Source organism: Narcine bancroftii, chromosome 3, assembly GCF_036971445.1.
Source record: "Narcine bancroftii isolate sNarBan1 chromosome 3, sNarBan1.hap1, whole genome shotgun sequence".
NCBI lineage: Eukaryota > Metazoa > Chordata > Chondrichthyes > Torpediniformes > Narcinidae > Narcine > Narcine bancroftii.
Genome location: NC_091471.1, coordinates 224476425 through 224764782, shown reverse-complemented (window position 1 = coordinate 224764782; position 288358 = coordinate 224476425). Strand labels below are relative to the sequence as shown.

General features: G+C 41.7%; 1 protein-coding gene across 1 annotated transcript; it reads right to left on the bottom strand.

The window, feature by feature from the left end:
* Nucleotides 1-72186: 72186 nt before the first annotated feature.
* antxr2a (ANTXR cell adhesion molecule 2a) lies at nt 72187-256575 on the bottom strand. Its single transcript, XM_069926743.1, has 17 exons — nt 256062-256575; nt 254817-254888; nt 254561-254632; nt 243567-243648; nt 213898-214005; nt 210752-210820; nt 187807-187887; nt 178331-178391; nt 173800-173898; nt 169505-169574; nt 125574-125652; nt 123720-123815; nt 112400-112441; nt 111743-111838; nt 107287-107451; nt 106806-106886; nt 72187-72489 (listed from the first exon to the last, which is right to left on the bottom strand). Exons 1-17 carry the CDS (start codon nt 256205-256207, stop codon nt 72304-72306), a joined length of 1605 nt encoding a protein of 534 aa, XP_069782844.1. The 5' UTR covers nt 256208-256575; the 3' UTR covers nt 72187-72303.
* Between the last annotated feature and the right edge of the window lie 31783 nt (nt 256576-288358).

Here is a 288358-nt window from a genome sequence, read left to right as displayed (position 1 = left end):
GGCAAAATCACTCGATATAGTAGCCATACCTTCATAGTAATGACGTGTGGATGAAGGCCAATTAACGTGAACATTTAATTATTGCCTTCACTTGCTGGGTTCCAGATGCCCCATGCTCAATGTCTGCTTTTAATAGGCTTGAAGTATCAGTGAAAGGCAAGAACTGCAGATGCTGGAATCATGCGTGAACAAGAAACTGCAAGGACTCGGCTGGTCAAGCAACATCCACGGGAAGAGATGTTTTGAGGTCGGAACCCATCTCGATAAACGAATCAATTTTTTTTCTCTATTTAATTAATAAAAATTAGACCTACAGCACTATAACAGGCCCTGACAGCCCCATGCTGCCCAATTACACCCAATTGATCTATTCTCCCAGTACGTTTTGAAGGGTGGGAGGAAACTGGATCCCCTGGGAAAACCCACGCAGACACGGGCAGAACGTACCAACTCATTACAGACAGCGTAGGATTCAAACCCTGGTCACTGCCGCGGTAACGTCACCACCCCAAGGTGATTTTATGATCACGTGTTAAGTAAAATGTAGATACTCCAAAATTCTCACTTGCTACAGTCAAATGGGTACATGATATTCTAAATACAGTCATAAAAATTTAAATTTCCACAGAAAAAGAGATAAAAAATATAAAAGAGATAAATGAATATTCACAATTGGACTTAATGCAAGAAAAAAAGTGTTGTTTCAGATTTATTGTCAGAGTGCATACAACCAAGATTCTTTTTTTACTGCGGGTGAGGCAGAATTACCACTAATTGGGAGTGCAAACAAAAACTGCACACGCGTATACATGCAAACAAATAAAGAACTGTAAACAGATAGCGCATGTAAACAAACTAACTGTTCAATACAGAGAGAACAAAAGAAAATCAATAAAGTGCACAAGTAAGTGTCCTTAAATGAGTCCATGATTGGGTCTGTAGTTGAGGAGTCTGATGGTGGAGGGGTAGCAGCTGTTCCTGAACCTGGTGGTGCGAGTCTTGTGGCACCTACACCTCTTTCTTGATGGCAGCACGAGAACAGAGCGTGTGCTGGGTGTTGTGGGACTTTGATGATTGCTGCTGCCCTCCAATGGTTGCACTAAATAGTGGTAAGGGTTTTGCCTATGATGTCTTGGGCTGTGTCCGCTACCTTTTTGAGAGCTTTACACTCTGGGGTATTGGTGTTCCCATACCAGACTGCGTTGCAGCTGGTCAGCACAGTTTCCACCACACCTCTGTAGAAATTTTCCAGGGTTTCTGGTGCCATACCAAACCTCCACAATCTCCTGAGGAAGTAGAGGTGCTGACCTGCTTTCTTCACGATGCCATTGGTGTTTTGGGTCCAGGAAAGATCCTGCGAGATAGTGCCTCCCAAGAACCTAAATTTGCTCACCCTCTCCACCTCTGATCCCCCACTGATCACTGAATTATATACCTCTGGCTTTACTTTCCTGAAGTCAACAATCAGCTCATTAGTCTTGGTGACAATGAGTGCAAGGTTGTTGTTGGGGCACCATTCAGCCACGTTTTCAATCTCCATCCTGTACGCTGACACATCCCCTTCCTATATACAACCCACCACCATTGTATTATTGGCAAATTTGTAGATGGTGTTATTGTCGTACCGAGCCACACAGTCGTAGGTGTAAAGTGAGTAGAGCAGGGGACTAAGAACACAGTAATGCAGACAGATCTTTTGGTGGGCCCTGGGGTAGTTTATGGTTAGGGTTAGAGTAGTACAGGGAAGCTAAGGAGCATAATAGATGTTGAATGAAAACCTGACACTTAACATTGACTTGCCATTTCTCTACACAGATGCGGCCCGACCGGCTGAATCCCTGCAGCTTCTAACTGTTTACTTAAAGCATCAGTTGTTTTGCTATGTTGTTTAACAGTGCATTTTTTTTCCCATAAATCAATAGAAGTGTTTCCTTAACAAAAGTATTTTACGTGACCGCCCACAGTAAAACTGGTTGTCTGTGTCTGACTACTGCGGGGATATTACGTGTAGAAAGACTGGTGCACATTTGAATTTAAAAATATTTATGGGAGCTCACTGGTAGGCCTCGTGTCCTTAAGTCAGATGTTCATAACCTGAGAAGGGACGAAACTTTGAAGACTGGATTTTCACCATTCAGGGAACCTTCCCTGCACCATTTCCATTTGTCTTTTACCTGCTCCTGTACTCGATTTCCTCCAGGCCCACATCCCACGTGATCTCCTCCCCTAATTGTCTCTCTCCTTCTCCAATCTGCATTTCTGTGTGAAGCAATGGCTAGATTTTTTGTGGACATTTTAACTTCTTGCTACAACAATCAGAAGTCCTTACCTGATTCAAAAGGACATCTATCACAGGTCGGTGATACTTATGTGGACTCTGCTGAAGTGTTTTGATTGGTTGGTTAAGGAGAGAATCAACTCCTATCTCAGGAAGGACCTGGACCCACTTTAATTCACCTATCATCAAGGCTGGTCAAAGGCAGGTGCCATCTCGCTGGTCCCCCACGCTGCGTTACATCACCTACACCACAGGAATATCTACAGCAAGCTGTTGTTCATTTACTACAGCTCAACACCATCATATCATCAAAGTGCATGAACAAGCTGAAAGACCTGGAATTCTGTCTGTTCCTCTGCAACTGGAGCCTCAGCCTCGTTATCAGCAGATTCCAATCAGTGTGGATCGGCAACATCATCTCTTCCTCATCGACCGTCAACCCAGGAGCGAAATTTGTTCCAATAAAGGGTCCTGACCCAATATGTTGACTGTCCACCTCTCTCCTTTGACGTGTCCCGACCTGTTGAGTCCCTCCATCCTGGAAACCACTTTTATCCTTTTGAGTTCCAATTCCATAAACTTTGTCACAATCTGAGATGTGAAATGTTTGGGCAATGTTGCAAAGCAACAACCAATACATTTTTATTAATGCTTTAGCTTGTTATGTTTAATTGCTGATCCCATTGCATTAGCTGGCTGTTGGACCCACTGGCATTTACAGATTTACTCTCCATGTGGAATTTGTGAACATTCAAGTGGGGTCACAACAAGGTCTCTGCACAAAATTAACCAGCAGGTGAGGCAAGTGAAGATAGTGTGCATCTCTCAATCATGCCTGGCTCACTGACCAGCGTAGTCCAACTCTAGCATCATCCTTGTAACATGGGAGTGGCCGATCTGCACCCACACTACTCTTCAAGAGCATTGTAAACTGATTATCTGAATCACTCTTTTCTGCAAACTCCAATTATAAACTATTACTGGATGCAGCCAATGTGAACAGACAGTAAACACATCTCAATAACTGATATTGTGATCAGGCACTGATTTAATATAATGTAATAGAAAGGTTTCATCTACAGTTAACACTGACTTTGTCAGCTGCCTGGTCACTCTGGATGCTGAGTAACCTCAGATTTAAGTAATGCTGTGGCCATTGCTTCACAGTCTTGTATGGGACCTGTAAAACCCATGGTGAGGCGTGGGCTAGTGAAATTTTAAAGATTTAGGAAGTGGGCGTTGCTTGAGTTAAATTTCTTTCATGGCTATTTCTATCAGTGATGGGAGGTGCAGCAAGATGGTTCAGGAGACTGGCTAGCTCATTAATCTAGCTTCCAAAACTTTGACAATCTGTGTAGGATATGACTAGCTGGAAGTAACTGTTGCCTGAAAGTGAGTTTGTTTAATTTAATTTAGTTTAGATATACAGTACAGAAACAGGCTGTTCTGGCCCACGAGTCCGCGCCGCCCAAATACACCCACGTGATCGATTCACCTTCTAACCCCGCACGCCTCTGGAATGAGTGAGGAAACTGGAACACCCAGAAGAAACCCATGCAGGAGAATGAACAAACTCCATATAGGCAGTGCCGGCTTCGAATATTGGTCACTGGCATTGTCACAGCATTGCGCAAACTGTTCTGCCACAAATTTACACACCTCAGACTGGCAGTGGTGGTTGATCATGTGAATGCTAGGGATTGCACATCCCGCACCAGTGCCTGGGAGGAATAATGCAGAAATAATTCAATGTCTTTAATGTACACCTGTCTCAGGCCTGGTATATATATGGGCAGCAGATTGACCTGCTGCTAATATCACAACTAAAGTCTTGAAGGACTCGCAAAGTCAAAGCAAGTTATTTAAAGCTGAGAGGCTTCAGCTGGAGAATGCAACTAGAACACCTTGTCTTTACTCAGTACAACGATGACATTTCAGTCCACAATAATTTTTTGCTTGAATATGAGATGCTCAGAGCCCAATAGACAAGAATAAATTGTTGGTTCTCTCTTCCATCTCATTCAGTTTTTCTGAAAAATATAAATCGAGAATGAACTGACATCACTTATAGCTAGGAAAATTGAATACAAATGCTGATGGGTTATGCTTCAGTTATATTGGTCCCAAATGAGGCCACAACTGGATAATCATGTTCAGTAATGATCTCCTCGTTTAGGATGTAAATGTCTTGGAAGCAGATCAGAAAAAGTTCACAAGATTGATTCCCAAAATGGATAAGGAAAGGCTGGGAATACTAGGTTCATACCTGTTGGAGTTTAGATGAGAAGTGGCTGCACTGCCAGATTCAGTTCAAACAGAATCATCGGTTTGCAGATACAACAGTAGTTGGCCTCATTGACTACAGGGATGAGTTAGCTGACAGAGAGGAGGTTAGGAGGCTCCTAAAAGAATGCAAGAACAACAATGAGGACAAGACAAAGAGATGATTGTGGACTTCAGGAGGACGAAGGTCGACCGTTCTCCATAACACTCCATCGTGGAGCAAGAGGAGTGCACAAAGTTCCTTGGTGTGCATATAAAGGACTAACTATCTGTCTCGGTGGCCAGTGGAGCGCTCGCCATATAACACGATCTTGGGAAGGCGATGGTCCTCCATTCTGGAGACGTGACCTACTCAGCGCAGTTGGATCTTCAGCAGCGTGGATTCGATGCTGTCGGCCTCTGCCATCTCGAGTACTTCGATGTTGGTGATGAAGTCGCTCCAATGAATGTTGAGGATGGAGTGGAGACAATGCTGGTGGAAGCGTTCTAGGAGCCGTAGGTGATGCCGGTAGAGGACCCATGATTCGGAGCCGAACAGAAGTGTGGGTATGACAACGGCTCTGTATACGCTAATCTTTATGAGGTTTTTCAGTTTGTTGTTTTTCCAGACTCTTTTGTGTAGTCTTCCAAAGACGCTATTTGCCTTGGCGAGTCTGCTGTCTATCTCGTTGTCGATCCTTGCATCCGATTAAATGGTGCAGCCGAGATAGGTAAACTGGTTGACCGTTTTGAGTTTTGTGTGCCCGATGGAGATGTGGGGGGGCTGGTAGTCATGGTGGGGAGCTGGCGGATGGAGGACCTCAGTTTTCTTCAGGCTGACTTCCAGGCCAAACATTTTGGCAGTTTCCGCAAAACAAGACGTCAAGCGCTGAAGAGCTGGCTCTGAATATGAACAAGATATATGTATCGTGTGTCTATGTGTGTGCACCGTGGTCTGGAGAAATGCTGTTTCATCTGGTTGTATACATACAGTCAGAAGATAATAAACTTGAACTAAAATTAAATAATATACTGAGGGGTCTTTACAATGTGAAGGTGAATTAGATAAATCTACTTGTGGAAAAATTTATGTTTTCCCAAAGAAGATAGAGACGACGATTTTTAGGGGCCTGTTTGTGTGCTGTAGTGTTCTGTGGTTCCGAACCTTTGGAACACTTGGTCAAAGGACATGGAAGCACGGTCTTTGAATGCAGTTAGGGAACTATAGTTTAATGGGAATGATCAGGTGCCGATCAAATCTTGTTGAAAGATGATGAAGGCTGAAAGGTCCGAGTATCTTGTTTACAACTTGCATATTTGATTGTACTTTTAAATGGATAATGTCTTAATAACATACATGGTGGGGAAGTAAATCATCTTTGATTATCATAATCATCAAAAGGAAAATATTACCCACATTATCCACTTAGAAATAAAATCTTCTTTACCCTGAACAAGCTGAATTCAACTGTGTCATATAATTATTTGAATATGATTAGATTTTAAATTAATCATATTTACTACTGTACTCCAAGGTAACTTAAAATATGACAGCAGATCAATACTAAGTGCATGATGAATATATTCCATTGCATTGATTTACTATTTCACTGCATCCACTATGTTCATAAAGAGGAGGCCTCACTCTACCATCCACCTGTTCCTCAGAGAATGTGTTGCATTCGCACACAAACAGAAATATTAGACTTTATAGATATTATGCATTTATAAGTAATGTAAAACATCAAGATTTAAGTAAATAATTTGTACTAACTGAAATTTTAAACAGAGTCAGGATATTTAATTTGGCAATGATCAAGTCTACTCTCAGAGTCCATTTTATTTGGTGACTTTCGTGACAGTGGACAGTTCTCAGGCAAATTCAAGATGGTTCTAATGAGGGAAATGCATTTAAAAGAACAAAGCCTTGAGTTGGATGGCTAATTGCGACAGAATTTCCATCATATTGCTGAAAGACAGAATGTGTCTTTTAATTGAATCGGACTAACCTTCCCTTGTCTGCTTTTAAGTTTGGCAATAAACCTCTTTAAAGATTCCAGACACAATCCTATCTTTGTACTCTGAGTATTTTAGTCTTACAAGGAACCCCATTATGATTTCACAGCAAGAACTAAAAAGAAAATGATCGCCTTGTTTGGAATGAAGATACAAAGCACTTTTCTGATTGCAGATACGAGGAAAATGTGAGCTGCAGATGTTCCCTGCTTAATGGACTGCTGTGAATCTTAACTTCTCCTCCTTGATTTCATTGAGTCAAAGAGATGTCTCTGCTATGTAACAGCTCTGGGCACAGGCCCTTGCTGTTTCAAGCCTATTTTCAGATAGCTGCCAGAAGATTGGCCACAACCACATCACAGAAGGTACAGCAGGCACAGATGGCATCAATGCATGAATGTGGTCGAGGCAGGTTTTCAGCCCTGACAGCTCATATGTCCAACCGTTCCAAATGACTGCAGTGACCCCCCCCACTTTTCCTGGGGAATGCCAAGGTTAAAACAAAACTAATAAACCCCATGTCCTGTCCAGGGTAGGAATAACAACCAGTGCTTTGTTGAGACTCATTCACAGTGCTAAACAAAGCATTCAGATCAGGAACATACCTGGACACATCCACGTATCAAGTTGACTTTATCAGACAATACAGTCCAGGTGTAACTTTATGGTGTCACAAAATATATTTTGTTTAAACACAGCAGGTGTTTACAGTATTCAAACTGCACGTCTCAGAAGAGTAATACCAGATTAATGTCACCAAATGAAACAAAGATAACAGACTGTGAGCTGGATCTTACAAAGGGGTACAAACTAAGAACAAAGAAAACCATGAAGCCCGATGAAGGGAAGAATAGGGTCTGTGGATCTAAGAGAGACAAATCACGTGACAAAATGAATGACATGGCCATGTGTTCAAATCAAAGCGGAAGAAAGACAAAATGAATGTTGGCAGAACAGAAACATAGCAGTTAGCGCAACGTTGTTACATCGCCAGTGAATGGAGTTCGATCTGGTGCCGTCTGTAAGGAGTTTGCTATGTTCTTCCCATGTCTGCGTGGGATTCCTCCAAGTGCTTCGGTTTCCCCCCACCCTTCACAACGTACAGGGTTGTAGGTCAGTTGGCTGTAATTGGGCAGCATGGGCCTGGTTACTGTGTTGTATGTCTAAAATGTAGAAGAAAAATCAGAAAGGGGCACCTTCTAAAAAAGGTATTGAGTCAAATTGAAAATTTTTGAGATTGAGACCAACATATATTTGTCAAGAATGTGGTGAAATACGTAATTAGTCACAAGGTACATATCAGTCATGATCAAATCCAATGGAGTTCAAAGCTCAAGTGGTTACATTGCCTTTTCACTCTGCCTTGAGGTCGAGTGGAGTGGCAGTGGCCAACTGAACGGTGAGGAACTATGCTCCTCGAGCATGTCGGGCTTCGTTCATGTGTGATCACTCATCTGACATGGCACCTGCAAACCCCTACCCTTCCCTACCAAACCTATGGAACATCCTAGCCTATTGTTTTCTTAGATTTTGGAAACAAAACATCAAATAAGTCTGATTTTACTTCAGCAGTTTGCTAATCAGACACAATCAAAACAATGTGCATAGTTAAGTTTTAAGTTTGCAAACAATAATTTTGATTGGATTTTTCTTTCTTAAAATATTGTGGCAAGTAAAATGATCACACAAAGGAGACAACTGGACGACAATGAATTTAAATTTAGCAATAATGAGATTGCTTAGCTTGATGAGAATGATTTTGTAAGTAAGCTATGTCAATATTAATTGGCAGACAAGAGGTTTTGACTCATTCAAAGAGTACTTGGCACTGAAATAAATCTTGGACGTTGATAATCTTTTCTATTCTACATTGGATTACTGACCAATAATGGATGTGAGAAATGATTTTGATAGCGTCTTTCATTGCAATTTGCAGAAGCAACCCCCAGGATAAATAAAATAGTGGATAATCTCGTGAGGCAGACAAATCAGAACTAAATTTCACATCGTGAGAGTTCATGGTAATGTTTGAGACATGGCACATTTTATAGGAGAAGATCGGTAAGTCAACATTTAGCATGCAATTGTTAGACTGATTGTTGAGGATCAAAACTTGAATGTACCTGCTCCTGCTGCTGGCACTGGTTTCTGCCGGTTTAATAGACTTGTATGTTGATTAGATGTAATGTTCCGTGCAGTACCAGCGCAGCCTGCGCTTACCAAAATCAAAAATTGCGGTGCAACAACTGGATATGGAAAGCGCCCTCCAACAGTTAGAGAAAAGCTAGATTGGTTCTTTGATGCGAGATATGGAAAGCGCCCTCCAACAGTTAGAGAAAAGCTAGATTGGTTCTTTGATGCGAAGGTTTGAGATCCTACTTTTGGAGGAAGAGAGTGAGTGGAATGCTCTGGGCAAGGAGGATGCACAAGCTGCTAATACCACAAGTGGGATTGAATCTCCAGGGATGTCACTAAAGAAAGAGCCCAAGTGATATTATCGGCTTCTTGTGCTACATTTGTCACGAACGGTCAACATAAAGATCCCAGCTCATAAATGGATTGCTCAAAACTCTATTGCTATGAGTGGTATCACACTCCTGCACCTGTCATGCACTTTATGGCCATAAACTCATTGAAACCACCATCCCTCAACCCACACTTCATCCCGTTCACACAATTGTGTCCTTCATAGAATATAGAACACTACAACGCAGTAGAGGCCCTTTAGTCCTCGATGTTGTGCCGACCTGTATATTCCTTTTAAAAATGTACTGAACCCTCCCTACCCTGTAACCCGCTATTTTTCTTCCCACGTGCCTGTCTTAGCATCTCAAATGGTCCCTAATGTTTCAGCCTCCACTACCGTCCCTGGCAAAGCATTGCAGGCACCCATAACTCTCTGTGTAAATAAACATACCCCGTGACATCTCCCCTAAGCTTCCCTCCTTTCACTTTGTACATATGTCCTCTGCTCTTTGCTATTCCTGCCCTGGGAAAAAGGCACTAGCTGTCCATCCTATCTATACCTCTCAGAATCTTGTAGTCTCCTCTCATCCTTCTTCACACCAAAAAGTCCCAGCTCTGCTAACCTTGCCTCACAAGACTTATTTTCCAATCCAGGCAACATCTTGATAAATTTCTTCTGTACCCTTTCCATAGCTTCCACATCTTCCCCATGATGAGGTGAATAGGTCAGCCCTCAAATGTATTCTTCAAATATGTGAGTACCTTTTATTTCAGTCATTTAAGGGCTGCAAGCATTACTTACACTCCCAGGACTTGCTGCCCTGTGGTGATACGACCACTAGCCAATTAGAGGGGGCGATCTCTGTACCTGCAGGAAGACCACCTAAGGGCTGACTCTGCCTGGCCGGCTGTCAATCAGCCAACCTGAATATAGACCTGAGCCGGCCCCTCCTGAGCCAGTCACACACAGGGAGCCACTGAAGCATGAACTGATGTTCAGCCTGTTGTACAGTCTTTTGAATTTTGTGCTTGCTCGCTGCTACCTCAGTGCACCACATGCCCTTTCCAAATTTCCCCTGCAGAAGATGATAGTGAGCTGTCTTCTTAATCTGCTGGCGATTGTATTCCCACAGATTTTTGGGTAGGAAGCTGTAGGAATAAGGCCCAACAACAATTGAGTAACAGCACATGATGAGGGTTTTCAGATTAGCATGAAGGAGAGCTTAACAATGGAGGTGCTGCCTTTGTGCTTCGTCTTGGTGGAAGTGGGGTGTTTGTAAGCTGCTGTAGAAGTTGCCTTGGCAAGTCACTGGGCAGCATTGTACTCAAGATTGTAAGATTGTACACAATGCAGCTGTGGTGGAAGGCTTGAATGTTTTGGACAACAGTCAGCTATAGGTTGCTTGATGTTTGATGTTCTGTTTCTTGAGGACTGTTGGAGAGGGGCTCATCCAGGCAAGAGTATCGGTCATCCTCCTGTCCTACGACTTGTCGAGAGTGGTAGGTGTCTCAAGTGTCAGGAGAGTGATTGATGCCTCCAGTCACTGATGCTTGCGTGGAATGGCAAACTATTGCATTTGAAACTCAGTCAGTTCCCTAGAGGCTCTGGCTCCTCGATTGAAAAGGACACACCAAATGTCCCCATCTCAACAAGAAAATCCACTATCAGTTTACTGGGTGAGCTGAGTCGGAGCCCTCATAATATTGTGGAAACATGAAAAGGAAACATTTTGTCCACTGTCCTGTGCAGGAATCCTGCCCCCCACTCTTTAGACAAGCACTGGAGATGCAGTTGCCTGCCAGTGTGCTTATACAGAGGAGTGAACTCAAGGCAGAGCAGCATGTGATGCAGTTTCTCACGGGGGTTGCAAGAATACAATGAACTGCCCTTTTTACATTCTCAACTTACAGTTTACTGCTGCCTCGGGGCTAAATTATACATGAGCATTTACAGTGACCTTCATGGAGAGAAGGTTCAATGGATCAAATGCTGAGATGGGCTATTTGAAGAAATTATTTTTATGGAACGCACTCAGAGTTTGCAGAACAGCTCTAAAGCTCCTGTCAATTGGATGATGATCATCCCTTCTGGGTGTGGCCGTCTAAACTTGTGTGATTCCAATGCCCCCAAGTTCCTATTCTACCTCCTCCACATGTAGCTCCTGAACCGGTTGAGAGGACTGATTAATCTTTCATGATATCCAGGCAATGAAGTTAATGACAAATCACTATAAACGTGGACACTTCCAGGATGAATTCTGCATGGCTCCTTCTAACTGGAAAGGCGTTGAAAAATCTCTTTGAGTATCCCAATGGTTGCACAGTTCTCATTGTTTGAGGGTCCCCTGATATCTGAGGATCTTCATGGGAGTTATGGGTCATGGCATCAGAAAGTTACCTTCCATCTAGCACATTGTGTCAGGTCAGTGATAGAACAGATGAACATCCTGTCAACTTCTTCTTGAGTTGTTGTACTTGACATGTAGACCAAAGGTAAACATTTATCAAGATGTTCAAGACAATCAGATGCTCATGTAAAACCAAATGCTCCTTCAATGAGTAAAACAATGCAGAGCAGAACTCGCAAAGTATTGATGGAGTATTGCTGAAGCCTTAACAAAGTATCACAGAAGAGAATCAAAAATGCAATGTGTGGGGGGCGTGGCAAGTTGGCGTAGAGTCTAGACGTGTAATCTTTTTTTTAACTCTTTGTTTTCAAGTTTAAACTTTTTAAATTTTAGTTTAAAGTATCAAGGAATTATTATGGCCACTAATGGTAAAAAGATTAAACCTCAAGAGCAGAAGAAGTTACATTTTCGAAGTGCTGAAGATTTGGGGCCTAGACGACTTGATACAGCTTCAGACTTAATCTTTTCGGTGTTTAAACCTCAAAGACTGCCTATGGGAGCTGAAAAAAAATGTCTATTACTCCCCAAGTGAAGGATGGCGCTGGAATTACCCGTTCTCTGGAAGAAGGTCTGTGTTCCCAAGAAGTGGACCCCGATTTGGAAAGCCTTTTGATTTCAATGGAGGGAGCACGCAGGAAGACAACTCCATTGTTAGAAATGCATCAGGAAGCACTTCAATCTGAAGAAATCGCTTTTCTTCGTGATTTCATGAAAAACAACGAGATGCAGGGGGAGACCAGCGGCGACCCCCTGAGGAAGTCGGAGTGCCGTTACTGGGAGTCCAGACCCGCAGTAAAACTTTTAAAATGCCTTCTGTTGAGCTGCAGCAGGAGCTGCAGTTACCTTGTTCTGCCACTACGTCAGAGAGAGCAGGGCTGAGCTTTTCTGACCTACAGTTATGCAACTAAATGATATTGTTCAAGCTGTTATAAAACCTTTGACATCTCAAATGAATGAATGAAATGGCTCAAATGAATGTTGGTGTGTTCAGAATTAAATATGGTTAAGACACATGTGAGTGCATCTTATGAAGAATTTTAAAAAATTCAGACTGCTTTTTTGGACTGTAAACAATAAGTGGCTTCTAACACATAAAAAGTGCTGAAGGTTGAAAAATCAGTCATAGAATTGGGAGAACGCGAGAAGGAGCTAGAGAGGAAAATAGACTACTTGGAGAATCAAAGTAGAAGGAATAATGTGAAAATTGTTGGTTTGCCAGAAGCTATAGAAGGACAAGATCTTCTTCATTTCTTTAAAGACTAGATCCTGCAAGTATTATGGCAAGATTTTTTTTCTGGGGGATTGGTACTGGAAAGAGTCCATAGAGCTCTAAAAAGAACACTCTCACGACTGAGACCGGTAATAATTTGATGTTTGAATTACTTGGACAGAGAAGCAATACTTCGACTAGCAGTGCAGAATGCGAGACAACGACAAACTCTGTCATTGATTCAGAATAGCAGAGTTTTCTTTTACCCTGATTTGAGTCAAGAGGTCATTCAACGTCGACGTTGATTTAATCTAGTTAAAGAAGTTTTGTGGCGTAAAGGTTATAAGTCTACTTTTCGCTACCCTGCAGTGTTGAAGGTGTTTTATGGAGACGATTAATTTCGGTTTTATGAAAATGATCGTGAAGCAATGATTTTTGCTGATTCATTGCCAGATATAAGAGGACAAAGACATAGTCCACCATTATCTCCTAAAGAAAAAATCTGGTTGTTCTGGAAACAGAAGAAATGGCAGAAATGGGAAAAACGGGAATGGAAAGAGTCCAACTTCTTCTGAAATGGGATCTTCGAGATTGGAATCTCTTGGATGAAAAGAAGAACTTTCTTTTTTTAACTTTTTTTTGTTATTATGATATTTTGATGTTATTGATTGTTTGGCTGGTGAGGGAGAGATTTGCTCTAAGTTCTTTACTAGTCATCAGCCACTGGTGGGTGACCCACACCCAATTTTTGCTTAGGGGATTACTACCTTTTGGTAGTTTTTTTTTGGGGGGGGGAATTTTCTTTTTTTTCTTTATTATTTTTTTAATTTTCATTTTAGTTAATTTTTAATTTGTGATTTTTTTTTCCTATTGGAGTGCCTTTAAATGTTGATTTGAGTTTTGATATAAAGATATTATTGGTATTTAGTAATAATAGTAGATATGTCAAAGTTGAGGTTTGCTACTTTTAATGTTCGAGTTTTAAACAGTCTGATTAAGCGTGAGTCTTGGCGTATATTAAGAAAATGAAAATTGATGTTGCTTTTTTACAAGAAACACATTTGAATGTGAAGGAAAGTATGAAATTAAAGAAGGACTGGTTTGGGCATGTATATTCTTCTTCATTTAATTCCAGGGCTAAAGGTGTAGCAATTTTGATACGTAAGAATTTATCTTTTGAATTACAATCAATGGAGGAAAAGGCAGGATGTATTTTTAAATGGAATTGTAAGATTTTTAGTGAATTTTGGACTTTACTTAATATTAATGCCCCAAATGCAGATGATGAAATATTTATTTCAGATGCATTTTTATGTTTGGGTCAGGCTAATGATAATATTTTAGTTGGTGGTGATTTTAATTGTGTTTTGGAATCTTTATTAGAAAAATCTCCGAAGAAATCCAAGATGGCAGTTCATGTTCAAGCGTTGATGAAAGATCTTAATTTAGTAGATATTTGGAGACGTCTTAATCCGACAGAGAAAGATTTCTCCTTTTATTCATGTAGTCATGAATTGTTTTCAAGCATTGACTTCTTTTTAGTATCGGCACATTTACAAGGGAAAAATGCAACGTGTCAAAATTGCTCTCAATCACCAAGTAAGGGCTGAATGCTGAGCCAGGCTGTTTGTATTCAAAATAAAACATTCATTTGTAGCGGCACTACGGTGGCACTACAACTCCCAGAAGGCATCGAACTGGTCATGTGACCCCAGTACACGATGACATCAGCGTATGTCGAATGCATGATTCTGGCTTTTAAAAGTTTGCACAAGTGATGAAGAGTAAATCCATTTGATTCACTCCAGAAATGCGTCGTATGGTTATTTTGCCATGTCCACTGTGATTCCAGTAGCCACAACTTGGTCCCCGGAAGATTGATGAATTTTTATCCACTGTTCAAATATCCAAACTTAACCAAGAAGATCAAGCAAATTTGGACCTTCCCTTTTCTTCAAAACAAATTGAAAAAGCACTGGGCTTAGTCAAATAAATCAACATTGGAGGATGGTTTCCTGCCAGAATTTTTGAAGGAATTTATGGATCTACTTATACCACTCATCATAGATGTAATTAACTTAGCATCTAAAACCAAAACTCTCCCTGAATCATTTCTACTGCCATAATTACTGTGATTCATAAAAGGAACTGGGATCCATTGATATGCTCCTCATTTTGACGCATTTTATTACTAAACTCAGATTACAAATTGATTTCTAAGGCCCTGGCTAACAGGTTTGGCCAATACTTGCCAAAATTAATAAATCCAGGCAAGAGCGGCTTGATTTTGATACGTCGGTCCGCCAACAACCTATGTAAGCTCTTCAATATTATCTACGATGCAAAAGTCTAACCTGAACCGAGTGTTGTTGTGGCCCTGATGCTGAGAAAGCCTTTGATAGGTTCGAATGGCTGTATTGGGCAATTGTTTATTAATTACATTAAAACTCTTTATTATAGACCCAAAGCTAGGGTTGCCACTCATGGACAAATCTCAGCAGCATTTCCTTTGAGCAGATTGAGCCAACAGGATTGCCCCTTGTCTCCAGGACGTTTTGTCTTGGTGATTGAGCCCTTGGCAGAGACAATCAGATAAGACCCAGAGATAAAGGGATTTATGGTGGGTCAAACAAACCACAAAATTAATCTTATGGCAGATGATGTAATCCTATATTTAACAGATCCGATCAATTCTGTTTGAAAACCACTGGTCTAGGGTGAGATGGGAGTCAGATCTAGACAGAACAATTGATGAACAACTCTGGTCGGATCTTTGTCAGGGAAATTTGATGGCTATTATCAATGCCAGGTATAGATTGGTCCATTATAATGATCTCCATCAACTGCACCTCACCCCACAGAAATTATACCAATATGAACCTGAATTATCAGAGATATGCTTTAGGTGTGGTGCAGAAGTTGGTTCTTTTTTTTAAATTCTACCTGGCTTTGCATGACGGTGAGGCCACTCTGGGTTGACCTCTGTCACACCCTAAGCAAGACCACAGGAATTACCTTCCCATTAGATCTAGAGTTTTGTCTTTTGGGGAACTTTACCTCAGTTGGTAGATCAAATTAAATCCACAGAAGTTGCCTTATGTGTGGCCAGGAAATGCATAGCAGTAACATGGAAATCTGACTCCCATCTACTTTGGAGATGAATAGCTGCATCCCACTTGAAAAGGTTGCATACAATCTCAGGAAGGGGTATAACACCTTAGAGCAAATAGGTACCTCATTGGTGCCAACGTAGGGTTACGATCACTACTGGCTAGCCAGTAGACCTCTGTAAAGATTTTAACACTGTGTTATCATCGTGTCTCCATATGCTTTATTGTATGCTCTGCCAATGGGATGATTTATTTTATTTTTCTCTATTTATTAGGACATATAGAGGGGAGGGGGTGGAGCCCTCTTGATGTATTAAATTCTGTATGATTGTTGATTGTTAAATATTTAAAAATGATAAATAAAATATTACAAAAGATGGCATCTGGTGATAAACCCACACTAAACATTTTTTTTTGCTTCATCCTCGACTTTTATCCTTGACTTCCAGATCGACAGACCACATTCAATTAGGATTGGTGACAACACATCCTCCACAATGATCCTCAACAAGGTGGTATACTCACTATACTCTCACGACTGCTCTCATTCCATCTACAAGTTTTCAGTTGACAATGCCGTTATTAGATGGATGTCAACAATGACAAGTCGGTGTACAGGAGAGAGAGGCTACTTGCTGATGCAACCTCTCCCTCAACAACAACAAAACAAAGTAGCTTGTCATTGACTTCCAGAAATGGGGTGGACCACTCACCCTGGTTTATATCAGTAGTGTAGGAGATGGAAGTGAGTGTTCAGATGTTAGAATCACCAACAATCTGTCCTGGACCAACCACTGTGGTCAAGAAGGTACCCTAGTGCTTCTATTTCCTTCAAAGCACCCCCTAAAAAAATCTTTCCCCCATTGCCTCCTATCAATTTTTCCAGGTGAACCATCAAAAGTACTCTCTCACAGCTTGGTACAGGACTGCTCTTCCCAACATTGCAAAAAGTTGCTGAGTTATGAACACAGCTCAGGGGCAAAACGTAAACTAACCTCCCCTCTAATAACTTCCCACTACCTCAGCAAAATAGCCAACTCATTCCATCCAAGCCACATTCTTTTCTTTAACTTCCACAACCATCCCTTCCCTCCCTTAGATCCTCCCTATGCTCCACCTCCTGGTCCCTGCCATCCTTCTCACCACCCCCCCCCCAACTCTCTACCCCATTGACACCCATTCCAATCTCTGCCTGGTCTTTACTATTCCCCTCAGCCTCCCCCCATTCCCACCTTCCGCCCTCAGACAGAATGCTCTGTCCTTCAGTAGAGGCCACATCTTCGTCCCTCTTCGACCACACCTCAATGAGTTCCGCACACACCATGATGCTGAGCTCTTCTTCTGTCAACTCCGTCTCCGTGCCCACTTCCACAACCGGGATTCTCCACCTGTCACAACAGACTCCTTCTCTCGCTTTAAACTTTCTTTCTCCTGGACACCTCATTTCGGCCTTTTGCCTGCTCTGGTCCTTTATATTCCCTGCTGCTACCAAGATCCACTCTCTCGTCTTCACTACTACTCCCGGCACCCATTCCAATCTCACTCTTTTGGAACGCCCTGCACTCAACTCTCCCCGCACTAATCCCAACCTCACCATCAAACCCACAGACGAGGGTGGCACTGACTTTGATCTGGCTTAAGCCAAATGACAACTCAGAGGCATCTCCTTTTACTTATCCTTCCAACAAGACGCCACCAAAACTCATCAGACTAGTATATCACGCACTCGCTCTACGTGTTTCACACCCTCGTCTTCCCCCTCCTGGTGGGCAAATGATTACATGAGTTTAAAAAAAGGGACATGGGAGTTAAACAAGAAAATATACAGAAGTTGAAGCCGAGTGCAACACTCAAGTGTGCTGAAGAATCTTGGCAGATCATGCAGTGTTCTTTGGAAGTAAGGGTTAACTGATGTTTTGGGCCTGAGCCCTTTGAAAAGAAAAGTGCACCCCCAGATTCAAGTCCAGTTTCCTCCCTGCAGTAATCAGACTATTGAATAGACGTCTCAGTGTTAAAATCGTTCTGGTTTAACTGAGCTATTTCTCTAGAACACTGTTCTCTGCAATTCTGTTTTATTTTGCCCTACCTGCTGTACTTATGGAGCGGTTGACTTGATTAGAGAGAATGCAAAACAGAAGTTTCTCATTTTATCTTGGTACAATTGACAATAAAGAACAAACATAAAGAATTGCACTTAACCCTTTGGACTCGGGCCATTTTTAACCTTTCATAATATATACTCCAGACTGGGTCCATGGGTAAACTACAATATGAACACTAGTACGAAACAGCTGTTTGTTGAGTAAAAAACCAGCCCCTGAAAACGGGGACACGCAAGGAATCTGAAGGATTTTAAAAAAATAGAAAGTTCTGTCTGCCTGGAGAAAGTTGCAGAGATAAATTCCAGAGGTTTGGGCATCACAGTTAGCATATCAATTAGAGCAACTCTATTAACAGTGCCAATGACTTGGGTTGGAATCTGGCACTATCAGTAAGGAGTTTGCACGTTCTCTCCCTGTCGACATAGGTTTCCTCCGGGTGCTTCAGTTTCCTCCCACCATTCAATGCAAGGGTTGTACATTAATTGGGTGGCAGGGGCTCATGGGCAACAAGGGACTGTAACCGTGCTGTATGTCTAAATTAAAAATGAATAAAATGGGATATACTCCTTAAGTAACTTAAACAGGAAGATACCTTTACAAATCAATGGTGTTAGGGAATTAATTAGCATTATGGGACAGTGAGGAATGATGAGTTGGACATAGTGCTGGACAAGAGGCAGGAAATGGACTGTTGGATAAGTTGGAGGGATGAGAATGAAAATCAAACAAATCTGGAAGGATAAAACTTAGTGACAGCATAAATCAAGCTAAAGATTATGGTAATGACGACAACAATTGGAGCCTATCACCGCCAAAATATTTGAATATTTTAGTGAGATTCCCATGATTTCAAATGGGAGTCCACCAATATTATTGAAAAGGCATTAAATGACCAGGCGTTTCCAACTTTTTCCCAATCACACTTGAGTCTGATATTTGAAATTAGAGATATTACATCTCACAGAGCAAAGCATCCAACTACTTACATAGCAACTTTCCAACAGTGACTGTAAGTTGTTGGGCAAAGTAATGATTCCTGTCGAATGAAAAGACTGACAATTCTTAAATCATTGATCGGGTAATGTGACAGTAAGCACTTTCTGTCATTTTAGAAAATACATTTCTTGCTTCATGTTTCTCCTCGCCCTTGAGTGTTGATGAATTATTTGTGTCATTTTTCATATTTTTAAAGCAGCAATAAATCAATTTTTCAATACATCATTACATTTTCCCTCCATTAAGGACATCTTTAAGAGGCGGTGTCTCAAGAGAGTAGCCTCTATCATCGAGGCCATGTTTTCTTCTCACTACTACCATCAGGAAGGAGGTACAGGAGCATGAGGACACTCTCACTGCTCCAAAACCAGCTTCTTTCCCTCTCCCATCAGATTTAAGAGCAGGCAACAAACCTATGGACACTACCTCACTTTTTATCTTTCTTTGCATGACATTTATATTTATAACTCTTGTATTTACATAATTGTAATTTTATAGTAATTCTGCGCATTTTTCTACGCTAAACTGCTGCCCCAGATCAACAAATTTCACAACACATGTTCATAACAATGAACTGGATTCTGATTCAGGAAGTGGCAATAGAACTGTACTGTGGATTGTGGAGGGTCATGAGATGTCTCCTTCTGGAACCTGGTGGGAATGTAAATTGTGGAAGGTCATGTGACCTCTCTGCCTGGAACCTAGTCGGAAGTTGCATCACCTGCCAGTCAAGGTTGGACCCTACACACCCATTAGTGCACATTCGACCACTGGCCCCTTTAAGTACCTAGTGATTACTTGGGCCAGACCCTCCAACTTACTGTACGATAAAGTCCATCAAGTTCAGTCTCTTTCTCTTTTTCTCTTTGGTCCTGATATGAACCCTGTTCCACTGCAGGTCATAAACTGTGGACAATGCTAGTAAGGTGTGCTCTACACAGGGATCGGGGCTGTTGTGCATTAGTGTTGTAGGTAGCATTGGAGCTATGCCCATGTTAGACAAGGAACGGCGGGTACCATATTGTAATCCTTGGTTGTTATAAGTCTGCACACAGTTGATAGTATTGCTAGTATTAAGTTTGGTGTGACTGATTATATTGTGTTGTGTGATTAAGAGTACGAGTGTGTTATCAATGTTGCGATCCCCTTATGTGTGTTTCAATAAAGATCCTGCTGTGTTCAGCCTGAGCTTCTTTGAACCCACCAAACTTTTTCCTTCCCACACAACAAAACCAAATCCAGTAAAATCAGTGGAAACATCTGTTTCAACCATTATTTGTTTTCTTTTGAGAGACAAACAGAAAAAAAGTTAAAAACAATCAAAATAACAAAATGATACACTCATGATGTACATTTTTCAGGCTTTTATTCAGTTACTTTGAAAGTGTTAGAATTTGAACCTGTGCAGTCGAAGTGGTGAAACAACTACATTTTGCTCCAATCATTAAAACAGCCGAGAAGATCTCACTGGGGTCTCCCTTTCTCTACTGGCAACATTTGCTGGGAGCATGGCTTAAGTAATTCTCACAGAAGTTTTGAGGAGCCCTACCATCCATCAGACAAGTTCTTTGACCTTCAGGAAGGAGGAACAGGAGCAGCAAAATCAGGACTGGGAGGCTGGGAAATAGCTTCTTCCCGCAGGCTGTGAGATTGATGAACGGTAGTCTGATATTTTGGGTTTCTCATGAATGTGTGTGTGTGTTTGGGGGTAGGGTGGAAATGTGTGTGTGTGTGTGTGTGTGTGTGTGTGTGTGTGTGTGTGTGTGTGTGTGTGTGTGGGTGCGTGGGTGTGTGTGGGCGAGGGGGTGGTTGTGGGGGGTGTGTGTGGGTGTGTGCGTGTGGGTGAGTGTGTGTGTGGATGGGTGGGGGTATGTGGGTATGTGTGTGTGTGTGTGTGTGTGTGTGTGTGTGTGTGTGTGTGTGTGTGTGCACTATTGTCTGGAGAAACACTGTTTTGCCTGGTTATATATGTACAATTAGAAGATAATAAACTTGAACATTAACTAATTCTTAAAATGCTGCAGTCTTAGAACATGGGTCTGTGGAATTTCCTTCAGCCTACAAAATGAGGTTTGGAATGTCTGTTGTTGTTTAACCATGAATGATCCACAATCTTTACGCATGGGGCAATGCACAGTTAAGTGCCAATATCCAAATCTGTAAAAAGTGGTTTGTCATTAGTTTTGCAAATCTGCTTCTTGCTCAGTGTGTAGCTGTTGAACATCATGATGTTGCAGGAAGTCCTTGGTGGTTTAAACCAATGCCACTTTAGGCATAGCAATTAGACCTGGAAATAGCCATGTAAGAATGTGATTTGTAAATTGCTGCCAATAAGGTTTCCACACACTAAACATTAATAATTCAAAGGACCATTTCATTCTCTCAGTGTTCAATTTTACAGAAACTTAAATGGACAATTTTATTTTTAAAAGGATTCCCACCACCAAGTTCAGGAACAGCTGTTACCCCTCCACCATCAAACTCCTCAATGACAAACTCATTTAAGGATTTATATTTTTACACCTTATTGAATTTTTTTACTCTCTGTATTGCACAATCAGTTTGTTTACATTTATTTATTTGTTTGCATGTGTATATTGAGTCCGTTTTTTTTTGCACTACGAAGAAGTGGTAATTCTGCCTGGCCCACAGGAAAATGGATCTCAGGGCTGTATGTGATGTCATGTATGTACTCTGACAATAAATTTGAAATCGGAATCTGAAATCTTTAATTTAACTAGATCTTTTCTGTTTTAGCCCTCTTCCAATCTAATCTAATCTGTTCTTTCATCTCTTTACTTCTTTATAGAGTCTATATAGATGGAAATAAATAGATATGGCTTTGAAGCATGTTTGATTAGGGCCAATGTTCCTGAATTCTCATCCCAACTCACCACAAACCTGGTGAAGATTGAAGACTCCTGGGCCTCAGCAGGGCAGCAGGGTCTCAGCAGAAACTCTACCTCAACTCAAGTATCACTGAAGTTTAATGCTTGAAACACCATGGCTCCCCTTGTTAGGGGTCAAGGATGGGAGCTGGGCCTCATCAACTCATGTCAGAATAATCTGAGAGCCATTGTGCCAGACTGGTAATATCTATGTTATAAATACACACTTTAAACTAGTCATTCTAATTCTTTAATCCCGTTCATCTATGCCAAACCTGGCGAGAAAAATATTGCCAGGATGCATTCCCACAAGATATCCTGGAGAATGCCACGATGATTGGGTTCCTCTGCTGAGTTCCACCCGGGATTCAGCATGGAGTGCAGAGTGACAAATGTTCTGGTATCTGTAACTTAGTTCGACTCATATTATAGAACAGAGTTCCAAGTGTTTGAAATGCACTTAGCTACGAGCAGCTGAATGGCGCTGACTCCCTTTGGAAATGTTAACGCCGTTACCTTGATAAAGGTAGTTCACAGATAACCCAATGTAACAGCAATATGGAAATAAATAAGAAACACTGGACAATAATGATAGAGGATTTCAAATACCCCAAGATTAAATAGCCTGAATGAATAGGAAAAGGGATAAGGAAAAGGAGTTTATGGATGTGTATGGAGCTCTTTTCTCACCCAGTAGGAGTCTGAGAAGGAAGGATTTTCAACTAGATCACAAACAGTCTAAGTAATGACAAGACCTATGAGTGAATAAAGTCAAAGGAAAAATTGAGGGCCATTAAAAAAGTACAGTGACAGCACAGGCTATGGATATATAAATATAAATAAAAGATTGGAAGGAAAGTTTGTAGAAGTTGAAGAGAGTGTACGAGATTAAGCAACATAAAACACAAGAGCAAAATTCCCTTTTGACACAAGCAAATAGAGCAGTGGTTTCTCAACCTTTTTCTTTCCACTCACATACCACTTCAAGTGATCCCTATGCCTTACGTGCTCTGTGATTAGTAAGGGATTGTGGGAGGAAAGAAAAAAATTTGAAAACCACTGTTTTAAAAGTTATGTGCACGGTTTCATAACTTCAAAGGAAATGGGCCAATGACAATTTTTCTCAAGCAAATTATTTCAGTAACAATTCGGTCTAAAGCAGTGATTCTCAACCTTCCCTTCCCACTCACATCCCACCTTAAGCAATCCCTTACTAATCGCAGAGCATCGATGGCATAGGGATTACTTAAAGTGGGATGTGAGTGGAAAGAAAAAGGTTGAGAACCCCTGAAATCGAGCCAAAGAAAGATAGACAGGGTCAATTTAGAGGTAATGATCAACAATACAATAGCAAACTGTGTTTCGGTATGTATCAGGGAACCAGATCAGATGTCTATTGTATTGGAAGGCAAAAAAAAAATCAAAATTATCTACTACATTTCAAATGAAAAGAGAAAATTGAACATTAGTCACAAAACACCAGGAATGGATGGAAGATGTCCACACATTTAAAAAGTATAGTTAAGAGATTGCAGAAACACTTTATTTATATTTAATAATTCATTTGTAAAAAGGTGCAGAAAAAAAATTGTGGCAGAGATCTGGTGTAATGCGAACATAATGCCTGAGCTTTTGACCAAAAATAGCTTTATATTGGCAGCAGGGGAAATATGGATTCACTACTAAAGGGTAAAATAGCAAATTTCTGATAAAACATCAATGAAATATTTGAACTAGAAACAGGAAATACTGGAACCACTCTGCAGATCAGGCAGCATGTGTGGAAAAGAGAGACAGAGTTAACATTGAAGGTCAAAGGTCCATTACAGCCAGAAGGAAAAGGAATAGGATCATTCATTTAAACTGTTTTCACTCTTTCTTTGTCCTGACAAAGTGTCTTCAACCTTAAATGTTAAGTTTAGGCACTTTTACACAGCAAATGAACAGCAGAAAATTTCTGCTCCAGTGGCAATGTAAAAATGTTGGGACAGATTTTTTTTTAATGCAAATTCCATCCCATAATTTTTCTACTCCTACCCCTACTCATTTTTATCGAGCAGCTGCAGAGTAAATTGACTGTAGCAAATCCGTAAGAAATAGGCCTAGTGAATATGCCGTTCCCCCTTTGACAAACTCCGCAATACAGGGAAGCTGTGTAAAAATTCCCCTGGGTAAATGACCACATCGGGACACACTGGAGGTAAGTATGCTTTTTTTTTTAAGAATAATTCTGAAGTTTCTGTGTAAAAATGACAATTGTTACCCTTTCCACAGATCCTTGACAAAGGGGTCTGGCCCAAAACAATGGTCATATATCTTTGCCTCATAAGGTTGGTGCGAGACCTGCTGAGTTTCTCCAGCCATTTTGTGTATTCAGTAAGACTGCAAAAGTGATTTGAACATTAAGGTTTATTTGTAGAGGGATAGAACTGAAAAAAAAAAGATGTTTCAGTTCTTAGAGAGAGCAGATTTGCAATTCTTTGTCCATTTCTGGTCTTCCTAATAATGAAAATCAAATGGAAACAGTGGAGAGAAAATTACAAGCATGGTTTCAGAAGCTCTTAAAATGTATTGTTTGACCCCTAAATAGGTGAACGATCCCCTCACTATTTTAAATGGAATATTATCATAGATAGGAACAGAACCATTCATGGGAAAATGTTCACTTTTGTGCAAATTAACTTTGAAACCTGAAAAAATACATAGCATGTATTTTGGATGTGAGATATCAACATAAAATAATTATCAGCATAAAATAAAACTTCATGATTTTTGTCCCCCCCCTTTGGATGCCTGAAATATTTACTGTTTTTTACAATGGTTTTAATACCAGGTCAGATAATAAAAGGCGAAGTGGGCAACCTTGCCTCGAGCCTCAAAACAATGTAAAAGGTTCAGATCTTTGATTATTAGCAGACACTGAAGCCTGAGGAGAGTGGTTGATCAATTTGATCCACAATATGAATTCTGGACCAAATTTAAATCTTTCAAAAATTTCAAATAAATATTGCCACTCAACCCTGTCAAACGCTTTTTCTCCATCTAATATAATAATAAATTCAGAAACTTTAGACAGTGGAAAGTCAGTTATATTCATTAAACTTTGAATATTACAATGAGAGTATTAATTTTTAATAGATACTGTTTGGTTGTTCAAGATAATTAAAGGTAAAATATTCTCTAATCTGTTTGCCAGAACTTTTGTAAGGATTTTAGCATCTACATCTAATAAAGAAATTGGTCTGTAAGGAGCACAGTCTGTCAGATTTTTCTTTTTCTTAGATATCAACAAAATAGAGGCTTCATAAAAAGTATCATGAAGCATACCCTTGGACAAAGCATCTGCTAAAAGTGTTAATAACTGAGGAGCAATTAACTGAACAAATGATTTATAAAATTCAACTGAGAAGCCATCAGGGCCAGGAGCTTTTCCTGATTTTAATTCTCCAATTGCTTTAGAAATTTCCGCTAACAATATAGGTCGATCTAGCTATGTTGTCAGTCAGCAGAGAGCTCTTCAAGTAACAAATCCTTCAGAAAATTGCCAATATGCATATATCAGGAGAGGACTACGACATTACTAAAGTTACTGAGATATTTAAAGATCTTTTCAAACTAAACTTCAGTCCTCTGTTTAGACAGGTGAAAGAAACATTATCTTAATGGTTCCCCCTTTCTATGTCACTTGTTGGTAGAAGTAACGGCATCAAAATGAATGTTTTGCCTAAATTTTTATATTTATTCCAGGCAATTTTGATTTTTATACCAAAGAAATTTTTTGACTCGGTTGAATCTATTATCTCTTCGCATGTTTGGAAACAAGTATCCAAGGTTGAATAAATCTAATTCACAAAAATCAAAAATAGATGGAGGCTTTGCTTTGCTTAACCCGAGACATTATTATTGGGCTATTAATATTAAATATATTACTATCTGGATTCATTACACAGATAAATCAGGCTGCCCAGAATGGACATCCATGGAGCTGAAAGATTTTAACTAATTTGCTCTGGCTACACTACTTGGTGCTTCCATTTTCTTTGGTAAAGGAGGATAAATTAATGGGAAGTTCGATCGTCAAAATTCGTTACGAATTTGATTTTAATTCAGGCGCTCTTTTGAAAGGAAAAATTTTTCTATATCCCCTCCAATTATGCATTAATTATTTTCCCTCCATCTTGCCTTGATCGTGTTTTTCATAAATGGAGAGAAGAGGGTATCACTTCATTTTTTGATTTATTTGTAGACGGTTGCTTTATGACTTTTGAGCATTTGTCACATAAATTTAATCTCCCTAATTTCCATTTTTTTTTAGATATTTACAGGTTAGAGATTTTCTGAGAAACTAAATTACTACTTTTCTGTTCTCCCGTGACAGTAATTGTATTGACTTATTTTTTTGGTTAAATCCTTGTCAAAAGGGTTTAATTGGATTCATTTATGCATTAATTTCTAAAATACATTGCGCTTCTCTGAATAAAATTAAGAGTGGTTGGAAGAGCGACGTACAAACTATCCTTTCTAAAGATATATTGACCAAGTGTTTAAAATTGGTCCATTCCCCTTCCATTTGTGCACGTCATTCATTTACTCAATTCATGATAGTACATCGAGCACATTTATCCAAAGATAAATTAGCTAAGATTTTTCCCTGCCGGTGACAGATGTCATCATGGGGTTGCTTCCTTATTTCGTATGTTTTAGTCCCGTTCAGCATTAGATCACTATTGGAAGGAAATCTTTAATGCATGTTCCTATATTTTCTCAGTTACTATTCAACCTCATCCCATTCTAGCTTTAATTGATGTGGTGATGGAGAACAGTCGATTATCGGGGTCGGGTTGCCACGTGATAGCTTTTGCTACTTTAATGGCTAGAAGATGTATTTTGCTTAGATGGAAGGACTTGATCCCTCCCAGTTATGCTCAGTGGATGAGACAAACCTTATCATGCTTGAACCACAATAAGATTAGATGTTTTGAAAACTGAGGTTAGGTTTAATGAAATGTGGCACACTTTTATGGAACATTTTAATGTTTAATGAATACTACAGTGGTTTACTGTTTTGTATGTAACTTACAGAGTGTTTGTAGTCTCTTCCTGAACTTACTTATTTACAGATAAAGCCCTTCACCAACGTACCGTAACTGTTATCGATTTTTTTAAGGCATCCCAGTGGCTTTTTCTTTCTTTAGTTTAGGGGCTACAGATTTAGGATAAGTTAGTTAGTCTTAATCTTTTGGTTTTTTTTTCCCTGCAGGTACGAGTAATATATATTAAATTCTGTCTGGTTGTGATGTTAATTTTATTCTAGGATATATTGTAATTACTCTGTACCTGTACAATATATTTTTCTTGTTCTTACACTTTCTGTTATAAATAAAAAATTCAATAGAAACTGTTAAAATAAAGATATATATATATATATATATATAGGTTGAGCAGTAAATTTCTTAATGATTAAACAGTTATAAATAATATTGGCTAAGAGAGAACTTTTCCATCGAAGCAGGAACTGAGAAGGCACTTCACTGATTGCTGTGGTGAATATGAAAGATCCATTTGTGAGAAAAGCAGAAAAGCAGAAGAGTTCACTTACAGAAATAGATCAGGATGAGGCTTGAGCAGAGTATGTCGGCTCAGACAGATTGAACAGAACAGGTTGCCTTTTCTGTTGCACATTCTATGTAATTTTAAAAGCAGCCACAGAGACGAAAGTGCAAATTGGACAGTAACCATGTGGGCCATGAATTGTGGGAATTAGGAAGCTACTTTGAGAATTGGCATGTCCTTTCAGAAACTGAGTTGTATCAAAACCCTTCCACAAGGTGCAGCATTGACAGATTGGGAGTGCTGTTTGGTACTTATTTTAAAATAGATATACTATAAAAGCCCTAGTATCTAGCACCTATGGGGATTAGTAGATGCCAGATAAGTGTAATATTTGGTTACCCTAACTAATACACCTGATATTAAGAGTAAATAGTTTAAGAGACAAAAATACTCTACTGTGCTTACCCTGAACAAACTTGGCTTGCATAAATATGTACATAAATATGTAATGCTCAAGGTATTTTATTTTATTTTCAGTCACATTCTTTGAAACCATTGCTGCATCTGCAGGTGCCTCCCCCTCCATAGCGCCACCCGAAGGATGAACAATAATATTATAGATAATGAACCCACCCCAACTTTTCAGATAAACCCTCTGACCAGGGTGACTCTTACTAAGCAGAGATTAGGAGACACTTTAAGAGACGAGACCATTACTGTTTCACACAATATTCAAACAGCTGCACAAGCAAAGCATGACCAAGGCACACTGTTTATTTGCTGAATACCTACTCCCATCTTCACCAAAAGTTTATGCGCTACTTCAGAGAACATTTATTTTTACAATTTTAAACTTACATAATTTTTACTGATTATTTTTTTCTTATTTATTTAAATTTAAAAAAATATATTTTTCTAAATTTTTTTTGCTGGTTGCTTGAATTCCAGATACCAGGTGTTTTACTGTATGTTAAAGGCGCTGTAAATAATGGAGCTCGTCAATCAAGCTAACAATTTATGCCAAACTCCCTTCCTAACCCAGAGAAGTAGCTTTTACAAGTTGTCCTGCCCCTTCTCTAAACTTGTGGTTGAAGATCGTAAGAGACCTCCTTTTAAATCCATTTTAGCTCTTGGTTTTAATTTATTTGTCTTTTGTTCTCATTATTTTTCTGCCTGTACCAGATGCTACATTGAATTCGATATTCTAATTTACACTTTTTACTTTAGAATCCCTTGGGTAGAAAGTCAATGGAACTGATAGCAGAAGCTAAGTTTAACATTTTTATACTGTTCCCTCATGTGCTTAGGAGATAAGACTACAATTTTCTTTGACAACATTTTGGGAAAATGCAAATGCATCTAAAATTTACATTATAAATCTAGAGTTAGAAAGTGCTGATTAATTATAGTATATTGGTTTTGGGGGAAAAATCACTTCCATACATTTTTGTAAAGATGAGGAAACATATCTGCAAATAAATAATAAATATCAATAATTTGCAGCAGACCTGAGAAGAAAGATGGCAATATGCGGAACAAGGGTCAAAGAAAAATCCAAGATGAAACTAGATTGAACTCCAATCTACGGGCTGCCTAACGATGTCAGTCTCATTTCCTTTCAGAGTTATAGCTAATTAAGGGCTGTCACTGGCAACACAATGGCACAACTTCCATACCATCATTGTAATTTGTGAAAAATGTTAAAATCATTATACTTGTTCAATATGTCTATTGTAAACAAATGCATTCGCTTGCGCTGTAATAAATACAGGATGTGTGTGGATGAAAATAACCCATCTATTTCTTGAGAAAAGCATGAAAAATGAACAATCTATGTTTATACGTAAAAGGAAAATTACTCATGTATGCAGCTGGTTGGGAGAGGGAGGTGCTGGTGGTGAGAGGCGGTTTGAGTTGGTTTAGAAAGTAATCATGTATATTCATTCAAAGGACAACATCAGGCTATCTGCCAAATAGCAGCTATCCAGTGATTGGCTGTTGTGCAACTGGCCTGGAGCAAGCACTTTATTTTAAAGCAGCTAAGTTTTGTTAATACATGACAGGGCAGCAAAACCTACACAATCCAGGTCCAAAAAGCAAAATGCTTTTAATGTCTGCAAGAAGGCTACTGTCTGCCTACCTTAGCAATATAATTTCTCTGTCTTTTCTGCTAAGAGACGGAAGTTCACATGTGCTGTCAAGCAGAGGTTCATTATATACATTCTCTGAACCTGATGGCTGTTGTTCAATAATCGGGGAGCCCTAATCAATGTCCTCAACATTACTACAAATTTTTTTAAGAAGCAAAGAGCAGCCATAATGTAACATAGAGTTCATACTGTACATTCTTCCACAGTACTCAATTTAAAAAAATACTTCTTTCTTTCTTCTTTGGCTTGGCTTCGCGGACGAAGATTTATGGAGGGGGTAAAAAGTCCACGTCAGCTGCAGACTCGTTTGTGGCTGACAAGTCCGATGCGGGACAGGCAGACACGATTGCAGCGATTGCAAGGGAAAATTGGTTGGTTGGGGTTGGGTGTTGGGTTTTTCCTCCTTTGCCTTTTGTCAGTGAGGTGGGCTCTGCGGTCTTCTTCAAAGGAGGTTGCTGCCCGCCAAACTGTGAGGCGCCAAGATGCACGGTTTGAGGCGTTATCAGCCCACTGGCGGTGGTCAATGTGGCAGGCACCAAGAGATTTCTTTAGGCAGTCCTTGTACCTTTTCTTTGGTGCACCTCTGTCACGGTGGCCAGTGGAGAGCTCGCCATATAACACGATCTTGGGAAGGCGATGGTCCTCCATTCTGGAGACGTGACCCATCCAGCGCAGCTGGATCTTCAGCAGCGTGGACTCGATGCTGTCGACCTCTGCCATCTCGAGTACTTCGACGTTAGGGGTGTAAGCGCTCCAATGGATGTTGAGGATGGAGCGGAGACAACGCTGGTGGAAGCGTTCTAGGAGCCGTAGGTGGTGCCGGTAGAGGACCCATGATTCGGAGCCGAACAGGAGTGTGGGTATGACAACGGCTCTGTATACGCTTATCTTTGTGAGGTTTTTCAGTTGGTTGTTTTTCCAGACTCTTTTGTGTAGTCTTCCAAAGGCGCTATTTGCCTTGGCGAGTCTGTTGTCTATCTCAATGTCGATCCTTGCATCTGATGAAATGGTGCAGCCGAGATAGGTAAACTGGTTGACCGTTTTGAGTTTTGTGTGCCCGATTTAAAAAAATACTATTCAATCAATAGCCTGCCATGGAAAAATATATTCTCAAAAATATCAGAGAAATATGAAATATTTCAGTAATACGGCAAGTTCAACCTGAAAATGGAACATCCCATTTGTCGATAATTCTTCAGATTGATGAATTTAACCGAAATAAAAAGCTGGTCCTACCTAGCTAGCTACAATTCCAAAATCATTTAAAATGTACACAGCAATAAAACAAACTGGTTTGGCTAAAGTGAAGCTGATCATATTATAAATGAAAAGATAATGGAAGAAAACATAATCTCCTTTTGATCATACCTTCAATTACATTAAGTCTTTTGTTGTGATACAATAACCTTTGAGGAAAATGCTCAGGTTTCCTCCCACCCTTCAAAACCCAGGTCAATTGGGTATAATTGGCCGGCACGGGCTTATGGGCCGAAAAGCCTGTTACCGTGCTGTATGTCTGAATAAAATCTCATCAACATCTCCACTTATTCACATGAAGCAAATCCCAGAATCAGCTGGCAGCCACTGTGGAACAGCAAAGAGGTGAGTGGAAACAGATGAAAGGCAATGAGCTGCGATGCCAAGAGAGAGAAATCTGCAAAAAGTTAGCAAAATCTGCTGTGCTTTCAGGATATTCTTTCTTCTTCTTTGGCTTGGCTTCGCGGACGAAGATTTATGGAGGGGTAAAATGTCCACGTCAGCTGCAGGCTCGTTTGTGGCTGACAAGTCCGATGCAGGACAGTCAGACAAGGTTGCAGCGGTTGCAGGGGAAAATTGGTGGGTTGGGGTTGGGTGTTGGGTTTTTCCTCCTTTGTCTTTTGTCAGTGAGGTGGGCTCTGCGGTCTTCTTCAAAGGAGGTTGCTGCCCGCCGAACTGTGAGGCGCCAAGATGCACGGTTTGAGGCGATATCAGCCCACTGGCAGTGGTCAATGTAATGCATTAATAAATCACACAAGCATGGGAGACTCTTTGCCTACTCACTATTTTTGCTGTTATTGGAAAAATGTTTCTTGGATGCATTCCATAGAATGATTCTTATTGTGAAGGCTTCACCTACATACGGCATACTCAAAAGTTTTGCACAATAATAAACTGCCCCACCTCTCTAAACCTAACTATAGGTTCGGCATCAGTTTATCTTCACCAATTCTCACGATTCAGCGTTCTGTTCATGCTTCATTTTCCAACATTTAGAATTACAGTTTGAATTTTGAATTTCATACTGAGTTTGACATTATTCAGCAACTTCAATTCTTATTCTGAAGATGTTTACAGTCAAATACAAGATTACAATGAAGAAATTTATTTCTCTGTTGAGCTTTTACATATATGTACAATAGTGCATGAATGTTACTGGATGTATTGTGCATTGATAACACTGAATATAATGAATATCGTGAGTTGGCAAGCTTGCGTTACCATCTGAATCTTAGCACATCAGTACATATTATGTACTATTATTATAACTGGTTAAAATATTTTGAATAAACTATACTGCCTGTGGGATTTTAACTCAGTAACAAAACTGCATATTTATGGTTTAGTTGTTTTTCTCCATTACTTCCTTGTTACAGAATGGGTTAATAAAATTATGATAAAATATATCTTAAATGGTATAGATTGTAGGGGTTTAGTTTAGTTATTAGCTTGGGTCCACTTTACAAACAGACATCTCAGTAACATTTCACAAAAGACATCTCAATTGAAATGCAAATACTTTGCCTAGGCAGAGACTCCATGTCTACAGTGTCTTTGAAGAATGCCTGTGAAGACTTCACAAGAAATTGTTAATTGGACTGATGTTGTGGAATCGAAATGGACTATTGTCTTTAAAGGAACAGATGTCCAGGCTCAGAAACTGATTAATCTTTTGCCAGTGCCAGCGATCCAAGTCTGGTTGAACTTTGCTGTTCTAAAAGGGGTCATGTGGCTTTGCAAACATGCTATTTTCTTTGGAGAGAGAGAAGGCGGGCGGGCGGGTGGGGGGGAGGTTGTTGGAGAGATGGACAGTTTACAGCACAAATTACTGTTGGAAACAACAAGTTTTGCAGACATGCTATAAGACCCCATTTGAAGATGGGTTTTGAATTCTGAGTTCAGCCTATTCTAAACCCTTGTAGTCAATTACAATAGGATGTGGCTGGTTATTGTGTTTCTCCTGAAATAGAGGAAAAGAAGAACTCTCTGTGGTAACGTGGAAGAAGAGGTTACCTTTTGGAAAACCCATGAGGGGGCAAGTTTCTTTGGCAAGATTCTTTGGCAAGACACTGAAGTGGCTGATTAAATGAGATCAGTTTGTGTGTGTGTCCAACGAGCAACAAATATCTCTCTCTGAAACCAACAAAGACCTTCCTTTGTGGTAACCATTTAAGGTAAAGCACCAGACCTGGTGAAGATCATAAATGTTAAATTCTGTGCACAGTATGGAAAATTGCCTGATTCAAGTGAACTTGGAAAAGTGAATGATTGGACAGTGAAACAAAGAACTTTCCAAAACACATACACATTAAATACACGTGTGCTTCGAATTACAAGGGGGTAAAGGTAGGTTAAGTTAACTCAATGGCAATGAATGTTCAGAGGGATCTGTGGGTCCAGGTGCCTAGCTGCTTGAAAGGAGATAGGGTAGCTTTAAAAAAAAGGCATATGCTCTGAGGATTGAGGAGAAGAATAAAAGAGTCATGTTTCAACTATATAAACTTTAGTTAGGCTGCACTTAAGAGCATTGTGCGAGCTTCTGGTTTGCATTTTGTGGAAAGGGTATAGAAGATTTACCAGGATGCTGTCTGGATTAAGAGGGTATGAGTTATGGGGAGAGATTGGACAGATATGTTATTTTCTCTGGAGCATTGGAGGCTGGGGGAGAACCTGACAGCTTATAAAATTGTGAGAGGGTACACAGTCAGAATCTTTTTCTTCAAGGGTAGAAATGTCACATACAAGAGGTCATGCATTTAAAATTGGGGTGGGGGGGAGGTTTAAATATGAGCTAGGTGAGTGGTAGATGCCTGTAACAGTTTGCCGGGGGTAGTAATAGAAGCAGATGTGATAGGGTTTAAGAGCCTTCTAGACAGACACATGAATATTCAGGGCATAGACGAATACTCATCATATGCAAGCTGCAGAATTTCAGTTTAACTTAGGCATCATGTTTGGCACAAATATCGTGGGCTGAAGGGGTTGTGACTTTGCTGCACTGTTACTATGTTCTATTGAGGCCTGGATTTAAAGCACTCTTGATAGCTTGCACTAAGCTCACGCAGATTCTTGGACAATGAGAGACTTACACAGGAAGGTGGTGCATTACTGCCTCACTGAGTGGCTGAGATGGTGCAAAGGTTTGAATGGCCTACTTCTTACTTAATAATTTACTGTTATAAAGTTGAATTACACTGCCTTCAGAATTTATTCAAGTGACTTGAAACCTGGTATAATACTTAGAGATCTGCAGTGTCAAGTGGAAACTTGTTTTTCTTCTGCTTCTGCAATGAATTCCATGTAAATCTTAAATGTGGATAGGCTTTTAGAGTTCTATTCATTAAAATGTAGTCCTTTGTCTCAATGCACTAACTCTCAGTATAAATTACATGGCAAGGAATGAATTACCCAAAGCATAAATCGGCAAAATGCGACGTGATAAATTAGAATTCAAAATGGCCTTTACATACAGTCAATGAATATAAACAATAAAGCTTCCCACAAAATCAAACAGTATTTCTAATGTGCACTCCCATTATCCTACAGAAACTACAACCAGGCACTAGTTTTTGGGAATCCAGTCTCCTGGTTCGAGAAGCAAACCAATGACAAGATGGCAGCGCAAAGAGCAAACCAGGGGAATTGAAGATTTTTTTTTAACTATAGTTTTAACCATGCTACACAGCTCAAAATTTAAAAAAAAATATTCAGGATTTGGGCAGATTGAAAGCAGAAGCTGAAATGTCATAAATAAATACTGGGACAGTTATTCCATTGGTCTGAAGTGGCTGTCAGACTGCCCTGGGAGACTTCAGGAGGACGTTTGCCCACTCTCCATTACACATCAATGGTTCCATCAAGGGAGAGTGGAAAGCACAAAGATACTTGGTGTGGATATAAAATGTGACCTATCCGGGACCCACAATGTGTTCCAGGCGAGAAGATCTCTGACAGCATCACGCTGCTCAGGTATACCATCGGCTATGTGCAGGACAAGGGGATGCACACCTGTCTGATCAGCTTAGATCAGAAGGCTTTTGAGTGGATATCACACACAATCATGATGGATGTGCTCTCCAAAATGGGCTTTGGGGAAGAAATCTAGAATTAAACTGCTCTGCATAAACATCTGTAGTGCAGTCCAAATCAATGGTTGGGAAACAGATAGCTTCCCCATCAAGTCTTGAGTTCGACAAGGCTGCTCGCTGTCTCCAGTTTTATTTGTGTATTGTATAGAGACTTTGCTGAATCCATCAGGAAGGATGAGGGCATAAGAGGAGTGACGTTGTCAGGCAATGGAGGCACTCAGGTCAAGGCTTCCCTGTACATGGACGATGTTGCCGTCTTCTGTTCGGATACACAATCAGTCTGGAGAATGACCAGTATATGCAGGCGTTTTGAGTCACATCAGGAACCATGGTAAACCAGAAGAAAAGTGAGGCAATGCTCTTCAGAAACTGGCCCAACCTGTTAACCATCCCTTTCACAGACAGAGCTAACTACCTGAAGGTTCTAGGGTTCTGGTTTGAATGGGCTGAGGCAGGCAACAAAAATTGGTCAGACTGGATCGCAAAGGTTCACCAAAAATTTGGTCTGTGGGCACATGCTCCCTATAAATAATGGGGAAGAACCTGGTCATCAGGTGTGAGGTTCTCTCAGTGCTGCTGTAGGTGGTGCAGGTGTGGTCCATCTCCCGCACCTCCATCCTGGCAGAGCAGTTTTCCGATTTTTATGGGGGTCCAAAATGGATAGAGTCTGAAGGGTCGCCATGTTCAACTCGCCAGACAATAGGGGCAGAGTCAACCCAACGTGGCCCTCATCCTGATGACCGGCTTCCTGTATGGCTGCATCAGGTTGTGTGTGAAACCAAAGTACGAGGGCACCAAGTGTCACTATATACTGAGATTCCACCTGTCTCAGGTGTTGCGAAGGATGGGCCTGGCCCCATTGCCACAAAAAGTCCCAGTCAGCTGGACTTTGGCACCCCACCAATCTTTCGAGAAAAAGTTTTTTTCCAGGGCAACACCTTAGACCACAAGGCCATCAGGCAGTGGCCAGCACAGAACATCCTGCAGAAACTGAGAGATGAGGACTCGATGGACCCGGTGGGATGGTTCCCTGAACATGTATATAAAGTATATCTATATATATAGTTTAAAAAAATTATGTACAAATGTGATTATTATGTACTGTGTATTGTGTGTGAATACATACACACACAATACACAATATGTATGAGGATCTGTCCTGGAGCCTCCATGTTGATGCAATCACGAAGAAGGCTTGCCAGTGGCTATAGTTCGTGAGGTGTTTGAGGAGATTCAGTATGTCACCAAACACTCTTGAAAATTTCTCCAGGTGTACCATGGAGAGAATTCTGTCTGTTTGCATCACTGTCTGTTATAGAGGTACCTGAAGGTTCTAGGACACGACAGGACAGAAGAGAAAAAAATTCCAGAGAGTTTTTATTTCAGCCTGCACTATCATGAGTGTGAAAAATGGCTGAAGATGATTAAACTAGTACCGCTCTGCGAAGGGTGATGGAATGCAAAATATGCAGATTAGAGCTTGAAAATAGACAGCACTGACTAGTGGGCCCCTTTCTTCTCAGAAACCTCAAGGATGAAGGAATCTGGTTCGGACTGGCACAGTGACCTAGGGTACCCCATAGTCACCATTGCGCTTGCTTAATAAAGACATGAATATTAACTTAGACGTCCCTAAGGATGGGACTGCCTAATTAACATAACATGCGATGTATAATGAGGGAGGGACTTTGTGGTATCTGCAGGGATGGAAGGGAAAAGGGGAAGGTTGTAAGGTATTGAAATTCTGATTGGAAGAGACTAAATGAAGGTGCGATGATTATGGACTTTAGGAGGAAGTCAGGAGAACAGGAACCTGTCCTCATCTAGGGCTCAGTAGTGGAGATGATCAAGAACTTCAAATTCCTGGGTGTCAACATCTCCGAGGATCTGCGCTGGAGCCTCCATATTGATGCAATCATGAGAAGGCTCGCCAGTGGCTATATTTTGTGTGGTGTCTGAGGAGATCTGGTATGTCACCGAAGACTCTTGAAAACTTCTACAGGTGGACCGTGGACAGCATCATTGTCTGGTACAAAGGTGCCAATGGTCAAGACAAGAAAAAAAATCCAGAGGGTTGTTAATTCGACCTCCACCAGGCGTCATATCCTCAAGGACATCACAAGAGATGGTATCTTAAGAAAGCAGCCTTTAACCTTAAAGACTCTCACCTCCCAGGCCATGCCCTCTTCACTCTGCTATCACAGGGAAAAAGGTACAGGAGTTTGAAGACAAGCATTCAGTGGCACAAGGACAACTTCTTCCCCGCTGTCATCAGATTCCTGAATGATCAATGAATCAAAGTCACTGCCTTCATTTTGTCTTTTCGTGCACTATTTTTATTTATTTTGGTAAGATGGTTTAGATGGATGTTTGCACTGTGTCCTGCTGCTGCAAAACAATGAATTTTGTGACAATAAATTCTGATTCTGGTTCTGACACTGCTACCATCAGGAAAGGGGTACAGGAGCTTGAAGACGAGCACACTGCAGAACAAGCTCAGCTTCTTCCCCTCTGCCATCAGATTTCAGAATGGGACTTTGAAATGTAATTTATAGCAACATTTGTATTGTAATGCTGCCGCAAAACCACAAGTTTTCTGACTATAAATTTGGCTTCTGACCGGAAAAATGCTGTTCTGTTGGGTTATATATGAACAGTCAAATGAGGATAAACTTGAACGTGAAATATAAAAATCAGAATATTTCATGAAATCAAATATGAAACCATCTTTAAATAAATGATAAATAGAAACATCCACTTATCGTTTCGCCAACAACCAATTTTTCTGATTTTCTTTTGATGGGATTACATAGAGCACAGAACCAAGGAGCACAGGAATGGGCTCTCTCTGCCGTGGTGTGAGTTGATCTTAGTATAGATTCAGCCTGAGATTTAGGTCCTCTGAATAACTTACACCATTGCTGAGATTATGATTTGGAAAATTTAAATATCTTAATTTGCCAATATTCGTAAAATACTTCATTGGACATGAGTGATTTGATAACTATCTTTCAACCGGCAATGATACGTACCGTATATTGAGACACAATGGTTAAAATTTAAAAGGTATGACAAAACACAGACCAAACAACAATCGCTTCTCAAATTAATCAAATATAGGATGTTTTCATGTTTTTCTAATCATTGATATTTTCAGGATTATGCATCTGAAATAGTAGAGAATTTAAAAACTTAAAATATTGTAATCATTGCTTCACTCTTCATTTCAATTAAACACAAATGATATTACTTCTGAACATCATAGTCATGTAAATGCTCCATAAAAACATTAGTAATATTTATGGAGCATAATTAAGATAAACGATCACACCTTGCAATTGGAAAACTGACAGCATTTTCACAATGGCCATCCATCAATACAAGACTAGCTTTCGTGTCATCCTAAGTGCATTGGACAAGAATTTTACAGGGATCATTACACATTTCCACATTTATCACAAAAATAAATGCATGCTTATTATTATTTTGAGCTCTCTAAACTTGACATCATTCTTTGTAGTCAGTAGACATGCATCTGAAGCTCTTGCGTGTGGTTGAACATTTAACTCTTGCGATCATATTTTGTTTACACTTTAAGTTAGACTGAAGTTTGGTCTACTCCCGCATTTTCTGTTGTTAAGTTATCAGCAAAATCTGAGATTTTATGTCTTTCCATTTTTTTCTCATCTTGCCCCTGTTTGTCCACGAATTCACTCTTTGAAGGAATGAATAAACTCTTGGGGATGCCATGAAAAGAATTTACATGTTAGTCGACTACTTCAATTTTCAATTCAAGGCAGGGTGAGTTGAGGTGAAAATGGCATTTTCATCAGATATACGTCGGATACATCAAAAATAAGACATTAGCAATGCACAGCACTTTCATTCAATTCACATCTTTTTGCTTCCTCACGGCCTTGTTTCTACCAGTGCTCCCTCTCTTATGCCAACAGCCAGTCCTTCCAGCTGCACCATTTTATTTGATGGTGCAGAACCACCACTGTTCTGACGATGCTAGTTCTACTTGTTGAAGGGGACTGCCAGATTTGTTGAGGTATCTTCAGCTGTCCAATGGCTGGCTCATTAATGTAGCTGTTTCTTTCTGACCTCATCAGGCAGATTCACAATGGATGTGAGGAGTTATCGTTAAATCCCTCGCAACTGGACAATAAGTGTTCTTTATGATGTAAAAAGGCCTGTGACAGGATAAAGGCATCAAAAGAAGGAAGAAAGCCCACAAACACTCCAATTGCACAAAATCTGTCTGTCGATGGAATGGAAGCTCTTGTGACTGATGAACCTCTGGGGTGAGGTGGGATTCCACGAATGACACAAATGTGATGTTATCAACGAGTGTCTTTGTGGGAAATCAATCGGGGACTCAAACCCAAATACCATCTCCTTCTGACTGGCTCCGTCACAAGAAGATTTAATCAATACTTGCTGTACGGAATAGTGAAGACGGTTAATGAGACTGGTTAATGCTGTGCACATGAATTTTCTAAAGGCAGTTGACACATTAGACTTGTATGCAAAATTGAAGCCCTTATTAAAAATGGGCCGCGTGGAGGAGAGTAACTATTTTCAGGAGGAGATATATAAGCCCATTTTCCACTGGCATCTCAGTTAATTGGCCGGTGCAGGGTCCCAGGATAGGAAGCCCTTTGAGCCAATTCCACTGGGCCGCCCTTAACTGGGACACTGACTGCTTTTCCACTGAAGATAACTCATCCCTGGGGATCGGAGTGTTCTTCCTTCAACTGGAAACGGGTGACTTTCTGCTGTCCCTTTTCCACTCATTTTATACGCACGCTGGCGTCAGCAAATGCTGGGGATATGAGGAAGGGCAGAGGCAGTTAATCCCAGGCATGGAATGAAGTCATTTGACGCCAGTATTCGGACAGTGTTCCTTTTCTGCTGGACCCTGCCCCAGTAAATTCCCAGTTAATTCCTGGGACAGAGTGCCAGTGGAAAAGGGGCTAAAGACTAATGAAACAGGTGAAACAGGACAACACATTAAACACAAGAAATTTAAGAGAAAATGTGAACTAAAAGGGAAAATTTTAGAGGGGTAGGGATGCAGAAGATTATATGTATGTTTGTCAAGAAATTTTTAAAATTGGAAGGATAATCGAGAATCCTCATAAAAAATCCCCAGCTTGCCACATTTAGAATGATGAACATTTCACTTCGCAAAGGATGGTATGCTCATCAATAGTTGAACTTTACAAGAAATCTATCAAGAGCAAGAAGTCTTCAGTTGCATGGGGTGACGGGAGAATCTGAAGTTGTTTTTAAGAGCAAAGTCAGGTAAGGTGGGATTTGATTGACGTTTAAAATGATGAATGGCTTTATTAAAGCATATAAGACTATCTATTTTAATTAATCACAGAAACTGCAGTTGTTGGAATCTTGGGCAAACAATGAGCTGCTGAAGGAACTGAGTGGGTCAGGCAGCATCTATGGGCAGAAATGGTCAGGTTGCAGCGGAGTCGCTACTGTTGCAGCCAGGTTATAGCTCACAATTACAGCTCCTGGGCTGTAGCTTGAAACTTGCCCATAGAGTGTACTTGACACAGAGCTTATTTGAGTCAGCTCTGCCTTTTATAGTGAGCTCGGCCGCGTCACCACCAGGGCATGGCTTCAGCGGGCCGGCCACCGATTGGTCAGTTCCAGCATCCAGGTCCCGACTGCGCCCCCCACCCCACAACCACGATCCGCCGACGGTGTTTGGCCAATTTCACCATTCCACCGGCGGCCAGTCGAAACGGGAGTCTCAGCCATGTAAGGTCTTGCCGGCTGCCGGGTCCAACTACCATTGGAGTTGGCCCGACCCGCTGGCCAGGAGGAGGCAAGGTTTCGGTGTGTGACACTTTATCGAGACTCGAAGATGATTGGGAAAAGAATCAGAGGTGGAAAAAGAACATATACTTTTAAACAGCATCTTTGCAATTCAGAATTCATTATTTGAAAGAGTGGTAGAAGCAGACTCAATGGGAATATTTAAAGAGAATTGGAGTAACACTTGAAAGGGATACATGAATAGAATGATCGGTAAAGAATTGGGGATGGGGAAAAAGTGGATAACTACAAAAGAATTAGTACAGGGTACAATTGTCAGAATGCCTTCCTTCAGTGATATCATGGCATGAAAATCTACAGATTCTTCTCAATATACAAATATTTCATCATTATTTTCATATCACATTTTGCATGATCTCAGAACATTTTAAAGAAACATACAGTCACTGAAGCAGCTGAAGATTAAGAATTGGGTGCAGGAGATGATGAGGGAGGATGAGAGGGGATGAATGCAGGGCTTCAACCCAAAACATTGACAATTCCTTTCTGATGCCACTTGACAGCTGAATTCCTCTGAATTCTGGTAGATTCAGATGAAACATTCATTGCTATTTTGTGTAATTTGCATATAGTATAATATTAAATATGCTGGTTATTATTTTGGTATAGAATAAACAATAAAATCTCCAGTATGTTAATAAAAAGCCTAGCATGTGATTGTACAAACTACATTGCATAATTACATTTTTGTCACACATAAAAGTTGGCATTCAGGATTAATGGTTGGAAAATGTGTTGGTTTATTTTGTGAAAGATCTCAAGTCCATTTTTGTGAGGTGGTACATCATCAAGATTAAACGAAATGTAGAGAGGAATGAAATATAACCCTCCAGTTTAAGTAGAGTCATTAAGTAGAGTGTGCTTATTCCCATTTATCTGACTCACTGCAATTTTTCTGTACAGATACCCTCAGAGTGGAAACATTCCTGCTGGCTCAACGGCGAAGGCATGCAGAACTTAACTCTGTCACCTTCCATGGGCAGTCAGATAAGATTGCATGTTTTTCCACTTCGCTCTTTGGAATCTGTCATCGCGGCAGCCACTTCCCCAACGAGGCTTGCACATTGAGCAGCTCTCAGTTATTGGGACTGTTGATGAAAAGTTGCTGGGGATTTTTGGGGGGCGGAAGCGTCTTTCACTGCAATTGAAGTCCCAAATTGCACAGATGTAACTTATACACTAGATTTTATACTCAAATTTTGGACTGCCATATATCGACATGAAATAGTGCAAAAATATTATAATTATTTTCTAATATAGAATAACTTCTCTTTTTATCAGTAACTGAATATGGCATGAATAATGCTTGCTTTTTTTTTAGCTTCTAAAATGGAACAAAAATACAGAAATCTGCCAGTGTCTTGTCATTTAGCTAAACAATTTCAATTTTTTTGAACTTCTAGATCTTCATACATCCAATTACTAAACAGAATTTTGTAAAGTTAATGTAACATCTACCTACTCCATCTGTCGCTCTGCATTAAAGCATGAAAATTATATTTTGATCCTATTCAAACATTTAAGTCTGAGGGGCAACATTCCTTTTTTTCCCTCCCTTTCTAAAACCATTACCCTCCATTGGGTAATTTAACTTTGTTATACAGAGTATGATGTCACAGTCAGTAACCTCAAGACTGGAGATTTGTGTTTCGTTTGCCACAGCCAATAAATCTTTAGTGTCTTCACTGATTCGCATCATTCCACTTCATCTTAAGAAGCAGTACTCTCAATCTCTCCGTCTAACATCCTCTTTTTCTTTACAAGGTCACTCTCTGGTGGCTATATATTCTGTAGAATTTCTTTAAATGGAATAATTAATACGAAATGCAGACATTTTATAATGCAGTAATTAGAGTTTCCAATATGAAGTGCAGTGGCATTTTCTGAATGAACAATTCAATCCACAAAGGGACACTTCCAAGTTATTTGGAGGTTCTATTAAATAGACATGACCGGGAAGTTATTGGTAGACCACACATTTAAGCCACTCAGATTAATTTGACTCGATCCTCACTGCAAAAAATAGAAGGTTAAAACAGTTTTGGCATATTCACAGTTGACCCATTTTAATTACATATTTCTAAGGTTGAGCGAACAGCCTCAAATTAGTGTTTCAATTAGATTTGATCTAAACTGAACCAAACCCTGTTGAATTCAAAACCAAATGAAAATTATTGCTCCTGGTCCAGCGTGATCGGAGCTTGTTTTAAGTCACAAGATGGGAAAGGTTCTTAAGCTGAAGCAACAAACCCTTGCTTTGGGCAACAATGAGTCTAGCTAAATTCTGCTAGATTCAGATGAAACATTCATTGCTATTTTGTGTAATTTGCATATAGTATAATATTAAATATGCTGGTTATTATTTTGGTTATAGAATAAACAATAAAATCTCCAGTATGTTAATAAAAAGCCTAGGATGTGATTGTACAAACTACATTGCATAATTACATTTTTGTCACACATAAAAGTTGGCATTCAGGATTAATGGTTGAAAATGTGTTGGTTTATTTTGTGAAAGATCCCAAATCCCTTTTTGTGAGTTGGTACATCATCAAGATTAAATGAAATGTAGAGAGGAACAAAATATAACCCCCCAGTTTAAGTAGTCATATATTTCAATATTACTTAACATATAATTTTGCATGGGCTTTGATATAAACACCCATATTATGAAGTAGGTTCTAGTGTATTTCACATTTTCAGCTGGTTTTCAGACACATATTAAAATAAATGCATTATTTTCTGCATTAGATCTAGTTGTTAAAGAAAACCATATTTTAATCCTTGTGTTTATTTCAAAATAGCATAGTGATATATATACATGCATGGTCCTCATGTTCTATTTGACAAAGTATACTGAAACCTGTAATTACATAAAATACTGTAAAATGAAATGACTGCAGGTTAATACTTCTGGTCTTACCTAACAACTCTGGTAATAATAGCACAATATTTTTACCTACTTTTTAAATAATATGTAAATGGGTAATTTTCTGGCTTTGTGCTTCCTTACCTGTCAGTGGCATATATCATCCATGTACCTTACACGTGAATTCAAATCATTCATTTAATGCAAAACCCACACGCAAATTTATGATACATGCTTTCAATGGTTGATGTTCAGTACTAGAAGCACAGAGCCAGAAAATTGCCCCTATAGCAAAGTTGACCACGCACCATTCGCCTGTCGGGATAAGGACGTGTGTTGACTCTGTCAAAGATAAGAAACGGGTGCACAATGTGTAACAAGATCTTTCAATGGTCTTGTCACACATATGAATGTCATGGCTTTTGTCATTGTTTGTTATTGATAACAGAGTTATCACCATAGATGAAGGATAATTTTTATTATTAAAATATAGCCAAAAACAAAATCAATATTTTTGAAGCAACAACTGACTTTATACCTAAACCTATTACAGTAAATGGGGCAGTTACTGATATGCTATCACTCACGGAAAACTATCAGTTCAGAATCAAGAGAGGAATCACAATCACTGCTCTTTTTAACCTGCAATGTAGATTATTTTTACAGTTCAAAATGATACAAGTCTCTGCATTCTTTTTCCAGTCATTTCCTTAAAAATGTGGGGTTCTTCCAGATTTGGTTTGTGTTTACCAACAGCTTGCATTTTGAGTCCTCACATGTAATTGTGAAACTGGCCAAGAAATGCTGTTGGAAGAGTTTACGTCCAGAAGCCTGTGCCACAAAGGTATCTCTTGATAGTTGCACAATCAGCTTCTTAAGCATTTGTTGTGTGCTTATCTTCAACCGAGCTTGGTTCATGAGTTGCCTGTGACTCTGGTTAATGATACGTCCCAACCGAAAGAACACTAGACTTTACAGGTCCCATCCTCATGGCAACACATTTAGGGATTGCCAAGGATGAGAGAGTGGCTTCAGGGACGAGAGAAAATGTCCACAGATTTAGTCAGGGAGACTTGAATATTCTCATTAGTGAGATACATGCCAGATCTTGTGTGACGGGAATCCAGGAGACCCACTAGGGCCAACATTAGGAAGATCCTGGCAGGACGTGACTGCAGTTGCCTCCCCAAGGTGTGAGAATAAAAACCCAATTGAACAGTACAGAAATAAATTACATATCCTTACCAAAAAAAAATACCATGGTGGCTTGCAAACAACTGAACCCAGTTATGGCAAGTCTTTTATACAATCGGATCTACTGATGTCTTTTGACTGCTGCAGGTAAACCACAAAAATAGAATGTAGATGGACTATTTGGTGATTATCAGTAGTCCCCTGTCCAGAATGGTATGCTATTGGAGCTTGGTGGTTTATTTTGTTTGCTTATTGGACAAATTGCAATTTTCTAAAAGTGTTTCTGTATCCAGTAGTCAAAAAAACCGCACATCATAGGTCCAGAAATAGGCCTTTCAGTCTATTGAGTCTGGCCCGCCATTCAATCATGAGCCGATCCATTTTCCCACTCAGCCCCAATGGCCAGCTTTCTGCCTATAACCCGTCTAATCAAGAATTTATTAATCTCTGCCTTAAATACATCAATGACTCGACATCCACAAACACCCGTAGCAACGAATTCCACAGATTTACCACCCTCTGGTTGATGATATTCCGACACATTTCTGTTCTAAGCGGATGCCCTTCAATCCTGAAGTTGTGCCCTCTTGTCCTAGACTCACCCACTATAGCCTTCAATATATCCCAATGTACCAAAGAAGAGGTACAAGGACTGCCTAAAGAAATCCCTTGGTGCCTGCCACATTGACCACCGCCAGTGGGCTGATATCGCCTCAAACCGTGCATCTTGGCGCCTCACAGTTCGGCGGGCAGCAACCTCCTTTGAAGAAGACCGCAGAGCCCACCTCACTGACAAAAGACAAAGGAGGAAAAACCCAACACCCAACCCCAACCCACCAATTTTCCCTTGCAACCGCTGCAATCGTTTCTGCCTGTCCCGCATCGGACTTGTCAGCCACAAATGAGCCTGCAGCTGACGTGGACATTACCCCTCCATAAATCTTCGTCCGCGAAGCCAAGCCAAAAAAGAAGAATATCCCTTGAGGACAATGTGGCTTCCTTTGATGTGAGGCTCTGGACAGTGACCTCTCCGATGCAATGGTCTTCCAACAGCTTTCTACATATCACAGTGGTGACAGCCCAGATATCCTGAACCTGTGGATATGTGGTCATTGCAGAGCTATGGGTAACATGTCATGCCTTAGGAAGGCTGGGAATGGACATCATGTAATGGTAATGTCATTACAAATGCACCAGATGCCAGGAAAATGTCAGCCGCACCAGTGTGAATCGCACAGGAGAGCCTACTACAAAGAAAGCAATTTTACTCAGAAATAATTGTGTGCAACTTAGTCCAGGTAAAACTTTTTTTAAAAAATATGTGATTACCACTAAATTGCTCCAGTTTTACACTAGAAAAAGATAACAGGAACAGGAGTAGGTGAACTGTCCCTGTGAGCCTGATCATGACTAATCAGGTTAACAACTACAAATGATCAATAGTAAAGCTAAATAGATGTGATTCCATGAAAGTGACACTTTGTTGGTGTGAACTATTGGAACTGCAAAGTTGAATTGAGGCTGTGAAAAATCTGTTAAATGAAGGCTGACAGGTGGTAATTATTTTAATGAAATACATCCTAGACTAAACAAGGGCAGCAAAACTGAAGTGCCAGATACCGGCCATGAAAGATCATAAAAAGTGGTTTCAGCTGTGACAGCTGCCTTGCTCCCAGGTGGGGCTGGAACCTCTCTTGATTTGTCTCAAAGGTCTGAATATGCAAAGACTAAATGTTTGGCTGTTGGTGGAAGATACAGGTTCCATACTACCTTTTGAACAAAAATTAGACGTACACCATCAGGTGTACCATCAGGTAACAGGTTCTTGCAGCCCACGGACCCGTGCCGCCCAAATACTCCAATTCGCTTTCAGCCTCCGCACGTTTTGAAGGGGATAATGAACAAATTCCTCACAGACAGAGCCAGCTTCGAACCTGGGTTGCTGGCGCTATAACAGCTTTGTGCGAACCTCTATGCTAACCATGAGAGAAGAAGAAAAGAGGAACATTCCACAGAGAGCTGGTTCAAGTTCCATGTACAGGCGGTAGTCCGTTATTTCAGTTGAGCTTGCAACAAGGCTGCATTAAGCAGCATGTTTTACTCTTGTGAAAATGTTCATAAGCTATTTTTTTAAATCTAAAATACAATTGGCCCTAATTCATAGTCCTAAAGATTTATCTTAAAGCATATTTTAAACTCCACATTGTACCTTCATACCACTACCAGTATTTTATTGCTCAAAGTAACCTCGATGCCAATAAAATAGTACTTTTTTTATTTTAAAGTATTTGACTGAAAACTCACATTTTGATATTTTACGAAAAAGGGGTGCATTGGATTCAGTTCAATTTACAATATTTTGCATTAAAGAATTAGAGAAAAGATATCACGTGAGGAATATGACTGCAAGCTTGTGCAGAAACTGAAATGCAGTTTTTATGCACATTTAATGTGTTTAATCAAAAAGAAACCTCAATTCATACAAAATCCTTGTTCAAAAGTTTCAGGGACAAAGGGACAAAACTGAGAAGTTTCAAAAGAAAAGCAAGACAAACATTTTTCACGAAAACGCTCCTTTGTATTACACAGCCTGACATGTTAATTATGGACAAATATGGTAAAGCAATATATTTCCTGAATATACAATTGATATGATTACTGGTAACCAAAACAGTGTAGGTTCAAAAAAAAGAGAGGATGTAGTAAATACTGGAAACACAGCAGGTTATGGAGCATCTGTGGAAACAGAAAAGGAGGCAATGATGGATTTCATAACCTACATCACCTGATGGATTTCAAACGGAAAATTATCTTTCACTTTCCACGGATGCTGCCTGACCTACTGAGTATTTCTAGCATATGAATATTTTATTATGATATTTTAAAATGTTGCCCCTTGTTCCACAGGCCTTCAGAGAGCTGCTGTGTCCTTTCCATTAAACTCTTGCTGTTCTTCCACTACCTCTCAAATGCAGAATTAACACAAGTGCCCATGACATGGGCTGCCTTAATCATGTTTAATCAGCCAACAGATTAATTTGTTGTACTCATTAAGACCTTAACTCAAAATAGATCATTCACTGCATTAATATGGCAGCTGAAAACAGGCGTAAATTAACTTCTAAATCACGCTAACTTCAAGTTCAAAAGCTAGTGCTGGTGAAATACAATGTCCCTTAAAAATCATTAAAACTTAAAACACATCATTCATATAGATCAAATTTCACATTTTTTTTATGTGACAATATGAGTGAATAACACTCAGAATAATTTCAATTTTCCTATAGGATAAACCATTCCACTGACCATGCCTTGACCTTTTGCTCCGTCCTGACCCACCTTGAGAACGATGCATCATACACCATACATCGATGTCCTCATCGATTTCAGCTCAGTGTTTAATATGATCATTCCACTGAGGCTGGAGGAGAAGCTGTCCTCACTGGCACTGAACATCCCCTACTGTCACTGGATTCTGGACTTCCTAATGGGAGTCTGTCTGGCAGAACATCGAGCACTGTTACACTGAGCACTAGCGCCCCTCAGGGTTGTGTGCGCAGCCCGTTCCTGTTCACACTACTGACCCACAACTGCAATGCCAGATCCAGCTCCAACAGCGTCCTCATACTTGCAGATGACACAACAGTCGTTGGCCTCTTCAGCAACAACGATGAGTCGCACTACAGAAAAGAGGTGGAAAGTCTTGTGAAATGATGCCAGAGTAACAACCTGAGTCTCAATGTGGACAAGACGAGGAGATGACTGTCAAACTCAGGAGGACCACTACACATCAACAACTCTGTGATGGAGAGAGTAGAGAGCACCAAGTTCCTTGGAGTCCACTTAACTAGTGTCCTATTGTGGACACACAACATCTCACTTGTCAGAATGGCGAAATAGTGACTGCACTTCCTGAGAAGACTGAAGTGGGCAAGGCTAAGTTGTACAGGAGCTCTATCGAGGACATCCTGGCCAACTGCATCACAGCATGGTATGGATGCTACAGAGAAATGGAAAACAGGTCAATCCACAGGACCATAAGAGTAACAGAGAGGATGACTGGAGTCTCCTTCCACCTGATCGACGTGATCTACCGGGATCATTGTCTGAAGAGGGGGTGCAAAATCGTGCATTCCTTCCACCCCATAAACAGCATCTTTCAACTGCTCCCATCGGGAAAGAGATACAGGAGTATCAGAGCCACCTCCATCAGGGTGAGGAGCAGCTTCTTCCCACGGGCAGTGAGAATGCTGAATGACCAAAGGAACTGCTCACACCAACTGTCCAAGACCCTCATAAAATAAAAAAGCAATATTTATTTATTTGTATTTATGAATACTTGACATGCATATATCTGTATGTATGTATTGTCTGGTTGTTTATTTACATGTTTTGCACCGAGGACCGGAGAATGCTCTTTTGTCGGCTTTTACTTGTGCAATCAGATGACAATAAACTTGATCTGATGCATTTCTACTTTTTAGCATAGTGGCATGGCATTATTTGCATTTTCAACTTAATGCAGTGGACACTCATTGGCTGTGACAAAAGTGCAGCAGGTTGCATTCATGGTGAATGTCCTTTTCAAAATAAATTATTTTCATGAATACAAATTAGCCTGAAGTTTTTTTTTCAGTTTAAATGATCATTTAAAGGTTAAATTTTAACATTTGTGGTCAAAATCTTCATATGTTTATATGTCATTCCTTGGGTATTTTTGAAATATGCTCTGGCTATTCTTATTTATCAAACACTTGTGCCAAAATTGCACTCAAAGGCATAACAGATACCAGTGTTAACCAATTCCTGACAAATATTGTTGATAGATATCTCTGTGCAGTGGTAATAACTCTGTCTTCTAAAACTGTTATTTTGCACTTTATGAAAACCTTTTATTTTCCAACAAATATTATTTGACAATTTCCAATAAAATTAAATAAGATTCAATTTCATTCTTTGATACATAACAGCAATCAGTAAGGTTCTGTAAAGAATTTATATTTAAGCAAAGATCATTCATTTACAGTTTGTTTCTTTAAACTCACATTGGTGAGACTATGATTAGGAATAAGCACATCGATATTTACAGTGAAACAGAATTCCTTTGCCAAGTTAGACATTTTAAAAGTTTTTATATCTTAAAATTCTCAGGATAATTGATACTTTTTAAAATGCACAAAAATAACATTATTTAGACAAATGAAATTATGGATTTTTAAATTAATTTTTCACTATTTATTTAGCAAAATGTAAGTGTAACATGAAATGGTTTCAGTTTATGTTTTTTTGTTAAGATTAGTGTTGCCCCATCAACATCAGAAGTTTATAAACCCAAATGTTACCAGTTTTAAATGGTAAGATGTCCAGCTCGTCATCCACAAATATGAGGAACAACATCTCATCTTCCGTCTGGGCACCCTCCAACCAGATGATATTAACATCAACCTCTCTGGTTTCCATTAAACTGCGCACCCATCTTTGTCCCCCATCTCCTTTACTCTAGCCTTCTCTCCCTTTCTCTCTCTACTCTTTTTCCTATGTCTTCTTTCAGAGCCAAAATCAATTCTCACCTTTCCTCTCATCAAATCCAATTAACATCTTTTGTTGTTGGTCTGGACTCCTTTGCCTCTCATTCTTCCCATTGAATATTTTAATTTCAAACGCTCATGCACGCAATATAATTTACAGAGTCAAATATTTTATCCCTCCCCCCACCCCACCTACTTCCCTAGACTTGTATAAACACACAATTAATGAAGAAAAGCAGCCTATCATCAAAATTACCTCAGGTGTTAAATAAACAGTGAAGGCTAAAGGATAAACAAGCAAAATAAAACTAAAAATTAAAACACACATCATCCGTACCACAACACCAATTCACTCTCTCCTTTATTTATCTGGTGGGAAGGTTTGTTTCTTACCTCATTACTCAAGGGGAAAGGGGTGCATAGGGATCATATCTGTGTACCTATGTGCCTCAGATAAGGCTGCCACACTTCAATGAACATGTCATACTTCTTCCTCAAGTTATAAATAATCTTCTCCAGGTGAATGCAACTCTGCATTTCCATATTCAATTGTGTAATACTAAGTTGAAAGTTGGACTTCCATGCAACTGCTATATACTTCCTGGCTACTGACAAAGTGAACTTCACAAATTGAATTTGGTGTTTGGACAGTCTAAACTGTGCTTCATCAATATCTCCCAGAAGGAATAGTCTTAGCATCACCTTCATTCTTATACAATTCACTCTGCCCCGTAATGTTATGGGCAGTGCTCTCCATCTAACCAAGTCCTCCTCAATCTACCAGAGCAAAGGGAGATAATTTAACATATACATTTCATAAGTCTTTATCCACTCTTGTTTCCAGGTGTTTAATGCCTTCCTGTGGCCACTTTAATTGGCTTCCTTCTTGGTAGAGTCCATAATTCCCTTTAGTCAAAGGCATAATCTCACTTTTGTCTAAATTCACTTTATATCCCAAGACCTACACATAATCCTCCAGTGTGGTCCTCAGTTTGGACTGTCAAATACATTAATACATTGTCAGCAAATAGATTGATTTTGTGTCCACCTGGCCCATCTTGAACCCCTTTTTGTATGGATCCTGCTGAATAGTTTCTGCCAGTGGCTCAATGGCCCATGTAAACAGAGCTGGTGACAAAGGGCAGCCATGTCTATTAGATCTACTTAACAGGAACACTAGAGACATCTGCCTGTTTGTGATCATTTTAGCCTGGGCAATGTTTTCACCCAATTTATAAATCTTTGTCCCAGTCCAAATTTCTCTAGTACCTTAAACAGGAAATCCCATTCCAATCTGTCAAAGGCCTTCTCCACATCCAAGACACAGCCACCCCCAGGTCCACTACTGACTGTGCCAGAGGCATTATATTAAGCAATCTAGCTATATTATCTGCAGTTTTCCTTTTTCCAGCGAATCCAGCCTGATCCGAATTCATCAATTTCGGTAAATGTTTCCCCAACCTACTGGCCAATGCTTTTGCTATGATTTTATAATCTGCATTCAATAGTGATATAAGACCTGTCAGATATGGGCTTTTCTCGGGATCACTCTGATAATTGCTGTCAAAAAAGACTCGGGGGGGGGGGGGATGTGTTTTTGCTGCCTGATCCACCATCTTCATAAGGGGCATTAAAAGGTCCTTAAATTCTCTATAAAATTCTTCTGGGGATTTACCCGCCTCTAGAATACTCAGTGTGTTTAATCTCTTCTTTAGAGAAGGAGGCATCCACCCCCCCCCTTTTCCAGTTCCAAATTTGGCAATTCCAATGCAAGCAAGAAATCATCTATTTTAGCAGGGTCCCTCCCCCAATCTGCTCCGCCCAATTTTTGTTGCATGCCTTAGCCCGTCCAAACCAGATACCAAAAATCTAGCCACTTCATATTGCTCATAGGGGAATTCTATTTCAGGTTTCTACTTGGCTGCGATTAGCAGTAGGGTCATACATAACAGCGAGCAATTTGTGGTGATTTACATCATGTGGACAAGTTTGCCTTTGCTTCGCATTTCTGAAATGTTAAAATTTACTAATAATGGCAGAAGCTATAAACTCATTGCAATTTTCCCAGAACATTCCAGACCATAATTTAAAAAAAAAATTAACAATTAAAAAAAGTTTACACAAACAGCAGATTAACGGGCATTAGTTGCGCCAACTTTAGACCCCATTAACATACACCCCTCAGTGCGTTTCGACTGGTGGGAGGAAGCCGGAGCCCCCCGGGGAAAATCCATGCAGACACGGGGAGAACGTACAAACGTACAATCCATGCAGACACGGGGAGAACGTACAAACTCCTTACAGACGGCATGGGATTCAAACCCCGGTCTGTCCCGATCGCTGGCGCTGTAGAGGCGCTTCGCCAACTGCTACGCCAACCGTGTCACCAACAGCCTAATCTTAGGCTGTTGTCAACACATTTAAATTTAGAAAAATCTTAAAATATGTATTTTTGGACTGCACTTCAACAAATCCTGTTGTCGATGTTATTTCACAAACATTGTTTGACTGTGAGCTTTAATAAATAAGTGTAAATTAAAAGAAAAATCTCCAACCACATGAAAACACCAAATATATTAAAAAGGATGAAGGAATGCAAGGAGTATAAAGGTTCTCACTTACTGAATATTGTTTAATGGTTCCTACAATGTACTGTGACTTGGAATATTTTCTTTTACATTCTAAGTGGAGGCACTGGAACATGCTAGTTACAAACAGAATAGGTTTGAGTACTGTCTACAATACTATACGCTTGGAATTATTTCCCTGCACAAACGAAAGAAAGGTGGAATGTTTAGACTACTTTATTCAGTCACTGAGCAGCAAACGAGATTTTCACTCTCCACTCTGCCCAGGAAGAGTTAAAAGGCCCTTTGATTGGTTTCTTGACCTGGAATTCCATGCATGCCTTTGACTTCATGACATACATTATGAATCTCACGCTGCATTTATGCTTGGTGTTCAAAGTTTTTACTCCTGTGCATTAGCATCAACTGAAATTTGGACCCTGTTTGTAAAACACAGCTCCTGCTGTGGCAGTGGATCAGTGAAACCTGGCTGTCATTATCCCTCCCTGAGCTACATACATTCATTACATGCAGTTTGCATCATTCCGAATGAAAACGTCAAATAACATCAATGACTTCATTCTTTAACACTTCCTCCCCAACTCGACAGTCCTGTAACCTCAAAACCCATTGCCTCAAACCATGCAACATAATTAAAACTGCATTACACAATAAGTTTCAATCATTCTTCTTTGATTGATAGAGTGATAATTATCATTGTTTATATTAAGATGAGATTTCATGAATTATCTGCATATTCTTCAGATAATGTGCGAAAACAAAATGAATCGGGTTGATAGAGCTAAATGAATTAGATTGCATCACATTAGTGTTTTTTTAGACAGCAACGTTGGAAAAATCTGTGAAAATTTAACATAAATGAACATAATGACTTCCCCTATGGTCATTTACACTGCACCCCTTTTAAGTTCCTGTGCACGTTAGTCCCAGTGCTTTTAGGTGGAGCAGGGTGGCCGGACGTCGAATCCATGAGGTGAGTTTTTGCGGGGTGATTTAGACCACAGGCTTCCCCCGAAAAGTAGTCGGGGCCCTGCAGGATAGACTGCTTTCCTTTTTAGACTGCCCACATAGTGGCAACTTTCATTGATTGTGCCGTTAGGTGCCTGCAGTCTAAAAACCTGAAATGACAGTTTTCCTCCAAAATGTTACATAAGCAAGATCACAGTAAAAAGAAGCATGCTATTACCCAGCACGCCAGAATTGCTACTGGATCTGGAGTCAGGGAAATCTGGCTGAATGCAAATAGAGGAGAATCCGTCGCAACGATTTGATGCGACAGAAAAAAGTGGCCCAACCAGAATACTGATATCTTTGTTAAAACTTATTTTTAAGATGCATTTGGGAATATGTAAAGAGCTGAGAAAATTCAGACAAATTATATCCATTTTGATCTTAATTTGATCAAAAATTTTAAAGTCATATATATGTCTTTTACCTAGTTTTTTCATTTCATGTTTGTGAAGGGGTGATTCACACATGGAAATAGGATCATATTAATGCAATCAATCTCCCATGGGAGGTGAGATTGGTCCTCAAATTTACTGTCAATAAAGAAACTGTATTTCTCTAAGCTACGTCTGTAAATTTGTCACTTAGATTACCTCTATATTACCAATTTTTAACGGGGGACACAGTACACTGAAATAGAAGACTTGTTTTCTTTTCACCTCTTGTACCATAGATTCTTTTAATGGTTTTTATGTAGTCGGTAGAAGTACAGATCGGTAGAAGTACAGAAGAAACCAAAACTTGACTGCTTCACAGGGAAGGGGCCCATAAACTTAGAGCAGAGTCCTAAGAGGGGGATAGCCAAAATCATAGTTGAGAATGGCTGCTCTTTGTCATTGGATCTAAATACATTTTCTAATGTACTTGCATTTTATATCTTGCGTGGAGAGAGTAACTGCACCAAGAATATGCAACCATATCACTAGTTAATTGCTCTGTAATGCTAAGGTATTCATTAGCAAGGCACAAAGATTGAACAGTTGGTAAGAGACAGTGTGGATATTTAAAACTATGAAAATTTTTTTTTCAAATGATGAGATAAAAATTCAAGTTCTTTGTTGTAAACATATTCTTTAACCATATGTGATATCAAAGGTATAAAGTAAATATAGAGTAGAATCCCCATTATGTGGAATTCAATCAACCGGAAACTCAAACAACCGGCAAAAACAAATAGAGGAAACAAATAAATAAATGTTCAGATGAGTAAGACTGGGCAGTTGGACCAAGTGGGGAGTACTGAGACTTTGTTGGACACGCGCAGCTTTTCCCCGCAGCCCTCAATGTGTGCGCACTCTTTTCACTGTCGACATTTGCATGGAGGTGAGTCATTTGTCAGTGCGAGGAAGGTGTGCCAAGAGCCTGACTGGGATAATTGTGTGGTGATGACTCAGGTTGTCAGGACAAAGAAGGTGCGCCGAGAGCCTGATCAGGAACTTGCCTGGAAGTGAGCAGGGTTATCAGCACGAGGAAGATGGTAGAGTTCACCGAGGGCCTGAATGGGACACTTGAGTTGGGGCCAGTGGGATGGGGATAGGATATCGAGGGGGAGGGGAAAATGGCAGCGGTGTTGAGGCTTCGCTGTCAAGGGTCGGATTTTAGACCAGGTGTATAAGACAACCCAATTTTTAAATTATGATCACAGCTCAGCTGGTGTAATGGTTAGCGCAACACTGTTACAGTACCAGTGACTGGGGTTTGAATTTAAATGTTGTAATTTAGGGGAATTACCTGATTAAAGTGAACTTTACATAATGAAAGTCTACAATACTGATTGTTTATAAATTACTTTACATTTTGCACTGTCTTTTGTCTTTTAAATGGTGTATTCTTAATGCAGGTGTATTATTTAATGCTTTGTAGTGCCTTAGGCTGACATAGGAAATGGCCGTCAAACGCGGTGACAGGCAAGGCATCGTGCGGGCTGAAATGCCCGTTTCCATAGACCAGCAGAGTGGTGAAACTGGCCAATCACTGCTGGCGGATCGCAGGGGGCCTAATTGGGGCCCAGAAATCTGAGGTAACAAATCAGCAGCTGGCCCGCTCAAGCCACGCCCAGGTGGTGACGAGGCCGAGCTGATGATAAAAGGTAGACCTGCCACAGAATAAACTCAGTGTCAAATACACTCTACTAGTGTGTGTGTGTCTTTCTTCTCCTGCGGATTCGAGCTACAGCCTTAGGGCTATATCCGAGAGCTGTAATCTAGCTGTAGCCGTACCAACCTCGCTACAGCTTCAACATTGCTTCATTATTTATATACAAAGCTCTTCAATAGTTCCAACATGTGGTTTGACTTGAAACTAAACCCCTCTCCCTCCCACCATTTTGTTTAGACACCTGCCAACATTTTGTCCACCTTGATGAAGGCCTCAAGACAGAAACATTGGTTATGAATCTTTATCTTTGCCACATAAAGCACACTGTTTGACCTGCTCAGTTTCTCCAGCTTTGTATTTTTACTAATATAACCTCAAGTTTGCAACTGCAAATTAAATGTGGAATATGGGGTTTAATACCATTTGCAAAATAATTTGTTCCACTGTAATTTCAGCACAATTAATATTGGGATTTCTCCACATTGCAAGCTGACTGTAACTGGAATTAAATTGACTCCTTTCAAGATTGCTGTAAGTGTAGATCATACAATCTCAGAAATCATCTAGCAGTGGTTTTGAAACTGCACCCATAAACTCACATCCCACTTTAAGTAATCTTGGTGCTCTGTGATTAGTAAGGGATTGCTTAAGGGGGAATGTGAGTGGAAAGAAAAAAGTTTGAAAACCACTGTTTTAATCATACCTAATTGACTCTTTATGTGCACGGTTTCATAACTCCAAAGGAAAAGGTGCCAATGACAATTTTTCTCAAGCAAAATATTTCAGTAACAATTGAGTCTAGAGCAGTGATTCTCAACCTTCCCTTCCAACTCACATACTATCTTAAGTAATCCCTTACTAATCACAGAGCACTTATGGCATAGGGATTACTTAAAGTGGAATATGAGTCTGGGGGACAGTTTGAAAACCACTCAACTAGAGCAATTACATTTGTTATGGGTTATATTATATTTTATACTATATATATAAATGTCTTTAAAAGAGATAGATTGTGGGGCGGTTAGTGTAGATCACTTCACAAACAGATATTTATACTTCACATCTCATTTAAAATGCAAGAGCTTTGCTGAAGCCAGACATTTAGGCCCCATGACTTTGCAAAAGACAATGGAACTGCTTTGGAAAGAACTTCAAAAGCAGGTGCAAATGGAAAAGTCCGGGCTCAAGTGCTGATAAAGATCTTTCAAGGATTGGATTTTGAGCCTTGGGAGGGTTTCTGGTTTTTACAAGCAGAGAGAGATGAAAGAAAACAGGATTCTTCTCTCAGTTCTGCAGCAGCTTTTGGAGGCTGCAACATGGCAAGCTGGCGGCTCGTCGAAAACCCCATTTTGAAGATGGTTATGAGTTCTGAGTTCAGCCTGTTCAAAACCCTTATAGTCCTTACAAGAAGAAATGGCTGGCTAGAAACCTATGTTTCTTCTGAAATAAGAGAAACAAGAGGAACTCTGTGGTGACCTGGAAGAAGAGAAGATCATTTGGAAAACCCATGATGGGGCAAGTTTCTTCAGCAAGACACTGAAGTGACTGATCACAGGAAATCAGTTTGTGTGTGTCCAATGAGCAACAAATATCTCTCTGAAACCAACGAGAACCTTCCTGAGCGGTAACCATTTAACTTTAAGCACCAAAGTCTGGTGAAAATTCATAAATGTTGAATCCTATCCACACTATAAGAATTGCCTGATCCTGATGAACTTGCAGAAGTGAGAAGTGGACTATTCAAGCAAAGAACTTTCCTAAACATATACACATGTGCTTAGAAGGGGGTTAAGTTAGGTTAATAGTAATAAGTTAATGTTTGATCCTGTTTTTATTTTAAAAGAAAATTAAAAGCAACTTTTGTTTAAGTAACCATTTGTCTCAGTGAATTTCTAATGCTGCTGGGTTTTGGGGTCCTCTGGGCCTGTCACACATTATTTTCTAAATTTTTAATTACAATCTATGCACCTTACTGTATAACACTGTTAACAGCAAAATAAATACTGGTATTCAAGATCTTGCTTACAGTTTCTAATGATAGATAATCATTAGGAATGAGCATTTTTAAATATGCTTTACAACATTTAAATCTTTTAGCTACATCTCTGGTTGAATATTTATATTTTGTAAAACTAAATACAGTAAAACCTTTGGTATGGAGATTGGTAGATGCTGGATAAATGAATTTGTTGGTTGCTTGAGACTGTGTATTGCATGATTAGTGAACTAACCATGAGGCACACCAATTTTAAATGTTAGTATTTTTTACCTATTTACTTTGCGTAATTTTTTTTGCCGCCAGATTGAGGCTGCTGGTTGCTGGAATTTCAGATGACAGGGGTTTTACTCTAAAATAAATAAAATAAAGCTGACGATGAAATGATGAGAACTGATTGTCACATGCACATTCAATGCACTAAAATTCTTGCTGCAACCACCCAGGTGCACAAGATACAACAATGACAAAGGGATAAATGAAATTACTGCAATATGCCGAGACAGGAAAAGAGATAATAAATATTAAAGAGATAAATAAATGCATATTCACAGTTGTAGTCAATTCAAGAAAAAGAGGTTTCATTTGTGCAAACGTATGTTTGGTGGTCCTGGATTAGGTTATGATTAGGATTAGTGTAGTACAGGGAAGTTTAAGAGCCTGGGAATAAACCATTCCTGTACCTAGAGATCCTGAACTTCTGTACCTTCTGCCTGAGGTTGGATCAAGACAAGATTGCTTCGAGGGTGATGGGATCCTTAGCGCGGTAACAGGCCATTTTGAACCATGAGTCCGTGCCGCCCAATTTGCGTCCCATTAACCTACACCCCTGGTGCGTTTTGAACGGTGGGAGGAAAGCAGAGCCCCTGGAGAAAACCCACGCGGACATGGGGAGACACGTACAAACTCCTTACAGACAGCGCAGGACTCGAACCCCCTCCCAATCACTGGCGCTGTAATGACTTTGCGCTAACCGCTATGCCAACCGAGCCGCCGGTTGGACACATATTTGGACACGTATTTAAATTACTCTTAAATAAACATATTTTAGATACCATGGGGTTAAATGTAATTTGTGCAATAATGAAATAGAGGTATAATATATAGCCCACCTGATTTTGTAAAGGCCCAACCACAAACAAATTCATTAGTTTTTGAAGTGCAAAGTATCCTGTATTACCAAATAGAAATAGTTCATCAGTACAAGATACACAGAGGATATCGGGTGCCTACTTCTCAGGTCAGTGCAGGTCTGTTTCAAGGGAAAGATCACTGGATGAGGAGGGAAGGGATCATTTGAGGGATCAGGCTAGGAAGCAGAGCAATTAGGGCATGGATTGGCTTCCTATGTGGGACAGACGCAGTTGTTGTTTTTGGGGAGTGGAGGGAGTGGTATCAGGGTGTGGAATCTGTCAACTGGAGCAAATGGTGGTTAAGGACATATAGATATTAATTGATGTGGGGGGGGTGGGCATTGGGAGGAGTCAAGGAAGCACTGCAAGTTAGTTGTGGGTTTGAGCACCTTCGAAGGGAAGAGGTAATTAAGATCTCCTGAGTACTACCTAACATTTAGTTATTGAGGAAGATTTGAGTCACACGTAGCAGGTTTCTCAGGAGTGCTGGAGAGACACTTCTGCATGAATGGCCTGCAGACCACGCCGTTCCTCACTTGCCCCTGTACTCTGTGAAAGTGGTCTCCTGGCATCTGTTGCATAGGGTCGAATGCCACTTTCCAGCTCTAGGGTCTTCCATGTGCTGCATGTCAGCCATGGAGGACTGTGAAACAGAACTTGGATACTTTTACTCTCTTCATCAGCAAACCACCAAAAAATGTAAAATTTTCTCAACCCTGAGTATTTCTTAAAATAACCACTACATGGTCCACAGGAACCTCATTTTAATCCCCTCCACCCCCCACCCCACTCCCCAATGGAAACTGATTTTTTTTCCTGAATTATTTTTGAGTCAATAAATACTTGGGTCCACCTGATCCACAGAGATCAAGCTAAAAATTTCCGCACAGAATTTCTGCAGGAGGCAGCCGTGATTTAAAGCAGTTGGACAAATATAACCAAGAACAAGAACCAAAGTCACTTATGGTTTTTTTAGACTGTAATGTCGGGAAAATTGTGGAAAAAATGAACATAGTTACTGCCTGTGTGGTTGTTCACACTGTGTGCCTTTTTAGACTGCAAGTACCCGAGTGCAACAGTCCCGGGGGTTGGACATGAAGTCGAGTGGAATACTGTCAATGAATTTTTCCGGTACTGCAGGCTTCCTCTAAAAAGTTGTAGGGGTCCTGCAGGATAAATCACAGGGCAGGAATTGACTCATAATTCCTGCACATTCCATTTTAGACTGCCCGTGTGCAGCAAAATTCCTTGATTGTTGCGTGTCTGTAGTCTAAAAAGCATAAGTATCGCACAAGTTGCTTTCAATGACCGAGGATTTATTTTTTAAAATGCTTCAGGTGGAATGGAAATAATTTTCCCTATTAATCTACTTTTTGCTCAAGTTTGAAGATGAAACATTGTGGTCAAAGCCCTGGCCTTTTCAAGCTTCAACACTTTAGACAGGGGGAAAACTGCAAATGTGGATACTCCAACGTGTAACATTGATTGAGGAACAGCAAAAGGGGGAAAAAAAATCTAAAAGATTGTGAACTCATTGGCTGGGATAAATGTACAATGGCTCACAAAGCAGTCATTGAAGCATTGAATTGAACGTTGCAAGATTTTAGACACAATAATAAATTAATGGGAGGTATTACTTTAGTGCTGGCTGGAGATTTTCATCAAATGCCATGAGGTACTGAAGCAGATGAACTCAGAGCCTTATATTAAAGAATCATATCTTTGGGAAAATGTTAAACAATTCTACTTGAAGGTAAGAACTCCAGTTTCTGGGCACGTAACTTTCTGAAATTGTACATCAGAAAATTCATGTTACACGCAACAAATAAACATCAAAACCATTATCAAAAACTTCTGCAGGTGCTCAAACTAAAGCTGCCTTTATATTCTTGTGTATTACTTCATGACCCACGTAAATGTTCGAATATGGGAACAATGGATAAATGTTAATCACAGAAATGGAAATGTGTGATTGTAAATCATGTCTGCATCCATCTTCAGGAAAGAACAGAAAAAAAAAATCCAGTTGATTAACTACACAGACAAGTGATTAACAGGGACCTTCTACAATATCCCACACTGTACCTGTGGCTGAAGTGTGATTCCCTGCATAATAACATGGATTCTGCAAATCTGACGACACAGGAGGCATGATATTCATAGCAACTCCGAGACAAGCCTGGGAGGCAGCAACTAACCAATATAAATAGTCTTCTTTCAACCCTCACAATAGCCTTTGGGTTCATCAGTCGAAAGAAGTATCCTCGTCAACTTTGGCTGTACGTCTCCATCTTATACTTGCTTCATCATGGCAGCCGAGCTGTAATCCTAACCACAACGGACCTCATCTCATTGCAGCTCATCACAAACGGGCTTCTGCCTTCCAGTTGATGGAACAACTACCCATCCTCTCACCCCACTGTCCCCACCACTCCAAAGAATGTGCAGGCAGTATAAAAGCAATAAAACAATGAAAGCAGTTAAAGAGCAGAAAATGTTGGGAAGTTAACAGCTCTGTTTGGTGACACTTCATTAGTAAATGTGATGCTTGATCTGAAACGCTGACTCTGCAGCTCACTTCAAAGGGGTTATTGAACCTTCAATGCATTTCTCCTGCTTTGTGTTTCAGATTTTTAACGTCTGATCATAAGACAGTAATTGTATAATTACATCACATAATTATAAATTGGCATCATGGACCTGTGTTTGGGTTCCCTTTCAAGTTGTTTGCTTAGATGTACGTGATAAAATGATCAGAATTTACTTTCACACAACATCCATGTGGTATTATTATCGCAAAATGGCCTATGAAATACTCAGTTCGTCCCAAGTAACAGAAAAGGTTCAAAATTAGAGAGAATGGCTTAGTGAAAGCAGAAGTCAAGATCTCAGGTTGAGATACTGCAACCAAAACTACGGGACAGGATATGCCAGCTGCTCAGGAATTATTGTCATATATTTCAGATCTATTATTGCTCTGAATCAGACTGCTCAAACTACAGGGGAATCACGCTGCTCTCCATTGCAGGCAAAATCTTCGCTAGGATTCTCCTAAATAGAATAATACCTAGTGTCGCCGAGAATGTTCTCCCAGAATCACAGTGCGGCTTTTGTGCAAACAGAGGAACTACTGACATGGTCTTTGCCCTCAGACAGCTCCAAGAAAAGTTCAGAGAACAAAACAAAGGACTCTACATCACCTTTGTTGACCTCACCAAAGCCTTCGACACCGTGAGCAGGAAAGGGCTTTGGCAAATACTAGAGCGCCTCGGATGCCCCCCAAAGTTCCTCAACATGGTTATCCAGCTGCACGAAAACCAACAAGGTCGGGTCAGATACAGCAATGAGCTCTCTGAACCCTTTCCATTAACAATGGCGTGAAGCAAGGCTGTGTTCTCGCACCAACCCTCTTTTCAATTTTCTTCAGCATGATGCTGAAACAAGCCATGAAAGACCTCAACAATGAAGACGCTGTTTACATCCGGTACCGCACGGATGGCAGTCTCTTCAATCTGAGGCGCCTGCAAGCTCACATCAAGACACAAGAGCAACTTGTCCGTGAACTACTCTTTGCAGACGATGCCGCTTTAGTTGCCCATTCAGAGCCAGCTCTTCAGCGCTTGACGTCCTGTTTTGCGGAAACTGCCAAAATGTTTGGCCTGGAAGTCAGCTTGAAGAAAAGTAAGATCCTCCATCAGCCAGCTCCCCACCATGACTACCAGCCCCCCCACATCTCCATTGGGCACACAAAACTCAAAACGGTCAACCAGTTTACCTATCTCGGCTTCACCATTTCATTGGATGCAAGGATCAACAACGAGATAGACAACAGACTCGCCAAGGCAAATAGCGCCTTTGGAAGACTACACAAAAGAGTCTGGAAAAACAACCAACTGAAAAACCTCACAAAGATTAGCATATACAGAGCCGTTGTCATATCCACATTCCTGTTCGGCTCAGAATCATGGGTCCTCTACCAGCATCACCTACGGCTCCTAGAACGCTTCCACCAGCGTTGTCTCTGCTCCATCCTCAACATTCATTGGAGCAACTTCATCCCTAACATCGAAGTACTCGAGATGGCAGAGGCCGACAGCATCGAATCCACGCTGCTGAAGATCCAACTGCGCTTGGTAGGTCACGTCTCCAGAATGGAGGACCATCGCCTTCCCAAGATCATGTTCAATGGCGAGCTCTCCACTGGCCACCGTGACAGAGGTGCACCAAAGAAGAGGTACAAGGACTGCCTAAAGAAATCTCTTGGTGCCTGCCACATTGACCACCGCCAGTGGGCTGATATCGCCTCAAACTGTGCATCTTGGCGCCTCTTAGTTCGGCGGGCAGCAACCTCCTTTGAAGAAGACCGCAGAGCCCACCTCACCGACAAAAGACAAAGGAGGAAAAACCCAACACCCAACCCCAACCCACCAATTTTCCCTTGCAACCGCTGCAACCGTGTCTGCCTGTCCCGCATCGGACTTGTCAGCCACAAACAAGTCTGCAGCTGACGTGGACATTACCCCTCCCTAAATCTTCGTCTGCGAAGCCAAGCCAAAGAAAGAAAGAAGAAATTATTGCTTCCTTTAAACTTTTTCAAAATGTGCTAACAGTCTTTGTTGGTTAAAAATGAAAAAAAAAAACCAGTTTCCTCTCACATCCCGATGGAACATTTGTTTTCATTAGGCATTATGGGGCTTCAGCATAAAACCTTTTTTATCTATTCAGTTCGCTTGGGGGTTTATGTTGATTCAACATGTGAGTGTTTTACCTGCAGAGACAATGATTTGGGGAAGAGGTAATATGTACTCTTCTGTCACTTTTTTTAACTTAAAACTTAGCTTAAAAAGGCTGGTTGCCATAGTGACAGGCCAAAGGGCTTGGTGTACTGGGGACAACCAAAATCTTTAGAATTCAATATTCCTTGTGTGATCAGAATCATTCCTATATTCCTTCCTCACAATAGCTCACAAACTTTGTGAATGTTTTGTGGGTCTCTGAAACAAACCCCCTTGTTTCAGGGGGCCCTAAACCTCCATCCCAACTCACAATTGAGCAGACCATGTACGGGCACGGTAATCAGATGCAGGCAATAAAGATTCTTGGCCACCCACTCTACAGTTCACATCTTTCACGGTTTCTTTATTAATAAGTGATCCCAATACCAATAGAAAATTAAAACAGGGCGAAAATTTCAAATGAAGAAGAATTAAAAATGATAACTGCCAAAAAATTAATTGTGCAGTACTACCTCATAAATGTTGTGCATACCACCTTCTTATTTTCCACATCTATTTTAATGATGGTGAATAGCAATCTGAATCTTATCAGAAAGCATGCTTCCATTTACTCTGTGGTGAAATAAAGTGTACGGTTCAAAAGGAATAGAAAGTTAATGCAGGGTGACACAGAATTAAACATCTCTCCACAGGATAGACAGCCATGGTGAAACTGAAACAAGCTTTAATTTGGTGTCATTCTCAATTAAGTCTTGTTGTCTAAATGGAACTACATAGACCGAAGTAAAATTATATATTTTCACTCTTTACCAGTCACATGCACCATTAACTTCAAATGACATCAAGATTTTTCGGCTACAGTTTTTAGGCTATGAAATATTCAAAGTTCCTTTCATTGTCCACATAATAACACATAAAAATATAATATGCATGATATGCACAGCACCCAATAGTCTGAATAAGTCTGGGGTTGTCTGACTTCAGAAGCTAAGCAGGCTCAGGCCTGGTCAGTACTTGAAGGGGAGACTATCTGGGAACATCAGGTGCTGTAGGTTTCTGTGAGGGGCGCTGGACAAAGTGGTGACTCTCTGCCTGCCTTATGGTGGGAACTCATGTATGTCACAATCTAAATGTGGTATTATGTTACTTCAACATTTGTCTTCCATAAATTGAACAAAGGGTCGCCATGAGAATTGACCCACTCCCCTAACAATGGGAGAAAGAGAAGCAAAAAGAGTCTCTTCAGAGTCACTGAGTGTCCCTGGATTTGCATCCAGCACGATGGCAGCACAGCTTCCTCTTCAAACCACTGGCAGCCCGCGCTCTAGATCCAAACTTCCGATGCGATCAGGGAGCCTTCAGCGTCCAAGGCACTTTGGGAGCCCTTCTTACCCTCGGCACCCTCTTAAATCTCAGCACTGATACCTGGTTCCCATGAGCCAGTCTCCAGTCACCCACAGTCAGTGTGGGTCCTTCAGCTGCTGAGCCCCTCACTAGTCTGCTGCCGTGGTCACCTCCCTGTAGGGTCTTCTGCCATACTTCTCTTCAAAGTGGGGGGCGGAGGTTCTCTCCATTTCTGGTGTCCTATGCCAGTCTGCTGCACCCCCAGAGTCTGCAACCTCCCGTGGTATGCTGCCTAGCACAGGTGCCACTTATCCTGGGCACAGACCCAGCGGTTTCAGGGTTTAAGAGAAACACTGTCGGCTCCTTCAACAGGAAATTTAAACCAATAGCATCAGGACCAGGCAGGAAGGTGCTGCTTTTGAGTAAGAAAAGAAGGGCTTTGAGAATGGGGGGAAGAAAGTGTGTAGAAAACAGATGTCCATGGCATAAATGAGGCATTCGAGTGCAGGAAGTGGTGGAGGGCATGTATCGTGGTTGCAGGACGGACGGCTTAGCACAACTGATTTTCAAATGGTGATATTATTTTGCCAAATGTGCAGCTATTATCGTATACCAACAATGATTAAATAAATGTCTGTACAACAAATTTGCCATCGTCTCAGTGATAAATTAACTACTTATTCTGTGGTTCATTTTTGAAGTATGAGACTTCCTGCACTTTATCATTACAGCTCGGTAAAAGACCCTTCCGGCTTGTGAGCCAGCGCTGCCCAAATACAGTATACCCATGTGACCAATTAACCTTCTAATCCCGTATGTCTTTTGAACATGGGAGGAAACCAGAGCACCTGCAGGAAGCCCATGGAGACAAGTGAGAATGCATAAACTCCTTACAGATGGCGATGAATTGGAACCCAGGTCACTGGTGCTGCAATAGCGTTGAACAACTGTTGTGAAACCGCATTAGAATACAAATGATCAAACAATTAGGATGACACAACCATAATTTAAAAGCTCACAAAAGTTGAATATTTTAACATTTGATGCCCTGTGGATTTTCAGATATACTGTACATCCTATAGCATTTAAATTCATTCGGATGAAAATTATCAGTCAGGTCTTAGTTCTGAAAAGGATGACCCAGTGGTCTTTCTTGATGGTATACTTTACCCCCCCCCACCACCCCAAATATTTAATTTGGTAACTCAGTTTCCATGCCACTCAAGGCACTGCAGTACTAAACATATTTTGCTCAACAACTTTAGGGTTAACAATCCTTTACTGAGACCTGCAGGGAGGTACAAAGCTGTGTGATACTATTAATAAAATATTGGCTATCAGCCAGAATATTTTATCTGCGCCCATGAAACTCAGTTAGATTACAGAAGTAGGGCCAGGAATTCCAGTAAGCTTTGCATTTAAAGGCATTGAATTGTTTCTCAATAGTTAACATTAGTTAAACTTGACAATAATGTTATCAGTCAAGTCACCTCATGTTTCAGGCTGATATTCTCTGTAGCCAATGGATTTTCAGCTGCTGAAACCAGATTGAATTCCGGATGTCCACACACTCCTTGCAAAATCAAGAAGTCAAAGATCTCTTTAAGCAGAACTCTTTAAGCAATAAAAAGTTCATGTCTAATATTTACAGAAAAAAAAGTTCTGCAAACACACAAATGGGCAAGAGCAACTGACGATTACATCATAGCATCTGTCTCTGTTAAGAAGAGCGTAGGAGGTAGGAGCAGGAGTCAGCCATCCAGCCCATCAAGCCTAGTCCATCATTCAATATGATCATGGCTGTTCTGGTGACAAGCTCATCTCCACCTACCTGCCTTTTCCCCATATCCTTTAATTCCCATACTGTGTAGAAATCTATCTAACCTTGACTTAAATATATTTACTGAGGTCGCCTCCACTGCTTCAATAAAATTCTACGGATTCACCACCCTGCGGGAAAAGCAGTTTCTCCTCAATCTACTACCCTGAATCTTGAGGCTATGTCCCCTAGTACTGGTTTCCACCACCAATGCAAACAACCTACCTACCCCTACCTTATCTCTGCCTTTCATAATTTTACATTTCTATAAGATTCCCTCTCATTCATCTAAATTCCAGCAAGTACAGTCTCACATGACTCAATCTGTCCTCAAAAGCTAAACCCCTCATTTCTAGAATCAACCTGGTGAACCTCCAAAACCAGTACATCCTTCCTCAAGTATGGAGACCAGAACTGTACGCTTTGCTCCAGATGCGGCCTCACCAGTACCTTGTACAGTTGCAGCATGACCTCCCTGCTCTTGAATTCAATTCCTCTCGCCATGAAGGCCAACATTCCATTTGCCTTCTTGATAGCCAGCTGCACCTATAAGCCAACCTTTTGCGATTCATGCACAAGCACCCCCATGTCCTTCTGCACGACACTTGCCATTTAAATCTTCCATTTTTTTCCTTCCAAAGTGGATCATCTCATATTTGCTCCATCTGCCAGACCCTTGCCCACTCACTTAACCTATCTACATCTCAGATTCAGATTTTAGATTTCAGATTTACTGACAGAGTGCATACACGACATCACATATAACCCTGAGATTCTTTTTCTGCAGGTGAGGTAAAATTGCCACTTATTGGTAGTGCAAAAACAAACTGTGTAGCATGTATGTAAACAAATAAAGAACTGTAAACTGATAATGAATGTATACAAACTATGCAATACAGAGGGAATTTTTAAAAAAATCAATAAAGTGCACAAGAAAGAGTCCTTAAATAAGTCCCTGACTGAGTTTGTTATTGAGAAGTCTAATGGTGGAGGGGTAGCAGCTGTGCCTGAACCTGGTGGTGTGAGTCTCGTGTCACTTATACCCCTTTCCTGAGGGCAGCAGCAAGAACAGAGAGTGTGTTGCGTGGTGCAGACTCTCTGTATCTCTGCACAATTTGCTTTTCCACTCAAACTTGGATACCCTACACTCTGTCACCTCTTCCAGATCGTTAATGTATATCGTGAACAGTTACAGGCCCAGCACCAACCCCTGCGGCACTCCACTTACCACCAATTGCCAACTAGAAAAACACCCAACTCTCTGCTTTCTATTTGTTAACCGATCCACTATCCTTGCAAATATATCACCCCAATTCTATGCTTCCTTATCTTTTGTAAGTCTTTTATGCGGCACCTTATCAAACACCTTCTGGAAATCCAAGTAAACAATGACCATCTACTTCCCAATTATGTAATCCAGCTACTCCAATCCACAGTTGGTAATGGAAGAGTAAATTTAACGATTACACCCTTTCTCTAAGGAAAGATAATACATTTTTATTCAAAGGAACTTACAAGAAGTTTGACATTTTGTTTTATTCATTTCTTTTAATCTTGCCACAGGAATGGATCAATCATTTTTTTAAACTGAGATTGCTTTGATGGTGTCAGCTTTGAGGGCGAGCCCAATGTACCACGGAAATGTTCCACTGTATTTAACTAGCATTAAATTCCAAATTCAACCATTGCATTGTTTGCAAGGTAAGCTTCCTTTCCGTCCACGTCTACCCATTTGCATTGGAGTAATCCAATGGGCTGTCTTCCCATGGATTCCATTACCTTCAGGTCCCATTTATTTTTGACTTAAAGAAAAATGGAAGATGGAGATTTCTTGCCATTGAAATGCTAGCATTCAAAGTTGCATGCTTTGTCAAAATACCTTTACATTGTCACATCATCAATTAATAATATTAAATGAACATAATTTTAGTTTTTAAAAATAATCAATTGATAGTTAATGCAATATTTATAAATAGAAAGACCATAACCAAGCATTCATTAAATTTAAATTTAGATCTACAGCACAGTAACAAGCCCTTTCTGGCCCATGGGCCTGCGCTGTCCAAATACCCCAATTAACCAACAAACCCCCCCCCTCCCCGTACGTTGTGAAGGATGGGAGGAAAATGGAGAACCCAGAGGAGACCCACACAGTCAAGGAGAGAACATACGAACTCCTCAGAGACAGCGCTGGGATCGAACCCGGGTCGCTGGCACTGTAACAGAGATGCACTAACCGCTATGCTAATCTGTACCGCGTTTAATGGTTGATAAAAACACCAGCAACATCAAAGTGACCTCTTTTCTCCAAATGATGGTTTGTGAGTTTAATTTAATTGTCCCAGAAGCTGAGAGTAATACATAATCTCTATAAACCTCTTGCCTAAATTAGTTTGTCATCTCTTCTCCTGAATTGTTTACTCCATTGTTCTTGTTAATCGAAAAGAAGGAGACAGCATTGATATGAATAGGAGGTGATAGGTGGAGAAGGGACAGCAGTGATCAGGGGAGGAAGGATGGCTGGGTGGGTGGAGGAGGAGGGAAGGAGGGAGAACTGGAAAAACTGGAAAGGGGAGGGGAAAAAAGGCAAGCAGCTTAGCAGAAATCAGAGAAGTTGATGTCAATGCAATCTGGCTGGAGAGTGCTGTTCCTTCAATCTGCGGGTGGTCTGGGTGGGATAGCGCACGGGGGCATGGACAGAAGTGAGTGTGGGAGCGTGACTCAGAATTGAAATGGTTGGCTCTCAGCAAAGCAATCTCCCAATTCACAACTGGTCTCTCCATTGAAGAGAAGGCCACAAAGAGTACAGTAAATCAATCCTGTGAATAGATCTGGCATGAAAGTTAGGAAAGAATGGAGTAGAGAGAAATCAAATGCTCAGGACATTAAAAAAATTAGTTTCACGGGGAAAGAGAGAGGGGAGGGGCACTCTCTGAAGCAGAATCAGAATTTATTGTCATGAACGTGCCATGAAATTTGTTGTTTTAGGACAGAATTATGGTGCAAATATTGCTATAAAATTACATTTTAAAATAAAATGTCGACTGCCATCGGCTCTGCACGGGCTTTAGTTGAAATCCCGCAACCACAGGTCTGCGCCCAAGATGGCGGCGCCTATTAATTGGCAGCTGCTACGAAGGGCTGCAAACTTTGGGGAAGTGGAGAACTGGAGCAGTGATCATGGCAGTGGACCAATGAGGGGGCTCTGTGGCTGAGGGACCAGTACATGCGACAGGTTGCTGGTGACCCGAGGCGAGGAGCCCGTGGAAGCTGAGGGCTAGTGGAGATGGCTGTCAAAAGACTCGCGTCGGACTCGCTAGAGACCAGCTCGAACTGGCTGGAGGGGTGGCAGGTATCGGAACCGTGAGCCGAGGGGGTGCCAAGGACGCTGACTGTGTCGGAGGTTTGGATCTGGAGCTCAGATTGTCAATAGTATGGATTAGACCCTTTGTGGCTGCGGGGGCAGCAGAAGTGCTGGAGGTGAATCTACGGATACGCGGTGACTCTGAGGGGGCGGGGGGGGGGGAACTCTCCTTTGCTTCTCTCCCTCTGACAGCAGGTCTGACTGTAAGAGGCATTTAAGCTATTTCTGCCGGTGGTGAATCTGTCTGCCTTGCAGCAGGCAAAAAGAAATTTCATATAATATGACACTGTTTTATTATTATGACAATAAATTGAATCTTAACATAATAACATAACAATTTACAGCACGGAAACAGGCCATTAGGCCCTTCTAGTCCGCACCAAACCAAACACCCCTCTCTAGTCCCACCTCCCTGCACAATGCCCATAACCCTCCATCTTCTTCTCATCCATATACCTGTCCAACCTTTTCTTAAATAATACAATTGACTCCGCCGCCACTATTTCTCCCGGAAGCTCATTCCACACGTCTACCATTCTCTGAGTAAAGAAGTTCCCCCTCATGTTACCTCTAAACCTCTGCCCCTTAATCTTGAATCCTAGAAGTAGCAGAGATGCATGAATTGAGAGGAAGGAATGGAATCGTAACAGAGAATATGGTTTGAAGAGGAGTGGGTCGAGATAGTTTAGGAATTGGTGGATTTGTAGAAGATGCATGTCAAGAGTTTGCCTCACAAGATGGCGACAAAGAGAGAGAGAGAGAGAGAGAGAGAGAGAGACTGCCTTACTTTGATTTTTTCCATTTCTTCCACTATTTTTATTTATTTTGTAAGGTGGCTTACATTATGTTGGCACCGTGATGCTCCCACAAAACAATGAATTTCGTGACACATTCATGACAATAAATTTGAATCTGCTGTGAAAAAGAAGTGAGTTTGAGATCTAGGTGGAAGTTGGCAGCCAAGTGGATAAAGTTGATGAGCTCGTCATGGGTGCACGAGGCAGCACCAAAGTAGACTGTCGATGCAGAGGAGGAAGAGTTGAGGAGCCTCGCCTATGTAGGGCCGTAGCGTGGATTGCTCCGCACACTGAAATAAAAGGCAGGCATGGATGGGGCCCATGCAGGTACCCATAGCCACCCCTATAACTTGGAGAAAGTGAGATGAGTCAAAGGAAGGGTTATTGAGGGTGAGGACATTTAACCTCCATTTACATTCAGGTTAGGCTGCAGATGGTAGTCATGTGGACCTTCACATGCACAGTTAATTGTGGACGAAGCAATTGATTCTGATACATCATTCGGAAGCTAACCATAATGAGTCAATAAAAAAAGTGGTTAATATTCTGACTCAAAGAGAGCCTTTTAGTGTCAGAAGTAAATTGAAGCATTCGTCAGTGAATCCATAAAAAAACTATTTTGGCATTCTCGAATGCAATTTTTCCAACATCAACTTTTGAATTTAAAAGACAATTTAAGGTTAAATCATCTGGAAATAATTTATTTTACTTTGCAGCATCAACTGTTTTGATTTTTTTCAAAATGATTTCTAACATTGGAGAGGAAATGAGGCCACACATCTTCATCAGCAACAAGAAGGTGATAACCAACATGTTAATTGAAGTTTATGATTGAATTTACACTTCTTTTAAAACACAACCATAATTACAAAGTAAAATGGGAAATACTGTCATAGAATTTGCATAACTGTTATAGTTTATCAAATTTTCTAGTTAATCCATGCAAAACCGACAAATTATTTTTGTATCTTCTCATATACATATATTTTAACTCATTCAAAAGCAACTCAGCTATAGAAAATATCTGTGATTAACTTAAAAAAATAAATACACATATTTCAAACTATATTGCATTGAGTACCTTTAAAAGGGCATTGACACAACTATCTCAGTAAAACAATTTCCACAATATTTTAATTTATCAAAATAGCCTGAATACTGAATCAAAATGGGAGAGCAGCATATCACACTGTCAAGTGTAAAACATCCCTATCTAAACTAGAACACAAGGAAACTCTTCTTCTTCTTCTTTCTTCTTTGGCTTGGCTTCGTGGACGAAGATTTATGGAGGGGGTAAAAGTCCACGTCAGCTGCAGGCTCGTTTGTGGCTGACAAGTCCGATGCGGGACAGGCAGACATGGTTGCAGCGGCTGCAGGGGAAAAATGGTTGGTTGGGGTTGGGTGTTGGGTTTTTCCTCCTTTGCCTTTTGTCAGTGAGAGGTTCTACCCTGTTTTCTACAAAATGAAGTGAAATTCTACAACCATCATGAGAACCCTACTTCTTAGCAACTTCAGAGGCCCTCGTGTGTAGAACTGTGATAGCAGCCTCTTAGTTGATAACAGAGATTGGAAACCTTTTGACAATCAATTAACCATCAGTGGCAAAAGCCAGTCGGCCTAACACCACTCCCCCCACAACCCGCATTCCACCCTGTGACTGATGAAGTTGCTAAATTTAATCCTGTTATCCTTTTGCCTGATAAAAGCCCACATATTAACATGGCAGACACTATCAAATTTACAACCACCCCGACAGACATCTGCCCACTTTTATCAGGGAGTTAATGCAAAAAGGACTAATCTGTTAAAGAGCAATAGGGGCTTTTCATAAATGTGAGCTAAGATTGTCATTTCTCTTTCAGAGAACAGCAGCTGAATACAAGTGTAAACCGTCCACTCACCACTCAGCCCAGCATTTGCTGCGGGTGGGCAATCTCCTGATCTCCCAGCTTTCTGCTTTAATGAATGGCAATGAGGATAATGAAAGAGGAGGGGGGAAGAGTTCAACACTGAAAATGGTACAATCAGCCTTTCTTTTAAATCTACATCACACAAATACTTTGCATGCATTTTTACTGTTCAGTCTGTCTCGCTCAGATCTGCTTTATTGACCAAAAATGAGTATGTTATTGATTGAGGATCTTGGCCTAATTCACATCAAGCAGCATCAAGAAACGCATGCAGGGAGCACAACTCTGTTATAGTGCCAGTGATTTGGGTTCAAATCCAGCGCTGTCTGTAAGAAGTCTCTGTGACCTGAGTGGGTTTCCTTCAGGGGCTCTGGTTTCCTTCCACCCTCCAAAATATATGAGGTTGGAAGGTTAATTGGACGTAATTAAGAGGCTGTTTTTCAATGGCTGGATCGGTTTCAATAATGTTATATATAAATAATTAAATAGATAGATAGATAGATAGATAAATAGACAGACATGAAAATTACATGTATCTCAACAAAACAAATGTAATACTGGCTAATTACAATTACAAATGTTTTTGCAAGATTATATTAATTTTCATGCTCAAATATGTTACAGTCTAAATCTTACATTAATAATTTGGTCCAAGGATCTGTCCTGGAGCCTCCATATCGATGTAATCTCAAAGAAGGCTCTACAAATATACCGTGGAGAGGTATAGAGACGCCAACTCTCAGGACAAGAATAAACTCCAGACGGTTGTTAACGCAGCCTCCAACATCACAGGCACCAGACTCCTCTCCATCGAGAACACCTACATGAGGCGGTGTCTTAAAAAAGCAGCCTTTATCCTCAAAGACCCCCACTACCCAGGCCATGCCCTCTTCACTCTGTTATCATTGGGGGAAAAAGGTACTGGAGCCTAAAGACGAGCTCTCAGCAGACAGCTTCTTCCCCACTCCCATCAGATTCCTGAATGATCAATGAACCAGAGACACTGCATTACTTTTTGTGCAGCACTATATTTTTTAATAGGAATGCTGCAAGATGCCTATAATATGAATGTTTGCACTGACAGATTATGCTTTATATTATGTATAGATATATTTTTTGGAAGATAGATTGTGGAGTTTCAGTTAGGTCACAAACAGATACAGGCACTTCAAAACAGATCTCATTTCAAAATGCAAGAGTTATGCATAAGGTGGTGCCTTCAAGTCTGCAAAGATAATAGACTCCTGCACTGAAAAGATTTTCATAATGAGGTGCAAATGGAAGGGCCCATCTCAGGAAACTGATGAGATCTCTCATGAATTGATTTTGGGAGTCAGCACGCTGTTTTGGTGGAGTGTGCTGTTTTAGGAGGGTCATGTGGTTTCGCAAGCAGAGAGAGTCAAACATGTGTTTCTCTAAGTGTGACAGAGAGAGAAAGAGAGAGAGAGAGAGAGAGAGAGAGAGAGAGAGAGAGTGCTGATTTTCTGCCGTGGCTTTTGGAAGCTTGTTTGAAACCCCATTTTGAAGATGGGTTGTGAGTTCTGACTTCAGCCTGTTCAAAGCCCTTGTGGTCCATACAAGAGGTTATGGCTGGCTGCATAATGTTTCGCCTGAGATAAGGGAAACAGAAAATGAACTCTGTGGTGACCTGAAAGAAAGTGGTTATTGGTGAGAGGGGAGAGGGGAAGAGATTGAAGAGGGCTCCAAGGGGAAGTCCATATCTGGAATGAGCTGCCAGCAGAAGCTGTAGAATCAAGTAAAGTTATGTTGTTCAAAAGGCATTTGGACAGATATATGCAGGCAAATGGGACTAGTTCTGAGTGCCAAAAAATATCAGCTCAAATGAGTTGGCCTGCTCTGTGATTTAAAAACATCTAAATTCTTCCAATAATCTCAAAGAGGAGTCAACCTTGCAGATACGTTAACAAAGGATTTGACAAAGATTTGTAAGGTGACTTTGGAAATAGATTGTGCTTGTACAGATAGTCTGTCTTAGCTAAATGGGTTATGGTTGTGTTGGCAACTAAACTTTCTTGCATATTGCACAATTCTGGCCAGCTTATTTTATTAAGTGTATGAATGCATTAAAAATTATGCATAACTATTTAAGAGTCTGATACGAGAACTGTCATGTGTAGGTATAAGGCTATGGGGTAACTTATTAATTAACTTGAAGATTATTATATATTTCAAATGTCTAGAAAATGGACTGTTTGTATTTCGATGTGTGTAGTGTATTGTACCAGCACCAAATCAATAATCACAAAGCAAACTGCAAAGCTGAGGCATAGTTGCCTTTAGAAATTGTTATCATGCACTACTTGTTTTTTAGGAATGTTAAAACCCAATTTATGCCAGTAGCGGGATTCACTGCAGAAAACTCAGGTGGATGGAAGAGTGATTGTAGATGAGGTATAATGGTGTACGTATCTCCCAGGGGAAAGCCCCCTGACAGATAAAGTAGCCCAATCAAACTCCATGGCAGTGGGTACTTTTAAGCTCCTGCATTGAACAGCAGCAACAGGTCCACTGATGGATGAGGGTCTCAATCTTTACAGGTTACCAGTGTTTCCAGCCCAAAGGACCCCAAAACCCAACAGCAACAGAAATTCACGAAGACAAATGGTTACTTACACAAAAGTTGCATTTAATTTTATTTAAACATGAAAACAGGATCAAATTACTATGAACTTACTTAACCTAATTCCCCCCCTCTAATTCTAAGCGCACATGTATGTAATGTGTAAGTTTAGAAAAGTTATTTAATTCACAGTCCAATCTCACTTCTCATTCCTCCAAGTTCACTGGTTGCAGGCATTCTTATATTCACATTCTTATATTCACAGAATTTATCTTTTATGAATTTCACCAGGCTTTGGTGCTTGAAAGATAAATGGTTACCCCTCAAGAAGGCTCTTGTTGGTTTTCAGAGAGAGATTTGTTGTTGCTGGTCACCCACAACTGATCCCTTTCAATCAGCCACTTTAGTGTCTTGCTGATGAAACTTGCTGCCTCATGGTTCTCCAGATGATAACCTCTTTCTTTCAGGTCACCACAAAGTTCCTTTTAGTTTCTTTTAATTCCCTTTAGTTTCTCTTATTTCAAGTGAAACATTAGGTAGCCAGTACTCTCCTCTTGTATGGACCACAAGGCTGAACTAAGAGCTCACAGCCCATCTTCGAAATGGGGTTTTTCCACAAGTTTGCCAGCTTGTCCTGTTCCAGACCCAGCTGATGCTGCTGAACTGAATTTGCTCTCTCTCTCTCACTCTCTCTCACGCACACACACACACAGAGTAACAGCCTGTTTTTCTCTCTCTGCTTGCAAAACCACATGACCTTCTTGGAACAGCAAACTGCACTCAGACAACATGTCACTCCAAACCTAATTCTCTGAGTTCTTTCATGTGCTGCTTTCCAAAACAAAAATCCATTAGTGAAGTCTCTACAGACACTCCTCAAAGCTTTTGCAAAGGCACTTGGAGCCAGACCTGTCTGGCTTGAGCACAGCTCCAGCATTTTAAATGAGATCTGTTTTGAAGTGTTTGTATGTGACCTACACTAAAAATCCTGCCACAATTTATCTCCTTTAAAACATATCTATATATAATATAAAATCTTTCTTTGGCTTGGCTTCGCGGACGAAGATTTATGGAGGGGGTAAAAAGTCAACGTCAGCTGCAGGCTCGTTTGTGGCTGACAAGTCCGATGCGGGACAGGCAGACACGATTGCAGCGGTTGCAAGGGAAAATTGGTTGGTTGGGGTTGGGTGTTGGGTTTTTCCTCCTTTGCCTTTTGTCAGTGAGGTGGGCTCTGCGGTCTTCTTCAAAGGAGGTTGCTGCCCGCCAAACTGTGAGGCGCCAAGATGCACGGTTTGAGGCGATATCAGCCCACTGGCGGTGGTCAATGTGGCAGGCACCAAGAGATTTCTTTAGGCAGTCCTTGTACCTTTTCTTTGGTGCACCTCTGTCACGGTGGCCAGTGGAGAGCTCGCCATATAACACGATCTTGGGAAGGCGATGGTCCTCCATTCTGGAGACGTGACCCATCCAGCGCAGCTGGATCTTCAGCAGCGTGGACTCGATGCTGTCGACCTCTGCCATCTCGAGTACTTCGACGTTAGGGGTGTAAGCGCTCCAATGGATGCTGAGGATGGAGCGGAGACAACGCTGGTGGAAGCGTTCTAGGAGCCGTAGGTGGTGCCGGTAGAGGACCCATGATTCGGAGCCGAACAGGAGTGTGGGTATGACAACGGCTCTGTATACGCTTATCTTTGTGAGGTTTTTCAGTTGGTTGTTTTTCCAGACTCTTTTGTGTAGTCTTCCAAAGGCGCTATTTGCCTTGGCGAGTCTGTTGTCTATCTCATTGTCGATCCTTGCATCTGATGAAATGGTGCAGCCGAGATAGGTAAACTGGTTGACCGTTTTGAGTTTTGTGTGCCCGATGGAGATGTGGGGGGGCTGGTAGTCATGGTGGGGAGCTGGCTGATGGAGGACCTCAGTTTTCTTCAGGCTGACTTCCAGGCCAAACATTTTGGCAGTTTCCGCAAAGCAGGACGTCAAGCGCTGAAGAGCTGGCTCTGAATGGGCAACTAAAGCGGCATCATCTGCAAAGAGTAGTTCACAGACAAGTTTCTCTTGTGTCTTGGTGTGAGCTTGCAGGCGCCTCAGATTGAAGAGACTGCCATCCGTGCGGTACCGGATGTAAACAGCGTCTTCATTGTTGGGGTCTTTCATGGCTTGGTTCAGCATCATGCTGAAGAAGATTGAAAAGAGGGTTGGTGCGAGAACACAGCCTTGCTTCACGCCATTGTTAATGGAGGAGGGTTCGAGAAATCAGACTGCTCAAACTACAGGGGAATCACGTTGCTCTCCATTGCAGGCAAAATCTTCGCTAGGATTCTACTAAATAGAATAATACCTAGTGTCGCCGAGAATATTCTCCCAGAATCACAGTGCGGCTTTCGCGCAAACAGAGGAACCACTGACATGGTCTTTGCCCTCAGACAGCTCCAAGAAAAGTGCAGAGAACAAAACAAAGGACTCTACATCACCTTTGTTGACCTCACCAAAGCCTTCGACACCGTGAGCAGGAAAGGGCTTTGGCAAATACTAGAGCGCATCGGATGTCCCCCAAAGTTCCTCAACATGATTATCCAACTGCACGACAACCAACAAGGTCGGGTCAGATACAGCAATGATAATATAAAATACAACATAATCTATTACACCAGCAATTATTTATAAGGGGGATGATTTCTTAACTATGAAGTTTCAATATTAACACATTAATTTACATGTAGTTCTCTACTTTCAGTACAATGTGCACGTCATTTCTTATTGTAACTTGTTCACAAAGACTAAATGTTACAGCCTTTTAATTCATTCTGCATTAGTAAGTCATTCAAAACAGACATAAATAACATAACATATAACATAACATAACATAACAATTACAGCACGGAAACAGGCCATTAGGCCCTTCTAGTCCGCACCGAACCAAACACCCCTTTCTAATCCCACCTCCCTGCACAATGCCCATAACCCTCCATCTTCCTCTCATCCATATACCTGTCCAACCTTTTCTTAAATAATACAATTGACTCCGCCGCCACTATTTCTCCCGGAAGATCATTCCACACAGCTACCACTCTCTGAGAAAGAAGTTCCCCCTCATGTTACCTCTAAACCTCTGCCCCTTAATTCTTAACTCATGTCCTCTTGTTTTAATCTTTCCTCCTCTTAACGGAAATAGTCTATCCACATCCACTCTGTCTATCCCTTTCATAATCTTAAATACTTCTATCAAATCCCCTCTCAACCTTCTACGCTCCAAAGAATAAAGACCCAATCTGTCCAATCTCTCCCCATACTCCAGATGCTTAAACCCAGGCAACATTCTGGTAAACCTTCTCTGCACTCTCTCCACTCTGTTTATATCCTTCCTATAATTAGGCGACCAGAACTGCACACAGAACTCCAAATTAGGCCGCACCAACGTCTTATACAATCTCAACATCACCTCCCAACTCCTATATTCCATGCAATGATTGATAAAGGCCAGCATACTAAAAGCCTTCTTCACCACCCTATTCACGTGAGTTTCTACCTTCAGGGAACGATGTACCGTCACTCCTAAATCTTTCTGCTCTTCTGTACTCCTCAATGCTCTCCCATTTACCACATATGTCCTATTCTGATTCTTCTTACCAAAATGAAGCACCTCACACTTATCAGCATTAAATTCCATCTGCCATTTTTCAGCCCACTTTTCTAAGCAGCCCAAATCCCTCTGCAATCCTAGAAAACCTTCTTCATTATCCACTATTCCACCTATCTTAGTATCGTCTGCATATTTACTAATCCAATTCACCACCCCATCATCTAGATCATTAATGTATATAACGAACAACCATGGGCCCAATACAGATCCTTGAGGCACACCACTGGTCACCGGCCTCCAACCTGACAGACAATTATCCACTACCACTCTCTGGCCTCTCCCTTTCAGCCAATGTTCAATCCATTTGACTATCTCAAAATTTATACCTAAAGACTGCACCTTCCTAACTAACCTTCCATGTGGTACCTTATCGAAGGCCTTACTGAAGTCCATATAGACAACATCCACTGCGCTACCCTCATCCACATTCCTAGTCACCTCTTCAAAAAATTCAATCAGATTGGTCAAACATGACCTTCCTCCCACAAATCCATGTTGAGTGCTCCTGATCAAACCCTGTCTATCCAGATGTTTATAAGTACTATCTCTAAGAATTTTCTCCATTAATTTACCTACCACAGATGTCAAACTTACAGGCCGATAGTTGCCAGGCTTCCTCCTTGAACCCTTTTTAAATAACGGAACCACATGCGCAATGCGCCAATCCTCCGGCACTATCCCCATATCTAATGACATTCGAAAAATTACCGCCAGAGCCTCTGCTATTTCCTCCTTCACTTCTCTCAATGTCCTGGGGAAGATCCCGTCTGGTCCCGGAGACTTATCCACCTTTATATTCTTCAAAAGCCTTAAAACTACACCTTTTGTAATCTCTATATTCCCCATATTTACCCAATTTGCTTTTTTTATCCCACATCTCCCAATATCCTTCTCCTTAGTGAATACCGAAGAAAAGAAACTGTTCAATATCTCCCCCATTTCTCTAGGTTCCACACACAGTTTTCCACTCTGATTCTCCAAGGGACCAATTTTGTCTTTAGCTTTCCTCTTACCATTAACATATTTGTAGAACTCTTTTGGATTAGTTTTCACCCTGCTTGCCATAGTTTTCTCGTACCTTCTTTTAGCTTTCCTAATTCCTCTCTTAAGATTCCTCTTACATTCAATGTATCTTTCAAACATCTCCTTAACTACATGCTTCTTATATCTAATGTACGCCTCCCTTTTTCTTCGAACCAAGTTTCCAATATTCCTTGAAAACCACGGCTCTCTCAAACCTTTTGCCCCTCCTTTTAACCTAACAGGAACATAAAGCTTTTGCACTCTCAAAATCTGATCTTTAAAAGACTTCCATCTCTCTACTACATCCTGCCCATAAAACAAATTGTCCCAATGTACACCCTGCAAGTCCTTTCGCATCTCCTCAAATCTAGCTTTTCCCCAATCAAAAACCTCAATCCTTGGCCCTGATTTCTCTCTTTCCATAATGACATTGAAGCTGATGGCATTATGATCACTGGACCCGAAGTGCTCGCCAACACTAACCTCCGTCACTTGACCCATCCCATTTGCCAACAGTAGATCTAACACTGCTCCTTCTCTGGTCGGCACCTCTACATATTGTTGTAAAAAACTATCTTGCACACATTTCACAAACTCTAACCCATCCATTCCTTTCACAGAATGTGTTTCCCAATCTATATGTGGAAAATTAAAATCTCCCATAATTACAACCCTGTGCTTATCACAAATATCTACTATCTCCCTACAGATTTGCTCCTCTAGGTCTCGGTCCCCTCCGGGTGGTCTATAATACACCCCTACAAGTGTAACCTCTCCTTTCCTACTCCTCAGTTCCACCCAAATAGCCTCCGTGGATGTGCCCTCTAATCTATCCTTCCTAGGCACCGCTGTAATATTTTCCCTGACAAGCAATGCAACCCCACCTCCTCTTGCCCCTCCGACTCTATCACACCTAAAACAACGAAACCCAGGGATATTCAGTTGCCAATCACATCCCTCCTGCAACCATGTCTCACTAATCGCTACCACATCATACTTCCAAGTATCAATCCACACCTTCAGCTCATCCACCTTTTTTACAATACTCCTGGCATTAAAATATATGAATTTCAGGGATTTCCCATTTTTTAATCGCTGTTTTCCCTCATCTTTAAGAACAACATTATTTACTTTTCCTGACAATTGCCCTTCATCTTCTTCCAGAGCATTTCCCTTCTCTATCACCTGCCCATCCATATTCAAATACTTACTACAAACTTTCATTGTTTTCATTCTAACCTTCTCCTTACTGCTCTGTACTATTTTGTTCCCTCCCCCCAACCATTCTAGTTTAAAGGATCCTGAGTAGCCCTAGCAAATCTCTGCCAGGATTCTGGTCCCCCCTATTCTTGTTGGTGATGCATCGTTAAAAAAATTGGTGTTTCTAGGACGAGGAGCATTCCATTTGTGGAGAAGAGCAAAGCCAGCAAAAGTGGTTGCCACAATCTTCAGAACATCATTACCCAGAACGTGGTCAGTGTGAAGACAAATTATTCTTTATGGAATCAGATGTGCAAGGAATGAGAGGAGACTTGATGTACAATAAATCTCTACATGAGGAGAATGATGACTTTCTATGCAAGTTATTTTACAACATCCTAAGTTTACCTCTGAGTCAGTTAAGAATTATCATGCCCTAGACTCGCAAGTTCGACATGGCCGAGCCATACTGGCAGAGTGCTATGCAGTAGCTAGCCCCCGACAGACCTTAGTCCTCTATACCTTCCCACTCACTCTGCTATTCCAGAAAATGTGGGATTTTCCTGTATCATGGGTGAAATACTTACTTCCAACCTGCACTATTTTATTATGAAGTCGTAAAAACTGCTGTGTAAACAAAGGTCTTTTATTTTTTTTAGTGGGATGGCCAAAATATCTCAATTCTGCTGTAATTGCAAGTTCTAGGGATGAGGACAAATAACATTAATAACGTCCATGTAAAAATGACAATTTATTGCTTAGAAGTTCGCCTCCTCCAATAGGAATGAATCTCAAAGGCAAAGTACAAAGTGCTACTGATCAGGCATGAATTTCCAGGCAGAAATATATAACAGATATATCAGAGCAGAGTGCATATTTCATGCTCAAAGTCACTTGGAGAACTGGGATTTGTTTCAATTGTATCTCTTGACCCCATAAAGGCAAACCTAAGGGGCACAAACTATTATTCAAGCCACAGAGTAATTTTCATCATAACTCGTCGATGCTTGCCATTCTAAATCAAAAGATACAAAGGGCCAAATGTTAAAAATGTATTACATTATAATGTATGTACATTCAGTTGGAATGCATTATATAAACTGAAATACAAGAGTCAGATCGTATCTCCCAGCAGCATTTACATTTTCAAACAAAAAGATTCTTTGGCTTCCTATGTGAATCAAATATGTTATGGCTTGAGTGAAAAATAATTTCAAAATGTAATTCTCTCAAAACAAACCTTTTTGATTATAATGAAATGATGAAAAATCAAAAGTGCAGTTATCCCACATGGTTTGGGAAAGTTTTTACAATTTTCAGCAAGGATAACAAATCAATATAATTACAGATTATCTGTTCTGGTCGCAAAGTCTACTGAGGTTAAAAGTCTTATTCAATGGCATGGACGCTTTTACTCAGTACCCATTCCTTAGAACTCCTTGCATAGGTCTGATTCCAGTGCCAGCGATTGGGACTGGGTTTGAATCTCGCGCTGTCCGTAAGGAGTTTGTACATGTCTCCCAGTGTTTGTGTGGGATTTTCCCGGGGGCTCCGGATTCCTCCCACCATTCAGAACATCCCCGGGGGTTGTAGGCTAATTGGGTGTAAATTAGGTTGCATGGACTCATGGGCCGAAATGGCCTGTTACCGTGCTGTATGTCTACATTTTAAATAAAACTAACATCTGCTGTTTGTATCTCAAACGCATATTTGACACTAACTCCTACCTTTAACCCCATGTCTGACCCCATCATGTCCTAAAAGTCTGAGCCCAACCCCAAAATCCAATGTCTAACCTTAACCCATACCTCTGAACCCCATGTCTGACCCCTCCTGCCCCTAAAGGCCAAGGCTGACCCCAACCATTGCCCCTAAATCTCATGTCTGCTGCAACCTCAACCCTTAAATAAAACCCATCTGACTGCAAACTCCTGCCTCTAAGCCCCACACCTCATCTCGACTCCTGCCTGTAAGCCCTATGTCTAACCCCAACCCTGAACCCCATGCCTGACTGTAACCCCTGCCCCCTAAACCCCATGTCTGACTCTGACTCCCTCCCCTAAAATCTATGGCTAACCCCCAGTCTATGTCTAAACCCCATGTCTGACCCCAACCCACGCTTCCAAAGCCATTTCTGACTTGGCTCCTGTCACTGAATCCATAAGCAACCCTGATCTTGATTCTAGCAGCCCAATTCCACATATGACCCCAATTCCTGTTCTGAAACTCACAATGAATCTTGATCCCTACCTCAAAACCTCTGTTTCAGGACTTGATTTCTTTTAAGGCTCAAATCACATTCAGTTCCAGCTTTATTAAATGTTATGCACATTGTTTCACTGACAAAGGTACATATTCGAATAGTTTTCTCTTTGTTTACATTTACATTCCATTATTTCACTTTCTGTGAGATTTGTATTATCCTTCTCTACAGTTAACACCTTTTGACCTCTTCAATCGCAGGGTAGAAGGCAATATTTAACTGATCAGTGTTCGGCTGCATTACTATTTGGTGTTGGTAAGCAAGTGATAATGGTTGACATCCCAAGAGTGCTGCGCTGAGGCAGTGCAGACCAATCTCAACTAGCTGCGCTGAGATGGATCCATTGTGGAATCATTGGTTAATCTTGCAACTCATAGCAAGAGCAGCAAATGTAAGAAGGGTACTTTGTAGTCCCCTCTGAATGCTGGAGTTAAAAGGCTTTTGTGAACTTCATAAAACGTCATTTTTGGTGATTGATGCTGTGTCCTATATTTCTGTTGGAAATGAACATAATGTTATTGTGTTATGAGACTGATAGAAGTGAAACTGCAACTTAGGTAGCGAATCTACAGCACATAAAATATCATAGAAGGGCAACAATTAGTGTTTTACTGTGTTAAAAGTAAAACCTTCAGATTTTGGGGTAGTTAACTATATAACCATATAACTGTTTACAGCATGGAAACAGGCCATGTCAGCCCTTCAAGTCCGTACCGGTTCACTTGATCAACTCCACTAGCTCCTCCGCAAACTCCTGAGGAAGTAGAGGCTTCCTTCAGGATGCCATTGGTGTGCTGGTTCCAGGAAAGATCTTCCGAGATAATGACTCCCAAGAACCTACATTTCCTCATCCTCTCCACCTCTCTGTTCAGAAATCTGGTGGTGGAAGCCTGCAGACACCATGGTTAAAACAAAAACAATGCTGGAGAAACTCAGCAGGCCAAACTGCGCATTTGACCAAGTGATGATGGTTGATGTGTCAATCACTCTATACCACACATATCAAACTCTGGCCCGCCGGCCAAATTTGGCCCGCGATATAATTATATTTGGCCTCCAAGATCATATTAAATATATATTAGAGTTGGCCCGTTGGCCGCCGCGCCAGTATAGCGCATGCACACTGAAGGTGAAAATGAAGACGCCGGAGGGGTGGAGGGATCTCAGAGTCCCGAATCCCGTGGATAGGAGCGCCGCACTCAGCCCGCCCGGCTCCTGGACACACAGACGCGGCTGGAGTTGGGGACCATCCTCGCTGGGTCTGCGCTTCAGCGGCAACGCCGGACCGAACATCTCGTTGGCGATGCCTTCCCCCTCGCTCCGTGCGCGGTGGACCCTGCCTATCGCTCCTTTTGTTGGAGACGAGCCCGGCGCCGTGAGATCGCAGTTTAATCCCTCTCCATCCATGGGAGGAGGGTGGGAGCAACGTGCTCTTCTCAGCCAATTCCTCCACCGCCCCGGACGCCGGCGTTTCTACGGGGGGTTTGGGTGCCTTCGTCAGGCGACCGACCTATTGGTCGAAGACAAGGGGAGAGCGTACAAACTCCACACAGACAGCATCTGAACTCGGGTGAACGTGGAGCTGCGACCCCACATTCCACATCAGGACTGTGTGTAAGATTGGGAGCAGTGAGACGGAAGCTTATTTTGTTCCTGTGATTTAAGCCTTTCTTGGGGTGGGGGGGGGGGGTCCTTCTCTGACCACTTGCCTAACAATTAACCTAATCAGATGTGGAGTTACCACAATACAACAGTTCTCAACCTTTTTCTTTCCACTCGCGTCCCTGTGCCATAGGTGCTCTGTGATTAGTAAGGGATTGCTTAAGGTGGTCTGTGGGTGGAAAGAAAAAGTTTGAAGACCACTGCTTTAATCATCCTTCATTGACTCGTCATGTGCACGGTTTCAGAACGCTAAAGGAAATGGGCCAATGACAATGAAAGAGTTTATCCAAAACTATTATTAAACATTTATTTTAATAAGAAAAAAATTAACATTACATATGTTGAAAGAAGAGAAAACATGCAGATGTTGTTGAAAATTTTCAATAAATATTTAGTTCGGCCCTCGACTTAGTCCAAGTTTTTAATTTTGGCCCTCCGTGAATTTGAGTTTGACACCCCTGCTCTATACCATGATTAGATTTTCTGTTTCTTGGATGACAGGGTCTCTTCAGGCTCCTTGGTGTGGATTGCAGAGGGTCATGTGACCTCTCTACCTGGTACACCTGGCTGGTATGTGGATTGTGGAGGGTCATGTGACCACTCCAGTGAGCCTGATTTCGGAAGTGAATTCACCTGCCAATCTTGGGTTAGGACTGCCAACCTGTGAGGTTGATGTGTGATTGTCCCTTGCAGCTGATGTGTGATTGGTCCTCTGGGTGTAAATAAATTGAAAGACCTGCCCACAGGTGAAACTGATGTGTGATTGGCCTGAGTAGGTCACATGAATGGGCCATGAATTGAAAAGCCACATGCAGAGCCTATCTATCCTCTTTTCTGCTGCCTCAATACCATCACTGTTGTACAGGCTAACTGCAATGGGCCTGCCCTAGATCCTGAGCTCTGGTCAATGCTGGAAACAAGGTTCATTTCCCATTCTTGTTATTTCTACTGTTCATTAGTGTGCTGTGCCTGTGGGTGGATGGATATTGTGTGTTTAACACTTGCATTTCCAATTGGGTGTTGAGAATATAGTGATTCAGATTTATTGTGGGTGAGGCAGAATTACCACTTAATGGTAATGCAAAAAAAAACTTATACATGATGTACACATCTAAACAAATAGAGAACTGTAAACATAATGCATGTAAACCAATTTTTGTGTGATACAGAAAGAATAAAAGAAAATCAATAAAGTGGATAAGAGTCCTTAAATGAGTCCCTGATTGAGTTTGTTATTGAGGAGTCTGATGGTGGAGGGGTAGCAGCTTTTCCTCAACCTGGTGGTGTAAGTCTTGTACCTATACCTCTTTCCTGTACACTGTGTTACAGAGTTCTGTGTTGCGATTTGGCCTATGTGTTGTGTGGTTTTGTGTTGGAAGGTGACAGTTTGCCTTTGAGAGCCAAGGTGAAGGTGGACTGCTGAAAGAGTGGGAGACGGACTGGGCATATGCAGAAGATAATCTAGAAATTTCTGGACTTGGAAGACAAATCACCACTGGGTGTGGCTGTGAAGTGAAAGGAGGCCCAAGTAGAGTCATTGTCTGGGAGGCAGTTTGGAATGTTGGGCATTTTAAAAAGGTGGAATATCCTGAAGGCAGCTGGAAGGATCTGGACCAAGCCATTGTTCCTCTCTCTGCAAGCAATACATGAAGACCTCTCTCTCTCTCTCTCTAAAAGATCTTTTGGCTTCAGTTTACCAAACAAATTGAATTTTGTTTATGATCTTTACTTCGATTGTAATCAAAGTTTTGTGAGTCTTGTGTGTTTTGTGTCTAAGTTTTTTTCTGTGGGCTGGTTGGGAATATAACTTAGACTTTGATTACATATGTTATATTTAGGCTGGGGAATTTATTAGTTTTACACTGTTATAAAAATTTGTATATTAACCAGTGGGCATTGTTAGAAAAGGGGGATTTTGAATTAAAGTTTGAAGGTGATTTTTTGTTAATAAAGTAATTGTTCATCTTTACCTCTGTGTGATATGCCACCTTCATGGTTGCTGGTTTGATCTTGTAACATAATTTGGGGAATTCATCCAGGATCAAACCAATTTGGAAGCATTAGGGGTGATTGACTTGTGCTTAGTTATCAATCGTCTGAGTTTGACTCAACCTCCAGCTTGAAATTAAAAATAAACGGTGAGTGTATAAATCACCAGCAGAAAAACCAGCAACTATGAACATTGACCAGTTCATAGAGAACCCTTCAGTGGTTAATTTAAAAATGGCGAAAAAGTCAGAACTGATGGTTATAGTTGGCAAGTTAAAACTTCTTACAGTAAGAACTGGGATGAAAAAGAAGGAAATTGCCCGAAAGATTGTTAAGTACTATGTCGGAAAGGGGGTATTTGAAGAAGCTGCATTAGAACAGTTTCCCAAGGAGAAAACTTCAGAGGAAGTAAAGTTGGCTTTGAGAAAACTAGAGTTAGAGGAAAAAATAGAGGCAAAAAGGAAAGCTGAACAGGAAGCCGCAAGGGAGGGGAGAGAGAAACAACGGAAACATGAGCTAGAACTAGCTAAATTGAGGCAGACCCTAACCCAAGGAGAAGAAGCCCAAAATCCATGTGCTGGTCAGGAGGAGAGGTTTCTGGTCAGTAGAGAAGTGAGGTTAGTTCCTCCATTTGAGGAAGCTGAAATAGACCAGTATTTTCAGCATTTTGAGAAAATAGCTGTAAATTTAAAATGGCCACCAGACACTGGTCCCTCCTGCTGCAAAGTGTTCTTAAAGGGAAAGCCCAAGAGGTGTATTCGTGTCTCACTGCACAACAAGCAGCTGATTACAAATTTGTAAAGCAAGCTATACTCTGATCTTATGAACAAGTCCCAGAGGCTTATAGACAAAAGTTCAGGAGTTTGAAAAAAGCAGCAACCCAATCTTACCTATTTTGCTTCTAGGAAGATTGTGTGTTTTGATCGGTGGTGTGCCGCAATGAAAGAAGAAAATAACTTTGATTTTTTTGAGTGTAATCATTCTGATTGAGGAGATTAAAAATTGTGTTCCTGACTATATTCAAGAGAAAAATATAAAAACTTGGCAAGAATTGGCTAAATTTGCAGAGGAATATGCTTTAACCCACAAGCCTAAGTGGACTCCAGGGAAAACTTTTCAAAGGAATACTGCTGATAATCCAAGTAGAGTAGAAAGAAAATCTAGAAGTGAGGTTAAAGGGAGAGAGGAAGAGAAATGGGTGAAGGAAAAAAATTTTGAGTGTTATTTGCCACTATTGTAAGAAGCCAAATTGTCCTGTACTGAAAAGGAAGAAAGAGAAAGGAGTGGTACCAATCGCCTATGTTCAGAGTGAGAAAGTTAGGGGTATTTTTAAACCATTCATGACTGAAGATTTCATTTTGGTTAAAGAAGGATCCAATCAAGTGCCAGTTAAAATCTTGCGGGATACTGGAGCAGCCCAATCGCTTGTATTAAGCAATGTTTTGGATTTTGGTGAGGAGACCGATACTGGAGATGTGAATTTAATTAAAGGCATTGGTGGTGAAGCAAAGCCTATACCTTTGGATAGAACAGTGATGACATCAGACTTGGGAATGGCCCGGTTATGATAGGGATAAGATCAAGTCTGCTGTGGATGGAGTTTCTCTTTTGTTAGGAAATGATTTAGCAGAGGGTAAAGTCATACTTGCAGTGAAACTCAAGTAAGCCATTGGTTTGAGTCCAAAAAGGATTTGGAAATCTACCCTGTGTGCCATTACTAGAGCCATGTCTAGAAAAAAGGTAGAGGTAGAGAACGTCTGTGATGATCCTGTAGTGGAGGAAAGCATTGAGGATAAACCTAAGGATCCAGCTTTGCTGTTGTCAAGAGAAGAATTAATAGCTAGACAAAAGCATGATCCTGATCTTGCTGGGATAAGAGATAAGATTCTGTCTAACCAGGAAATTGAAACTGTGCCAGTAGGTTACTTTGTTCAAGATGGAATATTGATGAGAAAGTGGAGACCACAAGTTATACCTGCCAGTGAAAACTGAGCAGTAATAAGGCAAGTTGTAATTCCCAAAACTTGCAGGAATGAAATATTAAAGTTGGCTCATAGTACACTTTTAGGAGGTCATCTTGGAGTGAAGAAGATGGTAGAAAAGATAAGAAAACAGTTTTATTTGCTGAAATTAAGAAAGGATGTTGTGAACTTTTGTAGAACCTGTCACACTTGTCAACTGGTGGGCAAGCCTAATCAAGGAGCACCAGTGGCACCTTTAGAACCCATCCCTGCTTTCGGGGGGGCCCTTCTCGAAAGTGATAGTGGATTATGTTGATTACCTTGTGCCACTCCTCAAGATAACAAACAGCTCCAGCAAATAATCGGGAGACAAATGGCATGTTGGCTTTTGCTACAGGTGATTTTTAGATCAGGAATAAAAGCTTTGAACTGAAATTATAAAGGACCCTGGTGTGACTTCACCTGGAACACTGGGCATAGATATAGTTTTCCCAGCCTTGTAACATAGGATTAAAATAAAGATTCACCATCTCAATTCCTCCACTGGGGAAAATATTTTACAACAAATTAAACAGAATAGGCTTAGACTCTGTAGTGCGAATAAAAGCTCTCACGACTGGAGGGAGAACAAATGCTTTTATTAGCATATAACTGAGTGTAGGGTCTCACAATAGTCTTCAGAAGGGTTCTGGGTTGACGCGGGAAACCAGGGTTACATGTGAGTGGAAGGGGGTGGAGTTGGGAGGTGGGGCCAGCCACCAGCACAACACACTACCAGTGAATCCCAGTTCATTGAACTCTCCTGCATAAAATCAGTGTTGAAAAATGAGATTTAATCTCATTGAAGCATGCTAAATTCTTGTGGTGAATGATGAGATAAATGTAGAGAAGATATTTTCCTTCAGAATAAAGGGTCATGAGCTCAAAATAAGGGGTCAGCTATTAAGGATTAAGATGAGAGAAAGAAAAAATCCTTAACACAAGGGTCAATATTCTTTGTAATTCAAAATGCAAGAGAATGGGGAACCTCAATTGCAGAATCTATTCAAGACAGAGACTGAGATTGTTGGCCATTAAGTTACAATGGGATTTGTTCAAGAAAGTGGAGCTAGGGTAAAAAATCAGCCATAAAGTTACAGATTGAAGAAGAGGGCATTAAAGGCTGACGTGCCTTGTCTTGTTCCTATTTTTTAATGTCTTTATGTTCAAAGTCATCCTGAATCTATGTGGAGTTTTTAAAAAAACAAACTGCTGGAGGTACTTGGGACTCATCAATGGTTGTGTCCCAAAACTTCGGCGGCCCCTTTTCCTCCACAGATGCTGCCTGGCCTTCAGTGTTCCTCCAGCAGTTTTTTTTTTGTTCCCAGGTTTCCGTGTTAGTGTGGGGAAAATGATGTCCCAGAAAAGACTGTGTTGAGCTGTGAGGCAGTAGATTTGAAAAGCCTCAGGGCACAACCCAACATATTTTCCCATTGAAGGCTGGGAACCTTTGTGAAATGTTTTAATTATATATGTTAAAAGCACCCATCTTGAAACAGCAATTCCATATTCACATCCTGGGACAGAATAACAGGGGAAAGGTCTACAAATTGGATCAATAATGAAATCTGGAAGCACTTAATATTACACAAAACTTTTGTGTTTGTTTTGGCACTTGCATCCACTGCATGGAAACTATCAGAGAAACTGGATGGAATCCAATACCAACAGATGGTGCAGAAGTCCATCTGTGGTAATTGTTAAATGTCTTGTATAAAATGAGCTCAAGAGGACCTAATATAGATTCAACATACATTAAGGGAATGCCCTCGCTGCTGGTAATATCGAGCATGAGGAAAGTTCAGTTGAAAAGAGATATAAAAGCAACATAGCATGGTTTCCAGTTTTAATCATTAAATTTTTATGTTCATCTTATTTTCTCCACGTGATACGAGATGAATACTGGGTTTATAACCAGGATTCAGGACAGCAATCAAGGCTTGAGACCATGCTATGCTGTTACATGAATGCTGTGCTGAGAAGATAGACACAAAATGAAACCAGCGTGGTTGGAAATTCCATCTTTGGATGACATTTTTTAAACAAGCCACTCTCAACATGGGTTAACCATTCTGGGTGAAGGCATCTTAGGAATTTTACATTTGTTGGTTGTGACTTTTATACTTGATTATCTCATGCTTCTCTGTAATTTGATGTTTTCAGTCGAATTCTAATCTGGAAGCCATCCAGAGAAGTCCAAGTAAGGAGAACCAAGAAAGAGTAGAAACCCAAACTGGGAGATGGATTCACAGCTGTGCTCAACAGAGATGGCAAGTACTTTTATAAATTTTATATGCTCCATCAGTTAATTTCTATCACGTACTCATAATGGCATTGGTTACAATGGAATTCCTACAATAATGCATTAACTTCCTGTGCTATATGGACTTGGCATGAATAATATTAGAAATTGAGGTGAGCATTAAAAATAGTACATCTACATGCTAAGCAATTCCTCCCAGAAAAGTGATCTTATTGCTAATTGGTTTTACCAGCTTCACCAACCTCATGCCATGTACCGAAGAACTCAATTGGCAGGTTAAGTGAGCAAAACCGTGAAAGAGTAATTCATCTCGCAAACTCTAACAAAAAATTGTACTACATGATGCCAGGCTTCCCAGTCAATATCATGGTAAAAAGTTCCCATCCCTCTTTCCGTCTCTGACTTTGATTCAGGTTTCATGTAAGGGAGAAAACTCTGAATCCCAGTGAAAACCAATTAATGTTTGGAATTCAGATATGAAGCACAAAGGGCAGAAATTGACCTGAACTTGAGTGAGGCTTGCAGAATGGTAACTGCCTTGCAGCTTTGGGTTCTCCTCATTGAGTGCATTGATCTGTGGGTTTAGGCTCAATAAACCAGTTTATGTAGAATGGTTGATATTATTGCAGTGCTGGTACATTTCCCCTATGACCCCCAGTTTACACAGATTACTTTGCGCTCCTCTGCTTTAAATACTTGTCCAATTCCTTTTGAACTTGTGTTCTGGTTCTTGTCTTGATAGCCACATGTTGTGAAGAAACCTATCGTCTATTAGCTTTGTCTTCCATTGCCATTGCATGTTAGTATTCCATGACATTCTGCTCCTTGCCAATCGTTAGTACCACAAGTGAAGATTCATTTACCATTCATTCACTATTGTTCCCACAAACTGCAAGTCTTAAAAATGTAAGAGTGCTGGATGGCAGAAAGTTGTATATATTTTTGAATTAAATTATTTCTTGAAGATAGAAGAAAAATGAAATACAATTAGTTTTTCCTTTTTGTTAGTCATATTAAAAAAAAATAATATTTAGAGCTACAGCAAGGCAACATGCCCTTCTGACCCATGAGTCCATCGCAGCCAAACAGTCCATCGCAGCCAAATATACCAATCGACCTACAAACCCTGCACACTTTTGGAGGGTGGAGGAAACTGAAGCACCCAGAGAAATCCCATGCGGTCATGGGGAGAATGTACAAACTCCTTACATTCAACACTGGATTCAAACCCGGGTAGCATTGTGCTTAACCCTACACTAACTGCGCTGCCCGTAAGTCACAATGTATTATCACAGCATTGTCACAAAAAACATCTCCCACTGAGGGAGTTTTTATCATCAATTGCCTGGATTTTGCAATGACTAAAATGTCAACTGTGAAACTTCAGGAGTACACTTGTGTGCAAATAACTATGAAATCCAGAACCAAGGTTCACCAGAGAAAATACAATTTTTTCTACCTTCTCCGGCAAAATCAGATGAATTAGTGAACTGACAATATCTACTAATTACTTTTGCTGCAAATAAAACTCCAAAGACCATACACTTGGTTGCATTAATTTCTCTAGAGGTTTAATGGTGTAAAGCCAAAATTCCCACTTAGAATTCTTTCCCTGAAACAAAAGAACAGACACAGTTCATGAACAATTGTGTGTTTAACTCATGTTCTGGGTGAGAATTGTCCAGGAGGATTAATTTCTTAATCAGGCTGATATCACTGTTGCAGCAGTGTAGAAGTGGTGCAACTGAACGGATGATGAACACTTTCTTCATTGGGAATGTGATGCTGTATCTAGACTATTGACAGAGATGGATCTGAATGAACCAAGGTTGTGGCCAGTTTTGGGAGACTGGTGTAGCATGTGGCAGAGGAAATTAAACGGCTGAAAAGTAAGGGACCCAGATCTTTGGAATCCCAGTCCAGAAGCAGATGGCTTAATGATGGTTGCTCCTGGGGAAATGTATGGACTCCTTCAATGTTCTGAAAAGAATGTTAAACTGAGAATGACCATCCTATTTGGCCTTAGTGCAGGTTCTACAAAGTGACGTGAACCCAGAGCATCAGGTTACATTTTAGGATTGATATTAAATTATCAAAGTGTGGTTGCTATAATTTTTCATCACTGATTACAATGTCTATGGAAGAAGAAAATGCCATGCAGAAAATTTATGAGAGCTGTGTAGATGATTTCTTCAAGGTCATCAATATTGAGTACCATTTTGCTGTTGACCTAAAGACTGGATTGATAGTTATCAGTACTGGTCTCTGAGATGAACGTCTTTAGTGGGAGAAACAAGACAATGGGCCATTCAGGTGAATGGTTACATAATTACTGGGTGTAATTCATGAAATTCTCTACCTCCAGTACAATGGGAGAACCTCCACCAAATGGACGGTAGTGATGGCAAAAGGAAATTATTTCCCTGCCTATGTCAAGCCAGCAATGAAGATTTTCTTTGCAGAAACTTTTGGATTCCTGGTCCATAGGAGGCTTGGTGCATTCAAGGATAAACATGTGTAAACATTAGGAAGGTAAGACATGAGGGTCCAATGGAGATTTTATTATATTATGCCTTGGTGTAAAGGAAGTAAGAAAATATATGACAAAAATATATGGGGTTTGTTGGTTAATTTGGTGCAATTGGGTGGCATGTGTTTTCAGGCCCTAAGGGCCTATTAACATGCTGTATTTCTCAAATTTAAATGAAAGAAAAATAAATTTAATTTAATCTTCAGAGCTCCAGGTCTTCCCAAGTGTATTATTAACAGCCCCAGTTTATTGTTTAATTCTAATGGCCAGGAGTCAGAACTTGCAGTTTAGGATACTTTCATTACTTGCCTTGTTTTAAGCAGGAAAATAGTTTGCTTGTTAGGTTTATTTACAGTAATTTATAAATGTACCAGAAAATATTGAGTGCATCTCTCCATGGTGGACAGGGAGCAGAAATCTTATCTAGAAAATCTTTAAATGTTTCCATGTATGGGGGTAGGTTCTTGTTGGATTTGTTTATGGTATTTCCCACTGTGGAAATTTGGGGAAGGTTGACACTCAACAGCAGCATCATTTTTTTACTGCAGGATAGAGATAATGTTGATGAATTTATTATTATACATTATTGTATAATGTATATCTGCACCAAAGATCTACTTGCCGCAGCTGAACACACACCCACCCACACCCATAACTTATGACCAAGTCCTCCCTTGGAATGGCCACCTAAATTATCACGGACCTGCATACAGCAATAGAAGAGGGAATCGGGAGAACACAAACCAGTCCTCATTCGAGGGATCAGCAATGGAAAGGGATAAGAGCTTAAAATTTCTGGGTGTTAACTTCTCTGAAGATCAATCCAGTTAGCTTCCATGATGATGCAATTATGAAGAAGGCTCGCCAGTGGCTATACTCCATGAAGAGATGGAGGAAATTTGGTATGTCACCAAAGACTCTTGCAAATTTCTCCAAGTGTGCTTTTCTATAAAAGCATTCTGACTGGTTGCATCATCGCCTGGTATGGAGATGGTAATGCGAAGGAAAGGAAATTACTACAGAGGGTTGTGAACTTGGCTAGTACCATCATGAGCATCAGTCTTCACTCCATTATGGACATTTTACAAGAGCCAGTGTTTCAAGAAAGCAGCCTCTACCGTCAAGGGCCCTTGCCACCCAGGCCATTCCCTCTTCTCATTGCTATCACCAGGAAGGAGGTGCAGGAGCCTGAAGATGAACACCCAACAATACAAAAACAGCTTCTTCCCCTCTGCCATCAGATTTCTGAATGAAATTTGAACAACAGGCATTATATCAATTTCTCTGCTTTTGCACTGATTTATTTTTAAAATTATAATTTATTCCAATTTTGCACCTGTAATGCTGCCACAAAACAAACAAATTTCATGACATGTCAAAGACTATAAAATTAGATTCAAACTATACATGCACATGGATAAAAATAATTATTGATCGTATGTTCTCAATGTCTTCTCCTGTAATAGTTTGCAATGGGATGACCTGAGTTTGGAAAATTGCGTAAAATTTCCAAAATGGACACTTGATTGCATTTGCATAATTTAAATTTATTGTAAATTTAGACGTACAGCACGGAAATAGGCCCTTTCAGCCAAGAACCATGCCACCCAATTAACCTACCACCCCAGCACGTTTTGAAGGGTTGGAGGACAGCGGAGCTCCTGGAGAAAACCACGCAGACATGGGAAGAATGTACAAATTCCTGACAGACCGCGCGCAGATTCAAACTCTGGTCGGTGGTGCTGTACCAACTTTGCACTGCCCGCTACACTAACCATGCTACCCCATCTTATTGTCACTCAGAAAGTAAGATACAGTGGAGTACAGGATTTGTGGTTCCTCAGGCACATGTTGAAAAGGCAGTTGAGGACATGCAACAATCTGAGGGAAAAGGGAAGAGTAATAACTCAGGATTGGAGCAAACCTGTCAATGTAGTTTTGAAAGAAAAGAATTTGGTCCTCACTTAATTCTTTGGCTTGGCTTCGCGGACGAAGATTTATGGAAGGTTATGTCCACGACTGCTGCAGGCTCGTTGGTGACTGACAAGTCTGATGCGGGACAGGCAGGCACGGTTGCAGCGGTTGCAGGGGAAAATTGGTGGGTTGGGGTTAGGTGTTGGGTTTTTCCTCCTTTGTCTTTTGTCAGAGAGGTGGGCTCTGCGGTCTTCTTCAAAGGAGGTTGCTGCCCTCCGAACTGTGAGGTGCCAAGATGCACGGTTGGAGGCAATATCAGCCCACTGGCAGTGGTCAATGTGGCAGGCACCAAGAGATTTCTTTAGGCAGTCCTTGTACCTCTTCTTTGGTGCACCTCTGTCTTGGTGGCCAGTGGAGAGCTCGCCATAGAACACGATCTTGGGAAGACGATGGTCCTCCATTCTGGAGACGTGACCCACCCAGAGCAGTTGGATCTTCAACAGCATGGATTTGATGCTTGCGGACTCTGCCAGCTCGAGTCCTTCGATGGTGGTGATGAAGTCATTCCAATGAATGTTGAGGATGGAGCGGAGACAGCGCTGATGGAAGTGTTCTAGGAGCCGTAGGTGATGCCGGTAGAGGACCCATGATTCGGAGCCGAACAGGAGCGTGGGTATGACAATGGCTCTGTATACGCTAATCTTTGTGTGTTTCTTCAGGTGGTTGTTTTTCCAGACTCTGTGTAGTCTTCCAAAGGCGCTATTTGCCTTGGCGAGTCTGTCTATCTCGTTGTCGATCCTTGCATCAGATGAAATGGTGCAGCCGAGGTAGGTAAACTGGTTGACCGTTTTGAGTTCAGTGTGCCCGATGGAGATGTGGGGGGGCTGGTGGTCATGGTGGGGAGCTGGCTGATGGAGGACCTTAGTTTTCTTCAGGCTGACTTCTTCAGCATGATGCTGAAACAAGCCATTAAAGACCTCAACAATGAAGACGATGTTTACATCCGGTACCGCACGGATGGCAGTCTCTTCGATCTGAGGCTCACACCAAGACACAAGAGCAACTTGTCCGTGAACTACTCTTTGCAGACGATGCCGCTTTAGTTGCCCATTCAGAGCCAGCTCTCCAGCGCGTGACATCCTGTTTTGCGGAAACTGCCAAAATGTTTGGCCTGGAAGTCAGCCTCACTTAATAACAGCATCTTATAAAGATTGATATCAAACTGCTGTCAGGTATAAATAAAAAAAGTATGGGATATAATAGAAGGTTCAGTGATTTAACTCTATTTCTCCCATAGAGCAATGATTCTCCCATTCACCCAACAATTTAAACTTGGTTCCTCTTCTCCAAAGTTGAAACATCTATGTCTCAGGTGTTAATAAACTGTAACCAGCTTAAAGAAAAGGTCTCGTGGAAGAAAATTCCATCACATCACACTACAACAATGAGTTAATATTTGAGAGCTGAGGCCCTTGTGAGGGAGCAACTAGTTAACCAAAATGATGTGATCTGCACCAATATGTTTTGACAGCTCCTTTATGATATTCATGAGGAGTCAAAACTGTTTTAAATGTTTCCACCAGCTTGTCTCTTCCAAATTATGGAATACATCTGGAATTTTCAAAGAGCTTGCCAATTAGGCTGAATAGCTTATAAGGAATTCTTGTTCAAGAGAATTAGTTCCAGCATTGTTCAATGTACAAGTTGAAAACTATTAAGTGCAGGCAGTGAGATCATCTTTTCAAGATCTATGCCTATTCCTATTCATTTATTTCATCTTGTTTATAAATAGAAGATATGACATTTAAAATGTCATTTTTTAAGTAAAACTTCGATGAAACATAGTACGAGTGGTTTAAATCATATTTTCATGCAATCCTGAAGAAAATCATTCAGCCCATTAAGTTTATACTAGTTCTCCAAAGTATTTAGCAATTCTGCTGCCCACCTACTTCCTGTCATCTACTTTTGTCTCATGATCCTTGATGCAACCATAACCCTGTGCACCCAAGTCTATCTCAGAATTTATTAAAAATTTAATTTTTAAATTTGACATATAGCAACAGGCCATTTCGGTCCGTGCTGCCTAAGAAACCAGAGCCCTCGGGAGAAAGCTCACACAGACACAGGGAGAACGTACATATTCCTTACAGACGGAATGGGATTCGAACTTCTCCCACTCGTCGGCCGTCCATCCATCGGTCACTTGCCTGTCTGCTCCCTCTCCCCAAGCCGTCCATCCATCGGCCGCTCCCTCTCGTCGGTCGCTCTCTCGTCCACCCACTCCCTCCCTCCCCCCTACCAGCTGTCTGTCAGTCGGTTGCCCACCCCCCCCCCACTGCCACCCCCCACCATGCCTCGGGCCACTTCGGCACAATCCAGGATGAATGGCCGACTTCATTTCCCATAATCCCTCTGGCAGCTAGAACCACTCAGGGAACTAGAGCTGTGTGAGGGATTATGGTTAATGAGGATGGCCATTCATCCCGCATTGTGCTGCCGTTGTGACGTGCTGAAGTGGCCTGCTGTTGTCTATCAGTAAGTATCTTTTAACTTTAATCACTTATGTGATGCAGTATGCAAGCGCTGACATCACGAGGCTTCCCTGCTTCGCATTTGGCTTTTCACATTGCAGGGAGAGGGTGCTCCAGGGAAATGTCCCTGGTTTAAAATTCCCGGGCCGACCTTCACACTGGTTCACAGGAGGGTTCCCGGGGAATCTCCATTTTACACTGCTGTGTGAAAAGGCCTATGGACAGCGCAGGATTCGATGGCTGGTGCTGTAACGGCTTTGTGTTAATTGCTATGCCAACCATGCTGCCCCCTAATTTTAAATGTAGATGAACAGCACGCTAACAGACCTGACCGGCCCACAAGCCCAAATACCCCAATTAACCTATCACCCCATTTTGAAGGGTGGGAGGAAACCACACAACCATGGGGAGAACTTACCACAGGCACTGACCAAATTGAACTCGAGTCGCCAGCACTGTAACAGTGTTGTGCAAACCGCAATGCTAACCGTGGCATCCTTTTGAAAAGACCAAAGGCTAAAAGAGATTAACACGTTTCTTCTGGAAATTTAGCTTTTTGCCACTGAAGAGGTTTTCCTTGTAAACATCCAAATTTTCTCATAACACAAAACCATTACAGCTCTTTCATTTTCAGCAAAATGTCCATTTACTTCACTGTCAGTACAGAATGGGTGCCTCTCAATAATTCAACTTGCTTTGGACATATTTGAAAGTCCAATATGCAACAATGATAGTAAACCAGAGACTTTTTGTCAGGTCTAATGTTGTTTACCAGGTTGTTCCTTAAAATGTTTTTGAAACAAAAAATATATAAATTACATCATTGTAGCAGGGAGAAAAAGAATCAAAGATTAAAAAAAATTAAGTAAAATAAAGCTTGACAAAGTTCTGAAGGGCAACTCTAGAAAGTAATGTTCCATATTTTGAAGATTAAAAGCACAAATGCAGAATGTTCCTAAAGTCGGAAAATATTGCCTCAAAAACAATGCAGGTCTTGCTGTGTACAATAACAAGACAGATCTTTAGACGAATATATGACTGAACAATGTTGATTTTTTTTTTCCAGGACTTCCTCAGCTACCTGCTATCCCCAGCTGCTCCCCTTGAAACTTCATGGCAGATGTTGCTGTGTTAACTTAGCTCTGAAGTGGCTCATCTTCCCCTGGCTCCCCTCACAACAGAGTCAAAATACATTAGATCTCTTTATTTGTGCCTGAGGCCAGTTCAGGAGCACAGCTGTGTCCTTCCCTGCTCTACCTTTGGTGTTTAAGCCCCTCAGGCAGCAAATGTGAGACCAAAACTGTTCTGCTGCTCGAAGCTGCATTTGCTGAGACTCCAGCAGACTTGCTGCAGGCTGGTGAGGACCACTGCCTCCCATCCCAGCAGATCTCTGCAACAACCTGCCTGCTTACACCTGTACTGGCACATAACCTCACAGTTTGTTTGTTGAAAAATTCATCACTCATGCCCCTCTCTCAGGATTTACATCTTGAATCAAAGACTCTGTATTCACATGATGCACGCTCAAAGTGGTTCCACCATACATTAGTGGTTGGCACTTAAGAGCCTTTCTAGCTTTTGATACATCCTGCTTAAACTTCAATTACAACATCAAGGTACCTGAAACCTATGGTGAATACTTGCTAAATGATAAACATTGGCCCATTGGGTCCTTAAAAAAAATATCTGAAACCAGCTGAAAATGTTGAAATTACTTTATTGTTTACTTTTAATCATTAAATAGTTATACTATTAAAACTTTAATTCCCACATAACTCCAAAGTTTAAATATTAGAATTTAAACATTCAATTTATTGCTTTTGAAAATAAAAGAATGTTGCTCTCTTTATTTATATTGCCTTTCATCTGCTCAATACATCAGCCAACTTGGCATTGTTAGTGTATATGAAAGAAAGACATTTTCAATGTTTATCTGAGGTAAAACACAGGATTCTGTTGATACCGTGGTTAAGTGAAAAACAAACAAATGCTGGAGAAACTCAGGTCAAACAGTGCCTTTATGTAGCAAAGGTGAAGATCCATCACCAATGTTTCGGGCTAGAGCCCTTCCTTAAGGTGTGGGGGAACTGGAGAGATGTCCGAACAAAAGGGGGAAGGGTGGTGAGGGTGGGAGATGATAGGGGAGGGGGGGGGGAAAAACACCACAAGAAGGGGAGAGGAGTCTAGGGTAGGTGGAGAGACAAGTATTTCATCAATACCAATAAATAGTCTTCTACATATGAGAGTCTCGGAGGGTTAGTGTGAGCAGTTCCTTTGGTCGTTCAGCATTCTCAATGCCCGTGGGGAAGAAGCTGTTCCTCAGCCTGGTGGTGCTCTATCTTTTCCCCGATGGGAACAGCTGAAAGATGCTGTGTGCAGGGTGGAAAGGGTCCTTAATTTTCCGCACCCTCTTCACACAACAATCCTGGTAGATCACGTCAATGAAGGAGGCGGAGACTCCTGTAATCCTCTCTGCCGCACTTATGGTCCTGTGGATTGACCTCCATCCGTTTATCTGCTGTAACTGTACCACACAGTGATGCAGCTGGCCTGAATACTCGATAGAGATCCTAAAGAAGGTTGACATAATGGTGGTCAGTAGCCTTGCCCACTTCAGTCTTCTCAGGAAGTGCAGTCCTTCCTGACAAATGAGGAGATGTGTCTCCATAATAGGTCACTAATTAAGTGAACTCCAAGGAACTTAGTGTTCTTCACTCACTCCGCTACGTTCTCTGTTGATGTGTGACTATCAACATCATCTCCTTTGTTTTGTTCATGTTGAGACTCAGGTTGTTACTCTGGCATCATTTCACAAGATTTCCCCCCTCTTCTCTGTAGTCCAACTAATCATTGTTACGAATGAGGCCAACTACTGTTGTATCATCTGCACACTTGATGACACTTTTTTTTCAGATGGTGATCCAGGCATCTCTCTAATGAATGTCAGTGAGTGTTGGAGATGCTTCCTCCCATTGCAGGGTTGGCCTTTCTGTATGTATGTCTACTGCCTCAGCCTCCAGTGTAATAGCACTTTCCAGTGCTCTTAACTGGGTGATGCGCTGTTTCCATATCATATCTCCCACTAAAATATGATAAGAATATGGGCTGAGCTTTTTTCAGGACTACTCCCAGTACCCACGGGGATCTGTTAAAATGGTAGTCTCTTACCAAAACTGGTTCGCCCATCTCTACTGATCTAGGGCCTTTGTTAGTGGAAGATGTTTATTACAATCTGACGTTAGTGTTTGTGCGTATTGCCGATAGTCTGGTCCTCAAATTTCTCCAGAACATCAGTTCTGCCGGGGTCCTTTTAGTGGCTGAGAGTTGTGTATTTCGGTATCCCAACAAGAAATCAGCAATTCTGTGGGTCTCATCTTCATGGCTTTCTTGAAAGTTTGTATGATACGTTCTGCTTCTCCATTTTGTGCTTGGATAATATGGCGCAGACAGTACGTATGTTGTTATTGCGCATGAAATCTTTAAATTCTGCTGATACAAAATGTGGGCCATTGTCGGAAACTAGTTCTGTGGGTAATCCATGCAAATGCAAAGACTTCTCTTAGCTTTTCAATGGTACAGCCTGCAGTCGTTCTTTTCATGTGGATTTCAGTTGGCCATTTGGAGTGTGCATCGACTACTATCAAGAAATTCTCTCCCCTAGATGGTCCTGCAAAGTCTAGGTGGACCCGATGCCACGGTTGTGACGGCCATTTCCGCTTCTGCTTGAGGTGCTTCCTAGCACATACTGCATCTCCTAACCTGTGTGCTCAATGCCTTCCCCTATGGAAGGCCTCCTCCAACCAGAAAGAGATTTTCTAACCCCCACCCTATCATTTTTCAGCATTTCTCTCATACCCTCCCACACTTGCTATTGCTGTGACCTCTTGGTTCTGGCCCTGTCCACCCTCTGCCTCTCCCACAAATGCCCGCCTGCTTTTAGCTCACACCCTGAGAAAGGGCTCAGGCCTAAAATGGTGGTTTGGAATTTTTGCCTTTGCTCCATAAAGAATACTGCATGACTTGCTGAGTTTCTCCACCAATTTTGTGTAAACTTAAGATATTAGGACTTCATTTGCAAAGGCTGTGTACATAGAATTTACTCTCACAACTAATGGTGACTAGGACAAAGATCAGTTGAATGACTGGCAAATATTTGGGTGCAAGGGTATATTAGAGAAGGGAGGTAAGATTTGAGATGTTGTACAGCTGGCAAGGATAAAGGGATTATTTCAGATTTATTGTCAAGAGTACGTACATGACATCACATACAACCCTGAGATTCATTTTCCTGCTGGCCAGGCAGAATTAGCACTTATTGGTGATGCAAAAAAAAAACTTATACACAAATTTCAGATGTAAACAAATAGAAATGTACACAAACTGAGTAATAGAGAAAGAAAAATCACAATAAGGTGCACAAGTAAAGTCCTTAAATGAGTCTCTGTGATTGAGTTTGTTGTTGAGGAGTCTGATGCTGGAGGGGTAGTAGCTGTTCCCGAACCTGGGGGTGCAAGTCCTGTGGCACCTATAACCTTTTTCCAGATGGCAGCAGCGAGAACAGAGTGTGTGCTGGGTGATGTGGATCCTTGATGGTCGCTGCAGCTCTCTGACGTTCCCTGTAGATGTTCTCGATGGTGGGGAGGGATTTGCCTGTCATGTCCTGGGCTGTGTCCACTACCTTTTGCAGGGCTTTACGCTCAGGGGTATTGGTGTCCCCATCCCAGACTGTGATGCAGCCGGTCAGCACATTTTCCACTGTACATTTATACAATTTTGCCAGGGTTTCCAATGTCAAACCAAATCTCCACAAACTCCTGAGGTGCTGACGTGATTTTGTTCAGCCTGCCATTCATGTGTTGGGTCCAGGAAAGATCCTCTGAGATTGGGACTCCTAGGAACTTAAATTTGCTCACCCTCTCTACCTCTAATCCCTCCCAATGATCACTGGATCAAACACACCTGTTTTTTCCTTCCTGAGATCAACAATCAGCTCCTTAGTTTTGGTGGCATTGAGCGCAGGGTTGTTGGCACACCATTTGACCAAGTTTTCAGTCTTACTCCTGCATGCTGACTCATCATCTCTTTTTATACAACCCATGATCATAGTATCGTCAGTGAATTTGAAGATGGTGTTGTTGCTGTGATAAGCCACACAGTCATAGTTGAATAGCAAGTAGTACAGGGTCTACGAACACAGCCCTGTCTTTATCCAGACATCTAAAATCCGGAAAGCTCTAAAATCCAGTAAGTGGGGAGAGAGGCGGGTGGCGCTTGGGGGACGTGGCTGAGGGACTGGCGCTTGGGGGAGGTGGCCAAGGGATCGGCACTTGGGGGAGGTGGCCGGGCAGCCAGCGCTTGGGGGAGGCGGCCGGCATTTGGGGGAGATGGCCGGGCGAATGGAACGGGGTGGGGGTGGATACAGCAGCACAATTCGGGTGGGCTTTCCGAAATCCAGAAAAATTCAAATTTCGGAACACACTGTCCCCCAAGGGTTCCGGATAAAGGATTATGTACCTGTACTGATAGAGATTGTGGAGATGATGTTCTTGTCAATCCTCATGGATTGTGGTCTGTCAGTGAGGAAATCCATGATCCAATTACACAGTGGGGTGTTGAGTCCAAGGTCTTGAAGTTTACTGATCAGTTTTGAGTTGATGGTGGTATTGAATACCGAACTGTAGTCAATAAAGAGCATCCTAATGTATCCATCTTTGCTGTCCAGGTGTTCCAGGGCTTTGTGTAGAGCTAGTGAGATGGCATCTGCCATAGACCTGCCTGCTGCTACAATAGGTGAATTGGAACGCATCCTCGTCACTGCTCAGACAGGAGATGACATACTTCAACACCTACTGATGTAAGTGCCACTTCTCAATGGTCATTCTGGCAGGTTACCACACTCTTGAGCACTGATACAACTGACACCTGTTTGAAGCAGGTGGATACCACACCCTACCAGAGTGAGATGTTGAAGATATCTGTGAATACATTGGCAAGTTGGTCAGCACAGGTTTTTAATACTTGGCCGGGTACTCAGTCCAGACTGGATGCTTTCCTTGGTTTCACTCTCCTGAAGGCAGCCCGCACGTCATCTTCAGCTATGGATAGGATAGGTTCATTAGGGGACACTGGGGTGCGCAGTGGTGGTTCTTCCTTGCTCCTGCAGTCAAATTGGGGGTAGAAGCCCATTGAGTTCACCTGGGAGTGAAACTTTGCCATCTCCTACTGCATCAAATTTAGTAGCAAGTTATAATCATTCAGGCCCTGCCACAGTTTTCAGGTATTCTAAACTCCACTTCACCCGGGAGATGGCTTTCCAAAAGTCATACCTGCTCCTTCTGTAGTGATCTGGATCCTCAATGCCTGTTATCTATCTCTCAGCGGGTTTCAGATTTCATTGTGTAACCAGGGCTTCTGGTTAGGGAAAACCCTGAATTATTACAGGAATGATATTTTTAGTTGCTGACTATAATTACATCACTGGTAAGATCAGAGAATCCTCTCTGAGGGGAGTTAGAAGTTGATGAGATAAACACGTTTTATTACGCTGGTGACAAGCAAAAGGTCAGAAGTGGTAAAGTATTACAGAGGTAAATATTGATTTCAGATTTTCAAGTCAAGTTTATTATCATTTGATTGTACAACCTGAAGAAACAGCATTCTCTAGTCCTTGGTGCAAAACATACAGACACACATCCAGACATAACACACATACAAACAAACAGTACGTCTGCAGGACAAGCATTTTATTGCTTCTTGAATATGAGAGTATCAGTTGGTTAGTGTGAGCAATTCCTTTGGTCATTCAGCATTCTCACGGTCCGTGACAATCGCCCATCAAGTCTACGGCAGCTTTCAGGGCACATCATACTCTCCTCTGTAGAATATTCTCTCTCACAGACCTCCTGGTTCTCTTGCCATCCACCTACATGATGGGTCACTTAAAGTGGCCAATTCACTGTCCACCGGCATGCCTTTGGAATAGAGTAGCAATTTGGAAGACCCATGGGAAACTCAGGTGATCACAGGGAAACCACAGAATCTCCACTCAAGAAGGTCCAGAGGTGAGGATCAAACCCAGCCTGAACCAGATCCACTGCATGCTGTGTCACCCATGGAGGAGGTAACTGTCATATTGATTGGGATTGGGACAAAATTGAAATTATGACCATCAAGCTTCTCAGTTTCATCTACTTCAAATAATTTCTAAAGAACAGTTTCTTATTCTTAATTTGTTTGCATCAAGTTATGAGAAAACATATGAGTGACAGCTCCTTTTGCTGGAGTTCGGCTGTTCGGAAAAATAATAAAAAATTGTGGACTTTTCAGTGATTTATAGATCCCAACCTTGATGTTCTTCCTAATATTTTTATACACCCAAAGTGTGGAAATTCATGACTATTAATGAATAAATTCACCACGATACAGTAAGTTCCCTGACCAAGGAAAAGTATAAAGACAACATATGGTGTCAATATGTTTGCTATTTCATGTCAGGACGGATGTTTCTCAGACCAAACATATGTTCGCTGAAGAGAATGGCACTCAGTGAAGGATCAGAAAATTTCCACTGCAGTGTTGCTGCTCTGTCCAGAACAAGAGTCCATTTTACCAGATCTTCAAATTGTGAGCACAGAAATGATTGCATATACCCTCTCTTTGAAAATTGGTTCACCCTTTGCTTCCCAATTTGGCCAAAACTCTGACCCTGGTTTGCACCTAAGATGGTGTAAGTTCAAGATTACAAGTAATACATTTTATTTGCACTAAACTCAGCAGGATTCTTAGTGAATAGAACTCAACTTCCATTGGAATTCCAAGCATGGTAGTAAAATCATCTGCTATTGCTTGAGTTCATAAAAATTTGGTATGGCTTCATGTGATCGTATTTTCAAAACCTCATCATAATAGTTGGTTATTGACTTTTAAAACATTTTTCATGCGATCAATAAATACCTGTACATTCAAAATATGATTTCAGGAGGTATGGATATTTTAAAAATATTAAAAATTATAATAGTTTACCAGAAATAAATCAATTGGCTATAGTTAACATAGAAATGGAAAAGAAAATCACCAAATAAAATGGAATTATTTTCATTTTACTTTCCCTTCAATATAGAATTTACTTTACTTCAAATGAACATTTCTATCTCCCCAGGAAAGAAAGTGATCAATACCTCATCACCACTTTGTGGTCGCATCAAAGAAACTCGATCATACTGTCGCCTCAATAATGCCCACAAGGCATCAAGTCTGCCCTATAATTTGAAAAGATATCATTAAGCTGAAGAAAATGATGCTCAGTTAATTTATTCTGAATGCCATTTTTTTTAAAATGATACACGAAGACCTACATAAATTCACATTTGTACATTTTCGTTACAAGTGCATGTAATAAAGCAAAATCTACTCTTCCTTTGACACAATAGATATCAATTAAAATCTAGGTCCGATTTTTTTAGTTGCTCCTCCTCATCATCTTGTCTTGTGTTTAGGCTCAAGTTTCTTTGGACAATGCTAAAAGTCTAAAAGAATATTGACCAACGATAAGTTACATGTCTCAAAACATTTGATTTTTGAGTTCCTATTAAGAGTTTTTATACATGGTGAAGGGCAATATATTTTTTAAGGAATGGAATATGCATGGTAAGAAATTACCTTAATTGGATCATACCACTTTGGTGGAGACTGAACTGAAGGGGCAGGTTTAGGCCGCTTTGGAAGAATAGGTTCCTCTTCATATTCTGGGATGGTAACAACAGCATTTTTGGCCATTTCCAACCTCGCTCCTTCTTCGGTGGATCCCTTATCTCCCCACTTGACCTGGCAGGAACAAAGTAAGTAACAAAACAAAGAGCAACATCAAAAACGTTGGAAGAGGCACCAAAAGAAAATGGTAGATGCACAATTTGTGACTAGAGCATCAAAGCACACTTCCCAGAGACCCATTTCAATTTGCCTGTAGAAGAAACTGTTCCACAGACAATGCTGTAGCCTTGTCATTTCACTCTGTTCTGGTTCACCTGGACATTGACACCTCATATGCCTTCAGCTTGTTGTTCAATGGGATCATTCCCCAGAGGCTGGTGCAGAAGCTATCCATACTGGGACTCAAAGCCCATTTCTTCAACTGGATCCTGGACTTCCTAATGGAGGGACCACAGTCCGTCTGGGTGGGTAGCAGAATATCGAGCATCGTCACACTGAGCACTGACGCACCTCAGGGCTGTGTGCTCAACCCACTCCTGTTCATGGTACTGACCCACAACTTCATCACCAGATCCAGCTCCAACAGTGTCATCAGGTTTACAGAATGACACAACCCTAGTTGGCCCCATCAGCAAAAATGATGAGTCGCAATACAGAGAAGAGGTGGAAAATCTTGTGAAATGGTCTAAGAGTGCAAACAACCGGAGTCTCAACGTGAACAAGACAAAGGAGATGATTGTGGACTTCAGGAGGACCAGAAATGACCACACTCCACTACACACCGACAACTCTGTAGTAGAGAGAGTGGAAAGTACCAAGTTCCTTGGAGTTCACTTTGCTAGTCACCTATCATGGACACTCAAAATCTCTTCACTTGTTAGGAAGGCATAACAGCGGCTCCATTTCCAGAGAAGATTGAAGCTGGAAAGGCTACCAGTCACCATTATGTCAACCTTCTATAGGAGTTCTACTGAGAGCATCCTGGCCAACTGCATCACAGTATGGAAGGATTGCTGCAGTAAAATGGATCGGAGGTCGATCCACAGGACCATAAAAGTGGCAGATAGGATCACTAGAGTCTACCTCTCCCCCATTGACGTGATCTACTGGGATCGTTGTCTGAAGAGGGTGCACAAAATCATTGAGGACCTCTTCCATCAGGGAAGAGATACAGGAGTATCAGAGCCAGCACCACCAGGCTGAGGAACAGCTTCATCCCATGGGCAGTGAGAATGCTGAACGACCAAAGGAACTGCTCACACAAACCCTCCGTGACTCTCGTTTGTACAAAACAATATTTATTTGTTTAATTGTATAGATAAAATACACGTCCTGCGCATGGATTGTTTGTTTGTCTGTATGTGTGTTATGTCCGGTTGTGTGTCTGTGTGTTTGGCACCGATGACAAGGGAACGCTATTTTGTCGGGTGAATTAGGTGACAATAAACTTGACTTGACTAGAATAAATTGCTGAGAGGTGGTGAAGTTAATCAGAAAGTAGACACTGTTAATGAAAAGTACTTCCAACTAGTGATCTTTACAAAAGTGTGTTACGTCGTGATCAACAGCATTGATGTACCAAGGAATCTTGGGTTCCTAATCTATTTCTCTCTGAAAGTAGCCACACAGGTACATAGGCAGATAAATTATATGCTAGAAATAAGATGAGTGGGACACAGAGATAAGAAATGTGTATGCGACTTCAGACCAATATGGTCAGCGACTGAAATGACAGGTGCAGGCTGTGGCATCCTGCGGTTGAAGACCTCATGGGAATCAGGTATCAAAACTTGGATTCGAGAGGGTGCCGGGGGCGTTGGGCTCCCGATAGGCCTTGGGCACTGAAGGCTTCCTGATCGAATCGGAGGTTTGGATCTGGAGCTCGGGTTGCCAATGGATAGAAAAGGAGTCTGAGTAGCTGCAGAGCGCTGGAGGTAAATTCACGGAAGCTAAGTGACTTTGAAAGGGGTCTCCTTTGCTTCTCTTTCTCTTTCTGTAAGGGGTAATATTAATGATGATGCTTTGCTTTACGGCAGGCTAAATGATGTTTTGTGTAATATTACATGTTCTGTACTATTACATGACAATAAAAGACCCTTGTATCTTACAGGTACCACACATTACTCATCTCAGCCTGGTGGCACACTCATTACCATATAATAGAGGAGTGAAAAAATAGATACAAACATATGACTTCACACATTCCTAGACAGGAACCTATCACTGGAGCTGATTAATCAGCTCATCGGACTAATTTCACACTGACAAAGCTTTGTCCACAAGGAGCAGAGCAAGTGAATGAATGGAAAACACACTCACTATTCCCACCTCCAGGCCACCTATCAAACTACTCTTACACAGAATTTATCCATGAGGAAAGTAAAATCATGATTTTGGCGGAACATATTTACGTCTTGCCTCCTCTTTCACGGTAAGGATGTAAAAATATATTAACCCATGACCGGATCATCACATTTCAGGTAACAATCAGGCCCATCAACTTTGCTCTTAATGTGAAAAACGGTACCAGAATTTCCTCTAATACTGACACAAGTCCAAAGCAACATGTAAAATGTATCAATTAGTGTTTTCTTTCCTCTCACCCCCCAAGCCCCCTCCATCATCAAATTGTATCTTTTCTTCTCTTGTTTTTGACCTAATTTTCTCATGCCAGTTTGGTACACTCACAAATATAATCTCCAAATAGATGTGTTTCCTTATTAATTCTTCCCGTTGTTTGACTTCCTCCTTTCTCTGCCAGTCATTTGCACTCTCTATTCTGTTCTTTTCACCTTTTACTTTACTCCAGTCGATAGTCATTTGAAGTACAGTGATGTATGTTACCACTATGGATATGCCTTGTGCTCAACATTCTTGAGGGACAAATCCTTCCAAATGCCTCTGACTGAGATACAGAATTAATATTAATTGAACATTTATGATTTTTGAAATCTTATGGATGAGATAACGGTAATGAAATCATTTGTGGGGGGGGGGGGGAGATAGGAATCAGCAGCTCTTGGCCTATACTTAGAATTTAGGAGGGGTTATCTCATCACTTTGAACGTTGGAAGGCAATGGATAGAATAGATGTTGAAAAGTTGTTGACCACGGTGTGAGAATCCAGGACAAAAGGGCACAACTTCAGAATTGAAGGACGTCCACTTAGAACAGAGATGCAGAGGATTTACTTTGGCCAGATAATAAATTTGTGGAATTTATTGCCACAGATCATTGTGGAGGCCAAGTCATTAGGTGTATTTAAGGCAGAGACTGATAGGTTCTTGATTAGCCAGGGCATCAAAAGTTATGGGGTGAAGGCTGGACAGTGGGGCTGGAATGGAAAATGGATCAGCTCATGATTAAATGGCCGGGCACGTTCGATGAGCTGAATAGACTATTTCTGTGGCTGTGTCTTAGGTCCTATGGTCTTATCATGGCTGACTGCTCATTTTTAGTGAAGGAGAGCTGAAGCAGGGTGTGATAGTACAGATCTATCACCAATGTACATAGTGTATATAGTTACTGTATCTAGACTGTGCTTACAGCGATTGGCTGAGAGCTAAGCCACGCCTATTGTCTGGGCATTAAAGGGTTGTGTCCCTAGCCAGGTCGGATCATTCCGGACTGGTCGGCCACCTGTGAAGAGCTCCTGTCTTTTGCTAATAAAAGCCTTGGTTTGGATCAACAAGTCTTTGGTTCTTTCGACGAGCTCTACACAGGGTGGGTAGAGGTCTCCCCAATAGATGGAACAGACTTCATGGCCTTAGGTGGCCACAAACCCTGCAGTCAGCAACAACTCTGAAGAGCTCAGTGAGCTACAGTTAACTATTTATAATCTGCTCAATCTTTAGTGTTCTCCACATTGATTTATTTTCAAATAAAAGATGCAGGTATGGAAAGTCACTCACTTGGAACATACTTCGCTAACTTCCATAACTCAATAAATTAAAACAAACCATTGACAGGTACCGGAAGTAGTCAAGGGAATGAACTTACACAAGAATGAACCATGACAGGATGTGAGTAAAACACGAAAGTCACGTGAAATGGGTGTTGAGTCAACTTGAAAGTGAGCCTCACTTCAAAATAAATATAAGATGCACTATTTATGCAGAAGAATCAAACCTCAGGGCCTTTCCAAAATATTCATGTTGACCTAATCCTAAACTCGTTAAAGAGGATATTGAAACTGAAGTGACGCTCCACTGCATTTCACCTCACACTCGATCGAGAAACTTTGAGCCACTCTACTGATGTTGACCTAATCCTAAACTCGTTAAAGAGGATATTGAAACTGAAGTGACGCTCCACTGCATTTGACCTCACGCTCGATCGAGAAACTTTGAGCCACTCTACTGATGTAAAATTTCTTTAAAGTAGAGTAATATTTTAAATAAATTACCTCCATTCTTTTGATTCCACCAGCACCTCTGCCACCGTAGTAAGAAGCATCAACAGTTGGCCATTTCTTTTTTTGTTCTGGGTCTGGTTCCATCTCCTGCATAAAATAGGTCGACATAACAAGCTGTGAATTGGCTTTCAGGAAATAACTGGGCACCTGCACCAATTATCCTTTGTATTTGCAATTATGTAAAAAAACCTCATTCTAAAAGGAGTCATTTCTGAATATGGACAAAGTGTGGAATGCTGCAAACTGATTCCATACCTGCACCTTATTTTTAATTCCACTGAAGTAAAATTAAGGAGGATACAATAATTGGCAGATTTTTCACCCTTGTCCAAGATGCAAAGTATAGCTCATAAACCTGAATTGGCTGAATGTGTTGGTCCAGGTCAAAATGGCATTTATTGATTTATTTTTAACCATTGGTATGAACAAAATGCATAAAAAATATCTACTTGTGAATCAAAATAAGTTTAATCTTCAAAAAATTCCGATACTTCAGTCTATTTGCCCAATTTTTGTACTCAGCGGTTTAACTGATGAGTTTTATATGAAGTGTTTTGATAATTAAAACTATAGGAAATATTTTTTGTCTTTCAATATCGCCAGTGCTTTTCGTTAAGACAAATTTCAAGCAATAGAATTTCTGCATACCTGTTTTGGAGGAGGTATTGGAGGAGGTGGATCGTTTATGACCTAGAACCAAATCAGAAACAAAATTATATAATTTGCATAGCCACAATAAGATGGCAGGTCTTCAGATAATATTCCATTTCTAGACCTTCATGTCTTTTCACTGAATATCATCTGGGCCTTGATTTTCAGTGACAATTAATTCCTGAGACTTGGGTAAAGATAGCACTCAATTTCTCATGGACAGATGCAGTTTGTGTATCTATTCATCTCACTATTTACTATTGCCCACAAAAACCTCAGGCATTCATTCTTAAAAGTCAGACAATCACAGTTGCTCAATGAGGCATCTAAAGAAAAGCAAATACTTGTAATAATCATAATATTTTCCCTATCTTTTTGGCAATGAATATCCTCTGTAAACAAAAATAAAAGCGGCTTGCAGCATGAACTGTCATGTTATGCTGCACATGCAAACTTCAACCATGTATTTCGTTAACAAAGCAGAACTGGACATTTTTATTCAATATCTGAAAGACAAGTGGCTTTTCTACAGGTTCTTTTGGTCAAATACTGACACGTTTCATCAAGTGTAGCATTTTCATTTCACGTCCATTCTCAAAAGTGTATTGTCAAAACTAATCAGCACATTGTGATGGAATTTTTAACATTAACAAACGTCATGAGGGGTACAAGTTAAAATACACAGCTGGGGAAACACAGCAGGTCAAACAGCATACTCTGTATAGTAAAGATAAAGACATAACCAATGTTGTGGTTTGAGATCTTCGTCAAGGTAAGAGCAAAACAAGGGCAGGGGCCAAAACAAAATGGTGTGGGGCAGGGGAGTGGGGGGAGGAACACGGTCCCACAGGTGTAAAGTAATAGGTGGATAAGAGAATGCACACTAGCAAACAAGGGGTGGGTCCGTGAATGAAGAGGGTGGAGAGCTGGAGGAAAGAAGACAGAGGGATAGGAGAGAGAGAGAGAATGGGGTAAGTATAAGCAGAAAATGGAGAAGGCAATGTTAATGCCACCCAGTTGGACAGTGCCCAGATGGAAAATTAGGTGTTGGTCCTCTAGTTTATGGGTGGCCTTGGCTTGGCAGTGCATGAGGCCATGGATAGACATGTCAGCAGTGGAGTGGATGGCCAATGGGTTATCCCTGTCATTAATGCAGTCAGAGCCAAGGTGCTTAGCAAAGTGATATCCCAGTCTCTCCAGTGTAGGCGAGGCCACAATGGAAGAACCAGATACAGCAGATGACTCCTTCATATTTTCAAGTCAAGTGTTGCTTCACTTGGAAGGACTGTTTGCGGCCCTGAATGGTGATGAGGGAAGAGGTGTGGGCGCAAGTGTGGCACTGCCTGTGGCCGTAGGGAATGATGTCGAGGGATTAGTGGACCCAGGGAGTCACGGAAGGACTAGTCCCTATGGGCGGAAGAGAGAGGAGGAGGGGAAGGTCATGTTGTCAGTGACAGAAATTGTGGAGGATAATGTGCTGGATGTAGAGGCTGCTTGGGTGGTAGGTGAGGACAAGGGGAATCCTGTTTTGGTTGCATCTAGGGGCAGAGGGGGCCAGGCCAGATGAGCAGGAAATGGAGGAGTTGCGGGTAATGGCTGAGTTGATGGTGGTGGAGAGGAAGTCACATTTTTGAAAGAAGGATGATATCTCAGATGATCTGGACGAAAGACTCATCTTGGGAGCAGATATGATGGAGACAGAAACCTTCTCTCACTTCCTTTCATGCTTTACTCCTCTCTTCACAAGACTACTCTGTTTGAGACTGAGCCAAAAACCATGGCATAGAAGAACAGAACACATAACCTCATAGAACACTAATATGTGCAGAACTATTATTCTGCTTAGTCCCATTGGCCTGCACCAGAACCCCTCCATGCCTCCATACCCCTCCCACGCATATCCCTATTCAAATTTTTCATAAATGTCAAAATTGAGTCAGCATTCACCACTTCAACTGGCAGCCCGTCTCACCACTCTCTACGTGTAGAGGTTCCCCCGAAAGTTCCCTTTAAACATTTCACCTTTATCCATGCCCTCCTGTTCTTGTCCTTCCCAATGTCAGTAGAAAAAAGCCTGCTTGCAGTTTTTGTTCCCCCCAGATTCGCAGAAACATTTAGCATTGGGAGTCCCATTCATTAGCGAAATTAAACAGACAAATTGCTCCTCCAACTACGAAAGGCCATGCAATCGAGAAAGAGCTAACAATCTGTCATATCCTTTGTGCGTGTGGGATGCGTGATGTTTCCTATGGTGTGGTATCCTGTTGGATGAGCAAATCCTTGATCAAAGAAGCAGACTTTGAGGAGTTTCTTTGAGAAGAAAAGAAAATTGCAGGTCAATTTAAATGGGAGGAAGGTGAAGATAATTTGAAGTCTTTTAGAGCTGAAGAATATTACAGAGGTAAAGAGGGTCCAGGTCATGTAAGGAATTTCAGATTTTTTTTTCAGATTTATTGTCAAAATACATACATGACATCAAAGCAGAATTACCACTCATTGGTAGTGCAAAAAAAAACTGTACCCAGCGTATACATGTAATCAAATAAAGAACTGTAAATAGATAACGAATGTACAAACTGACTGGAGGGAATAAAGAAAATCAATAAAGTGCACATGTTCCTGATTGAGTTCATTGTTGAGGAGTCAGAAGGTGGGGGGGGGGGGGGGGGATTTGAAATCATGGGTGCAAGCTTTAAAACTTAAGACGTTGTTTAACCAGGAACCAGTAAAGTTCGGAAAGTGCAGGGCTGGTGAGTTAATTTATATGGTGCATTTCACTTTGTAGGCATCAGAGCTCAGAACAATCTCAGGTTTATAAAGGCTGCAACAACTGAGATCAGTTAGGAGTGTACTGGAATTGTCAAGTTGAGAGTTCACAAAGGAACTGATGCACTACAGCAGGGGCAGAAACGGTGTTGTAGTGGTAAAATGCTGGAACAATATATGGTCAGAGAAACACAAAAGCTGCAGATTGTGGAATCTTGAGTAGACAAGGAGTTGCAAAAGGAAGTCAGCCGGTCAGGCAGCACCCATGGGTAGGAATAGTCCATCAATGTTTCAAGATGAAATCCTTAATCAATATTTTGTCAGAGTTCAGTTCAGAGTCAATAAATAATAAATGAGGTAAGTGCTGATATGCCCAGCAACCGAATGATGGGAACACATTGAATGCAGATGATATGATCAAGTATGCAAGAGGTTGGAGAAATACAAGATGGATTTGTTTATTTTCTCTTCATGGATCATGACCATACAGTCTCTTCTGACCATGCCTGATTATCGAAAACATCTGACTGATCCTCACTCAGTAGATGTTTGCTCATAGGAGAAACTGAGACCAAAACAAATAACATTCATTTTAACTGGCAGTAGTACTTTATCCTTCCTGGTCTCTCTGCAGTTTTGGTTGTCGTTGATCAGAAGTAATTCACTGGTGAATCTTCACAAGCGCCATACTCCAGCCCAGCCTATTCTAGCTTGATCCATCTGTTATAGATCTATTTTTTTCTGAGGTTCCCTTTTTATATGACAATACCCGATCTATGGTGTTTCCTTTAACTGTTCATTGCCAAATACTTGTTTAAAATAATACCCATGGCTAGCATAAATCTCCACATGTAAACTGTTAGGAAGGCCAAAGGCATCGTCTCCAGCTCCCTCCACAAATTATTAACTTTCCAACACTATTCCCCTCCTCAGGTACTTCCTCAGGCAGAACTGCACCATCAACAACATGTTGCCTTCATCGATGTCAAGTCTTGTTTCTGACCTTGAATTTTTTTTATCTCAAGCACCAACCACCTCACCTCAATAAAACACCCCTGGCATGGTTCACCAGCTGCTGAATCCTGCGTCTTTGCTGTTCATCTCATGATTTAGCAATTCCGATCGTGTTAGGATTGGCTAAGCATAATCCATTCTGCATTAATGGATGGCATAGCGATTAGCACAATGCCTTTACAGCGGCAGGGATCAGGACCGGGGTTCAAATCCCACAATGTCCGTAAGGAGTTTGTACGTTCTCTCCATGTCTGAATAGGTTTTCCCCGGGAGCTTGGGTTTCATCCCATCATTCAAAACATACCAGGGATGTAGGTTAATTGGGTGGCATAGACTCATGGGCCAAAATGGCCTGTTACCCTGCTGGATGTCTAAATTCAATTAACTAAAGCTGATAGATGCACTTTCCCACCATTTCGACCATTATCTATTCTAGCTCTGAATACCAATACTTAGTATCAGTGATTTAAAATTCTCATCTCTACATTTAAATCTTGACATGGTAAAAACTCTTCATTGCTTTGATATATCCTCTTGTGTGTTCCCTTAATCCTCTAATTGTGCACTGCACAGATTACAATTTGCCAAAGTTAAATTTTTCAAGACTTGTAAACAGATATGCCCATTCTGTTCAATCAAAAACTTTTTCTGCATCCGATGAAAGAATACACTCAGGAGTTTTCCCAGAGGGAAAATACATAATATTCATTAAGCGATGTATATTAAAATAGGAGTATCATTTTTTTTAATAAACTCCATCTAATCTTCAGAAATAACTGATGGTAGAATGTTTTCCATCCTACTCACTAAAATTTAAGCAAAACTTTTAGCATCAACATTTAGAAAAAAAATGGGTCTATAGCAGGACATTTGGTTGTGTCTTTACTTTTCTTTCCAATTAAAGACATGCAAGCCTCACTAAATAAATCTGAAAGTTTACCCTAAACAAATCTGTAAACACCAATTTTCCAAGAAGTATTTAAAAGAGCCTGCAGAATTCTGGATCAAGGTCTTGTGGACAAATGAGTTATCTATGTGATGGCAAGAGCAAAGTCTGGAGGCGTAAAGGAACTGCCCAAGATCCAAAGGATACCATCTTTTCCATGATTTGCATCTTGCAATGTAGTTTCTATATTTCTGTTCCTGAAGTCTTCTGTGGACAGTAGGCATTGACACATTCACATCTGCCTCCTGAAGAGTGTTTCTGATCTGTCGGACATACGATTGGGGATTTTTCTTCACTATGTTGGGAATTCTTCTGTCATCAGCAGTGGAGATCTTCCTTAGAATTTTGCCATTACTGAGCTCACCAGCACACTATTTCTTCTTGATGACGTTCCAAACTGTTAACTTTGTTACTCCTCAGGTTTGGACGATGTTTCTTACTGTTTTATTCTTGTTTTTCAGCATCATAACGGCTTCTTTGACTTACAATGGTACAACTCTGGTCCTCATGGTGAAAAATGGCAACTACAGACTCTGAAGGTGATCAAAAGCTTAGAAGCAAGCCTAGCTCTCTTATACCTGCACCAATGAAGCAATTAAATATACCTGAGTAGTCACAAACATCTGTGAAGCCAAATGCCTCATTAAGGTGCCCTGAAATGAGGGGACAAGGTATAAAAAGTGCTGTAATTTCTACATAGTCAAACCAAAATGCAAACAAATAGCCTTTAATAAAATCTGGAATGTGCACTTTAATTAATGGACATGTGAACTGCTTGATTACAACTGTGGAGCACAGGGGCAAATAAAGGGGAAAAAAAAGTGTCTTTGTCCCAAACATGATGGAGGGCACTGTATTCCTTTAATCTCTCCTACATCTTAACATGAGAGGCCACGACGTAATGAATCTACAAACTGCACACACTCATTAGTTACAGGATATACTTGCACCTTCATAAAGAAATGCAGAACTAGAGCTATTCAGAACTCAAGGCAAACTTTTGAAAACAAAAAGTCGTTGACATATTCTTTTCCAGAATATTTATGCTTTGATTGAGGTAGAGTTGTGAATTCTAGGTAAAGTAATAGAAGTTGAGTAACTCTGAAACAATTATTACAGGAGGCTGTTTACCTCTATCTAGCTTCCAAATACTGTCAGATCAGTGTGATTCAAAATGCTCAGTTGTAATAATCAAAAAGTTATTTTGTGATTAACTTTAGTTGATTTAATTTCTGTCTTTAATCTTGCCAATCAGGTAAAAACAGAGAGAAAAAGTTTTGTTCCCTCCCCCCCTCCCCCCCCCAAGCTTTCCAACTCTATAAAATACAGTGAAACCCCTAGAATTCTGCATCAATGGAGGAATGATAGATGCCAGATAATAGTATTTTCCGGTTGCTTAAGACTTACTCTTACAATGCCTAACTAAAACTTATCTGCTGCCCGTGATCCACTGATTTCTGCTCACCAGACAAGTCTAATAAACAGATACCATGACAAATCTTAAATCTGTAAGCCAGCCATTTGAAAAAGAACACTGTGACTCAATACTCATCTTCTCGTAGAACTCCTTTTCCTTTTTCTTACCACATGGGTCTTGATTTGCAACCACTTTTCGAGCTTTTCAATCTAAATCATTCGAAACGAACCTGGTCGAGTAAGCCCATCTTTGAGGTATGAAAAGTGTGATGTTGCTCAACACTTTTACTGGTGTCGGACTTCAAATAAAACTGCTAACGGTTTTGAGACTAGGCCTTAATATCATAGATGGTTGATGAGCCAACGTTAAATTCTTCCATAAGCACTGTATGATTTTCACCTTTTTCAAGTCTCTTACATATCTCCATCTTCTGCTTAAGGGTAAACTACGCATTTACACCTGCCTGGTTGTTCTTTCATCATGGTAATGTTTAGAGGACAAATCTGACCGAAATAATGTCCTGCAAAATGGAATCTGTTTGTTTACGTTGGTCACAAGAGGGGAACTGGTTGCAGGTGTCGCCTGGTGTGCGAGTGGTGGATTGGCGAAATAACCGTGAGGCGTGTCAATTTTAAAATTACATATTTTCTACCTATTTATTTTAATAAATAGGGGCGGGGGAGGGGGGGAGGGAACAAAACTTTTTCTCTCTGTTTTCACCTGATTGGCAAGATTAAAGGCAGAAATTAAATCAACTAAAGTTAATCACAAAATAACTTTTTGATTATTACAACTGAGCATTTTGAATCACACTGATCTGACAGTATTTGGAAGCTAGATAGAGGTAAACAGCCTCCTGTAATAATTGTTTCAGAGTTACTCAACTTCTATTACTTTACCTAGAATTCACAACTCTACCTCAATCAAAGCATATTTTCTACCTTATTTATTTTAATTTTTATTTGTTTCCCTTGATTTTTTTGCCAGTTGCTTGAACTCTGGATTTACTGGGGCTTGACTCTACATCAGCAGTGCCCAAACTTTAACCCCCCCGGGCCAACTGCAGACCACTGCCCATTTTTAAGTGGCCCGTCATAAGAAAAAGAGAGATAAAAAAGGGGGCGCAGCCAGAGCTGCTGTAACAGCAGTGCTGAGGACCCGCAGAAAGCAGGGAGAAGTCTCAACGCTCTCCCATGGGGTCCAACCAACCGCTCTGTCTACTGTTGGCTCTATACAGGCTTTAAACTGCCTGTTAAAGGAGCTGACGGTGATTGAAAACAGCAGGGCCTGCGTTTGGCCCGTGACTCCTTATACCTTTCTGGATATGGCCCACACCAAAAGGTTTGGCCACCCCTGCCGAACGCAAGAATTGACATAAGTTACAGTCTAAACAAAGGAATATGAATCCAAGACTGGAATTTCAGGACATCAACAGTGAAACTTCTGGCCTTACGCAATTGGAGAGACTTAACCACACATCATACTTCACATTGCATGTCCTAGCCTGAAACTAGAGAACAATTTGCAGATACCCTCATCTGCTTAAATGGAATGTGTATGCTTTCTGATAGGAAATTCATAGAGTTTGACAGCACAGAAACAGTCCCATAGGATCAAAGACAACTTTCCTTCACTCTGGTTTGGGTTGCTGAGCTGGATGATAAGACCAAAGCAGGAAGGGCCAGCTCTTTCACTGATGGGTCTGGAAGTGTGGGTGTGTAGTTTGAGGTGGTACCTTCCTGCTGTGGCTTAAGAAGGACTATGGGGGTGGCACACCCACCACTCTGAAAGCTCGTGAGTTTACAAGTGTTTTCTGTTTGTATTATAACTGACATCAAAGGAGATTTGGTTGCCAAGAGAATCAAGGAATAGTGCAAAGGGCAGCAATCTAAATCTGGTTAGATCAACTATGGTGATATATCTACTCTAAATGAGCCTCTTGACTTTGATAATGATCTTCCAAAGATTCCTTTCATTGTGGAAGAGTGCCAGTGGTTTAGAAAACTTCAAATATTATGCCCCTATTCAAGACAGGAACTTCCCTCTTGAGGAAAACCCTGGAACCCAATGTTAAGGGTTAGGGTTATTAAGGAAACAATAACAAGGCACTCAGAAAATCAAATTAGTAGCAACATTAGGCATCATGGTTTTATGAAAAGGAAATATGTTATAAATAGTTTAAGTAGTTTTCCAATCAGAAATTATTCTGATAATTTTTATTCCTTTCACTCAACCCTTAATTTGTTCTAATAAAATCTCCTCAATACCAAGATTTATGTAGCAACATTTCCGTGGGCTCAACTGCGTTTTCTTTCCTATTACCTGTGACTCTTGACTCTCCCACAGTGTGGAAATCTATCTGTCTCAGACTCCAGAGCCCTCACAGCTCTCTGGAGAACAGATTACCAAAGATCTATGACCCTCTGAAAGAAAAACTATTTTCTCATTTCGATCTTAAATTGCTGAATCTTAAATTCCTGGTTTCATATTTAACCCCAAGGGAGAGTATTCTCCAGCAAATATCTTGTCAAGTTTGCTGGGAATCTTCAGTGTTTCACTAGAATTGTGTCTCTTTCTACTATTCTCTAATGAGTAGAGGGCCAAACTACTCAATTGTTCAACTCAGAGATCAACCTGGTGAATCTTTCCTGAATTACACCAAGTGCGAGTACATGGTTCCTTCAGTAAAGATAACAAAACTTCTGGTGTGACCACCAATGTCCTGTACGTTTGTAGTGAATTGGAGCTAATGTTCCATTTGTTTTTCTTCATGGTAATTTTGTGCTTCATGTAGGAAGATATCAGAGCTTTTTCTTTGAGGATGATTTTGTAGCTTCCATTCTAGTAATACCATTGATGATAAATGCTGTTCTAGGTGTCAAGGCCCTGGGGAGAAAATTACTGGAATGATTCCAAAAATGAAGTTATTTTGTTACGTGGATAGATTGAAGAGGCTGGGATTATTCCCCTTGCAACAGAAGAACTTGAAGGAAATTCAATAATAAAAGTTAAAATCTTGAAGGCTTTGGGCAGAATATATATATAAAAAGAATTTGTTCCCTAGGTGAGTGCAGAGGGAAGGGGATGGAAAGATAAGGGAAAGAAGAAGGGGGGTAGGGGGGGAGAAGGATGCGAGGAGGGAAGGGAGAGCACGTTAGCAGAAACCAGAGAAGTCATCGTTAATGCCATCTGGCTGGAGAGTGGCCAGATGGAAAATCAGGTGTTGTTCCTCTAATTTACAGGTGGACTGGGTGGGATAGTACATGAGGCCAATGGGAAAAAGGACAAAGGTTATTATTATCCTATTGATTATGCTTTCATTTTCTATCTACCTTTATTGCAGGTGTCTAATTTAATTCCTTTTCATTGAAAACTATTCAATTATACAATAAACTAAAACAGCAATATTTTTTTTGATATCAATGCATTTTGGATGAGAGTATGTACAGTGTGTAGCACTGTTATAAAGATCAGCAAGGATGTTATTCAATGAGGGCATTGCGGTCAGCGCAACACCTTTACAGCGCCAGCGATCGGGACTGGACTAGGGTTGGAATCCCGCACTATCTGTAAGGAGTTTGTACATTCTCCCCTTGCCTGCGTGGGTTTTCTCCGGGGGCCCCAGTTTCCTCCCACCTTTCAAAAAATGTACCGGGGTGTAGGTTAATGGGGTGTAATTTGGGCGGCACAGACTCATAGGGCCGAATTGTCCTGTTGCCGTGCGTAATGTCTTATTTAAAAATGTTAAATTTAATGAAGCATGCAAGGGACCAAATCCTCTATCTTTGCTTCTAACACATATATTTTCATGCTCTTAATTAAATTGGCTGGAACCATTGTCCAGCAATTTCAATGATGCCCTGTGTTACAAGCCCAGAGGACCCCAAAACCCAGCAGCAACAGAAATTCACCAAGACAAATGGTTACTTAAACAAAAGTTGATTTTAATTAAACATGAAAATAGAATCAAACCTTAACTTATTACTATAAACTTACTTAATTTAACTTAATCCCCTTCTAATTCTTAGCGCACGTGTATGTAATGTATGTGTAAGTTTAGAAAGGTTCTTTGATTCACTTCTCATTCCTCCAAGTTCACTGGTTGCAGGCAATTATTCTACTATGCACAGAATTTAATATTTATGAATCTTCACCAGGTTTTTGTGTTTGAAAGGTAAATGGTTACCACTCAGGAAGGTTCTTGTCAGTTTTCAGAGAGAGATTTGTTACTCGTTGGACACAAACTGATTCCTATCGATCAGCCATTTCAGTGTCTTGCCAAAGAAACTTGCCCCACCAGGGTTTTCCAGATGATGACCTCTTTCTTTCAGGTCACCACATAGCTCCTTCTCTGTTTCTGTTATATCAGGTGAAACATTATACAGCCAGCCCTCTCTTCTTGTATGGACCACAAGGACTTTGACCAGGCTGAACTAAGAACTCACAACCCGTCTTCAAAATGGGGTTTTTCCACAACTTGCCAGCTTGTCCTGTTCCAGTCCCAGCTGATGCTGCTGAACTGCAGAACTGAATTCTCTCTCTCTCTCTCTCTCTCTCTCTCTCTCTCTCTCTCACACTCAGAGAAAAGCCTGCTTGACTCCCTCTCTGCTTGCAAAACCACACGGTCCTCTTCGAACAACAAAATCTACTCAGACAGTCTGCAGCTCTGAACCTAATCCTCCGAGTTATTTCATGTGTTGCTTTCCAAAACAACAATCCATTAGTGAGGTCTCCCAAACTTTTGCAAAGACACTTGGAGCCGGCCTGTCTGGCTTGAGCAGAGCTCCTGTATTTTAAATTAGTCAGGCAATGTAAGAGTACAGCTATCCGGCACCTACCTGTCCCCCTAGGTGCCGGACACCAGGGGTTTTACTGTAATGTAGACCAATAACACTGCTAAATATAGATTGAATTAACAGAAGAATAACGTTGATCTCTTCAGAAATAAAACTTAGTATCAATTTATTACTGGTGGAACTCCAAATAAAATGTCAAAATTAAGTACAGCAGCATTAGTTGGTTGTAATCCCAACTTTCAGTCGTTCCCACTTGCTTTACAAAGGAAGCTGATGAAGACTGAAAGTTTTATTTGGAATGCCCGAAAGAGTTAAGTATTGATGGTTAAAGTTATTATAAATCGCCACGTTCGGAACGTGCAGTTGGCTCACACTTACCACCTTGCAGCAGAGAGGCCAGAACCACCAGAGCAGAGCGAGTCCCAGCAGTAACAACATGATGAATATGGCAAGGAATACAGCTGTTCCATCAGACTTGAAAGGAAATCAATGGCATTAGGATATTCAAACAATTCAATTCAAACCACTCAAACCTGGTAGAATGAATTACTTCGTTATTCTGGTTTTAAATCCAATTAATTATTTTCAGTTATCCAACATTGGACCCAATAATCCTTTTTAATTTCTACTGATGATTTTGTGTCAGTCTTCACGTCAAATGTGCTGAAGTCAGATGTTATGAATGTCTAACTCGTCTATTGGCTTCTTGTGGAGAGTGTCTACTTAACAGCTTCAGAGTTTTGGTACTGGTAGTATAGTGTTAGACTCAAAGTTATAGAGCACGGAAATAGGTCCTTTGGCCCAATTTCTTGGCATGGTGAGAGTAGAGGGCGGCACGGTTCGCATATTGGTTAGCGCAATGCTATTTCAGCACCAGCGATCGGGACTGGGGTTTGAGTCCTGTGCTGTCTGTAAGGAGATTGTATGTTCTCCCCATGTCTGGATGGGTTTTCCCTGGGGGCTCCAGTTTCCTTCAGTCCAAAATGTACTGGGGCAGTAGGTCAATTGGGTGAAATTAGGAGGTACAGGGCTGGTGGGGTGAAAGGGCCTGTTACTGTGCTATATGTCTAAATTTTTTTTTTTTTTTTAAATTCTCCTCATCAGCTAAATTACCTACCTGAGCTCATCCCATTTACTTGCATTTGGCCCAGGCATGCTTGGACTGACCAAAAAAGCTTGGTCAGTAGACAATATACAAGTAGACTTAAAGTATGAAAGAAAATCACAAAATAGTTTTTTTTTTAAAAAAGGGTATGTGATAGGAACATTTTCAGGTGATTTTTGTGATCAGCAGCCCAAAATCCATAAAATACACCCAAAAGTGGAAGCAAGATCATTGTTGTCCAGAGTAATCATTCCACAACACTAATATTATACTCTGGTATTGAGCTGAAAACCTCTCTTTTCATTCAGAAACACAATGTTATATCCCCCCCTTTAATTTTGAAAGATTTCCTGGGTTCAAACATTTGTCAAAATTCAGATGACTTGGCTTCCAGACAGTTTTCTTGTTCAATTTCCTGTTTTTGCATTAGCAAGTCATGAAATATTATACAGAAAGAAATTGCAGCCAAATTATCATACATTCACAACACTGAGGAATCATCTTAACAAAGTATTATAGTCCGGATTACGATTGTTAAAAAACAGAAAGGCGTGAGTTGAGGATTGTTCTTTGGGATTGTAACTGTTCTTGGGTAGATAGTGGTCATGCAAATGTTCCTTATCATCCAGCAAAGTGTTAAAAATGCCTCATAGCTCATGGTGGTAGCATTCCATGCAATTACTCGTCAACCTACGTGCATGCCCTGGATCTGAGTTCTTTTGTGAACATGTAACATTTCCTCAGGAACACTTCATACAGGAAACCACCTATGAAACAATGCAATGCATTTCACAATATTTTCATGTTATGAAAATCTGAAAATTTGCTGCATGACTTGGGAACTTCTAAATTCTGGTTTGTAATTAGCCTTTTGTTAGTAGCTCAGTTGCATAAAATTGGTACAAGTGCCTTTTAAACCTGTGCCAATAACACAAACATTTGAATGCATTCTTCAGAAGATGAGGATAAGCTGAAAATTATTTCAATCTAAACATAATTTTAAACATGAAGGGAAATTTCAAGATCGTGCAAAAAAATGGGCTTTGAATGTGACATTTTTAGAAAATAATAATATCGCATTTTGTTCATAGCCTTCTGCTCAAGACAATATTAAGTTAGTTACTTACACAAGCTGTGGCTGTGATTGTAACGGAACTAGAGATGAACGATTTTCCATCATTCAAACTCACTGATACATCCATTGTTCTGCAATAGAAATAGTAAAAAATGTACTCAGAAATTGTTTCTGGAACTGCTATAACATTGCAAGGTCTCTCATAACTTTATTCACATGTCCTTGCTGACGAGGAGGCCATTAAACCAATGCCAAGTCCGAGCAAATTAATCCCATTTATCCCATTGTCTTCAAAAGGTGCTGAACCAAAAGGATGACTGGCCACTTCTCTGTGGATGCTGGCTGACCCACTGAGAATTGTCTATTATCTCACAACCCCTGATTATATTGTCACATACCTGAACTAAGCAGCAATTTGCAAAAGGGCAATTTGCAAAAGCCAATGACGTCATCACGCCTTTTGGATGTGGGAAGAAATGAGAGCACCCTGAGAAAATCTCCACAGTCATAGGGAACATGTACAAACTGTACACAGACATCATCTGGGGCAGGGTCAAACCCATGTCCCTGGACATATGGGTAACAGCACTTACTATTGTGCTAAGAGCAAGTTCGGGATAGAGTTGTACACTTGCTATGTAAGTACATTTTAATCATTACCATTAGTTGCAGACTGGATAACTTTAGTCCCCAAGCTTGAATAATTAAATTACACTCTGGTTGGACACTACCTTCTTTTCACCACAGTATCAGATTTCAGGTTTATTGCTAGAGTACATACATGGCATCACATACAACCCTGAGATTCCTTTTCCTGTGGGCACAGCAGAATTACCAGTAATAGGTAGTGCAAAAAATAAACTGTTCATAGCATAAACATGTTAACAAACAAAGAACTGATAACAAACTGACTGTGCAATACAGAGAGAACAAAAAGAAAAGGGCACAGGAGTCCTCAAATGAGTCTCTGATTGAGTGTGCCATTGAGGAGTCTGATGGTGGAGGGATAGTAGCTGTTCCTGAACTTAGTGGTGTGGTGTGAGATTTGTGGCACGCATACATCTTTCCTGATGGTAGCAGTAGGCCCTTTCAAACTGCCATGTAAAACGGGGTTAAGCAGGCAATTTGCACAGTGAGTGACCCAGGTACATAGCGATCTGACCTACCTACGAGGTGGTCAGGGAACCCAGTAAATCTTACCCGGCGTCCTGCTCTGGTGGTTTGAAAGGTGAAATGGCCGATGCAGTTACTTTGGTGATGTCAGCGCTTGCGTGCGTGCGTCACAGGGAAACCCTGGCTGAAGTGCTGCTGCCACGATCAGGGGGGAGAGGTCATTGGCGATTGACAGGGGCAAGCGACTGATGGGGGATGGTGACTGATGGGGTGGTGGCGACTGACGTGGCGACTGACAGGAGAGGGGGTGACTTATAGCAGGCATGATTGACAGGGGGGGGTGACTGATGGGGGGGCGGCTGATGAGGGGATTGGCGACCGCCGGGATGGGTGACAGACAGGCGGATGAGGGGGGTTTCAATTGACATGAGGGGGTGGTGACTGATGGGGGGAGAGTTTACTGACAGGCGTTGGGGGAGGGTGGGGGTAGAGAATGATGGCCGGTACTTCCCGTGAGTGATGACGCGTCACTCACCACGTCATTGCGGGGGCAGGATCCCCACCTGCTAGGCTGGTGATTTAACAGGTAGGTACGCCTGAGATTTTAAAGGTGCATCCCGCACCCATATCCCAGTAATCGCACCTGGGTCCCAGGCGGGTTACCCAGGTGCTACAGTTTGAAAGCACCTGGGTGGTAATCCTTGGTGATTCCCAGAACCACCAGATCACTTCATTATTTCTTCACCACTCCCAATCACCAGAAGCCAAGCACTACTGAACTCAGTGGCATCTGAACCATGTATTAGATGCCACAAAAGGAACGGACAAGCGTCTGGACTATTTTAACATGGATATGATACAGCATCACCCAGTAATGATCAGGTAGTTAAAAATACACTGCATGTTCCACTTGATCACACTGAGGAACAATAAAATAATTTAATAAAAATGAAATGTTTTATAGGCACCATCAATGATTTGGAAATAGACCCTCAAAATATTTTTGATAGCTTCTGAAATCAAGACAAGCCAAATTTGAATATGCAAGACTCAGCAGGTCTCAGGAATCAGATGGGTTGAAGGCAGGTTCAACTAAATGCAGAAAAAAATGTGTTTTTTTCGGGAACAACAAAATAGAGATGAATTCGAGCCCCAGATCTACAGGGTGGGAACTGTGAGAATAATATCGGTTTAAAAAAAGTGAAGGAAAATTGCAAATTGGATTAAGAAATTTACTCCAAGCAACACATTTACGTAAGAAAATATAATGTGTCTGGTAACGAGGTGATTGATTTTGGAATGGTGAAAACATTTATGATCTCCAATCATAGGAAGTATGAAATGAAAATCTACCAGGAAGCAGGAGTTATGGACACAACAATGATTACTGACTACAGAAAATCAATTTGAGATTTTAAAAGAAAAATGCATTTCTGACAAGGTTGATGGTGCTTGACTGATTCTGATGGTTGGCAGACGAGATGTAGGAAAATGCAGTAAATGGAAGGGCATTGATAAATGTGGATGAACAGAGAAATCTTGGAATTCAGGATTATTGATCCCTGATGGGAGCAAAGTCCTCTACTTTTACTGACTGGTGATCGGAACAGGGATCTTACACTGCAAAAAGACAATAAAACCCTTGCTAGCCATTGCTGGAAATGTACACATTGTTCTGCATCATTGTATGACAGGAAGGATGAAATACAAAATGAGAGAGAACAGAGGAAATGAATGACGCAATTGATTGATTGGTTCAGTAATGTTTGGTGCAGAGGAAGCTAAAGACAAATGTATTGTATTATGGAGACCAAGACACAATGGAGAAAAAGGACACTTGCCTCAGGAGAGTGTCAATCACCTGAGGATATGAACTTAAAATAATTGTTAGAATGTTTAGGGGAAAGTTCTAGTACTCCTTTTATCCCCAAGGTGGGGTTCAGATACGAAACATTGACTGATTGGGTAGTTAAGTCAACACCCTACATTGCAATTAAAAAAATATGGATTAAGCACTTAGCACAATCTGGGAAATAGGATTGATCTGACGGTTGACTCTTCCTCAACTATCAAAGAGATGACAGATTAACTGACTTCCTTCCCTGGAATAAGCTCTGTTAATCCAGCATACTCAGAACTTTGGTGCTGCCTGACCAGCAGATATTCCAGACCATTAAATTAATATTCTACAAAATGCACTGAATATTTTATTGATACGTTTTCTAGTGAACCTGGTAAGTTTAAAGGAAATATGAAAAACTGAACCAGGTTAGTTTAAATAATGTGTATAAACCACTTTCTGCAAGTGGATGGGAAACATGGGAACTGGGGTGTCAATGAGTGAGTGGCAAGGGATGTGCAGGAACCTGGGCTCTTTTGAGTCAGAAGAGAGCATGGGAACTGAGGTCACAGCAACTGGGGCCTCAGAGAATAAATAGGGAACACTGCATACATCACCTAGTGACCCAGATACTGCACGATTAGGATTTCTGATCAGTCAGATGTGGATTACCGAGGTTGGTGTAAAATTCACTTCAATGTGCAGATGTTTTGCAAAGGTAAAACTTCAGATTACCAAGGTAATATTAACTTTAGCTCAGTTATTATTAATTTAATAGGCCTATCAGAGAAGAACTTGGACAGCACAATTGGTGTAGCGGTTAGCACAACGCCTTTACAGTGCCAGCAATCAGGACCAGGGTTCGAATCCCATGCTGTTTGTACAGAGTTGGTACATTCTCCCCATGCCTGCGTGGTTTTCCCCTGGGACTCCAGTTTCCTTCCTCCGTTTGAAACATACCAGGGATGTAGGTTAATTGGGTGTAAATGGCTTGTAATTGTTCTGTATGTCTAAATTTAAATTAAAAAAAAAAGTGGATAGGAGCTCAAAAACACAAACTGCCGGACCTTTCAGATCCAGAATTCAAAGTGGATGAGGAGTGTGGGGGGGTGGGGGAGTACAAACAATACAAAAGAAGGGAGAGAGTGGAATGGAGCAAGGGGCTCACATGTGATAGGTAGAACCAGGTGAGGAGAGGGATGAGGGGCAGGTGAGAGCAAGAGACAGCAGCTGTTGGATGATAAGCAGATAATGAGAGAGGAAAATAAGTCAGATGGAGCCAGGAGAAGGAGAAGTTGAAGGTAGAATCAGAGACTGAATAATAAAACTAATTTTATTGTCATAGATATTGTACATGCAACAACATTCTTATTTGCTGCAACTAACAACTAAAAACTATAAAAATCTACATAACTGAATTAAAAATAGGCAATAAATGAAATAAAGGTAAATAATAAATATTCAAAAGTATCCTGGTACAAAAGAGTGACTTCACAGAGCAGACATTCCTTTAGTGTTGGAAAAGTCCTTGATTAGTATAACACAGGAGGTTCAAGAAAATGATAGCTATTAGAAAGAACTTGCAGGGCTAATCTTCAAGTCTCTGTATCGTTGTAGTACTGAGAAGAAGTTGAGACCAGAGTGATGGGGGGTCCTTTATGGTGTTGGCTGGGAGGTTGGAGCCTGAGATGGACCTGGCTGTGTTTATTACCAGCTAGAACCTCCTACGATCCTGGGAGATGATAAGTAGAGATACAGGGGGGTGGCAGATGCTGGAATCTGATGAGGAACCAGGTAACAGAGAGATGAAGAGTGAAGAAGTTGAAGAAGGTTAAGTGTACACATGATAGGTAGATGGAATCAGATGGGGAAGGGAATGAACTGTATGATTTGGATGAGTGGGTGGTGGGTAGTGTGTAGGAGGCAGTTTTAGAAAATGGGTAGAGAGACCTGGGTGAATCAGAAGAGGTTGGCATGATTGGTGTAATGACTAGTGACCCGGGTTCAAATCCGTCACTGTCTGTAAGGATCTTGTACCTTCTCCCCATGTCTACGTGGGTTTTCCGTGAGTGTTACAGTTTCCTCCCACTCTGTAAAACGTAGGGGATCTGTAGATGAATTGAGTGTAATTGGGCAACATGCGCTCGTAGACCAGAAGGCCCTATTACCTTGCTGTACATCTAAATATTTTTTAAACTTAGTTTAGAGAAGGGAGCATAGTGGATGTGGGTTACCTGAAAATGCTTGGCTGACTAAAGCTGAAGTATATTAATGAAATTCAGCAGACAACCACTCCTTCTAATATACTTTGTATCTGTTGGGCATTATTATCAATTGGAAGTATAAAATCATTTATAAATGTAATTTGTTTTTTTCATTGTTATAGCCCCAGAGGATCCCAAAACGCAGAAGCAATAGAAATGCATCAGACAAATGGTTACTTAAACAAAAGTTACTTTTAATTTTCTTTAAACATAAAAACAGGATCAAACTCTAACTTATTACTACAGATATGCGATCCTTTTTCCGGATATCTAAAATCTGGAAAGCTCCAAAATTCGGAAAGTGGGGAGAGACACGGCAGCGTGAGTCGAGCGGTTGGGGGGAGACCGGCAGTGCAAGTCAGGCGGCCGAAGGGGGGAGACCTGCAGTGCGAGTTGGGCGGTCAGGGGGAGACTGGCAACGCGAGTCGGGGGTCGGGGGAGAGACCAGCAGTGCGAGTCGGGCGGGCGAGACCGAAAGCACGAGTCGGGTGGGCGAGGGGGGGAGACCGACAACGCGACTAGAAGAGGGTGAAGGTGGATACGGCAGCACAATTCGGGTGGGCTTAAATCTGGCTTACTGAAATCTGGAAAAATCTGAAATTCGGAACACACTGTCCCCCAAAGGTTCCAGATAAAGATTGTGTACCTGAATTAACTTAACTTAACCCCCTTCTAATGCAAAGTGCACGTGTATGTAATGTGTGTATAAGTTCAGAAAAGTTCTTTGATTCACTGTCCAATCTCACTTCTCGTTGGACACATACAAACTGATTCTCTCCAATCAGCCTCTTCAGTGTCTTGCCGAAGAATCTTACCCCCATCAGAGTTTTGCAAATGATCACCTCTTCTTCTGCAGGTCATCACAGAGTTCCTTTTGTTTTCCTAACTTCAGGTGAAACACTCTAGCCAGCCATTTTCTCTTGTATGGACCACGAGGGTTTTCAACAGGCTGAACTCAGAACTCACAACTCGTCTTGAAAATGGGGTTTCAACAAGCTGCCAGCTTGCCATGACTGCAGAAACCTGTTCTCTCGCTCTCTCTTAGAGAAAACTCTCTCTCTCTCTCTCTCTCTCTCTCTCTCTCTGCAAAATTGCATGTCCTCCTTAGAACAGACAGATTGTGACACCAGACCCAAACTTGGATGGTCCTAATTGGATTAATAGCCTTATTCTATGCCTTATTAAAGTGCAAAAGGTCAGGACAATGCAGCTTCGTTTCATAGCGACTGAGTAAAATGAGCTATGGATTCAGAGGGCATTCCAACACAAAAGCAAACAGGTCAACAGACACCTTGCCTTCACTCTGCTATCATTAAATCAATATTTTACCACTCTACAGAAAACTGTTTTAAACTGCTCCCACTGTAAAACCTCCTTTTCGGTTTATTACTCCATTTCCCATAATGCAACTGTAACCATTCCACCTTTGTAAATTTTTTTACAGGATGTTACCAACACAAATATTGCACTTGACCTGCATCACAGTTTGAAATACTCTTGTACCAAGCTGATTCTAAACCTACTAATGCTGTATCTCTTCATCCTTCATTGATCTTCAACTCAAGTTTCCTTACAGATAAAACAGAGACATCATTGTCCTATAGCGAGCCCTACAATAGCCTCTCATCCCACCACGGAGGGAGCACAATTAATAGTTTCCAGTTGAAGAAAGGAAGCCTGTGGGTGAATCAAATCAGCACCTCCAGACACGAGTGCAATGATAAATCGATGATTCTCAAATAAACATTTCCAAGGAAAACTGCTTTTCTATAAACAGGACAGTTATTGGCCAATGTATCATGGCTGAAAAAGTGGGGCCTTGTTCAGAACATTGGCCTCTTTCTCTGGTAGATTATAAATCACTGTACAGTGAAATCCCCGTTATCCGGAATTCAAGCAACCCGCAACCCGACCAACAGACAAAAAAAGGGAGGAAAAAATAAATAAATAAATCTCATTGAATTGGTATAAATATAATCAATTACACAATGCCCTTAAACATCTGGACTGCAAATGCTTACAGGATGCTCTTTATTGACTACAGATCGGCATTTAACACCACCATCCCCTCAAAATTGATCAGCAAACTCCAAGATTTGGGAGTTAACACCCCACTGTGTAAATGGATCATGGATTTCCTCACCTCCAGACCATAATCAGTGAAGATTGGTAACAACTTCTCCTCCACAATCTCCATCAGAACTGGAGCACCACAGGGCTGCGTTCTTAGCCCCCTGCTCTACTGACTTTACACCTACGGCGGTGTGGCTCGGTACGACACTAACACCATCTACAAATTTGCCATTGATACCACGGTAGTGAGTTGTATAAAGAAAGGGGATGAGTCAACATACAGGAGGGAGATTGAAAACTTGGCTGAATGGTGCACCAACAACAACCTTGCACTCGATGTTACCAAAACTAAGGAGTTGATTGTTGACTTCAGGAAAGGAAAGCCAGAGGTGTACGATCCAGCGATCACTGGGGGATTAGAGGTGGAGAAGGTGACTGAATTTAAGTTATCGGAACTCACTATTTCAGAAGATCTTTTCTGGACCCAACACACCAGTGGCATTGTGAAGAAAGCAGGTTAGGGCCTCCCCTTCCTCAGGAGTTTTCGGTGGTTTGGTATGACATCAGAAACCCTGGCAAATTCCAGGAGGTGTGATGGGAAGTGTGCTGACAGGCTGAATCACGGTCTGGTATCTGGTATGGAAACACCAATACCCCTGAACGAACAGTCCTCCAAAAGGTAGAGGACACAGCCCAGGACATCACAGGGAAAACCCTCTCCACTATTGAGTACATCTACAGGAGACGCCGCCATCGGAGAACAGCAGCAATTATTAAAGACCCATACCTCCCAGCACACGTTCTGTCCTTGCTGATGTGATGAGGAAAGAAGTACAGGTGCCACAAAACTCACACCACATGATTCAGGAACAGCTGCTATCCCTCCACCATCAGACTCAACAACAAACTCAATCAGAGACTCATTTAAGGACTCGAACTTGTGCACTTTATTGATTTTCTTTTATAACCATATAACCATATAACCACTTACAGCACAAAACAGGCCAGTTCGGCCCTACTAGTCCATGCCGTAGCAAATCCCCACCCTCCTAGTCCCACTGACCAGCACCCGGTCCATACCCCTCTAGTCCCCTCCTATCCATGTAACAATCCAGTCTTTCCTTAAATGCAACCAATGATCCCGCCTCGACCACGTCTGCCGGAAGCTCATTCCACATCCCCACCACCCTCTGCGTAAAGAAATTTCCCCTCATGTTCCCCTTATAATTTTCCCCCTTCAATTTTAAACCATGTCCTCTAGTTTGAATCTCCCCCTTTCTTAATTGAAAAAGCCTATCCACATTTACTGTCTGTCCCTTTTAAAATCTTAAACACCTCAATCAAGTACCCTCTCAATCTTCTTCGCTCCAGAGAAAAAAGCCCCAGTCTGCACAACCTTTCCCTGTAACTCAGACCCTGAAATCCTGTCAACATTCTCGTGAACCTTCTCTGCACTCTCTCTATTTTGTTTATATCTTTCCTATAATTTGGTGACCAAAACTGTACACAGTACTCCAAATTTGGCCTCACCAATGCTTTGTACAATTTCATCATAACCTCCCTACTCTTGAATTCAATACTCGATTCATGAAGGCAAACATTCCAAATGCCTTCTTCACCACACCATCTACCTGAGTATCAGCCTTGAGGGTACTATTTAACATAACTCCTAAATCCCTTTGTTGCTCTGCACTCCTCAATTGTCTACCATTCAATGTATATGACCTATTTAAATTTGCCTTTCCAAAATGTAGCACCTCACATTTATCTGTATTAAATTCCATCAGCCATTTCTCAGCCCACACCTCCAGCCTTCCTAAATCACCTTTTAATCTACGGTAATCTACCTCACTGTCCACAATACCACCAATCTTTGTGTCATCCGCAAACTTGCTTATCCAATTCTCCATCCCTACATTCAGATCGTTAATATATATAACAAATAATAGTGGACCCAGGACTGAACCCTGAGGAACTCCACTAGTCACCGGTCTCCAATTGGACAAACAATTTTCTACCACTACTCTCTGACACCTCCCATCCAACCACTGCTGAATCCATTTCACTACTAATGCCTCCACCTTTTTTCCTAACCTCCTGTGGGGAACTTTGTCAAAAACTTTACTAAAGTCTAAATAGACAACATCCACAGCTTTCCCTTCATCAACCTTTTTTGTAACCCCCTTGAAGAACTCAATCAGGTTTGTCAAGCATGATCTACCCCTGAAAAAACCATGCTGATTACTCCCTATCAATCCCTGTACCTCCAAAAATTTGTAAATAGCATCCCTCAGAACACTTTCCATCAACTTGCCCACCACAGACGTCAGACTTACAGGCCTATAATTCCCAGGTTTACATTTGGACCCTTTCTTAAACAGAGGAACCACATGCGCCACCCTCCAATCCTTTAGCACCACCCCCGTGGCCAGTGACATCCTAAATATCTCTGTTAATGGCCCCACTAACTGTCCACTAGCCTCCCCGAGTGTCCTAGGGAATATTTTGTCCGGTCTGGGAGATTTATCCACCTTTATCTTTTTTTTTATATAAACACAGCCATCACTATCTCCCCGGTTATCCTTATATGCTTCATGACATCCCCACTATTTTTCTTTACTTCAACTGGTTCAACATTTTTTTCCCTAGTGAATACCAAGGCAAAGAAATCATTCAAAATTTCCCCCATTTCCTCACACTTCTCACTCAGCCTACCTTCGCCATCTACAAGGGGTCCAATTTTATCTCTCACTAATCTTTTACTTTTAATGTACTTATAGAAACCCTTTGGATTTATTTTTACTCTGTCAGTCAAAGCCTCTTCATGCCTTTTTTTGGCCTTTCTAATTTCTTTCTTAAGATTCCTTCTACACTCCTTGTAGTCCTCCTTCAACTTCTCAGCTCCCTGCTCTTTATACCTCTTGTTCACCTCCCTTTTTCTCCTAACCAAATTTCCAATATTCCTCAAAAACCAAGCCTCCCTATGACTTCCAGCCTTTCCTTTGATCCACACTGGGACATAACTACTCTGTACCCTCAAAATTTCTTTTTTGAATATCCTCCATTTTTCATTAACATCCTTACCTGAAAATATCCTGTCCCACTCAATACTCCCCAAATCCCTTCTTATTCCTTCGAAATTTGCTCTTTTCCAATCCAGAACCTCAACTTTCGGCCTCTCCTTGCTCTTCCCTAAAACTACCCTAAAACTAACAGAATTATGATCACTAGACCCAATTGGTTCTCCAACATTAATGTCCGCTACCTGACCTAGCTCGTTCCCTAACAGGAGATCCAGTATTACACTGTCCCGAGTCGGTTCTTCTACTAACTGATTTAGAAAACAATCCTGAGCACATTTAACGAACTCCAGCCCATCCAGCCCTCTAACCGTATGGGTATCCGAATCAATGTGTGGGAAGTTAAAATCTCCCATGATCACTACCTTATGATTTTCACACATATACGTTATCTCCCTACAAATTTGTTCCTCTAATTTTCTTGGCCCATTTGGTGGTCTGTAATACATCCCTATTAGCACCCTCTTGACTCCTCCACCCCTCAATTCCACCCAAACAACCTCACTGGTCGATCCCTCCATACCACGATCCCTCCATACCATGATCCCTCCATACCATCCTGCCACCTCACGGCAGTAATGTCCTCCTTAACAAGCAGAGCAACTGCTCCTCCTTTTTTACCCCCTGATCTATCACATCTAAAACAAATGTATCCTGGAATATTAAGTTGCCAGTCCTGCCCCTCCTGTAGCCAGGTCTCACTAATTGCCACAATATCGTGACCCCAAGTATCTATCCATGCTCTCAGCTCATCTACCTTGTTCACTATGCTTCTTGCATTAAAATATATGCATCTCAGAGAATGACCCTCACATATATTCTCTTTTTTACCTTCTACCCTAATCTCCATCCTACCTTTGTTATCTTTTTTTATTCCTATCTAGGTGGCCATACTCCCTAGACACTGCTCTCACACTGTTCCCCACCCCCCTGCCAAACTAGTTTAAACCTTCCCCCACAGCTCTAGCAAATCTGCTTGCCAGCACATTGGTCCCCCTCCAGTTCAAGTGAAGTCCGTCCCTCTTGTACAGGTCCGACCTTCCCCAGAAGAGATCCCAATGATCCAGAAATCTTATCCCTTGCCCCCTGCACCATCTCTTTAGCCACGCATTCATCCTCCACATCCTCCTATTTCTACCCTCACTAGCTCATGGCACCGGCAGCAATCCAGAGATTACTACCTTGGAGGTCCTGTTTTTTAACTTCCTACCTAATTCTACATAATCCTGTTTCAGGACCTCATCCCCACTTCTAACCAAGTCATTGGTCCCCACATGGACCACGACTTCTGGCTGTTCTCCTTCCCCTTGCAGAATGCTATGTACTCGATCAGAGATACCCCTGACCCTGGCACCAGGGAGGCAGCAGACCAACCTGGATCCCCGATCTCGTCCCACAAACCTTCTATCTGTCCCTCTGACTAATGAGTCCCCAACTACAAGAATCCTATTCTTATCCTTCTTTCCCTTCTGAACCTCAGGGGCAGCCCCTGTGCCAGATACCTGACCCCCACGACTCGTCCCTGATAGGCTGTTCCCCCCAGCAGTATCCAAAGCCGAATACATGTTGCTGAGGGGCACTTCCACAGGGGTACTCTGCACTGGCGCTCTCCCTCCTTTCCTCACAGTCACCCAATTCCCTGACTCCTGCCTTCTAGGGGTGACTGTCTCCCGGTAACTCCTCTCTATCACTGCCTCTGCTTCCCTTATGATCCTCAGTTCATCCAATTGCAGCTCAAGCTCCCTAACACGATCACTCATTATATGCAATTGGATGCACCTTTTGCAGGTGTAGTCATCAGAAACAGCTGTGCAGTCTCTGATTTCCCACATCCCACAATTGGAGCACTTAACCCCCGTGGCCAGTGACGGGGAGGGGGGGGGGGCGCGGAATGTTAATTAAGATGTCAGCATGGTTAGCACAACTCTGTTACATTGCCAGTGACCGAGATTCGAATCTAAATTTAAATTATGTAAGTTACAGGAATTACCTGATTAATTACCTGATTAAAGGAAACTTTACATCATTGAAGACTCCAATACTGTTCTTTCCTCCCCATTTTGTACTGTAATTTGTCTTTTAAACTGTTTATCCTTAATGCATGTGTATTAGTCAGGCACTGTAAAAGTGTGTCTCAGTCAACCGGAAAATTCGCATATCCGGCATCCACGATCCCAAAAGGTGGTAGATACTGAGGATTTTACTATACTTGTAAAAATCATCTACCTATGGACAAAAATTATATTGAATGTCATTTTATGATTTAAATTTGAGCACGAGAGAGTGAAGAAAATGTCTACATATTCAGTTAGAATTTTATATAGAAGCACAGATATGCTGGAGAAAATCATCGGATCTCGCAACTTCCACAGGAGGTAAAGCCCTGCACCATGAGCAGGTTGCTCCATGCTGGCCCACACCACTGCCGAGCCCCTGCACAGCAATGCTAAATGGCGGCTTGCCAGACAGTGTGGCTGTGTGGGGTTGGGGGTCGCCGTAGTATGGGCCAGCGATGAGCAACCTGCTCGTGGTGCAGGGCTGCGAGTGAGCAGAGAGTGTGTGCACGCCATGCATTGCTGGGGTTCCATCCATTCTTCCCGTCACCATCACCTTGCGGTAGTAGCATTTGCTGTGTCAAGGGGGCTCGGGTTCAAATCCCAGCTGGCTCTGTCGGGGCTTGGTCTCCAGTGATTTCTGTGAAGCACGATAAGCTGCAGACTAAACTACCAGCTTGATAGTGTCTACCAATTCTACAACAAACCCAAGCCTGCTTGGAGCAGACGAGAGGATGCAACCCAATTTGTAGCGCAATCTCCAAAAACAGATATTTACAGCAACTCATTCTTCCCCCGCACAATTAAAGCATGGAATAATCTTCACCCTATCAGGCCCAATTAAATTTCAGACAGCTCTTCTTCTAAAATCTCCTCCTTAAGCACACACCTCTAACCTTATAATTACAGTCAGAAAGTCAAGTCACGAATGTTTAAAAGTTATGAGTCAAAATGCTGTTTATCTCAAGTTTATGGGCCAAGTGACAGCAAATGGAACTAGGTCAAGTAGACAACTTGGCTGTCTGGTGAATTGAACAAAAAGGGCCCTTTCTATGCTGTACAACTCCATGACTCTTTGAATAGCAATGTTAGTAATCATCGTATTAATGCGTGAGAAGCGCAAGTATAAGCAAAGGCAAAAAATCTTAGTCATATTCTCTGTTCTTTTGGTTTAAAGCCTAATCTGAAATGAGAATATGTTTAACAGCAGAGCAAAGAAACAAACAGCAACGCGATCTAGGTCCAGTAAAATCCCCGTGTTTCGGAATTCAAGCAACTGGTAATTTTTTTTTGAGGAAATAAATATATAAATAGAAGAATATATTAAAAATTAAATAGATTTTTAAAATTGTAAAAGTAAATGTTCTCCAAAGTAACACTTAAGCCTTGGGGAAAGATGGGAGCAAATATTGTGCCTTGCTCATAGCAGCTACTTGAATAAAGTTGTGCTTGAATAAATGGCGTCGTGCAGGATGAAGAGCAGATTGATGCTGCTCACCGTTGGGGTGACTCTCTTAAGGTGTCTCCTTGTCCCCACTTAGTAAGAGTCTTTATCTCTATTAGTATATAAAGTATTATTAGGAAGGCTTTATCTGTAAACTTGGGGGAGGGGGATGGCAGCACAGTTAGTGTAGTGGTTAGAACAACGCTGTTACAGCACCAGCGACCGGACTTCCAAATTTAAATGTAAATTTTGTAAATTATAGGAATTACCTGATTAAAGTGAACTTTACATAATAAAGGACGACTGCACTGATTTTTTTTTTAAATTAGTTTACATTCTGCACAGTCTTTTGTCTTTTAAACTGTTTATTCTTCATGCTGGTCTATTAGTTAGTAATTGTATAAGTGAGTCTCAAGCAACCAGAATATTCACCTAGCCAGCATCTGCGATCCTCATAGGTGCCAGATACCAGGGGTTTTATTGTATTGTGCCTGTGGTCCAGCTTCTTGTCAGAACTTCTCACCCAGTGCCACTCAATTCTTTAATTCCTTTTTCTGATTACAAGTGATTGGAGATGACCTCATAGATGGTGGTTGTTTCCTCAACAACATTGGTAGTTGAGGTCATAGATTCAAGAACTGCTAGTAAGCCTTGGCAAGTTACCAGGTTACTGAATGCACTTGGCTTGCTCCACTGGCAGAATGATGGCTAATAAAAACTGGAAGCGCATTACCTCCTATTCTACCTGGGCAGTCTTTAGCTCATTAGTACGAACATAGAATTCTCCAATTTCAGGTCACGTCCCCTTTTGCTAGGTTGCCAGGAGTGGGTGTTACCACTATCAATCAACTGAATGGTTCATGAGACTGTCTTGTGCCTTGAAGTCAAGCTTGTGTAAATTTCTATAAATAGCTCACTGCATTTTTTTTTTAAAGTATTCGAGTGGGGTTTGGTGAAAATCTGTGTCTGTCGTTAATTCTCTGAGTAAACTCCTCAGCTACGCGTACAGCCCAAACATTTTGGGCACAGTTGCAACATATTTTGACGACGAGGCTGAAGAAAAATGTCAGTAACAATGGAACAGCTCAAGGCCATCCTCAAACAACAGCAGGAGAACTTTGAACTGATGCAAGTGAAGGTAATGGACCAGCTGGCAGCAACAATGTCCATTGGAGCTTCAATCATTGAGGAAGGTGAGCCTGGAGTTAAAACAAATCCTGCAGATGTATTAATGAACTCTATCCCTGTGTTTAATTATGACTTAGAGTAATGCACTTTTAAAACGTGGTCCAAAAAGTATGAAGGCTTGTTTTTAGTACACTTTTCCAAGTTCAATGAGGCATGGAAGATTAGGTTGTGGTTGATAAAGTTAGGCACTCGGGAACACGAGCATTATTTAAACTTTATTCAGCCAAAACTTTCCTGGGAGCTCAGCTTCAGGGAAACATGATGTAATGGAAGAAATATTCGGTAAACAAACATCACTGTTCAACATTCGGTATCAGCATTTAAAAAGAACCAAGATAGATACCGAAGATTTTGCGGCATATGTGAGTATGGTAAATCGACAGTGCAAGCGTTTTAAACTCTTTACACTGACTGAAGACCAGTTCAAGTGTCTCGACTTTGTAGTGAGAATGCGGTAACACTGCTGGTACAGTTAAAGCACCACCATGCACAGGTATTTTCCGAAGGCCTCGGACGGTGCACAAAAACAAAGGTGAAATTCTGTCTTCTGCCAAATGTGAAACTGACTTTCAAGCCAAAACGACCTGTCCCATACGTAACACTGCAAGAAGTGGACCAAGAATTGAAACGGCTGCAACATGAAGGAGTAATTGAACAGGTCAACTACTCATCATGGGCTTCACCTATCGGGGTGGTGAAGAAATCGAGTGGCTCCATACGCCTATGTGCTAATTTCTCAACTGGTCTGAATGCAGAATTGGACACCCATCAATATCACTGCCACTGCCTGATGACCTCTTCGCTAAGCTGAATGGTGACAAATGCTTTGCAAAGATCGACTTAGCAGAGGCATATCTACAGGTGGAGGTTGATGCCCAATCCAGAGAATTGCTGACCATCAACCCGAACTGTGGACTGTTCAGCTACACCCGTCGGAGTGAAGACCTGCTCCAGCTATCTTTCAGCAGATAACAAACACAATGCTGAATGGTGTTCCAGGAATTGCCGTGTACCTGTATGATATCCTGGTTATGGGAGCACACGCTTGAGAATTGTTTGATTGTCTTGATTGTGTTTTGTCCCACATCAAAGACTACGGTTTTTGAGTGCGTCCATAAAAATGAACATTTTTCATGGTCAACTAATATCTGGATTTCATCAATGATGAACATGAACAGTGGCCAGATCCACAAAACACTGATGCTATCAGACACATGGCTGCACCCACAGATATGATCACGCTACATTCATCCTTGGGTCTTATTGGTCATTATAGTTCATTTCTGCCAGAGATGCATAAACTCCATGATCCACTCAACAAGCTTCTTACACAGGGTAGCAAATGGAATTGGACTTCAAAATGTCAAGAGTCGTTTAATCGAGTTAAGACAATGTTAAATTTGAACGTTCTTTTGATGCACTACAATCCAAACTTGGAGATTGTTGTAGCTTTATATACATTACAGTCTGGGGTGGGTGCAGTCATTTCACACAGCTTCCCAGATGGGAATCAAACACGCAGCATGCTCTCTAACCCCTGCAAAGCGTAACTATGGACAAATTGAAAAGAAGGTTCTAGCAATTGTTTTTGCAGTGAAGAAATTCCATAAAATGCTCTATGGACGGCAATTCACTCCTGACAGATCACAAGCCGCTATTAGCAGTATTTGGTTCAAAGAAAGGAATTCCAATTTACACGGCAAACCGACTGCAAAGATGGGCAACCATGCTTCTTGGGTATAATTTCAAAATTAAATACCTGCCGACTTCAAGTATCGGACAAGCTGATGCATTATCACAACTCATTAGTGAACAGGAAACAGAGCCGGAAGATATTCTTGTCGCGGAACCCTCGGTAGAAGTCAACCAGGTATTCAAAGATGTTATTAACTCACTGCCGGTTACAGCAGAAAGAGTCAGACAAGCAACGAGTGAAAATGACATTCTTCAAGAGATAATGCGTTACCATCATACAGGGTGGCCAAAAACATCCAAGATCGGATATTCAGCCATTTTTTTTAAAGGACAAGAATCATTAACAATCTCTAATGGCTCTCTTTTGTTTGTAGAAAGGATTGTGATACCACAAACTCTGCAATCAGCAATCCTAAAACAGCTTCACAGAGGACATCCTGGAACAAATCAAGGAAATGTGCAGGCTGGAACGGACAGATGGACTAGACATGTCCTCCAGTTGCAACCAACCAAATGTAACCTCACTAAAACACCTGAGCAACTCAGCTTGGATGCTCTGTTGGAGACTTTTGAGCTGCAGAAACCAGTGACCAACCAAACACAACCATCACAAGAAACCAAGATTTTACCTGCTGCACCACGGCAACCTGTACGAACTTCACAAAGAGTTCGCAAACAAGTAAAGCCCTTCCAAGTTGGCTCAAGTCCCCACTCGTATGAGTAAAGCAGCTCAAAAGGGGGTGATGCTAGGACGCCCTAATCAGAGAGACCCACAGTCGCCATGAGTGGGGTTACCACTGGAGCCATCAATCAACTGAATGGCTCACGAGACTGTCTTGTGCCTTGAAGTCAAACTTGTGTAAATTTCTATAAATAGCTCACTCCATTTTTTAAAATAAGAAGTAAAGAGAGTTCGGGTGTGGTTTGGTGAAACTCTATGTCTGTCATTAATTCTCTGAATAAACTCGAAGTGGGAGTTAGATTTCCTCAGCTACGCATGCAGTCTAAACATTTTCGGCACTGTTACAACACCTTTCTTTCTTCTGATCCACTCCTGTTCTTCCCACATCCCCCTCCCATTTTTGTTTCCACCCAGCTCCTCTCTTATTCTCACCCCTTCACCCTTCTGCTTTCATCCTCTTCTACTCACATTTCCCTTCAGTTCCACCTGATCCAATCTGTCCTTCATCTGTCCCGTAATAGTTTCCATTATGTCACAACAATCACCTTCTTATCAGATTCCAGTACTGGTTTTTATTTCCACTTTCAGTAAAAGCCCAAAAATCCTGGCTCCATAATGCTGTCCAAACCCCCCCCCTCCCCAATTCTATCCTCATTATACTAGCTCTCTCTCCTCTGTACTCTCAGACTTGATGAAGAATTCTGACCCAAAACATCAACATTTTCTCTCACTTGTGTTGCTTGGCCTGCCGAATTATTTGGTGCATACATTTCTGCTTTTCTGGTGATGAGGAAAAGGACGCTGGAAATTAATTCCTACTTGGAACCAAATTTCAAAAAAATGACTGGAGATGAATTTCTCAAGAGTGGGTGTTTTAAGTTGATAGATGGGAAATTACAGGTCCGGTAGCCTAACTTCAATGGTTGGCAAGATTCTGGAGTCTATTATTAAGGCTGAGATTTTGGGGTATCCAATCACACAAGATAAAATGGGCCAAAGTCAGTAGGGTTTCCTCCAGGGGAGCTCTTGCCTGAGAAACCTGTTGGAGTTCTTTGAAGAAGTAATAAACAGGACAGATAAAGGAGAGTCAGTAGTTTACTCGGATCTTCAGAAAGCCCCTGACAAGGTATTGCAAATGAGGCTGCAAAACAAGATAGCAGCCCACGATATTATAGGAAAGAAGATTGGCTGACTGGCAGAAGGCAGAGAGGAAATAAAGAGAAGAGTAGTGTTCCACAGGGGTCAATCTTGGATCTTCTGACCATGACCCAAATGGCAAAATGGGTGGCTTTGTGGCCAAGGGTGCAGATGATACGAAGTTAGGTGGAGGGCCAGGTACTGCTGAGGAAGGAGGGAGTCTGCAGAGGGACTTGGACAGGTTGAGAGAAGGTGCAAAAGTGGCAGGTGGAATACAAAAGAGAGGAGTCTGTGGACATCCCTTTGGGAGAAGGAATAAAGGGATGGGACTGAGAAGAAAGTAAGCACTCTACAGTGATTGTGAAAGAAAACACAACAAATTTTTTAAATGCAAATTGCGTACTCACAAATACCACATACATGAACAGATCAAAACAATTTTTTCTTTGGCTTGGCTTTGCGGACGAAGATTTATGGAGGGGGTAAAAAGTCCACGTCAGCTGCAGGCTCGTTTGTGGCTGACAAGTCCGATGCGGGACAGGCAGACACGGTTGCAGCGGCTGCAGGGGAAATTGGTTGGTTGGGGTTGGGTGTTGGGTTTTTCCTCCTTTGCCTTTTGTCAGTGAGGTGGGCTCTGCGGTCTTCTTCAAAGGAGGTTGCTGCCCGCCAAACTGTGAGGCGCCAAGATGCACGGTTTGAGGCGTTATCAGCCCACTGGCGGTGGTCAATGTGGCAGGCACCAAGAGATTTCTTTAGGCAGTCCTTGTACCTTTTCTTTGGTGCACCTCTGTCACAGTGGCCAGTGGAGAGCTCGCCATATAACACGATCAAAACAATACAAAACTACACTAATTGGCAGAGTTAAATTTTCAAATGGCTCTGGGATAGAAAATTTTCTTGAGTCCGTTTGTCTGAGATTTAATGGACCTATATCGTCTACCCGAGGGCAATCGTCAAACAGATGACAGCCCGGGTGAGTAGATTCCTTAAGGATATTGGCTGCTTTCCCGATAAGAGATCAAAATAAATCCTCCAAAGGAGCTCTGTGTCTCGATGATCTTCTGGGCCATATTGATAATCCTCTGAAGGTCCCTCTTATCTGCTGCTGTACAGCTGGCAAACCACACGGGAATGCAGTAAGCCAGCACACTTTCAATAGAGCAGCGATAGAAGGACACCAATAACTTCTCCTGTAGATTGAGTTTCCTAAGGATTCCCAGGAAATGGAGATGTGCCTTCTTGACTACCACGGTCATATTAGTAGTCCAAGAATGATCCTCAGCCAAATACGTTCCCAGGAACTTAAAAGTCGTGACCCTTTCCACACAGTCCCCATTAATATAACAATGGAGCTGGGGCCATACTGTTCCTCCTGAAATCCTTTATGAGCTCTTTCGTCTTCAATACCAGACTGAATTCATTTTGCCTTAACATTTCTTGAACATTGTTGCCCTTGGACTTAAGAAGAGTGTGTTCGATTACACTTGGAAAGCATTTTGTGAAGGAATGTAGCAAACGAGTTCAGCCATTTGCCACAGATGATCAAACTTCCTATCTGCTCTAATGGCCAGAGTAAAATTATTCTTGTTGGCTCGGCTGATGACGCCAGGATGATGGTTGACTGGATGAAGGTAATGCTAACGATCAAACAGAACTATCGACATACGTCCGTGCTAAAGTGGTTATTACCGGAGAATGTCAAAACAAATGTCAGATTTTGCTCTCTCAGAATTTGGTTCGCTGAGGAGAATGTGTCGGCATGATTCAGTGCTCTCATGGAAAGTAATTTTATTATCACTTTTAACATAGTAGAATATGCATTATCACACACCAGAGTGAAAGATTGAACAAGACACATCTATTGATTCTGCTGTAGAAACTCAGCCTCAAGAGAAAATATACTTACAAAGAGTGGCCTAGTGTAAAAAAATTCCATTATGTTGTCAAGTTGTCAAAGTTAATAACTTAATCCTATACATCACTACTGGGGTGAGGGACCAATTTTGAAGAAATATATTAATTTATAAGGCAAATCTAACCAGTCCTCAAAAAAAATCTACTATTAATAGTGCAATAAGCTGATTCCTTAAGGATAAATCCGTTGACTTTTCAAAAATACGCAAAACGTGTGGAGGCTAAGTCTTTATTAATGAGGCAGAATACAATAAACTACACTGAAATAAAAGAATTGGGAAACTGAAGAAGATAAAAGAAGGAGCAATTACAAAATGTGCAGCAGGATGGAAATGGGTCAACTAAATGTCAAGAATGAGAACACAAAATAGCAGAATAAAACAGATGACAGTAGTATGAAGCAAGAAGAGATGTAAGACATCACAGCAGATTCAAAGCACGCCAGCAAATAAATATTTTCATATAAAATGAAAAGGAAGCATCTGGGGACAGATTTACAGCATTACGGGTTTATTTAAACCAGACAACACGAACAAGATTCAAGATTCATTTACGGTCATTGTAATAAAACAGTGTCATATTACATGAAATTGCTTTTGCCTGCTGTAAGGCAGACAGATTCGCCATCAGCAGAAATTACCTGAAGTGCCTCTTACAGTTAGAGAAATAGAAGTGGGGGGAGTCAAGTTATGCGGAGGAGGTAGGACGTGGGATCATAAAACTCCCGTGAAAATAGAAGAAAATGGTTATTTAGCTAAAGTAAAGAGAGATTAAAATATAAAGGAAGAAGAACAGTCCATTTACTTTTAAAAATGGCTTTGAAGAAAGGAACTGTTGTTGCTGGAGCAGATGAAGGTGTTGTTCCTGGATATGAGAAGAGGCCTTTGACTCAGAGAAGTCCCAGACTCGAGTGACAACTGAGGCCCATCAGGGAATTGAGTTGCTGGGAGCAGCAGCGTTTATAACCAGCCTTTCGGATGGTGAAGATGGCATTGGGCCAAAGAAAACAGGTTCTTTAAGCAAGGTCAGAGAGTCAACTTTGAATGAGAAGATTAATTTCAATGGTGAATTGGCAAGTATTGCAGATGAGATGAGCTTTGGAGAGATTCTTTCAACTTGTGAAGGTTTTATACAAGTTAAAGATAAAACTAAGGCTATAAAAAAGGATAAAAGGAACTCTGATGGTGAACTGAAATAGACGGAATGGGAAATGTGGGATTATATTAAAAGGATGTGGGAAAAAACAGATTATTTAAAATCTGAGGTTAAAGAGGTGAAAGAAAAATACAAGCAGTTATCTACAAATATGGAAGTACAAGAACAACAGAATGTGAAAAATTAGAATATCATGAAGGCTTATGAAGAGGATAAACGTATAAAGGAGAAACTGAAAAATTTGGAATCTGAAGTTGAGGAAGAAATTATTGAGAGGAAGATAAATTCTGAAAAAATTGATAAGATGGAAAATTTTAGTAGGAGAAACAACATTAAGATTGTTGGCTTGGAGGAAGGAGAAGAAGAACACGATATGATTCAGTTTCTCCAAGGATGAATATCTAAAGTTCTGAGGGTAAATCAATTGAAGGTCAAATTGAAATTATAAAAGCACATAGAGCCCTCAGAGCATGACTGCAATCAAATGAGAAACCTCGCTCTATAGTAATTGTGTTCAAAATATCGCGATAAGGAAAAGATCCTAGCCCTAGCAGCAGAAAAAGTAAGAATAAAGAAAAATCCACTTGAATATCGTGGTTCAAAGGTTTTCTTTTACCCAGATATTACTGCAGTTGTTGGCAAAGAGGAGACAGTTTAATGAAGTCAAGAGAAGTCTTTGGGAAAATGGATACGTTTACGTTACGTTATCCAGCTACGATGAAGATTGTATTACCGGATGGCAAAAACAATTCTTTTAATGGATTATAAACAGGCATCAGATTTTGTGGAAACTTTATCTTCTAATAAGCCGAATAAATATGAAGGAATTATTTGCAATGAGAAAATGGACTAGTAAATTAGAGACTCTGTTTTGATGTAATACCTGGGAGGTGAAGGGTGCCGGAGTCCATCGGCTGTTGTTCATAGGCTCGTGTGGGGGTGGGGGGTAGTGCTTTATTCTTTAGTCGGGCGGGGGGGGGGGGGTGTTTCTATTATTATATATATCTATGAATGGAATTGTATTGATGTTTTATTTTACTTTAGAGAATTGATTCAATATTGAATTTAAATTGGATGTAAGAGAGGTGTGAGATTTTTATTGGATTAATTGGGATTATTGTTAGATATATTGGATTTTAACCTTAATGTCTTAGAGGGAGATCTATTATCATTAAATATATGTTTGTGAATGGAGTTATATCGATTGCATTGATGTTTTATTTTATCTTAGAGAATTGATTTAACATGGAATTTGAATGAGATGATGCAAGAGATGTGAGATTCTTAATAGATATATGATTAATTAGGAGTAATACTGGATATATTGTAATTTACCATTTACAATTGATTTAAAATATAAGATTTACGTATTTAGTTATGTTATAAATATGTTGTCTTATATAATCTCTTAAAATATTCTCTCCATTTTCTTCTTTTGCACTTTCTTTTTTCCTCTATTTCTTTGGGGGGGGGGGAGTAGGGGGATAAAAACCAAATTATATATCATTTTGCATTGTTTCTATTGTAATGTATTGTTCAAGATGAAGAAACATATATTTATGTTTGATCCAAATGGTAAATTAAAAAAAATAAATAAAAGCAAAAGAGAATCCCTGCAGAGTCACCGGGTGTCTGTAGATTCACCACCAGCACTCCCGCAGCCTCTGCCACCACAGAGTCCAGTCCAAACCTCCAACATGGTCCGGAACCCTTCAGCACCTTCGGCATTCCCTCGCATCCCGGTTTCAATACCTGGTACCTCTTCAGCCAGTTTCGAACCAGTCTCCAGCAGTCCACAGCTCAGCGCGAGTCCGCCCGACATCAGCAGCCTACAGCCACCATGGGTTCCTCGCCTCGAGCCGCCAGCAATCCACAGTATGCATTGATCTTTTAGCCGCAGAGCCGCCTCACTGGTCTGCTGCCGTGGCCACCATCCCGTGGTCCGTCTCCTCTGCTTCTCCTTCTGAGACAGAGGGCGGTCTCCCCATTTTCTGGTGCCCTGCTCCAATCCTCCTCTCCCCTGGAGCATGCAACCACTCGTGGCTGCTGCCGATCAGAGACGTCGCCATCTTGGGCGCAAGCCCCACGGTCACCGGATTTTAAATAAAACTGCTGTTGGCTCCTTTAATGGGCCGTTCAAAGCCTATGCGGAGCTGATGGCTGTTAACTGGGTGGTTGGACCCCATAGGAGTACTGTAATTCCGCTCCTAAATGACACAACTGCAGAGTTTTAATGAACTGACAAAGTAACACAGGACAGAAGAGTGGTTTTGAATTTTGACAGAGGGACTGAGATTTCAGGGAATCAATTTAGCAAAATGAGTCAGAGAAGGGAGAAGGTGGTGAAACAGCAAAAGACACTATAAACAAATCAACAAACAGACTGGAAAAAATAGCTTCTTAAGGATTACAGACCTATCAGCTGCATTCCATTGATAGAAATATTAATGGAGTTAACAGTCAGGAGAAAAAGGAAGAGTATTTGAATAAAACAATAGCTTCATTTAAAAATAACAGCCATCCATACCTTCAATAGATACCTTCATAGTGGATTAGGTTTATGTAGGTTGGCACAACATCATGGGCTGAAGAACGTGTTCTGTGCTGTGCTTTTTCTATGTTCCAAGTTCTATTCTATGTTGTGCCAGCTTACTGGAGTTTTCCTTTAAAGGTGAACAATTGGCTATTGGGGATAGGGATGAGACAGATGGAATAGAGAGGGATTTGCTGAAAAAAGTTTAGCAACCATGAAACAAAGTTACCAAGGGTTTGAAGCAAGCAGAGGAGGAGAAGGATGTGAATGAAGGGTGATATCTATTAAAGGGCAAGGGAAATAGAAGACAGAGTGCCACAGAAGTAAAAAAAATCAAGAGAGTTATTCCACTGGTGGAATTCTCCATGGTAAAGTACAATGGTTCACCTTGTATAGAGTTCAAATGCTTTACCATATTCCGTGGTGAATTAAGTTGAATTTATAAAGAAACTATTGTTACAAGCCCAGAGGACTCTTTCACACAATGTTGAAGCTACGAAGTGCTTTGGTCAGAAATGAATGAACTCCTATCGTTTAGAGAATCACTTAGGCCAATTCCTGGTATTAAAAAAGTCAGCCATGGGGTGTTATGGGAGAGGCTAGAACTCTTTATACTGAAAAAGAATCAGAGGGAACTGAATGGTAACTTGCAGAAGATTGTAGAAAACAGGAAAAACAAAATACCAGTATGTTTGAAGAATCATTGAGGAATGTGAAGAAAAACTCTCAAAGAGCATAAGAAGTACTAGTGTAGAATGTAGAAACTAATTGGTTTTGTAGACAGAAGCAGAAACATGGAAAATCAAATCTTGGCCGTAAAAAAATGAAATCAAATCCTTAGCAGAAAGGAGCATAGGATCAGACATGGTGGTATCCTCAAGGGTAAAATGCAGGCCTCCAAATAACAGCCAGGATGTGAGATACAAATTACAACAGGAGTCAGAGAAGGCTTGTTAAAGAAGGCAATGTTACAGCCGTCATGGGGGACTTCAATATGCAGGTGGACTGAGAAAATCAGATTGGCACTAGATCTCAAGAGAAGGGATTTTTGGGTTGCCCATGAGATGCCTTTGGCGAGCATCTTGTGGTCGTGGCCAGAATGGAAAAGGCAATTCTGCACTCGGTGTTGTGAAATGAACCGGATTGGATTTGGGAGCTGAAAATACAGGAACCTTTCAGAGGCTGTGATCATACTAAGATAGAATTCACTCTGCAGTTTGAGAAGGAAAAGCTAAAATCGGATGAGGTGATTAGAGCACAACATAGAACTCTACAGCATACTACAGGCCTTTTGGCCCACAATGTTGTGTCAACCCATGTAAACGCAATCAACAAACTAAACATTCCCTACCTCACACCAATAATCCTGTCTGAGACTCCTTAAAATGTCCCTATTGTACCAGCCTCTTCCCTGGCTATGCATTCCAGGTTCCCACTCCACTCTGTATAGAAGATTTACCCTTGATGTCTCCCCTAAACTTTCGTCCCTTCACCTTGTACAGATGTCCAATGGTGCTTGCTATTCTTGCCCAGGAAAAAAAAAGGTGTTGTCTGTCCTCCCCATCAGTCTCTCTTAATGTTGTATCTTCTAATCCAGGCAACATTCTGGTACATCTGATATTCAGGAAGCAGTCACACCCATTGAGTAAAGGTAATTATTGAAACCTGATAGAAAAATCATAAAATTGTGAGGGGCAGAATATTTTTCCTAGGCTAAAAATATCAAATACACGAGGACATGCATGCAAGGTGAGAGGGGGAAAGATTAAAGGAGAAGGTAGGTACCTGGAATGAGCTGTCGGATGGCAGGAAACCTGATAGTCCCGTTTAGAAGGCTTTCAGATAGATATACAAATTTTTCAGAAGAGGATACAAAATGTTTTTACTGTATCTACAGCAATAAATTGAATTAAATATGCAGGCAAGGGAGGAATGTGCAGAGAGATTAAGTTTAATTTGGCATCGTGTTTGGAATAAAGAATGTAAGCAGAAGGGCCTGTACCTGAGCGGCCCTGTTCTCTGTTCCATGATCAGTAAAACCCCTGTTATCCAGAATTCCAGCAACTGGAAACCTCAAGCAACCAGTAAAAAAAAATTGAGGAAAATAAATAAATAAAATGTTTTTAAAAAATACACGTTTAAAATTGTTGAAGTAAATGTTCTCTGAATTAATAAATAATCCTTGATGAAGATGGCAACAAATATTCAAGCCACGGAGTCCCTTGGTCGTGCTTTGCTCATGGCAGCTGTTCAAATAAATTTGTGTGAAACAGCAATGGCATTGCCCAGGATGAAGAGCTCGTTGATGCTGCTTGATGGTAGGGTGACTCTCTTAAAGTGTCTCCTTATCCCTGCATAGTAAGGGTCACCCTGGTCATAGGCTTTATCTGTAAACTTGGGGGGAGGGTGGTGTTAATTCCTATAATATTTTTGTCCATCTTTCAGGCAGCTCCGTGGAGGGGGAGAAACCTGCAGATGCAGCGACGGTTAAATGTTTTCAAAAAATGTGACTGAAATATATTCATATTCATATATATTTATATATTCATGCAAGTGAATTTTGTTCAGTGTAAGTTCAGTATCGCATTTTTGTCTTTTTTTTAACCGTTTATTCTTAATGCAGGTGTATTAGTCAGGCATTGTAAGAGTAAATCTTAAGGAACCGGAAAATACACTTATCCGGCATCTACCAATCCTCATAGATGCCAGATACCAGCAATTTTATTATACTATCTTAATGACTCACGAGGAGCTGGGAAGAAAAAAAAAAGTGTTGTAGGTGACCATGTGCATGTCATCATAAGCCATTCTCTTGTAAATACAAAAAGTTATCAAAATGGTCATTTATCCTTCAGGAAGTCAAGAGTGAGCTATTTAGATGTCCTGAGTCCAATTTGAGTAAGTTTTGTGTAATGCATATATATTCATTTTTAATGGAGTTTAGTTGAGATTCACCAGAATTATACTTGGGTTTCTGAATTTACAACGAATGAGTCTTTCTTATGCAACACAGATGCCACACCTCCCCTTTTATTTGCTTTACCACCCAGAACATCCCACCTCCCAAACACAAGTATTCTAGTTCACACTCTGGCCTCCAAATGCAGACTGGCTGGCGCACTGATTGACTGACTGGCACACTGACTAACTGGCACACTGCAGAACACCGATTAAGTCCACTATTATGACTCCAAGCTCCGTGTCACCCATAACTTTAACTCTCCTTACTCACTTCCAGTCCTTCCATTATTTTAATGAAGTTGACAAACAACACCTCATCGTTCAACTAGACAATTTAAAGTAGTCAAGTGATGATTCAGTTATTCCCATTAACTCTTCTTCCAAATCCATCTGGTTTTATTATTTATCCCATTGCTACTACTTTATCTCCTTCATTTCTTCTGTCATTTAATCTTGCCTGTCTTCCTCTTTAACTTTTTTCCCCCTTTCTCTGCAGCTTAAAACTAGTTTCATTTGTACCTTGTTTTAATTTTGATGAAAAGTTACTTATCTGAAATATTAATTGCTCACTAGCACAGATGCTGCCTGAAGTTGATTGAATGTGATGTGAAGGTTCCATTAGTGTCACGAAATACTACATTTGGAATGTGACATACATGAAATTCTTTAACTTTTGTCTACCATAAAGAAGACAGAGAGTCACCACTTTGTCTAGCGCCCCTCACAGAAATGAGGCCTCAGCGAGGAACAAACTTGTGACCCCCTGGTTTACATGAACAGTGCTCTAACCACTGAATTATCAGACCCTCAGTATCGGAGTATCTGTTATGTAGATACTCTGACAATAACTTTGAACTTCAACCTGCTTCATATTTTGTTTTGACGTTAAACAATGAGATTAGATTCACATGAATTTAATTGCCCTCATTGTGTTCTCTTAGTCAGATTAATAAGTTTGGGTAAGTACTCCTTCAGCCTGGTTGCAGAATTCCGAGGATTATCTGACACAGATTCAATTTTATTGTCGGAATACATACATGACATCAAATACAATCTTGAGATTAAATTTTGCTGCAAGCACAGCAGAATTACCACTAATTAGTAGTACAAAATTAAACTGTTTACAGTGTACACATGTAAGCAAATAAAATAACGAGACAGATAATGAATGTAAACAAACTGACTGTGCAATACAGAGAGAACAAAAGAAAATTAATTAAGTGCACAAGTAAAAGTCCTTAAATGAGTCCCTGATTGAGTTTGTTGTTGAGGAGTCTAATTGTGGAGGGGTATCAGCTGTTCCTGAACTTGGTGGTACGAGTCTTGTGGCACCCATACCTCTTTCCTTACAGCAGCAGCGAGAACAGAGCATGTGCTGAGTGGTGAGGGTCTTTGATGATTGCTGCTGCCCTCCGACAGCAGCGTTCCCTATGTTAAGGTATATATTAGTATGGGTACGGATAAATAGATCTTTAAAAGAGATAGATTGTGGTGGGTTAGTGTAGTGACTTCACAAACCTAGTAACACTTCACAAAAGACATCTCATTTAAAATGCAAGAGCCTTGCTGAAGCTAGACATTGAGGCTCCAGTTGGCTTTGCAGAAGCAATGAAGGATGTTTAATGTATGGGCAATAAAGTCCAGGCTCAGAAGTACTGATAAGATCTTTCAAAGATTTGGTTTGGAGCCCTATAAGAAGTCATTTGCTTTTTACAAGCAGAGAGAGAAAAAAAAATAGTTGATTTCTGTTTTGGGAGAGAGAGAGTCAGTTCTACAGTAGCAGTTGAGGCTGCAAAATGCCAAGCTGGCAGCTTGTTGAAAGACCTCATTTTGAAGACAGGTTGTGAGTTCTGAGTTCAGCCTGTTCAAAACCCTTGTAGTCCTTACAAAAAGAAATGGATGGACAGAGAGTTTCTCCTGAAATAAGGGAAACAAGAGGAACTCTGTGGTGACCTGGAAGAAGAGATCATCATTTGGAAAACCCATGATGGGGCAAATTTTTTTTGGCAAGACACTAAAGTGATTCATAGGAGGAAATCAGTTAGTGTGTATCCAACGAGCAACAAATTTCTATCTGAAACCAACAAGAACCTTCCTGAGTGGTAACCATTTAACTTTAAGCACCAGAGCCTGGTGAAGATTCATTAATGTTAAATTCTGTGCACAGTATGAGAATTCCCTGATACTGATGAACTTGGAGAAGTGAAAAGAAAATGATTGGACTATTAAAGCAAAGAACTTCCCTGAACATGTACATATTACATGCATGTGCACTTAGAATTAGAAGGGGGTTAAGTAAATAGTAATAAATTAAAGTTTGATCTTGATATTATGTTTTAAGAAAATTAAAAGCAACTTTTGTTTAAGTAACCATTGTCTCGGTGAATTTCTATTCCTGCTGGGTTTGGAGTCCTCTGGGCTCATAACACCTGTAGATGTCTTCAATAGTGGGGAGGGTTTTGCCTATGATGCCCTGGGCTGTGTCCATTACCTTTTGGAGAGATTTACACCCGGGTTCATGGGTATCCCCACACCAGACCATACATTTTGAACTATGGGTAGAAACCAGGGCCCCTGGGGAAAACCCACACGGACACGGGGAGGGTGTACAAACTCCTTACAAACAGAGCAGGATTCGAACCCTGGTCTAGTTCTGATTGCTGGCGCTGTAAAGGCATTGCGCTAACAGTTACGCCAACCATGTCATGAGAAAATGAACCAAATTAATCTCATTTTCAAAGAGTAAGTTTACATAAAATAGACAGAACACTGTTCTCTTCCTGGGCACTCCCTAACCAGATGGAATTATCATCAATTTCTCCGGTTTCTGCTCGTCTAATCCCATTCTCCGTCTCTTATCCATCCCCCTGCCTTCTTTTCTCCAGCTCTCCACCCTTTTCCCTCCATTCATAAACTCAAATCTCCTTTTTAAATTATCTTTTAAAAAATTTAGCCATATAGCACAGCAACAGGCCATTTCAACCCATAAGTCTGTTCCACCCAATTTACACCAATTAACAATGCTTCTGGAAGTCCTGACAGTCAAAATATTCAAAACAATTGAAACTCAAAAAACAATTAAAATTTTTTAAAAATACAAAGCAGGAAAGACAAATAATTAAAACCACTTCTCTTCACAGCTCTTGGGTCTTAATTTAAACAGCAGGCTTGCAATACTGGGGTGAAATTCCAGAACTCCAGCAAGTTTATGCAGAGAGCAGGACAGAAGACAAATTCAGGTTTATTGTCAGAGCACATACATAACATTACGTACAACGCTGAGATTCCTTTTCCCTGCAAAATTAGTGCAAAAAATAAACTTTACACCATGTAAAATATGTTAACAACTAAAAGAAATGTAAACAGATAATGAATGTAAACAAACTGTGTGCAATGCAGAGAGAGCAAAATAAAATCAATAAAATGGACAGGTAAAAGTCCTTAAATGAGTCTCTGACTGAGTTTGTCACTGAGGAGTGTGATGGTGGAGGGGTTGCAGCTATTCCTGAACCTGGTGGTGTATGCCTTGTGGCACCTATACCTCTTTCCTGATGGCAGCAGCGAGAACAGACTGTGTGCTGGGTGGTTAAGATCTTTAATGATTGCTGCTGCTCTCCGATGTCAGCATTCCCTGTAGATGTACTCAATAGTGGGGAGGGTTTTTCCATATGATATCCTGGGCTGTGTCTCCATCCTGTACACTGACTCATCCCCTTCCTATACACAACCCACTACCATAGTATAATTGGCAAATTTCTAGATGGTGTTATTGTCGTACTGAGCCACACATTTGTAGATGTAAAGTATGTAGAGTAGGGAGCTACGAACACAACCCTGTGGTGCTCCAGTACTGATGGAGATTGAGTTGGAGAAGTTCTTACCAATCTTCACTGACTGTGGTCTGGAGGTGAGTAACTCATGATCCAATTACATATTGGGGTGTTAACTCCCAGGTCTCGGAGTTTGCTGATCAGTTTTGAGGGGATGATGGTGTTAAATGCTGAACTGTGGGTGATAAGGAGCATTCTGATGAATGCATCTTTGCTGTCCAGGTGCTCCAAGGCTTTGTGTAGGGCCAGTGAGATGGCATCCACCTGTGGCTGCGATAGGTGAACTGGAATGGATCCATGTCACCGCTCAAACAGGAGCTGATCTTCTTCACCACCAGCCTTTCAAAACACTTCATCACTGATGATGTAAGTGCTACTGGTCGATAGTTGATAAGGCAGGTTACTACACCCTTCACGGGCACCGGTATGATTGACGTCTGTTTGAAACAGGCACGTATCACGTCCTGCTAGAGTGAGATATTGAAGATAACCTTGAATATCTTGGTAAGTTGGTCAGCACAGATCCATTCAGATTCACTCTCCTGAGAGCACCTCGCACGACATCCTCAGATACAGAGAAGCTGGGATCATCAGGGGATGTGGGGTTGTGAAGGGCTGGTTCTTCTCTGTTATTGTCATCAAATCGAGCAGAGAAGGCATTGAGTTACTCTAGGAGAAAAGCTTTGTCGTCTGCTACTTCACCGGATTTGGTTTTGTTACAGGTCGTGGCATTTAGGTCCTGCCACAGCTGTCAGGCGTCCCTTGTTGTTTCCATTTTCATCTGAAATCTCCATTTTGCCTGGGAGATAGCCTTCCGCAGGTCATAGCTGCTGCTGCTGTACTGATCTGGACCTCTGGACCTAAAATTCTGCAATCGGGTTCTCAGAGGGATCCAGATTTTATTGCTCGGCCAGGGTTTCTGGTTGGGGAAAACCCTGAATGACTTGGTGGGGACACACTCATCCACAGCTGCTTTGATAAAGTGTGTGACAGCCTCGGTGTATCTCAGCAGAGTCCTTGAACTTTGCCCAATTTGTAGAAGTCCTGTCCATTCTTCAGTCTCCTGTGACCACCTTCTAACTGAACTGACCTGACCTCCGAAGTCTCTCTTTTTAGGCTCTGTCTGTATGAAAGCAGAAGGAGCACAGCCAGGTGACCAGACTTGCTAAAGTGTGGACTCAGTTAAAGAACAGTAGGTCCTCCTTATCTTGGTGTGGTAGTGATCGAGTGTCCCAGGACCCTCTGCTACAGCAGGTTACATAATGGTGGTAGTTAGACAGAATCAACATCCATCAGCAAGGTTGTGCTCTCTGAGCCTGGATAGATATGTGTGCCAGTCCCAAATTACACTGGCACCAAATCCAGCAGGTTGCCACAGAACTGCCATCAAAGTCCAGGCCAATAATCTGTCACCATGACTGAGTCTGAGCAGCCTGGATACGTTCACTTTTTATGGTGAGTCAGTTGGTCAGCTGGATTTTCAGAACTTATTTTGGTTGGATGGCTATTGAAATATTTTCAAAATACTGATTGCAGTTGTACTCTTATTTGGGAGAAATATGAGTCTCGATAAGGTCTACTGAATAAGATGAATGAAAATCTATAGATTTGCTGTACCATTTGGTGAGTTGCATTGAGAAGGTTAAAGCTCAGACTTTTCAGCCTCTGTATCATTCAGGAAATAACACCTTTATTGCAACTCAGAACATGCAAGTTTTCAAACTACCATGCAATTTAGTTGCAAAACATGTTGTTTCCTTCATCCTTGGGCTTAGAACTGGAAGAGATGTAAAAATGTATTTATCTTCTCTGTTAATAATTACATTGAGAAGCATGTTATGAGCAAGTGGCTTCTCTTTGAGAGGTATGTGAAATCTGATGTCGGTAAATACAATCAGTCACCTAATTAACAAGTGGGGAAGATAGGATCTCTGAATTATCGGAAATATCCTGCACATGGCATTCACCCAATTCAAACTACTAAATGAAAAATAACCACCATCTTCCATAAAAGGTCCAAAGTTATTCATGATTTTCATTTTTTTTAAATGTGAGCACGACCTCTCCAATCCTATCACACGGTATGATCCACACTCTGGCTGGCTTCTGAATAAAAATGCATTTTCTGATCTCCCCTTAGATTCCTTCCACAAATCGCTTTAAATTCATGTCTCCTGATTTTTGTCCCCCTGCTAAATTAAAAGGGTCCTCCCTCAATTACATAGGCCGCTCAATTAAGTCTTTCCTTTCCCTCCACTGTTTTAATCTATTCAGTAATCCCTTCAAAACATAAATTTTCCAATCCTGGCAACATTTTTGTAACTCTCCTCAGCTCCCGCTCAGATTTAATCGCATCTTTCTTGCATTGTGGTGGCTAAAAGAGTGCAAATTACTTAATCCATTATACAGACAAAAAGTTATAAAGGTCCTTCGTCCCATCTGTGCTGATCATCAAGCACTCGTTTTTAGACTAATGCTATCCAGATCCATCAGCATTCCTGGGAAACTACCGCACATTTACATACTGGGGACAACTTATGGCATACTAAAGGCAATTTTGTGTAATATTACATTTCTGTTTTATTACTTGACAAAAATTGTTAGGAATGTGGGAGGAAACCTTCAAGAGTAACATGCAACCGCGCAAAGTACATTAAATCTGCCTCTATATAAACCTTCCCTCACATATAATTTATGCCTCCCTTGAAAAGCCTCTCATAAGTCTTTTAAATACCTTAATGACCAGCTCTGCTATCCAAAGATATACACTCAGTTGTCTATTTACTGCACGTTCCCTTGCCTTGTTTTATTTCCCCAAATGCATTCCCTTCAATTTCTCACGATTAAATTCCATTTGCCACCTTTCTGCCCAGTCGCCCATAGTGTCTAAATCTTCTTGCTGGCCAAAACATTCATTCATATGAGCAATTTTTGTATCATTTGCAAGCCTTTTATATCAAGCCCGCCCCATTCAAGTCTACATCATTCATAGATCTTACAAAGTTTAAAGGATTTAGTTCTAGTAAACTCCATTGGTTCCATTCAGTCATAAAAACACTCATCTACCAATATCCTTTACCTCTTGCCACTGAGTCAATTTTGGATCCAATTTGCCAGACTTGCTGAATGCCAAGAGTTTTCAATAATAATGATGAGGTTTGTTGTCACATCTATTGTAAAATGTCCATATGCACCAAAATTCACCACTAAATCCAATACCTTAGTCATTTGCTGCTTCATTTGGAAAGACTGTTTGGGTCTTTGGAAGGAATCAAGCAGTGGTTCTCAACCTTTTTCTTTCAACTCAGATACCACTAAGTAATCCCAATGCCATCAGTGCTCTGTGATCAGAAAGGGATTGCTTAAGGTGGGATGCGAGTAGGAAGGGAAGGTTGAGAATCACTGCTCTAGACCCAATTGTTACTGAAATATTTGGCTTGAGAAAAATTGTCATTGACCCATTTCCTTTGGAGTTATGAAACCGTGCACATAACGAGTCAATAAGGTTCGATTAAAACAGTGGTTTTCAAACTTTTTCTTTCCACTCACATACCACCTTATGCAATCCCTTCCAAATCACACAGCACCGATGGCATAGGGGTTACTTAAAGTGGTATGTGAGTGGAAAGAAAAAGGTTGAGAACCACTGGTATAAAGAAACAGAATAATGAACAGGTGCTGTACCTCTTGCAGTTGCAGAGGAAATTGTGTTGAGAAGGGGTGACGATGATAGATTCCCCCCCAAAAATTCTACTAATATAATCAAGGAGGTACAGGAGCATGGACATCAGGACTGGTAGGCTGGGAAATAGCTTCTTCCCACAGATTGCAAAATTAATGTACCAAGGAAATCATCCTAAAATATTTGTAAGCATTTATTTTAAATTATATGTGTGTGTCTGTGTGTGTGTGTCTGTGTGTGTGTGTGTATTCGCGTGTGTGCGCCCGCGCGCACGGTGGTCCGGAGAAACACTGTTGTGTTTGGTCAGATGATGATAAACTTGAACTTAAATTTTAAACTGTCACTTCAGAATACAGATGGGATGGAGGGAAGAGAAGAAGCATCTGATGCTGGAATTTCATTGCAGGTTTAAAAAAAATTATTAAGGTGCATTGCTCATTGCTGCATGCGTGTTAAGTAAGAACATAAATAATTTCTCAATCATTCACTGAATCCTTTGGTATGCTTTTCTATTTCATTATAAATACCTAAACTAGCAGAGATCATTAAGTAAAGACTGACTTTTTGAGATAGAAACAACATTTGTTTCTTGTTTTGACCAGATTAAGCAGAGGAAAGCAAATCTGAATGTCTGCCTATGCAACTAACTTTGCATCTAAACCCATCAAGGCATTTATGTACTCATTGATTATCTGAAAAAAGCTGCAAGATCATTCACCATAACATATAGAATTAACATATCAAATCAACCAGTGTGACTTGCCTAAAGCAAAGCACTGGTCAGAATGTTCAGGTAAAAGTCATTAACATCTGATGCGAGCACATTCCTCGGAGTATCCATTGGTTAAAACATTGAGCATCTGTTGGGTAAAAGCCTGAGGGTCTATTGGAGCATGCCTGAAGCAACATTCCCAATGGCCTGCAGGATTCATTTGGGAAAGCCTAAAGCATCATTTTAAGAGGCCTGAAGTGATTGTTAGGGGAATTTACAAACATCTGTCAACTGAGCTGGAAGCAGTCAAGTCATCAGAAGAATCTGTACCTGCAAATGTTATTCTGAACGCCATAGACAGGATGAGGAACAATATGTATGTCGGAAAAACCTGAGATATTGACCAATGTAATTCATTGCAAATCATACAAATGTTAATTGCGTTGATCCAAAATGCCTCTGAATTTACCAAAAAATTAACTGTTCAAAAATTAGGAGTGATACATTTATATTAAAAAAAAACACAACTTGAATTTAAAACTGTTTGGTCTGAGTTGACGGTGGTGGTACTTTTTGTTTTGAAATACCAATAATCAATAGCATTTATCGAACACCGACGGGAGGGGGGACCAGCTAAACTCCACAGCACAAACAGCTGAGAGAGGCCCGACAGCAGGGCTCCCAGCTGGAAGATAAAGAAAGCAATGGGAACGGGAGGGGTGAGAAAGAAAAAAGGGAGCAAGAGACACAACAGATCACCAGCCCAGAAGAAGAGGACCAACATCAAGAAACCATGGGGAAAAAAAACAACAAACTGAGACAAGCAGCTCAACAAGAAAGTCAGAAGAGGCACAGATACAAGGAAGAGAAGTAGAAGACACAAACCCAAGAGCACACACAGATGAAGAAGAAGAACACCAAGCTCTGCACAGAGGAATAGGAGGTGAAATGAATGGATAGTACATAGACAAAAATTTTTTTCCAAGAACAAATGAAAGCATTAGAATGGTTGACACTAGAATTTAGAGAAATGAAAAGAAAAATGAAAAGTACAGAAGAAAGTGTGAGTAGAATAGAGCTGGTCATAACAGATGTAGGGAAAGGATTAGAAAATGTGGAAGAACGTGTAATGGTGGTAGAAATGGAAGTGAACAACTTAAAAAGAAATTGGAAGAAAGTGACAAAAAAGTTAAAGATACACAGGAGTTGTTAGGTCAGAAGATGGATATAATGGAAAACTATAATAGGCGAAACAATATAAAGATAGTGGGCCTTAAGGAAGATGAAGAAGTCAAAGATATGAAAGAATTTATAAAAGAATGGATCCCAAAAGTCCTGGGAATGCCAGAAATGCAGGAAGGAATGGAAATAGAAAAGCCACACAGAACATTAGCCCCGAAACCACAGTCACAACAAAAACCAAGATCCATTTTAGTCAAATTTCTGAGATACACAACAAGAGAAAATATACTGGAAAAGGTAATGAATAAAATTAGAGAAGAGAAAAAAAAACACTGGAATACAAAGGTCAAAAAAAATTTTCTACCTAGACATAAGTTTTGAGCTCCTAAAGAAGAGGAAGTTTAATGCAGCAAAATCGATCCTATGGAAGAAAGGTTATAAATTTATGTTAAGATAACCAGCGGTGCTTAAAATAGTTATCCCGGGGCAGCAAAACAGACTGTCCTCGGATCCAGAGAAAGCACGTGAATTTGCAGAACAACTGCAAGACAGAAAGAGAGATGAAGAGATGTAACAAGAACAAAGAACGACAACAAACGACATATAAAAAAGTAAAAATAAGGTATAAGTAAGAACTAAAAGAGGGAAGAAAAGGGAAGTAAGGGAAAAGGGGGAAAAAGAGGAGAGGTTAAAAAAAATAAAAGAAAAAGAAAAGAAAAGAGGGGAGCTTTGTTGTAATGTGAAGATAGAAGTCTTTTCTGGAGGGGATTGAGTGGGAGAGAATAACAGTCACTGCGAAATCAGTTGACACTTGCGAACGGGTTCGCAGTCCGAATGGAGAGGGGAGTTGTGGTTGCCCAGCAAGGGACAAGGGGCGACTCAGAGAGGGGGGGACACTTGGGGTTAATGGAATTTTAGATGTGGGAATGGTTGAAATATTTTATGCTTTAGAAGTGTTGTCATACAGTGCGTTCAAAAAAAGAAAACTGAGAAATGGAAATGGGGAAAAGGGGAAAGGTGGTGGTGAGGAAGCAGAATGAGATGTAAACAAAGTATGAAATGGCCATGTTGAACTATGACTATAAATATTAACAGAATACATAACAAAATCAAAAGGAAGAGGCTATTAAATTTATTGAAAAAAGAAAAAATAGACATAACATTCATGCAGGAAACGCATCCAATGAAGTGGAACACAATAAATTAAGGAGAGACTGGGTAGGGCACGTAACGGCAGCATCATATAACTCAAAAGCCAGAGGTGTAGCTATATTAATTAATAAAAATGTACCAATCAAAACAGAGGAGGAAATAATAGATCCAGCAGGGAGATACATAATGATAAAATGTCAGATATATTCAGAACTCTGGAATTTGGTCAATATATATATGCACATAATGAAGAAGATGAAAAGTTTATGCAAGATATTTTTTTGAAGATTGTAGATACGCAGGGGAATATATTGATAGGAGGGGACTTTAACCTTAATTTGGATTCAAAGATGGACAAAACTGGACAAAAGACTAGCAGAAAGAACAAAGTAGCCAAATATATGGTTAAATCAATGCAGGAAATGCACCTTTGGATATATGGAGGAGACAACACACAAGGGAGAAGGAATACTCATATTATTCGAGTAGACATAAAACATACTCAAGGATTAAACTGTTCCTGTTGTCAGCCCATATCCCAGGGAGAGTTAGGAACACGGAATATAAAGCTAGATTGTTATCTGATCACTCACCCTTGTTATTAGCAATAGAACTGGAGGACATCCCACCAAGAACATATAGATGGAGATTAAACTCCATGCTACTTAAAAGACAGGATTTTAAACAATTTATTGAGCGCCAAATTAAAATGTACTTTGAAATAAATACGGAATCAGTGAAAGACAAATTTATATTATGGGATGCAATGAAAGCTTTCATGAGAAGGCAGATAATAAGTTATGTCACTAAGATGAAAAAGGACTACAATCGGGAAATAGAACAGCTGGAAAAGGAAATAGTAAGTACAGAAAAAGAACTAGCAACAAAGGAAGATACAACAAAAAGAAGAGAATTGGCGGACAAAAAAATAAAATACGAAACACTACAAATGTATAAGGTGGAGAAAAACATAATGAAAATAAAGCAGAAGTATTACGAGCTAGGAGAAAAAAACACACAAAATACTGGCTTGGCAGCTTAAAACAGAACAAGCTAAAAGAACGGTATTGGCATCAAGGAAAAAGGACAAACAAATTACATATAACCCAACAGAGATCAATGAAAACTGTGAGGAATTCTACGAGCATTTATACCGAACTGAGAACGAAGAGAAAGACGACAAAATAGATGAGTTTCTAGCTAAAATTGAACTACCAAAATTGCAAGAAGAGAAGCAAAATAAATTGATAAAACCATTTGAAATAGAGGAAATACAAGATATATTAAAAAAAAAGCTACCGAACAATAAAACACCTGGGGAGGACGGACTCCCAATACAATTCTATAAAACATTTAAAGAGTTACTAATTCCTCCTCTCCTGGAAGTAATGAGCCAGATAGAAGAAACACAAAACTTGCCAGATTCATGTAAAACAGCAGTAATTACAGTAATACCAAAGACAGCGAAAGATCCACTAACACCAGCATCGTATAGACCAATATCTCTACTTAACTCAGATTATAAGATAATAGCAAAACTATTAGCAAACAGATTGGCCGACTGTGTACCAAAAATAGTAAAACTAGATCAAACTGGATTTATTAAGAAAAGACGGACAACGGACAATGTTTGTAAGTTCATTAACTTAATCCATGCAGTACAAGGAAATAAGACGCCAACAGTGGCTGTTGCTTTAGATGCAGATAAAGCCTTTGACAAGGTAGAATGGAATTATTTATTCAAAGTATTACAGAGGTTCAACCTACCAGAGAGATATATTAATTGGATTAAAGCATCATATAAGGGTCCAATGGTGAAGGTGACAGTAAATGGATATATATCGAACCAATTTAAATTAAGCAGGTCAGCTAGGCAGGGATGTCCACCATCTCCCTCACTATTCGCTTTAGCTATAGAATCCTTGGCAGAACTGATAAGAACAGAAAATAAAATAAAAGGGATAAAAATAAAAGAGAAGGAATATAAAATCAGTCTATTTGCAGATGACATCATAGTATACTTAACAGAACCAGAATTATCAATAAAAGAATTACATAAGAAATTGAAGGAATATGGAGAAATATCGGGGTACAAGATCAACGCAAATAAAACTTGATCTTGATAACAATCGGTGAGACTTTTAAAAAATGTTATAAGTCATTAGAGGTTGATCTTTTTTTTAAATAGAAGCTATCGAGCATTCTGTTATTTTCCAAGAAACAATATTATGGTGTGTGTGTATGGATTTCAAGAGAAGTAACAGAAAACGGACTTAAAACAATGCAGCTCCATTGCACTCCTTTCATACTGCTGACCAGTGTATATTAAACCAATGTATATTAAACCAATGTATATTAAACCAATGTATATTAAACAGTGTATATTAAACAGTGCATTAATCCAGTTGTAGCATGCATAACAGGGGAATGCAATCTTGACTAAACAACCAACCACACAGTGAAATTTCTAATATTAATATGCTGCACTTAATCAATAGATCTATTTCATCAAGGGAATTGGAAAACAACGATGGTCCACAGAATCCATCAAAAGGCTCCACGTTTTTGGACTTATGCTGAAGGTACAGGATGAGCTACTCCTTCTAAATTATTCTGCTTTCATTTAATTTTCTAATTATTAACTACGCTTTATATAGTTATTTTCTTTTTACATCTATTTTAAATTGCATTCAGTTATCTCTGAAAGTTAGATGCAATTAATAACTGCAAAGTCATTGGCAATTTTGATCGACAAAACTCATTCCAATGTTTGACTTTTGTTGAGATCGTCAGGGTCATTGATGTCATTTAGACCTTGCCACTGGATTCAAAGGTAAGAGCAGGAAGGATTCATTTTCTAACTGGATCCAGATGAGCTAAAAAATAAAGATTTTTTCCCCATTTGAATGGATTTGCACCTACCACAGCTGACTAATCGCCCACGGTAGACTCATTCAGAAAACCACGAGGCATAGGATCCATGGAACCTTGGCTGTGTGAATTATGAACTGACTTGTCTTCAGAAAACAGAGGGTAGTAGTAGATGGAATGTACTCTGCTTGGAGGTCAGTGAAAAGTGGAGTTCCGCAGGGGTCTGTTCTGAACTCCCCCCCACCACCCCCCGCTCTTTGTGTTCTTCATAGATGGCCTGGATGAAAAAGTGGAAGGACGCGTCCGTAGGTTTGTAGATAACATGAAGGTTGGAGGCGTTGTGGATCATGTTGAAGGTTGTATAGGTTACAATAGGATGTAGACAGGATGTAGAGTTGGGCAAAGTAGCAGATATGGTTCAATCCAGATAATGTATTTAAGAAGTCAAACTCGAAGATGGAGTACATGGTTCCTTAACAGTATTCAGAACAGAGGAACCCTGGGGTCGAAATCCATAGATCTCTCAAGGTTGCCGCACAAGTTGAGAGGGTGGTTAAGAAGGCCTGTGGTATGCTGGGCTTCATTTGTTTTGGGATTGAGTTCAAGAATCATGAGGTAATTTTTCAGATCTATGAAACTCAGGTTAGAGCACACTCGGAATGCTGTGCTCAGTTCTGGTTGCCTCATTATCAGAAAGATGTGGAAGCTTTGGAGAGGGTGCAGACAAGATTTACCAGGATGTTTCCTTGTCTTATGCAGAAAGGTTAACAGACTAGAGCTTTTCTCTTTGCAGCAAAGAAGGATGAGAGGTGGACTCAAAAGAGGTCTACAAGGTTATGAGAGGCAGAGATAGGGAAGACAGTCTGCACCTTCCCCCCACCCCCCCACCCCAAGGTGAGAGTCGGAAATACCAGAGGACATTTGTTTAAGGTGAGGGGATGGAATTTCAGAAGAAAAGTCAGGAGCAATTTTTTTTTAATACAGAGAGTGGTGGGTGCCTGGAACTTATTGCCAGTGATGGTGGCGGAGGCTGATACAGTAGGGTCATTTAGAAGACTTTTGGACAGGCACATGGATGCAAGAAAAAGAGAGGGTTATGGGTTTGAGGTAGGTAAGGTTTATAATGCTGAGTAGGTTCAGAAAGGTCAGCACAACATCACGTGCTGTAATTTTCTAACTTGTATCTACAGGGGGTGCTGCCGTCAGAGGGCAGCAGCAATCATCAATGATCCGCAGCACCCAGCACACGCTCTGTTCTCACTACTGCCATCAGGAAAGAGGCTTAGGGGCCCAAGACTCACACCACCAGGTTCAGGAACAGCTGCTACCCCTCCACCATCAGACCCCTCATCGACAAGCTCAATTAGGGACTCATTTAAGGACTCTTACTTGTGCACTTGATTGATTCTCTTTGCTCTCCCTGAATTGCAGTTTGTTTACATTCGTTATCTGTGTACAGTTTATTGTTTGCACGACCAATTAATGGTAATTTTGCCGCGCCCACAGGAAAAAAGAATCTGTCATGTACGTACTTTGACAATAAATCTGAAATCTAACTTTTACTCTCACCTCTTTTTATATAATTTTATTAAACCTCTTTCTCCAATCTCTTTATCAATTTTATTCCAAAGTTCAATTAAATGTTTCATCATGCGTGTTTCTTTATTTGTTATTGACAATCTTGCATTCCATTTATAAATAGTGTTGAGCATCAGTTTCTCTTATCTTATCAAGTTCTATATGTACCCATGCTGGAGCATTATTTAACTCATACATTACATTAATGAATCTCAACTGTGCTGATTTATAATAATTCCTAGAATTATATTTCCACGTCAATTTCTCTGAAGAAACCCTAGCCATTTTTCCTTTCCATAAGCTCTCACCTTTTTATTACGTAAATGCAATCACATCTTTCTCTCTTTTTTAATCCCCCTCTGCTTTTTCCATTTTTCCTTTCTTTCCATTCCAATTTCTCTCTCTCTTGCCCTCATTTTTCTGCCCTTTGCTTTCTAATGTCTCCACAAGCACCTTATAATAAAACAATTTACATAGATATTTTCTGGTTAATGTTCTTTTCAAAAGCAAGAAGAAACAACTGTGTGAAGCATCTTGGAAATGCTCTTTATCTCAATAAGAGCTCCTCTCATTCTCCTAAACTCCAAATGGCTTACCCACCTTCCAGGGAACTGGACTGGTGGATCACTGCTGCACTCTCTCCTTGGCAAGAACATCCTTTCTCAGGTAAGAACACCAAAGCCCTTCCACCCTTTATAAGATACATCTCTGGAGTGTATTCTCCAATTGCCTGGATAAGTGTAGTCCCATCAATATTCAAGAAGTATGATAAAATCCAGGTCAAAACAAGCAAAAGGCCGGCATGGTTGGCGTAGCGGTTAGTGGAATGCCTCTAGAGTGCCAGCGATCGGGACCAGACAGGGGTTTAAATATGCGCTGTCTGCAAGGAGTCTGAAAGTTCTCCCCATGTCCGCGTGGGTTTTCTCTGGGGGCTCCAGTTTCCTCCCACCTTTCAAAATGTACCGGGGGTGTAGGTTAATGGGTGTAAATTGGGTGGCACGGACTCGTAGGGCCAAATTGGCCTGATACTGTGCTATATGTCAAAAACCCACTCAACTACAACTGGCATTCACCTTAAATATTCTTCCTTTCACACCTTCACCCAACCACAAATGATCTGATATGGCTGTATTGTGTACGATCTCCAGAACACTAGGCAGTAACTTGCCATTTCCTCTTCAGACACATCCCGAATTCTCAATGTTTACTACCTAGATAACAAAGAAGTAAGTGTAGGAAATACACCAAACTCCCCCATCATGCTGTTCACCTTCCTGACATAATTATCACTGATTCTTGGGTCAAAATACGATAAACTCCAAACTAACAGCGTTGAGGGACTAGTTTCTCCACAAAGCCGACATTAACGTAAAGGCTCATCACTACCTTCTCAAGTTCAATCAGGAAAGTCTAATAAACGCAGGTCTTTCTATTTCTATCCGCACTCTCGGGTAACAGCTTTCAGGTCGAATATTCTGATGTGCTTTGAGAAGCTTGCTTTTTTGAACTATTGACTAATCTAAATATTGCATTAAGCTTAACAAAGTCAACTGGAGTGAAACCTGCTACAAAATAGCCATTCAACACTTCTGACACGTCCTATTGGTTCACGCCAATTTGTTCTGATACCTTGTTTAATCCTTTATTATCTTGTGACCCTAAATTTTCACATTTTAAATGCAGTAAAATATTCTGCTTCAGATGCAAATCAGCTGAATGCCAGGTAATGAGCAGGAATGAAATGGTAAGCAGTGCAGTACAGGGTGAAACCAGAAGATCTGAGAATGTCCTGTCAAATACCTGGTTATTTATAATTACAGACTTATACTAATTGATGACTTACTGCCCCACTTCTTTCAGCATGGGTGCTGGGCACAGCAGGTAATTATCCATCACCTTGATACTTTTCTCATCTGGAAAATAAATCATTGGATGAGCTCGTCGTACTGAAATTGTTCAATGAAGTGGTGAAAAATCTTGTTTCCCAAGATATTAAATTTAACATTTATTTTAAGAAGCACATTAAACTTTGAAGCAAGAATGACACAGATTCGCATCAAAATTACACATACATTCTGGGAAATTAAACTCTGTAAGTTCATGAATAACAAAACAGGCAGTAAATTTCAAGGGAATAAGATTTAAAAAAAAACTTTTAATGAACTGAAATAAATTTACATCAGAGAAAGATTTCAAAACAAAAAATTTGTGTTTTCCATAGATTAGAAAATGTTCTGCAATTTTCTTCTTGTGCCATGAACAGTTTCTAAATAGTTAGCATCTCATGATAGGTAACTTGTTAGTATAATATTTTTAACACCTTTCCAAAAGATGAAGTGACTAAATCATCGCCACCTTACAAGTTCATGAACACCACGAACAAGACACTATGTGTGATTGTTTCTCCCACAATATTTAACAGCATATTAAGAAAAATATCGATTGCAGTGCACGAAGCTTAATTCTCATACTTCTGTTACATTCCTGCCTTTATTATTCCTATGTCTGCATGTTCAATAAAAAGTCCTCAAGTAAGTACATTATGATAAAGGAAAATCAATAGGTTATCTGTGTAAATGAAAATCCCTCAAGCTTTGCTAGCATCTCGTTTCCATGCTGAATTGATTTTCCTGAGGCAAGACTGTGCAAATATCCTGATGAATTCATAACTTTTTTAAATTTTAAAAATGAAAACTCAGGTTATTTAGTTCTGTCAGTGAGTTTCATATTGACCCATTTTTAATTGTCTTTCTGGAACTCAAGAAGAAGCATACTTTTGCTCGAGAGTTTTCTGTTTGCCACATTACCTCTATCCCATCTCCATTCCATGCACTTCACAAAGCTACTGAACTGCTGAGGCCCAGTACGGGACATGCCAATACTAACTGCAGTTGAACTTACGATCTGTTTGGACTATTTCCTGCATAACATTTCCAAATGATGCTTCTGTCCAGAGATTCTGGCCTGTGTTTCCATCTCTCCAGTCACATTTATTAGAGCCAAGGGAGGTGCGTTACAGGCATTGTTTCTCTTTGCTTCAATGCTCTTATCTTTTTCCTATAATATATATGGGGGGGCGAGCATGGTTAGCACCACACCTTTACAACACCAGCAGTCAGGACAGCAGTTTCCATGGATTTTCCCCGGGGGGGGCTACGGTTTCCTCCCACCACTCAAAACGTACTGGGGGTGTAGGTTTATTGGGCAGCACGGACTCGTGGACTGAAATGGTATGTCACCATACTAATATTTTTTTAAAATGAAATCCCTTTCTTCTCTCTCCTTCTTCCTCTTCTCTGCCCATTTTGTCTTTATTTTGCCTCAGACATCTTCTCCACAAGGCTTCCACTCTCTTCTGTCCACCCCTTCACCTATGACCACTCCTCCTCTTCACCCTTTTCTTATTCCAGTGTCTGATGTTGTAACGCCTCTCTGAAAGCATTTTCCCACTCCTCCACTCTCTGCCCCCACCTCCACTCTTCTACCCAATCTATTTATTTCTTCTCTTTAATCTCACCCCTTTCCTCTTCCTTTGTTTCATTACTATCTTTCATCCTTCCCTCTCTCCTCTGCCTTGTCCCTCATACATTCCACATAATTTCACTATTCTTTATCACCCCATTCACAGACTCTCTCCTTCTCTTCTTTCGGCCACCCTCTGTCATCTCTTCCTGCTCCACCCGTACCTCACTCTCCATTTCTCCGTCTTGCCTCAAGGGATGCGTAATTCACTTTCAGTATTAGGTATGAGCCTTCCCTCGCTTCCTCGCCAATTATAAAGATTAAGTGCTTGGCCTATTGAAAGCACCATAGTATTTCCTGGTTGAAAGACAATCAAATTCTGCAAAAACAATTGGGGGAGGAGGGGAAATCAAATCCTATAAGCTTATAAGAAGGTACAGATTTTGTTCAGGACCAATTCCTTATCAAGACTTCAGAGTCTTCATTACTCTCATTGCACTCTGCACTTTCACCATTTTAGTTTCCGAGCAAACTTTCTCCCTATTGTATTCATGTATTTCAACAAGTACTAATAGAAATTTGCTAACCAAAGAGTAGCTGTAAGGTGTGAGCAAAAATCAAACTGACGGAGGAATCTTAAATTATTATTATTGTTAAAATTCAGATATACAGCACGGTAACAGGCCCATGAGTCCATGCTGCTCAACTACACCCAATTGTCTACAAACCCAGGTATGTTTTGAATGGTGGGAGGAAACCAGAGCGCCTGGGGGGAAACTCATGCAGATACAGGGGGGGGGGGTATCATACAAACTCCGGGATTTGAAGCCCAGTCCTGATCACCGGCACTGTAACAGCGCTGCTCCAACCGTGCCACCCTAACTCCATGGGTCAGGCAACATCTGTGGAGACAGAGAGATAGTCGGTGTTGTGGGTGGAGACCTTGCATCAGGAGTTGTGATGGAGGGTCTGAACCTGAAACATTGACTACCTTCTGTTTCACAGACACTGCCTGACCCAGCTGAGTATTATTTAAAGGGTGAAAAACTACAGCATGCTGTTGTGCAGAGGGACTTGGGAGTGCTTGTGCATGAATCACAAAAAGTTAGGTTGCAGGTGCAGCAGGTTATTAAGAAGGTAAATGGAATGTTGGCCTTCATCGCTAGAGGAATTGAATTCAGGAGTAGGAAGGTAATGTTGCAACTGTATAAGGTACTGGTGAGACCGCACCTGGAGTACTGAGTCCAGTTCTGGTCTCCATATTTGAGGAAGGATATACTGGCTTTGGAGACGGTCCAGAGGAGGTTTATTAGGTTGATCCCTGGGATGAAGGGGTTGACTTATGATGAAAGATTAAATCATCTAGGATTGTATTTCAGAAGAATGAGAGATCTTATAGAAACATATAGGATTATGAAGGGTATGGATAGGATAGATATAGGAAGGTTTTTTGAGCTGGCCGGGGAAACTAAAACGAGAGGACACAGTCTCAATATTCGAGGGAGTAGATTTAGGACGGAGATGAGGAAAAATAGTTTTTTCCCAGAGAATAGTGAATGTTTGGAATTCTCTAACCAGGGAAGTGGTTGAGGCTGCCTCACTAAACATATTTAAAATTCGGTTAGATAAATTTTTACATGATAGAGGAATTAGGGGATATGGGGAGAAGGCAGGTAGGTGGAGTTAGGTCATAAATTAGATCAGCCATGATCGTATTGAATGGCGCAGCAGGCTCGATGGGCCATTTTTGGCCTACTCCTGTTCCTACTTCCTATGTTCCTAGTTCCTGCAGTAGCTTGTCTTTGGTTGTAGATTCCAGCATCTGCAGTCTCTTGTGTCTCCTTTAAAACAGAGAAACCATTTACAGAATGGAATCCCCTGAACACAGTACAGGAACAAGGTGCAACCAAACATTTTTTTTATCAGTTGGTGCCTTACATCTGTGCTAATTTTTGTTCAGCAGCTGTGTTTGTAAGTTAAACAATGCAAATAAACTGTTGTTAGACAAGTCTGGAGACGCTTGATTGTAGTTTACACAAACATGCTGGAGAAACTCAGCAAGTCACGCAGTGTTCTTTATGTAGCAAAGTCACATAACCAAAATTTCAGGCCTGAGCAAAAAGCAGGCAGGTGTATGAATAAAATGGTGGGGGTAGGGGTGGGGGTGGGGGAGTGGGGGTAGGAGCACAGGCTCACAGGCACTAGGTCAAAGTTGGACATGGGTGGGTGGGCACAAGAACATAAAGCTGAGAAGTGATGGGGGAGGGGAGAGCTCTCAAAATGGGTGGGGTGCTGGAGAAAAGGAGACAGAGAGGGAGGCAGGAGAGGGACCTAACAAAAACCAGAGAAGTTTATGTTAATGCCATCCGGTTGGGGAGCTCTCAGAATGTTGGGGGAAAGGGTGGAGCTGGAGAAAAGGAGACAGAGTCGGAGAAAGGAGGGTGGCAGGGGAAAAGGACCTCACTAAAAGCGGAGAGGTCGACGTTAATGCCATCAGGTTGGAGATTGCCCAAATGGAATATTAAGTGTTGCTTCTCCAATTTGCAAAAAAAATCATTTTCAGTTTTTAAATGAATTAGAGTTCATGCTGGAATGTAAAACTTCTCCATAACCTGAAGATTGCAACCATCATCTATATTAAGCAAAAATAATTGATGGATTTACTGATATACTTACATATGGTAGTGGAAGCATTTATATAATAGCTGCATATGATCAAATCTGTTCCTCTGCCTGTTTTGAAGCCATTTCCCCACAATACCATCTCAAACTCTTCTGCAAACAAAGACATAATAATTTCCACTTAAATGAGGGGAAGTTAAAAATACCGCACTGTCACTCTTGAAATCACCTACAATCCTTGTTCATTGCACATTGAAGCAGATAATAAGCAGTGCATTGTGAGAAGTTAAAACTATAATTATATCTGGTAAAACCAGTCACCAGGGGAGGGGGAGTAGTGGAGTGATAATGGCATTTGACATCGTTCTGGAGATCTACACTCAAATTGTAACTTTTCAATGATATTTCTCTGAAATGGTTAATTAGCCAATTATGCTCTGAACTTGCAGTTATTTCTTTCCATACTCTATCGCAGTATCATTTAATTATTTATTTTGTGTTTCCTCCAGATAGATGTACGAAAGTTTCTGGCATTGATTCTAATGAATCAATGGACTGGAAATCTTGACTTTTTCTTACAGGAGAGTTAACTCCGTAGGAAAGAGTTACAGAGGAGAAGTTGTGAAAGCTACTGCGAAATAAAAAAGCCATTTGATGAAATACTTAAATATAACCATAATCTTGAGGCAATTTAAAATAGAAAATATCATAAAATAAAGCACAGCTAGAATGTTTAATTTTCAAAAGTTATAAAAATAATAAACATTTAAAGTTATTCTGCAGATAAACAAGGGTGTCAATATACTCATGTTGACTGACGACGACACTAAGTCCACTTAAGTGCATGCCGCATGTGATGGGAGCAACATACTATGGGCAGAATTAGAAAATGGACAGAATGAGGAAATGGGCAGTAATGATTCAGATACCTAACACCAACTCTTCTCATTTCAATTCCACTGTTGATGCAAATAACTATCAATGATGGTTGATAGCAATGATATAACTATATAATCAGATCAAAATTTCCTTTACTCAATCCTTGCAAGCAGGGCACACAGCATGTGGGCTTCCTCACATCCTAAGATTTATTAGACGTCACTTGGGGTGGTGGGGCACCTCGGATGCGAGGAGGAAATGGATGGGGTTGTTTTCCTTGGACCAGAAGAGGCTGAGGAGAGACCTGATAAGACATACAAAATTATGAGGGGAATAGATAGGGTAGAGAGCAGGAAAACTTTCCCCACAGAAGCAGTATCTAAAACTAACAGCATGGGTTAGGGCAGTGGTTTTCAAACTGCTCCCCTAAGCTCACATTCCACCTTAAATGAAATCAGTGGAAAAGATCATTGGGGGCTCTCTTCCTACCGTGAAGGACATCTACAACTCTCGATACAGGCGAAATGCAATATATATTGTGAAGGACCCCTCATGTAAACTGTTCTCCTTCTGCCATCTGATAGAAGGTACCGAACCACTTGGACCCTTACGTTCAGATTGGGCAACAGTTTCTCCCCCAGCCATCAGGTTCCAATTCGCAGAACATACGTGGATAATGTGCCATGGACATTTACTATATATGTCTTAATATTTTAATGTGTTCAACTTCTATTCTATCTTATATTTACGTAAATATGATCCGTGGTCCTGGAGAAACCCTATCCCACCTTTACCATGTGAGCATAGTATAAATGATAAATAAAGGTGACTTGGCTAGATTGCAATCATATGCTCTCTATAGAGTGAGAACTAAAACTATTCATAAGTACTTCAGCTGAGGCCTTGCCAAAGTTTTATACAGTTGTACTATAACCTCCCTATGCTTAAATTCCATGTTCCAGTTACACAGACAAGTCTCCTATATGTCTACATCATCTTATCTACCTGCAATGTCACCTTCAAGCATCCTTGGATTTGTACCTGTTCCTCGAACTCCCTGGGGTCCTACTCTTCATAATGTACATCCTGCCCGCATTAGTCCTCCCAAAGAGAATCAACTTGCACCTATTAAGATTAAATTCCTCCTGCCATTGCTCTGCCCATCGATGTCAGTCTATGACTGATATCTTCATGGTCAACATCACTGCCTATTTTTGTGACACCTGGAAACTTCTACTCTCATATCCAAATAGGATACTCCCCTGTCTCACAAATCCAGGGACCGATCCTGATCTTGGCAGCTGTCTGCATGGAAGGATTACAGCCTTGGCTTTCGCTGGGTACTTCAGTACATGCTGTTATGTTAATTAGTGACTGTTCATTGCCCCTGCATGTAGGTAAGTTACAAAAGAAATGAAGCACAATTGATGGCCATAAGTTACAAGGCCTCAGGGAAAGTAAGTAGGTGGTATGAGTCTGATGGGATATCTGCAGTAACAAGCATGGATCAATGGACCGAATAACATTGCAGTGGCAAAATAAGTAAATACTAACATGTCCCAATGCTTCAATATTTTAACAATAGCTTATATTTTTATAGCATGTTTAAAAAAGCAATAAAAACATATACAGGATTTTTATCAGGCAAAAAAAATTATCACGAGCTTCTGGGGCAAATGAAAATAGTTTAGCTGAGGTGTGTTTCAAAGTGAAGATCTTCTAAATATATAAGTCACAAATTAAGAAGTAGCACTATTTAGTTTTAAATTGGCAGGAGGACAAACCAAAAAAGAACATACACAGTAAATGCAGGGCACTGAGGAGTGCAGAAGAACAGAGGGACCTGGGAATGCAGACAGATAATTTCCTGAAAGTGGAGGAACATTTTGGCATCATGGCCTTTATGAATCAGTATTGAGTATAGGAGTTGGGATATTAAGGGAAAGTTGAATAAGACATTGGTGAGGCCAAATTTGAAGTATTGTGTGCAGTTTTGGTCACCTAACTACAGGAAAGATCAAGATAGTGAAGAAAAAATTTTACTAGGATGTTGCCCGGAGTTATAGGGAAAGGTTAAACAGGTTAAGACTTTATTCCCTGGACTGTAGAAGAACAAGGGGAGATTTGATAGAGGTATTTAACATTACGAGGGGGATAGACAGAGTAAATGTAGATGAGCTTTTTCCACTGAAAGTAGGTGAGATACAAACCAGAGGACATGGGTTAAGAGTGAAAGGAGAAAAGTTTAAGAGAAACATGAGGGAGATCTTCTTCACACAGAGAGCGGAGGGAGTGTGGAACGAGCTGCCTGGTGAAGTGGTGAATTCGGGCAAAATTTTGACATAGCCCTCCATACCTCTCCCATCCATGTATTCTTCTTAAATGTCAAAATTTTGCAAGGGTGCAGGTCAGTAGAACTAGGCAAAAAAATAGGGTTCAGCACAGACTAGAAGGGCCGAAGTGTTGTAGTGTTCTACAAACTTGAAGTGTTCTATGAAAATTTTCCAGATCCTTTGTTTGGGTCCCAAATCAGCCTAAACTTGCAGAATACATTGCCAGCAGAGAAATCTTATATCAAGCCTTTGATCCGCTTGAATATTCTTGCTGCCTCCCACACCTCCACTTGCATTTTGTTGATTTAATCTTTGATGAAAATTTGAGCTACTTTCTTCTTTATCATTTGGCTTCAGAACCCAGGATAAGGGTAGAGTAGCAAAGTGCTGGGAGCTATAAATGCATGATTGTACAGTAGCAGGAAGTATCCCATTCTTCCTCGCTTGGCACGAGCAATTTTTTAAATTGAAAATAAATCAACTTTACTTTGTTGATGAACAAAGAAATATGCTGAATAAATATGCTTAAGTTCCTGTTTCATTAATCCAGAGGTTTTCAAACTTTTTCTTCCCACTCACATGCCACTTTAAGTAATCCCTCTGCCATCAGTGCTCTGTGAATAGTAAGGGATTGCTTAAGGTGGGATGTGAGTGGGACGGGAAGGTTGAGAACCACTGCTCTAGACCCAATTGTGACTGAAACATTTTGCTTGAGAAAAATTGTCATTAACCCATTTCCTTTGGAGTTATGAAACTGTGCACATAACGAGTCAATTAGGTATGATTAAAACAGTGGTTCTCAACCTTTTTTCCCCACCCATATTCCACTTTGCATAATCCCTTACTAATCACAGAGCACCTATGGCATAGGGATTACGTAAAGTGGTATGTGAGAAGAAAGAAAAAATTTGAAAACCTCTGCATTAATCCAATGGAGTACTACAATAGACATTATGGCAATCATATACAAAAGAGAGATACCAAGCACTTTTTTCTAAATGGTTTAAAACAAACAAAAAATGCTTGTCTTGGTGAATATCTATTGCTGCTGGGTTTCGGGGTCCTTTGGGTTTGTTACAGTAGGTCTTAATGTCGTAAATGTCAGGGGCCAGAGAGCATTTTAAAACAGAGAAATTGAGGGGTACAGGTGCACCACACCAACTTGTGTGGTGTAGTGTTAATGTAAACGGGTGTGTGTTGGTTCAGTGCCCAAATGGCCTGTTTCTGTGTTGTATGATTCTGAATCTCAGGTAGCATTTCTTTCAAGTTCTCTTTGAGCAGAGAATATTGGTCCTTATTCAGGCAAGACCAATTTCTCACCCAAATAAGTGTTACTTCGCTTCTTCATCTCCATTATACACATTTCTACTTACGCCCAACACATACAGACGATGGCTCCACTTGGAAAATTTCAGTACATGATTTCTTTAATATCTGCAATTTAAATTTAAGAAAATAGTTAGTCAATAAGTTAATTAATATTGTTAATGTTAAATGTTACCATTCTTTCAAGATTGTTCTTTATTAATCAACTTGATTTTAAAGCATTTGTGTACAGAAACAAGGGACAGAGAACATTAAAGGAATATGTTGCTTTCAATCTTTATATCAATGATTTGATGCCAGATGTTCCTTGACTTTGTCATGTTCACACTGTGGATCATTTAGAATCATGGAGCTCAAAACAGAAGCTTTGTCCTAACGAGCCTATGCCAACCAAATTGGTTTTCTGGACGAGTCCCATTGGCCTGACTTTGGTCTACATCCTTCAAAACTCTTCATTTGCATATATTTGTGCCTATACCTTTTTAACATTGCAACTGTACCATATAGTTTCTTCTTTTCCACATACTAATTACAAATAAAAACATACACGGTTCCTTTATTAAGCAAAAACACACTACGATTTGCTGAGATAAATTACAAAAGCTTAGGTAAGGAAGAAGGTTTTAAAGTGTGCCTTAAATGAAGATTTTTGAAATATAGAAGAGTCACAAATGAAGAATTAGCACTGTTTAATTTAAAAGGTTGCCATTCAGGTCCTTCTTAAAACTCTCCCCTCTCAATTTAAACCTGTGCCCTCTAGTTCCAGAATCATCTACCCTGGGAAAAAGATGATGAGCATTTGCTTTATCCTCATGACTTCAAAAACTTCTAGAAAATCGCACCTCAGCCTCTAAAACTTCAGGGAAAAATGTCTAAAGCTATCCACCCGATAACTCAAGGCCTCCAGAACCACCAATGTTCAACCACCAATGCACACCTTCCCTCTTATTGGCTTCCTTCCCTATAGCTGGGTGACCAGAACTGCACACAGTACTCCAAGTGTCTTCTCATCAACATCTTCTGCAGCTGAACCATGAGCTCCTTTTTTTTACCTGCCCAATAAAGGTAAGCTTGCCAAATGCCTTATTCAGCATCCTGCCCAACTGGGTCATCACCTTCAGGCCACAGTGCACCTGTACCCCTCAATTTCTCTGTTTTAAAATGCTCTCTTGGCCCCTGACATTTATGACATTAAGACCTACTGTAACAAGCCTAAAGGACCCCGAAACCCAGCAGCAATAGATATTCACCAAGACAAATGGTTACTTAAACAAAAGTTGTTTATAATTATCTTTAAACATGAAAATAGAAACAAACTTATATATTATTATTAATTTACTGAACTTATCCTAACTTAACCCCCTTCTAATTCTAAGTTCACGTGTGTGTAATGTATGGTAAGTTTAGAAAAGTTATTTGGTTCACAGTCCAATCTCACTTCTCATTCTTCCAAATTCACTGGTTACAGGCAATTCTTATACTGTGCACAGAATTTAACATGTTTCAAGTTCACCAGGCTTTGGTACTCAAAAGGTAAATGGTTACTGCTCAGGAAGGTTCTTGTAGGTTTTATAGAGAGAGATGTGTTGTTCCAGGACCCTCAGTATCTTGCTGATGAAACTTGCTCCATCAGGGTTCTCCAGATGATAACCTTTTTCTTTCACGTTATCACAGAGTTCCTTTCTGTTCCACTTATTCCAAGTGAAACATTAGACAGCCAGTCTTTTCGCCATTTTCCACTCTGGAGCTTCTATATCAGTTCCAGCAAGCTTCTCCTACTTGTCACAGCACTCTCTCTCTCTCTCTCTCTCTCTCTCTCTCTCACACACACACACACACACACACACACACACACACACTCTGACCCTCAGTCAGATGCTTTCTCCCTCTCCTTGCAAAAAAACCACCTGACCTTCTCCATCAAACAATAGGAGTCAGTTTTCTGGTTCATCTGTTGTTTTTTAGGTAAACAAAACCCCATCAGTGACCTCTCTGAGCACTCTTGTGAAAAGCTCTCATGTCTCTGCTGTGGTTTTAAAGACAATAGTCCGTTCATTCCACAACATCAGTCCAATGAACACCTACTTGTGAAATCTCCATAAGGCCTTCTTCAAAGTTTATGTAAGTCACTCTGGATATGAATTCTCCAGTATTTCAAATAAGATCTGTTTTAAAGTGTTTGCATGTAACCTATTCTAACTTTTCCCAATTTATCTCCCAAAAATATTTCTATATATTCTGTCACACTACCACAGGTTGGTTTATCAAACCTTATATTACCAGAGTTAAATTCCATTTATCATTCTATTGTAAAACTTATCAACCGATCTAGATCATGTTGGAAACCTAGTTTCCTTCCTCACTGACCACTACACCATTAATTTTGGTATCATCTGCAAATTTATGTTAACTATATTGCTATCTAAGACATTTATATAGATACCAAACAACAGTGGACCCAGTACCAACTCCTATGGCACACCACTGGTCACAGACCACCAATGAAATAAGCAACACTCCACTACTACCCTTTGACATTCAAATAAGCCAGTTTTGGATAAAATTGATCAGCTCACCTTGAACCTTGTGGCCAAACTTACCAGGCTAATCTGTCAATACGGATCCTTGACAAAGGCTTGATATACCACCTCTGCTGCCTTGCCCTCATCGATCCTGTTGGTCACCTCTTTGTACAAAACTTGAACAGACCCTACCCCCGTCACCATTTTCATCCCTCACTACACACCACTCACTGGATTCCCATTAGATCTGATCCCACCTGCAGTTTATCTTTCCCATAAGCCGTTGCCGCTATCACCATCCTTATTGGAATCCAGCACTGGTAACCTTTGTGACTCTGCTCAACAGTCTTCAGCAGCCACCAACACTTTCAACCTCCTCTCCCTCCACCTGGATCCATGATTGTCTCCTCACCTGTTTCAATCTATCACTACATCTCTGCCACTCCTCTTCCGCCACTTGACTCCATTTGCCCGCCATCCTTCACCTCTCGGGTCCACCAATCACCTACTGGCCCCTTTCTCAGCCCTACTCCTCTCCACTTTCAAATCACCATGCAAGATCTCAAGTTGAAACCTTGTCATGTGCTTTCTGCCACCCCCAACATACACTGCTCGACCAACTGGGTTCCTTCATTACTCAAACCTCCTCTGATCTTTCCCATGTTCTACTATCCACCAATAACCCTCCCAACCCTGCATCATCTGACACGCTAGCTGACCCTCACCCAAAAGCACTGCTGTCTGATTTTCATGACTCTACCACATTGTCCTCCAATGCAATGCTTGCACAATATCATCCAAAAGATTTGCTGTCCAAAACCAGCCCACCAACTCAGTTGCTATCTGATTTTTAACCAGATATTTGTTTTTTTTGTGGCTGTGGAGGCGGCAGGAGCACTGGGGGTGAAGGCATGAAGATTCATCAACTATGGGGGACTCTTTTTTGCTTCTCTTTCTCTGGCTGTTAGGAGTGCTGGGAAATTTCTGCTCAGAGCAAATCTTTGTCTACCTGATGGTTATCATGGAATTTTGTTCAATATCACGTTTTTCTATTTTATTACGTGACAATAAAATTATCTTGAATGTACACCTCTGGTTTATTAGTTATCCCAGTCTAGAACCTCACTGATCTGGTAACTGGCCACTTTTCATCAACGCAATCCAGACCAGTCCCTCTTGCGTATAAACCATCTTCTTCTCCACAACCAGGGCTTAATTGATGTCTGCCCAAGGCCTCATGTATTGCCAGGTTGCGGCCACCCACTAATTGGAGGAACAACACCCTCTTGGCAGTCTCTAAGCAGACGGCTTCAATGTTAACCTCCAATTTGTGTCCCTTTTTTTCCCTCATCCATCTCTCTCTCCCCCCCCCTTCCTCCAGCTCCCCAACCCCTTCCCTTCCCTGTTTGTCCCCCTTCCCCTGACTCCCTATTCCCCCCCCCCCAATGTTTTATTCAGACAGCTGCATGATTTTTGGACCTCCAGAAGGAGGGCTCAAAACGTCAACTGCCTTTTAATTTTGTGGACGCCGTGAGACCTGCTGAGTTCTTTCAGCACTTTTGTTTACTGCACGAGACCCCAGCAACTGCAGGTATTCTTGGTTACTTTAACTGATGTGGTTTGTGCTCCAAATAAAATGGTATTTTGTAAGTCATGTACTACTGAGTATTGAACCATGAGCCCAGGAAGAAACTATTCACTCTACCCCATTAACAAGCCTTTGTTGATACCTGATAGAGGAATTAGGGGATATGGGGAGAAGGCAGGTAGGTGGAGTTAGGTCATAAATTAGATCAGCCATGATCGTATTGAATGGCAGAGCAGGCTCGATGGGCCATTTTTGGCCTACTCCTGTTCCTACTTCCTATGTTCCTATTTGTCAACTTCTCGGGAATAGTGTTCCAAAATGCTACTTTAGAACAGTTCCATTCATTTTAGTTCCTTAAAATCTTGATCTATCACCCATGGAAGCAAACAATATGGGTGATGATTATCGTAAGAATGTAATGCCAAAATCATCGTCATGTCGTTGCTCATTACAAATAAATGATGTGCCATATTTCATGGCCCATAAGTCCTACAGGCATTCAAGACTCCTCCCTGATTTCAGCAGGGAACATTACGGCTCGTGCATTTACAAGTAAGAATTTAATCTTATGTATGTAGCTGCAGAACAGCAGGGAAAAAAAAAACTTGGACAAAACATGCAACGAGAACAACAGAAAACATCTTTATAATAATAATACTGCTGTAATTTACAAAAGAAAAACAAAAGCAGCTTAACTAGAGCAGAAAATGTTTTATAAAAAACAAGCTACCAGTAGATAAAAGCCTTCACAAAAATTTCATTGATTACATTTTCCCAAGATTCCTTCACCCACTTATACACCTGTGGAATGGTGGGACGTTTCACTCTTCCTGTTTTCTTCACTCTTCCTGCTGTCTCCATATTCCGCTGGCATTTTCTATAAAATGAATGTTCCTGTACGCATTGATAAAACCCTGCCTTTTTTCATGAACCGGGAACACCAACCTTCTGTTCTTGCAAAACCCTGATTCCCTTGTTCTTCTCCTAATCTTCTGGCCTCATAATTATCATTTTGGTAGAAACGTGTTTCCCTGAATTCCTCTCATTTATCACCCAATTTTTTTTTAACTCCTCCTCAAGTTCTGGCCAATGTGGGGCTGACAACAAAAGTTACATTGATTGTAGAGGTCCACAGCCCACTCAACAGGCTGACACTGCAAACAGTCATTGAACACGGCGATCGGGCAGAGAGTGCACAGTATGAGACGTCCGCTCCCATAGGCTGCTGGAATAGGGATCGAATCGGCCAATCGCAGTCAGCAGATTGCAGGGAGTCCAATTGGGCCTGCGCATCCGGGACAACCAATCAGCAGCCAGCCTCATTCAAGCCATGCCCCCGTGGTGACACAGCCAGCTGCCTACAAAAGTCAGAGCTGCAGGCCAATAAAGTCAGTGTCGATTACACTCCCTTGGTGTGCGTCTTCTTTCTACCTCGAGCTATAACTATTGCAACCCTGACATTTCTTGGTGGCACAAGGCACAGTACAGCATCCTTCCCCCGTCCAGCCTAGAAGCCCACAGTGGCAATATGGACCAAGAGCTTTGAGCAGCAAACAGCTCCAACATTCGGACATTTGGCACCCAATTTTGTGGCAGCCGTACAACAACTGTTACTGGGTGCCGATTTCCTGAGAGCCAACTCGCTACTGGTGGACATTAAAGGGCGTCAGCTGGTACAAGTCCGTACATTTCAGACACTCTCACTCAAGGGCACTGAATTTACTAACCCCGATCTACACTCGGTGAGTACTGCCGACAATGAATTCTCTCGAGTCTTAGTGGAATTCCCCTCCATCACTACGCCCCATTTCAACTCGGCGGAACCCAAACACGGAGTGAGATACCAAATTATTACGCAGGGCCCTCCCCTCTATGCCAGGGTGCGGCGTCTTTCCCCCAAGAAACTCAACCTGGCTGGAGAAGAGTTTTGAAAGATGGAGGAATTCGGCATTGTGCAGAGCTCCGATAGCCTATAGGCCTCTCCCCTCCATATGGTACCAAAGACAGCAGGAGGTTGGAGGCCGTGCAGAGACTGCTGCCTTAATGAAGCCACCACGCCTGACAGGTACCCCGTGCTACATACCCAGGACTTCACCACTAACCTGCAAGGGACACGGATATTCTCTAAGGTGGATCTCATCAGGAGTTATCATCAGATTCCAGTCCACCCTGATGACATTCCCAAAACAGCCATCATAACCCCCTTTGGATTGTTTGAATTCCTCCACGTGCCATTTGGGATGAAAAACACAGCTCACACTTTCCAGAGGTTGATGGATGCAGTGGACCAGGATCTACACTTCGCCTTCATCTACCTCGATGACATTTTAATAGCCAGCCACATCCGCACTGAGCACGTCACTCACTTAAGACTATTGTTCTCCTGGCTAAGCGAGTTCAGTTTAACCATCAATCTGACCAAGTGCCAGTTTGGCCAAGAGAAAATTAATTTCCTTTGTCATCGCATTGACCAACATTGGGCCAGGCCGTTACCCACCAAGGTGGACACTATCTGTTCCCTCCCCAGAACAACGACCGTGAAGGGACTGCAAGAGTTTGCAGGTATGGTCAATTTTTATCATCGCTTCATACCTGCAGCGGCCCTACATCATGAGTCCACTATTTCCCCTCATGGCAGGGCCCAGTAAAGACATTCAATGGACACAGGAGGTGTCCGAGGCTTTCAATAAACCAAGACACCCTGGCCAAAGCCACCCTCCTTATGCATCCCAGGACAGATGTCCTGACCGCCCTCATGGTAGACGCCTCCAGCACTGCGGTCGGGGGTGTACTTGAGCAACTGGTTTATGGACAGTGGCAGCTGCTGCCTTTTTCAATAAAACTCAGGTCACCAGAGCTCAAGGGCAGTGCCTTTGATAGGGAGCTGTTAGCCTTATACCTGGCAATTCGGCATTTCCGTTTCTTCCTGGAGATCAGGAAGATCCAAATTTACACAAACCACAAACCACTTAGCTTTGCTTTCAGCAAGGTGTCAGACCCATGGTCAGCCAGGCAACAGCAGCACCTGTCCTATATATCTGAATTCTCAATGGACATTGAATTTATCACTGGCAAGTCCAATGTGGTAGCCAATGCCCTATCCTGTTCAGGCATCTGAGCAGTGCATGGCCCTGGAAGATGCGCAGCAAGCAGACCCTGACATACCGGCATACCGGACAGCATTTACCGGCCTGCAACCAGAGGACATCCAGATCACCCCCGGTAACCAAACGCTGCTGTGCGACCCATCGACAGGTAAACCATGCCACTTCATTCTGGAAGCATGGAAGAGGTAGTTTTTTCGATTCAGTCCACATTTTGGCTCTCCCCGCTATCAAGACCACAGTTAGATTGATGTCTGGCATGGCCTCGATAAAGAGGTCACTCAGTGGGCCAAGACATGTACTCAGTGCCAGGCATCCAAGGTCGAGATCCACATTAAAGCCCCTCCACAGCTCTTCGAACCAGCATGCTGCTGTTTTAGCCACATGCACATAGACATTGTGGGGCTTCTACCTATATCCAGAGGTGCACGTTATTGTTGACCTTGGTCGACTAGTTAGCCAGAGATGGTGTTGCTACCTGAAATCTCCAAGGAGACATGTGCACGGGCATTCTGAATACCTGGGTGGCATATTTCGGTGTCACTGAACACTTAGCATCTGACAGGGTGGCCCAATTCACTTCCAGCCTGTGAACCACTAGCAAATGCCCTGGGGAATCAATTCCTTAGCATACCACCTGCAGGCCAAAGGGCTGGTGGAGAGATTCCACAGGTACCTGAAGACAGCTCTGATGGCCCGACTCATTGGACTGAACTGGGCAGACGAACTCCCTTGGGTCTTGCTAGGCATCCATACTGCCACGAAATAGGATCTCGAGGCATCCTCGACCAAGTCTATGGCACACCCCTAATCATCCCGGGTTGCTGCTTTCGAGGACGTGGGAACTCCCAGCGGTTACGTTGTCTCAACTGCGCAAGCATCTAGGCACACTAACCCCAGTTAAGCCCAGAGCTCACGGACAAGCCAGCACCTTTGTCCCAAAAAAACTTTGGAGAATGTCACTACGTTTTCGTCCAATGCAGGGGCCACCGGTCACCCCTTCAAAGGCCTTAATGAAGGGCCATACTGCATTGTCAGACACAATAGTTCCACCTGCATGTTGGACATTTGCAGCAGGGAGAAGACCGGCTAAAACTGGCCCATTTAGATGTTAACCAGCCAGTTACTCACCCAATCTCACAGCGCAGGGGTCAGCCGCCAAAATACTGTGTCCCGATTGCTACTTCGGGGGGTGAGAGTTACGTACCAGTCCACGGCCCACTCCACAGCAACACCACCACACAGCAAACAGTCATCGAACATGACAATCAGGCAGACAGCGCGCAGGATGAGACACCCGCTCTCATAGGCTGCGGATTGGCCAATAACAGCCAGCGGATCACAGGGGGTCCAATCCGGGTGTACGCATCTGAGACAACCAATCAGCAGCTGGCCTTGCTCAAGTCCTGGTGGTGACAAGACCGGCTGCTTGTAAAAGGCAGAGTTGCAGCCCAATAAAGTCAGTGTTGATTACACTCCCTTGGTGTGCGAGTCTTCTTTTTGCCTCGAGTTACAACCGTAGTGATCCCGCTACAACATTTACCTTTTTTAGCGGTCTGTAGCTGTTGTTCTTGCTTTCTCCATTCGCGTTATCATTTTTTTTGCTGTAGGCGGTGCCCCTAACACTCACTGCTGCTCTATTGCCATGCTCCTTAGATAGGGGTGATGTGAGTGAGCCATCGGCGTTACTCACTATTATCACCCTAATTTAGAAACTCAAAGGCTTTTTGAGTGAAAATATTAACATATATGTGGCAGGTATGACATAAATAGACAGTAACGCGCATACAAGCTGAGAAACGGTTACTGCTTAACTCGAAAGAGTTGGGTGCCAAACGAAGATATTTGTCTCAGGACATCCAGCTTTATTTTTTATGATCATTCCCTTTTTAAGTAAAGTGCCCACAATAATAATGATAAACAGCAGAAATATAATGATGGTGATATTTGAGTAAATAATATTACAATATTATATAGAGTTAGGCTAGGTACAAGTACTGGTAGTTTATGGCGTCTGGGTTAACATTAGCCTACCAGGTACCTCCAATTCATATATACAACCAAGGACTATTTTTTGAGCTATTCTTTGGGTGGGGGGGGGGGGGGGAGAGAAAGTGGGTCTTACATGCCATCAAATACGGTAGTTTGTTAAAAATCTATTTCCTTTGGTAGAAGTAATCTCAATAAATAACAACAAGCTCTATTCATTATTTTTGCAAATCATTTTGATCCCCAACAATTACATGCTATTTCATACTAGTTAGTCCAAACTTATTGTAGTATTAATAATGAAACAAGATGATGCTTACCAAATCAATTATGCCTTTTAAAGCATGAAATCCTCCATTAACGGGGAAGACATGATTCGGTGAATCTGCAACAACCTCCAGCTTTGGAAATGAAAAATAAGTTTAGAAGTAGTTTCAACAAATTTCTCCAACATTGTCACTTTTAAGAATTTAAGATTATGAGATCACTAATCAATTCTGGGCTGTCAAACATGAATGGGTTTCATATCTTGCAGAACATTCATGTGGTGATAAAAAGATAAACAACTCAATTTTAATGATGAAGAACTTTTATGAAATTTTAGGCAATTTTTCAGTAATCTGCATGCTTTTGAAATATTCAAGCTTTATAAATGGCTATTAATATGAGCCCAAAGAACCCCAAAACCTAGCAGCAATAGATATTCACCACAACAAGTAGTTCTTAAACAAAAGTTGTTTTTAATTATCTTTACGCATGAAAACAGAATCAAACTTTAACTTATCACTATTAACTTAACTAACCCAACTTAACCCCCTTCTAATACTAAGTACATGTGAATGTAATGTGTGTGTAAATTTAAGAAAAGTTCTTTGGTTCATAGTTCAATCTCACTTCTCGTTTTTCCAAGTTCACTGGTTGCAGGCAATTCTTATACTCTGCACAGAATTTAACATGTATAAAGTTCAGCAAGTTTTGGTGCTTGAAAGGTAAATGTTTACCACTCAGGAAGGTTCTTGTAGGTTTACAGAGAGAGATGTGTTGTTCCAGGATTTCCACAACTGATGTACCACCATTAGTCACCTCAATGTCTTGCTGATGAAACTTGCCCCATCCGGGTTCTCCAGATGATAACCTCTTTCTTTCAGACTATCACAGAGTTATTTTGTGTTTCCCTTATTCCAAGAGAAACATCAGACAGGTAGCACTTCCAGCTATCTGCCACTCTGGAGCTTCTGTTTCGCTTTAACAAGCTTCTCCTGGCTTGTTACAGCTTTGTGTCACACACAGTCAAAGATTCCCTTCTGTGTCTCTCTCCCCCTCTGTCTGAGATTCAAACTGCCAGCAGCATGTCCTTCTCTTTCTCACTTGCAAAACCCGCGACCTTCTCCAGCAAAAAACAACAGGAGTTAGTCTTCTGGTTCATCTGTTGTTTTAGGTAAACAAACCTCTCAATGACCTCTGAGTGAGCACTTTGCAGGGAGGTCAAAAGCCTTGCAAAAAGGTCCAAGACAGACAACCTGGCACTGGTTGTTCTTCCAAGACAATAGTCCATTCATTTCATGACATCATTTCAATTAGCACCTACTTGTGAAATGTGCATAGCATTCTCCATAGTCTCTGTAAAGTCACTGAATATGAATTCTCCATTATTTCAAATAAGATCTGTTTTTATATAACCTACTCTAATTTTACCAATTTATCTCCCAAAAACATTCCCAAATATTCCATCACACTATTCATTGTTTTAAATGTTGTTACTGTTACAATGTTTTAATAACTTTTGAATATCTGTGACAGGTTTTGGTGTGGTTTAAGAGTTTTCAAAATATTTCTGTGGGATTTATGAGAATGATCATGAATTTATTGTCATACACATTGTACTATGTACATATGCATCAAAATGCTTAATTGCTGTAAAGAAAAACTATAATGGTAAACTAATTGAATTAAAATAAAAGAGCCAATAAATACATAAGAAAGCGAGAAAAAAGTGGTGTGCAATAGTGTGCATAGTCCTTTTGTGCTGCGGAAGCAGTCTAAGATGAGCGTACCAAGAGGAGGTTCAAAAATCTGATAACTTATGTAAAGAAACTGTCTGTTAACATAGAGGTTCTGGTTTTCGGACCCAAAGATAGCAGTGAGAAGAGGTTACGACCAGGGTGATGGGGATCGTTTATGATGATGACTGCCTTCTTCTCACATCAATGTCTTCAATGGATGGGAGGTTGGACCCCATGTTTGCCATGTTCTGTGGCCTTCTATATTCTTAGGCACTTGAATTATCAAACCAGGTTGTGATGTAGTGAGTTAGTATGCTCTCCATAGTGTGATGCCAAATCTCCTCAGAGTCCTTCGAAAGTCAAAATGCTGGTGCGCCTTGTTCACTGCTGCTGGTTCCAGGAGAGGCCTTCTGAAATATAGACTCCAAGGAACTTGAAGATTCTAAACCTCTTCACCTCCTTCTCATCAATGCAGACAGGAGTGAGGTACTTCAGCCCCTCCTTCCTATGAACAACAAGCTCCTTGGGTTTGGCCATGTTGAGAGCAAGGTTGTTGTTCTAGAACCACCCCATCAGATTCTTGATCTCATGCTGTTTCATCATTTCCAGTTATTTGGCCAAAAATGGTGGGGTTGTCAGCAAATTTTGAGATTGAGGTGGAACAATCTCAGTCATGTACAAGGAACAGAGTAGGAGATTAAACGTGCAGCCCTGGGTTGATGGTCAGAGAAGATTTAAATGTTCAAAAGATCCAAAGTTTAAGTTTACCTTTATCAACACCTAGTACAGAGAGAAAGGTTTAGATTTTGATTCAGATTTAGACAAATACAGCAAGATAACAGGCCATTTCAGCCCACGAGTCCGTGCCACCCAATTTACACCCAATTAACTTACAATTCCCAGTACATTTTAAATGGTGGAAAGAAACCGGAGACCCCGGGAAAAACCCACAACAGATGCAGGAAGAACAAACAAACTCCTTACAGACAGCGCAGGATTCGAACCCCGATCCTGATCGCTGGTGCTATAAAGGCAGATGTAGTGATTGAAGTAAAAGCACAACACAGCAGGACAAACAGCATACTTCATATAGCAAAGATAAAGATACTGTTACAAGCCCAGAGGACTCCAAAACCCAGCAGCAATAGAAATTCACCAAGAAAATGGTTACTTCAACAAAAGTTGCTTTTAATTTTCGTTAAACATAATAACAAGATCAAATTTTAACTTGTTACTATTAACTTCACCCTCTTCTAATTCTAAGTGCATGTGTATGTAATGTGTACCTGTTCAGGAAAGTTATTGGCTTTGATAGTCCAATCATTTACTTTTCACTTCTCCAAGTTCACCGGTATCAGGCAATTCTCATACTGTGCACAGAATTTAACATTTATGAATTTCAATGAGATGTCTTTTATGAAGTGTTACTAGGTTTGTGAAGTCACCTACACTAACCCCCCACAATTTATCTCCTTTAAAGACATGTCTATTCATAACCATACTAATATAACCTGTAACAATACCTAACCAACATTTTGGGCTTGTGTCCTTCATCAAGGTATGAGCAAGATGTAGGCAAGTGCTTGAATGAAACAGTGGAAGGGAGGAGCGGGGGAGGAGCAAGGTGGATAAGGGAGGGAGGTCACACCAGCAAGTGGGAGGGGGGGAGGGAAATGGCTCTGTAAATGAAGAGGGAAGGGGTGAATAGCTGGCGGAAAGGTGAAGGGGGAAAGAGAAGATGGAAAATGGGGAGTGGGCTAGCAGAAACAGAAGTCGATGTTAATGCTATCCAGTTGGAGAGTGCCCAGATGGAATTTAGTTGTTGCTCCCCAATTTATAGGAGGCCTTGGTTTGGCAGTGCATGAGGCCATGGACAGACATGTCGGCGCGTGTCTGTTAACACTGTGTTAGGTTAACCCCAGCAAAATTGGGATTCGTGACTAGAGTCAAAGTGAATTGAGTGATTTGGATTACCATGCTTTAAATTGCTAAATGGTGCCACCTTACAGCGGCGACTCTGAGTGCAGTTCTCATGGGAATAATCAAATATTCTGGATCAGAACTCCTAAAAATCAAACAAAAATCGAGAAACATAACATCAAACTTATCCGACAGCATGGAGTTCCTGATGTGGCTTGGAATCAGCAGAATCGGCAATCCCCGTCGGGCCAAGGGACCTTTAAACAGCTCGCGCAAATACAACAACAACTCCGCAGGAGTTTTAAGCAGCTCAAGCAGGTACGACTCTGGTTTACAACAACAACTCCGGAATTTTAAACAGCTCAACTCCAGCAGCGGACCCACAAGCCAGGTAAAGAAGACCTGGCCACGTGTACGCAGAATGGGGCTACAGGTCAAGCTGAGACCCTGAGGGTTCTGCTCCCGACCATCCTCCTTGGCTAATGTACAGTCCTTGGAGAACAAACTTGATGAACTCCAAGCCAGACTTCAACATCAGAGGGACATCAGGAAGTACTGCGTGATATACTTCACAGAGACTTGGCTAAACGCTGATCGAACACCAGTGTCTGTAAAAATCAGAGGAGGTGGCGTTTTTGTGTCATCATCAATTTAGCATGGTGCACAGACCTGACGGTCATGTCCCAGTCTTGCTCTCCCCGACCTGGAACATCTGGCGATCAAATGTCACCCATTCTACCTGTCGAGGGAGTTCACCAGCATCATCCTGGTCACAGTGTACATTCTTCCCCAGGCTAACATCAGGCTGGCACTGGAGGGACTGAGCATTGTGATAAACAGCCATGAGACAGTCCATCTGGATACCTTCCCAATCATTGTGGGAGATCTTCAATCAGGCCAACCTGAAGAAGACTGATGAACTACCACCAACATGTCACATGTGAGACCAGGGGAGCCAAAACACTTGACAACTGCTACACCACCACGAAAATTGCCTACTGAGCAATACCACAACTGCATTTCGATAAGTCTGATCAGCTGACTGTACTTCCCCTCCTGGCCTACAAGCAGAGACTGAAGACCACAAGCACCAGTGGTGAAGACAGTGAAAGTATGGTCAAGAGAGGTGGAGGGGCTGCTTTGAATTGGCCAACTGGACCATATTCAAGGAGTCATCCATAGACTTGAATGAATATGCAACAGGGGTCACTTCATCAAGATCTGTGTGGAATACTAGGTGTTCCCCTACCTAGATGAGACAGAGAATCCACAACCTGCTGAAGGCGAGAAAGAGAGCGTTTAGGCTGGGATCGGGATTTTTACAAGAAGTCCAGTTATGGAATGCAGAAGACCATCTCCAAAGGTAAGTAGCAATTCCAAAGGAGGCTAAAGACAGAGACACGCCAGGTATGGCAGAGAGTGCAGGCCAATACAGCCTACAAAGAGAAGGCAAATGCTACAGATGGCTGTGATGCTTCATTACCCAATGAGCTGAACATCTATGCCTGCTTTGAGAAGAAAAAACCAAACAATGCCTACTAGAATCCCTCAAAAGACTGTCGACCCTGTGATATCTGTCTCTGATGTTAACGTCAGAACCATTATTCAAGATGTCACGCCCTGACAGCGTGCCTGGCAGAGTACTGAGAATCTGCACCAACCAACTAGCCGGACGGAGTGTTCACGAACATTTTCAACCTCTCATTGCTGCAGTCAGAGGTTCCCACCATCTTCAAATGGGCATCAATCATCCTGGTCCCCAAGAAGAGTAGCTTGGGCTGCCTCAATGTTGACTGTCCAGTAGCACTAACTTCCACTGTGATGAAATGCTTTGAGAGACTGGTCATGGACAGAATTAATATATACCTAAGTAAAGTAAAGTGATTTGCCTATCACCACAATCACTCCACAGCAGATGCACTCTGCTCTGTTAAGCCACTCTGCTTAACATGAAGTTAGCAACTCATACATACGGCTACTCTTCACTGCTGGTCAAGAAGCTACAAACTCTAAGCCTCTGTACCACCCTTTGAAACTGGATCTTTGACTTTCTCATTGGAAGACCACAGTCAGTACAAATTAGAAACAATGTCTCCTCCTCACTGATCATCAACACAGGCGCACCCCAAGGATGCGTGCTCAGTCCACTGCTCTACTCATTATACACCCATGACTGTGTGGCCAGGTACAATTCCAATGCCATCTACAAATTTGTCGATGACAACATAGTTGTGGAAAAATCACAACAGGAGGGAGATAGATCAGCTCGTTGAATAGTGTAATGACAACAACCTTGCGCTCAACTTCAGCAAAACCAAGGAGATAACTGTGGATTTCAGGAGGAGTCAGGGGAACACAACCCAGTCCTCATTGAGGGTTCAGTAGTGGAGAGGGTCAAGAACTTCGATTCCCTGAGTTTCAATGTTTCCCAGGAACTGTCCTGGAGCCTCCATGTTGATGCAATCACAAAGGCTCGCCAGCGGTTATACCTTGTGAGCTGTCTGAGGCAGTTCGGTATGTCACCAAAGACTCTTGTAAATTTCTACACGTGTACCATGGAGAGCATTCTGGCTGGTTGCATCACTGCCTGGTATGGAGGCGCCAACTCTCAGGACAAGAATTAACTCTGCCTGCAACATCACAGGCACCAGACTTCACTCCATCGAGGACATCTACATGAGGCAGTGTCTTAAAAAAGCATCCTCTATCCTCAAGGACCCCCACCACCCAGGCCAAGCCAACTTCACTCTGCTACACTGGGGAAAAAGGTACAGGAGCCTAAAGACGAGCACTCAGCTGCACAAGGACAGCTTCTTCCCCACTGCCATCAGTAGGGAACTTTAAGGAATAACCTTTTTCTACAAGGTAATTTTGATTGCAAATCAAATTGCACCACAATCCACTGATAATGACACAAGAATTTCAGAACATGTAAACAGGAAGAGAACCAGGCATACAGTCCCTCAGGTTTTCTCTGCTATATACTGTAATTATACAATATTTGACCACTGAACAAAATTCCATTTTTTTCTGGCCAATTTCCATATCTTGTCTAAACTTAATGGCAGCATCCACACCCATTTTAAAGCAGAGAATTTCAGTGATTTGCCATCTACTCTGAGAAGAAATTCTTCCTCATCTTATTCTTGTGTAACCCATTCCTTACCACGAGATAGTGTCACTTGGTTTTAGATTCTCCTACCAGAGGAACCATTGGATAGCAATTGGTCTGTCAAACACGCCCATAATCATCCACGGTACACTCAACTAACCTCCTGTTCTTCTATTTTTACGGGGAGAATTGGCACATTCTGCTTCGTTTTGACTCAAAGAAACCCATTCGTTGCAGGAACCCTTGCACCACAGCCTACAGGGCAAATATGCCCTTCCTAAATTAGGGAAATCTGAACAGTGCATAATATTCTAGGTGCAAGATTAGCCAGGTCCTGTCAACTTCTTTCCTCCTGTATCTTAACCACTTGCAACCTACCAGAAGGACCACCCAGGATTGAGCTGGGCACTAAATATGAAGATGGTCAAGTTGCTCCCAGTCCAATCAACCTTGAAAATCTCCCCCCCCCCCCTGCCCCCACCCCACAGCCTGATCAAGCAACAGTAGTACAGGTCCACTTTCGGTATCCTAACTTACAGACAATGTGGCAGATACCTTTATTACCATTACTGAGTATGACATGGTTCACCCACATGACAAAAGAACCAAAGTTTGGAGGGGGGGAGGGGGAGGAACAGGAAAACGTGGAGGTGGATGAGAATAGGTTTGGCCTCCTCAGTATTGTCTCCAAAACTAATAAACTCCCATGGCATCAGTCCAAACATGAGCAAGAAAACAAGACAGATTAAAACCTTCCTTCAAAAACATATGAAGGTTAAAGGTTATTTGGGCTCATGTGCCAGAAGGGCCTTTAACTGTGCTGTTCATCAAAGAAAAGAATATTTAAACTGATGGATCAGTGCTCCTTCACCATAAAAAATACTCAGAGAAAGCTGAAAATAGCCCAGGCATAGATTATATACTGGGTGGGGTACTTCAGTGGGATAGGGGACATGAATGACCATCACAGAGAGTGGCTTGATAGCACCATCACTAACTGAGTCGTGAGAGATATTGGTATGATAGAGGGTCTGCCGCAGGTGGAGAATAAAGCAATGGGCAATAAGCTCCTGGACCTCACCTTCACCAGTTTTCCTGTGGAAGGTGTACCACAATGGCGCAAGGATGCCCACCACAATGTCCATGTACAAAATCGTCCCTTCACCCTGAGGACATTTGATCATGGCTGAGTACAAACAATTTTGACATATCATCCCAGCCCCTATACTCAATGCTCTGATTTATAAAGGCCAACATACCATAAGCCTTATTCACCACCGATCCGAAATTCCTCCTCATTTCCCGTTCTAAAAGGACGTCCTTTAAATCTGAGGCTGTGCCCTCTGGTCCTAGACTCTCCCACCAAAGTGGTCAAGCAGCTCCAGTGCAGAAACAATATTTACGTCTGGCCTAAAGGTACAGGTAGTCTTCAACTTACGATCTACATGAGTTGCGTCCACCCACACTATGGCCGAATTTTTTTTTAATACTGCACATATGCTGAGATTCTTCATTAAAGATTCATTTGTTGATTTTAAAAAAAATATTAAGACATGCATATCTGATTTATGGGTAATCTGAGTTATGACCATTCCTTCAGTCCCAATTACCGTCGTAAGTTGAAGACTACCTGTACACAAAAACCAGGATGAGTTTGATCCAGCAAATTACTGGTCCACTCACTCTTAACTGCCAGCAAAGAGATAAAAGTCATCAACAACAATGCTCTCATATAGCATTTACTCACCTGTTATTGATTCTTAGTTTGGTCACCTTATGGCAGCCCAGTTTGGCATTTTGTCACAGACCACTCAAGTCCAGACCTCCCTGCAGCCATGGTCCAAGCATGGATCTTAGTGCAGCAGGTAACGCTGCTGCCTTGAAATAGCAGTGACCCAGGGTCAATCCTGAGCACCAGTGCGGTCTGTGTGCAGACACAGCGAGAACGTACAAACTCCTTACAGACAGCGAACTCCAGACTTGAGTGCTGGCGCTTGCAACAGTGTTACGCTAACCATTAACTGGAAATATACATATCTTAGTTTTAAACGTACACAAGGACTCGGTTCCCACAGTTCTCTGTGTAAGACGTTCCCAAGGCTTATAACTCTCCGAGAGAAGAAATTCCTCCTCATCTCTTTCTTGATTGAGTGCCCTCCTATTGTGAGGCCATGCCCTCTGGTTCAGGACTCTCCCATATAAGGAAACACTCTCTCATTGGTTACCCTGTTCCATCTCCTAAGAATCCTATGAGGATTGTCTCTCATTCCCCATCAAGTCCCAACTGGTTAAGCTTGCCACATAGAACCAGAAAGTGAGTGGCTTTAATATCAAGGCAGTTTGTGACTGATTGGGGCATTGAGGAGCCACCTAAAATTGAACACAATGAGCTTTGAAGGTTAAAAAAAACCATCAGGCTGGTTTCATTACTTGATCACAGATGGCTCTGGCTGTTAGAGATTACTCAGCCCAGCCCTGAGGATACTGTCTGTATCCCCCACCCCCCCCCCCCACCCACCCCCCGGAAAAAATGGTGAGGGAGGAAAGGACAAGTATGGTAGGGAAGAGTAGTGGCTGGGGAGGAATAGAAGAAGGGCAGGGAGGAACAGAGGAAGGGCAGGGAGGAGAGGAAGGGCAGGGAGGAGAGGAAGGGCAGGGAGGAACAGAGGAAGGGCAGGGAGGAACAGAGGAAGGGCAGGGAGGAGAGGAAGGGCAGGGAGGAACAGAGGAAGGGCAGGGAGGAGAGGAAGGGCAGGGAGGAACAGAGGAAGGGCAGGGAGGAGAGGAAGGGCAGGGAGGAACAGAGGAAGGGCAGGGAGGAACAGAGGAAGGGCAGGGAGGAACAGAGGAAGGGCAGGGAGGAACAGAGGAAGGGCAGGGAGGAACAGAGGAAGGGCAGGGAGGATCAAAGGAAGGGCAGGTGCTCTTTTTGTTCCATCAGACTACTTTCATCTTACTTTGACTCTACATTTTCTCCCCTGGTCCAATCCCTCCTCACCTACATCTGCAATACCTCACATGCCCTCCATTTCTTTAATGACTTCAGACTCCCCAAACTGGACCACCTCATCTTCACGATGGATGTCCAGTCCCTTCGTACCTTCATCTCCCATACTGAAGGACTTAAAGCACTTTTCTTCTCTCTGGACCAAAGACCCGACCATTCACCCTTCACCACCACCCTCCTCCACCTGGCAGCACTTGTCCTCACTTTAAATAACTTCTCCTTTAACTCATCTCACTTCGTCCAAACCAAAGGAATAGCCACGGGTACCCACATGGCTCCCAGCTAACACCCACCTGTTTGTACGCTTTGAGTGCAAATCATGCTCTGAGCCTATATAAGGAAGAACCCTCAACTCTTCCTCCAGTCTATTGTTGACTACATCAGGGCTACCTCATGCACACATGATTAGCTTGTCAACTTCATTCACTTCATGGCCAACTTCCAGCCCAATGTCAAACTCACCTGGTCCATCTCCAACAACACTCTCGCCTTCCTGGATCACTCAGTATCCATCTCGGGAGACATGTATTACAAACCCACTAACTCTCACAACTACCTTAACTACACTTCCTCACACCCTATCCCCTGCAAGGATTCTATTCCCTTCTCTCAATTTCTCCGCCTCCACCACAACTGTTCCCAAGATGAGGTCTTCCAGTCCAAATCTTCCAAAATATCTGCCTTCTTCCACAAACATGGCTTCCATCCACCACTATCAACTCAGCCATCACCAGCATCTCCTCTATTTCCTGCTCACCTGCCGTGGGCTCCTCTGCCCCAAAACATAGAATCCCCCTTATCCTCACTTACCACCCCACCAGCCTCCTCATCCAACACATTATCCTCCAGAATTTCCTGTACTTACAACAGGATCTCACTACCAGACACATCTTCCCCTCTCCTCCCCTCTCTGTCTTCTTTAGGGACCGCTCCCTCCATGACTCCCTTGTGTGCACATTCCTCCCCACCAATTCCCCCCTCCCCAGCACCTTCTCCTGTGGCTGCAGGAGGTGACATACTTGTGTCCACACCTCCTCCCTCACCACAGTACAGGGCCCCAAACAGCTCTATCAAGTGAAGCAACACTTCATTTGTGTATCCGCAAGACTGATTTATTGCATCCGGTGCTCCCTTTGTAGCCTCATTTACATCATAAAGACTGGGCATAGATTGGGAGATCGTTTCATTGAGCAGCTTCATTCTGTCTGCACCAGTGACCGAGACCGCCCAGTAGCCAATCATTTCAGTTCTGTGTCACACTTCCACACTCACATGTCTGTCCATGGCCTCATGTACTGTCCCCCCAAAGAATCACCTGCAAATTGGAGGTACAACACTTGATTTTCCAACTGGGTGCTCTCCAGCAAGATGACATTAACATCGACTTTTCCGGTTTCTGCTAACCAGCTCTCCCCTCACCTTCCCTTTTCTAATTCTCCTTCCTCCCCTCCCTCTCTAATCTCCCAGCCAACTCTCCTCCCCTTGATCACTGCTGACCCCTCCCTTCTCCACCTATCACCTTCTGGCTTTGCGACCACACCTCCCCCCCCCCCCCACTCTTTTATTCTGACACCTGCCCACATTTTTCTATACTTTGATGACGGGATCGTCCGATATGTCCGTTATGCATTTTTACCTTTGCTCCATAAAGGACACTGCTTAACCTGCTGAGTTTCTCCAGCATTGTGTTTTTGCTCCTTTTGTAAACTGACTCCATTAACAACAGTAATCAAGAATAGAGCACATCTCTGCTTGATGTGGCAGCTGACAGCTCATAACGCCAACATAAAGTTTATTCAAAGTTCAGATTTATGATCAGCAGTACATACATGACATCACATACAACCCTGAGATCCTTTCCCCTGCAGGAACTTATTGTTCTTGCAAAAAAAACTGTACTCAAGAAGATAAGTATACAATTAAACAAATCAAGAAATATAAACAAATACAGAGAGCAAGAAAATCAATAAAGTGCAGAAGTAAGAGACCTAAATGAGTCTCTGATTGAGTTTGTTGCTGAGGAGTCGGATGATGGGAGGGGTAGCAGCTGTTCCTGAACCTGGTGGTGCGAGTCTTATGGTACCTAGACTTCTTTCCCAATGACAGCAGAGAGAACAAAGTGCATTCTGCGTGTTCTCCGACGGCAGCGTTGCCTGCAGATGTTCTCAATAGTGGGGAGACTTTTGCCTGTGATGTCCGAGGCTGTGCCCGCTACCTTTTGCAGGGCTTTAAATTTTGTTCATTGCTTTTATGGATTTCTAATAGATTGCTTAAGTTTACATGTAACAGGAGGAAATCGAGACCTTGCCTCTCGATTTCCTCCTGTCAGACTGATTTACTTCCCTATTTATTCTCAAAAATTTTCTTCCACTGATTTTGTCACACTTGAACACTTCTCCTTCTTGCTTTGGACGTTTTGTTTTATCACTTTTTCTCATTAGCAACGTTATTTCCCTGCCTTTCCAGCATCACGCCTCCCTTGGTCACTCATCCGCATCCCACACCCCCCCCCCAACTCTATTTCCACTGCTGTCTCAAGCAGGATAGTAATTCTTTAAGCTTAAAGCACATCTGTATCTGTATTCTATGTTTCCAAATAAAACCTATCTTTTTTTTAAATTTTTTATTTTTCACACTATAAACCACATTGATCAAGATACATACATTTTTCTTTTCAATTATATACAGTGTCGTTTTCTCCCTCCCCTCCCTCTTCCCATCCCACCATCCCACCATCCCTACCTCCCCTCCCATTCATTTAAAGTACAGAATCTAAGATACATTAAACCCGTCAAACAATGTTGTCACTCAATAAAAACAAACAAGAAATTCCACTGAGTCAATTCTTTTCATTCCCTTCTCCTCCTGTCATTTTAGGTGGTAGATGTCCCCGGTAGGTTTTCTCTATTATGTTTCATGTATGGCTCCCATATTTGTTCAAATATTGTAATATTATTTCTTAAATTATATGTTATTTTTTTCTAATGGAATACATTTATTCATTTCTATATATCATTGTTGTATTCTCAAGTTATCTTCTAATTTCCAGGTTGACATAATACATTTTTTTGCTACAGCTAAGGCTATCCTAACAAATGTTTTTTGTCCACCATCCAAATCAAGTCCAAATTCTTTGTTTTTTATATTACTTAGGAGGAAGATCTCTGGGTTTTTGGGTATATTGCTTTCTGTGATTTTATTTAATATCTGGTTTAGATCTTCCCAAAATTCTTTCACTTTCTCACACGTCCAGATTGCATGAATTGTTGTTCCCATTTCCTTTTTACAATGAAAACATCTGTCAGATACTGTTGGATCCCATTTATTTAACTTTTGAGGTGTAATGTATAGCCTGTGTATCCAGTTATATTGTATCATACGTAACCTCGTGTTTATTGTATTTCTCATAGTTCCAGAGCATAACTTCTCCCATGTTTCCTTCTTTATCTTTATGTTTAAATCTTGTTCCCATTTTTGTTTAGTTTTACCATTTGTTTCCTCAATCTCCTTTTCTTGCAGTTTAATATACATATTTGTTATAAATTTTTTGATTATCATTGTATCTGTAATCACATATTCAAAGTTACTTCCCTCTGGTAACCTCAGACTGCTTCCCAATTTGTCCTTCAAGTAGGATTTCAGTTGGTAGTATGCCAACACTGTATCTTGAGTTATATTATATTTATCCTTCATTTGTTCAAAGGATAGTAATTTATTTCCTGAAAAGCAATTTTCTATTCTTTTGATCCCTTTTTTCTCCCATTCTCTAAAGGAAAGGTAATCTATTGTAAAAGGGATTAGCTGATTTTGCGTCAGTATTAGTTTTGGTAATTGGTAAATTGTTTTATTCCTTTCTACATGAATCTTCTTCCAAATATTGAGCAGATGATGTAATACTGGAGAATTCCTACGCTGTACCAATTTTTCATCCCATTTATATAATATATGTTCAGGTATCTTCTCCCCTATTTTATCTAGTTCTAACCTAGTCCAATCTGGCTTTTCCCTTGTTTGATAAAAATCTGATAGGTATCTTAATTGTGTGGCTCTATAATAATTTTTAAAGTTTGGCAGTTGTAAGCCTCCTTGTTTATACCATTCTGTTAATTTATCTAGTGCTATCCTCGGTTTCCCCCCTTTCCATAAAAATTTCCTTATTATTTTCTTTAACTCCTTGAAGAATTTCTCCGTCAAGTGTATTGGCAATGCCTGAAATAGGTATTGTATCCTTGGGAAAATGTTCCAAATGAAACCTATCTTGATACATGCTCTAAAATCATATAACCATATAACAATTACAGCACGGAAACACTGTCCGCACTGATCCAAGTACCCTCCTCTAATCCCACTTACCAGCACTCTGCCCATATCCCTCCATCTCCCTCCCATCCATATACTTATCCAACTCTTTCTTAAATGACAAAATTGACCCTTCCTCTGCCACCTTTCCTGGAAGCCCATTCCACACAGAAACCACTCTCTGAGTAAAGCAGATCCCCCCTCATAATACTCCTAAACCTTTGCCTGTCAACTCTCAACCCATGACCTCTTGTATCCATCTCTCCTACTCTCAATAGGAAAAGCCTTTCCACATCAACCCTATCTATCCCTCTCATTTATCTTAAACACCTCTATCAAATCCCCTCTCAGCCTTCTATGTTCCAACGAATAAAGACAGAATTTGCTCAATCTCTTCTTGTACTCCAGATGCTGAAACCCAGGCAACATTTTTGTACATCTTCTCTGCACTCTCTCTATCTTGTTAATTAATATCCTTCCTATAAATCGATGACCAGAATTGCACACAGTACTCTAAATTTGGCCTCACCACTGCCTTGCACAGTTTCTTCATTACTTCCCAACTCCTGTATTCTATGCACTGATTTATATAGGCAAGCATACTAAAGGCCTTCTTCACCACCCTATGCACGTGCGTTCCTACCTTCATGGAACAATGCGCCGTTATTCCTAGATCTTTCTGCACCATTGCATTCTTCAATGCCCTCCCATTTACCACATAGAAACATAGAAACATAGAAGATAGGAGCAGGAGTAGGTCACTCGACCCTTCGAGCCTGCTCCGCCATTCAACGAGATCATGGCTGATCTTAAAGTTCAGTACCCCGTCCCCGCCTTCTCTCCGTAACCTTTAATACCCTTATACTGGAGAAATATATCTAATTCCCTCTTAAATATATTTAATGAACCTGCCTCTACTGCCCTCTGTGGCAATGAATTCCACAGATTCACCACCCTCTGGGTAAAGAAATTCCTCCTCATCTCAGTCCTAAATGGTTTGCCTATTATCCTCAAACCATGGCCCCGGGTTCTGGATTTTCCCATCATTGGAAACATCCTATCTGCATCCACTCTGTCCAGTCCTGCCAGAATTTTATATGTCTCTATGAGATCCCCTCTCAATCTTCTAAACTCCAGAGAGTACAATTCCAATTTGCGCAATCTTTCCTCATAAGTCATTCCTGCCATTCCAGGTATCAGCCTGGTGAATCGCCTCTGCACTCCCTCCATTGCAAGAACATCCTTCCTTAGATAAGGTGACCAAAACTGCACACAATACTCCAGGTGTGGTCTCACCAAGGCCCTGTACAGCTGCAGTAAGGTATCCTTGTTCCTATACTCAAACCCTCTTGATATGAAGGCCAACATACCATTTGCCTTTTTAACCGCCTGCTGTACCTGCATGCTCGCCTTCAGACACTGATGTACAAGTACCCCTAGGTCTCTCTGCACTTCCCCATCTCTTAATCTATTGCCATTCAAATAGTAATCTGCCCTCCGGTTTGTATTACCAAAGTGGATAACCTCACATTTATCCACATTGTAGTGCATTTGCCATGTATCTGCCCAGTCCTTCAATTTATCCAAATCACACTGGAGCTTCCTGACCCCCTCTTCCGTGCACACAACCCCTCCTAGCTTAGTGTCATCTGCAAATTTGGAGATATTACATCCAATCCCCTCATCCAGATCCCCTCATCCAATCACCCTCAAAAGAAGATATGTCTTCTTTTCATTATTCTTTCCAAAATGAAGCACCTCACATTTATCAGCATTAAACTCCATCTGCCATCTTTCTGCCCACTCCTCGAAGCAGTTTAAATCCCTCTGCAATCTTTGAAAACCCTCTTCATCCTCCACAATTTCCCCAATTTCAGTATCACCTGCATATTTACTAATCCAATTTACCGCCCCATCCTCCAGATCATTAATATATATGACAAACAACAATGGTCCCAATACCGAATCCTGAGGTACACCGCTTGTCACCGGCCTCCATCCTGACAAACAATTATCTACTACTACTCTCTGGCACCTTCCTTCCAGCCACTGTTGAATCCATTTGACTATCTCCAAATTAATACCCAAGGACTTAGCCTTCGTTACTAACCTCCCATGCGGAACCTTATCGAAGGCCTTACTGAAGTCCATATAGAAAACATCCACTGCTCTACCCTCATCAACATTCCTAGTCACCTCTTCAAAAAATTCAACAAGATTGGTCAAACATGACCTTCCACGCACAAATCCGTGTTGAGTGTCCCTGATCAGACCCTGTCCCTCCATATACTTGTATATACTATCTCTAAGAATGCTTTCCAACAATTTACCTACCACAGACGTCAAACTTACAGGCCGATAATTGCTAGGCTTGCTCCTCGAACCTTTTTTAAACAAAGGAACCACATGCACAACACGCCAATCCTCCGGCATTATACCCGCCTCTAATGACATTTGAAAATTCACTGCCAGAGCCTCCGCTATTTCCTCACTAACTTCTCTCAAGGTCCTGGGGAAAATCATGTCAGGACCTGGAGACTTAACCACGTTTATATGTTTCAAAAGCTCCAGTGCTACCTCTTTCTTAATCACTATAGTCTCCATATTTACCCCCTTTGCTTCCTTTACCCTGCACAGTTCAATATCCTTCTCCTCAGTAAATAATGAGGAAAATAAATTGTTCATGACCTCCCCCATCTCTTTTGGCTCCACACACATTTGTCCTTTTTGATTCTCTATTGGACCAATTTTGTTTCTCACTTTCCTTTTGCTATTTACATATTTGTAGAAACCCTTTGGATTTATTTTCACTCTACTTGCTACAGCCATCTCATACCTTCTTTTAGCTTTTCTAATTTCTTTCTTAAGATTCTTTTTACATTCAATATAGTACCCAAACATCTCCTTTTTCCCCTGTTTCTTATATTTATTGTAGTACTCCCTCTTTTTTCGAACCAAGTTTCCAATATCCCTTGAGAACCATGGCTCTCTCAAACTTTTGACCTTACCTTTCAACCTAACAGGTATATAAAGATTTTGAAATCTTAAAATCTCTCCTTTAAAAGACCTCCATTTCTCTATTACATCCTTCCCAGAAAACAAATTGTCCCAATCCACCCCTTGTAAATCCTTTCGCATCTCCTCAAAGCTAGCTTTTCCCCACTCAAAGATCTCAACTCTGGGCCCAGACCTATCCTTTTCCATAATTACCTTGAAGCTAATGGCATTATGATCACTGGACCCGGAGTGCTCCCCCACACAAACCTCTGTCACCTGACCCATCTCATTCCCCAACAGTAAATTCAACACAGCTCCCTCTCTAGTTGGTACCTCCACGTAAAAAGCTATCCTGCACACATTTTACAAACTCCAACCCATCCAGCCCTTTCACGGAATGGGTTTCCCAATCAATATTTGGAAAATTAAAATCCCCCACAATCACTACCCTGTTCTTATTACAAATATCTGCTACCTCCTTCCTAATTTGTTCCTCTAATTCACATTCCCCATTCGGTGGTCTATAATACACCCCTATAATTGTAACTTTCCCTTTCCCATTCCTCAATTCCACCCAAATAGCCTCCCTGGACGAGCCTTCTATTCTATCGCATCTAAGCACCGCTGTAATATTTTCTCTAACAAGTAGTGCAACCCCAACCCCTCTTGCCCCCCCACCACCCCCATTCTATCACACCTAAAGCAACTAAATCGAGGAATATTTAGCTGCCAGTCACATCCCTCCTGTAGCCATGTTTCACTAATCGCTACCACGTCATACTTCCAAGTGTCAATCCATACCTTCAGCTCATCCGCCTTCCTTACAATCCTCCTAGCATTAAAATATATGCAGTTTAGAGATTTCCCACTTTTTACTTCCTGTATGTCCCTATCTTTACCAAGAGCTCTATTATGATCTTTTGCAATCATCTTGCTGAAATGTTGACTGGGCATCAGGTTCTCCCTATTGGGTTCAGCAACTCACTTCTGACCTACTTTCGTCTGATCGGTGAAACATAATCCCCATTCCTGACATGGATCTGTATCAAGCAAATATATATTTTCCTTGGAGATTTCAGCTTTCCAATTACTCTATTGCCCCCAATAACCCTGTTGCCCTGCATTTCATTAAAACAAGGGCATGTTGTGATTTCTTGTGCTGTGCCCTTCAGAATATTCCAAAGATAAATCCTTGGCCTTTCCTGTTGTTTAATCTACATGCTACCTACTGCCATCAAGATTCGGGGGCAAGTGAGTAACCACATATGAAGTGGTGGCGTTTCGCTCTGCCTAACCACAATTTGCTTCTCAAATAGTAGCCAGCTTTCCGAATACACTAAATTCTTTGAGTGATTTAATTTCCTCTGACTCTGGATGGAACGGTTAGCGCAACAGCGATCGGGTCTGGGGGTTCGAATCCTGCGCCACCTGTAAGGATTTGTACGTTCTCCCGTGTCTGCGTGCATTTCGCCGCGGGCTCTGGTTTTCTCCCACCCTTCAAAAAAATACCAAGGGTTGTAGGTCAATTGGGTGGCACAGGCTCGTGAGCCCAAATGGGCTGTTACTGTGTTGTATGTCTACATTTTTTTTAAAATTAATATTAGCAGTCGCCAGGAAGTGCATAGTGATTACCTGGAATCAGATTCCTGCCTGAGCATAGCGCGCTGGAACACAAAATGCAAAGCTGTGCTCCCCCGGAGAAGATCACTTATGGAAAAAGTATTGCACTTTCTCGAAAATTTGGCAGCCGTACCTAAATTCCATAGGAGCGCGATTACGATTATAGTGTGGACCATCGTGCCTCACCACCCTACCTTCCCCATCTTCCCCTCAATTAGTGGGGGGAGGGGAGCCATCCTATCCTGAGCACTGGCTGTCGTGATGTGACAAACCCATAAACCTCTGATATATGTTTCATACCTTCGTTGTGAATGTCCTGACTGTTGTGTGTAACTGTGGTTGGTCAAGTGTTGAACGTGGAGGGAGGGAGGGAAGGGGACAGGAAAAGCTTGAACTCTACAGAAATTCTTGTATAGAATTGATCATTGTAATCAATATTGTTGTCAACATTAACATCAATAATATTTATAACTGAGTTTAAGTTTGAAAAATCATAAATAAAATATTCAAAAAATATATTATTAGCAAGGTCAAAGCCATCACTTTGGCCACTGATAAAAATTCAACTACTTTATGGCGAACTCATTCTCCTCCCCACTTCCCCTATTTACAATTAATTGGATAATCCATAATCTATCCTGTCCATCACCAGAACATTTACCTCACTGAAAAATACCCATGTCCCTTCCTGAAAACCTAAATAAATGACATTTATACAATGGTCCTGTTGAATTCCCATTTAACTTTATAGATAAATTCCTAGCCAATCTTTCCCCAGTTTTAATGATGTCCTTTAATTGTCCTCACTGTGCTCACAGGAAATTCATTAAACTGTATCAAATTAAAATATACAAAACCATGCATGACCTTTACACACTCTACTTCTGCAACCTGCTGCATGAAAATGAACTCTCAAAAACAGCTAATTTCCTTCTTCCACATCTTCCCCAAACAGTCCCTTGTTCTTGAATCAGGTATCCATTTTCTACCATGCACTCCTGCATTCAAATCTTCCTTCATTCTGTGAACTAGACCTCAATTACATTTTTTTTTTAAATTACCCACCAAACTAAGCTTTCCACCTCATATTTATCCTCTCCCTTACTCCAAAGTCAATTTAAAAGCACACCAGACTTGTTTTTAATGTTAAAACTATATATATGTTATAGTTTTCAGTGACTGTGAATTCACAGAAATATTAAAACTTTCTGCTGCAATGCTATTATTTATAACAATACTTTAAAAAAATACTTCACTAATCAGCTGGGTTTTTTAAATTTTTTTTTGTTATTCTAAATTGAATAAAAATTGCAAGCTCCTGTAAAATTCAGAGTCCAGTGGCATCAATAATGCAGAATTTACAGTCTTTACGAGAGCAAGTGATTTTGCAATGGAATTCATCAGTCACGTACATTGCATAATGGTCACAACTTTTATATTAACAACATTTCATTTTGACAGTACTTCCGTTTGGTAAATTGAATCTTTACAAGAAAAGTCCAATTAGTGATCTTATGATTAATCTCATCATATTTGGTGTCTGGGACATTTCCACTGAGAAATTGTATGATTATGTTCTTTTGAAGAGAATGAGGCACAGTGGGAAATGTATTGTGGAAACCTTCAAACAAATTTTCTCACACAGATTGGTCAGACAATTACCACAACCTTCACCCAGGTTCAACAAAATAGAGATCAACCTGAATTCAAAACTTAGCACTTTGGCATCCTCTTGTTCTATTTAGTGAACAATCCCTACATTTTAGTTCATTATTTGAATGCACATGGAGCTAAAATTAGCATTCAACCAAATCTATGGGCTACAGCTTCATTATGGAACTATTTTGAGTTGCAAATCTATCAAACACTGTTTAGACCATTCTTGGGAGTATTGCATTTCGTTCTGGGCGCCCCATTACATGAAAAATGCAAATGCTTTGGAGAAGGTGCAGAGGAGGTTTACCAGGATATCGCCTGTCTTGGGGAACATGTCATATGAAGCCAGGTGAACAGAGCTCAGGCTCTTCTTTTTGGGGTGATTAAGGATGAGAGGAGGCTTAACAGAGGTATGAGCGGAAGAGATAGGGTGGACAGCCAGCACCTTTTTTTCCTGGGATGACAATAGTAAATACCTGAGGAGATCTGCTTAAGGTAAGTGGAGGAAAGTTTAGGTGAGATGTCAGAGTTATGTTTGTCACTCAGCGTGGAGAGTGCCTGGAATGCATTGATGGGGTAGGGTGGTGGGGGTACAATTGGGATATACAAAAGGCTCTTTATAGAGGGCTATGGGGGTGATGTAGGGAAAATTTTGGTTTTATATCCTTCCATATATTTTCATTGATTCGATCATCAGGCCATGCTACGCACGAAGTGGAGATTTATAATCGCACAAGAGATGGAAACTAATAACCTAAGACTGGCAAAGTTATCAGTGAGTTATGGCTGTCATTGTAAATAAGATAGAAGTTGTCCTGCGGCTCCTCATTATATATTCTGTTTGCAGCATATTTTCTATTGAAACTTCCAACATCAAAATGTAAAAATAGTTAACTACATTCAATGAACCACAAACTGACAGTGAGTTAATTCATGTTAACTGGGGATTTTCTTCCGTTCACCAGCTCACTTGGCTTTTCTCCTTCATTGCCAAAATAGCATGGTTATTTGTGGTATCGACTAAATCAGACTGAATTTAGTTCTGGATAACATCTTTAAGAGGTATTAAATATTAAATTAATATTCTACACGATATTGCCAAATGTATTTTTTTAAGTTGAATTTGTCTTAAAAGAACTCACAAAGAGCACAGTGAGAGACATTCAGCAGATAATGTATGTAAACAATAGAGAGGAACTAACAATAACTGATCCAGAGCAAGACAGGAAGGAGTAAATGCAGCTGAGGTGGTTTATTTTCAGCTCTGATATAGAGAAAATGCAAACATAATAAATAGTAATTGTTTTTACAAGAATTATTGTCATTCAAGAATGGAAAGGGACTGAGAAAGAAGAGATGAATCAATGAAAATTACAAAGGGAAACATTATCAGAGAACTGTCGTGGAAGACGATAGTAATGGATATAAATTCAAGAAGCATCGCAATACGTCTCATTTCCTCACATCTATACAGTTCTTCTTTTTGCAATCCTTTAATGACTTCCTGTACGAAGCACATTGTAAAATGCATTGTGGAAACCTTAAAACATAATTTCTCGCATGATTGGAATTATAAATATAAGGTCAATCCTGAAATCCTTGCTATGCTATCTATTGGCCATGAACATCTCAAATTCATAGGGCAGCTAATACACTGAAACCATACTGCCTCCAGTTTCCCCTCCAAGCCATACACTGTCCTCATTTGGACATATAGGACCTTCATCATAGATGGGTCAAGGATCTGTAACCTACATTCTTTTGCCAAACCACCAACCCTGCTAACAATATTTTGGAAGCCTTCATCTCAGTGACTCAAGAAGAAAATCTACCACCATCATCCATGAGGATGGGTAATAAATGCTATCTTTGCCACTGTTAATCAGTTCTTGAAGGATAAAAGTGAAACGATACTCCAGTCTAGACCTAAGATAGAGGAAGTACATGAGTCTAACTTCGTGAGCCCAACGTGGGGTGGGGAACTGGAGGAAAGGACACCAAACCTGTCCCTCTCTCTTTCTCAATCCCTCTGTCTCCTTTCCTCCAGCCTTACGTTCACAGAATGTAGGGCGAATAAAAGCTCTCACGACTGGAGGGAGAAAAAACGCTTTCATTAGCTTATAACTAAGGGTTGGGTCTCACAGTGGTCTTCAGAAGGGTTCTAGGTTTAGGTGGGGAAACCAGGGTTATATGGGAGCAGATGGGGGGGGGGGGGGGGAGCGGAGCCTGCCATCAGCACAACACACAACCAGTGAATCCCAGTTCACTGCACAGAGATACTCCCTTTCCCCAATCAATTCCTGTTTCCTTCCTTCACATCCATGTCTACCAATGGCCTCTTTACCCCGGCCCATTGTTCCCTACCCCCGCTTTTTTATTTGGTTGCCTGCCTGCTTTTTGCTCACACCTTGACGAAGGGCCAAGGCCCAAAACGTCAGTTATATACTTTTGCCCCCCCCTCCCCCCACCCCAATGATGGACGCTGTGTGACCTGCTTAGCTTCTCCAGTAGTGTATTAACTGCTCCTCTTCTGCTTTGTATGGCCTGATCTTTTATGCACTCTGACTGAATTAAATTTCAGCATCCTTCTATCTCCTGACATAACAGTGAATGACTCAAGACTACATCTGAATATAAGGTCATGATCTCACCTGTGTTTCCTGAAAATCTTTGACTCCAACACAATAAATGATTGCTCCAACTTTCCTTGCTTCTTCAGCCTATATTGAAAGTCAGAGTATATTAGTGTCAGTAAAAGGAATGTAAGGACAATTCATTTACAGTCTTGAATTTTGCAGATGACACTAAAATCGGTGTATCAGTTAAGAAGCTGGTCTAAATATACACAAGGATATAATTCTACTTGAAAATTAGGAAAGGTAATGGCAGATGGTATTTAACTTGCACCAGTGCTCGACTTTAGTAAGTTAAAACTGCGCACGGGTAACACAATGAATGGCAGGGTCCCAGGCAGTGCTGTTGATCAGAGAAACCTTAGGGCAGGGCTTCCCATATTTTTGCTCACAGAACCCTTTTGGGGAGCACTTGGAAATCGTGGAACTCCGTAGTTATGAACTGGAAGCCAACCAGAAGTAGAATGGCATCAACTTTTGGTTCAAGCATAGTTGAGTCTAATTTAGATTAAATTATTTTTATTAAACAGTAAGCAATCTGAGGCAGTGCTCGCAAAATCCCATTTCTTCAGAATTTGATTATTTTGTTTCAACTGAATATTAACCAAATTGCAAATACAAAAAAAATCACCGACCTCCCAGACCCCAAATGCCCACCATCATGGATTGTTGTTTTGAAAAGCCACAGAACTGAATTCCCTCTCTCTCTCTCTCTCTTTCAGAAAAAAGCCTGTTTGACTCTCTCTGCTTGCAAGACCAGTGACCCTCTTAGAAGAGTAAGCTGTACTCCAGACAGCCTGTGACTTCGAACTCTTCCTCCAATCTCTTTCATCTGTTGCTTTTCAAAACAACAACCCATTAGTGAAGTCTCTTGGGCACTCCCCAAAGTTTTTGCAAAGGCCTCCAGGAGCTACCCTGTCTGACTTGAGCAGAGCTCCAGTATTTTAAATGAGATCTGTTTTGAAGTGTTTGTATGTGACTTACACTTAAAAAAAAAACCTGTCCCAACTTAACTCCCAAAAACATATCTATATACAATGCAAACACAACATTATCTGTCACAAAAGCTTGCAGAGGGATCTGGTTCAGCTGGAAAAATTGGCCAGAAAATTGGCAGAGAGAATTAAATGCAGACAAGTGAGGTATTGCATTTTGCAAGCACAAACCAAGAAAGGACATACACGGTAAATGGTAGGGCACTGAGGAGTGCAGTGGAACAGATGGATCTGAGACTATAGATACATAATTCCTTGAAAGTGGCAGCACAAGGTGGATCGGGTTGTAAAGAGATCTTTTGGCATATTGGCCTTCATAAATCAAATTATTGAGTATAGGAGTTAGGATGTTATTGTAAAGTTGGTGAGGCCAAATTTTGAGTTTTCTGTGCAGTGTTGGTCACCTATTAATAAGATAGAAAGAGTGCAGAGAAGATTTACTCGGAACTTCAGAAACTGAGTTATAGGGAAAGGTTAAACAGGTTAGGTCTTTATTCCCTAGAGCGTAGAAAATTGAGGAGAGATTTGATAGAGGTATTTTAAATTATGTGAGGAATACAGAGTAAATATTGGTAGGATTTTTCCATCGAGGGGAGGTGAGATACAAACCAAAGGACATGGATTAAGAATGAAAGGAGAAAAGTTTAGGTGGAACTTCTTCACACAGAGAGTGGTGGGGAGTGTAGAACAAGCTGCCAGCTGAAGTGGTGAATGCGGGCTCAATTTTAACATTTAAGAAGAATTTGGATGGGTATATGGATGGGAGAGGTATTGAGGGTGCAGATCAGTGGGACCAGGCAGAAAAATACTTTGGCAAAGACCTGTGCTACAATATTTTATGGTTCTATGGTGTTGACTGTGTGACATTTTGGCACCATAAGAATGCGATTTTCTTTTTAAATGGCAATGCTGATAGAACTGCTGTAATAACAGTGCTGCTCCTGGTGTGGACCTAGGAGAGTGGAGACACAGCGCTACTCTGAAGGTTTCAACCGTCTGTTCCTAATGCCAGCAGCATCACACAGGCTCTAAATGACCTGATAAAAGGAGCCAACAGTTTGTAAGCTTGTTCCTAAGTAAAGTTCTGTGAACATCGAGGTCCAAGATGGCAGATCTTGTGCCCAGCAGCAGCCACGAGGGGTTGCAGACTCCTGGGAGTAGCAGACAAGGGCAGGGAACCAGAAATGAGGAGAGCAACTCCCCCTGTTAAGAAGGAGAAGCAGGGGAGATGACCATACAAGGGAAGGTGACCAAGGCAGCGGACCAGCAAGGAGTTCAGTAGCTGTGGGACCCACCCAGGCTGGGGTCAACTTGCAGTCATAGGACCCACATGGGCTGCCGGCTGTTGCATAGCGGGTCATGGGAACCAGGTATTGGTGCCGGGGTTCGAGAGGCTGCTGAGGGCAAGAAGGGCTCTCAAAGGGCCTTACTCGCTGAAGACTTCCTGGTGGTTTTAGAAGTTTGGACGTGGAGCTCGGATTGAATCGGGAGTCTGTGTGGCTACAGAGGCTGCGAGAGTGCTGAAGGCAAACCCACAGACACTCAGTGTCTCCAAAAGGAGTCTCATTTGCTTCTCTTTCTTTCTTACTGTCAGGGGAACCAAGCAACACTAATGGAGGCTCTTTCTCTGCCTTACGGCAGGCAGAGGGCAATTTTGTGTAATGTTCCATACTATTACATTACAATAAAGCAATCTTGAATTAAGCTAGTGTGAGAACAGAAAAGATTCACAAGGATATTTCCTGGATTGGAGGGCTCGAGCTATCAAGAGACATTGAATAGGCTAGGTCTGTTTTTCACCTGGACAAAGAAGGATAATAGGTGAAATGACGGAGATATGCAAAATTAGGAGGTACAGATAAGGTAGACATCTTTTTTTCCATGCTGGGGCTGTCAGAAAATAGGTGAGGGGTGGGAAGATTTAAAGGGAAACTGTGGGATGAATCATTCATGCCAAAGTGAGGTTAGTATCTGAAATGAATTGTTAGATGAGTCAGGATCTCAATTATATTTCAGTCACCTTAACTTGAGCTAAAAGTGCACAGAAGGTCTGGAATCAATGCAGGCAAGTGGGATTTATACAAAGAGGCACGATGATCTCCAAGGGCACAGTTGGCTGAAGGATGTTTCCATGCTCTACAACTCTATGGCTTTAAATTATACACGTACCTCCCTCTTTGTGTAGTCCATCACCATTTCCTTCAGTTCACCATCGGTTAGAACAATAATAGCACTTGAAGTCTTCAAATTACTTTGTTTCTGTATTTGCTCACGAGCCTAGCAAAGAAATAAGTCATAATTTCAGCTTGGGCTTTATGTTCAAATAAAAGGCTGGCCATTTGTTATGTTGGGCACTTAAATTTTTCAAAAGAACTAAAGAAAGTTTTACAGATTTTATGACGAGAGATTTTCTTACTATGACATGTTATGTTCTTGAATTTCTGCTAGGGACCATTCCCGAAAAAAGGTATGGGCTGGTATTGTACATTCCAGGTTGAAAATAAATGGATGGATGTTGGAATAAAATATTTCACTCTCACTGTTTTTCAATAATTTTTGAATGCATCTAGCTAATATTCCAAGACTCTAAAATTACACATATTTACTTGATTTGAGATTACAAGAAGCCACTTCTGTTGATGCACGGCACAGTATTAAAGTTGCAACTTAGATTTCATGCAAATGAGCATTAAATAACAAAATTGTTTGCACATTCACATTCCCTAATTTCACAATTTATGTCCAAAATACCTGCTCCATGAACCAAGCACAATGTTTAATGTAATAAATCTAGTAAATGTACCCTCTTGATTCAATTATAATTACCAATAGCACCATAGAGGTTTACAAAATTATGAGGGGTATAGACAGAGGACTTTTTTTCCACTTAGATTAGGAGAGATAAATATAAGAGATCATGACTTTAGGGTGAAAGGTTTAGGGCAGGGGTTCTCAGCCTTTTTCTTTCCATTCACATCCCATTTTAAGTTTTCCCTCTGCCATCGGTGCTCTGGATTAGTAAGGGATTGCTTAAGGTGGTATGTGAGTGGGAAGGGAAGGTTGAGAATCACTTCTCTAGACCCAGTTGTTACTGAAATATTTTGCTTGGGAAAAATTGTCATTGGCCCATTTCCTTTGGAAACTGTGCACATAACAAGCCAATTAAGTACAATTAAAACAGTGGTTTTCAAACTTTGTCTTTCCACCCACATACCACCTTAAGCAATCCCTTACTAATCACAGAGCAGGTATGGCAAAGGGAATACTTACAGTGGTACGTGAGTGGAAAGAAAAAGGTTGAGAACCCCTGGTTTGGGGAAACTTCATTCATAGAATGGTGGGAGTGTGGAATGACATGCCATCTGACAGTTTTAAGAATAAATTGGATAGATACATATGCAGCAGACTTCAAAAGGAATCTTATCGGAAGGTTGCACCTTGCATTTGAAGTCAGGTGTCTCAAGCAGTGGGATTTGAAAAACTCAGATCAACAGGAAGCTGATTGGGCAAAAGAGATCAAATGATTCAGGGAACTTGTGACACAAGGTGGTATTTATTTACTTCAACTCAGAGTTTCACACAGTACATGCAGCAGTGAGTAGGAAATTTACAACTAACTATGTTTTTTTCCCCCTCTACATGTGGATGGGAGAGGTCTGGAGGGTTATGGAATGGGTGCAGGTCAATGGGACTAGCAGAATGATGTTTTGGTACAGGCTAGAAGGGCTGAATGGCCTGTTTCCTGTGCTGCATGGTTTTAACTCAAAGTATTCTGCTTATTGCACTGGACCAGTCCTTCTCCTGCCTTCACCCCTATCCACAGTGTTATCTCTGCCAATAGTATAGATTCCTCGCTAAGATATTGTTCCTCTGGCTACCTTCTGTAAGTACTTCATTCATGAGTCAAAAAGCAAATTTGAGAAGAGGACTGCTGGATAATATTCTTCATCCTTTGTAAACATATACTTTTTCTGGTAAGTGCGTTGCGAGAAGAAGCTTGGAAGATTTTTTTCTTCTTCTTCAACAGGCTAACTGTGATGCCTGTAGGCTGGTTTGAAACAGCAGCATAAGACTTGATCAAGAGCCATGCAGCTCAACCATCTATTAGATAAACCATTTCTATCACTTGGTTTAAGTTAATTCTTTTCTTTTTAAAATATCTTTTCTGAGTTTAATTTTAAAAATACATGCATATACACACATATAGATCTAATATATTTGTTAGCGCATGAGAAAAGACAAAAAATGTGAACATTTCCAATAAAACCTTGATTAACATAATATAAATTGTGTGCACCCTTTAAGATTAAACCTGCTATATCAAAAAGAAAGAGGAAAAAACTGATTAATTGAACCCCTCCCTCTTAACAAGGTTAACTTGCATAGCTAATATAAATAGAAAATGAAGGATAACACTTTAGAGACCAGACAGCACTGTTCAGGAGCATTGAAACACCCCACTTCGTCAAATTATGGTAATACTCTATGAATCGGCCGCATGTCTTATAAAAATTCACCTTTACATCTATTATGTTATATATGATTTTTTTTTTCTAAAAGTAGGAAGGACATGACCTCCTGTAACCATTGGGTAGGTGGAATACTTTCTTTCCATTTCATCAAAATTGTCCGTCTAGCTATCAATGAGGTCGAAGCTCAAATCAACAATATTTCCTCTTATTCATAAAAACCAAATAGAACAATTAAGGGACATGGTTTGAATTTCACATTAAAAATTATTGATGAAGTTTGAAAGTAAATTTTTCAAAAACTTTCTAAACTAGGGCAAGTCCAAAACACTTGTATCAAAGAACCCTCAAAAAATTTACATTTATCAATATCAGAATAGAAGCGAGATCGTTTAACTTTTGAAATATGTGCTCTGCGCACAGCCTGAAAGTGCCACAAACAATGTTGTGCACAAAATGAGGATTCACTAATCAAATTTAGAACAATGTCCCAGTCCTCACCTGGAAGTGACAAATCCAAATCATGCTCCCAATCCCTCGTGATCTAAATTAAGGAAATGGTTCTCAAATCGATCAAATTACTATAAATAATTGATATCGAGCCTCTATGAGAACGTTGACATTTAAAAAGTAAATTAAGAATACTTGTTTCAGAAATCTGCGGAAAATCAGAAAGACTGGACTGAACAAAATGTCTGACTTGTAGATATCTGAAAAAAAAAAGACTATTGGGTAATTTAAAGTTTATTCTGAGTATGAATATGAATATTTATTGTCATATATATATATATATATATATATATATAAGTACAATGTACAGGCTCACTGAAATATTTACTTGCTGAATCACACAGGTACGTAAGATGGAGACTATATATTGAATTACTAGAGTAGACAATGAGATAATAAATTTAAAAGAAACATAACAGTTCATACAAAATAAATATACAGAGTTGCAGTATGTACAAGAAAAATGTGATGTTTCAATAGTTCAGACAGATATTTTGGTTGTCTCAGAGTAGTTTATCTTTAAGGTTAGAGTGGTATGGGGAGATTTAATTATCTACTGGCTGTTAGAAAAAAAAATCTGCTCTTGAACCTGGGGGTGCCAGACATCAGGCTTCTATACATTTTGCCTGAAGCCATAAGCAAGAAGAGACTGTGACCAGGGTGATGTGGACTTTTTATGATATTGGCAGCACATCACATAGATGTCTTCTATGGTCAGGAGTTTGGTGCCTGTGATGGACTTGCCCGTTTCTACCAGCTTTCTGCATTCCTGGGGATTTGAGCTTCCAAACCAGGCCATGATGCAACCATCATACATCTTCATCCACATTCTACAGGTGTACTTTGCACATTACATCTGTGGAAGTTCCATGGAGTATTCAATGCATGCCAAATCTCATCGGACTTCTTAGAAAGTAGAGGCATCAGTGTACTTCTTCACAGTTGCTTTGGTGCTGGCTCAAGGAAAGATTCTTTGATACGTGGACTTCCAGGTGCCTCTCCACTGCCATCCTGCCAATGAAAATGCGTGAGAGATCCCTTAGCCTCCCCTTCCAAAAGTCTACAATAAGCTCCTGATCTTGCTGACATTGAGAGCAAAATTGTTGCTCTGGCACCACACAACCAGAGTCTTGATCTACATACCAACCGACTGACCTGTTAGTCAGTCAGTAACAGTGGTGTCATCAGCAAACTTATGGGTTGCATTAGAGATGAACTTGGCTACATTATAGTAAGCGCAAAAGGAATAGAGAAAGAGACTAAGCACTTCGCCTTGAAGGGGATTGGTGTTGATGGTCAGTGATTGGGGTCTGCGATGAGGAAGTCGAGTTACTAATTTTAAGCCTGTTGTTACACAGTTGTCACATCATACCTGTTACAGTGAGAAGGGTTCTTTGATAAGCATTCTAACAAAGCAACTCTAACATTCATATGGCCATATAAAGCAAAAAAAAGGAGAATAATTATAAAGTTATTATGAATGCAAGATCAATTCATGCCAAGCAAGAGTGGCATGAGAGCATCGCCGTGAGGTTCATTCAAGAACCTGATGGCTGTGCAGAAGAAATTGTCATTAAGCCTATTGGTATGAATTTTAGCTTTTTTGAGCCTTTTCCAAAATGGAAAGAGAGCAAAGAGAGTGTCCAAGGTGTGATAGGTCCTTCAGTAAGTTGCTACCTTTCTCAGCAGGAAATGTCGATGAAGTCCACTGAAGGAAGAAAGGTTTGTGTGATGTCATGAGCTACATTCACCTCCTCTGCGGCTTCTTCTCATCTTCAGCAGAGCAGCTCCCATACCACGCTGTGATGCTTCCAGAAAACATGGTTTGAAATGATGCATTTGTTGGGGGACATGGAAACATGCCAAAATGTCTTAAGTCTTCTGAGAAAATAGAGCCATGGGTGTGCTTTCTTGACCATTACATCAATAGAATTGTCCAAGGTCAGGTGATTAGAAATATTTACTCCTAAGAAGTTGCCCATTCTTTCCATTTCAGCACCATTGAGGTGATCAGAAGCATGAGCTCTGACCCTCTCCTGAAGTCGATGATCATTTCCTTCTGTGACAGATTATGTTATATTTTATATTGTATATAGGTATGCTTTAAAGGGGATAAATTGTGAGTTTTTTGAGTGTAGGCCACAAACAAACAAGTCACGACACAGATCTCATTTAAAATACCAGAGCTCTGCTCAAGCCGGACAGTCCATGCTCCCAGTGCCTTTGAAAAATCAAGGGAAACTGCTTTGCTGAAGGACTTCACCAGTAGGTGTTAATTGGACATGCTGTGGAGTAATGGATTATTGTTTTGGAAAGCAACAGATAAACGGACTCAGAAGATTGGGTCTGGTGCCGCAGTCTGTCTGAATGCAGCTTGCTGTTCTAAGAAGGTCATGTGGTTTCGCAATCAGAGAGAAACAAACAGATTTTTTTTTGTTCTCTGTGTGACACAGAGAGAGAGACTGCTGGTTTTCTGCAGTGATTTTTGGAAGCTGGCTTGAAACCCCATTTTGAAGACAGGTTATGAGTTCTGAGTTCAGCCTGTTCAAAGCCCTTGTTGTCCATACAAGAGGAGATGGATGGCTATATAATGTTTCACCTAAGATAAGGGAAACAGAAAAGGAATTCTGTGGTAACCTGAAAGAAAGAGGTTATCATCTGGAAAACCCTGATGGGGCAAGTTTCTTCGGCAAGACACTGAAGAGGCTCATCGGAAGGAATCTGTTTGTGTTCAACGAGCAACAAATCTCTCTCTGAAAACTGACAAGAACCCTCATGAGCGGTAACCATCTACCTTTCAAGCACTGGTGAAATTCATAAATGTTAAATTCTGTGCACAGTGTAAGAATTGCCTGATATTGGGGAACTTGGAAGAGAGAGAAATGAGATTGGACTATGAATCAAAGAACTTTTCTGAACTTATACACATTACCTACACGTGCATTTATAATTAGAAGGGGGTTAAGTTAATAGTAATAAGTTAAAGATTGATCCTGATTTTGATGTTTAAAGAAAATTAAAAGTAACTTTTGTTTAAGTAACCATTTGTCTTGGTGAATTTCTATTGCTGCTGGGTTTTGGGGTCCTCTGGGCCCATATCACTTCACCTTATTGATGTTAAGAGGGAGGTTGGTATGTGGTACCATGCTGGTCTTTTTCAACCAAGTGTTGAGTAACACATAAAATATAACACCATATTTTATTTAGTATCAGCATGAGAGCAACTTTCTAAAATTCAAAAGTAATATTTGTTTCATTTGTCCTGAATAAATCACAAAGGTGTTCATGTATTTCACAACAAATTTCTACTTTAGAACTCTAGTAAACTGAATTCATTTCTTTCCTACACAGATGATTCATATGACTTGTGATATTCAAAATAGTTTCAAAATCTGCTAATGAACATCAATATTTCAAAAATAAAATTTTAATAAGCTGCTTCCTTATGCATATTTTACCATCAAAGTGATAGAGCATGCATGTTACACATCATAATTAGTACAAGATTGTGGGCTGTCAGACATTGCAGGGTAATTAGTGCTACCATCTCCTTACTCTGCCATAGAATTAAACTCACTGCCCCCTATTCAACAAGTTCCACGATATATGGTGACTGTGCGACACCCTCTATCTACGTTGCTATCTGCACGGAGTTTGCAGATTCTCCCTGTGATCATGTGGGTTTTCTCCTAGTGCTCTGGTAAAAGGGTCCATTATGGTCATGTAATGCTACATTTAGAATGTAACATACATGAAATTCTTGAACTTTTGTCCACTGTAAGGCAGACAGAGAGTCGCCACTTTGTCCTGCGTCCCTCACAGAAACCTACTGCACCTGGTGTTCCTAGCCAGTCTCCCCTCCAAGTACTGACCAGGCCTGAGCCTGCTTAAGATTCCAAGTTCAGACAATCTCAGGCATATTCAGCCTCTTAAGGTGCTGTATATTTTTCCCTCCCACATCCCAAAGACATGCAAGTTGGTCAGTACATTGGCACTGCAATTTGTCTCCAGTGTGTTGGTGAGCTGTAGAATCTGGGGTGAGTTTGAGGGGAATGAATAAAGGCAATGGGCATGGGATCAGTTTAAACCACTGCTTGAATGTCAATGCGGATAAGCTAGGCCAAAGTTCTCATGACTCCGTGATTCTACATTCATGTGATACAGAAAGGAGAATGATAGGGCTGGCACTTAACAGCACAAAAACCCCCAGTAAAGAGAAAAAATTCCTCTCTAAACGAATTCTAATTCCAGAGGACTTGTCCTTTTTAATGAACCAGTCTTTCCCTACCTTTAAACCTAAAAGTCAATTGTAAAGGGGATGAATTGTTCCATTATTTACTATTCATTCTCATTAATTTCTTAGAAATTTCAGCATCTGTAGTTTTTGTGTTTCCCTCATTCAAGTTCCAGATGGGTATTTTCAGATCAGTGCAGAATAGCCAAACAGATTCACAGTTGTCATGTTCACACGCACACAGCTCCAGCAGATTGAGGTAAATGCAGCATTCTCATTTAATTTTCCCAAGTTTATACCACTCAAACAATGATGGTGTGCACATCAATACGGTGAGTGGTATCCACTTGTTAAATGGCATGATCCTTCCAAGGGTCCATTGTCAGAGATCCTAAAAAGATCATCATCTCCATGGTGTCAGATATTCCAATGGCCCATTCAGGCAACTGGATTTTATGGAATGTTCTCATCGCAAGTCGATTTAACAGCACCAGGAGCTTATGTGCCAATTTTCTGACTTATCACAATGTCTTCGTTCAGAGATCTTGTAGCAACTCCCTATGGACCGTGGTGTCAGCCAGTTGCATTGCCTGGTCTTTGCATGAGCTCTGCTCCTGCTGCAGATGATCCAGCGATTCTTCTACTCTGCACTTGGTGCAATGCTGATCCAGTCTCCCCAATCCTCCACGTTTTCTATGATCCCAGTCCTCCCTCTGAACCCTCCTGAACTCTATTCCTTTCCAGCTTTCTAAGTTTACCTTCTTTGCACCAAATTCTACCAAAGTTGGTGAGAGTACTAAAGCAAGAGAATCTGGGGGGAAAAAAATCATCTTCCTCACTTGTTGCTCATTTGTCCTGATATTCCAGAGGCCATCCTGATTTCCAGCATCTGTAACCGTGCCAATATCTAGGCAATTTACAGTCACCCTGAATCCTTTTGACCAACAATTCTCCACATCCTTCTCTCCTGGCTCCAATGAAAGCATAACCATATGCTTTCACTGGATAGGTCCAGCTGCTTCAGACTCTACTACCAACTTTCCCCATTCCTGATTATCACTCATCAACCTCCAAAATGCATTCCCTAACACTTATTTTGCAATCAACTACTGTCCAAAACAAAAGGACATCCCAGACACAACAGTCTGAGAATCATGCTTGAAGAAATATCCATTCTTGAGAGTAAATAGCAGGTTAAAAACTACATCAGAAATGAGCCAAATTTAGTTCAATTGGCATGGTTATACTGTCCCTGAATAAATTCTAAATCATCAATTTGAAATTCTAGGAAATTGCAGTCAAGATCTTTTTTAAGTTAAAGTTTAAATTAAGGGTGTGGATGAACCTTTGGGTCCAAATCCATACATCCCTCGAGGTTGCCACAGTTTGATAGGAGAGTTAAGAAGGCTATGGGATGCTGGTGAGGTGTGAGGTGTGAGATGTCTAAGGCAGTTTGGTATGTCATCGAAGACTCTCATAAACTTCTACAGGTGTACTGTGGAGAGCATTCTGGCTGGCTGCATCACTGCCTGGTATGGAGGCGCCAACTCTCAGGACAAGAATAAACTCCAGAGGACTGTCAACTCAACCTGACTTCACTCCATCGAGGACGTCTACATGAGGCGGTGTCTTAAAAAAAGCAGCCTCTTTCCTCAAAGACCCCCACCACCCAGCCCCATGCCCTCTTCATTCTGCTACCATCGAGGAAAGGGGACAGGAGCCTAAAGACGAGCACTCAGTGGCACAAGGACAGCTTCCTTCCTGTCACCATCAGATTCCTGAATGATCAATGAACTGAAGACACTGCCTTACTTTTTGTGTACTAATAATAGTTTTTATTATTTTATTTTTTATAGTAATGTTGTAAGATGGTTATAATATGAATGTTTGCTCTATGATGCTGCCACAAAACACCAAATTTCATGACTTGTTCATGACAATAAATTTTGATTCTGGTTCAATTATCGTAAGATAATTAAAATGAGAGCTTCAAAGATGACCGAAAAGAGTAAATGACCCCTGGCAGTGTGTTTACATAAATGTGATTACTAAAAATGCAGGCAGGAGTTCAAAAAGAAAATAAGTCAGGGAGAGCGAGAGCATGAGAAAAGACAAACATAAAATGGAATGCAACTATATTCTAAAGCAGACATTCTCAATCGGGGCCATACCCCCTGGGAGCTACAGCACATTTCATTAACCCTCGCTTTCTTTTTACTTCGTGGAATATAAATATATTTTGTTTTTTATGTAGTCGGTAGAAGTACGGAGGTGGGGGCAGAGCCAAAAAAAGGTTGAGAATGGCTGTTCTATAGTCCCGTAAACAAGCAAAGGTTTGAGAATGAAGAGATGCGTCTGATGAGAGACCAAAATTTGAGCACAAAAGCAGAACATTTTTAAATGGAGAGATTAAAGGGCGTTTGTGTTCAAAGGGACCGGGTATTGCATCATGTGAACCAGTGGAAGTTTGCAGGCAGATACAGCAAGGAATTGGGAAGACCCATGGAAATCGGGTTTATTGAAAGAACTGAATGCATAAGTAGATACATTTTGCTTCAATTTGGGACTTGGAGAGACTGCATCAGGAATATTGTATGCAGGTCTAAAGACAGGTATATATATCTATAATAGAAGTTCAATGAGGGATCATCATATAATTGCAGGAACTATGGGTTTGTTGCATGCCTATTTTTTTTAGTTCAGGTTTATTAAGTTTATGATCATCTGATTGCACGTATACAACCAGATAAAACAGTATTTCTCCAGACCGCAGTACACACACTGCAATGCAAATAGAACACAGCATATAATAATCACATGCATACATACTGTTGTGTGTGGAGGAAACGTGGCCTCCCTGCCTGTCTGAAATGTGTGTATTGTGTGTGGATGTGTGTCCTCCCCGTTAGAAACTTATTCGTAAGTCACATCACCTGTTAATCAAGGTTGGACTCCGGCCACTAGTTAATGCACAACTTGCCGTTGGCTAATTTAAATACCTTTGTACTTGGCCTTGGGCAATTGGCCTTTGTAATTTGCTTAACCTTGCTGGCACCAAGCCGATGGAACCTTGTAAATTACCTGAGTTAGACCCCCGCCCCCCCCAAGCCTTCCAGGACTAAAAGGGTCTCATGTGTGCTCTTTACCATCTTGGCAGGACCACCCTGCTTCACTCCAGACCGACTATCGTGGAACGGCGCTGGAGAAATCATTGGTAAGGTGTGCACCATTGTAGGGTTGGGAGCGTTTTAGTTAGTGTCCCTTGTAGCATAGAGCTGTGCCTGCACTGAGTCAAGGGATGGCAGGAATCGTATTGTTTTTCCTTGATTGTTTGTGCCCAGTTCACTGTGTATGTGTGTGCATTTTATCTCTGGTGAGATTTTCCCATGCTCACTATAAATTGTGTGCATCTGCATTTTATTCCCAGAGCGATTTTCCCATGTTCATCTAGTAAATGTGTGTGTGGGTGTATTATTCCCATTATTATTTTTCCATACTTGCCTTCAATAAATAAAATCATTTACTACCAGATGGTGTTCAGAGTCTTTGCTTTTGAAACTCATTGAATCTGTTTTCTCACTCACAACACATACGTGCGCATGTGTGTGTTTGTGTGTGTGTGTGTGTGTGTGTGTGTGTGTGTGTGTGTGTGTGTGTGTGTGTGTGTGTGTGTGTGTGTGTGTACCCATATGTACCTTCATACAGTTAGACATATCTATAAATAGATAGACTGAGAAAGATAGATAACTACATAGCTAGATTGATATGTAAAATAACTATATATAAATATTTTGGAATCATTTACTTTTGTTAAAATGCACAAAATTCTTTACTGGCTTTCATGGGTGATGCAGAGCACAAAAAACAGAATTCACCATCTTTTTTAGAAAACCAGCTGTACAGGATCAAAAGGAAGAAAAACCTTTTCACCAAGAAAGTATGAACATTGGAATTCTTTACTCAAGACAGCTCTGCAGGTTCAGTTGCTCAATACATTCAAGTCAGAGAAAGATTGTTAGATATTGATAGAATGATGGTTCTATGGTGTGAGATCAGGAAAGAGAATAAGACATAAGAGACTGGCAATAGTCTTATGCATTTTGAAGTGTGCAGGAGATGAATGACTTATTTCTGTCTCGAGATGCTATGCTGTTTATGAAATTTACTGATGAGGTAGAGAGCATGGCTGAGTTATTGCTTAACATCAGTCATCAGCAAAGTGATGGTGGTGGTTTCTGGAATCTCAGGCAAGGAAGATATTCTGAATCGTCTTGAAATTGATAGAGAGGAGATTTTAGAAAGGTTGGTTATACTTCATATCATCTGGTCCACATGTTGTAGAATTAAGTCAGGGAAGAAACCGCAGAGGCTCTGCACATAATCTTCCAAATATCAAGAGATTCAGGAGCAGGAACGGTGTTTGAAAAATTGCAAATATGATATTCTTCAAAAAGGATAAACCCAATTGCTGAGAACTGGTCAAGATTGGCATTTTCAGAGGAGAGCATTCTGGAACCAACAGTAAAGGGCAACAATTAGCCATAACTTGGATAAGTGTGAAGCCAGTGTTGAATTGTTGAAGGCAATTAATGTCTAGGTATTTTGCAGACAAAATTTTGAAGAAGCTCAATGAAATACAGGCAGTGAGTGGATTGGGTACACGTGGTTTTCCAAAGAGCATTTGAGGAGACATGTAATTGACTTGTCATCAAGGTTAAAGAGAGTGGAATGAAAGGGATTGTATCTAAATAAGGGACCACAAAAAGTAATGTTGAAAGTTGGAATATTGTGTGCATTTCTGGTCAACAGGAAGGCTATCAATAAGATTGAGAGAGGGCAGAGAAGATTTACTAGGATGTTGCAGAGTCTTCAGGAGTTGAGTTACAGGAAAAGATTAAATAGGTTAGGACTTATTCCTTGGAGGGAAGAAGAATGAGGGGAGATTTGATAGAGCTTTACAAGTTTATGAGAGGTATAGACAGAGTTGATGCAAGTAGGCTTTTTCCACTTAGATTAGGGGAGATAAATACGAGAGGTCACAGTTTTAAGCAGAAAGGGGTAAGTTCTTCACTCTGAGAGTAGAATGAGTTGCTATCTGGTGTGGCGGAAGCAGACTCAATCTTGAGTTTTAAGAATAGATTGGATAGATACATGGATGGGAGAGTCTGGAGCGTTATGGAGTGGGAGCAGGTCAATGGGATTAGCGGAATAGTAGTTGGCACAGACTAGAAGGGCCAAATGGCCTTTTGTAACTTTTTGGGTTCTACAATTGATGTTTGGAGAGGAGGGATGTGTATAGGTAAGTAGGTAGGTACTAGCCCTCTACAGATGACCCTCTATTTATAAAGGACAGGATCCCATCTGGTCTTTTCAACCACTTTCTCAACCTGTCACTTTCAATGTATCCTAATTTCAGAGTATCATCTTTAAAAATGTGAGCTGCGATATCCCAAATTTCTATCTCCTTAATCCAACATATCAAACTCTGTGGCTGTTGCTTTATGTAATCTTAATTTGTTGATAAAATGGATAAACATTTTGCATAGCTTCGCATTAAGACGTTCATAACAACGAACAACAAAGTATTTAGTGTACAATTATGGAAATATAAAAAGTATATGAAGATATAAAAAGCTTTTAAAGAGATGCACAAACTTTAAAGAAATACACAATTCAAAGAAAGATTTCTCGTGCTCACGCTTCCTTCACATCTTGAAGAATGAAAGCAAGCCATTAACCTGGGCAGATATTACGACATATTACATCATAGTCACTATGGTAAAACTACAAACAATAGTTCTTTTGAAGAGACAGGCACAAAATTAACTAAGAATCAAAACACAAGGTTTTAACCGTTATACCCTCTGTTTCATTTCCTATAAATCAGTGACTTGGAGCAGTGTGCAGGGCACTAATTCCAAAACTGCACCTGACCTGAAATTTAAGTTTTCATGAAATGTGGGAAGGATAACCATGAACTTCAAGCAGAAACAAAGGTTGCTGTAATGGGTAGACAGATGACGGATGAAATCTTACTGCTCAGAAATGTCAAATATTATGTTTTAGCAGGAGGAATGAAAGACATATAAACTCAAGGGCAACGCACATGAACAGAGGGGTCTTGGTATACATGTCATGTCCATAGATCATTGAAAGTGACAGGTTGAGAAAGTGGTTGAAAAGACCAGATGGGATCCTGTCCTTTATAAATAGAGGCAGAATGCATAAATCCAAGCAATTCAAGGAACTTTTATCAAAAAAAATTGGTTGACCACAAATGGAGGATTTGCCCATTTCTGGTCAAAACTAGAAAAGATGCAAGTGGGTGCAGAAATGACTTAAATATTTTTTCATGGAAGAGAGCCTTCAATTATGCAGAGAGACTAGAAAATTTAGGGTTGTTCTCTTTGGAACAGTGAAGGTGTTTAAAATCATGAAGGATAGAAACAGAGCACTGAGTGAGAACCCGGTCCCAGTGAAATAGGGTTCAGAAAATAAAGGTGCCTGACAGGCTAAAGACATGGAAGTGGCCTAAGTAAAATAATTTTTTTTTGCACAACAAACAGTTAAGATTTGGAATGCACTGGCGGGGCTACTGATAGGGACAGGTTCAATAGCTCCTTTCAATGGGGATTTGGATCAGTATCTGAATGAAAAAAGACTGGGAAGTGGGACTTTTTGGATTAATCATGCAATGAGCACATACACACTCCAAGACTGAAGAGCCCTAAAAAACTGTAAAGCCTTCTACAATTGTGTGATGGTATAAATGAGGAGCAAACTCAACAAATTAGCTTTTAAATTCTGAGCATTTTTTTGGGTGTTAAAAGCAAAATTCTGAGGAAATTTGTAGTCCTGAGGAAATTATGCTGTTTTCCTGAGTTTCAGCCGAACATCTCCTACAGCTGAACACTGAGAAAAATAGCGCATAAGTTTTATCGTAATTACTGTTGTTTGATTGAGGTATGGCAGCTGTAATGGTAGCACTGCCACTGGTACGGTCACAGGGAGAGCAAGGAGTGGAGACACAGCGCTGCTCCAAAAGGTTCAACTGCCTGGTCCTAATACCGATGGCTTTGCACAGACTTTAAACAGTCTGTTAAAGGATCCGATGGTGTTTTTATATTAACCGTGGGATCTGTGCCCAAGATGGTGGTGCCTTTGATCGGCAGAGGCCATGAGGGGTGCAGACTCTTGGAGGAGCAGTGGATCGGCACAGAGCACCAGAACTGCAAAGAATACCCCTTCCCCCCCTCCATTGAGAAGGAAGATCAGAAGAGATAACTCTACAGAGCAATGACAACAGAGAGAGACAACAAAAGGTTCCATGGATGAAAGACTCGACAGGACAGTGACCACGGCAGCGGGCCAGCGAGGGGCTCAGTGGCTAGAGACCTGTGCACGCCGCGGTGGCACAGTCGGGAGACCAGCACGGGCTGGATACTGGAATGGGAACCAATATCAGTTCCAGAATTCGAGAGTCAGCTGAGAATAAGAAGGACTTCCAAAGGGCCTCAGGTGCTGAAGGCTTGCTGATTGTATCATAGGTTTGGACCTGGAGCCCAGGTTGCCAAAGAATCAGATAGGGGTCTTTATATTCTCACCATTGGGTTACATTGTTACAACATGTTATATATTGTGCATTGTTATTTCTTTAGTGATTTTAGTTTAGTTATAACTAAATTTTAACTCAAGAGTTACAATTCCTTTGTGGGGGAAAGTGTGACAGATTATAGATGTTTTTGTGAGATAAATTGGGGCAGATATTTTAGTGTCAGTCACATACAAACACTTAAAACAGATCTCATTTAAAATACTAGAGCTCTGCCCAAGCTAGACAGGCTGGCTCTGAGAACCTTTGCAAAAACTTTGAAGAGTGCCCAAGGGACTTCACTAATGGATTGTTGTTTTGAAAAGCAACAGATGAAAGAGATCGGAGGAGTAGGTTCGGAGCCGCAGGCTGTCTGGGAGTGCTCCTTGCTGTTCTAAGAGGGTTGTGTGGTTTTGGAAGCAGAGAGGGGGTCAAACAGGCTTTTCTCTGAGGAAGAGAGAGAGAGAGAGAGAGAGAGAAAGAGAGAGAGAGGGAGAGGGAGAGAGATCAGTTCTGGAGTTTTACAGTCAGCAGCAACAGCTGGGTCTGGAACAGGACAAGCTGGCAAGCTTGTGGAAACCCCATTTGGAATACGTGTTGTGAGTGCTTAGTTCAGCCTGGTCAAAGCCCTTGTGGTTCGTATAAGAGGAGAGGACTGGCTGCCTAATGTTTCACTTGAAATAAGGAAAATAAAAAGGAACTCTGTGGTGACCTGAAAGAAAGAGGTTATCATCTGGAAACTTGCCCCTAATGGGGCAAGTTTCTTCGGAAAGACACTGAAGTAGCTGATTAAAAGGAATCAGTTATGGGTGTCCAGAGAACAACAAATCTCTCTCTGAAGACTGACAAGAACCTTCCTGAGTGGTAACCATTTACCTTTCAAGCACCAAAGCCTGGTGAACTTCATACATGTTAAATCTGTGCACAGCATGAGAATTGCCTGCAACCAGTGAACTTGGAGGATTGAGAAGTGAGATTGGACTGTGAATCAAAGAACTTTCCTGAATTAACACACACAATAAACACACGAGCGCTTAGAATTAGAAGGGGGTTAAGTTAGGTTAGTTAAGTTAATAGTAATAAGTTAAAGTTTGATTCTGTTTTCATGTTTAAAGATAATTAAAAGTAACTTTTGTTTAAATTACCATTTGTCTTGGTGAATATCTATTGCTGCTGGGTTTTGGGGTCCTTTGGGCTCGTAACAATACTATGTGTCAGCCCCCAGCCAAGTCAGTAAGGCATTGCTAGTTGCATTGCAACCATGATCACTATCATTACAGATACTTTCATATTTTTTTGGATAATTGTTTTCATATTTAGCTGTATTTCAGTTGGAACATTCTCACCTCAGAATGTTTCCAGCCTCAGGTACTACAACACAAGCCTGAGCACAAAATCTGTGCCAAGATTGCAGTCTAGGAATGCAACCAATTCAGGAGTTATACAGACCTGAAGTCAGGGATGTACTGAATGATGGGTGTCACTCTATTCCTTTTCTGCACATGTCCAATGGTCTCGCCCTGATTGACAATTCCCCTTCACTACCCTGAAGAGTCCATCGCAACAATCTTTCCAAGAACTTTAAATTCCTGGGTGTCAACATCTCCAAGGATCTGCCCTGGAGCCTCCACACTGATGCAATCACAAAGAAGGCTCGCCAGTGGCTATACTTCGTGAGGTGTCTGAGGAGATTCAGTATGTCACCGAAGACTCTTGTAAACTTCTGCAGGTCTACTGTGGAGAGCATTCTGGCTGTGGCATCACTGCCTGGTATGGAGTCGCCATCTCTCAGGACAAGAATAAACTCCAGAGGGTTATTACCTCAGCCTCAGACATCACAGGCACCAGACCTCACTCCATCGAGGACATCTACATGAGGCGGTGTCTTAAAAAAACAGCCCCTATCCACAAAGACCCCCACCACCCAGGCAGTGTCCTCTTCACTCTGCTGCCATAGGGGATAAGGTACAGTAGCCAACAAAAGAGCACTCAGCGGCAGTTTCTTCCCCTCTGCCATCAGATACCTGAATAATCAATGACACTGCCTTACTTTTCATTTTGTGCATTTTTTTGTACAGTAATATGGTAAGATGGTTATGATATGAATGTTTACATTATATGATGCTGTGGCAAAACTCCAAAGTTTATGACTTATTCATGATAATAAATCCTGAATCTGTTTCTGATTCTGATCTTCCATCAGTCAGGCATGGCCTGATAATCCAGTTCCCATTAATTTTAAGATTCTAACATTTTAATTATTTCTTAGTGTTTCAGTGTGTTTTACAGTATTATTTACATCCACTACAATGGATAATAAATGCTTTCAAATATCACACACTTTTAAATTACTGTGCCCCCCTCTAACATTCATTATAGACCCTGATGTATAATAATGCTTCCTTGGAGCCTTGCTGGTTATGTCTGTTTTATCGTCAGTTATCAACTTTTTCTCATCATATTCACAAGATTTAAAATTAAATTAGAAATTAAATCACGGTGTTGAACCTGAAGACCTGAGCAAGAGTATTTGTTCATCCAAATGCAATGGCCCATGACTGCAAATTGTTGTGGAGCATTTCTTCCCAAATCTTTATCCATAGTGAGAACTTCGTACTCAATTATCACCAAAACCAAGGAGCTGATTGCTGATTTAGGAAGGGAAAACCAGAGGTGTACAATCCAATGATCAATGGTGTTCAGAGGTGAAGAGGGTGAGCAAATAAGTTCCTGGGAGTCACTATCTCAGAGGATCTTTCCTGGACCCAACACATTAATGGCATTGTGAAGAAAGCATGTCAGCGCCTCTACTTCCTCAGGAGTTTCCGGAGGTTTGGTATGACACCAGAAACCCTGGCAAATTTCTACCGAGTTGTAGTGGAAAGTGGTCTGCTACGGAGGCACCAATACCCCCAAGTACATACGTGCCACAAGACTCGCACGACCAGGTTCAGGAACAGTTGCCACCCCCTCCACCATCAGACTCCTCAACAACAAACTCAATCAGGGACTCATTTAAGGACTCTTAACTTTTGCATTTTTTTCTCGGTATTTCCCAGTCAATTTGTTTACATTTCTTTATTTGTTTACAAGTGTATATTAAGAGAGTTTTTATTTGCTCTACCAATAAGTGGTAATTCTGCCTTGCCCGCAGGAAAAAGAATCTCAGGGTTATAATTCATGATATATATATATGACCTGTTACTTGTTTAATTACAAGACTTTGTACATAGGATTTATATGTTAAACTCAATAAAAGTATTTTAAAAAGAATCTCAGGGTTGTATGTGATGTTACGTATGTAGTACTCTGACAATAAACCTGAAATCTGAAAGCTGGAAAGTATGTTGTGTCATCCATAATAAATTAGTCAAAATTCTAGTTAAATCACTTTGTACACCATCTTTCCTGAAATTTACATTAAGAGATTTCTAAATCTTTTAAAACAGAATAAGCTATGAGGTCATAGGAGGGAGGTAGGGGGTGGGATGGGAGGAGGGTGGGGGTAAGGGTATAGTTTTTTTGTGTGTAAGCTGCTTTGTATGCATGTTATAAAATTCATAAATAAAATTTTCAAAAAAAAAGGCATGAAGTCATAGGTGGATGTGGTTGGGAGCTCAAAAGAGAAAGAAACTCAGAAGTGAGATGGGGAGGGAATTACACGCTGATTGGACTGGGAAGGGAGTGAGACATACAGGCCAATTTCTTTACTAAACATAGATCTTAAAATTCTGGCCAAGGTTCTGTCCCGTAGCCTGGAGAACATTTTGCCCTCAAATGTTTTGGAAGATCATTATTTTAATATTCGTCACTTAATGGATATTTTATATTTACCTTCTAGCATAGTCCCTGAATATGTTCTTTCTTTAGAAGCTGAGAAAGTGTTTGATTGGGTGGAGTGGCATATCTATTTACGATCTTAGTAAATTTAATTTTGGACCGTGTTTTATTACATGGATTGAATTATTGCATCCATGCCCTACCTCTTCAATTCTTACTAACTCTCAGTCTCAGTCTTTCAATTTGCAAAAGGGATACACATCAAGGATTACTTTTCAATCTGGTTATAGAGTCATTAGCGATTGCATTTCCAGAGTGTCAAGATATCTCTGGGATTTGGAGGAAGGGGATTGAACACAAAGTCTCTCTCTTTTACTTTACATATCAGGCCCTGATACCTCCTTTCCCCCTATGTTGTCACCGCTCTCTCAGTTTAGTCTGTTTTCAGGATATAACTTAAATTTATGTAAAGGTGAACAACTTCCTTTGAATACGTCAGCTTCAGTGAGAAATGTATTAACTTATCTTGATATCATAGTTACTAAAAGTCATAAGCTTCTTTTCAAAGAAAATTTTCTTAACTTATTAAAACATGTGAAGCAATCTTTCACACATTGGTCTCCTCTGTTGACAACTTTGGTTGGCCATATTAATTCTATTGAAATGAGTATTCTACCAAAATGTTTATACCTTTTCCAATCTATACCAATTTTTATTCCTAAATCATTTTTTGACTCACTCGATCGGCTATATCATCTTAAATTTGGAAGTGTCATCTAAATGAAGCTAATTTTCAAAATTCATAAAGGGACGGAGATATGGTGCTACCTAACTTTAGGTTTTATTACAGGGTGGTAAACATATGTAATCCCATGTTTTGGTTATATTTTCAGAACGGAGTTGATGGTCCAGCATGGATTAAAATGAAGGTTAACTTTGCTTAAACATTTTCCATTCCAGCACTTCTGGGATCCTCACTTCCTTTTCTTTAGATCAGTCAAATGACAATCCAGTTGTCAGATAGTCTGTAACTGAATGGCTTCAGTTCAGGAAGCACTTTTAATTTCACTACTTTTCTCTTTTATGTCCGATTTTATTCAATCAACTCTTTCAGCCATGTGGCACAGAAAGGGTCTTGGGCATTTCAGAGATTTTTTTTTAAAACAGTAGTTTTGCATCATTTCAACAACTCTGTAAGTATAATTTAGCGAATATTCAATTTTTTTAGATACTTGTACATCAGGCATTTTCCGAGATCTCAAATGCCTGGTTCTCCTGTTAACAAATATGAATGTCGTGGATATGTTTTTTAGTTTACAACCTTTGCAAATATCCTCTGTTTATAATGAAATGGTTGGCCTAAGGCAAGCCCTGATACTTAAAATAAAAAGGTATGGGAACAGGATTTAAATTTGTCCATAGCAGAACATATCTCGATTCAATGTATCGGTTAGTCAATACTATGTCGGTATGTGCCCGCCGTTGTTTATTACAATTTGAGGTTGTACACAGGGTCCATATTTCCAAAGCCAGATTATCTTGTATCTATCCAGAGGAAAACTGGTGTTGTGATAAATGCAAGAGAGATGAGGCCTCCTTAATTCACATGTTTTGGACCTGTCCTAGTCTTGAGGAGTACTGGAAGGTGGTTATCCAAACTTTATCTTTAATCTTGGATATAAGTTAGAACTGAACCCTTTGGTAGCACTTTTTGGTGCAACGGGAGAAGATGGTATTTCATTGACCCCAAATGTCTTGTCTTTTACTTCTCTTTTGGTCAGACGTGCTGTACCACTCAGGTGGAAGGACGCCGCCCCGCCTACTCATGCTCAGTGGCTGACAGATATTTTGCATTGTTTTAAGTTTTATAAAAGATTTGATAAGCAATCAATAATTCTGGCAGAAGATTCCAAAAGCTGTGGAGAATCTATAGAGATATTTTACAGCCTGAGTTTTGCTGGCTTTTTTCATTCACCTTTAGGATTGACATTTAGTTTTTTCTCTTTCTGCCATGTAATGTTATGAAGGGGATTGGTTTTGATTAACATTTGATTTTGTTGGTTTCACATTTTGTTGTTTTTGAGTCTTTGTTTATTATATTTACTTTTGGTATGATATTATATGGATGTGATGCAATATGTAAATTTGTGTAATTTCTTACTTGCATTCCATTTATGCCATGTATTGGCTTAGTTTTTTAAGTATAAAATCAATAAAAATATTTTAAAAAGAAAAAGGAAGGGGTGAGAAGCAGGAGGAAAAAAGACAGAAGAATAGGGAAAGAGAGAGAGAGATAGCGGGGTGGAGCTAATGAAAACCCGAGACATCAATGTTAATGCTATCTCTAGGGAGGGTGCCCAGGCAAAATATAATGTTTGGTTCCTCCAATTTGCGGTGGCCTCAGTTTGGCAGCGCATGAGGTCAGGGACGGATGTGTTGGTGTGACCATGAGTCATGGACTTGAAATAATTGACTACTGGGAGGTCCCCACTATTGAACGAAGGTACTCAACGAAACGATCTCCCAGCCTATGTCCATAGAACATAGTACAAGACTTTCAGCCTTTGACGCTGACCTAAATATTCCTACCAAAAAAAAACTAAACCCTTCCTACCCCCTAACCCTCTATTTTTCTTCCATCCAAGTGCCTGTCTAAGAGTCCCTTGAATGCCCCTAATGTTTCAGCCTCCATCACCACCCCTTATAGGCATTCCAGGCACTGGCAACTCTCTGTGTGAAAGACTTACCCTTGATGTCTCCCCATAACTTCCCTCCTTTCACTTTGGTCCTTAGTCCAGTCTCTCCAACTCAAAGGAGACTGCACTGACAAGAGATTAGAAGAGAGCATGTATACAGTGGAGATGTTTGTAACCACAACACTGCTTTTATGACGACACGTATAAATATCAGTTATTTATGGTGGAAAGAAATTATAATACTTTTCATGTTGAATTTTGCAATCAAGAATTTGACCAGGCACTTCAAACTCTAAATAATGATTTCCATTTTGGACACAGCTGGATAATATATTTTTTTACAGCTTTCCTTTAGATTAATGCCCAAAACAACTCTGTGAGCGAACCAGTCCCGCTTGTACCACTGCGCTGGTGGGGCAGCTGCGGAAGGTTGGCGTCGTCGGGACTTGCTCATTGCCTCATGGCTTAGGCCAAGGCTCATGCACCAGGCAATGTAGTGACGTCACCGCTGAGCGGGGCAGAACTCCCGTTGGCCATAAAGGTGCTTTATTGAAAATTAGCTTTATTTAGTAGATATTTTCAAGTTCTACATTGATGACCCCACACTAGACATTATCTGGTCTACAAACATGGATTCGTTGGCGATCGATCAGCACTGTCTCATGAAACTCCCCCCCTCCTTCCCTTTTGGACCCTTCGACCCCGCACGTGGTTCGGGCAGGCGGAGGCGCAGTTTCATCTCAGACAGATCACCTCTGACTCTACGATGTTCTACCATGTGGTGAGCGCCCTTGATGAAGAAACTACAGACAGAGTGGATGACCTGATCCATGATCCTCAAGAGAAGGGCAAGTATTTCGCCCTCAAAGCTCTCCTCCTCGGCACCTTTGGTCTCTCCTGCTGGCAGCGTGCAGCCAGGCTGATGCACCTCGATGGCCTGTGGGACAAAGCCCCATTCGTGCTCATGGACAAAATGCTTGCACTGGTAGAAGGCCACAAACCTTGCCAGATGTTTGAGCAACCCCTCCTTGAACAAATGCCAGAAGACATCCAGCTCCTACTAGCGGACGAGGACTTCTCGGACCACTGTAAGGTTGCAGCCCGCGCCGACATGCTGTGGCGAACCAAACAGGAGAATGAGGCCACCATGAATCAGGTCACCCGCCCTGGACCCAGCTGACCACAAACCCCCCCCAGGCAGAAACCGGAGTAGCACCAATGCACCTGGTGTTTCTACCAACAATGCTGGGGAGCCCAAACTTGCAAGTGCCACCAACCCTACTCATACCAGGAAAACAACCAGGCTAGCTACTACTGATGGCTGGCCACATGAACAGCAGCTTGCACGTGGTCAACAAGAAAAATGGGTTGCTTTTCCTGGTGAACATCGGAGGAAAGTTGGGCGTGCTTCTCCCGACTGCCCTCGAATCCTGCACGAGAGCACAAGGCCTGACCCTGTGGGCAGCAAACGGCACCAACATAAAGACCTTCAGCACACGGACCATTCAGGTATACCTCAGGCCAGACAAATATCGCTGGAAGTTCCTGCTGGCCACTGTGAGAACTGCGCTGCTAGGAGTTGATTTCCTCTGAGCGCACAGCCTGCTGGTCGACCTGAAGGGCAAGAGACTCATGAACGTCAATAGCTTACAGTCTTTCGACTCGAGCCTTCTAACGTGGAAAGCCCAGGAATAGCCGCCATCTGCACACCCAGGAATGAGTACTCCCACATCCTAGATGACTTCCCCGCCATTCTACGGCCACATTTCAATGCCACCATGCCCCAGCACATCGCCAAAAAGGACCCCCACCTTCACCCCAAAGCCAGATGACTGCCGCTGGAGAAGCTGCAGCTCGCATAAGAGAAGTTCTCCCACCTCCAGGAACTCGGCATAGTCTGCAGGTCACCTCCCTGGGCCTCTCCCCTGCACATGGTCCCAAAGGCCTCTGGGGGTTGGCATCCATGCAGGGACTACCGCCAGCTCAACAACACAACCACACCAGACCGGTAACCCATCCCCACATACAGGACTTCCCAGCCAACCTACACAGCACCAGGGTTTTCGCTAAGGTTGACTTGGTGGGGAGCTACCATCAAATCCCCATACACCTGGATGATATTGGCAAAACTGCCATCATCGCACCGTTCGGTCTTTTCAAATTCCTGCGGATGCCCTTTGGCCTGAAGAATGGAGCCCAGACCTTCCAGCAGCTCATAGATACAATGGGTAGAGACCTGGACTTCGTGTTTATTTATCTCGATGACATCCTCATCACCAGTTAAGATCACAATGAGCACAAGACCCATCTCCGCACATTGTTCGCCCACCTGGCTAAATTCGGCCTCACCGTCAATGTAGCCAAATGTCAGTTCGGGAAAGAGTCGCTGCAGATTCTGAGCCATACTATCACCACGGATGGGGCAGCACCGTCACAAGACAAGGTCAGCAGTTCCGCAAGCCAGACTTCCTCAAGGGCCTACCGGAGTTCACCAGGGATGGTTCATCAGAGATGGTTAACTTCTACCACCCAGGGGCCACCCACATAATGCGTCCACTGTTTGCCCTGATCTCAGCCAAGCAAAAGACACTCGAGTGGTCGAAAGAGGCTGAGATAGCCCTCGCACAGACAAAGGCCTCCCTCCCTAGTGCCACCCTATTGGCCTATCCACGGCCCGACACCCACACAGCACTCTCAGTGGACACGTCTGCCACGGTCATCGGGGGCATCCTCGAGCAAGAAGTCAATGGGCAGTGGTGCCCGCTGGCATTCTTTAGCCGGCACCTCCGACTACCCGAACTGAAGTACAATGTATTCGACAGGGAGCTCCTGGCCTGTACCTCTATATCAGGTACTTCCGCTACTTCCTGGAGGGCAGACCGTTCACCACCTTCACGGACCACATGCCACTCACTCAGGCCCTCGCCATGGCTAAGGATCCTTGGTCAGCGCACCAGCAGCGACACCTTTCCTACATCTCTGAGTTCACCACAGACATCCAACATCGGGTGGGTAAGGACAATGTTGTTGCCGATGTGCTCTCCAGACCTACCATCCACAACTTGTCCCCCGGCTTGAACTACACAATTAGCTCAGGCCCAGAGGAAGGACGAAGAGACGCAGGCCTTCTGAACCGCCATCACCAGCCTGCGCCTCAAGGACCTGAAGCTGCAGGGCAGTCATGACACGGTCCTGTGCGATGTCTCTACCAGCTCACCACAACCAGTAGTCCCCCTGCAGTGGAGACAGAAGGCGTTTTGGATGATTCACAGCCTGGCCCACCCCTCAGTCAAGACATCGGTACGCATGGTGGCGGAACGTTTTGTCTAGCACAGATTTTAAAAAAACAAGTGGCCCAGATGGCGTTGCATTACGTGCATTGCCAAGCCTCCAAAGTCCAACACCATGTTAGAGCTCCGATACAACATTTCGATCCGCCAGCCAGGAGGTTTTAACATATCCACATCGATAGAGTGGGCCCCTTACTAGTGTCCAGGGATGTCCACTACCTCCTGCCTGTGGTCAACCGGACGATGAGGTCGACGGATGCCATCCCCATCAGGGACACTTCCGCCGAGTCCTCTGCCAGAGCCCTGCTCGCTAACTGGGTCACCTGGTTCTGCATTCCAACTCACATGACCAGCGACACGGGCACCCAGTTCACCTCCGCCGTCTGGGCGCAACTGGCAAGTCGCTTGGGAATCAAGCTCCACCACACCATAGCCTATCATCCCCAAGCGAATGGACTCATGGAGCACTTCCACCGGCTCCTCAAGGCAGCTCTCATGGCATGACTAAAAGGACCCAACTGGACAGACGAGTGGCCATGGGTCCCGCTTGGCATTCGAACGGCTCCAAAAGACAACCTCGAGGCTTCATCCGCAGAATTCGTCACCACTGTCGCTACCAGGGGAGTTTTTCGGAGTGGGTGCAGAATATGGAGGTGAGATCCCAACCCTTCTCACAGACCTCCTTAACAGACTCACCTTACTGGCACCCCCACCACCGAACCACCATGGCAAGCACCCAGCAAACGTCCCCAAAGAGCTGGCCTCAGCGGAGTTCGTGTTCATCCGGTGTGGCCCGCACCTGACCCCCCCTCCCCCCCTGCAGCGCCTGTATGAGGCCCCATACAAGGTCGTCCTACCGATCGGGAAAGACTTTCACTCTGGACGTTGGAGGCAGGGAGGAACTATTCACAGTCAACCAACTGAAGCCGGCGCACGTGGACTTAACCAAGGCCTTGCAGATGGCCCAACCTAAACGAACCGACCAAGTGGCGGGACGCATAAGCCGGTTCAGGGGGTGGTTGTGTGGCGGCGCACATCTCTGTGAGCGAACCAGCCCCGCTTGTACCGCCGCGCTGGCGGGGCAGCTGCAGAAAGATGCTGCCATCGGGGCTTGCTCATTGCCTCGTAGCTTAGGCCACAGCTTGCGCCCCGGGCAACGTGATGATGTCACCACTGAGTGGAGCGTAACTCTCGTTGGCCTCAAAGGGGCACACGCGAAGTCCAGTGGTGCGTTTGTGTGTGTGTAGCAGCCGCTACATCACATTGATTTAAAATGTGCCTGTCTCAGATTAACCCTATTGCTGCTCCATAAGCCAGTCTTAGCTAGGGCTAGAATTCTCCCTGGGACTGCTTTCTTTACTTCCTTCTCTCCTTTGTGCCTCTTGCTATCAAATCTAAGCCCACCAATCCCATCACCTTCCCCATCCAAAAGTACCTAACTACTCTCACCATTCCTGACACTTCAACTTCCCAGATACCTGCTAATTCCATGCATCAGCCATGAATCTTTGATCATCCCATTCCCTGATCCAAACTATGTGTACCTATCTTCTCTGATTTTACAATCTCTGGACCTGAATCCATAGCACCTTGTTAGCCCCCACCTTGTATAGCCCAACCCCAACCAAGGCCCATATATGAGCCCAACCAAGTCTCTGATGCGATTCCCAACTCCCAAGTGCGTGCATGGAATGCATTGCCAGGGGAGGAGGCTGGAACAATAGGGGCATTTAAGAGACTTAGATTTGCACATATATGAAAGAAAAATAGAGTATTATGACAGAGGGAGGGTTTTTGGTATATATTTATGTGGTAATGCACCACTAGCCTACTGCTGGGAGGATTCTCTGTACCTGCAGGAAGATCACCAGAAGACAGGCCACACCTGGCCGGCTGTCAATCAGCCGACCAGAATAGACCTAACTCCACCCGGCTGGCTGTCAATCAACCGCTCGGATATAATCCTAAACCAGCCCCTCTCGAGCCAGTCACTCGGGTGCCACCAGTACAGCTACCACTGTAGCAGAGACTTTTAACTGAATAAAGCCTGTTTAACTGAATAAAGCTTTGAGTTTTGTGTCTGCTCTCTGCTGCACCAGTGCATCACAATTTATTTTCTTTTTTTTAATTTAAACATACAGCTCGGTAACAGGCCCTTTTGGTCCACGAACCCATGCCACCCAACATCACTCAAATGACCTACAACCCCCCCCATACATCTTGAAGGGTGGGAGAGCTCCAGCCTTCAGGATGGTCAAGTAAAGAACAGGAACAGTAGAAGACTAGCAGCCAAGGAAATGGTCAAGAAGAAATATTTTGTTTCCTTGTTTTACTTTTATTCAATAACAGTGACACTATTCATTTTCACAAAGACTCACCTGTTCACAAGAGATTATACCCAACCACAACATTCCAGTTCATCCTATGATCACTTGTACCAAGGTTCAGTGAAAAAGGTTTGTTTTGCTTGCTGTCCAGCAAGTCATCCCATACATTAGTACAGCAACTAAGATACTGTGCAGAGTTACAGACAAAGATCAGTTCGAACAGAGCACAACCAACCTTATTCTACTAGTGTGAGGCTGGTTCAGCAGTCCGATTGCAACAGGAAATAAAACGGTGTTTAAATCTGGTGGTGCATTTTGCCTCCTGTCAAACTCTGTGAGAGTATTCTAGGGGTGGAGATCAAGCCCAGTCACAACTTAAGCCTTGCCACCTACTTATGGGTCAGAAGACCCAGAGAAACTGGCCCCAAGCAACTGTGCAAGGCGCAGGTGGGTGTATCAAGGCAGTGCCCATACAAAGCAAAGTTCGGGTCATTGTGTATATTTCATAAAGGGGCAATTCTGAATAAACTTGGTAATTGCTGTGTGGGTCTGCATTTTAATGACATATTATGTGACAATACAATATCCGAAAACCAAAATTCTCAGTCATCTGAAATTTTGAAAGTTGAAAAAGAAAGATTTTTGTTTCAATTATGCAATTATATTTATTTTGTAAGCAGAGATTATGGGTTTTTTTTTAGTAAGAATTTAACATTATTTCATACTTGAAAAACCTTACTTTTTTTTCCTTGTGGTTTAACTGCTAATACAAGTATTCTGCTGATGCTACTGGACTTAAAGCAATTTCACGGTTATCCAAAAAATCCAGTTAGCCATAAGACGTCCGGTCCCAAGCATTTTGGATAATGAGAAATGTATTTTATTCTTCTATTGCTTAGGTGATGAAAGAGGATTGGTGCGAGAACGCAGCCTTGCTTCACGCCACTGTTAATGGAGAAGGGTTCAGAGAGCTCATTGCTGTATCTGACCCGACATTGTTGATTTTCGTGCAGTTGGATAACCTTGTTGAGGAACGTTGGGGGGCATCCAAGGCGCTCTAGTATTTGCCAAAGCCCTTTCCTGCTCACGGTGTCGAAGGATTTGGTGAGGTCAACAAAGGTGTTGTAGAGTCCTTTGTTCTGTTCTCTGCACTTTTCTCGGTACCGCACGGATGGCAGTCTCTTCAATCTGAGGCGCCTGCAAGCTCACACCAAGACACAAGAGCAACTTGTCCGTGAACTACTCTTTGCAGACGATGCCGCTTTAGTTGCACATTCAGAGCCAGCTCTTCAGCGCTTGACATCCTGTTTTGCGGAAACTTCCAAAATGTTTGGCCTGGAAGTCAGCCTGAAGAAAACTGAGGTCCTCCATCAGCCAGCTCCCCACCATGACTACCAGCCCCCCCACATCTCCATCAGGCACACAAAACTCAAAACGGTCAACCAGTTTACCTATCTCGGCTGCACCATTTCATCGGATGCAAGGATCGACGACAAGATAGACAACAGACTCGCCAAGGCAAATAGCGCCTTTGGAAGACTACACAAAAGAGTCTCGAAAAACAACCAACTGAAAAACCTCACAAAGATTAGCGTATACAGAGCCGTTGTCATACCCACACTCATGTTCGGCTCCAAATGATAGGTCCTTTACCGGCATCACCTATGGCTCCTAGAACGCTTCCACCAGCGTTGTCTCCACTCCATCCTCAACATTCATTGGAGTGACTTCATCCTTAACATCGAAGTACTCGAGATGGCAGAGGCTGACAGCATCGAATCCACGCTGTTGAAGATCAAACTGCGCTGGGTAGGTCACGTCTCCAGAATGGAGGACCATCGCCTTCCCAAGATCGTGTTATATGGCGAGCTCTCCACTGGCCACCGTGACAGAGGTGCACCAAAGAAGAGATACAAGGACTGCCTAAAAAATCTCTTGGTGCCTGCCACATTGACCACCGCCAGTGGGCTGTTATCGCCTCAAACCGTGCATCTTGGCGCCTCACAGTTCAGCGGGCAGCAACCTCCTTTGAAGAAGACCGCAGAGCCCACCTCACTGACAAAAAACAAAGGAGGAAAAACCCAACACCCAACCCCAACCAACCAATTTTCCCCTGCAACCGCTGCAACTGTGTCTGCCTGTCCCGCATCGGACGTCAGCCACAAACAAGCCTGCAGCTGACGTGGACATTTACCCCTCCATAAATCTTCGTCCGCGAAGCCAAGCCAAAGAAGAAGACTTAGGTGATGGATTGAAAATATAATATAGATAGACATTAGGTAAATGTTTTATGGTTGGAGCAGAGAGGGAAGTTGAATATCAGCCAATCAGTTGCAATTTATAAAAAGACCAGGTGCAACCTGCTTCACTCAGAATTCAAGTGAGCATTTTCTACTGTGACAATAATGACAAAGGAATGGTTGTATCATGTTCGGTTTGGTGTCATTGCTCATGTGTTTCTTTTTTCAAACACTGCAGAAGAAACTGGAACACATTACTCTGGGAATGCCTGTTGAGGTCACATTTAAACCCTGTATTGATGACTTCCTGCATTACATATTTTCCACAAACACCTGACAATGTTCAGGTTTCATTATAACATACATAGACATATTGGAATTACAAATACACCAAGTTCCAAAGCAATTAATGAGATATAGAATAAAGCCCTCAGAGCAAAACAAAGTAAGAAAATTTTATAATATTCATCAGATAAGTTTGTATAGTTATTTTATTGAGGTCCAGTAAGTAATGTATTCAGATGTGCAAACTTCTCACGCCTTAATCATGTGGACTGTATAGTATGGAATTGTCCAAAAAAAATGCTTGCTATTAAATATTATTATCATATTTGCTTAATGCCGACTACGCATTATACTTGTCATCCAAATATGTATTTACATTCCATGGCCATCGCAAGTAAACAAAAACTAGTACTTACCATTTTTATACCCAAATGCATGTAGGTGTCACCTGCTGCAATGACTTCTCTGAGAGCTTTGAGACCATCTTTGATTCGATTCCTATTCGAATAAAAAGTGTCGTGAATGCAAATGCTGATGTCTGATTATTGAGCAAGCTCTCAAAGGCCCATCTTATTTAGGTTAGAACATTGAAATCCCTTCAGCATTTCTAATTTCTAGAACATATCCAACCTTTTGGGATATGTAACTTTTCTTGGCTTAAATTAGTTATTTTTTGCAATTCCAAGTAGTTCCCTGAAGCAGTTCTGTAAGAGTTCCAACCCATCACTGAATGATATAAAGAAAAGCAACCATTATCATGCTTCAATCATGGGAAAATTGAGTGAATTTAAAAATCAGAGTATAGAATGGACACCAGTAGTTTGGCCCTCCAGGTACATGCTGGCCATCAATCGCCAAGCTCTTACTCTCATCCATTTCAGTTGCCCCACATTTTCATCAATTCTTTTCACTGCCCCCATCTTCCACCCACCCCCCGCAAATTCTACCATTCATGTACACACTGTGCAAAATTTACAGTAGCCAATTAACTGACCAGGCCATACAGAGAAACAGAGGACCCAGGAGAGACCAACATAGTCACATGCTGAATGTGCAGACTGCACCATATGTCAAGATTAAACCTGGCTGAATGAAACAAATTTGATTATTTTACAACAATTTTCTCATTCTTATTCTTCCATTCTATCAGAATGCTTTCACTTTTGACTTGCGCATCTTCTCCCAATCTTTACTTGCTGCACCTGCCATTTAACCTGTATTCAGACTATTTATCAGACAAAGGGGGGGCCCAGTGCTTGGCTTCCTGTGGCATGGACATTATTCCGTTCTCAGGCAGTCCCAGGAGATCAGGCTGACTTGTTCCTTTCTGGTTTTCAGAACTGTGAAGTGACTTAAGGAGGACAATGTGGGAACTACAGACTCTTCCACAGATGAGGCAGGGGATGCCTGACCTGGCAGGTGGGTAGGTTGTTTGTGTGGTAGTGAACTTCTGCTGCTGCTTCCATGGGCTTATAGTGTGTGTGTTCCAGATCTGTGGACTCGAGGTTTACAAAGAATAATGTGCCAGAGAATAGACATATGGCTAGAAATGTTGTTGCTTTTTCAATGTTACAATAATATAACAAATTCATTTTCACAAATTAACAAGCCAAACCAAAAGAGAAACCACACAATATGATAGATTTTCTTTTACAAGTCTGCACAGGAAATAACAGCTATAAGCAATGCTTCCCTTTTTACAAAACTTTATATTTTACAAATGTGTCTATTGCACCATGCAATCAGTCACACATATTCCATTTAGAGTAAAAACCCCTGGTTTCTGGAATTCAAGCAACAAGCAGTCTCAAGCAAATCGCAAAAAAAATGTCAAGGAAAATAGAGAGAGCGAGAGAGAGAGAGAGAGAGAGAATTAGATAAAAGTTTGCAATTATAAAAGTAAACATTCTCTGAAGTAACACATAAGCCTTTGGTGAAGATGGGAGCAAATACTCAGCCAGCGGAGGGCCTGGACGTGATTTGCTCGTAGCAGCTGTTTGAATAAAGTTGTGTAAAACAGGATTGGCGTCGCCCAGGATGAAGAGCTGGTTGATGCTGCTCTCCATTCGGGCGACTCTCTTAAAGTGTCTCCTTATCCCTGCTTAGTCAGAGTTGCCCCGGCCAAGGGCTTTATCTGTAAACTTGGAGGGTGGGGTGGGGTGGGTTAATTATCTACAATGTTATTGTTTGTCTTTCAGGAGGTTCCGTGGAGAGGGAGGAACCTGCAGATGCAGCGACAGTTAAATGTATTTAAAGAATAAGTAAAATGCTTTAAGGTTTATATATTCATGCAAATGAAGTTTGTTTAGTGTAAGGACAGTAGTATTTTTGTCTTTTAAACTCTTTATTCTTAATAAAAGTGCTTTAGTTACTTTAGAGTAATTTTCAAGTAACCAGAAAGTACATTTATCCGGCATCTACCAATCCCCATAGGTGTCAGATACCAGGGGTTTTACTGTATTTTAGAAAGGAAAGTATACATCAACCATGATAAATGGTAAAATAATAATTTGCCTTAATCTCAGCTCTATGATCAGTTTTCAAAAGGAAACTTTTCAACAAAACTGATGCTTGTTTAGAGCAATGCCAAAATGAGGGTTTAAAATCAAATATATTCAAATTCAGTTCATGCAAATTAGTTGCAGTTTGGTTATTTGTAAAGCTTTTGAATCTCATCAGTTGAGTCTTGGACAAACTTGGAAAAACTCCCCATCCCTTTTAGTGTCATTGTTTTCCTTTCCCCACGCTGGCAGCAGGTAACAGTTATTATTTCATGTTTTCAATTTACATCAATCAGAGACGTTTTATCTTTTCCCATGGATGCGTGCCTGGTGTAATTTTTCTTTGGAATGGTTGCAAGCCAGAATTAATTTTGTTTATCTTTTTTGCAGCACTCTTACTAATAGCAGTACAATATAAATTTTCAACCAAATTCAATAAAATCATTCTTCAGAGCTATTGGCAGCGTACAACAGTGGGAGAGGGGTGTGTGTGTGTGAGTGTGTGTGTGAGAGAGAGAGACAGAGCATATACACACACACACACACACACACACACACACACACACACACACACACACACACACACACACACACACACACACACGTCTCTCTGACAACCATCTTATTACACAGAGTTACTGGGTCAAGTGGCAACTGCAGTGGGGGCTCAGCTCAACACTGATTCAGAATGACCCAATCAGAGATCATCCCTGAGATAACCTCGAACCAAGAAGTGTTACTCATGTGCAATAAACAAACATGCCAGAGAAACTCAGCAAATCACGCAGCAGCTATCGGAAGGGTAAACAACATTTCAGGCCTGGGGTTCTCGTCAGGTAGAAGCAAAAACAAGTAGGTGCGTGAATAAAAAGGTGGGGGGAGGGGGGAGTGGGAGAGGAGAGGAGGGAGGAATTCCCTTCAAAGAGAGGCGAATTTCTTCAGGGTAGGGATCTCTCAAAGAGACTTCACACGTTCAGATTGCTCTTTTGTTGACACAGTGATGCCACCCAAGAGCAGATGGTTCAAAGATGAGGGAAAACAGGGATTAAAAATTGGCAAATCTCTGAAATTCATATATTTTAATGCCAGGAGTATTGTAAAAAAGGTGGATGAGCTGAAGGTGTGGATTGATACTTGGAAGTATGATGTGGTAGCGATTAGTGAGACATGGTTGCAGGAGGGATGTGATTGGCAACTGAATATCCCTGGGTTTCGTTGTTTTAGGTGTGATAGAGTCGGAGGGGCAAGAGGAGGTGGGGTTGCATTGCTTGTCAGGGAAAATATTACAGCGGTGCCTAGGAAGGATAGATTAGAGGGCACATCCATGGAGGCTATTTGGGTGGAACTGAGGAGTAGGAAAGGAGAGGTTACACTTGTGGGGGTGTATTATAGACCACCCGGAGGGGACCGAGACCTAGAGGAGCAAATCTGTAGGGAGATAGTAGATATTTGTGATAAGCACAGGGTTGTAATTATAGGAGATTTTAATTTTCCACATATAGATTGGGAAACACATTCTGTGAAAGGACTGGATGGGTTAGAGTTTGTGAAATGTGTGCAAGATAGTTTTTTACAACAATATGTAGAGGTGCCAACCAGAGAAGGAGCAGTGTTAGATCTACTGTTGGCAAATGGGATGGGTCAAGTGACGGAGGTTAGTGTTGGCGAGCACTTCGGGTCCAGTGATCATAATGCCATCAGCTTCAATGTCATTATGGAAAGAGAGAAGTCAGGGCCAAGGGTTGAGGTTTTTGATTGGGGAAAAGATAGATTTGAGGAGATGCGAAAGGACTTGCAGGGTGTGCATTGGGACAATTTGTTTTATGGGCAGGATGTAGAAGAGAGATGGAAGTCTTTTAAAGATCAGATTTTGAGAGTGCAAAAGCTTTATGTTCTTGTTAGGTTAAAAGGAGGGGCAAAAGGTTTGAGAGAGCCGTGGTTTTCAAGGAATATTGGAAACTTGGTTCGAAGAAAAAGGGAGGCATACATTAGATACAAGAAGCATGGAATTAAGGAGATGTTTGAAAGATACATTGAATGTAAGAGGAATCTTAAGAGAGGAATTAGGAAAGCTAAAAGAAGGTAAGAGGAAACTATGGCAAGCAGGGTGAAAACTAATCCAAAAGAGTTCTACAAATATGTTAATGGTAAAAGGAAAGCTAGAGACAAAATTGGTCCCTTGGAGAATCAGAGCGGAAAACTGTGTGTGGAGCCTAGAGAAATGGGGGAGATATTGAACAGTTTCTTTTCTTCGGTATTCACTAAGGAGAAGGATATTGGGAGATGTGAGATAAAAAAAGCAAATTGGGTAAATATGGGGAATATAGAGATTACAAAAGATGTAGTTTTAGGGCTTTTGAAGAATATAAAGGTGGATAAGTCTCCGGGACCAGACGGGATCTTCCCCAGGATATTGAGAGAAGTGAAGGAGGAAATAGCAGAGGCTCTGGCGGTAATTTTCCAAATGTCATTAGATATGGGGATAGTGCCGGAGGAGTGGCGCATTGCGCATGTGGTTCCGTTATTTAAAAAGGGTTCAAGGAGGAAGCCTGGCAACTATCGGCCTGTAAGTTTGACGTCTGTGGTAGGTAAATTAATGGAGAAAATTCTTAGAGATAGTACTTATAAACATCTGGATAGACAGGGTCTGATCAGGAGCACTCAACATGGATTTGTGGGAGGAAGGTCATGTTTGACCAATCTGATTGAATTTTTTGAAGAGGTGACTAAGAATGTGGATGAGGGTAGCGCAGTGGATGTTGTCTATATGGACTTCAGTAAGGCCTTCGATAAGGTACCACATGGAAGGTTAGTTAGGAAGGTGCAGTCTTTAGGTATAAATTTTGAGATAGTCAAATGGATTGAACATTGGCTGAAAGGGAGAGGCCAGAGAGTGGTAGTGGATAATTGTCTGTCAGGTTGGAGGCCGGTGACCAGTGGTGTGCCTCAAGGATCTGTATTGGGCCCATTGTTGTTCGTTATATACATTAATGATCTAGATGATGGCGTGGTGAATTGGATTAGTAAATATGCAGACGATACTAAGATAGGTGGAATAGTGGATAATGAAGAAGGTTTTCAAGGGTTGCAGAGGGATTTGGGCTGCTTAGAAAAGTGGGCTGAAAAATGGCAGATGGAATTTAATGCTGATAAGTGTGAGGTGCTTCATTTTGGTAAGAAGAATCAGAACAGCACATACGTGGTAAATGGGAGAGCATTGATGAATACAGAAGAGCAGAAAGATTTAGGAGTAACGGTACATCGTTCCCTGAAGGTAGAAACTCACGTGAATAGGGTGTTGAAGAAGGCTTTTAGTATGCTGGCCTTTATCAATCATTGCATGGAATATAGGAGTTGGGAGGTGATGTTGAGATTGTATAAGACGTTGGTGCGGCCTAATTTGGAGTTCTGTGTGCAGTTCTGGTCGCCTAATTATAGGAAGGATATAAACAGAGTGGAGAGAGTGCAGAGAAGGTTTACCAGAATGTTACCTGGGTTTAAGCATCTAGAGTATAGGGAGAGATTGGACAGATTAGGTCTTTATTCTTTGGAGCGTAGAAGGTTGAGAGGGGATTTGATAGAAGTATTTAAGATTATGAAAGGGATAGACAGAGTGGATGTGGATAGACTATTTCCGTTAAGAGGAGGAAAGATTAAAACAAGAGGACATGAGTTCAGAATTAAGGGGCAGAGGTTTGGAGGTAACATGAGGGGGAACTTCTTTACTCAGAGAGTGGTAGCCGTGTGGAATGAGCTTCCGGGAGAAATAGTGGCGGCGGAGTCAATTGTATTATTTAAGAAAAGGTTGGACAGGTATATGGATGAGAAGAAGATGGAGGGTTATGGGCATTGTGCAGGGAGGTGGGACTAGAGAGGGGTGTTTGGTTCGGTACGGACTAGAAGGGCCTAATGGCCTGTTTCCGTGCTGTAAATTGTTATGTTATGTTAAATATAATTTTTACTGTTAATTAAAACAAATTTGTTGAAAGAGCCTGCTCCTTTAATTCCACCTTGGCCAAAATAGGAAGGTTTTGACCTGACTTAGGAGAGGTAGCTGGGGTTACGTGCTACAGTTCTCCAAAGTCACTGGAAAGATTCTTCCCAAGAAATAATTAACACGTAAATGACTGTAACTGCTCTCATAACCAACCATGACATGGACTCTGAACTCAGTCCTTTTGAACCATGAAGGCGAACCTAGATCACCACATTAACAGCCTGGCAAATCCACTAGTTTGTGAAGCCGCATTCAACATAGAATGTGAGATTATTGCTTCACACTGAAGTAAGGTGGTTGTCAAAGGGAAACTGCTTCAAAAGGTTTATGGAACTGTTTGATCTCCTCAGCGAGTTTTTGAAGGACAAACCTGAAATGAAGCTCTTGCTAACAACAGATGGCAAAGTTCATGTGAGTTACTTGAAGGACACTTTTGAGAAACTGAGTACATTGAACAAGCAACTCCAAGTAGCAAATATGATGCTCATTGATGCATAAACAAAGATATTTGGATTCATGACATTTTTAGAATTATACCAAAGGAATATTTCTGCAGAAATTTCAGTTAATTCTATTGGTTGAATAAGTGTGAGGTAACTAATGCTGCTACAAACGTCATTGTTGACTATTTGAAAATGTTTACCGATTTCAATGAAAGATTTTCTGATATAAATGCAATGGATTTTCCCTCTTGGTTAACTCAGCCATTGCTGGTGGTCTTATCTGAAGTTCCAGTGCAATACCAAGAGGAGTTATCTGAGTTGTAATAAGATGAATCTGTGAAAACTCCGGTTCAAAGTGAAAGGAACCATAGTGTGGCTGTCTAATGAGATCAAAAAGAAATACCCAAACTCGACTACTTTAGCAAGGGTACCATTGATACATTTTTCATCATTTTATTTAGTAGAATGTGGCTTCAGTGCTGTTGGCGATTTGCTACAAGCTAAATTACAAAGAGTGGTGATTTAAGGTTGAAAGTAACAAAATTAGTCCCTTGAATCAAAAAAAATCTGCAGCCAGTGTCAGGGGCAAGGTTCCCACTGAAGTGACAATTGTTGAACGTGTGTTTGAGATGGTTGAAATTTTGAAGTAGCAGTTGAATATGAAATCTGCATTCCAGTGTATTCCCAACCTTAATTGAATTGAAATAAACTTGCAGTAAATGATCTAATGAAAACTTTTTTTGAATATATAACTTTTTTCCACTAATGGTGGACCACCTCCCTGAGAGGGAAAAGCCTGGGAGAAGATCTTACAGGGAAGGAAACCCCAACTAACTGCCGTTGCAGCACAGAAAATTTCATGGCAAGTTTCAACTTTCCAACCCCTGGACATAGAAAAGTTACAAAATGCACAACATTCCTATCCCAATAGCCCCAGCTGTGGAAGAAGTCCAAGACGAGGCACAATCGGTCAAAGATGCTATAAATTTAATGACTGTTACATAAACTTTATGACTATTCCCCATAGTTTAATTATTACATATCCATGTTCAAAAGACAAATCAACACTCACTGTAACACTCAAGTCACAGGGATTGCTTTAAATCTCATTGATGGAATTTTCTACAGGACACACACGTGCAAAACCACTCAAACATTCATGCACATATTTTGTGCAGAAGTGTAGCCCAAGGAATTTCCCAGGATAGTGAAGCTTCCACAAACAACATCTGTCAACAATAGCTATTGGCATTCACAAAAATGTATCATTTAGCACAGTGAAGCTTGTTTTCAAAAAAAGCTCAGCGTCATTGTACATTTCATCTGTTGGGTGATCACTTTTAATGCATCAAAATTTTGAATAGAATTGTCAGATGAATAACATTATTTCTTCAGTCAATTGAAAGACTGGAATAAATTTCAAATTGTAATGAAAATCAGTGAAAACCAAATACTCACTAATAGTTCCTGCATATTTTTAAATTATTATATAAATGCTTGTTATTGATCCCTCTGACTCCCTTCCTTCTTCCACTTCCCCACCACCTTCCCTTCCTTCTTCTATTAGAGAGTTGTCTTTCTCAGCCCTCTGCACTCCTCTCATCGCTTCACAGCTTCTTTCGCTTCTATTCCTCCCCCCCCCCACCACCTGCATCCAGCTATTACCTCTCACCAGTTAGCCTGATTTCCTCCTCCTTCCCCTTCACCCCTCCCCCACCTCTGTATTCCTGAGAAAGGACTGATACCCAAAACATCGAATGCATTTGGCTTCCTCTGGATGCTGCGTGACCTGCTAAGGTTTTCCAACGCTTTTGGGGCCCCAGCATCTCCAGATGCTCTTGTTTACCAGAATATTGCTCAATCTCCCTCACCTCCAGCCCAGAGCCACTGTCACCCACAGCCTCATGTCACTGAACTGCAATGGCTTTCCCTATAACAATATTGAAATTGCTGGATATGTCATCCAGTGAACAATCACAAGTGTGAAAATTAAATATATATAAAATTAACATTTTGACCATTTATCTTACTTTTCCTTTGAATATCTGTCTTTTTCTCGAAATGAAGACTTCCTTTCCCTCACTTCACCTTTCCTAATTGATCTAATTTGACCTTAATTCAGCCTATTTCCTGCTCCATTATTTATGATCTTTCCAGATCCTTCAATTTATTTGATTTGTCGATTCCTCCAGGGTTTGATTGATCCTATGTTATCTCCTTATACCTCCAACAATTTAAAGTCACAGCACAGAACACCACTTGCTAAGTTGAGCCAGTCAGAGACCAGACATCTCATCACTATTCTCTGGAGTACAAAATCATGCTCCTTTGGCTTCTCCTTCACAGGCAGCCCCTTGGGGTCAAAGTTAACTTCCAGATCAATGGGTTCTGAAGTGATCTCTGTGGGATTTGCAGACTGCCTCCAATGAGGCAGGAGATGCTTGACTGCTCTGTGGATGAACAGTATAGCAAATGGTGTGTTCCTTTTCCCATTTTTTTCTGAACTTCCACATGGCATTGGCAAAAAGACTCAAGATTGTCAATGCCATCTGGATCTTGATCATTGAGAGCCAGAAATTCCTAAGTAAAACACAAAATTCTGTGGATACTATGATTGAAGTAAAAACACAAAATGCTGGAGAGATTCAGCAGGTCAAACAGTCTCCTTCTGTAGCAAAGATGCATAAATGCCATTTTGGACTTGAGCCCTTCATCAAAGAATGACAAGATGCTGGCAAACGTCAGAACAAAACAGTGGGAGGGGAAAGGGGGGGGGGGGTGGCAGGGTAGGAGATCATAGGTGGAGAAGGGAGGGAGAGGACAGCAGCCCTGAGGAGGAGGGGGGGAAAAAAGGGCTATGTAGGTGAAAGAACTGGAAAGAAAGGAAATGGGGCAGGGGGGAGAAAAGGTGAGCAGGTGTAATGGAAAGCAAAGAAATCAATGTTCATGCCATGTGGCTGGAGAGTGCACAGATAGAAAATAGGGTCTTGTTCCTCCAATCTCCGGGTGGTCAGGGTGGGACAGTACATAAGGCCATGGACAGATGGGAGTGTGACCCAGAATCAAAATGGTTGGCTCCTGGGAGGTCGCTGTGGTTACTTTGATTAGAGGGAGTACATAAGATTTAGTTTTTAGGGGTTTTTTTTTGTTTTTGTTTTCTTTTTATCAACAAGATTATCAATAATTTGTTTCTCATGTGGATTAAGGAACCATCTAATGTAGATCCATTCCTTTTTTACTGGTATGTATATGAGATGACATGGTGTTTTCCTTAAAAGTTTGTACGTTTATATGTTAAACTCAATAAAAATACTTAAAGGGGAAAAAAATGCATCTTACATCGAGAAAATAGATGTAAAAGCATCAGGTGTTGGCAAGCACCTCGTCATTTTACTACAAGCACCAGGCAGGTCTTCGACCTCGTAGATATGAAAATAGCGGGCCTAATATCGTTTTGTGATTCTGTCCCAGCGTTGCAGAATGTTGCACTGGGACAGAAAGCTAATTGAAAAAAAAAATGGAACTCGGATGAAGATGGATCTGGGAAGCGGCAACACACTTAATTTTTTTTAAAAACCTTTGGAAAGGTTTGGAGGTCAGGTGAATGCTTCAAGAATGATGAATGAAAAATCCAGAGATCTTTCTTCTAAATAATATAAGTAAAGAACTTGGACTCGATTTGGATGGAGCACAAAAAAGATTTATTATGATAGCCTGAGCTGTAGCAAAAAAAATGTATTATATCAACCTGGAAATTAGAAGATAGCCTGGGAATACAGCAATGGTATATAGAAATGGATAAATGTATTCCATTGGAAAAAATAACATATAATTTAAGAAATAACATCACAGTATTAGAACAAATTTGGGAACTGTACATGGAACACAACAGAGAAGTCCTACCGCAGACCTCCACCCCCTAAAATGACAGAAGGAGAAGAAGACGAAATGAACTGACCCAGTGTGTAAAAGTAGAAGACACAAATTTCTTGTTTATTTTCATTGTGTGATGACATTGTTTAATGGGTTTAATGTATCATATATGTTGAACGTTTAGTGGGGAGGGGGGTGAAGGTGGGAAGGAAGGGAGGGGGGAAAGGGGAGAAAATGACACTGTATATTCAAGAGGGAAATGTTTGTGTATATTTTGGTCAGTATGGTTCATAGTGTGAAAATAAAAAAAAGTGAGTTATTTTGGAGGAGCTCTGATAAACTTGTATAAGGTGAAGTGCTGTATTCCTGATTGCCTGGCTCTGCCCCGTCCTGTGGCCCCTTCTTCTTTCGGCCTTGTATAAAACCCCCTGACCCTTCCCCAGAAAGCCTGGGTCATGGGGCAGCAGGAGGTCTTTGCCCATTCTGCCTGTCGAGCAGTGACTAATGCTCGGCCCCTCCAATCATTTACTGTGCATTGCAGTGGACTGGTTAAGGCAATTCAATCTTTGAATGAAAACAAGGCATGCTGCACAGACCTGTTACCCGTTATGGGCATCTTCACCTCGGCACTGGACGAAAACACGATAAAAGACAACCTCATTTGCGGACTGCAAGGCAAAAACACACGCAATGCATCAACAGGCTATACAAATTAAAGTGTGCTTTAATATATGTTCACTTTGCATTGCCTCTTACTCCCCCCCCCCCCCACCAAATGTGGCGGCGAACTAAGTTCAAGAAAACTTTTCTAGCCGTAGTTCGTGGGACGCGCGGCAGCGACGGTTCCATTACCTGACGAATCGCTGGACCAGCGTTTCTACAAAATCGCAGATCTCGTTCCAGTTGTTGGAAACACTTCCGGATCTGCGAGAGAAGAGATCTTGGTGAGGGGGAGACGAGAGCTCGGTGAGGGGGAGACGAGAGCTCGGTGAGGGGGAGACGAGAGCTCGGTGAGGGGGAGACGAGAGCTCGGTGAGGGGGACAGGAGAGCTCGGTGAGGGGGACAGGAGAGCTCGGTGAGGGGGACAGGAGAGCTCGGTGAGGGGGACAGGAGAGCTCGGTGAGGGGGACAGGAGAGCTCGGTGAGGGGGACAGGAGAGCTCGGTGAGGGGGACAGGAGAGCTCGGTGAGGGGGACAGGAGAGCTCGGTGAGGGGGGCAGGAGAGCTCGGTGAGGGGGGCAGGAGAGCTCGGTGAGGGGGGCGGGAGAGCTCGGTGAGGGGGACGGGAGAGATCGGTGAGGGGCACAGGAGAGCTCGGTGAGGGGGACAGGAGAGCTCGGTGAGGGAGAGAGGAGAGCTCGGTGATGGAGAGCGGAGATCTCGGTGAGGGAGAGAGGAGATCGGTGAGGGAGAGAGGAGATCTCGGTGAGGGCGAGAGGAGAGCTCGGTGAGGGGGACAGGAGAGCTCGGTGAGGGGGACAGGAGAGCTCGGTGAGGGGGACAGGAGAGATCGGTGTGGGGGACAGGAGAGATCGGTGTGGGGGACAGGAGAGATCGGTGAGGGGGACAGGAGAGATCGGTGAGGGGGACAGGAGAGATCGGTGAGGGGGACAGGAGAGATCGGTGAGGGGGACAGGAGAGATCGGTGAGGGGGACAGGAGAGATCGGTGAGGGGCACAGGAGAGCTCGGTGAGGGAGAGAGGAGAGCTCGGTGATGGAGAGAGGAGATCTCGGTGAGGGAGAGAGGAGAGCTCGGTGAGGGCGAGAGGAGAGCTCGGTGAGGGGGACAGGTGAGCTCGGTGAGGGGGACAGGAGAGATCGGTGAGGGGGACAGGAGAGCTCGGTGAGGGAGAGATTTCGGTGAAGGAGAGCGAACCCCAGCGTTGACGCTCACGGTCCCCTCCTGCTGTCACTTCCCTGGCTGCTACTTCGTGAGCAGAACAAGGCAACTTTCAAAAGTTTCTGAGAAAGATTTTCCAGCCTTTCCTCGCTCTTGCTTCCCTCTGCCCGTGTGTTTCTCTCTCTGCTATGACATGTTAAGCCCCCCCCCCCCCCCCCACCCCCAACTTACTGTAACCGGTCCCGCTCCACCCTACCTGTCCAGCACGAAATACAGATCAAAGGCGGCGTGGCAGGATTTCTCATCGCTCTGCGCGACTCGCCCATGGTTCACGGCCAGAAACACCGCGACACACACCATGAAATCTCCCAGCCTGGGGCGAACAGGGGCGGCCTTCTTCATCGCCGCGGGATGACACGACTCGTCCAGCCAGCGTTCAACTCGGCCACCGGCGGCTTCCGACGTCGCCCAAGTCACACGATCGCCCTCCAGGCGCAACAAAGCGACCCCGTTACTCCGCGCATTGCCGACGGGGCCATTCACTTTCCCGGGGGAGGGCCGGGCAGTGAACGGTGCCGTCCGTCCGGCCGGCCTCTGCAATGTGGTCTCCGCGCGGATCAGATGGCAGCGGGGCCGACGGTGCGCCTTCTTTCGGTCGCCGGCGCTGGGTGGGACGGCGGCGGGGTTGGGGGAGTGGGGGGGGAGAGACCTCAGCTGGGTGTGTCGGGAGCGCTCCGCCGCGGGGCAGCTGGTGTCCTCGGAACCAACAGGAGGTTATTGCTGCATCGCCACCAGATGATCTCTGGAAATTGCAGCGTTGATATCATTTCCTGTGTTCTGAAAGCGTTTAACATCGATATCAATCAGTGTTTGTCTTAATGTGGTCGTTTTCCTGCTGTTTACTCGCCATGGCAGAACTTGCAGTTAAAACTTGACCTATAAAAGGGGCCAAACTGTTGCTTTCCAAATTACAATTGGACAGGCTTTTGGAATGCAGATGCCTTTTTCAACTTGAAAATCATTATTATCTTAAATGTAGTTGGATGTGGTGGAAGGAACCACACGCCAAGTGATCTGTTGTGAGATTTTGATTCGCTGTTACTGTGCACACACTAAAATCAGACCAGCACAGATGCTGGTGGGTGAATGGACGAGAGAGTGCAGGTCTTATCCCCACTTGCCTAGGCCAATTGTCAAAGCAAACTGTTCCTTGCAGAGAGCAGGAAGTCAAAACAGGCCCCTTATTTCCCCTGTTCGGAAGAATGGAGAGGTGTATAGCAGGTAAAGGCAACGCGGAGCAAGAATTCCAAGAAAAAGTTCAGGAAAGAAATGGGGAAGGCTAACCGTGGGCGGCATCCATGCCTGTACGGCGCCGGTGATTGGGGGTAGGGTTCGAACCGCGCGCTGACTGTAAGGAGTTTACGCGTGGGTTTTCCTCGGCGACTCCGGTTTCCTCCCACCGTTGGAAGCGAACTGGGGGGGCGGGGGTAGATTAAATGGGTGGCACAGACTTGGAGACCAAAATGGCCTGTTACCGTGCTCTATGTCTAAATGGAATGGAAGACATGAGGTTGCTTTTGCAGACAATGTGAAGGAAAATCCAAAGGGTATATTAAGGGACAAAATTGGTCCCCTTTGTGAGAGATGGGAAAATTGATCTAAAATTATGAACATGGAAGAAACTAAAGTTCATCAGTAAAATGGCTGAAACCAGTTCAAACAGGATAAGTTTGGGGCTTAGGATGCAGGAAAGCAGAGTCAGCACGATTAACATAAGAATCTTCTGTGTGACAAGAGCCACCATAAGACTAAGAAAAGGAATGGTAAGGTGCAATAGAATGTAGGAAGTTGAGGTAGTCTGGATCAGATAAAGGTCTCCTAGACCTGGACAGAAGTACCAAGTCCTACATATCTAATTAGCTAACCATACCAGATTTATACATATGAAACTAGCCAAGCCTAGATAGAATGAGTTAACTCCGCATACCAAGAGATTGTAGCCCCGAGAATCAGGAAGGTGTGAATAAGGACAATGACATGATGGGACACCCACAGGATACCCCCTGGTCCTCCAAGTGTACTGAAACTGCACGTAGGCAGGAAGGATTACCTATGCCAAACCCATCCAGGGGGCAGAAGAATGTAAGGGGGAGGGCACTCTGATACTGAAATTGACTGTATAAAAGTTGGGTGAGCCCCAGTATGTGTGTGTATTCCCAGGGTAAGGGGAAGCACCCAACTTTGCATTGTTGTAGTAATAAATGTTCTTTGTTCTCAATTTTTGTCTCGAGCAATTTCTTTAAAGGTACTTTAATTCCTAACAAATGGGGGCTCGTCCGGGATCACACTCCCTCCACTGACAGAGTACCCCGACGACGAGAGTAGGTGCACCCCAGCTGATTCAGCTAGACTCACGGGCGACGGGTGGCTGGTCAGTGGAAGAAGCGAGTGATATCCGAGAAGAGGCATTGAGAACAAACGGCGGAAGGACGCGCGCTAGAGCAGTACTGCCAGAACTCGGTAAGAGTATTTTACTTGTTCCTAAGTATGGGAATAGCGGGCAGTAGAGATGAGAGTCCTGACACAGGACGTGACCACCAGATAGCTACGTACAGCCCGCTTGGGATGATGTTATCTGAGTGGGGCACAGGAAAGACCCGCGGTAAAGACAAACTGACGACGGTCAGGTATTGTTGTAATGAATGGGTGGGATACCCGGTTAAAGGGAGCTCCGTGTACTGGCCAAAATTCGGATCCGAGGATGAATGGATGTGTGAAGCTTTGAACTTATGGCTCTATCAAAACCAGCCAGACAATGTTGAGAGCAGGGAATATGCAGCCTGCTGGCTCAAGGGATCCATTGAACAGCTGGTTTTGAATGAGAAAGAATTCAGGAATAAGAGAGAGGAGGAACCTCTTGTCCCTGAACCACAGGGTTGGGATGTGTTACATTCCCTCCCTCCACCTTATGTTCCTCCTATGCCGGCTCCTATCTTTCCTTCCCCTCCTATTGCCTACCCTTCTGCACCTCCCCCTCCTCCTCCCATACCACTAGAGAAGAGAGAGGAGAACCGGAGTGGTATGGTGACTCGCTCACAAAGCACTCGATTACCACCTCTGTTGGCAGGAGAGAGAGGTAACTTTAATTCAGAACAGCGTGAGACTCTTCAGGAAGAAAGGGCAGAACCCTTTGATTCATTTCCCAGGGAGCAGGAACCCAGACCTAATAAGCCAGAAACCAATTGGATGAGACCACTGCGGGAAGTTCCCATGGGAGAGGGTCTCGGTTTCGTAAATGTGCCCCTGACCAGTACTGAAGTGTGTAACTTTAAGAAAGAACTGACCTCCCTGATAGAAGATCCCCAGGGATGTGCCGAACAGTTAGACCAATTTTTGGGACCATATATATATATACAATATGGGGGTCTCGACATAGAATCCCCAGCAGGGGAACAATTGGTTCTAACGGGTTTCGTTACCAACTCAGCCCCAGACATTAAGAGAAAATTACAAAAGACAGAAAATTGGCATGAGCAGGGAATAACCCAGCTTCTACAGATCACACAAAAAGCATTTGTCCAGACATCTGAGGATAAGCAGAAAGCAAAGGCTAACATTTTGATGCAAGCAGTTAAAGTAATAGTAGATGAGTAACATGAAAAAGGCAGGGACTGTGTGCCAGCTCCTGAATGTTGGGAGAAGCGTCGGGAGTGGGAGAGTAGAGACCAGAGATAATTTCATAAATCACGACTTCCCACAGGGAAAGATCAGAATGGTCAGCAATGCCAAAAGAGATGGGGGACATCTTAAATGGGTTTTGTTTTGCATCAGTAGTTACTCAGGAAACTGGCACAGTGTCAAGGAAAGTTAGGAAAGCAAGCAGTGAGATCATGGAACCTATACAGATTAAAGAGACACTTGCTGTCTTCAAGCAAATAAGGGTGGATAAATCTCCAACACTGTCTTGGTTAAACTTGAACCTCTCACTTTGTTCATTTTAGATTGGTCACAGTGTTCGAGCTACCGAAAGAAAATAGATACACACCGAGAGCCGTTCAGTTTATACAAGTCTTTATTACTAAATCTAAAGCTGAATTCACACTATGACATGTAAGCCCTTCCCAATTTTACTTATCATTGCCTGGACTGGTCCCAACTGCCAAAGCGAGGCGATGACTGCACACTTGTAGTAGGTTGTCTGGGTGCCGGTAGCAGCTTCTCCACCTCCCTGGACCGGGACGTTGGTTTGGAATCTTTAGTTCTTCTACTTGCTGAGAGATGTTGCCACCTCTTGGAGAGTCTCAAACTTCAGCAGTGGGACCATGGCTTATATTACCCAAAAGTTGTTTACTTCAGATCTTATCTCTTTGAACAAATGTTTTAATTATCTTCAAGGTCTCCTGACAGTCTGCGACCAACAAAAGACAACTGCATCTCTTGGCCTCATGGTGGAAGTTGGATAATGTCTACTGATTCATATGCATCCCTACTAAATATGCATCCTGGGCCTCATGGTGGAATTTAGATTATGTCTTCTGATGCAACTACATCCCTTCTTGCATAATCTGGTCTAAATCCTCCATTACAAGCACCTGACAAGATGTTTCCTTGGATTTTGAGGGAGGCTAGTGTAGAAGTTGCAGGGGCTCTGGCAGAAATATTTAAAATGTCCTTCACCACGGGTAAGGTGCTGGAGGATTGGCAGGTAGTTTATTTTCTTCACTTGTTTAAAAAGGTTCCAAATGTTGAAATTATAGGCCAGTGAGCCTGACATCAGTACTGGGTAGATTATTAGAAGGCATTCTAAGACATTGGATGTACGAGTATTTGGATAGCCAGGGACTGGTTAGGGATAGTCAACATGGCTTCCTGCGTGGTAGGTCATTTTTAACCAATCTTATGGAGTTTTTTGAGAAAGTTACCTGGAAATTTGATGAAGGCAAGGCTGTGAATGTTGTCTACATGGTGAATTAGTAAACTAGATTCGACAATGGCTGGATGGGAGAAGCCAGAGAGTCGTGGTGGAGGATTGCTTCTCAGACTGGAGGTCTGTGAATATTGATGTGCCTCAGGGATCAGATCTGGGGCCATTGTTGTTTGTCACTTATATCAATGGTCTGGGTGATAGTGTGGTAAATTGGATCAGCAGGTTTGCAGATGACACAAAGATTGGAGGTGTTGTGGACAGCAAGGAAGGTTTTCAAAACTTGCAGAGGGCGCTGGACCAGCTGGAAAAATGGGCTGAAAAATAGCAGATGGAATTTAGTGCAGACAAGTGTGAGATGTTACATTTTGGAAAGACAAACCAAGAAAGGACATACACGGTAAATGGTAGGGCACTGAGGAGTGTGGTAGAATAGATGGATCTGGGAATACAGATACATAATTCCTTGAAAGTGGCAAGACAAGGTGGATGGGGTTGCAAAGAGAGCTTTTGGCATATTGGCCTTCATAAATCAAAGTATTGAGTATAGGAGTTGAGATTTTATGGTAAAATTGTACAAGTCATTAGTGAGGCCAAATTTGGAGTATTGTGTGCAGTTTGGTCACTTAACTACAGAAAAGATACCAATGCGATCGAAAGAGTGCAGCAAAGATTTACTCAGATGTTGCTCTAACTTCAGGAGCTGAATTACAGGGAAAGATTAAACAGGTTAGGATTTTATTCCCTGGAGCATAGAAGAATGAGGGGAAATTTGGTAGGGGTATTTAAAATGACGAGGGGTATGGATAGAGTAAGGGTAGCTGAGAAAGAAACTAGTGGGCATGGGTTAAAGGTGAAAGCAGAAAGGTTTAGGGGGAACATGAGAGGAAACCTCTTCACACAGAGAATAGTGGGAGTGTGGAACGAGCTGCCAGCTGAAGTGGTAAATGTGGACTTAATTTGAACATTTAAGAAGAATTTGGACAGGTCCATGGATGAGAGGGGTATGGAGGGCTATAAGTAGATGTAGGTCAGTGAGACTAGGCAGAAAGTTAGTTCAGCACAAAAGAGAAGGGCCTATGCATTTACATCGACAGAAAATGGTGGAAGGATTCTGCACGAGACTCCAGTCATTGTTCAACACTGCTGGAATTTGTGACTGTCAGACGTAGACCATTTTATCTACCACAGGAATTCATAGTTGGAGTCTACACAAACATCTCCGATGCCCAGACCCCACCTCGGATATTCAGAGCACATCTCCGAAATGCTAATCGCAGCATACAGACTGCTGGTCAGACACTCCAGACCAGTCCTGAAGCAGGTTAAAACCTGGCCAGCGGGGGCCATTTATGCACTTCAAGATTGCTTTGAGCTCACTGGCCGGCACATGTTCAAGGAAGCAGCATACAGTGGTGACTGAATCAACCTGGAGGCGTATACGGCATCAGTGACCAGCTACATTAGTAAGTGTACTGACGACATCACTGTGCCCAAGACCATCATTACTCGCTCTAATCAGAAGCCATGGATGACCTTGGTGGTGCAGGTGCTGCTCAGAAACCATGGGGCTGGCTTCAGAGTGGATGACAAGGTAGCCCTAGCTATTGCAAGAGCCAAGCTGTCGAAGGCCATCAGGGAAGTAAAGCATCTATAGTCACTTCCTGGACAGCAAGGACACATATGTGGAAGGGCAGCCAAGATATCATTAACCACAAGACTACTCCATCTGCAAGTGCTGGTGATGCCTCCCTCCCAAATGCAATGAACAACTTCTATGCGTGCTCTGAGGCGAAAAAATGGTGTGGCAGTAAAGAAGACCACCCCTCCTCCAAATGGCCAGGTGTGAAGAGAGAGTTAGGCAAGATCAACCCACGCAAATCTGCTGTTCCAGATAACATTCCCGGCAGAGTGTTCAGGGAATGTGCGGCTCACCTGGCGGATGTTCTCACCGTCATCTTTAACATCTCCCTGAGGAGTGCTGTGGTCCCAATGTGCTTCAAGGATGCCACCATTTTCCCTGTGCCAAGGAAGTCATCTGTGTCCTGCCTCAATGACTACTGCCCTGTCACACTCGCGTCCATCGTCATGAAGTGATTTGAGAGGCTCGTCACAGGGTACGTCAAGTTCCTGCTGCCGCATAACTAGACCTCCTGCAGTTCGCATATAGATCCAACCGCTCTACGGATGATCCCCTCACCCCCCTGGAAAATATGGACTTATATGTTTGAATATTGTTTATTAACTTCAGTTCGGCATTCAACACAATCATACCTCAGTACCTGATAAAGGAGTTGATCTTTCTGGGTCTAAACACCTCCCTCTGCAATTAAATTCTTGACTCCCTGCCAGGGAGACCTCAGGCAGTCCAGATCAGAGACCGCACCTCCAAGACCATCACACTGAGCACGAGGGCCCCCCAGGGCTGCGTGCAAAGTTTACTGCTGTTCACTCTGCTGACCCATGAGTGTTCAGCTATACACCGCTCGAACCACATCGTCAAGTGGTGGGCCTTATTAGTAAAAATACTGAGTCACCATACAGAGATGATGTGCAGTCACTAACGGACTGGTGCAGAGTCAACAACCTGTATCTGAACGTTAATCAAACGAAAGAGATAGTTGTTGACTTCAGGAGGGCTTGGAGGGGGGTGCTGTGGGGGCCACTCTCCGCTGACCATTAACAGCTCCACCGATGAGGTCATCAACAGTATCATATTCCTTGGAGTGCACTTGGCAGAGAATCTCACCTAGTCCCTTAACACCAGCTCCATAGCTAAGAAAACCCAGCAGCGCCTTGACTCCCTGCAAAGGCTGAAGGAAGTTCATCTCACCCTCCATCCTCATTACATTCTGCAGTGGGTGTATTGAGACCATCCTGTGCAACTGCATCACCGCCTGGTTTGAAATCTGTACCACCTTGGAATGTAAGACCCTGCAGAGGATAGTGAAGTCAGTGGAAAAGATCATTGGGGGCTCTCTTACTACCATGAAGATGTCTACAACACGCGATGCAGGTAAAAGGAAATGAACATTGTAAAGGACTCCACACACCCCTCATATAAACTGTTCTTCCTTCCACTATCGGTAGGAGGTACCATAGCACTTGGCCCCTTACATCCAGATTGGACAACTGTTTCTTTACCCCAAACCATCAGGCTCCAGAATTCCAAGAACATATGTGGATTGGGTACCATGGACTTTTACTGTATGTATTAATATTGTTACGAGCCCAGAGGACCCCAAAGCTCAGCAGCAATAGATATTCACTAAAACAAATGGTTACTTAAACAAAAGTTGCTTTTAATCATCTTTAAACATGAAAACAGGATCAAACTTTAACTTATTACTATTAACTTAATCACCTTCTAATTCTAAGCACACACGTATGTAATGTGTATAAGTTCAGAAAAGTTCTTTGATTCACAGTCCAATCTCACTTCTCATTCCTCCAAGTTCACTGGTTGCAGGCAATTCTTATACTGTGCCAGAATTTAATTTTTATGAAGTTCACCAAGCTTTGGTGCTAAAAAGGTAAATAATTACCGCTCAGTAAGGTTCTTGTCGGTTTTCAGAGAGATTTGTTGTTCACTGGACACCCACAACTGATTCCTTTTAATCAGCTACTTCAGTGTCTTGCCAAAGAAACTTGCCCCATCAGGGTTTTCCAGATGATAACCTCTTTCTTTCAGGTCACCACAGAGTTCTTTTTTTGTTTCTTTTATTTCAAGAGAAACATTAGGTAGCCAGTCCTCTCCTCTTGTATGAACCACAAGGGCTTTGACCAGGCTGAACTAAGCACTCACAATCCATCTTCCAAATGGGGTTTTTCCACAAGCTTTCCAGCTTGTCCTGTTCCAGTTCCACCTGCTGCAGAACATTGTAACACTGCAGAACTGAATTTTCTCTCTCTCAGAGAGAAAAAAAGCCTGTTTTACACTCTCTGCTTGCAAAACCACATGACCCTCTTAGAACAGCAAGTTCCACTGTGGCTCCACAAGTTCTTCCATCTGTTGCCTTTTTGTAAACAACAATCCATTAGTGAAGTCTCTTGGGCACTTTCCAAAGCTTTTGCAAAGGCTCTTGGTGCTAGCCTGTCTAGCATGAGCAAAGCTCCAGTATTTTACATAAGATCTGTTTTAAAGTATTTGAATGTGACCTACACTAAAAAACCTGCCCCAGTTTATCTCCCCAAAACATATCTATAATCTGTCATAATATTTTAATGTGTTTAACTTCTAGTCTAACTTATATTTATGTAAATATGCTCCATAGATCTGGAGAAATGATATCTCATCTTTACTATGAGAGAATGGTATGAATAATAAATAAAGGTGACTTGGCTTGAATTGTTTCTGTGCTGTAATGTTCTATGGTTCTATGTTACAATATTAACTGTGTTTCCCAAGCCTTTCATTGGCTGTTGGTAACATCCTTGGAGTCCACTTAACAAGTGACCATTAGTGGACAGACATCTCCTCAATTGTCAGGAAGGCACAGCAACAACTGCACTGACGTGGGCATGGCTACTGGCCACCATCTTGTCAACCTTCTACAGGACTTCTATTGAGAGTGTCCTAGCCGGCTGCATCACCGTGTGGTACAGTTGCTGTAGAGAATTGGATCAGAGGTTAATCTACAGAATCGTAAGAGTGGCAGAGAGGTCACTGGGGTCTCTCTCCACACCCCTCCCATTGACCTGATCTATCGGGATCACTGTATAAACTGACCAAACTGAGGGCGCGTAAAATCTTTGAGGACCCTTTGCACCTTGCACATAGCATCCCATTGGGAAAGAGACACAAAAGTATCAGAGCCAGCACCACCAGGCCGAGAAACAGGTTCTCTCCAAGGGCAGGTAGAATGCTAAATGGCCAAAGGAACTGCTCACACTAACCATTCAACACTAATATTTACTAGACAATATTGATTTATTATTTTTATGTATGTATCCTTTTTCCTGCATATACATTTTGGCTGTATGTGTGTTATATCAGGTTGTGTGTCTGCATGTTTTGCACCGAGGACCGGAGAATGCAGTTTCATTCGGATTATATTTGTGCAATCAGATGACAATAAACTTGAACTTGATTTTATACTTGACTTTGGAATGTACTCTGATTATGAAACATTCTAACATGTCTTGATACAAGTACATATTGCGATTCATTAATCAGGGTCATGTCCCCATCCTAACAAGGAGGTCATTATCAGCTCTAGCTGATAACAAGAAAGAAGGAATCCAGCCAACTTCTCTCTTCCAGTCAATATTTTAACACTTACATTCTTAACCGCTTATATCCCCCTCTGAATCCCTTCCTCGATGTCCCAAACCTATGGCCTCTAGTTGTATCTACCTGTGATATGGAGAAGAGTCTTCTGCAGTCCACGTTGTATACTCCTTCTCACATGCTCCTTTTTAAGCCTTCTCCATCCCAGGGAGAACATAGAACAGTGCAGCACAGAAACAGGCATCTCACCCTACATTTCTGCCCTAAACAATACACCAGAAATGATCTAACTTACCTCGTCATTCCTCAAACTGAATTGCTTCAACTTACGCAACATCCTAGAGAATTGCCTCTGCATCCTCTGTGGTCGATCTCATCCTTCCTGTACCTTGGTAATCAGAAGTATATGCTGTATTCTAGCTGCCTTACCAATGGTTTTCTTACAATTTCAAATAGAGTAACAAAGTTATTAATCTTTCTGAACAACTGAATATTCACTAATTTCTTTGTTTTGGTTTTCTAATTTTTTCTTTCCCTCACATCCCACCTTAAGTGAACCCTATGCCATCGGTGCTTTGTGATTAGTAAGGGATTGCTTAAGGTGCGATGTGAGTGGGAGGGAAGGTTGAGAAACACTTCTCTAGACCCAATTGTTACTGAAATATTTGCTTTAGAAAAATTGTCATTGGCCCATTTCCTTTCGAGTTCTGAAACGGTGCACATAATGTGTCAATGAGGTACGATTAAACTGGTTTTCAGCCTTTTTCTTTTCCCTCACATGCCACCTTAAGCAATCCCTTACTAATCACAGAGCACCAAGGGCATAGGGATTGCTTAAAGTGGGATGTGAGTGGGAAGAAGAAGGTTGAAAACCACTCCTTTAAACCTTTCTACAGTTTTTTCCCAATTGTTTTAACATTTATCTTGAGTTTATTAGACAAAATTGCTTGGGAAAGAAAGCTTCCCACTATTAAAAGAAAAGTGGACATTGGCTGTGGTATAAAATGGTCAAATCTACTCTTAAGATTGTTTTTATAAATATGATTATGTTGATCTTTGGTGGCCATTTCTATGTAGTGAGAGACCAGCTCATGTCTATATAGAATCATGTGGAGGGCGAAAGAAGAATTGGAGGCCAGATGTCAGAGTGTAGTGGCCCACTACCTGGCAAGCAAACCGGCACTCAAAATGGTGGACTAACCCAGTGAGCGCGGAAAGCCTGCACACACTAATGGCTTTCACTGGCTAGCTCACCGGCGACGTCACATCCGCCCGAAGCAGCGGGAATACTGGTACCAGTGGCGGGAAGCTGGGTCTATAAATGCAGGGCTGGGGAGACCAATAAATTAGTCTTGACTTCACTTGCACGTGTGTGTGTGTGTGTGTGTGTGCTCTCGCTCTGCAGTAGTGTCTGGCTACAAGAGCATCTAACTCCGAGACAGGGAATAAATGTCCTGAGCTGAGAGAAGGAATGCACTTTACCTCCAGTTCCTCAGCTTCATCCCACCAATGGCTGGTGTACTTTACACAAGATACTTGCGTGGGGTTACTGACCTTGCAAGTAAATAATTTTCTTTTTATTTCATTTAATCAATGCTTCGATTAATTTATGTTACATTTTATATAAAAATGCCAGTATGTTGGTGTTGTGTGGGAAGGAAAGCAATTTCAGTGGGTTCAAAGAGCAAAAAGTCTGGACACAGGCTGAACACAGGAGGGATCTTTATTAAAACATATAATTGATAACACACATTGATAATGTACACTAGTACTCTCAATCACACAACACAGTATAATCAGTCACTTTGGACTTAAAACTACCAATACTCACAACTGCTTCTATTCATACAAGCACAATACAACACAACACAATAAAATCCAGTCACATCAGACTGATACGTGCAACTGTGTACAGACTTATAACAACCATTGATTACAGTATGCTTTTTCTTGTCTAACATGGGCACAGCTCCACTAAAGTACATGAGCCCTGATCCCAATGGAGTGCACTCTTTTAGCATTGTCCACTTTTCATGACCAACAGTGAAGCAGGGTTCATTTCAAAGAGCAAAAGAAGTAGAGCTACTCCATGTGGTGGACATTATAGTCTGGCCCAGGTAATCACAAGGTGATTAAAGGGACCAATGGTCAGTTGGGGACTAATTGCAGAGCCCAACCTTGATTGGTAGGTGATGCGACCTCCGACTAGGTTCCAGACGGAGAGGTCACCTGACAATCCACATTCCCATCAGGTTCCAGATGGAGAGATCACATGATCCTTGACAATTCACAATAGAGTTAGCTTTTGATTTTTTTAAAAATGCAGCATGGTAACACGCCCTTCAGGCGCACAAATCTGTGCCACCTAAATATACCCATGTGACCAATTAACCTACTAACACTGCACATCTTTGCAAAGTTAGAGGAAACAGGAATGCACAGCAGAAATCCATGCAGACATGGGGAGAACGTACAGACAGTTTTTGAATGCCCCTGTGCAACGGAATGTTTCCTCTATGAAAATGAATTCTCACCTTTTCTCTTATCATATTCAATTAATATTTTTTTTACTGTTGGTCTGGACTCCCAGCATTCTTCACTCTTTATTCAGATGCCTTCTTGTTTTTTTGCTTATATTGTACCTTGAAGGATTGTCAGTCATGCAATCTTTGTCTCCAAGGGATGGTGTGAGACTTGACTAAGTTCCTCCAGCATTTGCTGTGTTTTAAATGGATCACCAGCTCCACCCGGATATGCATGAATTGATGCCAAGTGAAGTCTCAAAGAGACGTAAAATTATTTGAGAGAAGCCAAAAAAAAACAGGTGAAGCTATGAAAGAATTTGAGTGCAATAATGAGAATTTTAAAATTGAGGTGTATTCAATTAAACACAAGAGTGATGGGTGAATGGGTGCGAACTGGGATACCAACAACAGCTTTTTGACACGAGATTCAATTTGCAGGCATTTAGAAAGTGGAAGTCCTCCAGAAGATTTTGGATAGGGCGAAAATGTAAAGACGTTGTTTCAGCAGGCTGATGACCAAAGGGAGAAAAATGAACAATGTGACAGAAGTGGATCAACCTCTGGATTTGAAAACATATAAATATACATGCTGGAAGCTCAGCTTAAGGTCATGTGAGTAAGACTCACTGCAAATAGTTTGACTCAGATGGAGACAGTGGCCCATCAAAGAAAAGGCTAACAAGCACAGTCCATGGCAAGGGCTGAAAATAATATCTTCAGTCAGGTTAATCTCAGGCCTAGCCTGGAAATGATGCAGGCTGTTTGACAACACAAATAGAAAGGAAAAGCTAAAATGCCAATGTAGTTTATTAGCATCGGCAGGAAGTAGGTAGAGTGCCAATAACGTACAGTGGCAAAAAATGCTGAAAATCATCTGTCACCAATTAAAAGATTAGGTAGCCCAGTGAACGTGGGCCAGCCTGCAAGATTGGTTATTTTTATTACTGTTTGCCAGAAATTCAGAGGTGAACAGTCTCTCTCTGTTTGTCTCTATTTTTCAAGCAAAGAAAGAAGGCAATGTGGCAGCTCACCACAAGGCAGGCGAACTGGCCCCGCTTATTTGCCACACAGCGGGGCAGCCAGCCAAAATGGCGCCGTCGGGGGGTTTTCCCTTCCTTCTAGCATGGGGCTCAAAAGCCTGCACCGGGGGACCACGTGATGCCCAGGTGATGTCAGCACCCTTCAGCGTGGTTCTCAGCCAGGTCCGGTCTGGGAGTATAAGTGCAGCCCAGCAGCCTGCAATAAACTAGTCCGCTGACTGAGCTCAACCCGTCTGGTTGTGTGTGTTATTGCAGGAGCAGTGTAGCTGCCGCTACACCAACCAAATAAAGATCCGCAAACAAAACTCATTCCCTGGAGGCACAAGAGAGTGTGGCCGCTGGAATCTGGAATCAAAAATCAAGCTGCGGGAGGAACTCAGTGGGTGAAGCAGCATCTGTGTGAAAGAAATGCACTGCCAATGTGGTGAGTCATAACGGTGACTGGCCGTTACCCTCCAGGGATGCTGCCTGACCCACTGATTTCATGATTACAGGGGTGGTTTCCTCACAATTGTGTTTGGACACATTAGGAAACAGAAAAAGGCACAAACGGCAAGGTGGTCTCACAATTTGGAAAGCAAAAATTTGCAAAGCACTACTTCAGCTGTCCTCTGACATCCAATAAAATGAAACTATATACCAAAATGATCTGCAATAGTTCTGATTTAACATCATTCAGAAATCAAGCAAATTGTGACAGAAGAATAGTTTGACTTTTGTAACACGGTGTAGTGAACTGGGATTCATTAGAAGTTTCCTGTACTGACGACTGGTCTCGCCTCCTGGCTCCTCCCCGTGGGACCTGTATATAACCCTGGTTTTCCGCCTAAACCCAGAACCGCTCTGAAGCCTGTTCGTGAACCCTAGCTGTGTTGTAAGCTCATAAAAGCGTTTGTTCTCCCTCCAGTCAAGTGTGAGCTTATATCTATGCTACAATTTTATGAGCTTACAAACAAGGATGGAAATGTTGCTCAAACCCAGTATGTTGTTGATAGACCCCCAGTTCCCCAAAGCATCTGAGGAGTTTGCATATTGGCTAGGCTGCTTCCAGGCCTACCTGAACATGAACAGGGACTTCTTCCATACAGATGAGCACCAAAGGTTGGCACTCATCTCCAGGGTAGTCGTCCGAGACTGCCCAACATACAAGGCCGCCATCGAGACACTGAAGGCCTGCTACATGAAGACCCTGAATGAAGTCCTAGCAAGGCACCAGCTCCCCCTACACCGTCAATGGCCCGGAGAGTCGATTGATGGCTACTTGCTGGATCTGTGGACGCTGGCTAAGAATTGCAGGTATGAGGCCGCTTCAGTGAAAATGAATAGATCCATGACACCCTGGTCGCAGGGATCTGCCTGAGGTACGCGAGGCAGTGACTGCTCAAGTCACGAAGGAAGGACCTCGCTATCCATGTTGAGCTGGCCAAATCACTGGAACAGGCCAGTCTTGAGAACGATGACCTGGAGGCCAGCGAATTCTTGCTCTCGGGTGAGCACCTCCAAGGAACGGCTGCTCCTGCTACAGTGGCCCCCGCTTTAATGGCTGCCACTTCCTGAGTCCGGGAGTGCTTTTTCTGCGGCAAGGGACAGCATCCCCATGCCCGCTGCCCAGCCAAAGACTCAGTGTGCTCCAGCTACGGGAAGAAGGGACATTGGGCGAGGCCTGCCACACGAAGGGAGGTCCAGGGAAGTCCATGGCCTGTACCACTCCTGGGTCTGATTCCAGCTTCAAACCATCTGCCCTGGACTCGTCCAAGATCGCATGCTGTGCTCGGTGGCCATTTTGCAGCAGCCAGATTTTGAATTCAGCACCATCATCGTCAGAGGAGGAAGGAGGGTGGCCATCTTGCCATGCCATAAGGTCAACGCAATCTTACCTCCACAGGTCAACTCAGGATGGAGGGGGCCACTCGAGGGAAAAAAAATTTTAGATGAATTATGTGTTCCAGTATTGTTGGGTCTGGACTTCCTGTGTCACCTTAAAAGCATAACCTTGGAGTTTTCTGGTCCCCTTCCCCTGGTAACTGTTCAGAACAGAGGGCTCTCAAAACCAGGACCCACTTGCAACCTCTCCATGCTGAACATCGACCCCCTCCCCCAACCGTTCCAAAACCTGTCTGCCGACTGTAAACCCTTCACCACCAAGAGCAGGAGGTACAACATGGCAGACAGGAAGTTTATAAAGATGGAAACCCAGTGCCTGCTGGAGCAGGAGATCATCAAACCCAGCACCAGCCTGTGGAGAGTGCAAATAGTGGTTGTAAAGGGGGAAATCAAGTCCAGGTTAGTGATTGTCTATAGCCAAACAATTAACAGATACACACTCCTGGATGCATACCCCTTCCCTCGCATTTCGGATATGGTGAACGATATCCTGCAGTATCGGGACTATTCAACCATAGACCTGAAAGCTGCCTATCACCAGCTGCCAATCAATTCCAAGGACCACCCATACACAGCATTTGAGGCTAATGGTCAACTCTATCAGTTCTGGAGGGTCCCTTTCGGCATTACCAAAGGGGTGGTTATTTTGCAGCGGCAGATGGACAGGATTGTGGACGGGTACAGGTTGAAGGCTACCTTCCCCTACCTTGACAATGTTACCATCTGTGGCCACACCATGGAAGACCATGACGCCAATCTCCAGAGTTTTCTCCACGTGCCGAGAGCCCTGAGTCTCAATTACAATTCTGACAAGTGTGTATTCAGGACTACACGACTTGCTATCCTTGGCTACATGGTGGAGAATGGCATCATTGGACCCAGCCCTGATAGGATGCACCCCCTATTAGAGCTTCCCCTCCTTGGGACCACAAAGTTTTTGAGGAAATTCCTGGAGTTTTTCTCATATTACACCCAGCAGGTCCCTTAATACACCGACAAGGGTTGTCCCCTCTTAAAGGCCACCACTTTCCCCCTTATGGCCAAAGCCCAGACAGTTTTTAATTACCTCTGAAGTTACATTGTGAAGGACAGCTTCTTTCCCTGTGCCATCAAATTCCTGAATGAACAATGAACAACAGACAATACCTTATTTTGATTTTTTATTTATTGCAATGCTCCTGCTAAAAAAAACAATTTTTTTGACATATTCATGACAATAAATTCTGATTCTGATTCATTGTAAGGATTCTATTTTTTTCTCACAATTCCTGAGTCTCAGTTGTATCTGATCCCAGGAAAAGGTCTTCCATGCAAGTTCATCTAAGATGTCTTCCTTTTAGTGGCTTTCCCCCCACTACCATCAACTTGGCCCTCACCCACATATCCTCCATTTCTCACCCATTTGCCCTGGCCCCATCTGACCCCATATACAAGGACAGGATTCCCTTTGTACTTACCTACCATCCCACCAGCCTCCACATCCAACATGTCATCCTCCGCAATTTCCACCACCTACAACTTGACCCCACCGCCAGACACATCTTTTCCTCTTCTCCCCTCAAGCAAGGGCCACTTCCTCTGTGAAACCATCATCCACTCGTCCCTTCCACCAATCGCTCCCTTTGTACCATGTGACCACAGGAAATGCTACACCTGTACCTACCCCTGCTGCCTCACCATAATTCAGGGCCCCAAACAGCCTTTCCAAGTGAAGCTACACTTGTGAATCTACAGAGGTCATCTCCTGCATCCGGTATTCCTGTTGTGGCATCCTCTACCCCAGAGAGATTGGACACAGACTGGGAGATCACTTCATTGAGCACCTTCACTCTGTCTATTGTAATAACGATGATCTCTCAATGGGAACCCTCTTCCTGCTCCATTCCCATGTCGACATGTCTGTCCATGATCCCATGCACTGCCAAACTAAGATCACCTGCAACTTTGAGGAACAACACCTTATCTCTATCTGGACACCCTCCAACCAGATGGTATTGACATTGACTTCTCCAATTTCTGTTAAACCCCATCACCCCCCTTCCTCAACCTCCCATCTCTCTCTTTCCCCATCCCTATGTCTCTTGTCCTCTAGCTCCCCACCCCTTCTCTCTCTCTCTCTCTCTCTCTCTCTCTCTCTCTCTCTCTCTTTCCTTATCCCTCTGACTCCTTTACTCCAGCTGTGCTAACCCTCTCCCCCAATCAATACTCAACCTTTCTCTCCTGCCCTCTTGACCATGTCCATTTATAGCCACTTGGCTTTTGGCCTGAGTCCTGGGCTTTGCCCTGCCCTCTGTTCGCTTCTCATCCTACCTTTTTGTTCAGGAGCCTGCCTGCGCTTTGCTCATATCTTGTTGAAAGGCTCAGGCCCAAAATATTGGTATATACATCTTTGCCACCGTTGGACGCTCTGGGACCTGTTGTGTTTCACCAGCACTTTTGTGTATTTATTTATCTACATTTGTCCTAAATATACCTCATGACTTGGCCTCCATAGCCATCCGTGGCAACAGATTCCACTGATTTACCACCCACTGCGTATGGAAATTCCTGCTCATCTCTGTTCAAAGGGATGTTTTTGTATTCTGAGGCTGTGCCCTGTGGACCCAGACTCCCCCACCTCAAGAAATATCTGCTTCACATCCACTCTATCCAGTTCCTTCCACATTCTTACTATCCTCTCAGTGAAAAGGTGATTTCTCAGTTTCTCTAAATATTTCAACTCTCACCTTAAATCTATAAACCCTGGTTTTAAACTTCCCAACTCTGAGAAAAAAGATCATGACTATTCACCTAATCTATGGCCCCATGATTTTATAAGCCTTATGGCCAGCCCTCTGCCTTCTTCACTCCAGGGGGAAAAAAACACCAGCCTATTCAATCTCTCCTCAAGCCCTCTTGGCTCCAAAACATCCTTGTGGGTCTTTCCTGTATCTTTTCCAGCATAATGACATCCTTCTATCACTAATCAACTCGAACTGCATGCAGTACTCCAAGTGTGGTATCTCCAACATTTTGTACTGTTGTAACACGATGGCCAAACTCTTATACTCTGAGCCCTATCCAATGAAAGCAAGTGTGTCTTCTTCACCTCCCCATCTATGTGTGTCACCTCTTTCAGGGAACTATGTGCTTGTACCCCTAAATCTCTCTGCTTTAAAAAAAACTCTCCAGGGCCCTGCCATTTACTCAGTGAAGGGCAATTCATTGCAGAGAATTCTGAGAGTCAGGACCTACCTAGATTTGGAAAGGTAAGGACCGGTGAGGGATAAGCAGCATTAATTTTGTGTGTGACCGATTATATTTAATTAAATACATCAAAATCTGTGAATGGACCAGCCTCCCCCACCCACTCAAAGTTCCAGGTTCCAAAAACTTTCTTAATTCAAAAAAATCTTCCTCGTCCCCTTTAAATCTCTGTAGGTTACCTTGAACTTAGAGATACGTTAACCAAGGGGAGAATTTTCTCAGCGTCCACACTATCTACTACAGCTGGAATAATATTATAATCGTCAATCAGTATCCCCCTCTTCACCTTCACAATCTGCTCTGAGGAAAACAAACCTGGCCAATCAAATCTCTCCCTATAACTGAAATGCACCATGCAGTGTCACGGTAAATCTCTGCATTTTCTTTGGTAACTATATCTTCCTCTTACATGTTGACCAAAACTGTGTACGATACTCTACCCAGGGCCTATCCAATATTCTATAAAGTTTACTATAACTTCCTCTTGTATTTTATACTCCAGCTAGTTAAGCAATTAACACATATGCCTTTTTAAAACCTCATATGTCGATGGCTACGCTGCTGCCGTTAGGGATCATAGAATGTTTTCTCCAAGGTCCCTCTGTTCCTTAGTATCTCTTATTCATCAGTGTATATTCTGGTCATTCCTCCCTAAAAGCTCCTACCTCGCATTTTTAAGTAATAACAAGTATGTACAGTACAATTATGGAATGTACTGCAGAAAAAAATATGATAAAGAAAATCACTGCAAGTATAATAATACATGTGAATTGCCGAAGTGCAGCCATGATGATAAGGAATGGAGATGATAATATAAATTTTTCAAACCCCTGACCCCAAGCAAGGTTGAAAGTTAATGTGGATGAAACAAAGTAGCTCACTCTGAAATGAAACAACACAGTGCCAAAATTCTATATTTAACACTGAACCTGGAGATTATGGTAATGGCTTCTTGACAACTCATTAATATCATTATTCTTCATTATCACCACATTAGCAATTTTTCTATCATCAATAAACTTACCATTCATTTCCCCTATATTAAATAGAATTTATAATGAAAAACAAGATCCCTTCACTGATTACTTTAGTGCCCCAATAGTCACACATTTGCAATCCCCTGCACATTTTTCTCCAATTACCAAGCCAATTTCAGATCAAATTTCCTATCTTGTTTTTATTAATTTCTCTACCAGTAATAGACTCATTAGTTTGCAATTGTCTGGATAATCCCACTTTCATGGATAAAGGAACCAATTTCTGGTAGCTCTTCTATGTCCAGAGCCTCAGAACTCTCTTTGCCTGCCTCCTTCTGCTGCCTGGGATATACATCATCAGGTCCTGAGGATTTAAATTAATTTTTAAAAATGTTAAATGTAATTGTTTTTAATTTACAACATGGTAGAAATTGATTCCAGCCACTTAAACTCGTGCCACCTATGGTGGTAGACCACTGGCCTACTGTACCTGTACCTCTGTACCTGTAGAAGAGCATGGGGACAAGACAACACCTGGCTGGCTCTCAATCAGCTGACCTGAATGGACCAAGCACCACCCGGTCGGGTGACAATCACCCTCCGAGATATAAGCCTGAGTCGGCCCTTCGAAGACACTCTCAGAGTTTACAGCAGATCTCCTCACAGCCGGCTCTGTGGAAGTGTTTGTCGAATAAAGCCTGTTGTATAGTCTTTAGGTTTTGTGTGTTTGCTTCTGTCCGATAACGCACAACACCACCCAATTACACCCAATTAACATACACCCCCCCACCATGTATTTTGGAGGGTGGGGGGGGGGGTAAACTGGAAGAGGGAGAATATACAAGCTTCTTACAGATAGCGCCGGATTCGAACCCGGGTCGCTGACACTGTAATGGTGTTGCACTAACCATGCCACCAATTATCCATTTTATGACCACTGAGACAGTCAATACCACTTCCTCCTCGATCATAATTTATTCAAGAATTCCAAATATTCCTCCCAGAATTTCCTCATTACGATTACCTCAACGTGCATGCAAATGCAAAGTAGTCATTGAGGAATTCACCACGCACCGATTACAATTTTGGACCCCGATGGGCACTGCTCTTTCCCTGGTTATGCCATTGCCTTAAATATAAATACAAAATGCTTTGGGACTTTCTGTATCAATAACTTCTCTTTTCCCTCCATTTTAGATGTTAAGCACGCTCCTTCACTTGTTGTTGGGCCTCTCTGATTTTTAGTTTGTTGAAATTGCCCCCAATTACCTTTTTAATTCCTTTCCCCAACTCTTGACCACTAGATTTTGTTGGACTAAGTGATTTTATCGTCCATCATTTTGGCCATACCTTGGCTCTGAGCCCTCACTATTTCATTTTTGAATGACTTCCAGTTACCATAAGCCTGCTCACTGTGGTTATGCATTTTTTTATTATATTGAAATCTGCCTTCTGTTTCACTATCTTTATTTCAACTTGTGTATCTCCATAACAATATTACAACTTGTAAGAGTTATGGCTGCTCTGTCCGAAATGCTCTTCCAATAACACACCTTCTCACTTTCCTGGATAAATACACAAAGATTTGATCTGGAACCACCCCATTCAAGTAGGGCTATTTGCATGCAGTCACTAAAAAGCTCTCATCGACACGCTTTAAAAATTCCACCCTCTGAGCCTAGCATACACAGGTGATCCCAGTTAATATCTGAAATACTCTAACATTTATACTCATCTGTGATTTCCCTGCACTTCAGTGGTGCAGCTAGTAGAGTAAGATAGGTTCAATTGTGACCTCCTACGCTCTCTGCGTGATATTTTCAAGTTCCTCCATTTCTTCATGGGTGTCCTCAGCTGATCCGGTTTCCTCCCACGTCCCAGGGTTAATTGAACATAGTAAATTGCCTTTAGTGTACAGGTGTGATAGAGTCTCAGAGAGGAGGAGTTAAGGAGAATCCGGGGAGAATAAAATGGGATAAGATAAGGTTAGTGTATATGAATGGTTGAATGGCTGGCATGGACTCCTTAGGCTAAAGGACCTGTTTCCATGCTGTATCTCTCCATGACTGTCTGACACTATCACTCTATTTGATCCATTATCTCCCGAGTTGGAGTTCTATGGTATACTTCCATTAGCCCCACCCACATTGAAGGTCATTTTGCCTCCTTGTGGTAGTAATTGATTCCTTGATTAACATTACAATGCAACCTCCACTTTTACATCCATACTGTCCTTTCTGAAAATTCTATGCCCTAGATTGTTGAGTTGCTGGTCAAGACTAATTTTCTACACACTCAGTGCATGAAAGTGGAGAACCAAATGATATCTCCATTGATTACTTCTAATTTGTGTTCATTGTTATCTCTGTTTACAATATTTATTTTCCCATATGAATTATGTGCTCAGTTCATCAGCCTTATTGGTCAGATTCCTTGCATTAAAATGGATATAATCCTGCTTTGTCTTCCTCCTGTGTACTTTATCAAATCTGAGTATGATCTCACAACTGAACTGACAGTTTTCCGTCAGTATGTGCCTACTCCAGACATACTGCTCTTTTCCTACTCTAGGTTCCATACACCGGCTAAATTAATTTGCAAAAGCATGAGCTAATGCATTCAATGCCCTTGCGAGGGTGTGGGGCCGATTCCAAATCAGGTCTCACCCATCCAGATTGCACAAGTTTCATGTTCCTCAGAAAGCTGTTTCTTGCACCATCTCTTTATCCATGCTGATTTATCCTTCTCTCCCCGAACATGCTTGCACATCCTCTCAGAGCTAATGCAGGAATTACAACCTTGCAGCTTAACCCAATCAGATGCCTCGTTTCCTAAACTGAAGTTGCACTGCTTCACCCCTTATTTCACTAACGTCATTCATCCAAAGGTGAACCATGACTTCAGATCATAAATGCCCTGTGAACCATTGTCTGACAGCCACAAGGCTTACAGGAGGCAATATGCTATCTCGAGCCAAAAAAAAGGGTCCGTCCATTCCCTTCAGTAATAAATCTACTACTCTTGCTCTTCCCACTTGTGTAGCTGAGCCTCCTATATTGTCATGTTGCTCCCCAGAGTAACATACATCCCCATTAGTTTTCAGCATGGACAAACAATTATGAAATGGCATTCATTCTGAGCCTTTCCTGACGACCTTTCTGCTGCCCTCCTTCGGCATGATGGTCATTCATTCCTTCTCTGACTCCATCTCCTTAAGGAATGGGGCAACCTTTAAAAAAAATGCTTTCCACATAAATCTCAGCCTTGCTGGCACTCAAACTTCAATCCCTGATGTCCAGGTTATTGCCCAGTTGGATAGCAAATGTCCATTTTATTAGCATTATTGCAATAAGTTAAATTTTAACCTGAATAAAATCATGTTAAAGACCATTTCTCAAAAAGAATTGTATTGTTTGCCCAAATTGGATATGCACCTTCATTCACAATCCATTTTAACACTCCTGATCGTCTCCTGGCATCAGATAATACTGTACGACATGATGAGTGGTACAACATATGTTTTGCATCCATTAGAGTTCCATGTTCGCAGTACAACTGTTGTGGGAGAACAGACGCAAGAGACTGCAGATGCTGCATTCAGAGGCAAAAAAAACTTCTGGATGAACTTGGCCAAAAAAAAACTGCCAGAGGAACTTGGCAATTTGCAGAATCGTCTCAGGAGAGGTAAGATTGCATCCCACCTTGGTCGTTATTAGTTATTATCCCCTCTATTTGAAGGGATGCTTTGCCTATTGGACAGGACAACAAAGATTTTGCTTCCTGAACACTTAGGTGTATTTTATGGATTTGGATTGCTGAACACTAAAGTCATGCTAAAATCTTCCTATTATATATCCTTTTTCAGATATAAGATTTCCTGTCTACCTCAAGCACACGAAACCATGAAATGAAAAATTCACTTGCTGCGTTCACACTTGGGCTTCTTCCCCACTGATCTTGGTGCAGTCAGTGACGAACATGGGGAAAGGTTTCACCAGGATATTACACCCATGGGGATAAGGTATCAGGGCATCAATTCTGGTCGACTATTGTTGGACACTGAATTGAGAGGCACTAGATACTGAGTACCAATGAAAATCAGTGGCAAAAAAAAAATTGAGGTCCGTTGAACTAATGCAATGTGTCAGCATCGCTATATTCAATCAAAGAATTTAATGTTTCTCCAACTTTCTACGTGATAGAGAAAATCTGAAATTATTTTTGTGTCCAGCTTGAACCTGATCCTGAATTTTAATCATCCCCAATTTTTTTTCAAGAAGCAAACCTTTTAAAAAAAATTGATGTCTGGTGCTATCTGGAGACCTGAGGGGTTAGAAGAGGAATTGATTGCAGGCTTCACAGACACCTTCCAAATTTTACATTCTGAGCTGAAGTTAAAATGGAATATTTTCTCCAGCTTCAGTCATTTTACAGGTGCCACAGTAGTGAAACTGCTGGTGACATCAATTACTGGAGACATTGATTTGGCCACAACTGGCCACTCAAGCTAGGTTCCGTAACCTCGGAGTTGGAAGAAAAGCCTTGTCTGTGGTTAAATGGACTACCTCTGGAGAATCTTCTGTGACTCCAAACCCTACCTTTCTGATAAACAATGCCTGTGTGTTCAAAGGCCATCATCTGATGTTCTGTAGGAAGGCCTTTGGTACTTTCTCATAGCTGCAATGATCTTGATAAACTTAATATCATGTTAAATCTTGACTTGCTCATTGCAAGATCTTTCCAAGGCCCTGTGGTTGATCACTACCATGTGTCCCAAACTGCTGCTCATTGCTGTGACAGAGAAATCACTGGGCATTGTAAGGTTGAATAAATTATTACTCCTGCTCCTATTTCTTACGTTTTTATGGAGCAATTCAACCCCTGTCTCAGAAAGGGCCTGGACCACTTCGATTCATCACAACAGGCCATCTCATTGGCCCTCCACTCTGCATTAGATCAGAAGGGATAAATGATAGGACAAATGGTGTGATCTGGCAAATTGGCGAATGACAAACTATTGATGTGAATGAGGGATACCCAGGTAAAAGTCTAGGATATTTTGCATATGTTCTCAGCCAAAATGCAAACCCCTAGCTTAAAGGATGGCAAAAATCTGATGAGGGGGACCTCTTCTGGAGTCACCCACAATTTAAGAAGGGCTTTATTCAGCCTCACACCTCCAGTGTCCAATCCTTTCAGCCTCCAGTTCCTGATATTTGGGCAGTCTCCAGACTTGAAGGAGGTTTAACAACCTGCACTCCCACAGAAATTACTATTCATCCCAATTGTACCTTGCCATCAATCTCACAATACCTGCTAAAAACTGAAGCTGAAGCTGGATTCTGGCCATTAATAAACTGTTTTATCCAACAAGGAATTTTAGTTCTTTGTCAGTCATCTTGTTGTACCCCCATCTTCCCAGTACCTAAGCCTAGCTGGAAGATGAGTGCCTTGTCCACGATCCACAGAAAATAAATGAAATTTTGACTCCTTTCCATCCATATCCAAAATCCCACCACAATTTTTAAATTAAAAAAAAATTTAGACATACAGAACGGTAACAGGCTATTTTTTAGCCCACGACTCTATACCACCCAATTAAACTACAACCTCCCCGTTATGTTTCAAACGGTGGGAGGAAACCGGAGGTCCCAGGGAAAATCCATGCAGACACGGGGAGAAGGTACAGACTCCTTACAGACAGCGCGGGATTCGAATCCCAGTCAGGTCCCAATCACTGGCGCTGTAAAAGTGTTGCGCTAACTGCTATGCCAACTGTGCCACCCTACTCAGTCAGATCCCAGCTGATTCATTGATTTTTACTGTGATTGATCTTCAGCATGCTATCCCCATCCACCCCAATTCCCAGTAGTGACGGTACTTTCCTTCACTTTTGATGACAACAATATACCTGGACTTGCCTTCCACAAGGCTTAAATTCACTCATCCACAATATTTTCTCCAAGATTCCATCATCAACGACAGGACCTGCAGCCACCAGGAGGCTCCACCTTAGTCCAGTACGTTGATGACTCACTGCTGGCCAATCCATCCTGTGCAGCAAATGACTCAGACACCCATTTCTGCAAAGCGCCCTGCAATGCTATCCCTCCCCATAAAGTAAAACAAGGTCAAGAGAGGTAAAATTCCTTGGCACTAATGCAACCATTGAAAATTGACAGAATTACCCCAATTGATCAAATTCTTGTAACACACCCACACACCAAAACAAATGAGGTTTTTGGGGATTAATTGACTTCTGCAGACAGCAGATTTTCAATGTGACAACCTACACTAAGTTGTGATCCTTCCTCAAAGGCACTTCTCCAGTATGACTTGATTGCCACACTGAATGCATCACCTTTGAAGCTACAAAACAAAATTTATTATAAACACTCACTCTAGGCCATCTGCTATATGATTGCCCCTTTCAACTTTATGTTACAATGCTTGATAGCTGCACTTTACTGTCCTTGCATAAACCCACAGTGAACAAAAATGACCAGAAGCTTACTGCTCAACAAAATTAAACCCAGTTACTTCAGGAATGCCCCCCGTACTCAAATATTCCCTGCTGTGAATACTCTTATTTCTGCTGCAGCTAATATTACTCTACACCAGTGGTTCTTAACATTTTTCTTTCCACTCACATCCCACTTTAAGTATTCCCTATGCCATAGGTACTCTGTGATTAGTAAGGGATTGCTTAAAGTTTGAAAGCCACTATTTTAATTGTACCTCATTGACTCATTATGTGCACGGTTTCATAACTCCAATGGAAATGGGCCAAAAAATGACACTTTTTCCCAGGAAAAAAATATTGCAGTAACAATTGAGTCTAGAGCAGTGATTCTCAACCTTCCCTTCCCACTCACATCCCACCTTAAGCAATCCCTTACTAATCACAGAGCACCAATGGCATAGGGATTACTTAAGGTGGGATGTGAGTGAAAAGAAAAATGTTGAGAAACAGTTCTACAACCTCTGAAATTTACAGCAAATATTCCATAGTAAATTTTACAATGTACCAACAAACCAACCACTTAACCCAGACACGTCGCAACAAATGAGATGGCTTTACTTACCTTTCAACATTGTACAACTCTTAACCCTTCTAGTCAATCACAAAAATCTGTCAACTCTGTGGTCGAAGTAAAAACACAAAAATGCTGGAAAAGCTCAGCAGGTCAAACAATGTCCTTCATGTAGCAAAGGGAAAGATACAGAACCGACGTATGGGAAAATGCCGGCAGGCATCCAAACAACAAGGTTGGGGGGGGGGGGGGGTGTGGCAAAGGCAGGAGATGATAGGTGGAGAAAGGAAGGAGGGGACAGCAGTAATGAAGGGGAGGAGGTATGGCTGGGTGGGTGAGGGGAAAGGGAGGGAAGAACTGGAAAGACAGGAAAGGGGGAGGAGAAAGGAAAGGAGATCAAGTTTAGCAAAAGGCAGAGAAAATGTTAATGCCATGTGGCTGGAGAGTGCCCAAATGGAAAATAAGGTGTTGTTCCTCCAATCTGCGGGTGGTCAGGGTGGGATACTGGGAGGTTGCTGTTCTTGCAGACAGAAAGGAGGTGAATTGCATAGTGAGCTCTCAATCTGCGTCTGGTTTTCTATAGAGAAAGCCACAAAGGGAGTCCCAGATGCAGTAAATCAGCACTGTGGATATACAAGTGAAGTATTGCTTCACTTGAAAGGCCTGTTTAGGGCCCTGGAGGATGTGTCGGCGCAAGTGTGGTACATCCTGCGGCCACATGGGGAAGATGATGGAGTGGGGGGGATAAGTGGGGAGGCAGGAGGGATGAGTGAACAAGGGAATCCTGGAGGGAGCAGTCCCTGCAGAAGGCCAAGAGGGGAGAGATGGATAAATGTGTCTGGTGGTTGTTCCTGAGGTAAGTGCCAGAAATTCTGGCAGATAACGTGAAGCTAGTAGGGTGGTAGTTGGTGATGAGGGGAGGGGTTCTATGTTTTTTGCATCTGGGGACAGAGGGGACTAGGGCAAATGAGCTGGAAATAGAGGAGATGTGGGTGAGGGCTGAGTTGATGGTAGTGGAGGGAAGCTATGTTTATGGAAGAAGGCAGACATTCGGAAGATCTGGACTGGAAGACCTCATCTTGGGAAAAGATGTGGTGGATGGAGAAAATGAGAGAAGGAAATGGAATCTTCACAGGGACATAGCGTGAGGAAGTGTAGTCAAGGTAGTTGTGGGAGTTAGACGGTTTGTAGTATGTTGGTGGAAAGTTGGAGACAGAGAGATCCAGGAAGGGGTGAGTTTGAGATCAGGGTGGAAGTTGGTCACAAAGTGGATGAAGTTGACAAGCTCATCACGAGTACATGAAGCAGCCCTGAAGTTGTTGTCGATATTACCAGAGGAAGAGTTGAGGGTTCTTGCCTGTGTAGGCTTAGAGCATGGATTGCTCCACAAAACCCACAAATAGGCAGGCATAGCTGGGACCCATGTGGGTACCCATGGTACTCCTTTAATTTGGAGGAAGTGAGATGAGTTAAAGGAAAGGTTATTTAGAGTGAGGACTCTTAACCTTTCTACCTTTCTACAATTGCTTTCTTCTTATCATTATTGCCCATTCCATAACTGCATTTTTACTACCTCTTGAGACGATTTATCCAATGTGCCACTCTGAAATGCTGACTTAACCCATTATGTGTTTGGAAGTTTTTTTATTGATGATACTGGCTATGCTGTTGTTTCTCATTCTAAATATATTTAAAGTGCTTTACCCTTGTCTGCTCAAAAAGCTGAACATTTTGCACTCACCCGTGCTTTTTAAGGGCCATCTATACTGATTCTCACTATGTCTATGCTGCACTTTGGGAACACTGAGAATTCCTTACTTCTGCAAGAACTCCTGTTAATAACACCCATTTTGTCATAATCTGTTAAAAGCTCTGAACTTCCAGCCAAACTAGCTGTAATCAAATCTACTCCGCACACCAATGCGACAGGTACTGCGTCACTGGGCAAACAAACAAGCCAATTGCGTAGCACAAAAAAACCCCGCTTCACATCCTAACCTTGCGGTTCCCATCGGACATCTTCAGGCTCCCCTCTGCCCCTCCAGCAGGATGGGCCTGGCAGGCATGGAAGCAGCATGTACTTTTCAGAGGGGATGCCTCTGATGGAGAGCGCCATCCCTGGACTGAAATGAGTTGCTTTTTTTGCCCCATCACAAATCTGTGGGTGATGCCAGTGGGTCCCCTATTTTTAGTATTTTTAATTGATCTCTGCATACATCTTGGCAAGGAGGGAATGGCTAATAGTCTTTTATAGACCTGATGGAACCCAAAATTCCAGCATGCTTTTGAAAGGATTGAAACTTATTTGCCAGGAACACAATGTAGGAAAGGGAACTCCTAGGTGCCTCTGGGAAAACCCCCTTGCCAAGTGCACCTTTTTCATGTTTGCAACTTGATTTTATTGATTTACTGCGTGTACCTTGATCTAAATATCGTTTGGTAATTGTCGATGTGTTTAGTCAGTGCATTGAAGCTATAATTGCCACCAATAATATTGCATTTACTGTTGTAAAAATATTGCTAGAAGGAATTATCCCACATTATGGACTGCTTGAAATGTTACATTTAGACAATGTTCCACACTTTATTGCTAAATTAAATGAAGAAATATGCGAAGAATTGGCAATTGATCAATAGTTCCCCCTGACATGCAACAGGAATAGTGGAACATGCAAATGGAACTTTAAAATTGAATTTAGCTAATAAAAAACAGGAAACTGGGCTTAATTAGCTAAAAGTGCTACCCCGTATTACTTCAGATGGGGTCTACTCCACAAACAGCTCCAGATTATCAGCCGCAGAGATCAGCTATGGATGACCATTGTGGACCCCTTAAGGAGCTGAGCCAAATGTACCAATAAAAGATGGGCCTAACCATGTTTGGAGAAGAAATGAGCAACAATCAAACAAATCCTTACGAGTTTTGCATTCGCAGGAACGAGAAGTGGATCGGTCTGAGGAGGTTAGTGATCAGGAAAAGGGTGATTATCCCATGATCCAGCCCGGTGACAAAGTATTGATTAAGAAATGGAAATGGAAGAAATTGGGGCCACACAAGAAAGGTCCATTCCAAATATTTCTTACCACTCCATCTGCTGTAAAACTTGAAGGATATTCAAGGTGGATTCATTTGACAGACTGTAAGGAATTTGGGCAAAAATGTACACAGGTGGAAACCGAATTTAAAAAAAGAAATTAATCCGTGTTTTTGATCATTGCCCTGGCCATCGGCACCTGACAGGCTGTAACGTAAAGAAAGGAACAGAGGTTACTCCCTAATGCTTGTATGTATAAATACTGTATCTCTTTTTGTTGGATCTGTTCCCCCTTACAACCAGTGCCTTATTGTGACAGATTATGTTATATTTTATATTGTATTTAGAAATGTTTTAAAGGAGATAAATTGTGGAATGTTTTTTAGTGTAGGTCACATAATGGATTATTGTTCTGGAAAGCAACAGATGAATGAATGTGGAAGATTAGGTCTGCTGCCACAGTCTGTCTGATTGCATGTGAGAGAGAGAGAGGGAGAGAGAGAGAAAGAGAGAGAGAGAGAGAGAGAGAGAGGGAGAGGGGGGGAGGGGGGACAGGACTGGAACATGACAAACTGGTAAGCTTGTGGACAAACTGCATTTTGAAGACAGGTTGTGAGTTCTGAGTTCAGCCTGGTCAAAGCCCTTGTGGTCTATACAAGAGGAGAGGACTGGCTGTATAATATTTCACTTGAAATAAGGGAAACAAAAAGGAACTCTGTGGTGAGCTGAAAGAAAGAGGTTATCATCTGCAAAACCCTGATGGGGCAGGTTTCTTCGGCAATACACTGACTTAGCTGATTGGAAGGAATTAATGTGTGTCCAACGAGCAACAAATCTCTCACTGAAAACCGATAAGAACCTTCCTGAGCGGTAACCATTTACCTTTCAAGCACCAAAGCCTGGTGAACTTCATAAATGTTAAATTCTGTGCACAGCATAAGATTGTCTGCAACCAGTGAACTTGGAGGAGTAAGAAGTGAGATTGGACTGTGAATCAAAGAACTTTTCTGAACATATACACATTACATACACATGTGCTTAGAATTAGAAGGGGGTTAAGTTAGATTAAGTTAATAGTAATATGTTAAAGTTTGATCCTGGTTTCATGTTTAAAGATAATTAAAAGTAACCATTTGTCTTGGTTAATTTCTATTGCTGTTGGGTTTTGGGGTCCTCTGGGCTCATAACAATATTCTACATGGGAATCTATTGAATGATATGAGAATCAGAACAGGACACCCAGTGCTACCTGCTTGAGAAGCTCAGGTACGAGTAGGTTATGTTAAAAGATTGTGCTCTAAAGATTAGGGGGTGGATTGGGAATGGCACAAAGGAAAATTGTATATGTTATGGTGTTGAATCTTACCACCTTTGCACACAGTTACCTGCCCCTCTATGATCACACACATAAACCTCCAACCCTAGCTATCGCAGACCTGCTCAAGGGACGTTTGTTGGGAATGACATCAAGTAGGTGTTTTACAGTGGAATTAACACATTCCATGTAGATCAACCCTCCCAACCACTCCCTTTAATCAATTTGACTAATTTGAGCAGACAAAACAAAGGACTCTACATCACCTTTGTTGACCTCACCAAAGCCTTCGACACCGTGAGCAGGAAAGGGCTTTGGCAAATACTAGAGCGCATCGGATATCCCCCAAAGTTCCTCAACATGATTATCCAACTGCACGAAAACCAACAAGGTCGGGTCAGATACAGCAATGAGCTCTCTGAACCCTTCTCCATTAACAATGGCGTGAAGCAAGGCTGTGTTCTCGCACCAACCCTCTTTTCAATCTTCTTCAGCATGATGCTGAAACAAGCCATGAAAGACCCCAACAATGAAGACGCTGTTTACATCCGGTACCGCACGGATGGCAGTCTCTTCAATCGGAGGCGCCTGCAAGCTTACACCAAGACACAAGAGAAACTTGTCCGTGAACTACTCTTTGCAGATGATGCCGCTTTAGTTTCCCATTCAGAGCCAGCTCTTCAGCGCTTGACGTCCTGCTTTGCGGAAACTGCCAAAGTGTTTGGCCTGGAAGTCAGCCTGAAGAAAACTGAGGTCCTCCATCAGCCAGCTCCCCACCATGACTACCAGCCCCCCCACATCTCCATCGGGCACACAAAACTCAAAACGGTCAACCAGTTTACCTATCTCGGCTGCACCATATCATCAGATGCAAGGATCGACAATGAGATAGACAACAGACTCGCCAAGGCAAAGAGCGCCTTTGGAAGACTACACAAAAGAGTCTGGAAAAACAACCAACTGAAAAACCTCACAAAGATAAGCGTATACAGAGCCGTTGTCATACCCACACTCCTGTTCGGCTCCGAATCATGGGTCCTCTACCGGCATCACCTACGGCTCCTAGAACGCTTCCACCAGCGTTGTCTCCGCTCCATCCTCAACATTCATTGGAGCGCTTTCATCCCTAACGTCGAAGTACTCGAGATGGCAGAGGTCGACAGCATCGAGTCCACGCTGCTGAAGATCCAGCTGCGCTGGGTGGGTCACGTCTCCAGAATGGAGCTCTCCACTGGCCACCGTGACAGAGGTGCACCAAAGAAAAGGTACAAGGACTGCCTAAAGAAATCTCTTGGTGCCTGCCACATTGACCACTGCCAGTGGGCTGATATCGCCTCAAACCG

Bases quoted from the DNA above. Each gene is read 5' to 3' on its own strand.
- antxr2a (XM_069926743.1), bottom strand. From the start codon at position 256,207: ATGAAGAAGGCCGCCCCTGTTCGCCCCAGGCTGGGAGATTTCATGGTG. The intron at 254,633-254,816 runs GTAATGGAACCG...TTTGCCTTGCAG, and splicing joins CTGGTCCAGCGATTCGTCAG to TCCGCAAATGAGGTTGTCTT. The intron at 187,888-210,751 runs GTGAGATCATGA...TCATTTCCAAAG, and splicing joins AAGATTTTCAGGAAACACAG to CTGGAGGTTGTTGCAGATTC.